The sequence below is a fragment of the Asterias rubens genome, chromosome 2, assembly GCF_902459465.1.
Source record: "Asterias rubens chromosome 2, eAstRub1.3, whole genome shotgun sequence".
Lineage (NCBI taxonomy): Eukaryota > Metazoa > Echinodermata > Asteroidea > Forcipulatida > Asteriidae > Asterias > Asterias rubens.
The window spans coordinates 10015728-10260773 of record NC_047063.1 but is presented as its reverse complement, the minus strand read 5'-3'; the positions used below and the strand labels follow the sequence as shown (position 1 = coordinate 10260773).

At 38.6% G+C, this 245046-nt stretch overlaps 9 protein-coding genes and 3 long non-coding RNA genes across 20 annotated transcripts in view; 5 read left to right on the top strand and 7 right to left on the bottom strand.

The window, feature by feature from the left end:
- Nucleotides 1-7697, bottom strand: part of LOC117303041 (zonadhesin-like) — a 19282-nt gene extending 11585 nt beyond the window's left edge. The window contains exons 1-2 of the mRNA XM_033787090.1: nucleotides 7661-7697; nucleotides 6517-7163 (exon numbers count right to left, since the gene is read on the bottom strand). Of these exons, the coding sequence (XP_033642981.1) occupies nucleotides 6517-7163; nucleotides 7661-7697 (684 nt within the window). The remainder of the gene's footprint in view (nucleotides 1-6516; nucleotides 7164-7660) is intronic.
- Nucleotides 7698-26001: 18304 nt separating this feature from the next.
- On the bottom strand, nucleotides 26002-35684 carry LOC117306962 (agrin-like). Of its 2 annotated transcripts, XM_033791563.1 has the most exons (10): nucleotides 34030-35684; nucleotides 33233-33353; nucleotides 32659-32877; nucleotides 31740-32102; nucleotides 31201-31296; nucleotides 30653-30855; nucleotides 29592-29922; nucleotides 28811-28966; nucleotides 27590-27745; nucleotides 26002-26953 (listed from the first exon to the last, which is right to left on the bottom strand). In XM_033791563.1, exons 2-10 carry the CDS (start codon nucleotides 33324-33326, stop codon nucleotides 26799-26801), a joined length of 1773 nt encoding a protein of 590 aa, XP_033647454.1. In that variant the 5' UTR covers nucleotides 33327-33353; nucleotides 34030-35684; the 3' UTR covers nucleotides 26002-26798. The 2 variants fall into 2 exon arrangements, with proteins under 2 accessions (XP_033647454.1, XP_033647455.1); XM_033791564.1 differs by having other exon boundaries at nucleotides 33233-35684.
- A 310-nt stretch (nucleotides 35685-35994) lies between these two features.
- LOC117307125 lies at nucleotides 35995-43364 on the bottom strand. 3 transcript variants are annotated; one of them, XM_033791791.1, is made up of 4 exons: nucleotides 42493-43364; nucleotides 40418-40547; nucleotides 37334-37540; nucleotides 35995-36984 (listed from the first exon to the last, which is right to left on the bottom strand). In XM_033791791.1, exons 2-4 carry the CDS (start codon nucleotides 40536-40538, stop codon nucleotides 36350-36352), a joined length of 963 nt encoding a protein of 320 aa, XP_033647682.1. In that variant the 5' UTR covers nucleotides 40539-40547; nucleotides 42493-43364; the 3' UTR covers nucleotides 35995-36349. The 3 variants fall into 3 exon arrangements, with proteins under 3 accessions (XP_033647682.1, XP_033647681.1, XP_033647683.1); XM_033791790.1 differs by lacking the exon at nucleotides 42493-43364 and adding an exon at nucleotides 41158-42249; XM_033791792.1 differs by lacking the exon at nucleotides 42493-43364 and adding an exon at nucleotides 41158-42249 and having other exon boundaries at nucleotides 35995-36981.
- Nucleotides 43365-43769: 405 nt separating this feature from the next.
- Nucleotides 43770-53487, bottom strand: LOC117306953. Of its 3 annotated transcripts, none has more exons than XM_033791551.1 (7): nucleotides 51738-52261; nucleotides 50719-50851; nucleotides 50222-50278; nucleotides 46179-46322; nucleotides 45930-45980; nucleotides 44567-44686; nucleotides 43770-44329 (listed from the first exon to the last, which is right to left on the bottom strand). In XM_033791551.1, exons 2-7 carry the CDS (start codon nucleotides 50825-50827, stop codon nucleotides 44043-44045), a joined length of 768 nt encoding a protein of 255 aa, XP_033647442.1. In that variant the 5' UTR covers nucleotides 50828-50851; nucleotides 51738-52261; the 3' UTR covers nucleotides 43770-44042. The 3 variants fall into 3 exon arrangements, with proteins under 3 accessions (XP_033647442.1, XP_033647443.1, XP_033647444.1); XM_033791552.1 differs by lacking the exon at nucleotides 51738-52261 and adding an exon at nucleotides 51398-51719; XM_033791553.1 differs by lacking the exons at nucleotides 50222-50278; nucleotides 50719-50851; nucleotides 51738-52261 and adding an exon at nucleotides 53225-53487.
- Nucleotides 53488-58674: 5187 nt separating this feature from the next.
- On the top strand, nucleotides 58675-60399 carry LOC117306955. The gene is made up of 3 exons (XR_004521007.1): nucleotides 58675-58888; nucleotides 59724-59764; nucleotides 60316-60399. It is a non-coding gene; the product is annotated as an uncharacterized LOC117306955 (long non-coding RNA).
- Nucleotides 60400-65455: 5056 nt separating this feature from the next.
- On the top strand, nucleotides 65456-128028 carry LOC117304333 (histone deacetylase 6-like). 3 transcript variants are annotated; one of them, XM_033788733.1, is made up of 36 exons: nucleotides 65456-65652; nucleotides 67312-67473; nucleotides 68750-68908; nucleotides 69154-69188; nucleotides 70578-70725; nucleotides 71851-71891; nucleotides 72063-72159; nucleotides 72869-72940; nucleotides 74022-74047; nucleotides 75009-75113; nucleotides 84021-84089; nucleotides 84516-84642; nucleotides 85014-85079; nucleotides 85931-85990; nucleotides 86881-86970; nucleotides 88039-88145; nucleotides 88293-88360; nucleotides 89471-89636; nucleotides 90061-90108; nucleotides 91047-91134; nucleotides 92223-92263; nucleotides 93449-93545; nucleotides 95097-95168; nucleotides 96004-96029; nucleotides 98694-98798; nucleotides 102070-102265; nucleotides 102670-102735; nucleotides 103044-103103; nucleotides 103649-103738; nucleotides 104933-105104; nucleotides 105743-105809; nucleotides 117718-117884; nucleotides 120856-120965; nucleotides 121452-121604; nucleotides 125730-125858; nucleotides 126373-128028. In XM_033788733.1, exons 2-36 carry the CDS (start codon nucleotides 67339-67341, stop codon nucleotides 126436-126438), a joined length of 3324 nt encoding a protein of 1107 aa, XP_033644624.1. In that variant the 5' UTR covers nucleotides 65456-65652; nucleotides 67312-67338; the 3' UTR covers nucleotides 126439-128028. The 3 variants fall into 3 exon arrangements, with proteins under 3 accessions (XP_033644624.1, XP_033644616.1, XP_033644633.1); XM_033788725.1 differs by lacking the exon at nucleotides 65456-65652 and adding an exon at nucleotides 66577-66684; XM_033788742.1 differs by lacking the exons at nucleotides 65456-65652; nucleotides 85931-85990 and adding exons at nucleotides 66577-66684; nucleotides 85808-85867.
- A 1003-nt stretch (nucleotides 128029-129031) lies between these two features.
- Nucleotides 129032-142598, top strand: LOC117307432. Of its 2 annotated transcripts, none has more exons than XM_033792178.1 (7): nucleotides 129032-129540; nucleotides 133693-133752; nucleotides 135692-135743; nucleotides 137578-137704; nucleotides 139560-139718; nucleotides 140229-140282; nucleotides 140663-142598. In XM_033792178.1, exons 1-7 carry the CDS (start codon nucleotides 129526-129528, stop codon nucleotides 142176-142178), a joined length of 1983 nt encoding a protein of 660 aa, XP_033648069.1. In that variant the 5' UTR covers nucleotides 129032-129525; the 3' UTR covers nucleotides 142179-142598. The 2 variants fall into 2 exon arrangements, with proteins under 2 accessions (XP_033648069.1, XP_033648068.1); XM_033792177.1 differs by lacking the exon at nucleotides 129032-129540 and adding an exon at nucleotides 132724-132835.
- A 2889-nt stretch (nucleotides 142599-145487) lies between these two features.
- LOC117307214 (methyl-CpG-binding domain protein 4-like) lies at nucleotides 145488-149624 on the bottom strand. The gene is made up of 5 exons (XM_033791901.1): nucleotides 149344-149624; nucleotides 148434-148715; nucleotides 147477-147626; nucleotides 146712-146815; nucleotides 145488-145791 (listed from the first exon to the last, which is right to left on the bottom strand). Exons 1-5 carry the CDS (start codon nucleotides 149447-149449, stop codon nucleotides 145729-145731), a joined length of 705 nt encoding a protein of 234 aa, XP_033647792.1. The 5' UTR covers nucleotides 149450-149624; the 3' UTR covers nucleotides 145488-145728.
- A 4736-nt stretch (nucleotides 149625-154360) lies between these two features.
- LOC117303005 (NACHT domain- and WD repeat-containing protein 1-like) lies at nucleotides 154361-163230 on the top strand. The gene is made up of 6 exons (XM_033787036.1): nucleotides 154361-154460; nucleotides 155537-155742; nucleotides 155887-156235; nucleotides 156427-159120; nucleotides 159325-159760; nucleotides 159957-163230. The coding sequence occupies exons 1-6, from the start codon at nucleotides 154361-154363 to the stop codon at nucleotides 161383-161385; spliced, it is 5214 nt and encodes a 1737-aa protein (XP_033642927.1). The 3' UTR covers nucleotides 161386-163230.
- Nucleotides 163231-163649: 419 nt separating this feature from the next.
- On the top strand, nucleotides 163650-185151 carry LOC117307455 (putative helicase MOV-10). The gene is made up of 21 exons (XM_033792214.1): nucleotides 163650-163793; nucleotides 167304-167533; nucleotides 169884-170241; nucleotides 170772-170900; nucleotides 171270-171385; nucleotides 173416-173513; nucleotides 174096-174241; nucleotides 174879-174980; nucleotides 175870-176023; nucleotides 176906-177054; nucleotides 177207-177392; nucleotides 177891-178053; nucleotides 178917-179087; nucleotides 179503-179615; nucleotides 180366-180571; nucleotides 181482-181708; nucleotides 182022-182204; nucleotides 182719-182898; nucleotides 183538-183626; nucleotides 184282-184397; nucleotides 184945-185151. Exons 2-21 carry the CDS (start codon nucleotides 167365-167367, stop codon nucleotides 185025-185027), a joined length of 3138 nt encoding a protein of 1045 aa, XP_033648105.1. The 5' UTR covers nucleotides 163650-163793; nucleotides 167304-167364; the 3' UTR covers nucleotides 185028-185151.
- Nucleotides 185152-220578: 35427 nt separating this feature from the next.
- On the bottom strand, nucleotides 220579-225714 carry LOC117303667. The gene is made up of 6 exons (XR_004520526.1): nucleotides 225410-225714; nucleotides 224620-224688; nucleotides 223927-223952; nucleotides 222451-222552; nucleotides 221781-221907; nucleotides 220579-221385 (listed from the first exon to the last, which is right to left on the bottom strand). It is a non-coding gene; the product is annotated as an uncharacterized LOC117303667 (long non-coding RNA).
- A 946-nt stretch (nucleotides 225715-226660) lies between these two features.
- Nucleotides 226661-228944, bottom strand: LOC117307410. Its single transcript, XR_004521089.1, has 3 exons — nucleotides 228515-228944; nucleotides 227941-228120; nucleotides 226661-227437 (listed from the first exon to the last, which is right to left on the bottom strand). It is a non-coding gene; the product is annotated as an uncharacterized LOC117307410 (long non-coding RNA).
- Between the last annotated feature and the right edge of the window lie 16102 nt (nucleotides 228945-245046).

Below are 245046 nucleotides of genomic sequence, written 5' to 3'. Positions count from 1 at the left end.
GAAAATTTGAGCTCAATCGGTCGTCGAAGTTGCGAGATATTAATGACAGAAAAAAAACCTTGTCACACCATGGTCACACCGAAGTTTGTGCTTTCAGATGCTTGATTTCGAGACCAAAAATTCTAAATCTGAGGTCTCGAAATCAAATTCATGGAAAATTACTTCTTTCTCGAATAACGTCACTTCAAAGGGAGCCGTTCTGACAATGTTTTATACCATCACCCTCTCCCCATCACCCGTAATCAAGAAAGGTGTTGGGTAATAATTATGTTGAGTAATTACCATAGTGTCCACTTGCCTTTAAGCTTCTCTCATAAGGTTTGGAAACTATTTTGTGTAAGTGTGTGTGATGCAAACTATCTTGAGAGAAGTGCAATTGTCATCAGTGGCAAGAACCATCCATATCTGCTCAGGGTGAACAATAAATGAAGGTTCATTTACAATGTGCACAGTGGCATGACCCTTAGTGCAATCTTCGATACCTACAAAACAAAATCAGCATATATATTGAGGAGAAAATCGTATCCAAATCGAATAACACGGAAATAAAAATCATAATTGATTAAATTAAAGATGTGAAAGGTGAGGATTTTACACGTGGATGGGTTCGAGGTTTTCTTGGGCTCAGTAGTGAGACCGTTCACTGTGGGAATCATAAGACTGTGTAATATATCACCACAGGCTGCGAATAAGCTCAATATTGGCTCAATGCTAATATAAATTGTAGATTGTGTGGTCGTTTGCAGAGGTTATGGGGAGTTTAAGTAATGATGCCTGGGTGTGGGAACCTAGGGGGTTTTGAGTGACCCGTGTTTTGGATTTGGGGAATTTTTAAAGGGAGGTTCATACTTTGGTAATGAATCCGAAAATAAACTGTATAACTTTTATCCGATGGGAGACTTTTGGGACGCTTGGTGGCAGCAGGTAAAATACATTGTTTCTCGGTCATGTGCGCACGCTCAGAACTACGTAACGATGGGAATTTACCTGGTAAGTCTGCTGCCACCTAGCGTCCCAAAGTCTCCCATTTGTAGGGAATGTGGTTTAAAAGAAAGTGATTCAAACATGTGCAATATGAGAAGGGGTTCAATGCAGATTTGTTTCTTAGATCGTGTATTCCAAATACGGATTATTCTTCATGCGTGACATAACCCGTACTATATTTTGTTTTCGATTGGGCTTTATATCAAAAGCGCTTCGACATTTTAAAATGAAATTGTCAGAGATAGTTTTATTGTTTATTTTGTATCTACAATTCTACAATCGAATGGTTCATAAAGCTATACTTTGCCTTTAACCTCCAGAAAGTGTCAAATAATCAAATAATGGAAATTTTATTTAATTCCCCATTACACAGTGGAGGATATTACAAATTAAGCTTTCAGAACTGAATTTTTTTTGATTTTTGTTTATCCTCATTCTTCGTTGCTTAAATGAAATGCAAAGCTAGAATATTCCCAGTCTCCCGGATTTCTTACTATTCTGCCCCATTGGCATTCACCAATCCAGGTAAATCCAACTTGTATTTGGCCAAGGGGCTTAGTGGATTATAGAATCCTTGCAGCAAGCTATCTTAAGCTCACCCAACCATCCAGACGTTTTTTCTTTTTCCTTGCTTAAAGGGGCACGTTGCCTTGGATTGGGCGATTGGTCTATAGCAAAGCGTTGGAAACCGTTGTTATGAACTGCATTATGGTTAGAAAGATGGTATAAAGTAGAATCCAAGGTTCCACATACACATGGCTCGAAATTGCGTAGTTTTCCTTTTACTTTTCGAACTAACACAGTCTGCCATTTTTACGGAGTCAAAAACTTGACTCCACAAAATGGCGTGCTGTGTTAGTTCACGACGGATCAGGAAAACCATGCAATTTCGAGGCACATTTGTGTGGATCGTTTTATTTTACTTTTATGACATCTTTCTAACTGTATGCATTTTATAACAAACGGTTTCAAACGCTTTTTATAGACCACCTCACCCGATCCAAGGCCACGTGTTCCTTTAATACAACATGTATTCCGCCCACACCATTTCAAACTGTTTGACAAAATGTCCTTCCAGCTTTCGAAAGGTTATCTAATAATATTTCTTATCTGATATCGAATTGGATTCTATATCTTAATAATCCTTCTTTTATTTGCACGAAGCAATTCTACTTGCTCATGTGCCTGCATTTGTTACAATTTGTTTTGTTATCAAATAATAAACCACAAGAGAACTGACTGGGTGAATTTGAAATGATTTGGGGGTGTTGGGGTGATTGAAACAATAAACATTTACTGTAGCGGGATTTGAACCAACGAACTTCAGATTAACGTGCTGGCGCTCTACGTTTTTTCTTCTTCACAGAACTTGGGAATATACTGAGAATCCAAATCTTAACACACATCGGTGTGAGGGTAAAAACAATTGTTACTCAGTGAACCGAACTTAATTTTGTTCCAAAACTGTCATGTTTTGAGCAAATTCAGAACTATGGTTCAATTTATCTTCCCAAGCTCTAGGCCAGAAATCATTGGTGTTGTCAAAAATGGTGCCACGGTAGTATCTGCCACTTTAAACCTTAAAGTCACCCTGGAAGTGGTATTTTTTCAAAATAAAGCTTTCGTCACTAATATATGTGTTTTGATGAGTGAATGTGAATAAATAGTTAACTAAGGTTTGAAAAAACTAGTCTTATGTTATTTACAAATTTAAGAGTAGGCCCCGACCTGAGAGGGCGCTGTTCGTGACGTCAATCGAGGCAGACTTTGCCTGTATTGCGTAGAGTAACCACAAGTACATGTACGGACCAAGTCGTGAGTTTGTACTTTAAAAAAAAACCTGGTTGTTTTCCGACATGCCGACAAGGTGTATTGCTGCTGAATGCCAAAAAACACTTTTTGAAACGTACCAACTCACGACTTGGACGTACATGTACTTTGCACGTGTGCTTACTATACGCAATTGCAGGCAAAGTCTGCCTCGATTGACGTCACAAAGGGGGTAGGCGGAGTCAGCCCCAAACAACTTTATATATTATTTAAACATATAAATCGTGACAACCAATTACTAAAAAAAATTGTTTTATTGTTCATAAACATATACTCTTATGTTTGAAAAAAAAATCTATTTCCAGGTGATTTTGATTTTATTTTCTTTAAGGCTACTTTGTTTGTGACTCTCTACCCAATTTCTCAATGAGATTGTTATTTGCACAGGCTGTCTGGCCGTGGCTTGAAGCAGCCTAATCTCTATGCGCCGCTTTTTTTCGATTTTTTTTTATCCATGGCAGTGGATGTTGCTTTTGTCTTCATACACTTCCAAAATGGCTCGAGGACTCGAGGTAAAACAAATACTTAATAATGTCTTGAAGAAGAAGTGAATGGATATTGATGGTTTTGATTATCATCTGACGCAGTGCTGTGAAGGGCTCTGGCTGTTAGTGTTAGTGTAGGACAAAATTGGGAGCAAAGCTTACAAAACTTGATGCTCAGCTATAACCTTTTTAAAGGGTAATAGGTTGATATTAATGTGTTCGTGGAAGATGCATCCATCAACTGATTGCGGTTTACTGCTATGCAGAACCAAAACATAAAGGATTTAAAACTTTACGATTAAGCTAACATGTGAAACGTTCATTTCAGGCCTTTCTCTGATTCACATTTTCTGGTGAAAAAATGTTCTTTTAAGTTCAATTTTATCATAACAAAAAAGAACACAATTTATTTTACATTTAAAGACACCGGACACTATTGGTAAATGTCAAGACCAGTCTTCACACTTGCTGTATCCCAACATATGCATAAAATTACAAACCTGTGAAAGTTTGAGCTCAATTGGTCGTGAAGTTGCGAGATATAATGGAACAAAAAAATAATCTGTCACACAAAGTTCTGTGCTTTCAGATGCTTGATTTTAGACCTCTAACAATAATTCTGAGGTCCTGAAATCAAATTGGTGGAAAATTACTTCTTTCTTGAAAACTACATTACTTCACAATGTTTTTATACTATCAACAGCTCCCCATTACTTCTTACCAAGTAAGGTTTTATGCTAAACATTTTTAGTAATTACAGGTACCAATAGTGTCCACTTCCTTTAAATGTTGATAACCAAATTATCTTACGAACAATTTACTTTTAAGGAGGTAACTGATTCCACGCAGACAGAAACACATAAGGAGTAAATGTTGTTTCCAAATTCAAACTGTCCAAATAACTATAAAATACAGGGAGTATTAATTAATGAATTAAGATGTCAAATTTCATTGAAAAACTATTATCAGTACTTAGATTTAAGTGTTGAAAAATTACAAACAATTTGTAAATGTATAATTAAAATGTATAAATAACACATTTTGAGTGGAAAATCAGACCAAACAATTAGGGTGTTGATTTTATTTTTTTTTAACTGGGTCTAGACATAAATAAGCAGTGGTACCAGCTACATATGTTACATGTGATATGGTGTTTTAGCTGGTAACCCTTTTATGGTAAGCATAAATGTTTTGTGCTTATTTTAGCTACTTTTGAGCTTAAGCAGCTCTCATAAAGCTATTAAGCAGAAAATACTACTTTGCAAACTTCATTGCTAAGCACAAAATGAGTGAGGCATCAGTTGAAGCAATGTTAACTTTATGGAATTTCGGCTGGTAACCAGTTTCTTTAGAGCAAGATTTTTATGTGCTTAGCAATTTTGTGTGTGCTTAAAGCCTTTATGAAAATTGACCTATTCGGCACAAGTACCACATTCAAATTTCCCACCCTTTAAAGAAAGTGCTACAAACTCAAACATGGTATGGTACTACATTATGGCTCGTCTATTATTTTGGCACTCGCTTAAACTAGAAATATCTGTGATAAATATCCGTAGATGAATATAAAAACAGTCCCAATGACTTCTCTAGGCTATAATCAACTGTCATCTATGCAGCACAGTAGTGTCAATATTTAAAAATGTGATAATATCAATGGAATTTCAGATTTTGTCAGAATCAATCTTTAATAAAATTATTCTAAATTTTGTATATTCTTGTGTCTAATTCAAAAGATTAAAGGTGACAATTTCAAAAGAAGCAAAGTGGGTGAAAAATTAAAAGGGCACCTCCCCATAAAGCCATAAAACATTCCTGTAATTAAACCAAACTTATCTGTAAATCCATCAATAGTTAATTTTCTAGTGAGGCTTCATGAGACTGGTCCCGGTAATATTATGAATACATTAATCTAACATTTGAGGGGAGACGGGGAACCAAACAACTCAAAGCAACCAATGGCATGTGAAAGAGTAAAATGCAGGTTTGGAATCCCGTGGGGGCCACTGCCTTTGTTGGCCAGGCTTGGCCTTGGTGCCCCTTCAATAGTATACTTTGCAAAGTGAAATGGCCTTGCCCTCTCAAAGATGTAATTCCAGGCTGAAAGTGGATCACCATCGGTTGTTACAACTGGAGCATTAGTAGCAACAGATGGCTTCTCTGTTGTTACAATTGGAGCATCAGTAGCAATGGCTGGCTTCATGGTTGTTACAACTGGAGCATCGGTAGCAACAGCTAGCTTCTCGGTTGTTACAACAGGAGCATCAGTGGCAATAGCTGGCTTCATGGTTGTTACAACTGGAGCATCAGTAGCAACAGCTGGCTTCTCTGTTGTTACAACTGGAGCATCAGTAGCAACAGCTGGCTTAATGGTTGTTACAACTAGAGCATCAGTAGCAATGGCTGGCTTCATGGTTGTTACAACTGAAGCATCAGTAGTAACAGCTGGCTTCATGGTTGTTACAACTGGAGCATCAGTAGCAACAGCTGGCTTCATGGTTGTTACAACTGGAGCATCAGTAGCAACAGCTGGCTTCTCTGTTGTTACAACTGGAGCATCAGTAGCAATGGCTGGCTTCATGGTTGTTACAACTGGAGCATCAGTAGCAACAGCTGGCTTCATGGTTGTTACAACTGGAGCATCAGTAGCAACAGCTGGCTTCATGGTTGTTACAACTGGAGCATCAGTAGCAACAGCTGGCTTCTCTGTTGTTACAACTGGAGCATCAGTAGCAACAGCTGGCTTAATGGTTGTTACAACTAGAGCATCAGTAGCAATGGCTGGCTTCATGGTTGTTACAACTGGAGCATCAGTAGCAACAGCTGGCTTCTCTGTTGTTACAACTGGAGCATCAGTAGCAACAGCTGGCTTCATGGTTGTTACAACTGGAGCATCAGTAGCAACAGCTGGCTTCATGGTTGTTACAACTGGAGCATCAGTAGCAATGGCTGGCTTCATGGTTGTTACAACTGGAGCATCAGTAGCAACAGCTGGCTTCATGGTTGTTACAACTGGAGCATCAGTAGCAACAGCTGGCTTCATGGTTGTTACAACTGGAGCATCAGTAGCAACAGCTGGCTTCATGGTTGTTACAACTGGAGCATCAGTAGCAACAGCTCGCATCTCTGTTGTTACAATAGGAGCATCAGTGGCAACAGCTAGTTTTATGGTTGTGATAACTTGAGCTTCAGTAGCAACAGCTGGTATTTTGGTTGTTACAACTGGAGCATCAGTAGCAGCAACTGGCTTCCCGGTTGTTATAACTGGAGTATCAGTAGCATTAGCTGGTGTCTCGGTTGTTATAACTGAAGCATCAGTGGCAACGGCTGGTGTCTGGGTTTTTGCGACTGGAGCATCAGTGGCAATAGCTGGTGTCTCAGTTGTGACAACTGGGGCATCAGTGGCAACAGCTGGTGTGTTGGTTGTTATAACTGGAGCATCAGTGGCAACAGCTGGTGTCTTGGTTTTTAAGACTTGAGCATCAGTAGCAATAGCTGGTGTCTTGGTTGTCACAACTGGGGCATCAGTAGCAACAGCTGGTTTCTCAGTAGTTATAATAGGAGCATTAGTAGTAACAGCTGGCTTATCGGAAGTTACAACTGGAGCATCAGTAGCAACAGCTGGTGTTTGGGTTGTTATGACTGGAGCATCTGTAGCAACAACTGGCTTCTCGGTTGTTGTAACTGGAGCATCGGTAGCAACAGCTGGCTTCTGGGTTGTTACAACTAGAGCATCGGTAGCAACAGCTGGTGTCTGATCAATAGCAACAGTTGGTTTCTGGGTTGTTACAACCGGAGCATCAGTCATTAGGTTTAATTCTGCTGGAAGTTCCGTAATGGACATCTGAGTTGTCACAAAATCATCATCTGAAAAAAAGAAAAGAAAAACATAACGTTTAATGAGATTACTATTTTGAAGTATATTATATTTGATATAAAGAGCAATGATCTGAACTGCAAATCACTCGTAGTTGCTTAATGAAGTGTTGTGTCACCATGGTGATACTGCAACTTGCCTCATGATGGATAGTTATTGCATTGTGAAATCGAGCCCAGGCCCTATACTTCATGGAGGCGACAAAGGTGGTGCCCTTGAAACGTCCAATAGAAAAAATTTCACAGGGTGCCCTTTACCAAGGAGAAAATGCGATGGTGCACTTACGCTTTTAAAAACATCGCATACAAGCGTGGGTTTGATTTGAAGAAGACATAAATCCACTGTAAGTAGGCCTTATTGTGAGTTTCCACCATTTGTTTTTGGACATCATACATTACTAATCGCAACCACAATGATATGCGGTGAGATTCAACATGACTCTTTGTGAATCGGCCACTGATAAGCAGTTATAGTATTGTTTTATAACCTCTCAGAGGATCTGCATGACTGACCTGTTTCCTCATGACTTTTTGACCTGTTTCCAACTTTTAAACCCGGTAAAATGCAGCGCAATTAAGACATTGTATTTTCTTACATGTCTTTCTCAATGCATGACTTTTAAAGATAAAAATAACCATCATTAATCGTTTGATAAAGTTTTGCAATGATCACAATATTTTTACTTTTATTTGAGGTCTTGAAATCAAGCATCTGGAAGCACACAACTTTGTGTGACAATGGTGTTTTTTCTTTCATTATTATCTCGCAACTTCGACGACCGATTGAGCTCAAATTTTCACATGTTTGTTATTTTATGCCTATAAGACAAACCAACTGTGAAGACTAATCTTTGACAATTACTAACTACTGTCTTTGAAGGATTCGTGTACTTTTCAAAATGTCCATAGTATTTACATTAAACTTGCAGGGTTTAAAAATCATGATAGTGGAAAGCTTCCCTTCAAATATTACTTACTGAGGTGCTGTAGTTTTTGAGAGATGAGTAAAACAATGTAATGAAAATACGTTTGTAAATGCTTAAAGATGCTATGTCAGATTTTTGGCCCCAAACATTAAAAAATAGATTCTTTTGAGTGAATGGTATTTCAAAGAGTATCACCCGCTCAAACAAAAACATTTTAACTTTTACTTTTAATGGTCAGGAACCATGACAAAAATTAAAAACGTTTTTTATAAAACACATAAGAATTGGTCACATGACATTAATATTGTCGGGATCCCGAAAACCCCCCAATTTTGAGCACTTTATTTCACTGCTACTATTAATTGCACCTTTTACGAGCAATGGCTCAAACGAAAGCTTGTAACTTTTTTGACCCCCGTCAAAATACATTGAATTTTAAATAAAAATTTTGGGGTCAAATCGGCCAAAAATCTGACATAGCATCTTTAAAATAATTTTGGTCTCATGAGACGAAAATTATTTTCATGACATTGTTTAACTCATTACCAAAAAACTACAGCACCTCAGCACGTAATATTTTCAGGGAAGCTTTCTACTATCATTATCTTCAAACTGTGTAAGTTTAGTGTAAATCTGTGGACATTGTGTTTTTTGTCCTACAAAAAGTACATACAACCTTTAAAGACAGTGGACACTATTGCTTTCATAAGGATTCAGACAAAAAATGTCTATCAGTTGAACCCCGATCGCGGATAATAGGAATATCCGGTTACTTGGTTGAAATTACAGGACTATCCGGTTTATAAATAGGTATTCGCGCTCCTTGCGGATATCTGGTTAAGAAAAAAAAGGTATTCGCGATTACGGATATTCAAATTATTACCCCAGGCCTATCAAGTGAGAAGACTGGTCTGTGAAATTTACTAATAGTGTCCAGTGTCTTTAAAGCTTGAAGGTTTGAAAAGAAGTGGCTGAAAAAAATCTTACCTGTACAGTTACTTGACCGTTGACCTGGGCTGCGACAAAAGCCCTCATATGCATAAGTGAGCTTGATCCGGCGTGCTGGCATACAAGCAGAGCTGACTTTCTTGAGATGACAAAGGTTTCTGAATGTTCGTTCTCTGCATCCGACTATACCACACACATATTGAAAACCCTCTCCTCTGCAGTGCGAAGGGCAGTCTGCATCTGTAATTAATAAGAATTAAATCATTGAAATGCTTAGTAACATGTACGTAGATCATCTTCAGAAATACTTAACAAAAACAGTTGGGAGTGGTTGTAATTATCAAAATATTAAATAAAGAAAGTCGGGAGTGGATAGTGATCATCAAATGTGGGTACGACTCCCAGGCATGACAACTGTATCCTTTAAAAGCAAGTCACTTAACCACGATGCTCCGTCCTTCGGATGGGACGTAAAGCAGTTGGTCCTGTGTATTGTGTACCACTCGTAAAAGAACCCAGTGCACTTAGCGAAAAGAGAAAGGCATTGCCCTGGTGTTCCTGGTTTGATTGGCAGCATAAGTTCAGCAACAGCACCTTGTTAAACATGCATGATGCTTTGTAAGGAGTAGATCTTCCTTGAAGAAAATAACTATATTAAAAGCGTCTTGAGCGTCACTGAGTGAATAATATGCGTTTAAGGAGCCACTTTTGTTGTTAACAAACCTAACACAATGCTATAAAACGTCACCCCCACCAAAATGGTTCATTGTAGGCCTGGCCTAGTGATTTGAATTTAAAGATCCTGCCACCACTTTATCAATCAGTTTTCACAAAAAGAACTATTAAAATCATTAGTTAAAGGCAGTGGACACTATTAGTAATTATTCATAATAATTATTATCATAAAACCTTTCTTGGTTAACGAGTAATGGGGAGAGGTTGATAGTATAAAACATTGTGGGAAACAGGCCCCTCTGAAGTGACGTAGTTTTTGAGAAAGAAGTAATTTTACACAAATTTGATTTCGAGACCTCAGATTTAGAATTTGAGGTCTCGAAATTACCCATCTGAAAGCACACAACTAAGTGAGACCATGGTGCGACAAGGGACTTTTTTTTCTGTCATTAAAACCTCGCAACTTCAACGACCGATTGAACTCGAATTTCCACAGGTTTTTTATTTTGGATACACCAAATGTTAAGACAGTCTTTGACAAGTTACGAATAGTGTCCAGTGTCTTTAAAGCCATTGGACACTTTTGGTAAACAGTATTGTCCAAACCTATGAAAATTTTGGCTCAATCGGTCATCAGAGTCGGGAGAAAATTACGAGAAACCCATCCCTGTTTCCACACGTTTTGCCGTGTCATGACATGTGTTTTAAAGAAATCCGTCATTCTCAATATCGAGAATTGACAATTGTTTTAAGGCAGTGGACACTATTGGTAATTACTCAAAATATTTATTAGCATAAAACCTTTCTTAGTGACGAGTAATGGGGAGAGGTTGATGGTATAAAACATTGTGAGAAACGGCTCCCTCTGAAGTGCCATAGTTTTCGAGAGAGAAGTAATTTTCCACGAATTTGATTTCGAGACCTCAAGTTTAGAACTTGAGGTCTTGAAATCAACCATCTGAAAACACACACAACTTTGTGTGACAAGGGTGTTTTTTTCTTTCATTATTGTCTCGCAAGTTCGATGACCGATTAAGCTCAAATTTTCACAGGTTTGTTATTTTATGCATATGTTGAGATACACCAACTGTGAAGGCTAGTCTTTGACAATTACCAATAGTGTCCACTGCCTGTAATCATTGTTTTCTCAAAAAGTAAAGCATTTCATGAACTAACATTTCAAGAGAAATCTTTCACAGCATTTCATGGAATAATAATTTCAAGAAAAGTCTTTCACCAAATTCTGTAAACCCTGTAAGTTATTTGTAAATCTTTGAACTTTTATTTTTTGTTTCTGTCCCGAAAGTGTAAAATGGCTTTAAATTATGATATCCCATTTTATCAAAACATATGAAAAGGGGTGGAAGGATACGGAAACTTAGCAGTTAGCCTTCACTCCTCTAATTAGACAACCTCTGAGAGGACTTTGGAGAGTTAAGTTTTGAAAGCTTTGTGGATTTTTTCAAATCAAGACAGTGAGAGAGAGATGAAATAAATGTTTTGCCGCACCTGGGGCCGATTTCACAAAGATCTAAAATTGATCGCAACTGCAAATCAATCGCAGTTGCTTAGTAAAGTGTGATGTCACAATACTATGGTGATACTGAAAATTTGTCTTGCGATGAATTGTATTGCTTTGTGGAATCGGCCCCTGAACGAACCTACACAAGCTTCTCAGGCGTCTCAAGGACTGTATGCTTCATTTTGAAAGGGAAAGAGTCTTTTTCTCACCTTTAAGGAAAGTGTTAATTTCTACTTGAGTTTTTTAAGGGCACCACAGCTGTTTTACCACTGCAACAAGAAAGCCTGTGTCTTTGATATGAAGCTCGTTAGAACTCCTTCGCTTCCTTCCTCACTCAATGATTCAGTTGAGCCCAAATGTTGATAAATTGTATAGTTTGTGTGACAGGTCATTTACATATAGCCCTTGCGCAGCGCCCTCGCTTGATCTCAAGACTCTCTCACTTATCATTGTCTATTGTTTAGCTTATCTGTTCCAAGAAGTACTGAGTCATTCATACCACAGCACATGTACAGCCAACATTGATACCTGTTCTGTGGCAAAAGTTCCATCTATTTCATACATTTTTCATGGTACAAGTTAGAAAGGAGAAGTTTGGAAGATCACCTCATGATGATCTATAGTGACTAGGCTGGGGGTTTATGCTAACGCCATAATAAAAGAACAAGACAGAGTTAATGTACATCGTCCGCATCTGGTCACATTTTCTCGGTGTCACATTTGGCGTCGTAGACAGGATGGTGTATTAATACTGCATCTACCCCCAGTCGAGGATGAGGTGAGACTCCGGGGATGACAATGGGTCAACCAGAGCAAGAGAGTGCACCTGCTGCTTTTCACAAAGCAGGGGAGCACCACCCTGAGGAGGCAGAAGAGGAGGCAGATGAGGCGATCATCATACTGGAGACAGAAGGTGAGACTCCGGCGATGACAACGGGTCAACCAGAGCCAGAGAGTGCACCTGCTGCTTTCCACAAAGCAGGGGAGCACCACCCTGAGGACCAAGCCCCTCAATCTTCAGATGTGCAAGATCCAGAGAGAGCACCCGCTGCTGTACACAAAGCAGGGGAGCATTACCCTGACGATCTAGCCCCTCAACCCACATCAGAAGTGCAAGATACCCCACCGGAGCCCACTACAGAGGAGGAGGTCCCACTTGCCAAAGCGGAGCAGTTGCGCCACACCAGCCGTGTTGGAGCGGGACAACATTCCAATCCCCATCACCTCCCGAGGTCTGTTGTCCAGTCCGAGTTACCGGCCGTAACTGTTAGAGCTCCTTCGATCGATCTCCAAGTTCTCGCAGACTTCAGTCGGTCCCAGTTGCTGTTAGCGCAGATGTTGGCAGGAGTCCAGCGTTGACGACTTCATTGTGTTTAGTAACAGATTATATTTTGTACTCTCTTTCTTTTGTATTAATCATTAAGTTAATGTCATATATTTAGTTAAGTTGTCGGGACGCCAACCTTTAAGCAGGGGAGTATGTGACAGGTCATTTACATATAGCCCTTGCGCAGCGCCCTCGCTTGATCTCAAGACTCTCTCACTTATCATTGTCTATTGTTTAGCTTATCTGTTCCAAGAAGTACTGAGTCATTCATACCACAGCACATGTACAGCCAACATTGATACCTGTTCTGTGGCAAAAGTTCCATCTATTTCATACATTTTTCATGGTACAAGTTAGAAAGGAGAAGTTTGGAAGATCACCTCATGATGATCTATAGTGACTAGGCTGGGGGTTTATGCTAACGCCATAATAAAAGAACAAGACAGAGTTAATGTACATCGTCCGCATCTGGTCACATTTTCTCGGTGTCACATTTGGAAATTGGATACACCAAGTGAGAATTCTGTTGGACCGTCACCTTGACATCTACCCCCCAAAAAGTGCACCCTACCTTCATTAGGTTTGTTTAAATCCTATTTTTAATAATAGGAATAAAGAAAATAGGTTATATAATCATATAACCCTCATCCTGACAGCCGGAAGGCCGGAGGGTTACGAGACCGATTCGAGCGGCAAGTTACAATCTGGTGAAATACTAGTTGCGATAACGTAACCTCCTGCCGACGGCGTAGCCGAAGGGTTACGAAGCTAACGCAATTATGTGTGCAGGGCGAAATGGTTAAAAACGTAAAATTTCGACAGCTAGTCAGCAGATTCGCTCCATTTTTACCACTTTTGAAAATCATGACACAAATTCTAGGAAAACGAACTTGATCCTCAATGTCTAATGAATCCTACAATATCACTTGAAACACCATTGAGGAAATAATTTGAAGAAAAAAGACAAAAACTTACCAGATCCCCGAGCGAAAGAGTAAAAAATGGCCCAGGTTGAAAGTTCGAATTTGAGGGGGGCGGAGCTTTGGCTATTTGTGCACCAGGGCCCAATTTCATGGCTCTGCTTACCGCCGAATTCTGCACTTACAATCGCGATTCCTTGCTTACGCGCAAGCGCCAAATTTCTGCACTAGCCTTGTAAGAGTAGAATACCTAGTAAAGTGGAGTACGCACGCGCAGAAGCCAAAATTCACCGCTAACCCGTGAAATACGCTTGCAGTAAGCACAGAATTCCCTGCTTCCGTAAGCGCCGATTCTGTGCTTACGGTAAGCAGAGCCATGAAATTGGGCCCAGGTTGGACCAGATTGTCAGTTGCCGCTTGAACTGATCTCATAACCCTCCGACCTGGCTGCCGTCGGGAGGAGGGTTACGTTATCGCAACTAATAATCGTATTAGATAAATAAAAGTTTACATACCAGTGCATGGCCCGATGTGAGAGTAGTCAAACGTCTGATGGGTGTCACGCTGACAGACTTCACGAACAAGATCACATTTTGAGGGGAAAGTGATACTGTTGGTTCCACACACCTTCCCAGTAAAGATGAGGTCAAATGGGCAAACAGCCCTGACCTGCTTGCAAACATATTTATTTCCATCCACAACTCTCGTTCCTGTTGAAGAAAATGAGAAACAAAGGTTGAAGATATTCCTGTTATTAATTTAGCTTGAAGATACTAACTAACACAGCCATTATGAAGTCAATGAAAAACGCCCACAACTTCACGACATTGGCAAAAATTCCTCAGTTGGATTCGGAACTTGAAGCCATGGCCGTAATATTCGACGAAAATGAAAACGAACCGAGATACTTACAACAAAGGCTGTTGAAAGGTAGTGGCATTATTATATATGGAACAGAAACATCTGGAAACGCTGGCAAAGCTTAACAACACACTGAGAACATCGAAACAACTTGCGAAAAATAAATATGTAGCATGGCATGCACAATACAAGATCGTATAGTGCGCCACTGACTGTGTGACATGATTTTCAGCATCTACTTCTCTCAGGGGGGGGGGGGCTGAGCCTGGGATGCGAGCCTCCTTCTCAAGAAAAAAACTTTTAAAATGTACAAAAGAAGAAAAAATTACTTTTGAACTTTCCCCCTTCTTAAATCTTTAAATAGAAAGCAAAATCCGTTTTTCGTTTTTAAAATTGTCAAAAAACGAAAAAGCAAAAAGCAAACCCTTTAATAAACTTCACCAGCGTTTTAGCAAAAAATGATGACCGCAAAATCAATAGGGCGCCCTCTTGCTTCTTGGACGACGTGGTCACAACGCCTACACTTTGCTTGGTCCCAATGCATGCAAAGATCGCTGGGATGGGCTTATGAGCTTGACGCAACGCCCACACTTCCGCTTCATCCCAATGACTGCTTAGACCAGGGGCCAATTTCATGGAGCTGCTAAGCACAAACATTTGCTAAGCATGAATTTTTTTCCCTTGATAAAAACAGGATTACTAACCAAATTTCCACGTGATTTTCAGGACAAGCAAACAACAGCTGAATACCAGTAACAAGCAATTTGCTGCAAAAGGAAATTTGGTTGATAATCCTGTTTTTATCAAGGAAGAAATTTCATGCTGAACATTTTTCTGTGCTTAGCTTGGCAGCTCTATGAAATTTGGCGCAGATGTAGAGATGCGCTTTGTGAACACATGATTCGGTGCATGCAATGAGCACAATATTAACCACGAAAAATACTCAGACACTTCTCACAGCTTTTTTTCAGTAAAAAGATAATTATTCATTGAGTCCCAGTGGCCCGTCTAGTTCTTCGTCCTCTACAAAAAATCTCCCTACAAATCGGTGGATTATCCAAATTAATGTCAATGCATCAATGTTAAAATAATAGTGTCCCTATACACTTCACGGCTGGAAAATAAGATCATTTTTGTTTCAGGGCCAATGTCATCCTATCAACCTGCAGTTGGAAATCCCAGGCCATAACTTGGGCAACATATTCAGACTCATCCATTTCTTTGAGGTCTCAAAGAGGTCTCAAATATGTGAAGGAAATTATACCCTTCTGAGGGCCTACACAAAATTAATGGGGCCGATGGTCTAAAAAGTGGAGTGCACCGGGATTCAAAACTTTCAATTGCTGTATATTATCCTTTTGTAAAATTGTTATTATTTTGTTATGCGCCTGTGTACATTTTTATGGAATGGGCGCAATATCAATGAAAATTTACCAATTTATTTTTATTTGTCAATAAAAACTATCTTTTTAAAGGCAGTGGACACTTTTGGTAATTACTCAAAATAATTATTAGCACAAAACCTTACTTGGTGATGAGTAATGGGGAGAGGTTGATGGTATAAAACATTGCGAGAAACGGCTCCCTCTGGAGTGACATAGTTTTTCGCGAAAGAAGTATTTTTCCGAGAATTTGATTTCGAGACCTCAGATTTAGAATTTGAGGTCTCGAAATCAACCAACTAAACGCACACAACTTCGTGTGATAAGTGTTTTTTCTTCTTCATTATTATCTCGCAACTTTGACGACCAATTGAGTTCAAATTTTCACAGGTTTGTTATTTTATGCATATGTCGAGTTAAGTGAGATGACTGGTCTTTGACAATTACCAATAGTGTCCACTGTCTTTAAACCATCTTACAACCAAGATTAGGCCACATAAACAAGTTGTTGATCGTCCCCGCCCGTCAGTTCAAACCCCCCCGACCCCATTTTTTTTTTTATTTCATAAAAAAACAACCTTTTCAAAATGTTATCTTTTTCAAAATGTACAGGTTTTAAAAGATGTTTAAAGAAGGTTTTTATTTATGTTGGCAAAGCAAGAACAGTTCTTCAAATATTTACTTGGGCTACACTGTTGTTTGAAAAAGCTTACAGAAAATGTCAACTAGGAGTTTAATTTGTTTGACAAAACTATTGGAAACATCAAAAACACAAAAACCCTTTATTTTATAGTAATTATGATGATTTCTTTATTCTTGATCCCATATTAATTTGGCCTGTCGAAAAAAAAAAAAAAAAAAAAAAACTCCATCCCTCCCCCATCCGCAAGAAAAAGGATGATCAACAATATTTTTTTATTTGGCCTTCGGTCGCGGCTGGGATCAAACGAACATCCACATGCGATGAAATAATGCACATGCGCACCCCCCCCCCCCCCCGCCCCAATCCTCCTGGTAACCTCGTACTGCAGTCGTAGCAGTATGTAATTACTCAAATAAAATTATAATCATAATACTTTTGCAATTTTGGTCTAAAAGACTACAACAATTGTTTGCAATGATACTTACAGTTAAAAAGGTTGTTTTTAATGAAGGAGTCAGTTACATTAGATAAGCAACAGAAAGATAAGATAAGAAAAACAAAAATCAACTTACTTCCAGCTAAAGCCACCTTCTCTGCAATAAGCAGCAGGAGAAATGTTGCCACGGCAATCCTCATCCTATGGTGAAAAGTAAAGACACAAGTGTTTAGGAAGGCAACAGACTCTTTAAATAATAAGAAACGTTTTATTTTTACAAAATGTTTTTTTCCTGGTAAATCGACCGGGGCTGATATTAGCAAGGACCTGATATTATTTTTGTAAAGAAAACGCAAGAATCGAGTTTTAGACTACAAGGCAAACTGAACATTGATAAAAACTAAAACACAAATACTTGACAAATTCTTAAATAAAAATAGACGAAGAAAAAACAAACACTTTTGAGCGAAATTATGAAGGGGGAAAAGACGAAACCATAAACAAGGGCATCGAGAGCAGCTTGTTTGTATGTAAAGGGTCTGCATATTATGTTTGGTATATAGACTTAACAGTTAACGGCATTCCAAACTAACTTGGTACCAAGTTAGTTTTGATTTTGAAGTATATCAGTTTTGGACAGTTAATGCATTTTAAGAAACACTTAAATTCGAAGTACGTGTTCTGCGTTTGTGGACAAAAATATCACTTGTTAACCCCACCCCCACCAAAAAACTCAGCAGGTTCCATCCTCTGTAGCAAAACGTACATTATTCAATCCCTGTAACAAACGAAGGAGTTGACTTTGTATTCCCCTGTTTAGACAATTAGGCCTAAAAAAAAGTGCATGGAATGCTGCAAACTTACAGACAAGGGCAAACTCAAGCAATGTGTTTGTGTTTCAGCTTTACATTACAAGCATTTTGGTAACAGGTAGGTCTGCCTGACCATAGAGTAAGCCTGACCTTGCCCATGGCACTTGCCACATAACAGATTCATTCCTTTGTTCCAACCATGGAGGCCATGTTCCAACTTATGTAAAAATTGAGGTTACGTAAGAATTGAGGTTACGTAATAATTTGCGGTTAGCTGGAAACGGCTCAGGGAGGTAAGTGTGGGTGGGTGGAGTAGGGGGTCGCCTTGGGATTTCCTTCAGCTAGTGATCAATCGCAGCACACGTGCATGCTGCTGCCCAATTAACCATTTTTTGTTCATGATAAAACACGCAAAAACCGTAAACTACAACTGAACAGCTTTGTCATTATTATAGACCAAGGAACATGCCTTAAGTGTAATTGCTATATATCAAGACGTTCCTTGCTCTGCGATCAAGAGAACAGAACTTCGGACCAAAAGCGGCACGAAAGTCCTTCTCTCTAACAAATTTTGAGTTGAAAAAATAATTTCTTTCGATTTGTTTTTATCCGGAACTTAAATAATTATATTCATGTGAAAAGGTTATGTTATTAGATCTGCGAAAGTTATTGAAGGGCTTGCCTTGTATGTTAAAACTAATGGCTACCCAAAATGTCTCAGTTGGCTCTCTCTCGGTTGACTCAAAAAGACCATCAGTTGCTTCTCCATATTTGGCATTCAGTGTGCACAAAACATCAGATCAATTATTCTCGTAATAATGTGCTCAGTTGGTACACTACCTGGACCCCAAGGACTGTGGTTGGAGCATTGAGGTAGCGGGGCGACTTTTTAACACTCACGAATTAATTTGGATGCACTGATCATCATGGCATTTGGTTTTAGTTTTAAAGCAAGGTTAAAATCAGAAAATGATAACCCAATCTTCAACCGGTTCAAGGACTTATCTTTTAAGGTGTTTCGTTTTATTTGACAACTAGTTTTAAAGCTGACAAGGGTCCAACTATGCTCCGTGGTCAAACCAAATTTATTTATGACAGGCTGGCAAGTCTGATTTCAAGACGATTACTTGACGAAACTTAGCTTGGCGCATCTGTTTGCCTCCAAGGGACCAATGAAGATTCTTCAAGGTCAAACCATGTTTCAACCATGGAGCCATATGGTTTTGGTTCTCGAGGGGTGGGGGCAGTTGGGGGGGGGGGTGTTGAGGCTGCAACTTCCGTCAGCGTTGTTTATGTAACACTTTACACCTGTTCTTTCGTAGTCTTGGTGCAAGACGTTTCTCGTTTCCTTTTCACGCACACCGCGGCCAATTCGCCGACTCACCTGACTTATAGTCCACTCACCGGTCCCCGGGGTGAGTGGACTATAAGTCAGGTGCGTCGGTGCGCGCGCTGTCGGTGAATTGGCCGCGGTGTGCGTGAAAAGGAAACGAGAAACGTCTTGCACCAAGACTAGTTCTTTCGGTGTACATGTAATTCATCCATGCAACTTCTGTACCACAAACCACAACAACCAGTATGGTGAGATAAACCATTGATAAACCATGGAGGAAGAAAATCTAATTTTCTTCCTCCATGGATAAACTATGGATTCGCGCGAGGCATTACATTCCTCTATAGAATATTGTACTTTTGTTCAGTGTATTTCATCATACACCGTTTCATAACCAATGCAAATTTCTTCACTTGTGATTCTAAAGCACCAAACTATTGATCAATACATAGACTGGTAAAAAAACTGTCTAGTTGGCCCTTTTATCCACCAAAAATAAGACAGTTTCAATGAGGGGGTAGACTGACTGGTAAAAGAGAACTGGCTGGTGTTTAAAAAAAAAAAAACTAAAACAAGTTAAACCATGGAGCAAATGTTTACACATTTTTATTAGCTATTCATTGTTGCAATGATTTTGTTTTCTTGGTTTTTTTTCATGTTGCAGTTTTTTTTTTACTTAGGCCCTACGGTGGGGAAAATTAATCAGAGAAAAAAAGATAATAAGAACTTACGCAAAGTGTCTTGGTTGGAAAAAGTGTAACAGTATATTTGTTAAAATGTACTTGTTATCGGAAAACGACAATCAGAACATAACGCAAATGAATGAATTGAATGAACTCTTACCATGAAATTTTCTTTTGGGAACACTTTAACAGGAAAAACACCAAGGTAACCATGAAGGGTTACGTTTTATACATAGTATATTTTTTCATTGAAAATAATTGGTCTCATGAACATGGAGGTCGAAATATACGAAAAACTAGTATGCATCTTATCTGCTCAACGCCTTTCACGGCGACCCTTCAACACGGGAATTTAAAAGAAACCACCACAATGGATCTTAATGAATATCCTAGCGGAAAAAAGGCAGAAATGAGATGAACAAACATTATTAAAAACGAAATTCGTGAGATTATTATTAATAAAAGTGAGCTCCATAATATGATGGTAGAACATCATTTGTATTTCCTATCGCTTACAAAATCACGCCGCACGGAAATTCTCCGTTTCGGCATACAACGTACGTTGTACGGTACGAGTTGACTTGGGTACAAGTTGACCTGGGTACGAGTTGACCTAGGTACGAGTTGACTTGGGTACGAGTTGACTTGGGTACGAGTTGACTTGGGTACGAGTTGACTTGGGTACGAGTTGACCTGTTTCGTTTGGGAAGGGTGGAGCATGGAGGTAGGGGTGGAGCGACTTGATTTTTCTGCACAAACGAGGGTTATGCAATCGAAGATAAACCAAAGGCATGCGGATGAAAGTGTCCTTGGGCTGCGCAAAAGTTTTTATTACACTCTTTGATCATGCTTTGATATTGATCCACTAGGTCACATGTCACATCACACTAAACTGTGCATATTCAGCACTTTTGAAATTAGTAAAATGAAAAATAAAGCATTACCTAACGACGATGCAAATAGTTTTCATATGAAACAACGTAACATTTTGGGAGCCAACAAAATATTTAGAAAAAAATAGCGGTACCGAATACTTTTGAACTTTTTTTTGCAAATGCAAGCCGTTTAAAGTACATCTCTATGTTAACACCATCCCTAAGGAAAGAAAGGGTTCAAATAGAACGATAATCTTACCTGGATGCCTGGAGTAACCGGGGAGCTGATGAGCTATCCCTCCCGTTGTCAGATTGATGGGTGGATGGTATATTCAACTCTCTTCGGAACCCTCCGTGGGTTACAAGCAAGTGGGGTGAGCAGAACGTGTGATCCTCACCGGAGGGTGTAGGAATGAGGAATGACCTTACTCAAAGATGCATGTGCAAAGTATTGGAAGAGATAAGCTCATGAAAGTTTTGAATTACGTAACTGGTCCAATAAACAACCCCGGTAAAAAAAAAACGCCAACGCATGGGCGGGTCGCTGGGTCTGAAGATCCAGGGTTCAGAATGCGTGGGTTATATTGCTTGGCGGGGTTCCTTGTTGGATAACGATTCCCCAAACGTCTTTTTTGTCGTTGAGTTTCAATTAGCACCTTTGGGTTAATCCCAGATATTAGGTTTTGATTGTGGGATAGCTTAAGCTTTTACTAAAACAACCGGTCAATCTCAGATCTTGTAAAGTTTACATAATAAACAGGCCGTCTTAGAATGTACTGTACGCTGTTTGTGTATCATCAATGCCACATTGCTCATAAACTGTTCGCTCAAAAAACAATTACAATGACTTTCAAACAAGTACATATCGTTTTATTTTTAAGGGGCTGATGTCTTCTATTTTAAATCTTCAATGTTAAGATAAGCATGGCGGAAGAAAAGTATCTTATAAATCTGTTTGATACCACAATGAATAGCTTCCCACAGGACCGTCTCACCACCCCCCCCCCCCCAAAAAAAAGAGGCAAGTTCATGGTGTGACCATGGTGTGATTACGGTGTATGGTGACACTCCTAATTTCAAAATTTAAATTCAAACCTCTTCCAGTCCCTGTCCGACGTAAACTCTCGAATCAACTTGTGCAAGTCACATTCAGCCTAGTAAAATCCCATATAAAAAGCTACCCCTGGCTGAATGTTCACGGTCATCAGAGCACTAGTCAACGCATAGGGAACGACCAGACGCAAGCTGTTCTAGGCCAACTTAAGATTCCCAGAATTCCCGGGGGTAACATTTTGGCACAAAAATGCGATAAATGTTCCAGCCGATTCCTTCGTGGCGGGGGGGGGGGGGGTCAGTGGCCGGCCCGATCGAAAGATGACAAGTGAAAGTTCTACTTCAGACTTAATTTGATGATCATTTGATATTTTTACCTCCATTGTTTAACTTCTGATCCTGGACACATACGCACAAAGCTACGGCACAAAAAGTTCCATCATGAACGACACCAAACATGGCATGTACCATGGGGTGCACCCCCACTATAAATAGGCAGAAAACAGCGACGGCCCATTATTCAACATACAGTAGGCCTCTATTCTGATGGGACAAGATAATTTTAAGAGCCAAATGAAAGGAGTGTGAAAAATACTTAGCACAGTTTGGAGAGTAACCGTTCTTGCGATAATTAATAAATAAACACAGGAACTGGAAACAAGGAAGGAATGGGATAGCTTATCAGTTTACCCTGTGTCGCAATGCAGACACAGCGTTACAGGTCTAGTAACTTGTGTGTACAAAATAGTGATGTAATAGCACCAATATACTTTACGGAATACATCCTGCCGCCATCTTTTACAAGATCCATGTATGTTTTTTTCGAATTATGAAACAAAATTTTATTCCACTTCTAACTTAAGTGTAATTACCTATCATGCATTCGGAGACTTAGTATGACTGCCAAGGTTAACTTTGAAGGCCAAATACTTTTTTTAATTAGGGAAAACTTTGGGTTCGAATCTTGCTTTTTAGACCATAAAGCTCCATTCTTGAAATTGCGGCGGCTAAAAAGCAAAACGAAATGATTTCAACTTTTGAACGTGTAGTGTTCAGAGAAATGCAGGATAAGATTATGACTCGAACAATGTAGAAAAGTCATGTTAAGTTCACCTCTGATGGCCCATAGTGCAAGGCCTTGTTCGTAATTTCCTTATTTCACGCAACTTCAATAAATTCCATCTAATTATCTCCATGTGAACTATTTTTATTACTTCCCCTGCCTGTCTCAATGCATTACGTAAGGACGGATCAGTGCTTGTTTGTAGATAAGTGGACAGAAAGTTCACTTTCTCTTGTTGCCATTTCCCTCTCCGGGCATTATAGGTTACTTGAGCCATGCTTGAGCATGACCACATAAAAATAGAAATAGAACCCGACGTTGACTGACTCCGGAGTTTTGAAAGTAGTTTTAACATTGATTGCTCCATGCATGATTGCTCCATGCATGAGCATAGAGAAAGGACCAAGGAATGATGAAGTGTCGGATTTGGTTGTGGGGTAGGGGGGGGGGGAGGGGGGTCGGCCTTCCTCCATGGTCGGACCATTTGGCCGAATGCGAAGCTTTGGGCTCAGAGATCTCATCAAATTCCATGTAGGCGTTGACACAAGTAGCAAGGTGCACTCAGCGGAGGAACCTTGTTTTCGCCGAAACTAAAAAAAGCACAACATTACGCCACGTACATTATACACCCATTGTCCTTCTGAAGATTGGCCAAGTGGCTAAAATGGCCTAAACTAGTCTTGTGTAATATATCAACACAAAATAACCTGACTTTTTTCATGACTGTATACAATCATTTATAACCACGCTGATAATTAAAGGAACACATTGCCTTGGATCGGACGAGTTGGTCTATAAAAAGCATTTGTAACCGTTTGTTATAAAATGCATATGGTTAGAAAGATGTTTTAAAAGTAGAATACATTGATCCACATAACATTGCCTCATAGTTGCGTGGTTTCCCTTTTACTTTCCGAATTAACACGGTCGGCCATTTATGGGAGTCAAAAATTTGACTCCCATAAATGGCCGACCGTGTTAGTCGATGATATAAAAGGAAAACCGCGCAATTTCGAGGCATGGTTGTGTGGTTGCAAACGCTTTTCAAAGACCAACTCGACCGATCCAAGGCAACGTATTCCTTTAATTGTGACCTCAAAGGATCATAAATCAGTCATCATTCATTGAACTTAATAAACAAGGAAAAGTAGAAGCATATTTGAGGGATATTTGTGTGAATTGTTCTCTCTTTTAAAACATCCGTCCAACTTACTAATTTCTAAACAAACGCTTTTATATAAAAGCCATAACGGACAATCCGAAGTTAGTACGAACTGAAATTGCGTTTGGTGGGTATAAACAATGTGAGGTTTGCGGAGACACCCCAAGAAACTCTAAAGAGTTGTGTTGTTTTTTAAAAGAGCCAGTGGTTTTTTAACAAACTCCAAGTCTTTTCAGAACCAAAATATTTGCGCATAGAAAGATCATTATGCATAATGATCCGCCTTTAAAAGCATTAATTTGTTTGGAAATTGCCGATCAAATGAAAAGGACCATTATTTTATGCTATTTCGATCAATTCGATTTCAAGAAATCTGGTGGTTAGCCTGTAAAAATTTAACAACACATAAGACAGATTTATTTCCTCCATGGTAAAACCATGATAAAACCAATGTCGAGCCCAAACAATGGAAAAGACATAGGAGTTTACTACAGCAGGATTTATTGCTTGTAATCTCCAGACCATCAACACGATGTAAATTAAAGTTAAACAACAAACAGAAAGCTGAATGCAGCAAAATAGCTCCACAACAATGCAATGTCAAAACCGCTCTGGTCGTAATAAACAGTGTTTAATGAACTGCTTCAGTGAATTTGTATGGAGAAAAGACCACTCCAAAAGCTGCTTCTGAATGGGAAAGATTCACCCTTTGTCCGGCGGCAAGTGTCACTGGTCGAGATGATAGGGGTGCCGGTCACAGCTTGAAACAAGCCGGGTGTTTTGTAGTCACAAAGGCAAAGGGGTGTTTCAGCTGGGATTACCTGCATAGTGATAGATGTTCTATTCAGTTTCTCGGAGAAACAATTTGAAACAAAAAATAACAGATAGTTTCTGTTTTAACTCGCATTTTTTGCAAGAGCAAAGAAATCACCCATTATAAGTAACTTAAACGCTGAGAATAAAAAATATAAAAAAAATAACTGAGTCTTGGAAGTGACTTAAAAGTGTGGACAATTTACGAAGAGGTTAATCAGATCATGGAGGAAGGAAGAGAAGGAGCTCCAACAACCCGCAAAACCGCAGAGTAACAAAAGAATACCCTGACCAGTGGAAAAAGATGAAAACCTCCAGCTGGACGGCCGATTAACGAGCAGGATTAGATCTCTTTGTACAGAAGGTGTGGTACCGCCAGACTGCGCCGTTGCCTTCGTGTAAAGTTGAATCATTGGAGACAAGAATTGTAAATAAACACGTTTTCATTTACCGTTTGTGGTGTTTCACGGAAACATTATGGCATATTTTTACATTTTTTGTGACTTTCCGGTCACTAGCGGTGGTTCAAAATTGTGGGTATCAGCACACGAGGGTGGTTGTTATTCAATTGTGTTTTTCGATTTGGTGGGCACAGGTGTACACAATTTTTACCAGGTCTCAAAAAAGTTGTTTTTTGATGTACTATATCCATACGACATACGACACCATAGTTGAGTGAGTAAACCAAGTGCGCGTGCGCAAACTCACACACACCAGGTCGCCCATTGTCTGCATAATGTATGTGGGTGATTACGAGGTTTCGTTAACGACCGCGGTACCACAGGTTCGACTTTTGAAGTCCCTTCGTTCGAGCTCCTTCTCTTCCTTCCTCCATGATCAGATAGAATATATGAAGTGCAAATGAACGATCCCTATAGGTGTGGGTTTTAGTACAGTCAGGTGGATACAGAGAGATGATATTGAATGACCGGATTGGGTAAAAAAACTTCAATACAATTCTCGTCGGCATAGGGAACCAATGGACAGATCGCAACACTACTGTGATGTAATTTCTATCTACGATTAGATAAAGTAACTTTCTGGGCAGTCCGCACATACGCCGGAAATATTTGCAGGAATTGTGCCTTTGAAGTATGGTATTTGGCTCATGGTCAGAGTAGGCCCAGTCCAGTCTGGCAAGCTGTGCTTGATAGTTGATATAATTAACAGGATGAAATAAATGCACGCAATACGGATGGACATCACTCAACTGTCAAATCCGAGCGTATTGTGCTAGTGAAAATGTTGCCCAATTCCTCTCAAAAACAACCCCACAAACACTTTGCAGCAAATGTGAAAGGCAAATGATTAATACTCAGCCAGAACAACATTTTCGGGGAAAATAAGAAGTGCAGCCAGCCATAACATTAATAACTAACCGTTTGACAAAAAGAACTATTTACTATTTTCCAATAAAAGTATTTATTGTTGGATTTTGGTTTATTATGTCAACATTTACACGTTTCATTTAAATTGCAAAGAAGAACTTAAAATATGTACTAAGCAGATTCATACTCTATGTACAACCATGGCTAGGTACAATGACACATTGGTAGTCCAGCCAATGCAAGTTCAAAATTAAAGTTTCCATTGATGCCAAGGATCTGCACATCAACGTATAAGCGGAATGATAAGCTTAGTTCATAGTTTAAAAACTGCAACAACTGCATTGGAATAAATTGCATAAAAAGCTCTACAAAATATTGTTCTTTAATTATTTACAAATCTTACGGGCTAATTCTCTGGGTAAAACGGCCAAACCAAATCAAGCGTTAGTGTACGTGCGAGGTTTCAGTAGACGCAGTTCTGAATCAATTTGAGCAAAAAATAAATTGCACCATCATGAGTTTCTGGTCCATTGCAAGCACTCTTGTTTAAGGGGTTTATAATAATAGTTATAGTAAAACACGAAAATTTATTTGTATGCGTATAGATGGTCTTTCGTTCTATCATTATTGAATCACACCCAACAAAATGAATCAAAGAATGATGACGACATGCTTCCCTGTGTTTGGACTTATAGGTTCAGTAACGATTCGGCGTTTTTTTATATAATAATATTAAAATGTTCATTGTTCATCCACCAAGCGTGAAACAAACATGGGTTAAAATACCCCCAGAACTTCCCCGGGTGGTTAATTTCCTGTGAGTTTGTTGGGCGGTGTGAACAGGGTTCATGATGGGTAGTTTATTTATGGGATAGCAAGATTGCAGTTTTCGTCAAATCGTACTAGCTGCGGATGTCTGCACATATCAAGCCAGAGGAAACACTCGTTCTGATAAGTCTGCCCATTGGAGCCACAGAGTGGGGTGTATGACCTGGTTGGACAGCTCTTCTGGCATGGTTCTAGAGCATGGAAACACAGACAGAACAAACTTATGAGTGCAAAATATGAGCAAGCGTCTATTTTATTTTAACATATCTCGATATTTGCATGAATGGTATTAATTTCCACTGTGGATGGTGTATACCACTGTTATTTCATTTCGAAACATATTGTCAACTTAGCATTGTTTGCTTTTGTAGTAAGCACGTGATGTCATGACCATACGGTCATTTAATAGTTATATGCCGTGGTAGTTAATTACTTTTAAATAGGTTTGTTTATGTCGATGTTTTGTGAAAATATTAACTGCTCCATTTTATGTTTCCAAACTAAAAAACACATCATTTTTGGATGGTTTAATTTGAAAACCCCCACCAAAAAAACGAACGGAGTGCTCAAGACCCCCCCCCCCCAATAATATTAATTTATTTGTTAGAGATATTATAATAATATATACTTGTGATCAAGATCGTAACAAGTGTGTAGGTACGGTGCTCATCCATGCATGGTACCTACCGGTATGTACACAAGTAAGAGTTATTTCTATGACGTGAAACAACACATGAATACGGTAAGCATATTTCCCGGTTCACCATAAAAAAAAAACCTGATGTTATAAATCACTTACTTCTCCCGAAAAATAAGGATCCACCTACCATTAACGCAAAGCCCTCTATACGCTGTTTGAAGTTCTTGTCCGTCAATAATATTGGACTGACATGATGCCATTGTGATGAGACAAAGGGATGGGTACGAGTTCCCATCCGTTCCACACACGGGGTCATTGATCCCTGGACAGCTCTCTGGACAATCTACAAACCAGGAAATAAAGACACAAAACAACTTATTAAACTTGTCTTTAAAATCGTGATACTATTTCTTTTGTCCTAATACGTTAGTTTTTCTTGTAGAATCCAAACATGATCCAAACAATCCACTGGCTTCGGGTCTTGGCCCAATTTCATATCTGATAAGCAGATAATTATTATGATAGGCAAAAATTAAGCGGGACACCAGTCGCAGCGATGTAAACTTAACGGAATTTTGGGCTGGTAACCCATTGTTATTAAGCAATACTTGTATGTGCTTAGCACGTTTTGTGCTTACGGGCCCTGGCTCTATCCAACGGTGCTCTATCTTTACCTTGGAAACTGTGGAGTACTAGGTAAGCTGCCACAAAAACGTTGTTGTTTAACGATTTCTTTGAATCGATTCATAGAAACAAACAAACAAACAATTCCCCAATGAAAAGCATCACGACAGTGGTAATGTTGATGTACCAAAAACACAATTGCCAGTCAAAGTTACTCATCGTCAGCCGGTGTAGGCGTTGAGGCTATACGCACCACACCATCTTTATTTGCAAAAGAGCAACCAGTTGCAACCCCATTAATTGCCAAAATGGCCACATGCAAAACAAGGATCAGCTGGCGGCGAGGATCTAGACAAATCCAGCGCCCTCTTTTGGTCGGGCATGGAGGTTGTTGAGGTGTTCCGGGGAAAACTGTGAACAAATTTTACGTGGGCTGGAGGAGGAGGATTCAAAAGAGGGGGCTATCGGAAGAAGGTTGTACAAAGCTCGCCGTATTGGGGACAGAATATCCGGGTCGCACGAGATAATATGTCGTGCGCACGAGATAATATTTTTTTGGCATGGACAAAATAATAAACTTTCATCCAGTTACTAGATGTTGTTGACCGACACATAAAAAAACGCGCGTGTAAACTAGGTGAGAGCTCAGAATGGAATGTCTGCTCACCATGCGTGCTGCCCAAAGACTATACTGTGAGTGTGATCAAGAAGACAGCGCCCCTTTTAAACATGGACTAGTTGCTGCTTAACCATGGATGAGGTACATGTAGATGGTTTAACTTACCCAATGGTTGATGGTCACATGATCCCTGATGACGAACTTCGGGTTTGCTCTCGTCCCGAAGGCAAGCTATGCGTCCCATGTTGCACTCGCTGTAATAAGTCATGCCGTCACTGCCGCAAACTGGATCAAACTGGTCTGAACAGGATTCGTCACATCCTGAACAGAACATTTAATAATGAAATTACTAGTTGGTTTAACCGTGGTTTAACCTGACATTTGAATCCTAAATGAGACGCACATTTTAAACGAGGTCACACTGTTCGGTTCATTTTTTGTTCTTGTTTTTATCCTTTTTTTGGGGGGGGGGGTCATTTTTTTATATTTTTTTTATTTTTTTATATTTGTGTTGTTTGACAGTATGTACAGCGTTCATGGATATTTACTGCCATCAGACACTATAAAAACTTAAAAAAATATTTTCCCCCAACTATTTCATAATTGTTGCTGGTAATTTGACTTGTTTTCCCCTGAGCTATGAACCTCACCATATGTTGTGAAACTACCAGCACAAAGACTGTTGTTCATATAGTCTCAGTTATACGTACGTTGCAAAGCAAGATGCCCACATCATCAAAAATCACAATGTCACACACTGCTAAGTTTTAGTTTAGTAGACTCCAGCATTGGGATATTTCATTTCCCTCTATGCTATATCGTTTGTTTAAAGAAAAGTCAGCGTCAACATTAGTGTATATAGGCCTATTGAGAATCATAAACACTGTGGTGTGGGTATCCAATGGCCTCAGTGCAAATGAAAAGTCAACGAATGAACTTTCCTTACCGTTGTCCCCTTGCTCAAGACACTCTCCCATGTGCACCACGGAGAGTGAATCAACCACCACCTTGTTCCCGCAGGCGACCACCCTAAGGTGGCACCATGAGAGGTAGGTCACGCCGTCTGAACCGCAGACTGGCAGGTACAGCAAAGAACACTCGTCTTCAGAGGGGCAATAGCTTTGACGCTGTGGTCTGTCGGGCATGGCTGCCGTTACGGGCCTTGGTGCCTCAGTTGGCTCTGCTACAATAGTGGGCTCTGGCCTTGGCAGGGCTGGATTTTGATCTTCAAAAAAGGGAAAGTGCGGTGGTTCGATGCATGGTCCGATGTACGCAACCTGACGAAAATTACAAATTACAACAGCAATGAGAAGTGAAGACAGACAATAGAGCAAGTATTAAACATGAACAGACGCAGAGATATCCTACAAGGGTCACCGATTCAAAAACACAATAGTGTATAGACAGAGAAAAAACCATGGCAATAATTGCAAAGAGCAAAAAAACAACACACTGTATTTCCTACAACAGTGGGAGTGGGTTCGACCTCCATTGTCCTCGTGCATAATTGATTCTTATCAATGCAATTTGTAACAATTCGCGGTTTTTATACCTCAGTAACAAACTGTGAAGTTTGATTGGTCGAGAACCAATCATGTGACGCGCAACAAAAACGCATGTTACATGGCTCGATGGGGGCCGGGTAACATGAAAAGTGATGTACACCGGTGTACATCACCTTGATCGTTCCCAGCATTGGTCGATTTCGCGCTGTGTACGAAATAACCGCGGGTTCGAGGAATTGTTTCTTGTTCGTCTGCTTATTAAACAATGAATAGTCCGTCGTAATAATATTTGAAGATGACATCAGAACTTCGAGAAGAGGAATAACAATTATACAAAGGTATAACAAAACAGTTGTTGCACGTTGTGAGTGGGGTCCATGGGTTTTGTACACCCTCGAGGGAAAATGGCACCCTCGGCTTCGCCTCGGGTTCCATTTCCCCCCTCGAGTGTACAAAACGCCATGGACCCCGTCACAGTGTGCAACAATTGTATATTGTGTACCTGTATACCAGGGTCGCCAGCCTGGCACGCAGCTGATCGCAGGAGACATTCAGAGTTGTACGTCTGTCCATTCGTGCCGCACACATAGCTCGTTTCAAGCGGACAGCTCGTCGGACACGGTACCGTCGTTCGCGGCGTTGACTCCGGCGTGTTCGGGATGGGAGGCACGGTGGCCTCGGGGACCCCTGGAAAAGGCGGAAAGGCTGAAACGAATTCGATAGAAATGGAACAGAAATAAGGTTTTATTGAATGATGTCCAACATGCCTGATGCCCAAAATGGCTTGTGGTTAGACCTAAAAACAGTATGTAATGAGCGAAAGAGTTTTCAGTTTAACAACCAATCCCAAGATCACATTTAATTTGAAAAAATTCATAATAAACAACCAACCAAAACTATTTTTTATAAATTAAAAGAAAACCCACTGAAATAAAACTGGACCTGAAAACGAATGGATTTTGTTATTTTTTTTTATAAGATAACATAATGAGGGAAGAAAAAACACACAAACAAACACTCGACTACTAACGAACAAAAACATATTCTCACCCATTGTTGTCAGAGGGGGTCTGGCTGTAAACCTTGATGTCAAGCCAGATGACGTCATAGTTGGTGGATTTGGTGCTGGATAAGTTGGATTGACATCTAATAATAGGATATAACGTGAATTATTAATGCCGAGTTCACTTGTAAAGTTTTAGTCTAACGGTCATTATTTTATAACGCTATTGTGCTACAGCCATTTCTCTGGGTGAAACGGCCACACGATTATCATTTTTTCTCTTCCTTCGTGTTTGTAGGGCCATGGTTTGAGGCAGAGCCCCATTGGGACTACATGAAGCTGTAGCAAGCTGTATAGAAACGACACATTTTGATCACAAAAAGGTTTGCCCTCCCCGGCTCATGAAACCGTAACTAGTTCCACACATTAATGTGTTGGTTTATACTATAATCAAAATATTACTGAGCTTTGCAAAAGGCGAAGTGAGTGAAGGGTGCACCATCCTCCACAATGCCCACGGGCGCCATAGACCCACCCAAGGCTGAAAAGTCTTAAATAGGAAATTGATAATAACATGATTCCTTACCGTTATTATCTTCTTCAGAGTCGTCATCCCCATCATCGTCATCGTAATCGTCGTCGTCTTCATCATCTCCATCTCCATCTTCCCTTTCTGTCGAGTCATCCTCTTCACTCTCATCCTCAATCTCTAATGGCTTACCTCTACCTCTTCCAGTACCGCCATAGTTACCCCCTAGAGTGCCTGCCACTGTACCTCCGGGCGGGTTTATACCCAACTCGCCCCTACGGCAAGGACCCTTGGAGGCTACTCTAATCAGCCGTTTCTCCCGACAACCTGCCTGGCGTAGATGACATTTGGACCGGTATGTACGGCCGTCGTCGCCGCAAACATATACCTTGGTTGGTGGGCAAGGCAACCCACATAACGCTGTCGAAAGAAGGGGGGGGGGAGGTTAATTTTATGTAAAATATAAATTTTTGATTTTTTCATTCTGCTCAATAATCTGTTTTCCTCCCAGGATTTATACATGGTAAGCTTGTTTTCTTGCATTTATGAGTGTGAAGTATGCCGACGCCCGAAACAAGACAGTTCATGAGTGGCTAGGTTTCTAGTCAAAAGGGCGGCAAGGGAAAAACCCGATGGCATAGGCCTGACTATTGTTTCTTCTTACATATACAAGGCCGATAAGAGCCAAATTTCATAACGAAAAAATAAATAATGCTTGACAAATTTCTTTAAAGCAAACATGAGTGGGCCACCAGTCACAACTACGTTAACTTATGTAAGATTGGCTGGTATTGTAACCCGTTTCTGTTAAGCATGCGTTGCCTGGCAAGTTTTCGTGCTTACATGCTTTATGAAATTCGGCCCATTGTAGTTATAAAATACAAGGTGACCCAAGTTCCAGAAACACAATGAATGTGTCTGTTGTTAGAGTAGTAAAAACAAAATTGCCCAACCATTGCAACGAAAATCAACATGCCTGATCTATCCCGGAAATCTTGGTATGAGTCAGGTGGGCAGGCCCCAGTGTGTGCCACACGTAGTCCCGTCTGGCCTCTCTGATTCAATTGCTGACACGAGGTATGACGAAGCCGGCAGTGACTCTGATACGTCAGACCGTCTGATCCACACACCGCCCCCTGGTTCAGATGGGCTGGGCACGGTCCGCAAGGCGGCAGAAGACCCGGACGACCTCTTCCTAATGTAGAAAGTCGAAACATGTGAATTTTCAGACGTCCATAACAGTTTAAAAACAAAACAAAATAACCCGACCATATTTCTTGTTGAAATACGAAAGCCGTACTTATATTAAAGTTGTTGAATGAAAATAAACCCTCTCTAAAAAAAAACCTGCGTTACTTCAAAGGGGGTTGATTCATAACAATAATACTAACAGCTCTCCAGTGCTCTATACAAGAACGTACGTACGTTTTGAAGTCATTAATTGTGGAATAATTTAAGTTATTAATACATAGGAACTGATATTTACCACAACAAAACGTAAGAACGACAAGCGCGTATCTGAGCAATAAAGTACTAAATAAATGCTTTACCCGAATCATCTGCTTGCGCCAACCAGCGACCATCCAAAGAGAATGACAATATGACCATAGTCACGGCGTATCGGTACGTCCCGAGGGGAACCATCTGAGGGGTGATTATGTTGGTTTCTTCCTGCAGGGCAAGAGATTCATTCAAACACAGAGCAATAAAATCATAGTAATCGTGTCTTGTTCAAGTAATAATGCTTTTATAGCCCAACTTCTTCTTGCTTTTATAAACATCAATACTACTACACCGTGCCTGATATGTGGCAGAGGGTGCGCCCCACCCTCCCCGCCATTCATATTACATAATGGGTTAAATTTCAAATAACTATAGCGAAATCTGAAAAAATATTATATTGTAATTGGACGGCCTTTTCATCCACCGCTATTTTGGTGCTCTCTCACTCGTCCTCCTTTTTATAGCTCCATGCTTGCTCTATGCTCGCTCAAACTTGAGCAACGATAAGCAACAGCGGGAATAACCAGCGGAACCATAAATTCCTCCACGACAGTGATCACAATAAAGATTCGCATGACAAAGAAAGGTAGATTGTTTGTTGCGTCTCCATTCCTCAGCCTGGGATGGCCTAGGCCAGTAACAGTTTAATGCTGCCAAGAAGCAAGTATTTGTGTAATGGTTAGCTTGAATACTATCACAACACTGAACGTACTTGTCGGTGTTTTGCGATATTATTTTGTACATAAAAGATGAAACTATTATAGTCTGCATTTGAGTTCTGCTGAACTTAGTATGACTTTTTGTTTAACTTTATAAATCTAATGAAACCATAAATTCCACTTACCAGTAGTAATGAGTATTCCGATTCAGTTTCTCAAAAAGAAGTCAAATTGCGCCTAACCTCACAGCATAGTTTATACCGCAATCACTTCCAAGCCATGTGTTCTCTCACACAGACACATTTCGCGTCGCAGCCGTTAACGTGAATCTCGTGCATCACCATGGATGGGATTGTGTATACGTGCGCAAGGAAATGCACAATTAACCTCTTGAATTCGAGGTTAGCCAAGGCTTGTAAACCAATTTTTGGTAATGAAATTTGAAAAGCAGACGTGCTTTATGATTGTACCGGATTACAGATGTGTGTATTTGCAAGGCGCATATCCGGTAGCGTTAATTAAATCGGTTTCAATGCCTTTGTTTTAGGCCAGTGTTATACACACTATCGGGCACGTGTACTCTAATAAAGGATTGCAAAATGAGGACAGGTACTTGGTCAAGTATTACAAATTAGATATTAAATACATTAAGCTTCCTTTGATGAGTAAAATAACCGTACAAAAAATAATTTCGAAATCAAAAAGGGAATAACTGGCCGAGAGAACTAAATATGCAACTGGTGATTGTTTCAAAAATCAGTACTTCCATTTTGTTATTGTTCTTAATAGTCCAGGGGTATGTTAAAAGAAAGAATTTATGAAAAAAAACTCTTTAAAATTAGGGTTATGACTATTTTGACAAAAAATCGTAACAAAGTGCGGCAAAACCGTTGAACTTAATGGGTATTTTAACTTGCGACCCTGAACGGCTCATAAAAGATAATGCCATGAAAACCGTGTCGATGGTTGTTTATAGTCCATATTTCATGAAAATTAAATTAATAATCAGTTTAATTTCTGTTTACTGTTTGAAAAGGTCTGATAAATCCCATAAAATGCCTCCTAGTTTTCATTTATTTCAATTAGAGACATAGGAAATATAAAATGCCGCCGATTGCCGCTTTAATTCTAACTTTTTTCAGTAGCCTGAACCTTCAGGAACAGTCTAAAACCAAATTTGGTTGCGACATTTTGCGACTTTGGAAATTATTCAATTTTGAAGTTGTATACCCCTATGAGAAACGCCTGTTTTGACTCAACCACCTGTAACGACAGCATCAAAGAAAGTTCACCCTTTATGAGTACCGCTTTTAGAAACCCTTATGAAAACACACTTTGCATCGCAAAACATTTGTTCACAAACTGTTTCTTTGATATGCCAAGGGGAAAAAATGAACAAAACGATATTAGTAGTTATTAAACTCTTGCCGACCAATCACGATTCAGGACTATGATGAGGTCATAGACCTTTAAAACAATGAACATCAAATTCTACGTATCAGAAAACCCCTTACAACTAACTTTCCATCATAAATATATTTAAATATAATTTTCACCAAAAATATGTTGGCACACTTTGATTCAATTCTGGCCCACTGTGGGGCGTGACGTCAGCAGTCGCAGGATTCCGGACGTTTATTCTTCTCGAATGTTAATCAACACACACACAACCCAGCCCAAACTTAAATAATATTATAATTAAAACCAAAATAAATGTAACCTTATTGAGCTATGATGAACCATCGTGTCGGCAATGGCCCTGCAAACATTATACAATTGTAGCACGCTGTGACGGGGTCCATGATGTTTTGTACACTCGAGGGGGAAAATGGAACCCGAGGCGAAGCCGAGGGTGCCATTTTCCCTCGAGGGTGTACAAAACCCATGGACCCCGTCACAACGTGCAACAATTGTTTTGTTATACCTTTGTATAATTGTTATTCATCTTCTCGAAGTTCTGTTGTCATCTTCAAACATAATTACGACGGACTATTCATTGTTTAATAAGCAGACGAACAAGAAACAATTTCCTCGAACCCGCGGTTGTTTCGTACACAGCGCGAAATCGACCAACGCTGGGAACGATCAAAGTGATGTACACCGGTATACATCACTTTTCATGTTACCCGGCCCCCGTCGAGCCATGTAAAATGCGTTTTTGTTGCGCGTCACAAGATTGGTTCTCGACCAATCAAACTTCACAGTTTGTTACCGAGGTATAACAAACGTTATTTGACACTTTACCCGGTGATGTTATCATGTTATGTTTTCTTTATCATTATAAAAAATAATAACAATAATAATAATAGTAATAATAATAATAATAATACTTTTACATTTTAATGCTAGGGGTCTTTTGTGTTTTGATAGGGCAATACGTTAACAAAATGAACATTAACAATTAAGACTACTGCTAGGAGGGCTATCTGTCCTTAAAACAAATCTACATTAAGCTACTGTGCAATTTGCATAATAAAGCTTTAAAGTTTCACAACATTCTAGTTTTCAAGCTAACACTGATGTATATGTTTGTACAGATCCAGACCGTCCAGAGATCTTTGGAGTCATTTCAATTTGATCACGGCTCTCATCTGAAGCCTGTCGATTCCTTGTTATATTCCCAGATGAGTATAATCGGAAAGCGACTACCGCCAACATAGATGCGAGTGCTATAGATGAGAACGCCACAGCTACCCTGGCTCCCATCGGGAGACGGGATTCAACTGGAGGTCCATCGGTACCAGGAATCCTTGGAGGGATGGCATCAGTTTCCCAATTGGTTCTTAAGGAACATTTCGTGTTTTGGGGGCATTTGGGAAACTCCGGAAGTTCCCTAACCAACCTTTGTAGGCCACATTTACAGCTTTGAGGGCCTGACTTGTCAACGCAATACATCGGCGCGGGCATCGAAGGGAGGGATGTTGGAGGTGTTGGCTTGGGTGTGGTCATGTCTTCATCGCTCTCATCTTCAGTGGTTTCTTCATCTTCTTCATCGTCTTCTCCCGGCTGCCCGGTAGGCCTATTCCCAGCTTGGCCACCGTCGGTTGTTTCTTCAGATGAGCTTGTTGCCGATGATGTTGTGTCCAACTCTGATTGGTCGTCGTCATCAGAGTCTGTCTTGGTCTTACGAACAGCTCCTGCTGTATTGAATGATTTCGTAAAATATTTTATTGGTTAAACCCAATGTGGGCCCTTCTTCTTCATCAAGGGCATGTTGAGTGGTGAAGAAATTATCTATTTCATGTTTCATGCAAATTGGTTAGCCTGATCATTTCAAACTTGCTCTGGTTTGGTTGCTGGTTGGCGATATGCGAGTTTCCCTGTAATGAACGAAATGTTGCAACTATAAGGTAGTTATTTACCCCTGAATTGCTATAATTATGATTTTATTATCTAAAAAATTGGGTTGTAATTGTTTTAATGAGAAAATCCAGCCCAGCTCCCATAAACCACACCTTCTTAACAGATACTCTCATCTTGAAGTCTCACCTTCTTTGTCGGCGTATTGGTATTGGCAGTCCCCGATGTATCCGACTTGATTATTTTTGCCGCTAATACACGTTTGATAAAACAGATGGCAGGCACTATGGTAGTTTTGGCCGTCCGTGCCGCATACCACCCCTGCTGATCTACCCTCACTCCGACACTCGTCGAATTCTGCTCGACAATCTCTCGTTGGATTAACCATTTGTATTTCTGAGAGAGGGAAAGATATTACATTAAAACAATTTTATTAGCTGTTTCGCAGCGTAGCGCAGCGAAACAGCTATTGTTTTTGTTCGGTTTTTTATTTGGTTGTTTCAGGATTATTCAGTACTCGCATTTTTTTGCATGGTTCCTAAAGAGCAATTGCGATGAAACTTTCAGTGATGAAGGGCATTGGTGCAAGGAGGGTCCTAAACGAAATTCGTCATGATGACATCATCACCGGTCACGTGACGTCATCTTAAAGGTGTTTTATTTAAATCTTTGAAAATCTATATCAAATCAACCACAATAGACCGTAGATTTCTGTTAACGGGATTAGGTAGGAATAAATTAGGTCTTTATTTTATTTTGTGTGCGTGACCTCACATGACCTCTACTTCCGGTCGAAACGGGCCAAAAACGAAAGTACCCTGTAACTCAAAAGTGGTAAAAGTTATGAATTTTTTTCTCCGGGATAAAAGTGTCTAGCAAGGGTGGGCAATTCAAAAAAAGTATTGATGACGTCATAAATTGCAACAGCGCCCTCTAGTGGCAAGTTGAAAATTCTTCAAAATGGACTTTTTGAAGATGTCTGTGGCGAAGTTTTTGGTAATCACTTTAAATTTTACACACACGTTTACTGTCTGGCAGGCATCATATGTGTGAAGTTTCAGATCAATGACGTCATCGGGGGTCACGTGACGCAGCATTAAAGGTGCACTTTTTGAAGTCGTATAACTCTCGAAGAAATGACGCCATTATGTTGAAATTATGTAGATCATTAGATATTAGAAAGTTCTCGTGAATTATGAAATGACGTCATGATGACGTCATCACATGATTTTTAATGATTTTTTCAATTTTTACACCTTTAACACACCAATTGCTATCTGAACATGGTGTAATCCAAATTATTTCTTTATCTATGCCACATTTGGGCAAATTGTTTTGAATACACAACAAATAACTTAAAACTCAAATGAGAAATTTGAAATGTTATTGACGAAACAGCTATGTATTTGTGCAATGCCATAAGGTTGCGTGCCAAAGCCTCACGCACACATTGTTGTACACGAAGTACATGTACAATACCATGCCAATGTGCGTAATCATTTGTACACGAAGTACAATGCCATGCCAATGTGCGTAATCATTTGTACACGAAGTACAATGCCATGCCAATGTGCGTAATCATTTGTACACGAAGTACAATACCATGCCAATGTGCGTAATCATTTGTACACGAAGTACAATGCGATGCCAATGTGCGTAATCATTTGTACACGAAGTACAATGCTATGCCAATGTGCGTTATCATTTGAGAGCAATTGCAATGAAACTTTCAGGGATTGAAGTATATGGTGCAATAATGATCCTAAAGCAAGGATGTCATGATGACCTCATCACCGGTCACGTGACGTCATCTTAAAGATGTTTTATGTTAAATGTTTGAAAATCTATATCAAATCAGCCAAACGAGACCGTAGGTTTCTGTTTGCGGGATGTGGTAGGGATAAATTAGGTCTTCGTTTTGTTTTATGTGCGTGACCTCAAATGATCTCTACTTCCGGTTGAAACGGGCAAAAACGGAAGTGCCCTGTAACTCAAAAGTGGTAAAAGTTATGAAGTTGCTTTCCAAGGACGTAAGTGTCTAGCAAGGGTGGGCAGTTCAAAAAACATATTGATGACGTCACAAATTGCAACAGCGCCCTCTAGCGGCAGGTTGAAAACTCGTCAAAATGGACTTTTTGAAGATGTTCGTGGTGAAGTTTTTTTGTAATCACTTCAAATTTTACACACACGTTACCTGTCAGGCAGCCATTATATGTGTGAAGTTTCAGATCAATGACGTCATCGGGGGTCACGTTACGCGGCCTTAAAGGTGCACTTATTTCACTATTATAACTCCCTAAGTGATTATGCGATCATGTTGAAACTTGGTAAGTTGTTGGATATTGACAAGTTCTTTTGAAATGTGAAATGACGTCATGATGACGTCATCACATGATATTTTATGATTTTTTTTATTTTTGCACCTTTAACACATAAATTGCTATCTGAATATGGTATAACCCAAATTATTGTTTTATTTATGCCACATTGGGCAAATTGTTTTGAATACCCAACAAACTAAAAACTCAGTTGAGAAATTTGAAAATTTTAATGGCGAAACAGCTCTGCATTTGTGCACAAATGCAATTTAGCTCTAGTTTATTTTTATATTTATTGATTTTTGGGGTGAACAAAGAATTGACTGCAGTGGGATTTGAATCAACGACCACCGGAATAACGTGCCGGAATATTAATTGCTGTATTTATTGTGCATAAATATTTATTCACAAATACCTCAGACAGTTTCGCTATTCCTATCGGTGGAGAGCGCGTCACGTGGGTGTGTATTAACCTTTGTTTATGACCAATAAAAGTGTTGAAACATGGGCGTGACACGCGAGTTTGCACCTTCGTCTCGGTAAAATTATCAAGAACCAGCAGCCGATTTCACGAAACGCTAGGATTAATCCTATCTCGAGTTAGGACGAGTAACTCGTTCTAACGTAGGATTAATCTTAAGGTCTGCACGCTACAGCGCAGGTTTGGGACTCGTCCAAGTCCTAAGGTCAATCTTAAGTTAGGAAGAGTTTAGTGAAATCGACGGCAGGCCTCGTTGGGATTAAACCACTAGTTGAAAACCTCTTCACCACACATTGATTCCCTTATTGCTGACACCTAGATTTGGGTATGTCGTCACACAATGGCCACTAATGGCGGGTGCTTTCTATTGGAACTTATAAGGATACAAGCATGTTTCTCTATAAGCCACATTACAGCAAAGTATTTGCTATATTTATGTTTTTCCCCAACCCTTCAATGTATATTGTGACTCACCGTTACTGTTACATTTTACTGATGAACCAAAGAACAGAAACGCTTGAAGCACATACGATGACGTCACAAGATGCGTAAGGAGGACCATGGCGACGTTCTCAAAAGAGTGGTAATACGTCATATTATCATACTGGATTGGATATAAGACAATAACAGACAGAACGTCTGGTCATCATGCACGTAAATCGTCGTTTTGATTTGAGTTTTTGCAACTGCAACCTTGAAAGGTATGCCAAGTAGATTGAAAGGTCAAAGGTCACTTTGCACACAATGCACTTGCACAATGCACTTGTCCTTATTTCCTCCATGGTCAGACTAGATCACTTAATATCATTGTGATTTGCTGATTATCCAAATAAATTTATAAATCAAGTTGTTACGCATTGGGAACATTCCTATACTATAGGCCTACCCAAATGTAAATCTAACTCATCAACTCATACAAAAATGTGCGTTCGTGGTTTAGGGCCGGTTCAACAATAATATGCGAGTAAATTTTGTTTTATCAAATTGACTTCTTTATCATGTTTAGTGGTAAATCACTGCCAGATTACCGGTGTCAAAATGAGTAACACAACTCGATTTGACGCTATATTTTTAATATCTGGTACAAGAAGATGTTAATTGGGCATTACGCATGCAGTTACGAAGAGTAACATTATAAGTCTTTTACGTATTTACTATATTATCGTATCTGAGGCTACAGCTACTTGACGTATCTACTCAAAATGAAATCCTACCTTTATAAAGACGTGATTCCCATCATGGACTTAAGACGACGACTTTGAATCACCACATTTTACCGTGGGGTTTTAAAAGAAACGAACAGACTAAAAGTTTATGCTATACATGAACAACCATACGATTGTAGTTCTCAGAATAAGATGAACAACCTCGTTCTTACAATGATCGAACCCCTATCACGTAAGGTACAGTGTTGATGTTTTGGCACTACTGGTGTTTGATGGAACGATTTTGGGGGTACTGAACACACCCTCCTAATGTATTGTATGACAAACAATAGCTGTCAAAATATAACCATCTTGTTTTCGTGCACAAATCAATGGAAGTAGAAAGTATGGGATCTTTTCTCCTTCATGTTTTTGTACGCTGTCGCATTTAGGATCATGGGCGATATTTTTTGCTGATTTGACCGTAGGGCTTGCCATGGTCCTTTCTCTATGCTCTATGGTAAGCAGTTCTCTGGTGTGCAGTTATATTTGCGTAATAATACTGGACCAAGAGTCACTACAGTACAGTAGCTAATGTTGCTTTTATAGGCCGTATATAGTACTCCATTTAACAGAGCACGTTTCCTCCTGGCAGGGTATAGTGTTTTGGAAAACCTATACAATGGATGTGAGGTTGAGTAAAAATTAAGTATTCATTGATGATTCCTGTTGACTCACATCCGTGTTTGATACCTTCCTGCCCACAGTCTCTTACTGGTACACCAAATACATTGTCAGTATCAACACGCAAGGAGTTGAAACTTTGCAGGGGTTTGAAATACGATAGTCTTTCTCCAGAAGGTGATTAGAGCATACGGGTCGGAACGTCGAGTTGAAACCAATGGTTCTTTTCAGAACCACCCCAACTCGTTTAGGGATTATCATTATGGTGTTACCGCAAACCTTTGCTATATAATATTTGAATTGTTTGAACGCTCAAAGCTACCTGGATTTGGATTAATTTCTCCCAATCATGAAATTATATGCCTCTTTTTGTTTTCCTTGTTTAATGTTTAATATCTATTAAGATTTGTACTCTTTTAAAGGCAGTGGACACTATTGGTAATTACTCATTGTGAGAAACGGCTCCCTCTGAAGTGACGTTGTTTTCGAGAAAGAAGTAATTCTCCACGACTTTGATTTCGAGACCTCAAGTTTAGAATTTGAGGTCTCGAAATCAAGCATCCGAAAGCACACAACTTCGTGTGACCAGGGTGTTTTTTATTTAACTAATCTCGCAACTTCGATGACCAATTGAGCTCAAATTTTGTTATTTTATGCTTATGTTGTTGCCTCTGATGCCGAAAAAGCACCGAGTATTTATATTACGTTCTTGCAGCTTACCGAGTTGGCGAAACCCTCTCGATCGGTGTATGCAGTTTAACACAGGCCCACGCCCATGATTTGTTAACTTCTGAAACAAAATTAAATTTTCCAAGCTTTTTTTTTGAGTGTCCTACAATATTGAAACTGGTTTTCATGCGTATACTACGAGCGCAGCGAAGAAGCATATTAATTTGTTCATGCTTTTCACATGCACAGCGCTGCCATCCCATAGTGATCACTCTCTGATGTCCCATAGTTATCCATCACCGATCCCATGGATGTTCTTTTCTATTGCCATCACCGTTACTAGCGTGCTGTACTTTCAATCTAGGAGAATGAACTGCCGTGGGCGCGAGGCTGTGTGTAGGGGAAATTCCCTTCGCCAGCAATAACCACGTTGTGGGGAAGTTGGGAATATACTGCAAAGTACATGTGTGTAATTGTGTTTATGAACGAATCGGAATAAAAATCACGGCACCAGCTTTTGAGAGATCGCAACTTCCAATCGATTGAAGTACAAACTGAGTATTTGTTAAATCGGAAACGGTGGTATAAAACACAAAAATGAAACGTGTTCTGTTTCATGGAATATTTTGGTGAGTTTTCTCTGCGGTTTGTATCAATATTTTGTATGTTTTTTTGTTTTTTTTTTAGTCGTGTTCATGTTTGTTTTAAGTGCCCATGTCCTCCCAGCGGTTAAACAGTTCGATTGAGCAATTTTTATCCAATAATATGTTCCTGATGATCATCCAGGGCATAGGGCACTCAGTATCTCGGCATGCTCGGTGCGTGAATCTGATGAATAAAACCGGATGTTAGAGCAACGGGTCGCGTCTACTTTGACCTCTTAAAACCGAAGATAAACCGGATCGGGTTTAACTCTGTGATGTCTGAACGCAAGGGGGTTTTATTTTTACGACCACCCCCGCTGCTCGTAAAAGTTAAACCGGTTCGGGTCCAAGTTAGTACGCTGTCTGAACATACCCTAAGACCGATTATAGCCAGCTCAGGGCAGGTTTAAGATTTAAGACCGGCTATAATTATAGACCGCGCTATTGCAATCGGTCTATAATTAAAGTTAGCCGGCTATAGCGCATAGACCAGTTTAAGACCGCTTGGTGCAATCCGCCCCTGACTCTCACTTTGTGTCCCAACATGTGTATCAAATAACAAACATGTGAAAATTTTCTAATTGGGCTCAATTGGTAATCAAATTTGAACAAAACTGTTTAGTATTGAACAAAACTGTTTAGTAAAGATAAGGCTCTATAAACATAACCTCACTCAACTCTAGATGACAATTCATTCGCTAATTCGTCGAAAGGTTTATTTTAAAGCAAATTTTATTATTAAAAATAAACGTGATTTAAAATAGTACTTCAATCTAATTAAGCAGATTTTTAAACAGTTTAAATTATTATGCATATAGGGAGAAGCAAAATTGACCAATTTTTAAAGGTGCTCCCCGGGCCCCTGTTCCGCCGCCCGTGGGGGAACTAGACCGAGGCCAGGGAGGGGTGTGGGCTAGACCACTGGTGTACAAACTTTTATTCTAGTTTTCAAGTTTACTATAATTCCGTCTTATATTTTTCCAGAAACTCCGGCATTTTGACTCCGAATGATGGTGCTTTCTGTCCGCAGTCATTAAATGTAACATCTTCTTCACTTGCTACGCAGTACTGCTTTACGTACCGGTACTTCTTGTCTTTGCTGCCCTTGTCGGGGGTGCTGTCGGGGGTGCTGTCGGGGGTGTTGTCGGGGGTGTTGTCAGGGCTCTTGTCGGGGGTAATGTCGGGTGTGTTGTCTGGGGCCTGCGTGGCGGTGCCATCAGGGCCTTGTGTTTCATCTTCACAACCTTTCAAGAAAGAAGAAAGAAATAAACAATGAAAGAGTAGAAAGACTTTTCCAAAGACTATTTTCGTGAAGAACACCGTTCCGTAGTGGAAAGAAATCCGTACGGAAACAACGCTTTTTCGGACAAGGATGATGTTATTAATTGATTTGAACAACCCAACGATTCCACAAGTTATGCTCCAGCTTTGGTAAGGATACAGAACTAGCTATCTAATTGAATAATAATAATAATACTCACTTGGCTTATTACTCGACAACGGGCATGTCAATTTAAAGACTGCTCTTTCCTTTTGCAAAGAACAAAAACCACAGTACCACTTCTTTTTCTTGTTTCCCCTCCCGCACACAGGTTTGAGCGCTGGAAAAAAACATCGGTAATGGAGAAAATCAACACCCTTTTGAAAGTTTCACAAACTAAACAATTACAAAATTTCAAACAAATAAACTTGACAAAATGTCGTTTTTTCCCGCGAAATATTGAGTTTATAGAACAGGTATAGGTTGTAGGCTAGTGCGCTTATAAGAATCAGAGGATCGGAATGAACGATACCCTCGCCAAAGATAATGGTGCATACATTTTCAAGGTTATGCTTAAAGGCACTGGACACTATTGGTAATTACTCAAAAATAATTGTTAGCATCAAAACCTACTTGGTAACGAAAAATGGAGAGCAGTTCATAGTATAAAACATTAAAGGAACACGTTGCCTTGGATCGGTCGAGTTGGTCTTTGAAAAGCGTTCTGTAACGGTTTCTTATAAAATCGGTATGGTTAGAAAGATGTTGTAAAAGTAGAATACAATGATCTACACAAATATGCCTTGAAATTGCGTGGTTTTCGTTTTACCTCGTCGACAAACATGGTCGGCCATTAATATAAATGGCCGACCATGTTAGTTCGCGACGTAAATTGAAAACCGTGCAATTTTGAGTGATACTTGTGTGGATCATTGTATTCTACTTTTAAAACATCTTTCTAACCATATACATTTATAATAATAATAATAGTAACAAAACAAATTGATTTTTTTTAGTACATTTCATAACAAACGGTTTCAAACGCTTTTCATAGACCAACTCGTCCGATCCAAGGCAATGTGTTCCTTTAAGAGAAACGGCTCCCTCTGAAGTAACGTAGTTTTCAAGAAAGAAGTAACTTTCCACTGAAATATTTGAATTTGATTTCGAGACATCAGAATTAGATTTTCACGTCGCGAAATCAAGCATCTGAAAGATGTGACAAGGCTTTTCTCACCATTATTATCTCGCAACTCGGCAACCAATTGAGCTCAAATTTTCACAGGTTTGTTATTTTGTACAACTGTTGAGATACACCAAGTGGAAGACTGGTCTTTTACAAATACCAATAGTGTCCAGTGTCATTAATGGTTTTCTTCATTGGTGATGTTCGTTTTGGTAACACAGTCCAGAGCTGGGTATTGGAAGACAAGGAGTGACCAGTTTTCATTGACCGCGTGGTTACTGAAAGCCAAAAATAGCAAAATGTGCAGTCTAGTCTTTCACCCTGTGTGGGCATGTTTCTATTGTAAATTTTCAGAAACGTGTTTTCCGGAAGCCAATAATGGTCGTAACATACTTACTCCTTGTTGGCGTTGTGATCAATGCATCCGCGGTACACCTTTCAATGGTAGCTGTGGACGATTTAAACCTTGAATTACAAATTTCGAAATGGCGACCTCTTCGGCTTTCACAAAAATTGAAATTGTCTTTGATCAAATATCATTTACGTATGCAAACGAACACGAACGGACGACATTAGGCTCCGAAGGACATTATTATACAAGTCTCATTGGGCTTTCAAAACGGGATTGAAGGGTTCGCAACAATACCTGAACAATCTGACGTTTCGACAATTTTAATAGGTCCGGGGAGGTCTTCTTTTTCATGGTCAATGGAACAGTAATCGCAGTATAGCCGGTAAGCATATTGCCCCTGCTGGCCATACCTAACGCACTTGGAGCTGCCACTCAAGTCTGTGAAAAAAACACAATGAGAACCTGTGAGATATAGGCCTACTCAAAGATACAACATCCATGTTCCGGTGTCCCAGGAAATTCTGTCCACCGGAGATTCTGTCCTTCATATATGGGAAATTAACATGAGCTGGAGGAGGAGGATTTTAAAGAGGGTGCTATCAGAAGAAGTTAGTACATGTATACACAGTTTGCCATACGGGGGACCGAATCTCCCGGGGGGACAGAATCTCCCGCCACACCAACATTTTCTTTTTTTTACGGAAGCTTACTTCTGGCACAGGAAGTTACAAGGCTAGCCCTGCATTCTGAAGCCATGCTTGTTTAAGTAGATCTAAAACAAAATGACTATTTTATTTGGTTGGGATGGGGTGCCTTTGTAGCCACCGGGCTAGCTCGGTTCTCTAGTGGTAAGACATCTAAACTAGCCGTGCAATGGTTTGAATCTTACCAGAGTGATTTGCATGTATGAAGGTACACTAACTGCAAATGGGTTATATATGAAATATCTGCATTCGTCTGTTAGATAGAAGAGCACTTAGCAGGGCTGGGTATTTACGAAGTCATGCTTGAGTCTGTCGTTTTTGATACCGTCTACTTCAGCACAATAACACCGATAATCACGAGTTCTTCATCGGCAACCAATTGTAAATCGTGTTAATAATATAATAAATTATGTGAACATTGAGCTTGTATATGTCGCTCAATTATCCAGTGGATGATGCAAAAAAAAATCCCAAACATCAAATCCTAGTTAGGCCTATATTTTTTGTTGAAGGCAAAGTGTAAAGATTAAAGAACTAAGGTTTCAAACAGGCAGATTACATGTTCTTTCAAAAAACTATTATTTTAAGATCTAGGGTCATAGGGTGCACATTATTTTAAACCAATCATCAAAATATACTGCATTGCGGGACATTATCAGAAAGATTCGACAGTGAGAAAAATTGTGAATTGGTAATTATTTATATAAACCAACCCGGGTCCTGAATCAGAACGCTGGTGAGGATCCTTCTACTTAAAGCATTGATTTATACATATTATTTATAACTATTATAACGCCGTTAAGCACATCTCCCTCATTGGTGGATTATTTCAAACAGCGTTACAACGTATAGTCTCCTACTCAAGCCAGGAATTGGCAGTTAACATTCCGCCATTGATCAATGCTCCAGAAACGAAACTCCTAAAGAGTATGCCTATTATAGTCTTTAAAGAAATGTGAAGATTTATACATTTATAGACAAAACAAAATAAATGAGAGGTTTCAATTTCAAACATTCACGAAATGTGTACGACGACTCAATGGCACAAAGGCATTGACCAGGGGGCATGGAAGCAATCGCCTTCGTTGCCTCCGTGAAGTATCGGACCCGCCATTGCCAATATATTATTTCATGGTATTTCAAAGTTTACTTGAATCGCCTTTGCGCATCGCCAATGTTACACCGACTACTTTATCTGTTGACAAAAAAGAGAGAGAGATAAAGAAAAAGGAAAATATAGAAAAATATTATCAAGTCATAAACGTTGAGTGAGAAAAATATTATCAAATCATAAGCGTTGAGTAAGCAAAATACCAATCAGTCAATCAGTTCGATCGATCAATCAATCAGTCAATAGATCAGTTGATCGATCATCCAATCTATCAATCCTTAGATACTGTTATTCAACAGTTGTTGCTTATCTGAGTACGTTATAACAGGACTCACACGAAAAAAAGGTATTACATGGTTTAAGTCGTTTAAAGACACTGAACGCTATTGGAATTGTCAAAGATCTCAACACATGCATAACATAACAAACCTGTGAAAATTTCAGCTGACTTGGTCGTCGAAGTTGCGAGATATTAATGAAATAAAAAACACCCTTGTCACACGAAGTTGTGCGCAGATCAGAAGATCTTTGCGCTTTCCAAAGTTATTAACAAATCAGAAGGGCAAAACTTAGGATTGGGTGAAGCCTTGGCTTTTGTACCCTAACCTATTGACAGACTAACAAAACAATAAGACTCACAAGACAAGGGACTACAAGGACATACGAACAAATGTAGGTGTATCAACAATATACCAAAAGTAAGCCATGAAATAATTATAATGAATATGCATTGAGTAGTAATTGTTTAAATTTTTTTGAGAATATAGGTAGAGTGATTGCAGATTTAACAGAACCATCCAAATTATTCAAGTATGTAACACCGCGTTGAACAAGGCTGTTTTTATACATTGAGGTTCGGTTGCGAGAAACAAAAAGATTTTTCTTTGAAGTGCTTCGGGTTTTGTATGAATGAATGCCAGTAGTGCCAGGAGTAAAAAATGAGCTAAAACAAGGTGGTAGTGCATTACTCCTGTACTTGTACATAAATTTACCTAATTTCAAATGATAAAGATCATTAAATTTTAACAATTTAAGGTTACAAAATAATGCAGTAGTATGATCAAGAAAACCAGCATTAGAAATGATCCTAACAGCTCGCTTTTGTAAAGTAAGAAGCCTATTACATTGTGTAGGCAAACCACCCCAAGTAAGAACTGAGTACCTTAAATAGGGAAGAACAAAACAATTATATAGAGTTAATAAGACATGGCTTGGTAAAAATTTCTTTAGACGATTAATTATACCAATATTCTTTGATATTTTACTCGCAACATCATTAATATGACTTTTCCAGGACAATTTTTCATCAATTCTTATACCAAGGAATTTAGTACTTGTTACTCTTTGTAGGTCAATTCCATTTAAGATTAAAGGCACAGATTGAATATATTTACGTTGTCTTGGACAAAATATCATATAATTTGTTTTAAGTAGATTAATACACAGTTTATTAGCAACAAGCCACGTACTTATTTTTACCAATTCAACGTTAAGGGTAAGAATAGCTGTACACTAAACTTGTATCATCGGCAAAAAGACAACATGATATAATTTCGGATGTGTTACAGATATCATTAATATAAATAATAAAAAGAAGAGGACCCAAAACAGAACCCTGAGGTACTCAACAAGAAATAGGTTTTTCAGATTAATGGACAGAATTATATGAAACAAACTGTTTTCTATTAGATAAATAGCTTTTGAACCACTCCAAGGTTACTCCACGGATTCCATAATGCGCTAGTTTACATATCAAAATATCATGGTTAATCGTGTCAAAAGCTTTAGAAAGGTCTAAAAATACACCAATAGAAATGTTGTTTTCATCTTGAGTGGATCCTGAATATCCTTTAACCATGATTCAGATACACCAATTTAGAAGGTTGACATAGTTGATAATATGCGACACATTCTTATATAAGCTACGTGCATTTATATGTAGTAGTTTAACATTAGTGTTTTTATTAAAGTAATTCATGAATTCAGTTTGATCATAGTAGTCACAACTTACATCAGGTGCCTCAAAGTTTAAATCTGGATCTATACTAGAATTAACGTCATTATGTGTTACATTATTGTCATTATTCAAGATAGTGATTTAATCATTACAGGCGAGTTCATATCGAACACATTCGATAAGTCAAGTATGGGCTGATAACTTGTCTTACATCTACACAAATAACCAAACACAAAATAACACAGAACAATGACATAATTATAAATGGGTTAACAATTAGGCAAATTACGGTACTCATGTTAAGGTGATCAATAACACAAGTAGGCCTAACGAGTTAAAAGGAAAATTGAGTAGAGAACAGACAGCAGAGGACAAAACAAGAAAACACCAGTAAGCACATGTGTGAGCTTACACCAGATCCAACCAGATCCCCCAGCTATAACAAATAATATATGCATTCATATATGCATTGTATATCACAATTTCAGAAAGAGAATTGTATTTATATGGACATACTATGTTAATGATACAAATTGTAAAGATTTATTATCTGATTCAGTTTTACCTATTTGGCGGATTTCTTCTTGTGACTCATCTGAATTATCTACGCCAACTGATTCTTCTACGAAAACAATGAAATGAAATACCAATAATAGTTATACTTTCATGCGTCTATTTCTGAAGAACTCATGCTCAAGTTACCATTATAGCGACATGACTGCAAGTATGTTAGTACACAACTGTCAATAAGTTGGCAAACTTTCAATTAGTTGACGTGGTGATATAAACTATCACTCTTGGTCGAGTTGTTTGATTATCTGGTGCAGATAATCTTCTCAGTGAGATATAACAATTATTATTACCGGGAAAATTTTCAGTATCGGCATACTTCGACATGACAAAATGATCGTCTCAATATCTGGATAAGTGATATGGCATTTCTGGGGCTCCGTATAATTCATATTCAGGAAATGTTCTGTTTTTGTACTTTGGTATTGGGAAGTACAAAACTTCCGTTGCCAAGTTGGTATCAATGTCATATAAGTAGAGTGTTAAACTTACCGGCGCTTAAACCGTCATCACAATTTGCAATCCGTGAAACAAGACACAGACTTATACAAAGCTGAAGACACCATAACCCGATGGTAATGGTGGACCTACGGATTCTCATTGTCTTCGTACCTTGTGTAAATTTCTGTGGAAGAAGAGACAGTTAAAGGCAGTGGACACTATTGGTTATTGTCAAAGACCAGTCTTCTCACTTGGTGTATCTCAACATGTGCATAAAATAGCAAACCTGCGGAGATTTGAGCTCAATTGGTCGTCGAAGTTGCAAGATAATAATGAAAGAAAAAACACCCTTGTCACACGAAGTTATGTGCGTTTAGATGGTTGATTTGGAGACCTCAAATTCTAAATCTGAGGTCTCGAAATCAAATTCGTGGAAAATTACTTCTTTCCCGAAAACTACTCCGCTTCAGAGGGAGCCGTTTCTCACAATGTTTTATACCATCAACCTCTCCCCATTACTCGTCACCAAGAAAGGTTTTATGCCAATAATTATTTAGAAACTGCCCTTTAAAGGAGATCCGTAGTTAGCTCAAAGTACAACTCGCCCCTCCACGCCCCCTCCTCCCCAAACGAAGACACCCACACACACACAAGCGCTGGTCAGAATTGACTCACTGGGATTCCGAGTCATTCTGGCACATAATAATATTAATTCTTTGTGTTCACTTACATGGGTGACTAAAATATAACTGTTCACGAAGATTGTCAACGTTTAATGTAAATTCACAGTATGAGATGACAAAACTGCCAAGAAAATAAAACGTATACATTACAAATATCCAAACAAAGACTCACACACAAATTATTTTTCAAATGTGTACAAAAATAAACATCCGTTCACTTGTATTCTTTATAATGCAGATCTATTCTAGTAAATAGAAAACTACATTTTATCATATGCTCTCTTTCGATGTTTGTGTTTGTTTTACGGTACGTAACCACGACCACAAAGAAAACAAGGTGTTGTAAACAGAAAAAGAAAAACCCTTACAAAACAAAACAAAACTTACCGTAATTAAATCAGTGACTTCTCACAGCAGAGGTTCACACGTCAGACAAAAGCTCGAGTTGTAGTATTTTCGGTATGTTATTATCAATTGGTGTAAATTGTGTCCTCCATTCTATAAAGCCGGATCTTTCACTTCCTTAACACTCATTTCCCCGACGCTATGCATGAAATATCTTTGGTTCTTACAAGCATCCAGTATTAGATATCTCTAATGATGCGGACCAATCACATGGTGTGCTCATTATTACAATTTTTCGTTTGAAACCTGAAAAGGATTTACGCACATTTAATCGGCCAGGATAAGGCCTACCACTTCCTTTAATACACATTATTATTAGCTTGTAAATTTTCTCGCAGCACCAAAGATTATAAATCAAATTCACTTCGGAAACAATGAAGCAAAACTGAACGGGCTTATGGAGTTGAGATATTAAATTACATAGGAATTGGAGCTAACGGATGGGACGTAAAGCCTTTGGCCCGTGTGCTGTGTTATTCACGTAAAATAACTGTACTTGTCGAAAAGAGAATGAGTTCGCTCCGCTGTTCCTGGTTTGATTGACAGCAAATTGCGCCACAGTACCTTGTAAATCATTAAAAAAGGAGTAGGTCTCATGTATACTATCATAATTCAAACGTAATCCCACAGAAAAATATGCACCTAATACTTCTGTCGAGTAAGTCTGTGTGTAAACGCGTAGGCTAGGCCTATATATATGCCACATCGTTCTAACGTTTTCGCGAATTTTGTACCAGGCCTATAATCGACCATGTAACCTTTGTTTACAACAAGAGTGACCTTGCACGTTCCATGTCATTTCCTGACATGCGAGGGAAACACTGTTTACATGGAGAAATTCAACACAAATTCAACGGAGTTAAAAAAAAAAAATTAAAAAAAAAGTATGCACAAGATTTGAAAAAATGTTAAAAAACTTAAGTTACAATCTCATAAGAAACGTTAGATTTTGATTTTTCCCCGTTAAGCCAGGTTCAAACCTTCCCCAAATGCGAATCGGGTTTTGACGTCACAGTGCTGTTTGGGCTGCGAGTTGAGAACAAGTCAACTGTCTGGGACTTATTATTTGTTGCAAAAATATCTACATCAACATTCGTATCGCATTAGCATGGAGATGAATTGGGCTTCAGGCCTGTAAGAAGTATGTGCAAAATCTGCCGTCAGGAAGTCCATGGCTAGAGTGTGACTTTTTGCAAGTGGTGTCACAGTTTACAGTAGACTGATGTAATACTAAAGGCCTGTTTATCTTCATCTGATGAAGGACAGAGTTACACATTTGAATTTAGTATTCGAATGTTCGAATTGATAATTTATAAAAAGTACAAGATATTTTAGACGCGGATTTGATTCGCTCCAATCTAAGTGAGCATTTACAATAATTTATTGTCTGTGTGCTCATGAAGCTGGAAGATAACAAAGATGGCTACCAAATAATGAATAGCATAAATATAACAACAATGTGGTCTTACTGTAATTGTTCTTTCCTGCGGAAATTTCTTGAAACATCAAGAAAAACACAAAGCTCGTCGCACAGAGAAGCGTCATATTATTAGGTAGGCCTGCCATCCCACGACGTGCCATCATGAACTTCAGTTCCCACGTTTTTGGCTTCTCAAAATGGCGCGAAACAATTTCCAAAATTATAAACACTTGAACATATATAGTGGTCAGAACTGACTGTCGTATTTATTCAGATCGTATGTTTTCCTGCTGACACAGGAAATAAAAGAGGTTTTAAAACAAAGGATGTGTGGGTTCTGTGTAGCGGTATCCTTAAGTAAGTTGGATTAAAGGAAAAGTATGGACATAACATGTGACAGATAAGACAAGCGAAAAGAAACGTCTGTACACAAAATCTCTGCTATATTGTTCAGTTGTTGAAGTCATTATTGTTAACTACTTAATAAGAACCTTATTGATGGCATACCACTCCACAACGTTTTTGAAAATGCTTTGCTTATCAGTTTGTGCATCACTTGAACCATGGAGGATCCGTGTTTGACTATGATGTGAATTACATCTCAAATTGTCAGAAAAACAAACCTTTCTGCGAGTCACTACAATTATGATTGCATAGTTAACTTGATTGTACACATTCTCACAGGTTGGTTTGATGGTATGCCAACAAGTTTCCCCTTTCCAAAACATGCAAGCACCTTTAAAGATGAGATCGCGTGAAACGGAAGAAAATTGTTTGTATTGTTATCCATACCATAGAATCTGGGTATCCGGCCTGTCAGACCTCAAAACTGTACAAAGGGTAACTAGACCGCGGAAATAGATTCCTTTGAAGCAACTATGTCATGCTTTCGATCGAATCAAAACAACTGATTAATAATCACAAGAAAGTGGCATTGCAACGAGATTGTGCATGGTCAATCAAACATCTGAAGTGAATTCCTTTAAGAATATTAGTAAAGCTTTCTTGGTGCACAGAAGACGCAGGCTTTTGTTTTCTGCTTCTTTTGAAAACCACTGTGGCGTAGCGACAACGAGGGGCGCATACCTCTGTGGGTATAGGGGAGGCTCTAATTCCTGGGGAAGGGTTGGTAGGGCTGAGCTGCACTGTGGGAATAGGGGAGGCTCTAATTCCTGGGGATAGAGCTATATACATGTAGCTCTATGGTGGTAGGGCTGAGCTGCACTGTGGGTATAGGGGCAGCTCTAATTCCTGGGGATGGGTGGTAGGGCTGAGCTGCACTGTGGGTATAGGGGAGGCTCTAATTCCTGGGGATGGGTGATAGGGCTGCGCTGCTCTGTGTGGGTATAGGGGAGGCTCTAATTTCTGGGGATGGGTGATAGAACTGAGCTGCACTGTGGGTATAGGGGAGGCTCTAATTCCTGGGGATGGTTGGTAGGGCTGAGCTGCTCTGTGTGTGTATAGGGGAGGCTCTAATTCCTGGGGATGTGTGGTAGGGCTGAGCTGCACTGTGGGTATAGGGGAGACTCTAATTCCTGGGGATGGGCGGTTTCGCTGAGCTGCTCTGTGGGTATAGGGGAGGCTCTAATTCCTGGGGATGGGTGGTAGGGCTGAGCTGCAATGTGGGTATAGGGGAGGCTCTAACTCCTGGGGATGGGTGGTAGGGCTAAGCTACACTGTGGGTATAGGGGAGACTCTAATTCCTGGGATGGGTGGTAGGGCTGAGCTGCTCTGTGGGTATCGGGGAGGCTCTTATTCCTGGGGATGGGTGGTAGGGCTGAGCTGCACTTTGGGTATAGGGGAGGCTCTAATTCCTGGGGATGGGTGGTAGGACTAAGCTGCACTTTGGGTATAGGGGAGGCTCTAATTCCTGTGGATGGGTGGTAGGGCTGAGCTGCTCTGTGGGTATAGGGGAGGATCTAACTGGGGATGGCTAGTAGGGCTGAGCTGCTCTGTGGGTATAGGGGAGGCTCTAACTTCTGGGGATGGGTGGATAGGGCTAAGCTACACTGTGGGTATAGGGGAGGCTCTAATTCCTGGGGATGGGTGGTAGGGCTGAGCTGCTGTCTGGGTACAGGGGAGGCTCTAATTCCTTGGGATGTATTGGATGTAAACAAACACAACGTACTTGCATATAAACGTGCGTTAAAAAGACATGATTACTGTTGAAATTTTTGGTTAAAAAAGGACCAAATTCTCGAAATCATTGAAGAACATTCCGGAGTTTGTAACATGAGACCTTACCGGTGGTTGAACAATGCCAGTATGGGTAAACACAGTTCCACCAAATAGGAAATTCCAAGAGAATTTTCACATGTCATGAGTGTTTATGGTTTTACAGTGCCTTGGTACTTCGTACTTGGTACTTCGTACTTTAATCCCTTTACAGCCCCATTTTGGCTAAACTGGATGTTTTGCGGAAAGTGACGTCAACATTGTAATGATTTTGCTGCCATAATATTCAATATTTTCAATAAAAATCTCATTAAGAATCTGCAAATCCTTTTATTTTCAACCTCAAAATATTTGATTAGAAGGGGTAGCTGTCAGCTATGAGTCGGACAACTTCACGATCTCCCTTATCACAGCCCAACTTCACGCCGTGGTGCACAACGCAAAATCCACGGCGCAGGAATTACCCTAAGAACCTCAGTAATTTACGTAGACTCTCAAAAGAAAGCTCTTTTGTAGTAGAATACTGGGAACATCAAACAGCAACTGTGATTTAAATCATTGGAACAATATTCAACTTTATTAAAAGGGCTTCTTTTTTTTGTTTCAGTGACATTCATTTAAATAATGGGTCGTGTAATAGACATCTGAGGATTCGGCTCTGTTTTAATATCAATCTGAAATAATGAAGACAATCAAAGTGCAGTTAGACGGTGTTTGTCTTCATTGGAATTAATGAGTAACTTAAACACCTAACTATAAATCTTATCAAAGTTACTTAAAATAAATGACTGTACGAGTGCAAATACATAATAAAAACACTTCCTATAAGAAAACGACTTAAATACGTTAGCGGTTCCCGCCACGGCTTTCTGGGACGCGCCATCCTGAAATGCTATTTAAATCGGCAATAATATTTCCAAAACGAAAACCAAACTAGAGCATAAAGTAATGGCAGATTCTAAAGACATCAATTTCTCAGACTCATGTCTTATGAAAAACAAGCTTAGATACATTTTTAAGTTTAAAAACAACTGTAGAAATAAGTATTACAAAAAGGTGAAATTTACCTGAAATAATGAAGACAATCAAAGAACGAATACATGGCTGTCTGTCTTCATTGGAATTATGGGAGCACCCGAAAACCTGGCGTTGAGGGCGCTCGATTAACAAAATAATAAGTTAAAAGAGGAAACTATAAAGTTGATTGAACCAAAAAATAAGGGGACATGTTTTATACCTGTTATACTGTGTATCTGTGCTTTTCAATTTCCACTTTAAATCACGTGATCACAATATGTAAACATTGGTAGCGGATTCGGTCTATTCCCAGGGATGGATGGTACGTAGGGCTGAGCTGCACTGTGGGTATAGGGGAGGCTCTAATTCCTGGGGATGGGTGGTAGGGCTGAGCTGCTCTGTGGGTATAGGGGAGGCTCTAATTCCTAGGGATGGGTGGTAGAGCTGAGCTGCACTCACTGTGGGTATAAGGGAGGCTCTTATTCCTGGGGATGGGTGGTAGGGCTGAGCTGCACTGTGGGTATAGGGGAGGCTCTAGTTCCTGGGGATGGGTGGTAGGACTAAGCTGCACTGTGGGTTAAGGGGAGGCTCTAATTCCTGGGGATGGGTGGTAGGGCTGAGCTGCACTGTGGGTATAGGGGAGGCTCTAATTCCTGGGGATGGGTGGTAGGGCTGAGCTGCACTGTGGGCATAGGGGAGGCTCTAATTCCTGGGGATGGTTGGTAGGGCTAGGCTGCACTGTGGGTATAGGGGAGGCTCTAATTCCTGGGGATGGGTGGTAGGGCTGAGCTGCTCTGTGTGTATAGGGGAGGCTCTAATTCCTGGGTATGGGTGGTATAGGGCTGAGCTGCACTGTGGGTATAGGGGAGACTCTAATTCCTGGGGATGGGTGGTAGGGCTGATCTGCACTGTGGGTATAGGGGAGGCTCTAATTCCTGGGGATGGGTGGTAGAGCTGAGCTGCACTCACTGTGGGTATAAGGGAGGCTCTAATTCCTGGGGATGGGTGATAGGGCTGAGCTGCTCTGTGGGTTAAGGGGAGGCTCTAATTCCTGGGGATAGGTGGTACAGGGCTGAGCTGCACTGTGGGTTTAGGGGAGGCTCTAATTCCTGGGGATGGGTGGTAGGGCTGAGCTGCACTGTGGGTATAAAGGAGGCTCTAATTCCTGGGGATGGGTGGTAGGGCTGAGCTGCACTGTGGGTATAGGGGAGGCTCTAATTCCTGGGGATATGTGGTATAGGGCCGAGCTGCACTGTGGGTACAGGGGAGGCTCTAATTCCTGGGGATGGTTGGTAGGGCTGAGCTGCTCTGTGGGTACAGGAGAGGCTCTAATTCCTGGGGATGGGTGGTAGGGCTGAGCTGCACTGTGGGTACAGGGGAGGCTCTAATTCCTGGGGATGGGTGGTAGGGCTGAGCTGCACTCTCGGAATAAGGGAGGCTCTAATTCCTGGGGATGGGTGGTAGGGCTGAGCTGCACTGTGGGTATAAGGGAGGCTCTAATTCCTGGGGATGGGTGGTAGGGCTGAGCTAGCTGCACTGTGGGTAAAGGGGAGGCTTTAATTCCTGGGGATGGTTGGTAGGGCTGAGCTGCACTGTGGGTAAAGGGGAGGCTCTAATTCCTGGGGATGGGTGGTAGGGCTGAGCTGCACTGTGGGTATAGGGGAGGCTCTAATTCCTGGGTCTGGGTGGTAGGTATTGAGCTGCTCTGTGTGTATAGGGGAGGCTTTAGTTCCTGGGGATGGGTGGTAGGGCTGAGCTGCACTGTGGGTATAGGGGAGGCTCTAATTCCTGGGGATGGGTGGTAGGGCTGAGATGCTCTGTGTGTATAGGGGAGGCTCTAATTCCTGGGGATGGGTGGTATCGCTGAGCTGCACTGTGGGCATAGGGGAGGCTCTAATTCCTGGGTCTGGGTGGTAGGGCTGTGCTGCTCTGTGGGTATAGGGGAGGCTCTAATTCCCGGGGATGGGTGGTAGGGCTGAGCTGCACTGTGGGTATAGGGGATCGGGTGGTTTCGCTGAGCTGCACTGTGTGTATAAGGAGAGCTCTAGATCCTGGGGATAGGTGGTAGGGCTGAGCTTCTCTATCGGTATAGGGGAGGCTCTAATTCCTGGGGATGGGTGGTATCGCTGAGCTGCACTGCGGGTATAGGGGAGGCTCTAATTCCTGGGGATGGGTGGTAGGGCTTAGCTGCTCTGTGGGTATAGGGAGGCTCTAATTCCTGGGGATGGGTGGTAGGGCTGAATCTGAAGTGGAGTCCTTTTAAGAAAAAATTAAGCTTTCTTGGTGCACAGAAGACGCAGGCTTTTGTTTCCTTCTTCTTTTGAAAATCACTGTGGCGTAACGACAACGAGTGGCGCAAAGCAAATTCTTGTCCACTCCACCGTCAGCTCTTGTCAGAGAAGGTTCCCTAATATTTAAAGAAGACAGTTTTTGTCACTGCTGTTTTCTTTAGCCAACGTAACAGGTTTGGACTTGGCTTGGTGGCGTTTGCCCCTTACAGGAAATAACCTGTTCAATGGTTGTAAGTATTATATATTAATTTATTCGCCAAGGCGATTGCAGGCATTTTTCATAAGTTTAGGCCTCGGCATTTGCATGCCAATTTAATTCAACTTGTTGGTAACGTTTATTTAACTCTTACCACAAATCCACTGGTAACAAACGGAAACAAACATCGTTTCACTTATATACACGCCCATGAACATTGGATTGAGCTAAAGTTTGAACCGGGAGGCAGCAGTTCCGTCAAGATTACAATTTGCCAAAGTCGACAAAAGAACCTTACCATAATACACATCCTTTATTGCTTATCTAAATAACTAAATTATTGCCTAATGATCTCATGACGACTTTAGGAATCGAAAGTATTACTGTCAATCTCTCTACATGTAAATCACCCCACTCGTCTTGAAACCAGTATCCACATTATACGATATAATTGACTCTATATTTTGTATAAAACTACTCCCATGACAACATTATGTAGGCTTTAAAATCTATAACATTTGAATGTCGTCATAGTAAAATAAAACGATTGTATTTTTAATGTAAAAAATGTCTGATGTAACGTATTTGTTTTAAATATCAACCATACGTCTTTCAATTTAACGGCCGGAGGTTTGGTCATGAAGTGACAGTAGTGTGTTTTGCTGACGTGTCCTTAAAACATAAAAACAAAAAACAAAATTGCAGCAAACTAGTTTAATGGAAACAAAGTTCAAAACTCATTTGTCAACTTTCTTGTAAGATTTGACAATTTCGGAATACCTCACAATACAGAATGTAATAAACAGTTGTACAATACGGGTCATACAAAATTAATGACCAGAAAATATATCATCCGAAATTGCTTACAGAGGTTTCGCCGACTTGGAAACCAACATCAAGAGTTGTACAGGTTAGTGAGATACTTAAAATGACCCATATTAATGGTCCATTCGAAGAACCATATTGCATTGTTTATTCCTAATATGCAAATAAGGCATAAACATTGATGATTCCATTATAACTCTGCCTGGAATAATTACATGAAAAGGTTAAACAGAGCTTACAAAACCCGTAAACATTAGCTCCTGTGCACAAAATGGTTTGTGACGATTGAACGTGGATTGCTGTTTTAAACAAATCCGGGTCAGAATTGAACCGGATTCCGGGCCCCATTTGGACTGACCCATTTCCAGATCTGGAAGGCATGGAAATGTTTTTACATAGGGGACTTTAACTCAGATAAAAAGGGCAGGTAAACATAGTTATTTCGTCTCTATGAACAAAATTTCGTTTGCTTAAAAAACAATTTCGTTCCTCGCAATGTATTTTCGGGGAAAGAAAATCATGTTTCGTGGAAATAAAAATAATGTTACTTTCTGTTTTGTTTTACTATTTTGGTTTCGTTAACTGTCCAAACTTGGTCCCTTACGTATGGGGATCTACACTGGTCGGTTTGAACAGGCCCGCACAACACTGAAAATTCTTCAACCGAGAGGTGCAGTGATGCTAGGTGGATACCTGAGTGATACAGGAAGATGTTTAAAGGCGGTGGACACTATTGGTAATTACTCAAAACATCTTTAGCATAAAAACTTACTTGGTAACGAGTAATGGAGAGCTGTTGATACATAGTATAAAACATTGTGAGAAACGGCTCCTCTGAATTAAGTTATGTGGATTTCGAGCTAGAGGTAATTTTCCTAGAATCTGATTTCGAGACCTCAGAACTATGCTCAGAACTAGATTTTGAGGTCTCAAAATTAAGCATCTGAAAGCACACAACTTCGTGTGACAAGGGTGTTTTTTCTTCCATTATTTTCTCGCAACTTCGACGAACAAATGAGCACAAATTTTCACAGGTTTATTATTTTACTGCATAAAACTCAACAAAATTAAACGGTATTAACACTGTGCGTTACCCTTTATTCATTTAAAATGTTCCACAATCTGAAACTTGTCGGTTTCGAACCCCCCCCCCCCCCCCCCCCCCCCCCCACCCCGCATCAACCATCATAAACAATTGCTATACGTACCTGGTTCCAAGCAAAACATATGGAATTTCATACCGCCAATGGTTGTAAAATTTGGATACGTTTGACGTCATCATTACATAAAAATTAATGCAGAAAAACAACAATAACTGTAAACAACCAATAAACATGGTTTGTTGCTTTACAACTTCTACGAGATGACGTGGCGGGTAGAGAGCAACTTCAGCCGGTGATAAAACCAGAGACCACACCCTATATCAGTCCATGTCATCCCCCCAGAAGTAGACACAACCAGCTTGAGACAGATCAGTGAAGACTTAAAACCATCTATATCATCCAAGACTAATTACAACTAGACTACATGTAAAGCGAACCGTTCTATTGCAATGTAAGTTGGTACAACAATAACTTTGATTAGGTTGTTATTTAGTTACTCTTTCACGTTTTATTCTCAGACAATACAATCATATTCATATTCACATTTATAATGGCCGGGTTTAAAACAAATACAATTTTTGAAATTTTCCCCAATAATGTTTTGTATGGAACCATGAAATAACATTAACTTCTTCTTGCAGTTGTGCTATAGGGTATTCTTTTCGACTTCATCGCTTTTTTACAGTTTTTTTTTGGCAATAGTATATAAGCTTTACATTTTATATATTTTTTATGATTCGTAAATCAATGTATTTACAACTACGCCTAGATTTTAATGCCCTAGGGCCCTTAACCAGTTACTTGAAGACAACATTACTGAATCATTGGACTTGTTAATCTTACAGTATGCTGAAGTTTGTTGGACTGGCGTTGGTGATGTGGCTTGTGATGGCACCATTGGTGTTTAAAGGAGGAGAAGTGGACGCTGCTGGTAAGTAATGGATGCACCATCCATAACTTTTAGCTATTGGGTAACACGCCTGTGTATGCTTCGTTTTTGAAAAGGCAAGGGGGCCAGGGTACAAAGGCAATTGTGAATGTATGGAGTATGTTCAAGGGCGCAAAGGCAATGACAAGGGGGCATGGAGCCAATCGCCTTTGCTGCCTTCGTGAAGTATCAGGCCTGGAGTAACAAAGAAAATAAACAAATATTGCAATTAAGACAAAACACATGAGATGTAAACAACACGGAAACGCTTCCTTTATCAAAGAAGAGCTATAATCAGTTTACTTGGGGAGCCATAACCCATGTTTAATTTGAGCAAACAGAAGTTGAAATTCATTGCCCCCCCCCATAAAAACAATAAAAAATAGAAAAAAAAACAAAAAAACAGCATGACAAAGTCAACGAATGACATTGACCATGCATGAACGACAACGAAATTGAATGCTTAACAGTTTACAAGGGAAAGTTTGAATTAAACGCATGTGAATAAAATTGAAAAAAGATGTTGCAGAAATTAATTTAATACTATTTCATTTCACAGTCAAGAGCGGAAACTGTCTCTCTCCAAATTCGCTGGTATCCATTGACAGCAGGGAGTGTGAAGTGGATGACGAGTGTAAAGGAGCTAATAGGTGTTGCGACAATGGCAAGGGAACATCTTGTGTTCCTCCCATTTAAGGTATACAAGCTTGTCACAATTTCATTCGCAAAATGCATTTTACAACAAAGACTTTGACAACTCGGTGTACAACAAATCCGCACTCGTACTATCAACACTTACTGGTCATTTCTTGAGATGTCCGAAGATGGCGCAAAGTGAACCTGAAATCTGATTTTCGGATGCAGGAATAATTATGTAAGCCAAGGCAGAGTCAGTTACAAATTCCGTCTCACTATCAAGCTTAGTTCATGAATTATTGTCAACATTACGGAAGCACTAATTTTAATGTTACAAAATACACAATGTTTTTTTCGTTGGGGGGGGGGGGGGACACACCAACTAATCACGGGATATAAAACTCAGGACTCGGTGTTAACACACATCGGTGAATGGGTACAAACCAAAATTAATAATCACGGGATGTTTTCTACATTTTATGTTGTTCAACTAAAAGGTGGTCACAACAATTATTTATTTTTAACACGATTGAATGTTTTGCAAACATTCGGCCGTCCATGCCAAGCAGTGCAGTTTGTTTAGCAGCAAAAAATAGAATGGTCCAAAATTCGAGTATAACCTGCTGTCCGTCCACAAACAAGGAGTTGTTATACATTACATGAGACATAAAATAATGTTTTATTCTGCACTCTAAATGCTCCTGGGCAAGAATCAAATCGAACTCTGGGGTCTATAGATGACCTGACCCACTTAAATGATTCAGGCTTCCCCTACAAGGATTCTTTGTGAATTTGACCCAGTTCTGGGTCGTTCTGACACAGATTCCGGGTCATCCTGACCTAAAATGGCTTAGGATGTCACACGGGTTGCGGCCCGGATCAGGGTCAATTCTAACCCCGGGGCTTTTAGAGTGTGTACTCTCACGCACTCCTACGTCTTTGTTTCAGGAAATACTTCGGGAAGCAGATCATAGAGCCACGGTCTACCTCGGCTGGAGAAACATATTGTATAGACTCGGCATAATGTGCACATTTTAATGCACGTAAAACTCAATTTCAACTCTAATACAACACTCTACAAGAAAAACAGCTAGGCTGCTGCACCAGGTTGTTGTCAAAGGTGTGTTCACTTCGTAATGTACGCTATTCCGTGGAAAGGACAAATAAACCTTAATATCGCATTCATGCAAAGACTGTATTGAAAAGTAAACCGTGTGCTGATCTACGACATCGATGTATAAACTATATAAAAAAAACGTATTGACCATGGAGGAACTGTTGTACCTACAAACTGTGAACTGAGACTGGATAACAATAAGTTATTACTTGGTCTGATTGCATTTAATTCCACCCCTACGAAGAATAACTTTCAACGACTACAGAAGAGACGCTCTCTTAAAATTCATCCGACAGTTTAAACACTTGTTTCAATGTACGAAGACATTAAGTCATTCATGTTGTGCCTTTGTTACATACACTTTACTGTGACAACCGAGCGGCAAAACAAGAAAGTTTACCCCACATGTAAACCACAAAATTAATGCTAAACAACTTTCGATGAAATCATAATCGCAGTTTAGTTTACATCTCATATAGTCAATGTGTACACCCGTGTAAACGGAGTAGAAAGATGTTTTAAAAGTAGAATACTGTACAATGATCCACACAAGTTTGCCTCGAAATTGCGAGGTTTGCCTTTTACTGTGCGAACCAACACGGTCGGCCATTTATGGGAGTCAAAATTTTGACTCCCATAAATGGCCGACCGTGTTAGTCGTCGACGTAAAAAGAAAACCGTGCAATTTCGAGGCATGTTTGTGTGGATCATTGTATTCTACTTTTACAACATCTTTTTACCCATGTGCATTTCATAACAAACGGTTACACACGCTTTTCAAAGACCAACTAGACCGATCCAAGGCAACGTGTTCCTTTAAACTGCTTAATGAAAATGAAAATAAACCAGTCGGCCTCAGGTTAATGAAACTTCTTTGCCCATTCGTTCTATGGCTTATTTAATTTCGTTATTTTCACACGCATTTATAATACATCGTTGTTTTTGCCAGACATTTTTAAATAAAATAGACAACGTGCTTTCAATAGTGTACAACACTCATTCTGTGGGGATCGAAAAGCACACCAAAAAGCACATTAGGCCTACTTGCGGAATGGTGTCACAACGGCATGGCTTCTTTTTGTGCACAACAATGGTCAACAATCGTACACCATACTAACTCCCCGTATGTTTTTCCACAAATCTGGGCTGTTAACTTCGCATTATTTTGTTCAAGCGGCAGAACCCTCACGTACACAAATGACGTACAAAATAATACGTCCAAAAGTCCAAAACACCGCCCTCACTATGGTCAATGAATACAATGGGTGCGTTCGTTTAGCTTCCCTGGGTCGACCCAGGTGTTTGACGGTTTTTTTTCCCAGGACGAACGTGTGCAGATAATTATCCACGTTCGTCCTGGAAAAAAACCCACCTCACACCGGGGTCGACCCAGGGAAGCTAAACGAAACGAACGCACCCATTATTGAACAGCCGTCAGCCGTGACTGGCTGAGAGTTGTATGCAGTGCGCGCGTCATCAAAATACCTCAGCGATGGCGGCCATAATTAGATCCGGAAAATGGTCTAATGACGTCGGGGCACTATCATCACTAGTTTGGGGAAAATTTTAAAGCAAAAAGTGTTTCCACTTGATTATTTTTTATATTCCCGCAAAATTTTCTGGACCAGGGTGCATGCGAAGAAGCAAACTGAAGTTGAACAGTGTCGCATGCTGGTTGTCACCAAAAAAAACCAGTATTTTGGTTTAAGTATAAATTATTTCTTATTAATTTGCATGTTACCCCATTCCCCATGTATTGTAAATTGTCCAGAACCCAGTGGCCGTAATTATGTCCATTGTGTAGTACCGCGCCCAGATGTGTATGGTCTCAGTCCTAACCCAATAAACTGCATATTCAAAGGGTAGATTTGAATAAGAAAGAGATTTTTGCTGTGTGAGGGAATACAGTGTATGCTAATGGGACGGCAATAGGGGTAGAGCAATTGAGTTTGGTAGGATGTGAACACTCCTTCTGAGAGAGCTTGTGCTGGATGCACACACCCTGTTTTTGATGTGCGGTTGTATGGCTTTTTGGAAACCACATGTTTTTCAAAGAAGTTCATTGAAAAAAACAACCTGAAATTTTGCTGTGCTAGCTTTGCAAGCTTAATCATTATCAGCTGTTGTAGGCTTTGAGCCTCATTCTGCCACTTGGAAAGGAAGACAGGTTGGATGATACATGTACAATCGTGAGTAATTTCTTTTAAAATAAATTCATTTATTCATAAGAAGTCTTTCATTTTGTAAAAACCCATGTAGTTTAAAATTACAAATCTATGAAAACTGGTACAAATTCAGAAGTCATTTTGCAATGTATTACTTGGAAAAGTATTGGTGGACAACCAGCTTTATTCGGAGGGTGATTCGACTGCCATTATTTTGCATTTTGCCTCTTTGATTGACAACTCTGTGCTGTGTACAATAAGGAGATGGAAACCTACAGCTACACATAATACAAAAAATAATATGAGAAAAACAAGCTGATGTCAACTATCTAAAATAGAAGTGGAATACACTATCCTGACCCTGTGTGTTGCTTTTTTGTGTAGGCCCCTACCTTTCTTCGGCGCGGTGCGACCTCGGTTTGGTACAGCTTGAGATGCCACGACTAACCCGTATCTCATTGCTCTATCCGTGGGTCCTTTCTCATGATTTATCTCATCCGCGGCTCCCCTGCTGGTCGGTTCACTCCTACCTCCATGCCCATGGTTCACTCCTATCCTCAACTCCCCCTATAAAACACATCACATTGGCCCGCCAACGATAGTTCATTTTCTGTTCACGAAATTCTTCATGTCAGTTATCCGTCGATGGTGGGAAATCTCGCAACTTCAAAAAATTCCCCTTTTAATATTATATTGTGATTTCATCGTTTCTTAATGGCCATCTTCTTCGAGATAACAATTACTGACGATTCTGTCTGCTCTCCTTGGCTGTGATTGGGATCTTCTGCATGCGTTGAAGGGCGCCGCCAAGAGAAAAAAATAATTGCGCAAATTTAAGATTGCCGCCCTCTTTTCCAAACATTAATGAGAGACACTGACTATCGAGGTTCATTGTTTGGAAGGACGATAAACGTCTGGGGACCACCCATCCATACACACGGGCGGATTGTTGAATTGAATGGAAACTGGGACTGCAATCATTGATATTATGAGTAGCTCCTGCCCCTTTTATCACATATATTGAAACGCCAGGAATGTACGTCACCTTTCAATTTGGTTAGTAGCATTTGCGGAATACTCCGGTACAATTACCAAGTCAGCTGTTTGTAGGATAATGCGTATTGTTGTCTGTCATGTCTGTTGTGTTCGTAGCTGATGATAATCATATTGCATTTTACAAATAGTTCAGTCTCATTCACGCATAGCGCGTTGCACGTCGATCACAACCGGCCCGAACTTTTTTTATCAACATGTTTTGCTCTTTAGCCAGCAATAACTGATGTTTCTTTACATACAATTTCCAACACACTGTACATTCAGAATGCTTGTGATGCCTTTTGCAAAGTTACATGAAAAAATTTCTTTAAAAAAAAAGAAATATCCTTCCTCAATACTCATGGTTGTTTTGTTGCCAAGAATACATTCAATACATGAATAACTCGAATGGTTGGCCCGACGAGTCTATGAAAGGGGTGCAAAATACAGCCACCGTCCACATGTATAGTGTATACATGTATCCCACAAATAAAGACAGCGCAGTGTGCGACCAGGACCCTTGTATTTTATAACCCCCCTTTTCACAGAATGGTTGTTCAAACCATTTGTGTTTCATTCAATGAATTCAAGAATTGTGGTTACCTGCTTACTGAATCTTCCAGAGGTTTTTTTGTTTTTGTTTTTTAGATTGAAGACACTAGCACGTTTCCAACCATGGAGACACCGGCTGTTGAACCAGCTGGACAGGATGCACAATCCAAAGGAGAAGCATCACCTCAGCAGACCTCAAGTCAGTCTCAACAAGATGAACATCCACCACAAGGTGCATCTGGCCACCAACCAACAGCTGTGAGTATCTAACATGTCTACTATTTGTTCTGTTCTTGAAAACCCACAAGTAAAGCCAGGTTAATACTTCCTGCGAATGCTAATGCAAAGTACATTTTTACGACACATGGCAGGAGTTGAACACAGTCCATTTGTTTGGAAAATTTGACATTTCATTTGTTGCGAATTTGTGACATCAACATTTGTATCGCATTTGCATTCGCAGGCAGTATGAACCAGGCTTTAAAGGCACTGGACACTATTGGTAGTTACTCAAAATAATTATTAGCATAAAAACTTGTTTTGTAACAAGCAATGGAGAGCTGTTAAAAGTACATGTATAAACCATTGTTAGAAACAGCTCCCTCTGGATTAACATAGTTTTCGAGAAAGAAGTAATTTTCCATTAAAATAATTTTATTTGAGTTTGATTTCGAGACCTCAGAAATAGATTTGAGGTCCCGAAATCAAGCATCTGAAAGCACACAGTTTCGTGTGACGAGGGTGTTTTTTCTTCCATTATTATCTCGCAACTTCGACGACCAATTGAGCTCAAATTTTGAAAGGTTTGTTTCTTTGTGCACTTGTTGAGATACACCAAGTGAGAAGACTGGTCTTTGACAATTACCAAAAGTGTCCAGTGCCTTTAATAATAATAATAAAAACAGACAAGTTTTGAGAAAGGTTTTTACTTTTAACAAACACGATAGTGGTACTAAGGCAATGTGTCCATTTAACAAAAGTTTGTGATCTTTTGAAAAACTGCTCATGTGACAGATGTGAGAGGACACCTCTATTGTTTTTTGTCAACCCCAGCCGAATTTTACTTTAAACGAACATGATAGTGGTACTAAGGCAATGTGTTCATTTAACAAAAGTTTATGATCTTTTGAAAAACTGCTGACTTGACAGATGTGAGAGAACACCTCAATTGTTTTTTTGTCAACCCCAGCCGAATTTTACTTTAAACGAGAATGATAGTGGTACTAAGGCAATGTGTTCATTTAAAAAAAGTTTGTGATCTTTTGAAAAACTACTGGGGTGACAGATGTGAATGGACACCTCTATGGTTTTTTTGTCCACCCCAGCCGAATTTTACTTTAAACGAACTTGATAGTGGTACTAAGGCAATGTGTTCATTTAACAAAAGTTTATGATCTTTTGAAAAACTGCTCAAGTGACAGATGTGAGTAGTCACCCTCTATTGTTTTCTTGTCTTTTGCAGCCGCAATTGTAACATTGAAGAATATTGCAATGCCTTTTAATCAACTCCATATTGTCAATTTGTTCTTGACAGGAGGATAAGAACTGTGGGAAGAGAGTTACTTCTGGGAAGAAGGGAAGCAAAATGGGTACTCGCTCCAAGTCAGGGATTCAGGCCATGAAGCAGAAAGGCAGAGAGGCTGTTAAACGAAGCGGAAATGAAGACGATCTCGCTGCACAGATTGCTGGAATGGTAAGTGTCAAAGAGAGTGTTGAAAATCAAATTGATATGATGGCAAATTACCTCAGAGCAAGACCAATACATGTACCTTCCAATTGAGACCTCAGCCCAATTTCATAAAGCTGTTAAGTAGAAAATACTGCTTGACAGATTACTTTGCAAGGCAAAAATTTATTGGGTCACCAGCCACAACAATTCAAACTCAATTTAATTTTGGCTGGTAAAGAGATACACCTGATTTTCTCATTTATTTGCAGACAATTTCAGATGCACCAAAGGCTATTCCACAAGGGTAAGTCCAGGTTAACGTTCTGTGATAGCTCATTTTGTTGTTTTTATTGTGTTTGCATTCGACATCAATTTTGAAGTAATTGTTAAAGTCACCTGGAAGTGGTATTTTGTCAAAATAAAGCTTTTGTCACTAATATATGTGTTTTGATGAGTGGAATGTGATTAAACAGTTAACTAAGTTTCTAAAAAATTAGTTTTTTATCTTATTTACAAATTTAAGAGTAGGCCCCTACCCGAGAGGGCGCTGTTCGTGACGTCAATCAAAGCGCGATATTTGAAGAGAAAATGCTGCACAGCGCTGAAACAGACGTCGGACCGGACCACTAGGTACTATTGCTCTTGTGAGTCTGACCAGCCGTGCAGACTGACCCAATCTTTAGTTGTTTTGCTGCATCCAGCAGCAATACATTTGGTCGGCATTGCCGGAAAAATGCAAGAAAAAACTTTGTTTGAAACGTACAAACTCACGACTTGGACTTCCATACTTTGCATGTGTGTTTACTTTAGGCATCAAGACAAAGTCTGCCTCGATTGACGTCACAAAAGGGGTAGGCGGAGTCAACCCCCAAACAAATTTATCTATTTTTTAAACATATGCATCACTACAAACAATTACTAAAAAAATTGTTTTATTGTTACTAAAGATATACTCTTATATTTGAAAAATAAAAATTATATTTCCAGGTGACTTTAAATTAAGACAGTATCACCACCTGCTTTTAATGAGTCTGCTCAATTAAAATGTGTACCGGTAACCCCAATAGTGACAAATGTAAAACTCCCCTCGCCCCGATCATTTTATTCAAACAAGCGGCCAATTTGCACATTGTGTTATTGAATTTGATGCAAAATTTAAAAATCCTCAAAACAGAAATTCAGTTACACTTAATGTGCCAGCAAATGTTCTTTACTCTCAAGTCATACGATCACAAAAGATAATCATTCAACTTTTCAGTCGACTCGATCAGCTTTCAAATTGCATCAGAAGAAATATCTTAAATAGCATCTACCCTGCGAATTGATTGGTAACTTTGCACAGTGTAGGTCACTTCATACCCAGGTCACTTTGTACCCAAAATATCATAGTACCCAGTTTACTTTTTGGGTGACGAAGCGACCGACAATCTTTTGTAGTTCTACAAAGAACTCCTTATAATTTAATTGAATATGCGTTGTTAAATATTCCTCAAAGTGAAGTTGAATGTTGCATGCAAGTGCATTAAAGTGAAATAGTCCGCTTAAATAAACAAGAACATTTATAAGAAATATTTTAATAACTGCTTAGTTTGTCCAAAGATCAACTAGGGCTATATAGTCACTTCAGGTTACCTTTAATACATTTTTTCCTACACTACATTCAATGTACCTATTTTATGATTTCCACATACAGGACTGGCCTGGTGTATGATGAGCGTTTAACCCAACATGCATGCCCCTTTAATAGTAATCATTTTCAAAGTGAAAATGGCGAGCGAATTTTACAATGTCACAAACGACTTCAACACTACAACCTTCTTGAAAGGTGCACTAGAGTGCCAGTAAGTAGCAGGCATGATATTCTTCCTACTTTAATCTGTTTTCCAATTTGTTTGCCCTCAGAAAAAATCTTAGAAATTGTTTTAATAAGGCCTAAAAAGTCTATTAGAGCCTTTTTTTTATATCCTTTTTTTTTTAAACAAGTCGCCAGACACACAAGGCCTGAATGCCACTTCAAGGTGTGGGCTACAATTATTTTATTCCAGAGGCCATTGCCACCTACTCCTAGGGCTGAAACAGGGTTACCCCATTTACAGTCCAAATGTAGGCTTGGTTATCATCAGTCTGAAGCCTGGCCGGTAGAGCAGAAAGCACTACCTCCCCAATTTTACGTAGCAAGTGTCATGACTGGGTTCGAACCCACACTCTGCTGATCAAACACCAGAGCTTGAATCCGGTGCTCTTAACCGCTCGGCCATGACGCGCCGTGTTTATGTACATGTAGCCCAGCCCTTGTACTTTAAACTTGTTCCTACCTTTTTCCCAAGGACCAAATATCATTCCTTAATCAGTTATTTATTCATATGATTATGGCGCCTTCCATTACTTTTTGTTCAAAAGTATTTGGGTTTTCAGGCAATGCATGGTGAGGTTTCAATGTGTATCTGGTTTGCAGTAACATCATTAGCCTTTTTGATATCATGGTGGACACATAGATGTATACTGTTTGATTTGGGTGTATACATGTACATACAGATTTACCCAAACCTTACAGTGGCATAGTATTGTGTCAACCATCTCAAAATGGTTTATGTGTGTAGCTCCTTTACTGTATAGATTGTAATTCGTTGAGAACTTGTCTTGCTTTTGATTCTACTGCCCCAGTAGCCTGGACAGCTGAATTTACAATTTGAGGCTTGTGAATTGCGCCAGAGATCTGCCACTGCGCCTGCGTCAATCCCCTTCCATAATCATCTTTGACTTACATCCATTTCATCCTGTACACGCATTCTAATTCTGTGTCCTGTCACCTCTTTTGTGTTTCATCTACACAATTATTGATTATAAATCCTTAAACCCATCACATGCGATGTATTGAATTGCTCATTTACTGTTTTTATTTTATTTTTTATACTACATACATGTATGAATTTTTATTTTATTCAGTCAACCCATTTTATTTCCAGGTCCGTTTAGCTTCTGATGAGGAAGTTCTTTCAAAGCACAGGTAAATAATCTTTTAGCTAGGTTTTATATGGTGCTTTATCCACGCTTGTCTCAAGCACTTTAACTATGTTTTTAAAGATTTTTTTTTACAAGGTGATGCAATGCGTTCAGCAGTCACTGCCAGAAATAGCGGGACATTATTACAACTTTGGGTTTTCTCTTCTGATTGCAGTTTGGAATACTTGGAGAGTGTGAAATCTACTCGGACCATGTCAGAGATTGAGCTGAAAGATTGGGCCAACCAGGTTTCCGACATCTTTGTCAACAATGTAAGTATGATGCTTAAAGGCAGTGGACAGTTTTTTGGGACACTGTTGGTAATTGTCAAAGTCTAGCCTTCACAGTTGGTGTATTTCATCATATGCATAAAATAACTAACCTGTGAAGATTTGAGCTCAATCGGTCATCAAAGTTGCCAGATAATAATGAAAGAAGAAAACACCCTTGTCACACGAAGTTGTGTGCGTTTAGATGGTTGATTTCGAGACCTCAAGTTCTAAATCTGAGGTCTCAAAATCAAATTCGTGGAAAATTATTACTCTTTATACCATCAACCTCTCCCCATTACTCGTCACAAAGAAAGGTTTTATGCTAATAATTAGTTACCAATAGTGTCCACTGCCTTTAAAGGCACTGGACACATTTGGTCATTGTCAATGACCATTATTCTCACTCTATGTACCCCACATACACGTATCCATAAAATAACAAATCTGTGAAAATGTTTGCTCAATTATTGGTCATCGAAGTTGCAAGAAAAATATGAAGAAAATACCCCCACAATGGTTGAAAAATGTCTTTGCTTTCAGATGCCTCAGAAAGGCTTCAAGCTATTAGTGAGAATTTACCTCTTTATCAATAACTGTGTTACTTCAGAGGGAGTCGTTTCTCCTGATTCTATTGTCATGCCATGTCTGAACTGTGTCCTAAAAGATTTGTTAGCTTTATTTAATTCCTGATAATTTTTTTTTTTGACAGCATTCGTATGAATGTGCGGCGCTAGCAGTTGGTGGAATGCTGGATCTGACAGAAAAAGTGGTCAAAGGAGAGGTGAGATATTTTTGTCTAGACAGTACTCATGTTTTAATTTATTGAATAATTGATTTATTTTGTTTTAAAACTCATAACAAGGTTAGTTTGATCATAGGGCCAGAAAGAATTACCCAGAGAAAATAGAATGTGCTCTTACCTTGCTGAAAGCTAAACCGAAAAGAGAAACTTCCAAATGTCATCGCCCCAAACTTGATTCATTATTATAGATAATAGGCATTTTGGAAAGTTGCATTTAAAAAGATTTTTGTACAAAATATCGCCAACTTCACAAGGCTGACTGCTCACTTCAAGTTGAAGGCTACACTTAATTGATTTGGGCTGTTGACCCAGGAGTACGTTTCCACCTACTCCTAGGGTTGAAATGGGGTTGTCACTGAACTATGAGAGCTTGTTTTAGCTTGCAATTCACCTTGCAGGGTAATCCGAGTAGACCGTAGTGCGTGCAGTCTGCTCCGTGACCGTAGTTCTGTACATAGGCATCATACCGATCAGGTACCCAGACGTAGTGTACATTGTACGGGGCCAGACTACACATTTTCTCTTCAAATATCGCGCCTCGATTGACGTCACAAACAAATCCTCTCGGGTCGGGGCCTACTCTTAAATTTGTAAATAAAATGAGAACTAATTTTTAGAACCTTAGTTAACTGTTATTCTCATTCCACTCATCAAAACACATATCTTAGTGACAAAAGCTTTATTTAAAAAAAAATACCACTTCCAGGTGACTTAATTCTTATCAAACAACTATTTATTTTTTAATTTCCAACTTACATTGCCTTTGATTTGATATTGATTGTGATTTTGATACTGTGGAAATAAACTGATTGATTGATTGACTGGTCTTGTGCCTTGCTCAAGGGCACAAGTTTCATGATCGGGATTCAAACCCACACTCTACTGCTGACAACACTGGAGCTTGGGTCCCTTGAACTAGACTGCTCGGCCATATATGACACTTTTAAGATATCTGAGGTTACAATTGTTCTCCCTGCATAATTTAACCATTGATGGAATACGAAGTTGATATTTTGGTAAATGCTGTAATCTGAGTTTGTTGTTTTGTTATTTCTAACAGCTTCGCAATGGTTTTGCTATTGTTCGGTAAGTCCTTTCTTATGTACAGTGTTGTACCACGTACTATAGCTCCGTGACTGAGGTAAATTCTCACAGCTTCCATGAGCCATTTTCAATCTCTCTTTGTTAATCTTCACAAGAGTTCTCAAAGTTTTCAGTTGCGACTTTATTGCTTAATTCACTTTATTGTTTCGATAATTCTAATAAAATATAAATAAAAATCAAATATTAAATTATTCAAATTATGGAAAAAAGTAAATTTTCTTTGTTCAACACCAAATCAATTCACTTAAATGTAATATTATTTGCATGATGGATTAAGAATACCATTTCCTCCCCCCCCCCACCTTGCGCTGTGTGATAAGGACTGTATACTTTTCCTGAGTCTCGCGGGTAAGAAATCGAACTGATTGAGTTGGACTCAAACCCCCAATCCCAGAGTGGATGCTTTAATTATAGACTAAGAAGTGTGTCAGTTGGAAGAGGCTGTTCGAATCCATGAACAGTTACAGGGGGGACTGTAACCATACAACTTTACATGATGTAAACATAAGAAAAATATTGGAACAGAAATTGCAGTAAAATCTGATGAGAAAGCAGATACAAAGCATGGTTTTTTCCTACTTTAATCCAATTTTCAATTATTGTTTTGCACTTAGAAAATTTGGCAAAATGGCTTGAAAAGTCTCATGTATATTAAACAAATTGGTCAGCATTTGTACTCAATGGTTTTTCCCCAACAGCTGAAATTAACATGCCATAAAGTAGGTATTTTTTTTTATGAATAGTTTATTTTTAAATTAAACTCGGTTCTTGGGTTATTATTATTAGTATTGTTTGTTTTCATCTAAGACTGTGTCTGCCTTGACGGCTATGGCTGCGGCTGTTGCTAATGACCGACACATGATGAGGCGTAAATCTGGCCGTAGCTGTTACCGCTAATTCAGACACAGCCTAAGTCGTTATTTATTTACACTCGTGTCCTTAGGCCGCCTGGTCATCACGCTACAAGGAGTAAAGCCGATGGGTATAGTCTTTTTAACACTGTGGCTATTACAGCTCAGACTGCAAAGCATCAATGGAACTGTGAAAGGTAGGCCCTAGCATCTTATGTTGAAGTTTAGTCAGCACCAGACCTTATCTTTACATGCAGTGTGCCCCCCTCAAATTTGCACGACATTGGCAGCTGTAGTCGTGTTTGACGTCAGTGCAAGGGTTCTATTGACCTTTGTCATGCTACTTCCATTTTGGTCATGTTCCTCGTATGAATAACAACTATGAGTGCTATTAATTATTTTGCAAATGGGAACCAGACTACTTTGTTCTTCCAGCCTCGGTTTGGTAACATTGATATCAATGGGAGAAATTCAAGATGGCTGCACCTTTATAAAGGTCTATAGTCGGTACTTAAGAGAAAAATATACAGCGAACCATACTTCAGCTCTGATAAGCAGACTATGGGTTCAAGTTCCGGTCATTACATTGTGTCTCTAAGCAAGGCATATTGCTTTGTCCTGGGTGTTGTGTAAAAGAACCCATAACACTTATTTTGTTAAGAGATTGAGTTTGCTCCAGGTTTTTTCTGGTATGGTTGACTGCAGATTGCACCAAACCATATTACCTCGAAGGGAACTCTTTATTAAAATAGTTTATAATTATCAACAGCTGCAGTGCTTTTCACAAAGTGAGTTAATATTGTGACAGAATTTGGTTTTGTAATGTTACTTTGCTCAATTTGTGCTCTATCATTATTACAACACTAGTCAAGTGGCACTATATTTGCCACAGTTGGCTGTCCATATAAGATTTGTTGGTCAAACTCTGAACTCTAACAAAGATCCCCACCTGTTAGCTGTAAGTAGCTAGTTAGTATGGTAAACCCTCTTTTGTAGCAGTCCCCATTCAACCCAACTGGGGCTCCGCATTGTGTGGTAAACCCTCTTTTGTAGCAGTTCCCATTCAACCCAACTGGGGCTCCACATTGTATTGTAAACCCTCTGTTGTAGCAATCATCATTCAGCCCAGATGGGAGTTTAGTATTGTAAGTTGAAAGAGCCTTCTTTTCTACCCATTGATCCTAACCCAGAAGTTTAATGAATTACTATTCAATTTATTGTGGCATGACTACTTGCTTTATACACCAATGGTGAATTTGGTATAAAAATATTGTTCACCATTGCTCATGAGGGACTTGTGACTGGGAGACCAGAGGGAGAACATGTCTTGATGTGTTGTGTCCTCAACCCTGGTTTTTAAAGACAGCGCTACCTGGTTCTATATGTAAGTCTGTGCTTGCTTTTATTTATTGTACCTTGGGCCCATTTCAGCCATTCCAAATCTATTAGTTCTATTTTTCTGATCATAAATTAGGTTCATTTCATTGTATTTTTTACTTGAGGTTTTGACAGGGTGTTTCCGGTACATGTGGCCAAGGGCATTATTGTGAGGGTAATTTTAGGGGAAAGTTGTCGCTTTGCTAGGGGCATAGCCCCGAATTCCGACGGGCTGTCATCCCGGAGAGAGCCCCCAGAAAGTAGTGTAAAGTGGTTTGCTAACATGTGCCGGGAACAGCCAACTCAAAGCCTCATTTTATATTAAAGTTAGCTGAAGTGCATTAATTGATTGTTCGTAAATTTAAGGGTTCAATTGTGCTTATTCCTTTTTGCATTATATCTTGTCCATTTTTGAATCCATACTGCCGTTTCTTGTAAATAATTTAATTAGTTAGTGGAATAAAAACCCGCTTAGAAATATAGCGGTAGCATTGGAATTTTTTGGGTCCTTATCAATTCTTTCATTGAAAATGGTTTGTTTGGACTAATCCAACTGGCGTAACTCTTGAGGGGGTTTCGTTACAGTTTTTGGTGGCAGCGGTGGGATTTAAAACATACAAATTTTCTTTGCGAACAGGTCTATTTAAAAAGATAAGTTCGGTAAAGTAGTCAGTATGGCTTCAAGAAGGGACGATGTAGGAGATCATTTGAGTCAAACTTTAAGAATGCTAGAAAGAGAACTAGACCAAAAATTAGCTGTACTTGGTTTGGCTGAAGTGGGTTCGACGCCTGAGCCCATGGGTGCTAGCATAGAAGAACCCGGTCACATGTCCCTCCCCACGGGTAGGTTAAGGCGTACCCGGGGTATGAATGCAAGCGACAGAACAGAACCAGTTAATGTTGGAACCCCAAAGTTTGGAGTTCCGTTAAGCACTTCTAGTGCTAGAGTAGATTTTTCTTTGCCTCAACAGACCCAAAGTATGGGTCGTGAACCGATAACTGTAAATACACCTGCTAATACTAACATAAGTGACACAAATTTTAATGGTGATTTACGTTTCGATCCAAGATTTGCATATAGCTTATCTGAACAGAAAGTAACCAAACCTGTTGTACAGCCAGACAATTATGACGGTAAAACACCTTTTGAGGATTGGCTAAGTCACATGGAATTGTGTGCTAACATAAATAACTGGACTATTGAACAAAAAACGAAATTTCTTGCTGTTAAGTTGAGAGGTCCCGCTTTACAAGTTTACACAGATTTAGCACACTCTAAGAAACAAAGCTACACAGAACTGGTACAGGCTCTTAAAGAACGTTTTTGTCCCCAAGGACAAGTAGAACTTTTTCGAGCACAACTTAGAGCTAGATCTCGACGAAAAGGGGAATCCTTGCAGCAACTTGCAAGTGAGATTCGTAGGCTGGTCTTGAAGGCATTTCCAAATGTGTCAAGTAAATTCAGGGAGGAGATGGGTAGGGATCAGTTCATTGAAGCTCTTGACTTACCTGATGTAAGAATTCAAGTTCGACGATCAAAGCCTAGTAGTTTAGGAAAGGCTTTGACTTTGGCTCTGGAGGAGGAGGCATATCTGCAACTAGAGTGCAATAAAAACCCTTTGCCTAAACATGTTGTGGCCAGCGCCAATGAGGGCACTTTAAATTTGTTAGCCGAACAGAGTACCCAGGTCAACTCTGACCTAGAAAACAAACTTAGGGAGATTGAACAAACATTAAAAGAACTGAAAAGAACGGTGGGAAGTAAGCCTAGATACAGTGCCACGAAATTTCCATTTTCATGTTGGGAGTGCAAAGAGGTTGGACATAGACGAGCACAGTGTCCTAAGCTAGTGTCTCAAGCCATGCCCAAATTACAGACTCCTATAAATGAGGGAAACGACAGTGGGTTGTGCAAGGGGCCACTGCCCAGCCCCCAGTAGTTAGCAAGGCCCAGTCCCCAGTTTGCTTTGTCCATGGTGGTGTTCACGGTGTTAATGTGAAGTTTTTGCTTGATACGGGTTCATCAGTATCCATTATCCATCCACACATCTGGGAACAGTTACCCCAAGATGTCCGCCAGAGTTTACGTCCCTGTGTAGAGTCAATAGTAGCTGCAGAGGGCAGTGTTTTACAGGTTTTGGGTTGTACGGAAATGGTGGTTCGTTTTGGTAAACTTCACAGACGACATCTGGTTTTAGTTGCACCTATTATGCAAGCAGGTATATTAGGGATGGATTTTCTCATGTCACACGGTGGAGTACTTGATCTGCCAAGACGTAAACTAACATTCAGTACCCAGGAAATTCCCCTATTTTCTGAGAGCGTACCTTCGACATGTTGTAGAGTTTCGGTTGGCGAAACTGTAACACTTCCGGCAAGACGAGAGACAGTTATACCAGGAGATTTGCAATTTCGCAATGGTTGTACGTACCAAGGGGTTCTTGAGCCTGCTGGTAGCTTTTCTTCTAAAGATAACGGTCTTTTGTTAGGTTGTACTTTCATAAGTTCCGAGCAAAACAGAGTTCCTCTAAGGATTTTCAATTTACAACCTGAGCCAGCTGTTTTGTACAAGGGTACACAAATAGCATTATTGCAACCTGCAGAGGAAGTGAAAGATGAGCCCATCGAAAGTGATGATGAAGATGACTTAGCACCTAGTTTGAAAGAACTGTATGAACGTAGTTCAAAATTATTGGATAGTGACCAAAAAGACATATTGACAGACTTAATGCGTCAACACAGTAATGTTTTTTCCAAGTCGGGCGAATTAGGTCGAACTAACTTAGTTCTCCACAAAATTGACACAGGTAATGCTCGTCCACGTCGACAACCAGCACAACGTCTGCCACATCATCAGCGAGCTGAGGCACAGCAACAAGTAGACGAGATGTTGAAAGCCAGTGTCATATCTCCTTCAAGTAGTCCATGGGCAAGTCCAGTTGTCCTGGTTAAAAAGAAAGATGGTTCTTCAAGGTTTTGTGTGGACTATAGGAAGTTGAATGAGGTGACATATAAAGATGCCTACCCCCTACCGAGGATAGATGATAGTCTTGACGCATTAGCTGGTTCGCAGTGGTTTTCTTCATTAGATTTGACCAGTGGGTATTGGCAGGTCGAAGTAAGCCCTGATGACAAAGAGAAGACAGCTTTTACCACCGGAAGTGGATTGTATGAGTTTAATGCAATGCCATTTGGTCTCTGCAATGCTCCAAGTACATTTGAAAGACTGATGGAGTTAATCCTGGCTGGTTTACAGTGGAAAACATGTTTGGTCTATTTAGATGACGTTTTAATTTATGCACCAACTTTTGAAGAACATGCAGCACGTCTCAGCGAAGTCTTTAATAAGTTAGAGGGAGCTGGACTTAAGCTTAAACCAAAGAAGTGTTCACTTTTTCAACAAGAAGTTAGTTACTTAGGTCATGTCGTGTCCCGGAGTGGTATAGCCACTGACCCAGAAAAGACAAGAAGAGTTAAAGAATGGCCTACCCCATGTAATCTCAAGCAAGTCAGAAGTTTTATTGGCTTGTGCTCATATTACAGGCGTTTCATTAAAGATTTCTCACGCATAGGTGCACCATTGTATAAGCTAACACACAAAAATGTCAGGTTCAACTGGACCCCCGAATGTGAATATTCCTTTCAACTGTTGAAACAAAAACTTACCTCTACGCCAATTTTGGCTTTTCCAGACTTTTCTATTCCCTTTATAATAGATACAGATGCCAGCGGTGAAGGAATTGGTGCCGTGCTGTCTCAAATACAAAATGGTCAAGAAAAAGTGATTGCTTATGCAAGTCGTAAGTTGAGCAAGAGTGAACAGAATTACAGTGTGACAAGACGAGAACTGCTGGCAGCAGTTCACTTCATGAAGTATTTCAAGCATTATCTGTATGGCAGGCGCTTCACACTTAGAACAGACCATGGCTCCTTGAGGTGGTTGTACAACTTTAAGGATGTTCAAGGACAGTTAGCTAGATGGATTGAAATCTTGGGCACATTTGACTTTGAAATATGTCACCGACCAGGTACACAACACAAAAACGCAGATGCACTTTCAAGAATTGCTGACAATATTGTGTCAAGTTCCACTGTTATACAACAATCACAACGGTCTCTCTCTGTACCGTGTTGTTCCGTAAATCATGTCTTTTCAGGTTTGAATCAGGATGAGCTCAGTGAAATGCAACGGGCAGACAAGACTTTACTTCCGATCATCAACTGGAAGGAGGAAGGAGACAAAAAGCCGTCTCCCACCCTGGTGATGTCTTATGGCCGAGAAACAAAAGGCTATTGGTACATCTGGGAGCAACTTGAGTTAAAGGATGGCATACTGTACAGGCGTTTTGAGGTAAATTCCACATCAGTTTATCAAGTCGTTGTACCATCTGCCATGAAGAAAGATGTTATGGTTCAGGCCCATAATGTTAGGACTGCCGGTCATCTTGGTCAGTCAAAAACGGTCAAGAAAATCCAACGGTCTTTCTATTGGATAGGATGGCGTACAGATGTTAAAAGATGGGTCAGGCAGTGTGAAGATTGTGCACGCCGAAAGTCCCCTGCTCCAAAGGCGCGTGCTGCTCTGAAGACCTCATTGGTTGGTGCACCATTAGAAAGAGTAGCTATTGATATATTTGGACCTTTACCTAGATCAAAGCGAGGGAATCGCTACATTTTGGTTGTAATGGACTATTTTACCAAATGGGCCGAGGCCTATCCTCTCCGGAACCAAGAAGCAGAGACTGTTGCTACAATAATAGTTGAGCAATTTGTATGTCGTTATGGGGTTCCATTGAGTCTACATTCAGACCAAGGCACAAACTTTGAAAGTAAGGTTTTTCAAACAATGTGTAGACTATTAGGCATAAACAAAACTAGAACAACAGCATATCATCCCCAGTCTGATGGTCTGGTAGAAAGATTTAATCGTACTATCCAGACAATGTTGAGTATGTATGTAAGAGAAGATCAAGCAGATTGGGATGTTCATTTGCCGTACGCCATGATGGCGTACAGGGCTAGTGAACAAGAGACAACAGGTGTGAGTCCAAATCGAATGATGTTCGGAAGGGAAGTTTCTTTGCCTTTAGATTTGTTGATTCCACCTCAACAAAGTACTAGCAAAAAGCCAGAAAATTACGCTACTGAGCTGTACGAACGCCTAGAAAAGGCGTTCGAATTAGCTAGAGATAAAATAAAAGGGGAACAGAAAAGACAGAAACGTCTGTATGATGCCAAACTACAAGGCAAACCCTATACAGCTGGAGATAAAGTATGGCTGTATCGGTATGTGCGGAGAATTGGCCTTAGCCCAAAATTGCAGTCAAAATGGACAGGCCCATATTCAGTAGTTAAACGCATTTCGGATGCTGTTTACCGAATCAAACACACTGCAAACGGGAATCGAATAGTTGTACATTTCGATAGACTTAAACCATGCTTTACCAGTCCCAATCTACAGGTCAGTGAGGCAGCAACGCCAGCAGCAAATGAAGTAACGAACAGCACCAAAGGACTGAGTGAGCTGGATGAACTGAGCCAGACACCGAATGTTGCTGATGGGCAAGATTCCTTCAGCAAAGAGACACCACACATCATCGATGGGCCAGACGCTGCCGAGATAGTAGTAAATACAGCTCATGGTAGGGACCCTGATGATGAGGATGGAGACGTGCTTGATTTGGAGTCAAACCATTTGCAACATAACGGTGAACGTGATACCCCTGATGAGAAGGAGTTAGTTGAAGATAGCTTCACAGATAGACAAGATGAAAATAAAGTAATAGACTTGCCACCAATCTGCTCCCCTGAGGAAAGTGATGTGCCTTCGGCCGGGGTACGTCATCAACGTCGGAGGAAAAAGCCGGCATGGATGAGAACCAATGAATTTGATGTGAATTAATTCATCACCTTAAGCAACATCGAAACAGTATGCCAACTGGGCTGCAGACCAGACATTAACAAGAACTTTTTGGGAAACTTATGTGATGTGGAAATTGCTTAAATAAAGGTCGCACTTGAATTAGCATTAAATAAAAAGAGGCATTAATAAGTTTGGTTGTATTTCAAGAATAGATTGTTCTTTGGTGCAACATGCGCTAAGTTCTGTTCTGTAGATTCAAAATCACAGTCAGGAAAAGTTAGTTTGCTAAATAACAGTTGCTTGAAGATAAGTCATGTAATGCTTCCGCACATCTTGGAATTTGATTTTGTTTTGAGACAGAGAAAAACAAGATAAATAACCTTTGTGATGTCAGTAAAGTAACCTTAATGCAAATTTACATAAAATCCAACAGCAGTATGGAAATATTGTTTTGCTTATGAAATGAATTAGATGTGCTATATTTTAATGTAACGGCACAGGGACGTGCCTTGCCCAAAGAGGAGGGTATTGTGACAGAATTTGGTTTTGTAATGTTACTTTGCTCAATTTGTGCTCTATCATTATTACAACACTAGTCAAGTGGCACTATATTTGCCACAGTTGGCTGTCCATATAAGATTTGTTGGTCAAACTCTGAACTCTAACAAAGATCCCCACCTGTTAGCTGTAAGTAGCTAGTTAGTATGGTAAACCCTCTTTTGTAGCAGTCCCCATTCAACCCAACTGGGGCTCCGCATTGTGTGGTAAACCCTCTTTTGTAGCAGTTCCCATTCAACCCAACTGGGGCTCCACATTGTATTGTAAACCCTCTGTTGTAGCAATCATCATTCAGCCCAGATGGGAGTTTAGTATTGTAAGTTGAAAGAGCCTTCTTTTCTACCCATTGATCCTAACCCAGAAGTTTAATGAATTACTATTCAATTTATTGTGGCATGACTACTTGCTTTATACACCAATGGTGAATTTGGTATAAAAATATTGTTCACCATTGCTCATGAGGGACTTGTGACTGGGAGACCAGAGGGAGAACATGTCTTGATGTGTTGTGTCCTCAACCCTGGTTTTTAAAGACAGCGCTACCTGGTTCTATATGTAAGTCTGTGCTTGCTTTTATTTATTGTACCTTGGGCCCATTTCAGCCATTCCAAATCTATTAGTTCTATTTTTCTGATCATAAATTAGGTTCATTTCATTGTATTTTTTACTTGAGGTTTTGACAGGGTGTTTCCGGTACATGTGGCCAAGGGCATTATTGTGAGGGTAATTTTAGGGGAAAGTTGTCGCTTTGCTAGGGGCATAGCCCCGAATTCCGACGGGCTGTCATCCCGGAGAGAGCCCCCAGAAAGTAGTGTAAAGTGGTTTGCTAACATGTGCCGGGAACAGCCAACTCAAAGCCTCATTTTATATTAAAGTTAGCTGAAGTGCATTAATTGATTGTTCGTAAATTTAAGGGTTCAATTGTGCTTATTCCTTTTTGCATTATATCTTGTCCATTTTTGAATCCATACTGCCGTTTCTTGTAAATAATTTAATTAGTTAGTGGAATAAAAACCCGCTTAGAAATATAGCGGTAGCATTGGAATTTTTTGGGTCCTTATCAATTCTTTCATTGAAAATGGTTTGTTTGGACTAATCCAACTGGCGTAACTCTTGAGGGGGTTTCGTTACAATATGATCATTAATTATTAGGTATTTACTAATCAGTGATCCAATTTTTAAGTGGTCAAACAATTCAGTTACATATACCAATAGTTGTTTATGTCAAAACATTTTTTTACAAGAAGGTTAACAAGAATTAAGCACAGTAACAACTTCATGCTACGTGTTTCTTGTATTACTTCAGGGTACTGATTGTTGACTGGGATGTTCACCATGGACAGGGAGTGCAGTACCACTTTGAAGATGACCCAAGGTTAGCTGTTGTTTATTGTTATTTTATTATTATGAGATTTTGCCTATTATCACAAGGCCGGATGGCTTTAACACGTTGTACATGTAGATCATTGTCCTTCGTAAACCAGTTTTTCAGCTACCAGTAAGGTTGATAAGCCTCCCAAACTATCTTTATTATAATATTTTGACAATGTCTTGTATCATCAGAATGTTATGAATGCTCCCTTGTTATACTCTCCTTTAATTCAGCTCTTTAAAGACCGAAATCATTATGAGAAAGTTTTACGTTTTATTAATTTTTTCACAAATTTTATTTACCATTCAAATTGTATTTAGCATCTGCCAATAACAGGATAGATACAAATATTTAACATTATAAAACAGTAAAATGTGATTAAAGTCGTTTTTGACCACCACCAAAGACAAACCTTTATTGTTCTTCCAGTGTATTATACTTTTCCATTCATCGGTACGAACATCAGGAGTTCTGGCCTTGTCTAAAAGATTCCGACTGTGATGCCGTTGGAAAGGGGAAAGGTGTTGGCTTCAACATCAATGTTCCCTGGAATGAGGTATGTGTATTTCAATTTAGTCTTAGTTCAAGATGTCATTGTTCGTTATCATTCAACCATCGTGATTCCCCACTCTGCACCATGCGCTACTATCGAACATTAGCTGGCGCTGTTAGAGAAACTTGAATTCTTCCATCACCCACCACACAACTTACTGATAGTCTTCCTGAGAACGCCCTCTACTGGTGAAATAGTTGTGACGTATATGCAATGTTGAGTGCGTCTTGCACTAAGACTAGTAAAAGAACAAGAAAGTTTGACCCATTTTCTACCATGTCAAGATTTGTATACATAAAAATCTTGGCATGTTGGTGATGTAAAGATGTGTGAAATGTGCTATAATAAATTATCAATGTGTTATTCTTTGACAGATTGGATTAGGAGACAGTGAGTACCTGGCTGCCTTTCAGCAGATACTCCTGCCAGTGGCATATGAGGTATGTACTTAAATAAATATTTTGTATTTCTTTATGTTTTTCTGTAATTTAAAAATAGTGTACAAATTTACTTATTCTCTGTAATTTTAAACCAATGATAATAATCTAACCATACTCCACTTATCATAGGTCCCAGTACAAGAAATATTTCCTTCTGTTACATCAACGCAAACAGAAACACCAACTTGAAGCAAATAGTTAATCCTTTAAAAAAAAAAGGCACACTTTATGACAATAAAACATGAACAGTCTGAAGTTACTTTACACCTTTAAGCTACATGTATGTATGGCAGGGGTGACTCGTGCGTAAAGCATTCACCTTTCATATGTGGCCCTGGTTTTGATTCCTGGCGGTGGTCAAATGTGAGAAGAGCTGTGCAATGGTTCTTCCTGGTGCCAAAAGGGTTTTTGTCCGAGCCCTCCGTTTTTTCGCCCTCCAGAACATCATACCTTTTGGACCTGTGGCTGTACTCCATGGACTCCATGGTCTTATAGGCCAATGAGGCTGGTTGCTAATGCACCCTTGCATGCCTGCGGCTTGATCACATTATAACCACGTCCTTTGTTACTCATCTTTTTCACTGCGAGTAAGAATGATCAGCCTCACAAATTATTTTCATTATTGTTCTTGTTAATATTAAAACATCAAAGTCTGAAGTGTGTTGTTTAATTAAAGGCAATAAAAATAAGAATTCAAAAAGTGATTATCTGTGTTTTCCATTTTACAGTTTAATCCAGATTTGGTTCTTGTCTGCTGTGGGTTTGATGCAGAAATTGGGGACCCAGAGGTAAAAATGATAATGTAATTTATGACATCTGTTAAATAGCAATTTGTATTTTCCATTTCACAGTTCAATCCACATTTGGTTCTTGTCTGCTGTGGGTTTGATGCAGCAACTGGGGACCCAAAGGTAAAGATGACCAATACAGTTTGCATACAAAAAAGGTTGCACTATAAAAAGGTTGCACTATAAAAGGTTGCACTATAAAAAGGTTGCACTAAAAAAAAAAAAACTACAGAAAGGTTGCACTTAACTTTTAAACATCAACAAACTTTACTATTACAAACTATTAACATACCCCAGTCGTGAAACTTGTGTCCTTAAGCAAGACACTTAACCCTTCGTCTTTCAGATGGGACGTAAAGCTGTTGGTCCCATGTGTTGTGTAACGTAAGTAAAATAACCCAGTGCACAGAAAGGTTGCACTTAACTTTTAAATATCAACAAACTTTACTATTACAAACTATTAACATACCCCAGTCGTGACACTTGTGTCCTTAAGCAAGACACTTAACCCTTCGTCTTTCAGATGGGACGTAAAGCTATTGGTCCCATGTGTTGTGTTAAGTAAGTAAAAGAACCCAGTGCACTTATCAAAAAGAGAAGGGGTCCGCCCGGTGTTTCCTGGCTGTGGCTGCTCTATGCGCCATAGCACCCTGTAAACCCTTATATGGTGCTACATATTTGGGTTTCAGAATTCATCACTGCAATAACCTATCTTTCTGAAAGTTTGTACATGTGTATATACTCAGCGCCTTGAGTACCTTATTGGTAGATACATGTACATGCGCTAGATAAGAATTCAGTATTGTTATTATTATTATTTTTATTATTACTGTCAACATTTTCACCAAGTTTTATCACCTAAAGTGTAATGATTTTGTATTATAGTTATAAGTATGAGCGACATTACTAGAATTACCATTTTACATTTTCAGAAAGTGAAATATAGCCATCGCTAATCGTTGCTCCCCCTACTTTATATTGGGCTTTTAACTTTCCTTGTTTTTCCTTGGTAGGGTGAAATGCAAGTGACCCCAGCAGGATTTGCTCATCTCACACATGCTCTGATGGGGCTAGCTGATGGGAAAGTGGTTTTAGCCCTTGAGGTAAAAAATGGACCCAGTATGTTGTCAGGATTTTTCCTTAAATTCAATTCAATTCAATTAAATATTTTATTTTTTCTCCAAGATCTTCCTCTCTTTCCAAGAAGACATAATATGCTATATAATTAGGTGTTCAAATTTAAATTTTGCAGGTCATACTTGTTGTACTTACTCATTTTGCTTCTTTGTTTCTTTATGTATCGATTTGTACATTTATATTATTATGCCAGTGAAATGTTTAATAAAACTAAAACTAATCATTGATGCTAGTTTGGCGGCACAGGCTGTTACTCCCCAGGGAGCTGAGATGGTTTAGGGAGTGATTTAAGGCCCAGTGACCGGGGGTAATAATGTGGAAGTGCTTTGAGACATGGTGTATAAAGCGCTATATAAAAACGGAGGAAAGAAGGAAAAGATTACCTAATTTCCAAACAATACCCCGAAATGAAATAATCAGATCAGGCTAAAATGCAGCCAGGCATTTTCCTTGAGAAAGTTTGGAGTCCTCTGGTGACAAAGCTGCCAACTCAGAGTCTGCAGAAAGTTCCCCTGAAATAAAGCCAATCTGATGAGCAAATAGACCCTTCCCATGAAACATGTAAGATGCGCAAAATGAGGGAATATCGTGCTGTTTTGTACATAGCTAATGGGTGCGTGATTGCGCGTCTGCTAAGGTACAGCGCTATAGTGTTTGCCAACCAATACGCCTCTCTTAATATTTATGCATGACATCATAATTCGTACCCAAAATGAGGCTGTGGGCGCACGTCCTCCATCACTTGCAGTGGCTCCGCCCATCGCCTCGTTTTGAGTTAGCATTGTGACGTACCTTATGCATAAGTATTAAGAGAGGCGTATATGGTATGTATGCATGCATGAATGTAATTAGCATATTCATGGGAAGGGTCAATCAGATAATCTCCCTGATAGTGGAAACTTTGTCCCTTATACATTTATGTTAAATGTTATTAAAGTAACTCCCTAAAATATCTCCCTGTTTTTTATGTAAGACGCAAATGTTGGCAACTCTGTGGTGATTTGAGGGCTAAAGAAATCTCTCATATTTCTCAGGGTGGATACAATTTGAAGGTGATTGGTGAGTGTGCTGCTATGTGTACACAGACATTGCTGGGGGATCCCTGCCCAGTGCTTCCAAAAACCACTGAACCAAGCAAGAGGTAAGAGTATTCATTTTATTCATTTTATATATTTTTCTTTAGTGGGTGTTACGGTAACTTTTTTAGGATTTTCATATTTTACACGTTTTTTACTATTGTGAGAATTGAAAGTTTCTAATTGATTTGAAATGATGATTCTCTTTCCAGTGCTGTCGAATCCATTTTTAATGTGATTAAAAATATCAGACCTTATTGGAGTAGCTTGAAGTACCAAGGTAAGGCTTAAACATTTCCAAACAATGCATCACATTGCATTGTAGTTGTAGTTTTCATTGTTTATTTTAAAACCAAATTCTGTCCTTTCCTTTAAAAACACTTGACAATATTGGTAATTTCAAAGACCAGTCTTCTCACTTGGTGTATCTCAACATATGCATAAAATAACAAACCTGTGAAAATTTGAATTCACTTGGTCGTCGAAGTTGCAAGAGAATAATGGAAGAAAAAACGCACTTGTTGCACAAGTTGTGTGCTTTCAGATGCTTGATTTTGAGACCTTAAATTCAAACACTGAGGTCTTGAAGTCAAATTCAAATATTTTAGTGAGAAGTTACTTCTTTGTCAAAAACTATGCTATTTCAGAGGGAACTGGTTCTCGCAATGTTTTATACTATCAACAGCACTCCATTACTAATTACCAAGTAAGGTTTTATGCTAATATTTATTTTGAGTAATTACCAATAGTGTCCAGTGTCTTTAAACTTAAATTTTATGTTTATTTTTATAAATGAATTGACAACCAATAATGAAAGACCTATTTGCATGGCAAGAGTGGGCTTGGCTCATGATAGACTGTTGAGTTGTCTAGATAGTGGTTGAAGTTGTTTATTGAAAGCGTACTTTCTTTAAAGACACTGGTAATTGTCAGAGACTAGGTGTATCTCAACACATGCATAAAATAACAAACCTGTGGAAATTTGAGCTCAAATGGTTGTCGAAGTTGTGAGATAATAATGTAAGAAAAACACCCTTGTCACACGAAGTTGTGTGCTTTCAGATGCTTGAAATCTCATTCTGAGGTCTCGAAATCAAATTCTTGGAAAATTACTTCTTTCTTGAAAACTACTTTACTTCAGAGGGAGCCGTTTCTTACAATGTCTTGTACTACCAACCTCTCCCCATTACTCGTTACCAAGAAAGGTTTTATGCTAATAATTATTTTGAGTAGTTACCAATAGTGTCCGCTGCCTTTAAAGCCAGAAGGTTGAGTAACTACAAAATTTCTAAAAGCAAAACTAATCCATGATAAGCAGAGCCATGAAACTGGGCCTGGTTTGTTAAAACGAAATTGTCCAGTATTAAATATTTTATAAATTTTTTTGCAGTTGACCCAGAGTGTTTACAAAGTGAGGTTGTGTCAAGTTCCAGTTTAAACCAGCCCCTCCTCCGAGATGACCAAAGTAAAACTACCAAGGGTCCAGAGCCTGAAGAGATTGACAAGTTGATTGACAAGTTGATAGCGGAAATAGACTTGACCGTCCCCAAAAACAGGTTTGTTTGTTTGGATAGTCATATCAAACTGAGCCAATGCAAAAAATAGTTAGTGGCCTGACGTTTCAACCCTATAGCAGAGTATTTCTTGAAGGCTAAACAAATCAATCAATCAATCAGTCAATCAAATTAAGTTTAAACAGAAATTTTACGAACCTGAAGTCTTTTCTCTTTTCTGCATATGGCATTGCAAATAGTTTTTATTTAGAAGCTGTTGAATTTTTTGACATGTCAATTTTTCTTTAGGGTGGATAGAAATAAACTGTAAAATAGCTTAATTGAGAGCGCCAGTACGTTTATCCGGAGGTTGTTGGTTCAGGTCCCACTCCAGTCAATTTGTCTTTATTCAAACCAAAATTTTTTAAAATTAAATTAAATAAGTTGATCTGAAGTTTGTTATCTGTTTTTTTATTTTTTCTTAAAGGACCTGTCTCGTATATGATGAGGAAATGATGAGGCATAAGACAGCTTTGTAAGTTTTCTACTAGTACTTTGGTAAAGATTACACTACTGTTCTACACAAGACGAACCATTATGCATTTGATTTATAGTGTGTAACATATGTTTCTGTAAGTACAGCATTTCGCAGGACCACTGTGACCAATGACTCAAGTTATCCTGCTATACCTACAGAAATTTCACTGCATACCCCTCGCTTTTCCAAGTGCACACTATCCTCTTTATAGCTTAATGATAATAGTAGTAAGCCAGATTTGTGATACACGAAACTGAAGGAAATATGATATGCTGTAAAAAAGTTGAAAATGACCATACCCCTTCAAGAGCAAGTTCAAGGTCTTGGTGCCAACTGAAATCAAGCTTTCTACAAATTGTGCAAGTTTGGTGCGTATTCAGACAGTTTTGGGGATCTGGGTTTCATGAGCAGCGTCTTATTGTGTCTTTTGGTTGGCTATTCCTTGGGGGTATGCCCATTTGTCAGGGCAGACTGGAGGTAAATTGGTCATAAGTGTGAAAAGGCTGGTCATTATTCCTAGGGGCAATAGAGTAGTTTGAAAAGAGTTATGATTTATCTGTCATTCAAAACATCAGTGAACAGACCGTATTGAATAACTCCTTGGCTGCTATGAAAGTCGCCATCTTGTAGGTCAAACCATATGCGCGTACATCAAAGAAACACGCAGCACGCAGCATTCCCGGTTTGATTTCTACGGCACAAGCACGCACACACACACGCACACGCTCGCAGACGCCATCTTGTAGGGAAAATATTTGAACGGTGATGTCATATTCAATACGGTCTATTGTATTAATTGGTTAGACTGATGGAGGGTAGGGTTCAAGTGCCTCATCCTGTAGTAAACAAGTTATGCTTACTACACACTGATGTATTTACTGTAGACCATGTCAACTAACAACAATTCTTGTGACTGGTTCTGTCAACTTTTTCAGCCAACACCCGGAGAGACCAGACAGAATAGCCAGGATTTTCTCAAAACACAAAGAATTGGGCCTTGTCCAAAGGTGTCTAAGAGTTGAGGTTTGTGCATACAGATTTATTTTCTATGATGCAAGAAAAGTGTGTGAAATTTTCTGTACAGGTAGTTTTAACTGTTTCTTCTTGTTAGTGTTAGCAATATTTCAAAAGGTAGGGTCATACTTTGCTTATGATCCCGAAATGTTTATCTGTAAGCCTACTTGTTATGAAAGATAAAAATTTTTTGACTAAATTGCCCCTGCTTTTTAAAGATATCAATACAAGTATGTTGAAAAAAATTTGCATCTCTGAAGACCGCCAGCAGGCATCTTTTGGAAATTTCCATGGTGTGTGTTTGAATGCTAACCTCCATCTTGGTACCTGCTGTCACCTCGCTATACTTAGATGAAGTTAAAGTTCTTGATGAAAATTACTATGAAGTTTTTGGTTGTTTCTCAATAAGAAGGCAATTTTTTTTAACCAAAACTTTCAAATTAATGTGGTTTTTGTTGTATCTTTCTTGATAATTTTGCCCATAAATAAGCACTTCATTGGCAAAACCAAACAATGATCCTACCTTTACAACTTTCAAAATTATTGATTTTCTTTGCTGTGTGTCTTGAGCCCTTTTTGAAACAACGACTTTGGCTTTGGTTCCATCTTAGGGCCCTGTCCAATACACCTTTATCATGGTGCAGCCATCTTGAATTTCTCCCATTGATATCAATGTTACTAAACCGACGCTGAAAGAACAAAATAGTCTGGCTCCTCTTCGCAAAATTATTATAGCATTCATTATTATTATTCGGTACTTTTTCTTTTTAATCAAATTGAAGTTTTTAACTTTTCATTTTAAATTGATGATGCAGTCATAAGTAGATGTGACTGATCCCAGAAAGATTGTCTGTAGTGTACAAGGGGAAGAACAAATGGGGCTATAGAGTGCACAGAGCTAGAAGTCACATTTTCTTACATAGTTGGTATTTGCTCTTCTTGTCTGCCGTTAAAGAGACCAATAGATCTCAGATCTCAGATCTCACAATATAGCATTGCTGTGTTTTTGCACTTTTTTTTTCTTCTTCTTCTTGCATATTACCCGGAAAGGTTGTAAAAAAAGAAGTTCATTGTTAGTTTTCCTAATTTTCTTACAGTCAAGACGAGCAACTAAAAATGAACTTCACCAATGCCATAGGTAAGCCTCTATCAGGGTTAATAATCCCCTGGTGAATGACCATTTTGTTGAACTACCAATGTGGGGTTTGGGAGGTTGAAATAAGCCTACTCCATTTATGAAGGAATTTGTAATCAGTGCACTCACTTTCAATTCTATTCAATAAATATCTATTTCATGATGGCAGTTACACAAACCAGTACGGGTTATTCACAATTTGTAATCGGTGCAATCACTTTCAATTCTATTCAATAATTATTTATTTCATGATGGCAGTTGCACAAACCAGTACGGGTATTCACAATTATATTATTATGTAGATGTGAATAATAAATTTTACATAATAAAACACAATCTTCAGAAATATCCAGAACCCTTAAAGCCATTGGACCCTTTCGGTACAGAAAAACAAAAAAAAGTTCACAGATTGACAAATTACTTACAGGGTTTACAGAAGGTAGTGGTGAAATACTTCTCTTGAAATATTATTTCATGAAATGCTTTACTTTTTGAGAAAACAGTAAAACAATATCAATTCTCGTTAACAAGAATTACAGATTTATTTTAAACACATGTCATGACACGGCGAAACGCGCAGATACAAGGGTGGGTTTTCTCCCGACTCCGATGACCGATTAAGCCAAAATTTTCACAGGTTTGTTATTTGATATAGAAGTTGTGATACACGAAGTGTGGGCCTTGGAAAATACTGTTTACCGAAAGGGTCAAATGGCTTTAAATCATTCAGCATACTTTGAACCATGTCTTGTAACCTTCTGTATGAAGATTCCAGTCTCGGACTTGGATCTATGGATTTTAGTCTAGGATCTCAGTGTCTTGATCTCATTTTAAGTCATGGTTTTCCACATTTTGTTCTTGGTCTTGGTCTTGGTGTTCTAGCTTTCAGAAGACTTACATCCGTTTGAGACAGGCGCTCCAGAGTCGCGCCAAACCAAATTCTAAATTAAGTACTTGAAAAGTTTGATGTCTGAAACAGTTGGAGCGACTGGGCACGCTAGAAGTCGATAGATCGACTGTTGCAGTCGCTCGGAACAACTCTGGAGTGCCTTGTTTTCAGATGGCGATCTTGTCATGAGCCGAGGCAATGTAAATGCTATGTTAAGTCTGCCTGTCTGAAACAAAATTTACATTACCTCCATAGTTGATGATGATGTGATAATTATTTGTAATTCTCTGTTTTGTTAGTGCTAAGCACATAGAGAGACTAGAAGCGATGCAGTCAAACACACCTCGAGAACTCAACAAGATGCAAGATGACTTCAAATCTATCTACCTACACCAGGTATAATGATAGCTCTTAATAATCACGGTTTCCTTTTTAACTGCTTTGTTAAAAAAAAAAAACAGAATACATGTAGATCAATAAGATCTTTTAAATATTTTAATCAAATCAACATGTAAACGTTTTTGCTAGTTTACTTTCTTTGTATTTGTTACAATATTATACACATAATGAAAGTTTATGAGTGCAATGGTGCGAATATGTTCATGAGTTGAAAGATGGAATGTTCTATTCAACGAGGCGGAGCCGAGTTGAATGGAACATTCCAGCTTTCAACGAATGAACATATTCGCACCATTGCACGAATGAAAAACATTCATTATTTGTTTTATATAACATCCAAGTAGAACCTTGTAATTTTGATTGAAAGATACAACTTTCAAAACAAACAATTTCAACTGTAGAAGCCGAATGCTAGTAATTTTACTATGCCTTCTTGCAGAACACCTGCTGCATTACCAAAGACACGCGCACGCAGTGATGTTTTTACTCAGCTTTTTCGTTCCATCCGAAAAGTACCATTGCACGCTGCCAGCGTGCAATGGTACTTTTCGGATGGAACGAAAAAGCACGGTGAGTGACTCAGCGTGCAATGGTACTTTTATTTGCTATCACGTGACGGACAATCCTCCAATCAAATGGCAAGGATCTGCTTGGGTGTTATATAATGATTAATAACTAACACAAGTTTTTATGAAGCGCTTTATCATGGGCATCTCAAGGTGCTCATTATAACTGCGACGTGTTTATGCTGTGTTTTAATTACGAGACCAGGACCTGAACCCACACTCTGCTTATCAGAATTAAATATCAGTGTGCTAGACTTCTTGGTTTTCAAAACTTGTTTTAACAAGTTTAGTTGATTAAAATCAGCTCTTGTCACATTTCAGGATTGTTAAAATAAAGCTTGCTGCACCAGCCTTCTCTATTTTACAATGCCTGTCTCTGTGCATGAAATTATGAAGTAAACTCGTTTACGCATGTTTTATCAAAAAATACAGGTTGTTAATGAAAAATACAGGTTTATGTGTTTCAGAATACAGTTTTGTGATCCCAGAGGTTGGCATGTCTGCCTCATAAAGATTAAATAAATAAATGAGAAAAACAAAAAGAAAGGAGAGTTGGGGGCAATTAGATTCAGAGACCAGAGTGTGGGTTTGAATCCCGGTCGTGACACTTGTGTCCTTGAGCAAGATACTTTACTATAATTGCTTCTCTTCACCCAGGGGTAAATGGGTACCTGCGAGGGAAGAGGTTGATATTGTGTATGAAAAAGCCACAAGGGCCTTATAGGCAGCTCAGGGCTGTATACTCCGCAGGGGGCTGAGAAACATTAAAAACAGATGTTATTGGTCCTATGACCAGGGCACTAATACGGTTATTGTGAAATGCACTATACATGTATAAGAATTTGTTATTATTATTTGTTATTATTCTTCCTGGATACCTGTCGTAAAGCTTTCACTGTTTTTTGTAGCATTTTATATATTTACCAATTAATTCAATTGCTTTAAAATTCATATTTGATTTGGTTTTGTGTTTTGATTGAAGAGTTCTTTTGACTGTGCACGTCTTGCCGCTGGTTCCACGCTGAATGTTGTCGACACTGTTCTCTCTGGCCAGGTAACTTCAAGATCTTTGGTAGTCTATTTATAGAAGCAACATGTAGATGTCTTGTATTAGTTATGTTTACTCTTGGAAATAGAAGCTGTGCAATAGCCTCCGTGCAAGATAGGGTTGTGTGTCTACATTTATTTTCCTAAAAAGTTAAATGGAACATGTGTAGCTGTATAACCCTTTCTATTGATTCCAATCAAATTTTAGATGTGGAACTATGAGCTAATCTGTACAAGGAGCAGATGTCACTAAAACTTTCCAGGATTAAAAATATAACATGATACCCAGTCCTGACTTTCACAAAACCACAAACCACAATGTGCTGGCATATCCCTTGTAAACTTGTCCAAACTACCCTCCTGAACTCACAGCAGGATGAAACAAATTTACAGAAAGTTAAAGCAAAAAAAAAACTTTAAGATTTATTATAAATTGGTGCTTGTGTTTTTATCTGTTTACCTCCTTTTCTGTGTTCTTTTTGGAATCTTTTTGTACTTCACTGCTTGTTTTACACTTTGGTTACATATACCTGCTCATGTTTGTTGAGTTGTCAGCATAACCTTCAAGAAAGATTCTGCTAGGGTTGACGTCAGGCCATTAACTTTTTATTTTTATCTGTGTATTGGGCATTCAACCCTTCTGCCTGTAACCAAAATGAATAGATCTTAAGTTGTTGAAAATTCTTTACAAAAGACTTTAATCCGGAGGTCACAGGCTCAAATTCTGCATGCTCTCGTAAATTGTTCTTTGTTCAACTCAAAATAAGCTAAATATTCATCCAGTCAGTTTCCCTTTTAATTTACTGGGTGATTCTTAATACTGTCTTTTATTTTGATGACAGGCAAGAAATGGAGTGGCCATTGTTCGGTAAGTGGGCTGTTTATTTAATTAAAGGGATGCTGCAGTGAATTAAAATAAAACAGTTAATTTGCTGTCATTTATTTCTGATATATGAATTGAACATCAATAAAATGTGTTTTGTTTATTCCCGACATATCTGACTTGCGTAATTAGCGAATAAGTCATGCCCCCCCCCTGTTGTGGATTGTTACCGCCCCCTACCATCGACGTCACGTCGGGAATTCAAACATATCGTCGGCAAAAAGAGTGGTCCCTAACTACACGCGCCTAGGTACCATGCCACACAGTGCACACGTCTCTATGTGCACAGCCAGGGGGCCCGACGGCTCGGGTTACCGACATGACATCACGTTTATGCAAATGAAGTCTCCCTTTTAGGGGCGGGGTGGGTTCCATTTTTAAAATACTTGCGCATTTAAAAAAAAAAAATTCAGGTTTAAAAAGTCAGGTTTAATCGTTTAAATGAAAAAAAAAAAAAAATGCAGCCACCCTTGAAGTCTTAGTTTAGTCTAACAAATTACATGTAACAAGTTTATACCAATGTAGATCCTTCTGTCACTTGTTTAGATCATTTGGACTGAAGTCATTCACAGCTACCGTGTGCCATTTTTTGAGTCAAATTGCATATCAAGATATGTTGCATGTATAATCGCACACATGTTACATAAAAGATACTTTGGGAATCTCACTCCCAACCATTACCAAGATTTACATGGGTGATGACATCTGGGCCCGCAATTTTACAGAGCTGCTTAACAGAAAATTTTACTTAACAGATTGTTGCTAAGCAGAAATGAGTAGAAAACCAGTTAGATACTGTTCATTAGAAATCATATATTGGCTGGTACCATTTTCTGGTAAGCATAATTTTGTTTTGCTCAGCCATTTTTTGGCGCTAAAGCATCTCTTTAAAACTGGATCTCGATGAATTGGGTTATTGGCTAAATATGGAAACCCTCATAAGAATTGGCCCTTTTCATGACGTGCGTGTCACAGACGCGACCGTGCGTCTGCATAGTGTACAACTCTATGGCGTTTGCAAACCAACAGGGTCTGTACGCATGTGTGATAAGGGTCCATTTACAGCAGTGATGGTCTCTGCACTGTACTTGTATAAGGCCACACTAAAAACACATGCACTTCCTCAAGGCATGCTCCTAAACAGATGCTATGAGTTCATTGACAAGGTAGCTCTGTCACAAATGAAATATATGCTTTCCTAGTGCACATGTTCTGGTGAGAATACACCTAAAATAAGCTAACTGGTATGATAATGTAGCTAGGTGTGTACCCATCATGGATTTGTGCAATTTTGTACCTCCATAAAAAGTTTAAAATTAATTACATGTAGGTTGTCTTCCAGGTCTTTAATATAATTGATTTTTCGTTATTGGTAGTTTAAAATAACAACACCAGTAGGTTCTTCCTTCATGGCTTAAATGACTTTTTCCAAAAGCTAATTTGGTAAAGGCTTTAGGGTAATTAATTGGTTCATATAATACACCAGAGCTACCTTGTAATTAATTGGTCCATATAATCACATTTGTGTTTTTTCAGGCACAACAGCTAATATGCAACCCTTATATTTATCAGAGCTAACTTGTAATTAATTGGTCCATTTAATTACATTTGTTTATCAGTCACAGCAGCTAAAATGCAACCCTTATATTTATCAGAGCTACCTTGTAATTACTTGGTCCATATAATTACATTTGCTTTTCAGTCACAGCAGCTAAAATACAACCCTGATGTTTTATCTGACACATACAGTTGTGAAATTGTCAGTGTTAAAAGTAATGACTTGATTAAAAAAATTTCTGAAACTTTTGATTTATGTTTGCCTCATGAAGAGTTTTCAGTCTGCTGGATCAATTTGATCTAGCCATGACTTATATAATAAGTGGTCTATTTTTACCATTCTTTAGCATAATGTTATACGAATGAACCATGTAAGCTGTGACTTGTTAAAAGAACCACAGAACCTGCAGGTATTATTTGTACACAGCTCAACAGAAGAAAACAAAAATCTTGCATTTAGTGGAAATTGCACGTGACTATTTGTGGCAGCTTTTGGTAATTAGTGTGACCATAATTTCCCATCTTGGTTGCCAGGAAAAGCCCTGCCTCCAATTTCAAGGAACTTGAAACTTTATGATTATGCAACTTAGTCCACTTGCAGAATACACAGGCTGTGCTGCACTAACGCAAGAAATCTAGCACAGGTGGACTTTTGCATTTTTTTCTGTATATTTTCATGCGATTGGCTGCTGGAATGCACAAGGTCGCGCTGATTGTTTTAGAAGGTGACATTGGCTCAATTTCATGAAGCTGTTAAGCTGAAAAATCTTTGCTAAGCAAAAATCAAGTCGGGCACCAGCCACATGAATAAAAACTAAATTCAATTTGAGCTGGTATCCTGCTTGTACTAAGCAGTATAAAAACTAAATTCAATTTGAGCTGGTATCCTGCATGTACTAAGCAGTACTATTCTGTGCTAAGCAAGTTTGATTAAGCTAGACCCTGGTTTATTTCACTCTGACTGTTGTTGCTTTATGATGTAGATGGACGAAAATGCTGTGGGGAAGCAAAGAACATTCTTTTTATTGACTAAGAAAATGGAGTAAAATAAATTTGATTTTTAACTCGCTAGTTTTATTTATTGAATTGCAGGCCGCCTGGTCATCATGCAGAATCTCACACTGCGATGGGATTTTGTTTCTTCAACACAGTAGCTTTAGCAGCACGCTACGCCCAGCAAAAGCATGGACTTAATAGGTAACTACAACACTCTCAGTATTGATAATAATTTTGGTTTTTTCGATTCCCAGAACAATACAGAATGAGCCAACAAGTTACATGTATGTACAACAGCAGTAACAAAGAAATAATGCAAAGTAAAGCAAATACAGAAATACATGAATGTGGTTGGTGTTGGGAACCAATTGTTAGGGTAGGGGGGGTCATCCTCTTGATCAGCTGTATAGTATTTTCATAAAAGCTCTTTTTGAAATTTTGCTTTTGACAGATCCCTTCCTTGAACTTAATCAAACTTTGAATGAATTAGGCAATTTAAACACGTAGAAATATAATGAACCTTGCTGCGGACTCTACAATTAATCATACTTGGTGATCAAACTATCGAGACAGAGTCAACTTTGCCATCCTTTGAACTAAATACAATTTTTGAATGGATTAGGCAATTTAGACACAGTGGACCTCTTATTGTCTCCCTTGTGTTTATACTCTTTCATTTATACTTTTTTGCATTTGTTTTGTACACGTTATCCAACTGTGGACCTTTCCCGAACCGTGGACTCTATTGTCCTTCTTTGTTATACATGTAGGTGCCCGGTTTGAATGTATATACATGTACACACTCACCTTAATCACATCTCCGTAACACCTGTTCCCATTATCAATGGTGACAATACAATCCATCACACATTCATCCTGCGGAGAACTCTGTGTTTATGTAAATGTGGCCCAAAGCAAGTCACATTGAACTTGTACAAGACTATTATATTGTGGTCGTTCAAAGAAGGCCGCTTGGATTAAATTGTCACCACCTGCTAACCTTGGGGCTATTGTTGGATAGAAAAAGCAAGTAACTGAATTTGTTAGTTACACTTGCACATGTACAAAAGCTTCTGTACTTGTAAGCTGATTCATTGTCGGTCTGATATTTTTTATCTCTGATATTTTTATTCAGATCTGCACATTTTGCCTTTTGACCAAAATAAAACGGAAATTGTAAGGGATCTTTACGTCGGGTTTGACAATTTTGTGCAAAATAGAATCAAGCAAATATATTGCTTCTTTTTTTAAGTTAACATGTAGTTGTAACATCCTAAAAAATTAACCAGTTAAATTTTTTAAAGAGTGAAATCTGTCCGGTGTAGAACTTACATTCCCAGGCCTGTATGATTGGTTTCTGAAAGGCCAAAGGCACTGAGGCATTTTCTCCTAGGTAAAGGGCACCCTATGAGGAAATTGTAAATTGCAAACTTCTACTGGAGCATTTCAAGGGCACAAAGGCAATGACAAGGGGCATGGTGGCAATAGACCTTGCGATTGACGTCATCCAGCGGCCATCTTAGTGGAAAAACGGTGACGAAACAATCGAAACGCACAGATTTGTACGCGCGGCGCACAGGATTGGCCAATGAACAACCTCCTTTTGACCTCTAGGTGAGGGCGCCCTACTGAAATGACGTCATGTGCATAAGGTCTATTGCCTTCGTTGCCTGCCTGAAGTATCAGGCCTGCATTTTAACTATGAGAAGATTTTTGTGACATAAGTTATGTATTTGCTGTTGGCTTCATTTGCACACAGGATGCACCAGATAGGTTATTTTGATGTACGGCCGGAAATCAATGGCCCATATTGAACAGGATTGCAGTACATCATTTGCATGAGCCTAATGCCAGTTCAAATTTATTTTGACATTTTCATCACTGATCATGTATTCAATTCAATTAGACTCGACTCCATATTGCAAAATGTACATGGTCATAAATTTCTCATAATAGGCCAGTTCTTATTCTTGTTGTTCTTTATACATCTTTTTCAATCGACATCATTATGGAGAAAGAAGGTCAGAACTACAGGAGGATTAGTTTTATGAGACACAAATGAAGCAGAAGCATTAATATAAATAATAATAATAATAAATCAGACTTTTATATAACTCAATTCCAAAGAATGATCATTGCACTTTGAACATTATTACCCCCGTGGCATGTGGTTGTGAACAAAATCTCGATTGAGACCGCTAAATGATGATGATTATTATCTTTGGTCATTTCATTCCTTAAACTATCTCAGCTCCCTAGCGAGTATACAGCCTGTGCTGCCAAGTATATAGCACAGTCAGCTTAATCAATTTTTAAGCACCATCTCTGTCCTCACAGCTTATACGAACAAAGTTTGTGGTTTTGTCGGGCATAATATTCTTCCTACTTGAATCTGATTTTTTATTATTTTTATTTTATATATTTACATGTAGCTCAGCACTTGTACTCAATAATCCGGGTCGTTTGAATTGACCCGGAATCCGGGTCGTTTGAATTGACCCGGAATCCGGGACGTTTGAATTGACCCGGAATCCGGGTCGTTTGAATTGACCCGGATTCGGTCGTTTGAATTGACCCGGAATCCGGGTCGTTTGAATTGACCCGGAATCCGGGTCGTTTGAATTGACCCGGAATCCGGGTCGTTTGAATTGACCCGGAATCCGGGTCGTTTGAATTGACCCGGAATCCGGGTCGTTTGAATTGACCCGGAATCCGGGTCGTTTGAATTGACCAGGAATCCGGGTCGTTTGAATTGACCCGGAATCCGGGTCGTTTGAATTGACCCGGAATCCGGGTCGTTTGAATTGACCCGGAATCCGGGTCGTTTGAATTGACCCGGAATCCGGGTCGTTTGAATTGACCCGGAATCCGGGTCGTTTGAATTGACCCGGAATCCGGGTCGTTTGAATTGACCCGGAATCCGGGTCGTTTGAATTGACCCGGAATCCGGGTCGTTTGAATTGACCCGGAATCCGGGTCGTTTGAATTGACCCGGAATCCGGGTCGTTTGAATTGACCCGGAATCCGGGTCGTTTGAATTGACCCGGAATCTGGGTCGTTTGAATTGACCCGGAATCCGGGTCGTTTGAATTGACCCGGAATCCGGGTCGTTTGAATTGACCCGGAATCCGGGTCGTTTGAATTGACCCGGAATCCGGGTCGTTTGAATTGACCCGGAATCCGGGTCGTTTGAATTGACCCGGAATCCGGGTCGTTGAATTGACCCGGAATCCGGGTCGTTTGAATTGACCCGGAATCCGGGTCGTTTGAATTGACCTGGAATCCGGAATGTACAGCGAAATAAGTATAGCAAAGACGCGAGTACCCCTTACAAACAAATTCTGTGGTAACTCCTGTGGAATAAAATTGGATTAAAATTAACTTCACTGAAACCCACATGTATGGTACTCCTCCTTTTAAGCCCCTCCTGCATCTAGCGTTATTATTGTTGCTGTTCTGTTTGATCTTAAAGGGTGTTGATCCTCGACTGGGACGTCCACCATGGTAATGGTACCCAGCACATGTTTGAAAACGACCCCAGCGTTCTGTATGTGTCTTTGCATCGCTATGAGAATGGTTTGTTCTTCCCTAGTTCTCCGGATGCCGAACCAAATAAGGCTGGTGAGGGAGCTGGTGAGGGGTTTAACGTCAATATTGGATGGAATGTGGTGAGTCTCTGTGTCATGCTAATTATGTGTAGTAAGTTTGGTATAGACCGAATGTATTGATGTCAACCCACCGCCATCTTAAGCCCAGTTCATACTTCATGTGAAGTAAATCTTGACCCATTCTGGGTTCGAGTCAGGTTAACCTTAGGGTGGGTTTGATTAGCTTCCCCAGGTCGACCCTGGTCTGCCCCCGGTATGTTCGAATAGCTTTGACTTTATTCCAGGGGCTCACCCGGGTCAGCCCTCAGTGCCCTGCTTGTGGAACGGGTCACTTGGGGCTGGCCCGAGGTGCATGACGTCACCATGAAAGGGCGAGTGTGATCATTTGATTAGCTCATGTCAGGGGCACACCCGAATGAGCACGGTGGGGTCAATATTTGAATGTTATGTGTTGTTGTTTGTAGGATGTAATGGGAGATGCAGAATACCTAGCAGCCTTTATGCAAGTTGTCATGCCGATAGCATATGAGGTGAGTCAGCTTTCTATAAAATATTTTGATTTTTACAGTAATATTTTAAGATAAAGCTGCCACTTCCCAGGTTGTTACCCTGAACAAAGATATTGACATAATAGGGAGACAACCAACATAGGGGTAGATAAATCAGCTGGTAGAGCTCTGGCTTGGACTGGAGGTTGCTGTTTTAAATCTCTTACAACATGTTTAAATTTTGTTATGTTCAACCCTAAATCAAACAATATTTAGTTATACTGGAAAATCTTAGTGCATTTTGGAATTTATTTATTTAGTAACTAAATTTCCTTTTGTTTCCCCATTAGTTCTGTCCTGATTTGGTGTTGGTGTCTGCTGGTTTCGATGCGGCATATGGTGATCCACTGGTGAGTTTTGTTTACTTGTTTTATTTTGTTATTAGTATCGGAGGCAAGGTTCAGTAGCGGTGTGATTGGAAACCTTCTTTAGCTAGACCTTCTGATGGAAGTTTGGGTCTTTTGGAAATAACAAGGATGCCACCATGGCTAGATAAAATGTTTGACCTTTCTTCATTTGGACCAACTCTTCACTGCTTGGGTAGACTTGATTAGGGCACAAATTCACAATTTCATAAAGCCTGTTTGCACAAAAATGTGCTAAGTACAGGGAAGTATTGCTTAGCTAAAAAAACGTTTAACAGTAAAATTACATTACGTTTGAATTGTTGTGACTGGTGCCCCAGCTTATTTGTCGCTTAGCAGAGAAATTTTCTCAAGCAGATTTCTGCTAAACAACTTTATGCTTTTAGGCCCAGGTCTCTTGCTTGGTCCATGATAAATGTATTCATCCATGTATAGACATTTTCCCACTATCCAGATGATTTTGATGATTAAATATAGAATAGTGTTTATTCTTGTTCTTTCTTTTCATTGTAATATGTTTTGTATTGCAGGGAGGATACAAGGTAACACCAGAGGGCTATGCCCATATGACACACATGCTGTGTAGTCTCGCAAAAGGAAAGGTGATCGTTGTTCTAGAGGTAAGAAATATTTGATATTGTGAACAGCCTGGTTCATACTTCGTATGAAAGCAAATGCAACACGATATTTGACGCCACAAATTTGCAACATTTGAATTGGGTTCAACTCTTGCGAAACATTCGCTGCAAAAACAGCCATATGCCGTCAAGATTCACTTTGCAATCACTTTCACAGGTCCATGAACCAGGCTTAAGTATTATCCCCTCCCCTCCTTATAGTCTTTGTTTCCATCGTTTCCTTTTGCTTATCTTCCTTCCCTTTCATCATCCCTTCTACCGTTGCCTTCTCTGCCTGACAAGTGCCTTACAAGTGTTTGAATGCTTTTAACAATGATGTGTTCAAAGCAACCTTTCGAGAGCCAGTCAGCGTTAATCTTCAGTGCTTTCCTTGAAGGGGATAGTGCTGAGAGTGATCGATGTGTATCGAGCTGCCCATGGTAGCGAGCCTGACTGTGCTCGTTCAAACATGAGGCATCCTTTTAAGCTACTTTCAATAAGCCATTTTGAGATATGGCAGACACAATACTACAACACTTTAAGGTACCTGCAAGTTCGCTATTATTTATAGTTTATTCATAAATACCTCAAAAAGTTTCGCTATTCCTATTGGTGGAGAGCGCGTCACGTGGGGGTGTTTAAACCGTTGATAATGACCAGTGTTTATAACCGATTGTGAGAGGAGACTCCGCGCTAGTCTTGATGTAAGACGTTTCTGGTAACGGGTAATGCAGGCGCTGTTGGCGAGTTGGCCGCGCTGTGTGTGAAAGGAAAACCAGGGAATATGCTCCAAGACTATACGCGGATGCGCACGAACGGAACCGGAAAACACACGCGTACGGACGTCGTACATATGCATGTAACATGTACTACTGAACGGAACATACCATGGAGGTGGAAACAAACGGAGCTCAGCACTCGGAAACGGATAAGTTTTACAGAGTTTTTTACTTTTAACCAAAAAGGTTTTTATGAATGGGAATCAACTAGTGGTTTAAACCCGCCGAGGCCTGGTTCTTGATTATTTACCTCGACTTCGTCTCGGTTATCAAGAACCAGGCCTCGTTTGGATTAAACCACTAATTGAAATCTCTTCACCACACATTGATTCCCTTATTCAAATATACGTTATTAAACATTGCTAAGGTTTTGATGACTTGTTGTATTGATATTTTTGTCTTTCTGTTGTATGGTCAGGGTGGATACAATCTGAACTCTATATCCCTATCCATGGCTATGTGTACAAGGATCCTTCTTGGTGATCCCTGCCCGGCCATCGACTCAGGGCTCCCTAGTCACAATGCTGTCAAATCTATCTTGGAAACCCTTCATGTTCATCGGAAATACTGGAAAAGCCTAAAATATCAAGGTGACTTTTTTAATTTTCTGGATTTCATCTTGTCTTTTTATGGAGCGTCAGTCATGATATTCTTCCAGTTTTTTTCCCACCTCGGTAAAGATCTGAAAAACTTTGATTGAATAGACCCATTGCATATGATGTCACACTCTCAAGAAGGAGGCAGACCATTGAACAATAGCTGTTCTCTGTGCATAAAAATGGGGAGCAAGGAGAGCTATTGATTTCTAACACAAAACAGCATGCGCCTTTGAACAAGTAGGCCTACGCGTAATTTTGGGTGTCAACTCTCTTTTGTGCATGTTTGTATCTGATTTGGACACCCAAAATGACACCCAGGATAGGCTCATGTGAGTTCGCTGCTTGTTTTGCAGGGGGTCTGTATCCTAAATTTACAAAGACATGTAGGAACCTCAGCTGGAATCGAGGAAAATTGTGGGGTTACAATAATAGTAATAATACACAGCTTTTATATAGCGCTTCACACTAAATAGTCTCGAAACGCTTAGCAAGAAAGAAAGAAACAAAAATATATGTAATCCTAAGGTTTATTTTATTTAAAAGAATACTTTTCATTCAGTGTGTATTTATAAACTAAAGAACCTATGGCTGAGATTGAATGCACATCGTTTTGTTTTATTTCTATTCAGTTAACCTACCAAGTCTACCTCCCTGGGAACCAGTTGAAGTGACGAGCACAGAATCTGAGACCAAGTGGTGAGCCAAAACGATTTTCATTTTCATCTTTTATTTCCATTGCTGTCTTCTGTCTCCATATTTCAGGTCTATTGCTGGGTCAGAATTTGTGCCCAAATACTTGGCTGCTTTTCATAATTACTTCTTAATTTACCTTGGTCTCTAAATTTGCCTCGAAGATAAGTCATTTTCCTGTATTTGCTTTCATTCCTTTTATTCAGAGTTTGTTCCCAAATACTGGACTGGTTTTCGTAATTACTGATTTACCTTGTCTCTTAATTTGGCTGAGGATAAAGCTTTTTTCCTGTTTTCGTTTTTCTTCTTTTAATGGTAACATGAAGTAAAAAAATGTTATCTAGGATGATAAACAAGAATTTTTTCTCAAGGGTAGACATCTGATCATTCACATAATTATTCTATTGAAATTCACGAAGACTGCCGCTCATTTTTTTAATTTCCCAGTTGTTGTTCATTGCCTTGAAAAGACGAGTAGTTGAGATTAAAAATCCAGTGAAATCCAAGGATGACAGCATTTTGAATCAAACACTAATGATCAGTACCGTCTGATCCTGTACAAAATCTTAATACCAAGTAAGCTTTCTCATTAGAGCATTGTTAATCTTTCCTGATGAACAATTATTCTATAGCTTAAGGGGGGTTGGGGCTGCATAGCAGTGGCCTACATTTTTATTTATGGACAAGGACATGGTATACATGGCTATGATACTAACCAGAACATTCATTTGTGCTTTTTTTATATCTCATTTGGGGTTGATTTGCAGCAATGGCATTATAACCCCTGGTTACGCCATTGCTGCAATGCAATCTGGATGATTCCCCATTTGGCTCAGATTTATTTTGTAGATGACTAAGTCTACACATTCTTTAGCTGATTGTGGTTTCACATGTACATGGCCAGATGGTGAGCTTTCATTTTGTTTTAACTGGATGTTTTCAAAAAGGGCTATTTTTTATCAATAATGCTAAATTTATGAGAAACTACAAAATGTTGCAGAAAAAAACCCAAGACAAATCAACTTGCTACTGGGCTGAAGTTCTTGCTTTGTGAGTAATGAAGCACATTTTAATATTATTAAAGTAGAGTATTCTTTCACATAACAAAACAGTTAGTGGAATGATCTCTGTAAAATAAAAATATCAAAACAAAAGTGTTAGGTGAAAACAAGTTTTTAGTGAAATCTGACGATTTCAACCTTTTTCTTCAAATTTTCCAATAACAATTTAAACATTGTATAAATTGATTATTAAAAAAACAGACAAATTATTTAAAATAGTACATGTTTAAATTCTTATGAAAAAGGGGCATTCAATTCAACCAGATAACCTTTGCTTCCAAAAACAGTAATCATTTAGACAGCATGGCATCGAAATGCATGTACACAGGTATTTAAACAAATACTTAAGATACAGACATTTAACTATTATTAACTTTATCAAGCATTGACAGTCAGAATGGTTGTACATGAGAAATACAGGCAGAGCCTTGAGAAGTCAATAGAAATAATCTAAAAATATGGCTAAAAGCTTTCAGCTACTTGAGTTGCTTATACACCGAATGTTATTCAAAAAGTAAATAAAACACGCAGCCTCTTTGTGTTTTGATTATGTATACATGTAGTTGGGTGCGTCTTTTTTTCTCTTAATTTGTGGTGTGCTGTGGCTGAGCGATTAAAAGCACCTGACTCAAGCTTTGGGGTTTCTTGTCAGCTGAGTGGGAGTCATGGTGGAAGTGTCGTGGCCGAGCGGTTAAGAGCACCGAATTCAAACTATGGTGTTTCTGATCAGTGTGGGTTCGAATCCCCAGCCGTGACACTGTGTCCTTGAGCAAGACACTTAACCATTGCTTCGTCCTTCGGATGGGACGTAAAGCCGTTGGTCCCATGTGTTGTGTAACGCATGTAAAAGAACACAGTGCACTTATCGAAAAGAGAAGGGGTTCGCCCCGGTGTTCCTGGTCGAGGCTGCTTAATGCGCCGTAGTACCTTGTAAACCCTTATAAGGTGCTAAATAATTGGGTCTCAGAATTCATCACTGCAATAACCTATCTTTCTGAAAGTTTGTATATACTCAGCGCCTTGAGTACCTTGTTTGGTAGATACGTGCGCTATATAAGACTTCGATATTATTATATTATATTATGGTCAAGACACTGGTGTCCTTGAGCTTGACACAAGTGTCATGACCATGACTCCAACTCAACTTTATCACACAATTGATTTATCCTCCGGATGGGGAATTTAGCAGTTGGTTCACCAAACTCATCCTTACTTGGGATTAATCTTAGGACTTAGGATGAGTTAAGTTCCCTATCCAAAGAGGTAGGACGCATTAAACCCATCCTAAGTTAGGATGGGTTACTCGTCATAACTCGAGATGGGATTAATCCTAGTGTTTTGTGAAATTGGCTGCTCTTATCGTGGAAGAGTAGGCCTAGGGGTTAACCATGTTGCTTCTGGTTCACATACCAAACACCCTTGTTTACAGGTTTCATCAGGCTTGCAAGCTTTTCAATTAGACATCCTTGGTTTCATTCCCAGTAAAAAAAGGTTTGTTTCATCTAAAAGTTTAATTTGTATACTGCTCAGTGGAATGACTCCTGAGCAGTATATTAGATTACAAGTATGGGCCATGCACATGACACCTCTCATAATTCCTATTTATAAGGCGCTTTTTCCCCTTTGGTGTCAAAACAATTTTTTTTGTACAACTGATATAGACCCATTACCATCCTTGTTGTAAGGTGATGCTGTGCAATCTACAGCCAATCATGTCAACAAAAATAGGAAAACAGCTTTCTTAATGATAATCATGGGACTTATTATCCCAGCAAATTGATTGGGACACTATGACACTAAGTACACCCCTGAGTATACCCCCATACGATATTGTTACAAATTTGTCTTTCTTCAATCCCAGAATCATAATCTGTGATAGCCTGTATTATACAAATGGTTCTGTTTAATTTTTTTTGCATTTTGGCCAGATGATCACTTTAAAATATAAGCTCAAAACCAGTTATATATACCCAAGAAATGAAAAACAAAACATTCCAAAACACAAAACGGGATGTTACTATGGTAACAGTCATTTTAAAAGTCTATTCATTTTTCTCTTTAATTTATTTTAAGACTAAAAGTAACCTTGACAAAATAATAATAATGAACATGAATGCACCGTGACTATCACACATGATAGGAAACTGATTGAAGGCCATGTATTTCACACATTGATTCTTAATGGGCATCAACATTCAATGTAGACAACACCATTGATGTAAAACGGTATAGGGCGGACCTCAATTTAATTAAATATCAGAACAAATTATTGAAATTTGATGGGTTAAAGTTTCTGCAATAAAGTGCGGTAGTCGTAGACATTCCCGTTTTTAGTTTGAATTCCCCACTATAAAATATACCTTAAAAAATAAACACCAGAATTGGAATTATTATTTATCAGAACAGAAGACATTTTTCAAGTTGTCCCTGTTCGGTTGCAAACTGTATAAGGGAGGACAGCAATCTTAATCATTTTCATATAAAACACCCAATATCGAAGGGAGGGTATACTTTTGGTAAATTGTCAAAGACCAGTATTGTCACTTGGTGTATCAATTGATGTAGAATTCCAAACATATTCATTAATTACCAAACCTTTGAACATTTGGGCTCAATTGATCATCGAAATTGCAAGAAAACAAAATAAAAGAAAGCAAATAAACACCCTCCATGCCGGAAGTCTTTTGGGTGAAACAATACCTCTTTCTCTTACACTACATTATTAAAGGGGCCGTTTCTAACCATGTTTTATATATCAACAGTTTTCCAGTGGCCATACCAAGTACGTTTTTTATCGTGTTTAACTTGTGGAGTAATTACCAAATTAAGTGTCCACTGCCTTTAAACCCAGTTTGATCTCTGTCTGTTCATCGTAAAGTCAGTTGTGTGTCAACCACCAATCGGGGAGCCCTGTCCATACCCTTTTATCATGCTGTCGGTCACTTATTTCTTGGTTCTGTCTCCTTGTCTGCGGTCAGTTTATAGTGTCAGAGTACTTTGTTGGTTTGAATTCAAGTTCAGGGTTTTTGTGTGCATTAAAAAAATGTCATGTTCGATACTTCGTTTCTTGTAGGCGCGCGGCAGTTTTTACTTGTTATACTGCTATAAGAGGGAAGGGGGCACCAAGGCAATGACCAAGGCATGGTGTCGTTGCCTTCTTGAATGTGTGTATACCCATCAAGTGTATACAGCAACACATTTCCATGTGTGTGTTTAAAGAGTAATTGTACTATGTTTGCAATAAGATACAAACCATACAACTCAACAAGCCTTTTTTACAGTGATTAATTGTTGAATATTTGAATTGTTGAATATTTACAAATCTATCACCCATCTTTAAACGTATAGGGCTTATTATATACATGGATATGTAAAAAAAATAATTGATGAGATCCCTTTTTAAGCATGTAACAAAACGAAATCAATTTAAAATCAATTTAAAATCCAATTCGTCTCAATGCAATCCATAACCGCATAAGAAGTGTCAGGTTTGCCGTGACAAGGCAAGAGTGATCTTCCCGAACACATAAAAGGGTTACACACATGCCCGAAGCAATTTTCGAAACGTACTCACGACTTGGTCCGTACATGTACTTTGCAATTGTGTTTACTCTACGGATTACAGGCAAAGTCTGCCTCGATTGACGTCACGAACAGCGCCATCTCGGGTCGGGGTCTACTCCTAAATTTGTAAATAACATAAGAACTGATTTTTAAAAACCCTAGTTAACTGTTTATTCACATTCCACTCATCAAAACACATATATTAGTGGCAAAAGCTTTATTTTGAAAAAATACCACTTCCAGGTGACTTTAAATTACGAGAAAACCTACAGGATACGTGTGCCCCCCCCCCCCCCCAGAAAAGGGTCCCCGCACACTCTTATTGTTGCTTGTTTTAAATAAATGTTATTTTTGTATTTATGTAGAGGGAACATCTTTTTTTGATGACAGTTTGTTGACTTGTGCCTCTCCCTGGATGGCCTGTGCTCGTTTGAAATGTGTTGTCCGAAGAATTAAAAAAAAAAAAAAATGTATATAGGGTCATTTTTGTTTCAACGTAATGCTGATTTATACGTCAACTCAAACACACGCTTACTTGTATAAGTGAAGGTTTCATATGAATGTAGTGTTTAATTGAGATAGCAAAGAACTGTCACCGTATTTCTTTTATCAAGAATGTCGAATCCATCAACGTTTAGCTATAGGCGAAGCGGGCACCAACCGCACCACAAAAGGACACAAACGGAAAATTTAATCCCCCAAACTCGCATCGAGGCAGGTTTTGAGATTCAAATTTGTCGACACACTTTTATCAATTTCGAATCAATGGGACATTATCAGACGACATTACTTACGACAGTAATTACCACCACTAGCACCTTTATAACAAGCTTTCTGTTCCTCGGTGTATATGAATGGATGAAGCATGTGTGCGGATCGTTAATCCCGTATTGGTTAAGATTTGAGGAATGCTCGTAAAATGAATGATTCCACAAACCCTTGACATTAGTGTTATGGCCTCGTGGTCCAAATTTGATGCCCATTGGGAAAGCAGGTGTGCATATGCAGGTGTGCATATACACGTGTGCGTGGAGCGTATTATTTATTTGATTTCCAACAAACGAAGCAAAAGGAACTCGCAAGGATATAGAAAAAAACACTTTAAAATACAATTTGTAGTGCTTTTGAAAATTAAAGCACTCCTATACGAGGTAGGGCTGTTCTTGGCTGGGGTAATACAGCCTATGCCCCTGATCAGCATCCTCATCAACTGAACCGGGAGTGTACGGTTCTTATGGCCAACTAACATCACAATACTTCTTCATTATTATTATCATATCTTATTTTTAAAGTCATTTTATACCATTTATGCTTCATCAATCTTATAAATGATCTTAATGTATATTATAGGCATATGCGGATTTTATATAATTGTGCATATCAATTTTATTTTTGTTTTATTTATTTATTTGTTTATTTATTTCTTGTTTTTAATATCCTGGGAAATCCATTCAGTAAGAAAAACTCCCTGATCTCCCATGGATCCCAGCTAATAACAATCTACAGTTTTCGATTGATTTTTTGATCTTTTCTTAATCAGCTGGAGAGGAGAGCCTCTTTATAGGCAGGAATTAGTTTCTTTTATGTATTGTTTCGGGCTCCAGATGCTGACATACCTTTCATTTCTCTGTAATTTTGATGCTCGTGTTGTATCGTTTAATGTTTGACAACCAATGTGCATTATTTATTTTTGTCTGCCCGAGAAGTAAAATAACTATAAATCTAACATAGTATAATGATAGACAATATGTTATTTTTGAAACAGTCGAGTAAATTGATATGATATACAATATGATACTCGTTTTTAAGTTACCAAACAGTGACAGTGCAGGTTTCGAGACTTTTTGAGCATTTTCGAAAGCAGTTTTTTTTTAACCGACAATTTCGGTGACTTCATTGCCGTGAAATTTGGCGGGCAGAAACCTAGCACAGGCTTGCCTAAAGTGTCTGTTCATTGCTACATACACAATGGGGTTAAGACAGCTACTGAACCACACGCACATGCCACTGTAAAAATGAAAAGTCATGTTCTTTACTTGTGGGTCAAGCAGAGTCGCCAACATGTACGGCACGTAGCAGGAGATAAAGACGAGAAAGATGCATAACATCATCTTGGTGTATTGGATATCTTCCCGGTAGATCTTACGCTGCTGCCGTTTGCTCTTTGAGTTCGCCGTGGTCCCCGTTGATGGTCCATTGAGGGATAGGTCATCCCCCGGTACAACCCTCATCCGATGGACTCGCTTGTGATTCTTGCATACGGTCTGTAGAATACGGACGTAGCAGAATGTTATAAAGGTCGTGGGGACAATAAGGGCACTTACCATGAAAAACATGCTGTACCCAGAGTTGCTACCACCGCGGAGAAACGTACACGTTAACGTCTTGGGTTCGTATCCTAGGCTTCCCCATACACCGGTGATCGGTGGGAGGAGGACTATCATAGGTAACATCCAGCATACGGCGACCATCATCGCTGCTCTTCCCTTGACGGTGAAAAGTTTACTGTACAATGATGACTGGGTGATCTTCAAGTAGCGTCCGAATGCCGTACCGGCGAGAGACATGATAGTTGCCCCGACGAATGTGAACATAAACAGGGGGTGTATTTGGCAGAAAGTCGCTCCGAACACCCATGCATTGTTGTAGAAAGTCGTCAACAAAACGGGTAAGACGATGGAACAGTACAAGAGATCGGATACACTTAAACTTATGATGAAGAGGTTTGTCGGTGTGCGGAGAACAGGTGTTCTGGCCACCACGAAAATGGTTATAAGGTTACCGAAGAAACCAATGGTAGTGACTGGTATCCCAACCACGAGTGTCGAGTACTGCACCACAGGGGTGTACTGCCTTGGCACGTCGAAGTCTTCGGAATTGTTACTAATAAGCATTGTTGTCAAACTGGGTGCTGTGAACATCTCCGGCACTACTCCGTCTGTAGTAGCCATCTTGAAAAGCAACCGCTTTGGAGGATTGCCTCTTGATACAACTGTCACAGCACTGTAAGATTCGTTCTGGCTGTTGAGGCAAACTATGTTTTAGTGAATTTAAACAGTAACAGTTGCATATCACCCTCTACTTAATTACGCCGATCCTCGATCGTCGGTTATATGTGACTATTTCCAATTTTGTCATGAAGAAATATGATGAAACTCTTATTTTGGAAAGATGTTTGGAAGAGGTGTTCCAAGACGCCTCACCGTACGAACGTTTTCCCCAGATCAGTGGAAAAATCCAAAAGACGCAAGCAGCATCACAGCCTTTGAAGACCACTCTGGTGGTAAGACCCTTGTATAATCTTCAAAGTAAAGACTCCTTCCTACAAGTCATGGTCTACGTGTGTGCAATTAACTTCAATAATTATCTTTTATGCTGAAGGTCTATACTGACCGATAGCCGAATGTGCACTCCAGGTAGATCAATCACACTGATGGCCAAGTTCTAGAGATGGACCACGTATCAGCCTCCTGGCTGAATTACGTAAATGGAGAGTCAACATTTTTTTAACTTGACAAGTTACTAGTTTACAATCATTGTTCAGTTCCTGCAGGTTTTTGTAGCTAAGCATCAATCCGGAGAATCAACGTTTATTTGACAAACTAATTGTCAAAGAAATTAATGTTTAGGTCACTGCAAAATAACAAGCATGTTTGGAGATTGTATGGTCTCGTTGGATGACAAAAGAAAACTGCGCGTAATCACATTGTACAGCGCTGCCAGTTTCCTTAATTCTGTTACTCGCGAAGACCAAACTCTTGACATGCGAATCAGTATTACAAACACGTAGAAATTAAAGTTGAAAATATAGCAACTGAATTTACCGACTGAATTCAAATAAAGTCGAAATTAAATCCACGGTGCAAAGTCGATTATGAGATTCACCTGTAATTGTCGTCAAAACATCTTACATCACAAGTTAGTGTTTCCATACAGCAGCCTGGGTTTCCAAACTGTTCATGAATCCAATGGGTTAGAAGAGCTCGTGTTCAGCTTGTGCCCAAGCTCCTAATGGTTGATTGGAAATCTTACGTCTGTAATTATTCGAATCATGGTATCGCCACTTTGGTGCTGTTGTGTTTGGGTGCGTGTCGACAACGCCAGCTACAACAGTGCAAAAAGGCTCCGCCGCGTCACAAATCAATACGGGCATGTGTGCTTGGTGTCAACGAAGCTGTTACTAGTTGGTGACAAATTACACCTTGTCGGACGTGCTTTGCATTTAAAATGACGCTTCACACAAGTATCTTCACAAAATATACAAGAGGTGTAGTTTTATGCCGGTAACGATTATATGCATAAAGTCAACGGCGATATTGTGACGGAAGAAAGTAACCGCCCATTTATACAAATTACCAACTATGCACGTGTGTAAATGTACACCAAGTTAATCAAATACATCATCTACAATAACTCTTTGATGCGCAACTTTGGGCTTTAGGCAGTCTCCTCATTTGTTTTCGTGCTTTCAGCAGCGCACATTTAGACCGTGGCGCAGCATTTCATTACATAAAATTAAAAATTATAGACCATGGACAGAAAGTCACGTGTCGCGTTAATGACAGGGGTTGTACACCACAAGTATGATGCTTACACAACAAAGTTAAGGCATGTGACGTCAAGGTGACGTTTATTCTTGCGCTCGCGTTGATATAATTACATAGTGACAACGTAAGTTTAGGGGGGTTTGTGATTAAACTTCTTGAGTCCTTATTCACCCGGTCCGGTAATGTCAATATGTGTTAATTAAACTAACCCGTAATTGAATCAGTCCAATTTCTTTACTCTCGCTCGATGGCTACAGTGTTTTTTTGTTGCACTCAACGCCACGACACCGAAGGGTCATTTTGTGACTTTCCGAATGAATTCCTAAAAGGCATACTTCAACAAAATTAACAAATGGCATTTTGGTCTTGTCTCAACAAAGCAGTGTCCATTACGGGACTCTGTGAGATTCATAGAACGAAAAATCTATAATTTCCATGATATAAAATAACACTAATAGGCCTAGCTCCTTTTGTCCTTGCTAATATTACCTTAAATATAGTATCGTTGTTATGTATTTATTGTCCACTGTTAAGATATTTTTTGTTGCTGTAGTTTTTGCTATAAATTGTTTAGGTTTGTATTTGTAAGCGAGTGTTCACTTACAAGCCTCATTTCGGCTTCTGAAAATTGACCCATATAAAGTCGTTTTCCTTACACATTTCATTTTATTAGGGCACGGACATCATTTGGGTGGGGAGGGGGGCATTCCCCTTAGTTGTGCCTCATCAAATGCAGTCCAGCATCCTGTTTTAATGCCGCATTTTCGTCACGCAGACGTTGCTGACACAGACGATACTTATAGATGAATGTGCCATTCGAAACGTCCTTTTAACGTTCCCACAAATAACCGAATTATTAAAACCGAGCATTAATGCCAGTCGCATTTACCTCAAATAAATAAGTAATTGGGCTTATTTTTTAATTATTTTTTTAAACTATCGTCTCTACAAGCAGGAGGATTACTTGGAAGTAGGTCTACCGTCATCATTGTACCGAAGCGAATATATTAATATTAAGTAATCATCATACGCTCCGTTATGTTCACCGTCTGCTATAGTACTACTAAAATTGCCTGTTACTGACAGTATTGTTTTGCTGTACTTTTGTGAAGTAGGTGCTGTAGTTTTTGAGAAATTTCACCGAAATTATTTTAGCCTGTACATTGGATTTACTCGACTCTCCTGAAGACATTGCTCTGTGATTTGCATTTTGTTGGTTATTGAACCTATTTTCCCTTTCAATATGTGCGTGTTAAAGAAAGAGAGAGGAAGCTATTGAGATCGATCCGTTCTGATTAGCCACACGAGTTGACAGTTATTGTCCCTATGATAACACTGGGGTGCGCTAACTATATCTATAGGCATCTTTCCCAAAAATAGGCTTTATGTAGGCCTATACGTATACGCGGAACTTGTGTGTTCTGATATGATTTACATGCCATTTCCTTGTTTTTAACCTAGAGAAAGTGAAATCCCCGAGAACCGTCTTAGAAACGTGCACTGGAATCAATGAGCTCAACACTCATTAGGCCGAATATATCATGTCATCATATGAAAAATACTTGCATATTGTCATCCAGGTATTGTAATTAAAGGGAAACTACACGTTTGGTTATTACTCAAAACAAATATTAACTTAAAAACTGACTTGGTAACGAGCATTGGAGAGCTGTCGATAGTATAAAACATTGTGGGAAACGACTCCCTCTGAAGTAACATAGTTTTTGAGAAAGAAGTAATTTTTCACTAAAATATTTAAAGACTTCTATCTAGAAGTCTTTTATTTTTATTTGGAAGCACGCAAATTCGTCCAACAAGGGTGTTTTTTATTTCATCATTTTCTCGTAACTTCGATGACGAATGAGACCAAATTTGCACAGGTTTGTTATTTTTATGTTTATGATGGGAAACACTAATTGAGAAGACTGGTCTTTGACAATTACCAAACGTGTACCTTCCCTTTAAGAAGGAAAAGGTTTTGACTCCAATCATTATGTTACAGGCCTACAGCAACTTACTTGACAACCGAAAGTTGCCCGGTTTTGAGGTTATTCCATTATGTTTGTATGAAAAAGGCATGAACGAAAGGCGATCTTATTTAGTGTCCGCTGTCCGGCGTTATTTAGTTTGTGAAACTCACCAACAGTTTTTTCAATTTGATAAGAAGTAATTCCATATGGTGTTGGTTAGAAAATTGTTTTATTTGAACAAGGGCGATCTAATTCAATTTCTGTTGTATAACAAACAATCACAGGAGGGTCAATTTGTTTGATTTTCACTGGCTGCCATTTTGGCCGAGTTACGGTAAATATTTGGAGATAACCTTTCTAGGAAAATGCGCTTTCGATAAGATTAAATTCTGGAATAAGTCAGGGAACATCAATTCAAAGTGGATTGTTATTTGGTCATGGGAAATGGCATTCAATCTATTTAAATATTTTTGTTTTAGCAACATCTTTTTTGCATGAAACCATGGCTCACAATTTGTTTGATTTATCAAATATTTGTTTTCAACTATTATACTAGCCCAGTTATAAATCTTCCCAGCCTACTCCCCGCCTCCCTACCTCAATTAAAACCTCTACACAGTAATTCATGGAGCAATTATCTAGTTTATTGCTCCATGAGTAACTCAATGATCTAGTTATAATGCGAGTATGATTGCTCCATGATTGCCACGGGAAAATTGCCTAAACACTTTCAGCGATAAATGATTATGTTGTATGTTGGTCCCATATACAGTCTATCATCCAAACTATCAGAAGACGTAGGAGCTGGTGATTATGAGGTATCCACCACTTTAGGAACGTCTCCGAGTGATGCTACTCCCAAGCAGAGTGCTACCGAAGAATCTCCCGTCACGGACCCTTCCCCAGTGTCCACCGTGGGTGAACCTGTCACAGGAAGTGGTGGGTTATATGTTCGATCCTAAGAACAACGTTAAAGCCAGTGGACACTATTGGTAATTGTCAAAGACCAGTCTTCTCACTTGGTGTATCTCAACGTATACATTAAATAACAAACCTGTGGAAATGTCAGCTCGATTGGTCATAGGAGTTGCGAAATAACTGAAAAGACTTAAGAAAAGAAAAAAACACCCTTGTCACACGAAGTTGTGTGCTTTCAGATGCTTGATTTCAAGACCTCAAATTCTAAACTTGAGGTCTCGAAATCAAATTTGTGGAAAATTACTTCTGTCTCAAAAACTAATTAACTTCAGAGGAAGCCGTGTCTCACAATGTTTTATACCTTCAAGTTCTCCCCATTACTCGTTGCCAAGAAAGGTTTTATGCCGATTATTATTTTGAGTAATTACCGATAGTGTCCACTGCCTTTAATAAACAAATGCTATGTTTTTGTCAAGGAATGTTTTCATTCAACCTATTCTGTCCTGAGACATGTTGAACAACTTTAAAAGGAATTCTATGTTTCCGATAAAGGGATGTTTCATTCGAAGCTTAGCTTTATACAAAAAAATATCTTCAAACTGACCTGTGTACAATTATCTTGAAAAAAGTGGTCCCGTTTGCAATAAAGGATACGTTGATGTAGCTGTGTGTACATTTTTCTGATGAAACAATTTATTTTTATACTATAGTTAATGACAAAAATGTTTTGCTTTAAAAAAGACGAATGCACAGCCCTAACGGAGCGGTGCTGTGCGGTGATGATAAAAATGGCAAAACCCATTAAAACGGATCGCATAGCTTTGTCCAGACAATTCTGGTTTACCCAACTGACTTTTTGCCACTTGCGAAAAACAATAACCACCGAAAGTTCGTATCAGTTTAATTCAAACATAACAGCACGACATTTCATTAATTCTGGAACGTCCTGTTCTTCAAACTCGGTGAAACAAATTGGTAGTTTCAGGTTTATTTTTTCAGGTTTATTTTCCATACCATTTGTACATGTAGTGCATGTAGTAAATGGAAGTGGTATCTAACGTAGTAAGTAGATTTATGTGTGAACAAACAGGTGATGTATTCGTCAATGTTCGTTCGAATAATGAGAAAACCAATCATAATCGATACCTACCTGGAGACGACGGCGCCGAGCCATCACCCGAAGGCGATACCTCGAGGGATGTAATTAGATTAACACTCAGTTCTTAACTTTGCAGCACAGAAAAGTAACTAAGCACAACATAAATTGTTCTCACCAGAATAAGGACACCAGCCAAAATACCATGTCACATGTACAGTTTGTGACTGGTATCCTGCCCCTTTCTGCTAAGCAGAAAATGGTTAAGCAGTATTTGCTGCTTTGAAGCTCCATTAAATTTTGGCTTGCTTTTTAATAAGCACAACAAGTTGCTCAACACGACAATAGGAGACTTTCCAACGCTAGGCGGCAGCAGACATACCGGGTAAATTTCCATTGTTTACGTAGTTCTGAACATGCGCATAATTCTGAGAACAATGGATTTACCCGGTAAGTCTGCTGCCCTCTATCGTCCCAGAAAGTCTCCCATTGTACTTACCAGATTTAGGTTGGCAGCCAAAAGACAACTTTTTGTGAACCATTTGTGACTGGTATTTTGCTCATTTTACTCGGCAGATATTTGGTAAGCAATATTTTCCGATTAGCAGCTCTAAATATTGGGACAAGTTTGTTAACAATGTCCCTGTGGTACGTTGTCAAAGCATGCTGACAAGGTTTTCCCATAGGTTAAGAGACTTTGGTCTGCATGTATCAATATTTTGTTATCAAAGTGTGTTTATTTACGTATACAGGTATTGAGTGGATCAATATATTAAGCTAATTTGTTTGCGTAATTAATTAAGTTTTATAATTAGGTTTCATCTACAAGGACAATTGACTTGACAATTGACGTACGCTGGCAGAGTTTGGTCCTTCCCCTTCTAACCAACTTCACCGACCCTTGTTGAATGACTGAATGACACCCCTCTAGTACATTTGGCATGGTCCAGCATTGGGTATCATGCCATATAAATTGATCTGTTTGTAATATGTGTTTAAGAAAACTGAAATTTTTAAATAAACCAGCATTTACTGAGAACGGCACTCACTGCAGAAAAGTACACCCTGCACTGTCCATCATGTGCTATAATAATATTGTGAACGGAACTTTTTCGACCCGTTTTACAAACCCAGATTTTATTTCAACATAGAATTATTATTAAATAAGGAAAATGAGAAATTTAAGACTTCCAACTGGATTCAGACCTCCTTTGGCGTCTTTAAAGGCAGTGGACACTATTGGTAATTGTCAAAGACTAGCCTTCACAGTTGGTGTATCTCAACATATGCATAAAATAACAAACCTGTGAAAATTTGAGCTCAATCGGTCATCGAACTTGCGAGATAATGCTTAAAGAAAAAAACACCCATGTCACACGAAGTTGTTGGTGTTTAGATGGTTGATTTCGAGACCTCAAGTTCTAAATCTGAGGTCTCGAAATCAATTTCGTGGAAAATTACTTCTTTCTCGAAAACTATGGCACTTCAGAGGGAGCGGTTTCTCACAATGTTTTATACCATCAACCTCTCCCATTACTCGTCCCCAAGAAAGGTTTTATGCTTATAATTTCTTTGAGTCATTACCAATAGTGTCCACTGCCGTTTGGTAATTGTCAAAGACCAGTGTTCTCACTTGGTGTATCCCATCATGTGTACACAATAACAAACCTGTGAAAATTTGGGCTTAATTGGTCAATTGGTCTTAACTTTGAATGATTTTGTGTCAGAATTTTCTGGGAAAAACCTGCAATAATAAATAAAATACTCAATAAAACATTTCAAAAATAACAAATTAGTTTATACGTGAAATTGCAAGTTTGTTTTGCATGTAATGTATACAGTTTTTCTTTTGATGATGCCTAATGTTGTCACTAACTCTGAATTTTTCCGTTGCAGATGAAAGCCAGAATCTTGAGACATTAGGCGCAGCCGCCAGTGGAGCGGAGGCGGGGGCAATGGCCGCGGGTGGGAAGCCGGCCACAATCGTAGAACTTTTCGGACCGGAGGTTTGTTCGTTTTTGTGGGCTTTTTTTGCGCACCACTTTACAGTTCTTAGTTTTAAATGCATACCGTAATATGGATGTAAATATAACAACTTATTTATTTATTTAAAATCTTTAGACATACGCACTAGTTACAAGCTGTACAGGGGCTGTCAAGGTTAAAACAAAAGTATAGAAACTGTCATCAAAAGATGTGTAAAACCAGACCCCTGCCAACGATAAAAATTGAGGTTATACAATATAAAAAGGTGATTGCACTGAAACATGTAAAAATCAAACAAAAGAAAACATTAAAACACATTAAAACACGAGCAAAACCATTTGAAATACCATTCACAAAAAAAAATGTAATTTTAATGTTTGGGCCAAAAATCTGACATAGCATCTTTAAAAAATGAATGATTTTATTATCAGTATCATTTTGTGAAAGTGTCGAAATTTGTTGTTTACATTTTTTTAATCATGAATTATTGAAACTTGTCTTTTTAGGCACAGTTACATGCTGTAGTGCCCTTAACCTGGTGCCCGCACCTAGATAGTCATGTCTTACCAAACCCACCTTCAATGCCTATAAGTTCCAGCGACCCGTGTATAGAATGCCAGGATACCAGCGAAAATTGGGTATGTCTGCACTGCTACAAGGTATGTACTAAATTTGCTTTTGTCCCCCCCCCCCCAGGGAAAAAAAGGTCTCTGTTACGAGTTTACTTTTGTTTTGCCTGTATATTGCGTGTCTGTACCTTTTAGAAATATTTGTATGGGCAAACTGAGCCTTTAGGTTATATATATTTTTTTTCCTCGGTCTAACCTTCTCCATATCTATCTGTATTTCTTTTGTGTGTTTTTGTATTGAACTTGTGGAGAGAAATAAAATAATAAAAATGGTTCAAAAGATGAATAAGGTAAGAAGGACATACCTACCGTCCGTGACCCATTTTTTTTGCCGAAGATGAAAATTGTTAGGGATAAGGTTCCACTTAAATGAGTTTTTAGATAGAAAAGTATTGTAGTCAAAACCCGTCTTAGATCTACCTGCAGAGATTGACTAAGCCGTAAATGGAGTCGACGGAAGTAACGTCAGTTTCAAATAGACCGTCTCTGATTCTCTCTGATGGTTATTTTCGTCTGAAATAATGTTACTTTGTATTTTTACGCAAGTTTCATTTTGTGAAGCCGTGTAAAAGAGTCCGCGAAAAGTGAGGGATGTGGTGTGGCCTTAACATTTAGCAACTTCATATCTTGTCTGATGGGAAAACTTTGAAGTTGGCATGCTTCGAGAAAGAATATACGGAGCTTTGGAAGTACCATCCGACATGTTGAGATCGGAGACAATTTACTGCAGGATGATGACATCATAAGTATAAGATGACCTCATCCCGAGATGATTTTTTTTTCTCGGGATAATGACACCAAAGTAAGATGACGTCTTTTTTCATTTTTTTGTCTGTTGATGTCCCTGCTGAACGGAAGCTCATTAAACCGCAGAACGCCATTTTATTGTGTACTGTTTCAGAGTGAAATTTGAATGTCATCGGACACCAACAAACAAATTTGAATTACATCGGACACCAATAGAGTCAATGCTGGTTTGATTGAATTTCATCAAAAATATCAGCACAAAAATGTGAGGGCCATGTCATCGAGCGTGTTTTGGTTTTTTTTTTTTGTGTCTCAAAAACTTGCATTTGAGGGAAAGCTTAGCCATACATATTGCCGAGAGTCGCTTTGATGATGATTGCCACTTTAGGGGGCACTGGTTGTCGATTCTGCAACCAAAAGAAAAACAAAATGTTGAAGTGTAGGACCTAAAGAAATTCCGTACTAAATTGGCTGTTAAATAGTGTTTGTGTTGTGTTTAATGATTGTTAATTGGAAACCTGCAAATCTAATGACAAACCAAATGCTGTGTTTGTAATGTCATTTCTGTGCGTTTCTCTTCTTAGTTGGCAATTAACATTCCATATGGCAATCGAATTAACAGTATAGTACAACCTGATTGATACATTTTTTTTAAATGCCATGCCACGTTCACCCACCATTTCTTTTCCTCGGGATATTTAGATGATGATGACTCTCACTTTGTTTCTAAGAAAAATAATTATAACGGTTAGATTTGTTTTCGATTACTTCCCTGACATTTTGATAAGGCTTCGTTAACTGTTTTCAATTTCCATTTTCCATAAAGTGTAATTCTATGGGGCCGATTGGTTTCACAACACAAACACATTTCTAATGCCATACAATTGCTCTGGTTTTGAGTCTTTGCAATTATAAATAATTATGTTGGTCATATGATTACTTTAGTTTCATCCATAATGAGGCGAGGATCCATCGTTAGTGAATTCAATTTGTGAAAGTGACCAATTGATTTGTGTTTTTGAACGTCAACATGTTCGGTTGAAATTTTGCTCTCAAAGCACTGTCTCTAACTTCATTAACATCAACCTATTTCCTTGGGAAAGCTCAAGATTTTTTATTTCAAAAGAATTTATAATAGCAGGCCTACATAATTTACCCGTGCCGTTTACAATAATTTGTTTGTTTTGTTTCATATTGTATCGATTTAATTTCACGGAGACAGTTAATTGACTTTTTTTTAAGGGGCTATGTTATGTACGCTCGATTATTTCCCCCGGGATGAAGTTTATACCATGTCAGTTTTTTAATTGAAAACAATAATTAGCTTTGTGATAAATACAAATTACCGTTGGACCATAATGGACACGCTGCATTCAATCTGAATGGTCAATTGGTGTGTCCAAAGGGCAGAGGCTAACTATCAAACCTGATGGAGTACTGCTGTCACATTTGGACCGAAGTTGCTGCAATCAATACACAAATCATTTGTTTTTCTTGGTAACCGAGCAATGGTTAAATAGTTCAATGAATTCAAAAAAGTTGATGCTGAGTTCGTATTTGTCGTAATTAGATGATTAAATTAAAATGTAACGTGGAACGATGCCTGTCAAAAAAACCGAAATGGAATGCTTGTCACTGTTTAATGAACGACCACAAATTTGACACATTTAAGTCGTTTTCATCGTCGAGAGCATTTTAAGAGGGTTCGAGGGAATCAACGCCTGACAGCGAGTACTTGAATCTGTCTATTTCACTTGCTTCGTTAATGTAGTTGATATGTTCGGCATGTAGCAGCTCCAAATCTTTGACTGAAAGTCTTTGGAGAAGGCTGTGCTAATCAGACCGGAATAAATTGACATTTGGAGATGGAAAGCACGGTCTGAAATCAGCGTTTCGCTTATTAGCGTGAATTGGCCTACTTGTAGAACATGCACAATATAAATCAATCTTTCATCGACATTCCATGGAGACGGTTTTGTCAATCAAACCGGAATAACGACGGTTTGTTTGGATGAGGATGGAATGATGCCGTATAAATAAACCTTTTTATCAAGGGAGAGAATGTTTTGTAGACAACTAAGCGAAATATTGACTAAAATCGTAAAACATATCATTTTGCAATTGCAATGTGACACATCGTCCATGCATCAAATGGTTTGGTCGAAAGACGTTTATATTGAGATTTTGTACACGTTCGTATGGTTTGTTACTTGGTTTATGTTGTTGAAGAAACGTTCTCGTATGCCTTATTAGGCTATATCACTGTCGATGTTTTTCAACGCCAAAGTTTCAGAAAACAATCGTTATTTCTTTTCCTGTTTTCCTTCCCTTTCAAAATGACCCGGGCCTAATTCCATAGAGTTGCTAAGCACAACAATTTGCTTAGCATTACATTTTTTTCATCGATAAAAACAGGATTACCAACCAAATTTCCATTTGTCGCATATTGCTTGTTACTGATATTCAGCTGTTGTTTGCTCACCCTGAAAATCATGTGGAAATATGGTTGATAATTCTGTTTTAATCGAGGCAGAAAATGCATGCTAAGCACCAGCTGTATGAAATTGGGCCCTGGTTGGCTTTTGGTATATTGACCTCCCATTCAACCCCGTGGTCCATGGTTCAAATCCCACTTCGGATTAGCCTTTAGTCAAGGCGCACGGGGCACCCCAGATGTCAAGCACGACCCCAGATGTCACGCACGGAAAAAGACCAGCGCGATCGGCGGAGCCGTGAAGCGCCTTTAGCAACTCGTTTTGGGGCCTTTTGTTTTTCTTTACTTTTTGCAACAGATTTGGGTGGGAGAACTGTAATGCATAATTAAGAGCGTGATGAGTTGTTGGCCAATAAGAAGACGCAATACCATAGATAACTCGCCGCGGGCACGCCCCGTGACCAACTCACTCACATTAGTGCACAAAAAAGTCGCGTGCTGAGGGCAACACACGGGAGGTGCATATATAAATAACTAATTAGATAATTAAACGAGTTGCTAAAGGCGCTTTGCGGCTTCGCCGCTCGCGCTGGTCTATTTTCGTGCGTGATATATGGGGGTGCCACCGCCGCGTGCGCCTTGATTTCGGACCCTTGCATGGAATTGGGTGTTCACAGCCTTTAGGGACAACCTGATTACGTCGGTCTTATATGAAAGGGTTTCCCTCCTACATATAAAACTGGATGGTTTGGTTCGTCGTCATAATGATTCTTCTTGGTGTCTTTAAGCCTTCGGGTTACAGCATTGGTAACTTTGAAAAACAAATACTGCTCTGGTTAAAATGTTAACCACACAGCAATTGCGAATGACTTTCTTCACAATTGGTCATCCCTTGGGTGTATTTTCAGAAAAGAAAGTTTAAAACAGAAATATTGTTTCCATTTGCAATGTTTCTTTCTGTTTGCCCTCATCAGGTCCTGTGTGGTCGTTATGTCAACGAGCATATGCTCTTCCACAGCATAGCTACATCGCACCTTATGGTACTGAGCTATGCAGATTTATCAGTGTGGTGCTACGGATGCGATTCCTATGTGCACAACGAGGTAAGACAATAAGCATTGTGGCGCCCTCTTTTGAATAACAATCTTCAGGTTCGATTTACCAACACTTTCTCTCACGTATGGGAGGGGGTGGGCAAGGAAAGTGCCCCTTCACTAACCTTGTCTTCGAAAGTCTTAAAGTAGGCCCTACTATCTGGAGATATTGATATATTATTTGAGTCACACTATGCCGGGTAAATACATTTTAAGTTGGGTATCAATTCAGAAGAGAAAAAATTGGGGGAAAATGTTACTTAAAAACACTTCATTGGTCGGTTTGTGCCAAAAAGTGCTGGGAGATTATTGAGATGATTGTTGCGGTTGAGTAGGACGCCCGCTATCGTCTGAAAGGTCTCCCATTGTGCCCTATAGTTGTTTGAGGATTGTACAAATTGTGCTTTCTTCAAATTAACCAGCGTCCATAAGGAAAAACAATGTTTCATACCGCTTTTTCTTTAAGTAAAATTGTTTTGCTTTAATGTAAAATTGTTTTGTATGACGTTTAATTCATTCCCAGATTGTTTTTCCAGCGAAGAGGGCAGCACACATCAGTAAATTTGGCTGCGATGTCCCTGGCATGTGATTGTTACCCTACCAGTCTTCGCAAGTCCGTAAACTCTGCTGCATGCCAGTTCAAGGTACATGTATTTGAAAAAAGACCTCGTGGTGTTGTGACCACAACTAAGGTTAAGGAAAAGTTATATAAGTCACTGCTTTGCCCACATAAATCAGAGTACGAATGAACAATTTTCTGACGACGGAGTATACTGTCTGAAATTTCGACGGCAAGAGCGTGGCCTACTGTCCAAAACGATGGGTCCAATCGACGGTTCTTTTCGGAACAACAATTACCCGAAAGAGATATTAACCAACATAGTGTTACCCACTTTCTTACGTTAATGAAAAGGGTCACTTCAAAGAATCGTAACAAGTTCTTGAAACTGCCTTTTATTCCAACCTTATTAACTTATCTGCCGTTCATTTGGCAATTCTAAGGGACTACACTATTATATGATTGACCCAATAGTCACTTAATATCATCACCGACGACAAATCTTTGTAGTCATTTGTGGAGTTCGATTTGTGGATTAATTTGTTGAGTTCGTTTGGCGGTTTGGGGGGCGATGTACGTGCACACAATGTTTACATACAACAAGCTGACCAACTATACCGTGACGTCGGTGCATGATTTTAATCGGGCTCAGTACATGTCGTAACTAGATCGCAAACTGCGTATCCACAGAGGCGCCTGCACGATTTAAAGTTAGAATTGTTGGTTTTATATTATTTAAATTTTCGGAGTTAAACAATATTAATAATGGGTTGGGTTTTGTCTGTTCTGTTTTATATCAGGCCTATGCGAGAATTTACTTGTCAAAGTAAATCGTATTATATTAATTATTTTATTTTACTTTTGATATGATAGAATAGCGTTTGTCATAATTTACATTTATTAGTCTGTAAGATTTAATATTTGACTCGTCTTGTACAAAGTGTCGGTGTAGATTTTGGCCACACTACTGCTGCAAACAAACTGTTGGCACAGTTCATTTAGGTAAATGTTGAATTGACATTGCTTGAAGTTCTTCGTCAGGGTGGGAACGTGTAAAGAGGCGCACAACTTATCCTGCGGAACTGAATTTAGGTGGCATGTGATATTCAAACTGACTGACTCTGTAGTGGTGTTTGTATATGCCTACAAGAAAATATAGATATCTATAATGATAATTATCAGTTAATCAACTAAATTATTATATATGTATATTTATTTGTATGTAGATTAGTTATAACATTATGATTTAATACTAACATGAATATTGATTTTCCTCTCAGGTTCAAATGTTTAACGCACTGATTCCCTTAAAGTTGCAGCGTGTATGAATTTATACTGCGTTTCCGTTGTATGTGTTTTTAGTTGTTTGTTTGTTTGTTTGTAGGAGTGTTTGTTTTTTGTATTGCTGTATTTAGTTGTTACATGTTATATTACTTTGTTTTCCTTTTTGTTTTGGTTTTTGAAGAGTATATGATTATCAAATCCTTTGTTTATAGACACAATGGAGCATGCTGCGTGTCGTGCGAATTATTTTAAGAAAACGGTTTCTTTACTATGTTCTTTATATGTATAAACATTGATAACATTGCGGGCTTACTAATAAAGGTGCAAGATTGTCAAGCTTTTGTTTTCTCTTTTTTTTCTCCTAGGCAGATGGCATATAGTCCCCATTTGTTGTTTATAAATGTTTATCGATTAGTAAGACGTACTTTAGTCACAATAACGAAAAAATTGTGACTCTCGAAATCGTTACTGACAGATGGCGAACAGGAAATACCAGAAGTCTTCGCCGAAATTTCGTTGTACATATATACAAATAAATACGTAAAATAATGTTTTAAGTTTTGTTCATGTTTTATAATCTTCTATTACATGGTTGGTGACAGTATTAATGGCCATTCTGGTGTGAAGGAATTCTTTATGTCTTTACAATTCTTAGTTTCGCTTTTTATCGCTGAATTCAATAAGATCAAATCCAGAGTTTATCAGGATTCTGGGCTTCAGGAAAGCATAACCATTTCTAGGGTCAGCTGACCCCGGTGTTGTAAAAATAAAAAAATGCGGTTTTTAATTAGGTGTCTGCGTCAGTCTGACGCATTTCTGTGTAATTTTGACACTGGTTGGGTCAGGCCCAACGGGACCCGGGATCCGGGTCTTTTCTGCTCCAGTAATTGTTAGAGTGCACTGGATAGGCCTGCTGTATGAGGTAAACAAAAACATGACAAATCTCTTTGTTTAAATCTGTTCGTTTGGTGTGTTTTTTTTGTGTTTGGGGGGGGGGGGGGATATCCCCTCGACCCCATTTCAGCGTGCAGTACTTGTCCCACGTAAAGTCTGTCTCATGCCTGTCATATGAGAAATCTACGCCAAGAGGGCAGTAGCCTGGTTACGGCACTTAGCTTTTATAGTCCGTTCTGGAAACACCCATTCAGAGTCCCCAATGTTGACTCAAAGTTTTGTTGACAATACAAAGCGCGTGTCATGCCCCACTGGCCATAAAAGCCATACCTCCTCAAGCCCAGAAAGGCACCCAAATAGGTCCAGCCATGGGGTCTTTCGTTGTCACAATACGGAAACAGCGGCCTCAGTGATGACTTTTAGCGATATTTCAGGATCCGTTGCAGGTTCAAGGTTGACGAAGGCCTTTGCTGAAGTGTTGGATGCCTGCAGTTTTGGTGACGAGGTGGTTTACCAATGTCACAATATTATTGTTTTTCTGTAAAAGCTGAGTTCGTTTTGGTGAATTTTTGAACGGTCCCTCCTCAGCGCACGGATGTATTATGCATAGTCGGCCTTATAGTTTTCAGGAACTATAATATGCACGGTGTGAAAACAACACGACATTTCAGTTTGTTGTGAATGATATTGGAGATCCAGATGATTACATCTCGTCGCTCCACTGCCTCCCTGCTAGATAAATACCTAAATTTAAAACATCGGCAGATCTGTTTTAAGTGCGACGTTGTCCAACGTTGCCTCAGCCCAAAGATTGAATAAATTTGTGTGGTACATCGGAGCAACCACAGAGCACGGGAGCAACTCGGACTGATAAGCCCGGCTGGATTTACTGATGTTTGCTGGTCCACGATCGAGGAAAGGGCTGATGTTGTAGACACCATGGAAATTGAAAAGGTTAGTTGAAACTTGGAGGAAACTCCATTATAATTCCCATCCAAAAGTAGAGTAGAAAGTGTAGGCCTATATACCTGGAAACGTGTTCGTATCACGCCTCCACTTGTTCATTCGATCATGATTCGATATAGGCCTAGTATCTATAGTTTACCTCAATGAGATATCCCTTTTTGTAAAAATTAGTGGCAAAAGTGGTGGCGTAATGCAGAAAGTTATCCCTATACATATATTCACGGTGTTTATTTGTGAAATGGGTGATCGTTACCTATAGGGAAGGGAAAACCTGTTTCAGTGTTCCGAAATGTGTTCTTGTGATTTAAAATTATGCTGATTGCTAGATCCATGTCTATTTTCTTTAGGGAATGGGGATTGCTGCTTGCGCCTAGTATCGGGTAGGCATTTTAAAATGAACAAAATATTTTGAAACTGCCCCATAAAGATTGAGACGCAAATATTGTTTCTGTCAAGTACTGTTCAATTTATTGGATTTAAAATCTAAACAAAAATAACATTTGCATGGGACTGTCCATATAGGCGTATTATATGTCATGTTTTATATCCCATGTTTTATTGATTTCCAAATGTTGTAACTCGAATGTCTCCCAGTTTGGATTATAGTACATTTGCGACTGCTCTCACCAGCGGCGGCAAAGTCATACACTGCATTTAATTATTTAGCTAAAATCAATTGGCAAACACAAACTTCTTTGCGTACCTCATTTAATATGTAAACATCGGAGGTTAGACGTACACGGAACCCTCGTTCTAAACGGTTCTGCTTCTGATGAGTAAAATATCTGAAGTATGGAATCTCATTTCTGCGTTGTGTTTCTTCATTTATTTGTTTCCTCTTGTAAATGTTCATGGTTCTAATGGTTGATTTGACTAGTGCGCTCTTGTTAAGACGACTATTAATTCATGTTAAACCAGGAGATCATGCCTCCTTCAGCAGTCTGACCTATAAATAATTGTTTAAATTATCATTTAGAGTAATTTTGAACAAGGTGAAATAATTTGTCTCGGTCTCTGAATTTTGTTCTCTCAATCTTGCACCTCTGTGTATTGACATTGCGTCCATAAAGTAATTATCTAGTGATTAATTTGTAATCCATAACACGAACTGTTAACAGGAGTAGGGCATGTTTTTTAACGTTGTTGATGAAGTCATGGGAACAAATTCAAAGCTCACCAGCTATCGTCTCATAATGTATTGACACTGGAGGTTGTTCATTTTTATCTCGGAGAATCGTGACAATTATTGACTATCATAAGGGATGGTTTGTATCGTTATCTATACGCAAGCATACCTATCACGGTTTTGGCCTTTTGCTTTTCTGCCTGTCATGGCCACACTAATGTAACCAAACTGAGGCTGGAATTGACAATAGAATAACTGTCATTATCACTGTGGGAGTAGGGAACCCAACAAAGATGGCTATACAATGACAAAGTATACCATTGTTTTGAAAGAGTAATTAATAATAATAAACACACCACAAACAGCCAACCGGTTTATTATGTTTTGTTCGATCACGTTTAAAACGTTTATTGGTAATCACTCTTAAAATTAATGTCAATAAAAACTAACACTAGGTAGAAGTACAACAGCTATCGACAGGTTAAAGCATTTGAAGAACATTTTATTTCGAAGTAATGAGGTTTTGCACAAAAATATGTAATTTGTTATCCCCCAAAATTTGAATCTGAGAAGCGTTTCTGTCAAAACGCTTCTAAGATTGAGTATTTCAATTACGGATGATTTTTGCCGGAAAATTCTATTAGCGCGGATTTTCGGCAATATCTCAAAAACACGACCGCCTTTGGAAATGAAAGTTTCACATGTTAATGTCGCTGCATACATCCAACACACTCGACATTACAAAAACAAAAACAAATGTATGCTTTGCTAACATATAAATGGTCAACAAATAGACGGTTCATTTGAATGACTTTCACACAATGTTGTCGGACACTTGCTATACTCCTACTCGACTAGCCGATCCGATTTGCTCATGTAGCTCACGCATCATTGATCCAAAGCTGTGTTAAAAAATGCAAACACTTGTAAATAGAGGATTTGTTCAAGTGAAGGGACACACACAAAAACTTTGCTGTCTGCATTACTGCATACATGTAGCATCAACACAAGCAACGTTAACTCAAATTGGGGTTATTGCGCTTGAGTGGAGCGCTGTTGTGTTCCACGGGACCCCAAGGTCTGATCGTTTTGAGTACTTTGTGCTTGGTGTTTTGGTTCCTAGTTGCCAGGGTCGGAGGTCAGTGCAACTATGGTAACGAACAAACTTTTGGTGTGGAAATGCCTATTTTTGTTAGGGATCGTGTGTAAATGGACAGCAAAGGAGAAGCAGTTAAAGACTCGCTTAGCCAGGGTCGTGTTTAGCTCAAAGTTGGTATGAACTCGTTTCGTTAGCCATATGGTGGGCTTGAACAACTTTGATGCCGTCTGCCCTTTTGAAACTGAAAAAAAAAGAAACCTCTCCACGTAATTGTGTCAAACGATGTATGAGTACAGGTACAACATTTCTTCTGATTATCAATGATGTATTGCTACTTGCTAGGCCTATTAATATCGCGTAGAAGATTTTATAAAAGGCTCAACGTTATTTTAAAATAAAATGGGTGGTGTATCATCAATGTCCGCAACTTCTGTATATGTTTTGTATTTTATAATTAGATTGTCAGCACTGAACTTCGGTATTCCAAAAATGCAAAATCCATTTGTGTATACTTCCTTTGTGTTTTATAAAGGTTCCTTCCTAGAACTTAACAGTCAATGACCCTCACAAATAAAACACCACATACAAAAAGCTGCTCCCTCCAAACATCATATGCCTTGTTCAACATGCCTAGATTGATTGATTGATCGCAGTGGTCAAAGGAGACAAAAATCAATTCGTGTTAAAACTTTATGGAGTGTGGTGTGGGTCGATATGCAATTTTTAACCCCCAAGAGGGGACATGTCGACAGACTGTGGTCTAGGCCTACGTGACAATACAGTAAACATGTAAGTGTACTAGTAGTATACACGGTGTACACACCGCACGGTTGTTAAGAAGATATTTATGTCAATTCACACGTTCCAACAGCTTTTCTGGGCCGGATTTTCACTTTTCAGTTTAAACATGGAGGTAGAGTTGGTATAAAAGAACCAAGATGTAAATTCTCTTTGTCATGGGAGCCTGTATGGAAATGTATTGAGTTAACTGCTGGAAAGATGTAGAGTGATTTGTAAATCGCTTCGTTATGACTGAACTGGTTCATGAACAGCTGGTGGTAAGACTGTGACATATTTTAGTAGCATTTGATGATGAGTTTGTGTGTATGTTCGTCCTCCGTTTTGCGTGTTTTAACCACTTAAAAGTGGTCGAGTCATGTGGGAAGAAATGTGAAGATGATGGTAGAAATGACCGCCATGATTTTTTATACTTCAGGTACGACCTGGAAAGTTTTGATATTATGAAAATGGATGTCAAAGATATTTAATATAAAAACGTTTACCATTCATTGATGTACTAAAGTTCGCTTGGAAATTTCAGCTCTCGATCATTTGGGTATAAAACCCAACCTGTAAACCTTTATAAGAATGGTGCGGCCATCTTTATTTCTCCTATTCACCATGTAAGTCACGTCTTATATTCTTTTTAAAATGGGCAAATACTTTGTACTTAGTTTGAATGGATGACAAGGAATTGGAAGGAGCGTTTGTGAGATTATGGGAATATTCAGGGAATCGTGAAAGGAATTGTGTCTTTGATGATACAAGATCGAATTTGATCAAGACTTTTGGCTAAAGGCCGTCGCAGATCTTTCCTTAACCCCCCCCCCCCCTTCCCCGCCCAGGAGTAACACGCACACATTTTGGAAAAAGTCACCATTGCCAGTTTCTCTCCCAATGTATTTTTTTCTTAATAAGGAGAAAACCTGGGATTGACCTGTAGCCAAATATATTTGTCAGGATATATTCTGATATCAATTTCCATGCTCTTGTGAATAATCACCGGCCTGCCGTACACCATGGGATGGCCAGGGAATATATTTAAGCTTCCATGTGGACGCCTTTTGGAGGTTCTCTGGTGTGTTTTTCTTCGACCCCAATGCTTAATTTCAGGTATTTTTTCTGCTGTTCCTAGGTAGCAGCCCACAATGCAGATGCCTACAATCCGGGAAGAGGTTCAGCCCAAAAACGAAAGGTGCGCTTAATTAATATTTATGTACTCTCAATTAATGCTTTCCTCTCGTACAAAAATTAGTGATATGGGGATTTTCAAAGCGAGGCTAGACGCCAGGGAGTGGACCTAGCACTATAATCAACCTTCGAACATACATGTACGCCGGAGGTCGGACATTTCCTTTTATGGTTACTCTCTTAATGTAACTTGTGAGGGACAACTCTTTTTCGAGTGGTCTTCCACTCGTTTAGATTGAAGTTTGCATCTTTTTGAGGGATTTTTCACTCTGTCCTGGAGTGGAAACCCCTCTAAAAGAGTGAAATAACCACCACTCTTTTTGAGGAGGACAGCTCGAAATGTAAAGAGTGGTGTTTTTCACTATTTTACATTAAGAGAGTAGGCCTATACGCACGTTTCTTGTAAACAATATTATGATCCTCAACATTCTCGGTGGCGTTTGGGACTAGTTTGTATTGATTTGAACAGCACAACCTACTAAAACCAAAACTAATGAAACAAGTGATTTTAATGGCAATTATACATCATTGATAGTTGCAGCTGTACTTTTCGGGAAAGAAAGTGGAAGTGTGGTTAATATGAAATATCGCCCCAACGACCTATTAACACTTGCCATTCTGTTGGGGAAAAACGACGATTTCAAACTGTGTGTCTTCATGTAAACAAACCTACTCGTTCAGACCATCCCAGATGATGGACGGCCGAAAATTGATGCAACTTTTTTTCTCTTGAATATGAAAAAACACCCAGCGGAACGATTTCGCTGGATTACTCACAGTTATGTTTTGTAGTAACCCAAAGTACATTTTCATCTTTGCAAATGATGTAATCTATCTATTAACTGAGTGATGCTCAGATACACAGTGCGTATAATCACCCTCTATGGTATAATAAGAAAATCATTCTTCAACATTTTTCATCTGGCAATCTTGCAAATCAAAAAGGTTTTGCGCTTTCGCATGAGCACAAGGCCGGACGTAATCCACTCATTTAGAGAATAAAAACTGGATCAAGATCTTGGAGCCACCCAGTGAAAATCACTGTTGTTCCACTACTTTTGTATTCGAATGCATTAGCATATTTTCCAACAATGACGTAGATAACCTACTGAGGACTCTATACCTTCCAGTTTGCTTGCGGCATGCTTGAGGCATTGTTTAACACAAAATCTCAAGGCTCTCCACATTACATGTACGTTATCAGTAGTCTTATTTTTACACACAACCTGAGGCTCATGGGCCATTAGCATCTTTTCATAGCTCTCTGATTGGTCGATAAACCCCCTGGCCGTGATGGTTGGCCTCACAAGGCTCGAAACTAGACCTCCTCGAAGACGAATGGGGGTGAAAAAAACACGTGAAAAATAAAAACCAAATTATTCACAGCAGAATTGACCACGTAGCCATGTGAACGAACCGACAGTGTTCTCACAGGCAGGCCACCCTGATGGATGGATGTCTGCACGAGCTCCATGTCAGAGAGGTCGACCAGAGTCGATGTTAGTTTTGTCATCCTGGTTCCGTTACTTTTGAACTTTGCATTTTGCACCTTGATTTATTAATTTAAGTCGTCACTTGAGTGGATTATATTGGTGCAATATTTGACCAATCTGCATTTCGATCTTGGGCCTGATGTTGTGTAGAGTGAGCAGTGTTGAGCTATGCCTAAAATTTGAGCTGAGTGCGGATGGAGACTTTTTATGCGAGGGAATTCAGATAAGGGTTTTCTGCGATAACTTTTTTTTCTGTCGTGAGAAGAAATTTTGTATTATGATAGGACGATGTTTCTTTACAAAAGCTCAGGTAAATGGGTTTGAGTTACTGTTTAGTCTACCTAAAGAGTCTGGGTGATATTGGTTACACATCTCGGCTTTTTGAGGTGTTGTATAAAAACGTCTGGGTGTGATTTCTAAACACGATTTTGTTCTCTCTTCCATCCACAGAGGGACAAAGCACAAGAGCAACTGCGACACCGGATGAGAAGACGGAACAATGGTAAGTTGATATTTGTTTTCAAAGTATCCATATATATTAATTTTAAAGCTATTTCGTGAGCTTAAATCATTACAATTGGGAATTAATATCAATTTGTCAACACTGATTTGACACGTACACATATTTTCTTACAAACTTTTATTCCAATATGGTGGCTGGTCGATAAAGTGAAGACAGAGTCAGTTGATAAGAAATAAACCTCCCGGGTCAGCATTGAACTGGAGTCCCGTTTCTACTTTCCGAATCAATTGACCTAGGAACTGTCTTTCACCTTTTTTGTCAGTTTGAACCATTGCCAGGGCATTTCGAAATAGATTCCGGGTCCAACTGACCCCAGAAATGAATCAGGTCCAAAGGGACTTGGAGTCCATATTTTGATCAGGTAGTCTTTATAGTGTAGGTATGAGCGTAAAAAGTTGAAGATTTTGTGGTGGTGAACAAGTCTGTTTTATACTAAACTTGTATCTGCATGGTAAGAATCCCCAGCACTTGAACAAAACACGACGAGGTGGTTTACAAATTGTCGAAATATTTTGAAGCTTGTGCCGAGTAAACAAAGTGAGACCTACTTTAGCGATAAGCCTAGATTCGTGTATGATTTTTGCAACAAATCGTAAGTTTGGGATAACATGCCACCTTTGTCTCCAGGTCAAAATTGTATGTCCAAACATCGAAACATAGATTGCTTTGGCTCGTCAATATTTATACTTCTAGAACACGTCTCTTAGATAAATAGTTCCAACTTATCTAAATAATGACTGGATGTGTTCATTTTTCAATTAGGTTGTCTCGTTCGTGTTTTAAAGTTTGCGTCCACCGTTTTTGGAACTTCGGGCGAGCCGGTGGGCAGGGGTAGGGCCAACGTTTAGACCGTGCATGGAGGCAACGTCAAGGCTTCGTTGCCTCCGTGTGAGTGCCTGTGGCTCGTCAATATTTATACTTCTAGAACACGTCTCTCAGATAAATAGTTCGACTTATCTAAAAGAATGGGAGGGATGGGGGGTGTTCATTTTTCAATTAGGTTGTCTCGTTCGTGTTTTAATGTTTGCGTCCACCATTTTTTAACTTCTGGCGAGCCGGTGGGCAGGTGTATGGCGGCTCAAGTTAAGAGCGTGCATGGAGGCAACGGCTACCGCCTTTTGAAATGCTATCGAGAACGTTATTTAGTTGAAGACTCCTCAAAATCACCAGTCCGTATTTCAATTGCCACAGTTGCAGGGGAAAAAATAAAATGAGATTGTCATTGTTTTCTTTAAAGGCAGTGGACACTATTGGTAATTGTCAAAGACTAGCCTTAACAGTTAGTGTATCTCAACATATGCATTAAATAACAAACCTGTGAAAATTTAAGCTCAATCGGTCATCGAAGTTGCGAGACAATAATGAAAGAAAAATAACCCTTGCAACACGAAGTTGTGTGCGTTTAGATGGTTGATTTCGAGACCTCAAGTTCTAAACTTGAGGTCTCGAAATCAAATTCGTGGAAAATTACTTCTTTCTCGAAAACTATGGCACTTCCGTATAGAGCTATATTACATTGTCAATATATATAGCTCTATGGAAACTTCACATGATGGTTTTATGGTTTAAGTTTGGAAACTATAGAGAGTTTTATGCGAATAAAATTACTATTAGTATTAGAAACATATATGTTATGTCCCCTAATCCTTTGTAACCTTGGACAAGATTGAACCTGATATATAACAAAATTAAATGCAACTTAAACGTTTTATTAACGATTTTTACATCATGACATACTGAAAATAAATATCACAAGAGTGAGATGAGAGGGCATGGATCATGTAAATATTGTTCATGTTTTGCGTCACTCCAGGTACCTCTTCCTCAATGGTTTCATCCAGACTGAAGAACTCCTCCCACAGCGGCATGGGTGAAACCACTCAAGTACAAGGGGTGAAAACCGTGTGGCACACCATAAAGAACAACTCAAAAGACGAATGGTAAATAAGTTCTGATACTCCCTGTGGGGTAATTTCAGCCTAGATTGTTGACAAACTCTTCAAATTCGTGTTTACATTGCAACATTTAGGAGGGCCTGCTATTCTAGTATATCGTTAATTTTTTATGTGTGACCGAATGCGTTACAATAAAATATTTAGAACCCATTTGTGATGCAGTTACAAATGTACAGCCGTCTTGCATCCGAATAGTTGAGAGTGCTGAATAAATCCTTCATTGCAGTAAACAATTTAAAATGCATTGCCTGCGTGTTATTAGTGCTCAAATTGCCTACTTGGATGCTGGCTTGCGAGTCCGGTAACCATTTTATATATTAAAGGCACTGGACACTTTTGGTCTCTACTCAAAATAATTATTAGGTATTTACTCAAAATAATTATTAGCATAAAATCTTACTTGGTCACTAGTAATTGGGAGTTGTTGATATAGTATAAAACATTGTGAGAAACGGCTCCATCTGAGGTAACATAGTTTTCGAGAAAGAATTAGATTTCAAAACCTCAGAATTATAATTTGAGGTCTCGAAATCAAGCATCTGAAAGCACACAACTTCGTGTGAACTGGGTTGTTTTCTTTTCATTATTATCTCGCAACTTCGACGACCAATTAAGCTCAAATTTTCACAGGTTTGTTATTTTATGCATATGTTGAGATACACTGAGTGAGAAGACTGGTCATAGTTAATTACCAATAGTGTCCAGTGTTTTTAAAGGCAGAGTCTGACTTCAATTATCCAAACTGAAAACCATTAGTGGTTTTTGTATTGTGTGCATATTCTTTTGTACTGTCACTTTCAACATGTTAAGGACAAAATTATCATGTCATGATTGTTTTTAGCAGTTTGTCATAATTTCTTACTCCCAAGAATTCAGTGAATTTATTCTAGAATTCAGTGAATTTATTCTATAATTCAATTGAAATCCTACACATTGGTTTTTGAATTGTGCTAATTTTTCACTGTCACTTTCAACAAAGACAAGTTATCATGAAGAGAGAGTTTGTTTACCATATAACTGACCTTGGGTCTTAGATAACTATCACTGGTCCAGTGGTGCCTTTGAGCGTTGAGTTACCGTGGTTTTGTTGTGAATTTAGTAATCTACAATTTGTAACTGTTCAGTCACAAGTGAAATCTGAGATCGATGTTACCTCCTGCAATACCTACAAACTTCGTTTTCATTGAATCGGACATTTGAACATTAAAGCAAGCAGACAGACCATACACAGGCTAGACCTACTAGGCTTTTTTCCACATCACAAACCAAAGTTGATAGGCACATCAATTGTGTAGGCCTTATGTTCACAAAATCAAAACCAGTCTAAGTCTAGGATAAAGCATGAAATAAATATATAAATATGCAAATTTATCTTTATAATCATCTTATATTAAACTTGACCATTTAGCCACTGGACCACCCAGCTGCCTATAAGGGTAAAGCAATACACTTTTAACATGCGGCAGGGAAAAACCTCAAACCTCGCTTGCTTGTGTTTGTAGAAAAAATTAACTTCAAACTTGATAGTCATTAGTACGCATTGGTCAATCCATGTTGACTGGAGATCATTATTAATTCCCCTCCCCCAATATCACTAATGTTGATGAAATAATTTAGCTCTTACCCAACAAAATGATCTACTGTTGACAAAAACTAAATAATGAAAGGCTTCCGACAATACTGTTACTATAATATTATTAAATAATGCCTTCCTTGAATAAATACACAACTATCAACTATAAAGCATTACTCAGACATTATCGCGATATGCGCTGAATGAGAACTAGTTGCTATACTGTCTCAAAACTGATCTTTCTAAATGCTATTTGTTCTCATCCAGGCAAACCCAGGAAGCTCGTTATAGTGCCCTCGCCCACCCAGATAGGGTGACTGGTGGTGAAAAGAAGGCCAGGCATGAGGTTGTACCATTAGGGGAGCTGGTGGACAGGGTGATGCAAAGAAGAGGTCACATGAAAGACACGTCCCCTATGACCATCAGGTAAATGTTACTTAAAATCTTGCTTGAGTTGGTTCGTTCGAAGAGTAATACCCATCATTTTGGCATATATCAGCTCCGTTGACTGCTCTTTATTCCGACACCCCTTTGCTCCACAACCCTATGTTATGAAAAACCCTGTGATTTATTTGATGGGGTTAGAGTTATTGACTAGGAATAACTTTAGGATGAGGAAAATACAATCAGGTTGTAGGAACACAGGGGTGTCGAAACATAACCATCAGCACACATTGCCCTCACTCAAGTTGGCTTATGATTCTTCAGTATTAGCCTTTGATTTGGGTGTATACAGACAAATTTACCCAAACCTAACGGCCTTATAGTGTCAAGTCAACCATATCTCAAAATGGCTTATTCGAGGAAGTCTTCAGTCACTTTCAGCTAGAGTGTGCAACTCCAATCAGAAATAAGTCTTATGAAGCATTTCCTGATGAGACCTATTATCTTTAAGAATGTTTCGCTTACTTTTGGATTTATATCTTTCTCCTGCAGAGCCATCAAACCCCCTGCACCACCGTATGCGATTCAACAGCCTTCTCTTATCAGGTAGTTATGTTTTCCTTCTGTGTTTTAATTTTTACCAACTTGACATATGAAAATTTACCATTTCCCAACGTGCTTATTTCTACATAGCAAACATCTAGAAATCATCAGGGCCCAGTTTCACAAAAGCCTGTAAGCACTCAAAACTTACTCAGCACTGGAAAATCTTGCTTAGCAGAGAAACAGTCTCCAGCCAACATTCCATTAGGTTTATATTGCTGTGACTGGGGCCAACTCATTTGTTATGTTTGGTTAGCAAATAAATTTGCAAAGCAGTATTTTCTGCTAAACAGCTTTATGAAATTAGGCCTTGATGGATTAAACATTGAAAAGGCTTCTGCCTCTATTTAATATGTTTTGATGACTTTTTCCATTGAATACAGAAAAATGGTACATGTACAGCAGCCCATCACCAAAAGAAAGCCCAAAAGTAGTGGACCATATGTTGTCGTCCTGAAACGAGACATCTCAACTAAGAGCTCAGATCCAGCCATGAATACCGGGTCAAAAGCTCTACCTCCAATCAAACAGCAGAACAACTCAGAGGATGTGGAGATGGGGACATGGAGACCAGAGCTTGAGACGAACCACAAACCCTACATTCACCCAAATGCAGAGGACAGGTCTGTGACAAACTATCGGCTACAGATGCAGCAAGCTATTAAGATAGCGGAGCTCAGAGGTGATTTCACCACCAGTACTAAACCAATGCACAAACATGCACCTCTCCCTGCCATCCAGGTCTCGTATGAAGTAGATGAGGATCAGCCTCTAGAGACAAGTGTTAAGGTGGAACTTGACGTCGATGCTACAACGGCAACAGAGGAACCGATAATTGTTGAACAGAAAGAAAAACAGGTGGATAACCAGGAAAGTGTGAAGATTGTAACCAAGGACTCAAACGTATTAAATCCCAACAGATTTACATCAAGCAAAGAGGTACTGACACAAATGCAGGCACGGAAGCAAGCAAAGAGGAGGAAAATCAAAGGGGATGATTTCAAGAATCCGTTGAGAACTCGCAACAGGTACACTGCAAAGTCTAAACAGTTCAAAGCAGACATAAACAAGGAACGGGAGCTGTCAATGATCCAGGAGGACCAGTCTTCGATAAGTGACAGGCTGAGCAGATTGTCTGCTGGGAGAACTAGTGTAGCCTCCTTCCGGAGTGTTGCTTCTCTCAAACGAATTGAAGAAACTGAGGTACCAGGTGATCGTACAACACGACCCCAAGCTGGTAGAAGTAGAGGTTTAAACATCACTGAGACACCAACTAGAGGAGATGAATATGATACACAACCATCAGCCGAAGAAGATGAAAATGAAAACAGTGACCATGAGAGAGGTCTTAGTCCTACTGAGTACTCATCTGAACATTGCTCCAGCAACAATAACATTCATGATGCTAAACATAATAGTGAAACCAAGTCTGAATCTGAACCTAGCAAGACCGACACAATCATAACAGACACTGATAAACCCTCAACAATGTCAAAAGATGAAAGTATTTGTCAGACTAGCTCTGTTGTTGTCCAAACGTCCTCTGAAAAAGATCAAAATATGGTTTGGATTCCTGGTAAAGGCAGCCCCTCACCAGACAGTTTCACGGACTCTGAAACGGAAGCCAGCAATGATGACCCATCAACATTTTCACAAAATAATAACGGTGAGTTTCATAACTCAGACAGAACAGATGATTCTCTAGAGGGAGACTCAAATAAGTCAAATCGTACCAGTGAGAATCCTGACAAATCAGAGGATGACTCGCTCGTTGTTATGGACACTATAAAGCAGCAATCTGTAGATCGGTTTAGAGAGGCAGACAGTCACCAGGGTATCCCAGCTCTGGAGACCTTCGATAGGAGAGACGTGATCTTGCCGGCAGAGACTGTTCAATAGGGGGAGGTCTTTTATTTATCTTAATAGTGGCTGATTCTTATACATGTACATGTTTAGCGCAAATTCATTTGCACTCAGTGACGCTCAAGGCGCTTCAACATTCACTATTATCCTGGTTTTGTTTGAGGAAGTTCACATCAACTGCAACTTTCCCCACCCCATCTAAATCCAACAGCATGATTTGTTTGATTCTGTTTGAATGAGGATTGCGATCTAAACTGATGACCCTTTCCATGAGACCAGACTATAATTCGGGGCAGTCATGGAAGTGCGCATTTAAGTTGGTTGGAAAAATAGCATATGCACTACCTTTTAGAGCAAATTCACAGATTATATCAGGGTAGAGATTGTTCAGACTTCTCAAGTGCTTTGGATACTGTTTCCTAAAGCTCCTTGGAATCTATAACCCCAGGGGTTACCAAACGGAAGAAATGGCATCATTTCAACATACTTTTGAATTTGTATCCAAGTTTCAGACTTTTTCGTATGTTTGTTCCAAGAATTTGCTTTATAGCTAAAACATGCGACATTTGGTAAAGATCTTTCATCAGCATTCAAAACCATGCATTATTTTCACCTTTGCATATTGTGCGTTAGTTTTTGAATTCTATTGTTGGAAGCTTTTGTGCAATAGCTCATGCCCACAAAGGCTAGATAAAGTAGCGACATAAAATGTTGCCCTGTTCGCAAATACTTATTGTCAAGAAAACAAAAATATTGTTTTCATAATGATCATGAAATTTACAAAACACAGACAATGTACTGCACATGTCTTCTAGTGAGGTTTGCAGGTACACCATTTAAATTAACTTAATCTTAAAGCTGTGATGGTTCTAGGAAGAACCATTGTGCCATCATCATCATCATGTCGAGCGCCATCTAGAAGCTCGAGCCTGCCCAGTGATTTTTCTCCAGATGTTCCGGTCCAGCATGCAGGAGCGAAGTTCCTCAGCGCTTGTCAAGCCGGTGTCTCGTTTTAGTGTGTCTACAAAGGAGAGACATCTTCTCCCACGCGAGGCCATGAGCATCTACAGTACAGGAGATCGCTAGACTCTTCTGCTGCATGCTGCTCGTACTGCCAAAGAAGTTTTGCTAACAGGTAAAAACAACATTGGGCAGCCGTCCAGCAATCTTCTGAAGATGAGCTGAGCACACCGATTGAAGTGGTTCTTCATTGAAAGAGTTCATTTACATGGTGTGTTTGCAAATTTCATTAGATTGTAATCCCACTATGCAAATAATGTTTAAATCCTGCATATGTCTTGCTCAATCTGCAGGGCACATTGAATTAAAGTTGAGTAAAAAAAAACCATTATTTCAAACAAGAACTGGATAGACATACATCATCATCATGCTAGACTGACACATCATACATGTTCCTTTAATTATTTTTACACAGTTGAACACAGATAACATTGTGATAGAAACATTACACATTCATTCCCCATATAAAAAACCTGCAAGTGTCTTGTACCTGACAATAGATCCATCCACTAAGCTCCGCCCCATTGCGTATTGACCAATCACAACGCAACAAGGTCCGGCAAATAAGGTCCGACATTATGTGCGCGTATCTTGGCGCACGCGTCAGAGTTGTGCAGAAAGGCATTGGAGAGCCCCATGTGTTCTTGCTCACACGTGCGTCGTGGGCGGAGCCTACTGGATCGGTCTATTTCTTTGTTATCACAAAATATTCACACTTCAAACTAAAATATGTTATTTAACAACTCTTGTATATAATAAAATATTTATAAGTGTACTCAATTTTGGATATTTACCTGTTTACTAGTTCATGTGTGTACCATATCAAAATGTATTTAAAAACCTATATTGCAATATACATGATTTATTGACTGTTATTAGATATACATGTACTCAGTCAGTGAATCCTTGTAAGTTTTTTACTCCCATGGTTTACTCCTTAGCTTGACTTCACAAAGCACTAAGATTCAGTTGTTGGTATCACCATAGTTGTTTGAATTGTGACATCACACTTTGCTTAGCAATTAAGATTGATAATAATCGATACACATTTAAGAATAATCTTAACTCATTGTGAAATCATTTGGATTCCTGGTAAGGACAGCCCCTCACCAGATAGTTTCACGGACTCTGAAACGGAAGCCAGCAATGATAACCCATCAACATTTTCTCATTGTGAAATGTAGCCCAGATGAAATTGCAGCAGACTCGGTTACGAGTCAGAGAAAGTCCTCTCAAGTACTGGGCATGGCTTTCATGGACATCATAGCCTCTGTTAGCCCAGGTGATGCCCTTTCAAGCAATTTAACAGGAAAAAAAATTTTTTTTTTTCATATGAGAGCAGTATTTTTCTAACTGGCAAGGCTTTTTAATTATTTGTGCAGGTTTGTGCATTTCCCCAGGCTCACTTGGAGTGATTTTTATTAACATGCATGATCTAAACACTGAACACTGTTTCACTTTTTGTTCCTGTTTTGAATTGCTCAACTTTGTTATTAAAAATATGTTATCGTTCCATTTAAAAAAAATGTACATGACTGATTTATTTACCAGAAAACAGCATGAGCACATTTCCCCATAAAATATTAATGCTATGATGTGTACACGTAGGATATGTACATGGGCATAAAATCGATTAAAAGGGTGATCATCAAGTAACAAAACTAGATGCATCTTTTAAATACAAACTTAGGTTAAACAAGTCCACTACTAAACCTACCCTGTAAAAATTTGAAGGGGTTGTATTAAGTGATGAAACCACAACTAATGTCTGGATTAAAAAAAAAAAAAAAAAGTAGACAAAATTGAGTTGACTAAATTCACCTTGAAGCTTTCACAGGTACTAAAGATGCGAGTTTCCATTTGAAATTCCACACCTGAAAATGTGTTGTGAAATGGCCGAGTGGTCCTACAAATCAAAATCAAGTTCTAGATGGACTAATCATTTTTTTGGAGAAAGTTTGTGGATTGCTTCAGAGTATGTCTGACGGCAGTGATTACAATGTTGCAAAGTGCATTGATGTTAGCCACTAGGAATGTGCGCTGTGCAAGACCAATTTGTGAAAGATCAAACTTAGGTAAAAGCTACCCATTACAAATACATTGTACATTACTCTTTAGATTATTGTGTATGTGTATCACTCTTCGGACTTGTTATTATCTCCATCGTTGGCTTCGTTCAAAACTTTTTCAAGTCTCATATGAATGCTACATACACACAGTGACATAACCCTTGCCACACCCCCCCCCCCAAAAAAAAACCCCCAAAAACACACAAATGAATGGGTCTATACATTAAACAGCTTCACAAATTATGTTCTTGCCCCCACCTGACCCTCCCCCCCCCCCATACAAATGTTGGGTTATGCCACAGCATAAACACTACCCTCTGTTTCAACGTTTGTCCTACATCATTTCCCTTCATGACTACATGATATTTCCCTGTGACACGATCACGGCACATAATAAATGTTTTGGAATAGTATAATTATCATTATATGACTAAGGTAAAGTCAAGCTGTATAGAGTAATATTTCAGAACATACCCAGTATTGATATTGCAACAACCTCACGCGTAATTCTCCCACAGCCAGTCATGATACTTGTTCAGCATGTGATCAGTCGGTTCAACCTGGAGATCAATAAAACAAAAAAACAAAAACTATTTACTAAATGCACTTGACGTCAATATCACAGTGAAGTGCAAATGTTAGGTGACGTAGCGTTACTTATTTTAAAACCTGTTGAAAAACTGTTTTGTGCAAATGGGCCTTTTCCACTAGGGTTAAAGTTTTAAAAACAAAGGCCTCTGAGTTTGCACTAGGGTTAAAGTTTTAAAAACAAAGGCCTCTGAGTTTGCAACACTGAGCAAGTTCAGGTGAGCGACTTGACTTGACTAGACCGACTAGACTAACCAGAAACCATAGAGTACAGGGGGATTGACATTGGGTGCGTTCGATTAGCTTCCCTGGTGTGCTCATTTAAGTGGCAGAATTTATTTTGTCCAGGACGAACGCGGGCACTGATAATTACCCCACGTACGTCCTGGAAAAGTGGCCTATTTTTTTCAGGATGAACGTGTGCAGATATTTACCCACGTTCCACCTGGAAAAAAATACGCATCATCACGTGACCCTTCTCGTGGTGACGTCAATGCATCTCGGGTCAGCCCCAAGTGCCCATTTGTGGATAGGGTCACTTGAGGCTGGCCCGAGGTGCACTGACGTCACCACGAGAAGGGTCACGTGGTGCTGCATTTTTTTTTCCAGGTAGAACGTGGGTAAATATCTGCACACGTTCATCCTGAAAAAAATAGGCCACTTTTCCAGGACGAACGTGAGGTATTTATCAGTGCCCACGTTCGTCCTGGAAAACATAAAATACGCCACGTGGATGAGCATACCTGGGTCGACCAAGGGAAGCTAATCGAACGAACCCTATATCGAACACTGGAGCCTGGTCAACTATGGTCATTTCGAGAGCTACGTTACGTCTAGTCGCTCGCTCGAACTTGCTCATAGTATCCTCTAATATCTTGAATCAAGAGCTTACCTCTTTCCATTCTCCAACACAAAAGATGCGGTAAGAGTCATTTCCATATTTGCCAATGCCATGGAGTTCAATGGGATAAGTCCAGTCCTTGGATAGATACTCATCTAGAAAAACAAAACGTAATGAGAAACAGGTAGATAATGGGTATAGTGGTGATTAATTGATAGACAATGAGTTTTTGATGTTCACCACCTTTACATGCAACTTTCAGAAGCTGTGTCAAGCATTCTACATGTAATTGCTACCCAGCCAAGTGGTTCAACATCCAATAATGCGTAGAATTTAATCAAACTTCAGCATGCCCTGCACACCATATGCAGTATTTACACAAAGAAAACTTGTGCGTCCAACAAAAATAAATATCATTTTCTATCAAGTTTATCAACTCCGCAATGTGTAGTAAGGGCAAGCAATTTTTTTGTAATAGCGGACTTTCTAAACTGAGCATTAAATTTGGTAACAATCTCAACTTAAATGTGTTGTGATTCAAACTGTAAGCTATCCAAATAAATAAGAGTTCCACTTACTGCCATTAACATTAAGATCCCATCCCTGGCAACATAAAGTATTTTTTCAGGCACCCTTCTTGGTGCACCTTGACCTCGACCTCACTTGACCCAGTGAATAGGGGGTGGAGGGGGAAACATCCATCGGGGGGGGGGACCTTGCGCCCCCTTAGTTTTAGCCACTATTCTTTTTCTAACATCTGCTGAGGAAACTGAAGTCATTTTCCTTCCTGTATTGATGAGCAGATCATTATCTTACCTGAGAATCTGACGATCATTTGGGCTCTCTTCAGATGAAGTCCTAGAGGGTGGAGTAACTCAACCATGTCCGTCCAGTCGGCCTTACGAGTTACCTCAGCATTGGGCCAAGACTCAAAAAACTTCCACAGCACTGGTATTGCTTTAACCCCTGTTAAAATAACGAGTGAAATGTTTCGTTATGTATTTCTTGTTTTTCTACTTACAAAAGCCTTAAAGCCATTGGACATTCTCGGTACAGAAAAAGTTCAAAGTTCACAGATTTACAAATAACTGACAAGGTTTACAGAAGGTAATGGTGAAAGACTTCCCAGGAAATATTATTCCATGAAATGCTTTACTTTTTGAGAAAACATTAAAACAATATCAGCTCTCGATATCGAGAATATTACAGATTTATTTTAAACACATGTCATGACCAGCGAAACTTGCGGAAACAAGAGTGGGTTTTCCCGTTATTTTCTCCCGGCTCCGAAGACCGATTGAGCCTAAATTTTCACAGGTTTGTTATTTTATATAGAAGTTGTGATACACAAGTCTGGGCTTTGGTCAATACTGTTTGCCGAAAGTGTACAATGGCTTTAAAAGCTCACATTATGACAAGTGGGAAAACACATCTGAAGAAGAACAGAACAGAGCACAAGTACTGTTCAAAATATCAGCTACACCTCCAAGCTGGGTCTTTTGAGAACCAGCTTGGCTGTTTCCAATTACATGTACTTATTTAATTTGCAAAAATTTAATTATACAAGCTACTATTAGAAAAATCACATGTCCTTTATAAATTTCCTCACATTTTGGTATCGATCCCTTTCACAATGCGAAGCGCACATATATTCTGTTGGTCACTTACTTAGTCATAAAGTACAGATAGGAATGGACTCCCCCCCAAAAAAAGTCAGACATATGCACATAATGTGGAGGTGCGTTCTGCGATGTGCATGGGGTCAATATTCACCTGTAGTTCTGTTCAAGAACATGGTGGCAACAAGCAACTTCCACGAATCATGAAATAAACTCTCCTGTACCAGATTAAATGGTGACTTGGGCGGAGTCCACTTCTTCTTTGGGGGTTTCTTGGGAGCCTTCACTGCCCCCTTGCCAAAATATGGACTTCTTTTTGCAGGTTTTCTCAGTCTCGTTGATGTTCGTCTTTTTGGAGCCACTGTCAGACTACTTCTCTTTCTTCTCTCCTTGCTCTGTGGAACTTCACTGGAATCTTCCGTTGTACTTGATGAGTCTAAATAAATACAGTAAAAAAAAGTATGCTCTAACTTTCGTATTAACAGAGACAAGATGCATAGATATGGGAATAAAGTACTCCTAGAATAGAACTATGAGGTTCGTTCCGCTATTGATAGCAGAACCACAACACAAACTGGTCATGCTGGTCTGGTAGTTGCGATAACGTTACTCTCCTCCAAACGGCGGGAGGAGGGCAACTTTAGCGCAACTACTGGTCTGGTACATGTAGCTTGCTGTGTGGTCAAGTGGTCAGGCACACTTGTGTTTCTGATCAGGGGATTGTGGATTTAAGTATGATAGTCTTGATACTTGGCCTTGGCCCCCTAAAACCATTACGTTTTGTTACACAGCCATGGGTAAGATGCCATCATTCAGTGGCCATCCCATGGGGCTACTACTACGGAGTTCATATGATTAAAATTCAATTTAAATACAATTGTTGCTCAGCTTTTGTAAATCGTACAAATATCTTCATAATAAACCATTGAAATTGAATTGATAAAGAATCATAATAAATAATCATATGTCTCACTAAAAAATAAGATCTGATGCATCATCAATATCTCTGAGTCTAAGCGTGATTGAATACAATCCTTCATGATCTTATTCATAATCATACGTACCATTTCTACCAGTGTTGGTTGTTGCTTGTTGAGTCGCCTTGATGTGTGCGGGGACGGTGGAGCTACCGACTTGGACAAGTTTACGTTTCTGCACTCTCGTTTTCATCTTGACAAATAATTGTGAAGTTTAGTGATCGCGTTAACTACGTACGATCCCGAGATCGTTTAGAACACATTGCACAACCCGTTGAAATCCAAGTCTTGTGTTTACGTAGTGATTGAACATCAGAAATGAGTCATTCAGTGAGCGTGAATATGATGAACCTGGCCTTCTTCCATGTCTTTCCAGAGAGCCCGACTCTTGTATTTGTTGATGTTAACAGCGCCCTCAAGAGGCCGCAAGGACCCACTTCTTTTTAGCGGCGGTATTAAAAAAGTTTTTTGTTTTACGCCTCCCCAAAAAAACGAAAGCAGACGAAAGTGCTACACAATGCAACTTTGACGGCACATAATCTCGCACACACAGGTACGTAGGCCTACCAACAAACTGTTTGATATTTAATTTAAATCTTATCGTGTGGTCCTTTCTCTATTCAAGTTTCACTATTTCTAACTATAGCCAGCAAGCTATAACTAGCCCCGGGTAGTGGTTACTGTAGCCATACGAGCTTTATAAAAAAAATTATACATTATAGTTATAATAATATAGACCTTATGCACATGACGTCATTTGAGTACGGCGCCCTCGCTTTGAGGTCAAAAGGAGGTTGTTCATTGGCCAATCTATGTGCGTTCCGATTGTTTCTTCACCGTTTGACCTCAAAGATGGCGGCTGGATGACGTAAATGCATCAGGTCTATAGCTCTATGAATGAGCCCACAGTAGGTCCAGTCTTCTTGTGCAATGGCAAAATTCTGGTTAGCAAGTAGGCCTACACAAGTTTATGAATTTGGCAATAATGGTGGCTCCCTTGTTGACTGCCTGCTGGGCATCCATGGACGGTAGTTCAATGATTGGGGGGGGGGGGGGGGGCACGTAAATTCCTCTGAAGAAGCATCGAGTAATATAACAGTTTCCCCAAAATGTTCACCTGAAAAGCGTCTCATAGTTGTTATAATTTTGTAACCAAGTAGCAGGCAACACCACAATACAAAAATACAGGTTTCGGAAAACTCCAGATATAATTGAAACTGGTTTATTTTAATTTACCAGTTTGAAAAAAAAACACTCTCAAACTATCAAGCGATCTCAAAATTTGCCTAATAATAATTGCAACGGCGACCACATGAGGTAAATAGCAAGGAAAGAAACAATGTTACAATAGTATACACATAATGAATGTTTATGAGTGCAATGGTGCGAATATGTTCATGAGTTGAAAGATGGAATGTTCTATTTCAAAACAGATGGAATGTTCTATTTCAAAACAAACAATTTCAACTGTAGAAGCCGAATGCTAGTAACTTTACTATGCCTTCTTGCAGAACACCTGCTGCGTTACCAAAGACACGCGCACGCAGTGATGTTTTTACTCAGCTTTTTCGTTCCATCCGAAAAGTACCATTGCACGCTGCCAGCGTGCCAGCGTGCAATGGTACTTTTCGGATGGAACGAAAAAGCACGGTGAGTGACTCAGCGTGCAATGGTACTTTTATTTGCTATCACGTGACGGACAATCCTCCAATCAAATGGCAAGGATCTGCTTGGGTGTTATATAATAATGTCTAAGCTATGTTAAAGGCTTTCAGGCATAACAGTTGTGAGAGTAGAGTCTTATATAACGTTTCATAAGCCATTGAAAAGGTTACCGCTAAAATAAGGGGCATGGTGTTGTTTCATTGGCACTGAATGGATAAACGATCAATACAGAAAATTATTGATACGCTCTCTTAGTTCTTGTTCCAAAGAATCCATTTTGATTAAATGAATTTATCACTTCTAGAACCTTGCAGTAAAAGACGAACACCGTTTTAAACTACCAAAAATCAACATATCAGTGACGGGACGGTGCATATCTAAGATATTTTTTACACTAAAAGCAATTTACTGAAAAACACAATGAATATTTGTAATATTCGTACCTGCACAAGTTGTAAGGCCGGGTTAATCTTTTGCCAGAGGATTAGACTTCGGGAGACATCGAAATTGATAGGCCCTATACCAGCAGTGCGTTATCATTATTAAATGATACTGCATGTCCGTGGTGGTCAAAATGGTCGTTCTTTACATTAGTAACTTGGCACATAAAATTTAGTTAATTTTAACACATTACTAGTTTTACCGCCAAATCCGAAATGGCTGTCTGCAGAAAACGGATGATTTTGTATAATAAGAGGAACGAATGAAAGTCCGCATACTCAACAAGATGTACAACTAAAAGATTCGCAATGTAAGTCTGCACGCTCAACAGGTTGTACAATATTAAATTACAAGCAATGAAAGTCTACGCTCTCAACAAGTTGAACGTTGGTAAAAAGAAAAGCAATTCCCATAATATCAATTTGCAACTTACAGGAACTTCAATGGCATGATACTAGCGGGTTTTGTCGGGCTGCGGTGGGGAGCTATGTGTCGTTAGTTAAGTCCACTCCAAATTACCAAAATAACGGAAAGAACGAAAGACTTAAAACACGTCTTGCCGCTGTGCTTCTTGTGCAGGAATGATTTGAGTCAGGCGCTGCCAAAGCAGGATAGCTCTGCGCCACACCCTTGACGCCTCAGCGAACTGCAAGTATTCTTAATAAATCGAAATTACTTATAAGGAAAGGAATTCGATGAATTAAAATAACTGCGTTATCAATTGACTGGGTACTTCCAGCTCAGTATACATTATAAGGGGTTATCTTCCTCTGTGTACATTAATTTTAGCTCCGGCCCGGATTTTCGGAGATATCTCAAAAAACACGGTCGATGTTATTTATAGTTTGGTAAATCCAGCAGGATGCAAATCTTCAAAACAATGGAATTGTTCCAAAAACCAAAGGCATACCTTGCAAAGGGCAAACAGGCATGCAAATTCTTATTTATAAAAATAATGTCAAACTAATATTGAAACGTACGTCTCTGAATTGTCCTTGTTGCACTGGAGAGCATATAAAGGGTTTTTGCCAAGGCCCTATTATAAAAGCGCGCGGGCCCAACTCCACGTCTGCATAATGGATTTCCGCTTTGAACTTGCTGGTTGACAGGTTGTCTTGGATCAAGCTAGTTGAGCCATGGTGAGCGTTTGGAAACAGTTTGTTATAAAAAACATGGTTGCAAAGATGTTTTAAAAGTAGTATATCATGATCCACACGAAATGCCTTGAAATTGCACGATGACTTTCCTTATACGTCGTGAACTACGGCACGCCATTTTGTGGAGTCAAATTTTTGACTCCTCAAAATGGCCGATCATGTTATTATATATCATGTTATTATATAGCAAAATAATAGGAAATCCACGCAATTTCGGGGCATATTAATTTGTGTGGATTATAATACTCTACTTTTAAAACAACTCTTTAACCATATGCATTCAATAACGAACGGTTTCAAACACTTTTCATAGACTATGAGTTGAGTGTTTTTGAGCGGTTGAAAAATTTCATTGACAAATTCAAGACAATCCCCCGAATTCACGAAAATTCAACATGACATTTTGGGCGAAAACTGAGCCCCCCCCCCGAAAAGAAGGATCTCGAAATGTCGTTTTGACATAAAAAGTGTCATGTCTTCGACTTTCATCTGCATGAAAAACAAATTGGTAAAACCTTCTCCCGCTGAAGGGAAGGATGCATGATATGACATTTTTACGTCAATATTTAAACTGTGTGTGTCCCTCAAGGGCCACCATGCTACGGCGAGAAGGCTAGAAGCACATAGATATGTACCGGAACATCATTTTCTATATGATGACGCACTGACATAGCGACACTGTCTTTCGAACTAATTTTGGAAATTGGGGTGCTTGCTTCAACGTTTATGAGACATAATCTGTTATTCAAAATAGTTTCCTTGTTTTTTAAATTGTCCGGACCATTCTGTTTGGTTCCATGTTATATCTTGTTATTAATGTTCTCTTATCTTGCAATGTGTATTTTAGAATAATATGTTTATTTTTTCTTAGTCCCTAATGTAATTCTTTATAGTTTCTTGATTTCCTTGTATAAGCCCTATTCAACGCAATTCAGCCTATGGGCTGCACTGTGTGACTTAATATACGTTAAAAATTGAATTGAAATGAATTTTAAGTATTTTTCCCACTAAGACCTCTCCGAATTTCCACAAAAATATCTATCAATTATAAAACAAAAATACTGAAAAGAAAACCCTAAAATATGAAGACGTTATGCATAAATATTTCATTTTGTGTGAAGGTTATCGCGTAAAAACTGTGCCGTAACTACCCACGGTCTGTACGTGTTGATATTTGCTTCCCATAGCAACAGTAAACAATGATGTGCTACCGTGGCAACCAAAATACCGTATCACATAGACTTCCACAAGTCCACGGACCTTAAGTCATGCCTGAATTTGGCTTATGTCTATATCAAAGTTGGCAAGATGACAATAACACAATCAAATGTCAAGTAAGACTTCGACTAAATAATAGTCCTGTTTTTTTTTTCCCGTGCTTTGTTTGCAATATTATTCTTTATGTGAAACAAAAGAGTATGTAAACGCACGAATGACTAGTTCAAGTCTTGTATGTGGCGTGCCACCTTTATGGCCTAGTAAAAAACCAAATCGAATCCTAACCAAGGTCGGTCAATGTCGATAGCAATAATCAAACCCTTATAATTCCTTTATGAAAGAAAAACCAACACAGTTCTGCCTATGGGTACATGAACCAGTGCAGCTTTCGTTTTCCATTGAGTGGTGTGGATAGGGTAATGTCAAGTGTAGTTTAACTGATAAAGCACATGCTAACGTGATTTCCGTAATAAAAAACACACCAGATGTAAATCGTAAGCAAAGTGAGCAATGAATACACACACCGACTACAGATAAGATAAGTGCTGTGGAACTGTGCAGTATTGCATTCTCTTAGTTTCATCGGTGTTTAGAGTTCGGTCGATGACGGTAGGGCTATAACCATGGATGTACAGCGTGTGATATTGCAAGGTGACTTGAGCCGCCAGTTGCCCAATCAACGTTCTAAAGTTGTGCGTATATTCACTAGTTCTACATTCACAGGTATAGTGTATAAACCTTATTTCACCTTAAAACATTATGAACTGAGATCTTTAACTTTGGAAAATAATGTATAACTGTGAGCTCTGATCTGCACACATTTGAGATAAGATTATGTAAACACTGTCAAAACAAAGTGATTGCACACAAAATAAAGTATTATTCCTGAAAGGGACTGGCAACGCGTTGGAGGTGTGCAGGTTTGGGGTGGGGGAGGGGGGGGGGGCAATTTAATGTGTACAAACCATGATTCATGTCTTAAATGTAATGGGGGCAAGAGTTTGTGTAATTGTAAAATGTTTTATTGGGTTGCACGAACGACTTTGTAACTCAAAACATTGGGTGCCGTTTGCCTAATTACTGTTTCCGCATGTTTGTCACGTTGCCGTGGTTTGTAAATGTACATAAAATAAAAGTGTTGCCAACAATTGCTTTTATATGATTAATACGAGGCTAATGGTTTTAGATATAAGCCATGAAAATCGAATTATCGTACATTATGTTTTTTAAATCATGGTGAACCATGAAATAACCGAAATTGAGGCAACTTTAAAAGTGGCTTATGAACCATGATATTTATTATGTATTTATAATGATTTACGTTTTGATGGATAAATATTTATTGTATGTCACGTGTAATCATTGTTGTGAGCCGTGATGGTTCTTGGATCATTAGTTTACAAACCATGATTATCAATTTGAGATTTGTATTTAGTGTTAGTTATGGCTTACAAACAAATAGCACACAAATTTACTCTTTAGACTACTTGCCATGTAAACCTCTTAAACGAATTAAGCAACACTTTCTATCTTACATTATGGTTAAAAACCGTGGTGAAAACTACGTCAAAGCTAGTAAAACAAACACAAAAATAAACGATTATTGGCAAACGACGCTCCTCATTGTTTGTATTACGGAAATTTGTTTTAAATTGTCCTGCCGCCTACTTCCATTTTTAGGTGTGCTCTTTATATTTATGATGTGTTTTTAGGCCTATTTTGGTGTTATAAACTTACTGAAAAAAAGGACACTTTCCCCTACAGCTAAAGTCTCTTTGATTTTCGACTTCCTTTGACAGATACTTCAACGGAACGCAATGCATTAATGCGCGACGTGTATCCCCGTCTTAAGGACTACTGCAAGTCTAATCATGGTCTGGAGTTCCAAGTTATCGACATGAGATGGGGAGTTCGGGACGAGGCGACAGACGATCACATGACGTCACAATTATGCATGGCCGAAATAGCTCAATGCCAACGCCTCTCCGTGGGACCAAACTTTGTAGTGAGTGTCTTCAAAATAGTTCAAATGTAGTTTGATGTTGTATATCGGTGAATGATAATTGATAAACTTTATTCGAATGCTATTTGTTTACACATGCCATTATAGAACTTTTAAAACGAAATACACTTTCATTTTACTTTACAGACTTTTCTGTGTCAAAAATACGGGTATCGACCTTTCCCGCCAAAAATTGAAAACGACGAATTCACCCTTCTTCGAGATGAGTTGATCCGGAACGAGAAACCAACAGAAAAACTGGACATGTGGTTTCTGCGTGACGACAACTGCGTTCCTCCTGTTTACGTGTTGCAGCCAATTAGCTCTAAGCTACCTTACTTTAATCGCCGTGACGAGCCAATCAAATCGAAGGAGCAACAGGGTGAGTGGTGGTCGACGTTTGAGCTACTTCAGAGCCAGTTACGCTTTGCTGCAGAAGAGGCTGAAACAAAGAAAGTTCTTACACCGGAGAAGGCAAAGAAGTATACTGTATCAGGTTAGTATGAGGTTAGGCTTAAGGTTGGAATAAGTTGTATAAAGACATTGCCAAAAGACTAATTTGACCATCAGCATCGCCACTGAATAACTGCGTATTGCTTTCTGTGAATCAATTAAGACGTTCATTTAGACACGAAATACCAAAGGCATTTTACTAAACAGAGGTATTGTTTTTTTTCTGTTGAATAGTTACACAAGACGAGGTACAGCACGGAATTTTGAATGCACCATCCGATCAAAAGGAGCACTGCCTGTGTTTTGTCCGGAAGTTCAGCGATTTGGAGAGCAAAGGTGAAGTAAGAGAAGCTTCATCATTTATCGATATCCAATCTGGGAAAGTTGATACCGATGCCCAGACACTTTTGTCTAACCTACGAGACAACGAAGTTCCCCGGGTACTCCCCTCTACCAATATCATCGTTACTGACCTCGGCGAATGGTCAAAAGATGGGGTTCATGTTGAGAATAAGCGGCACAAAGAATATCTGGAACGGTTCCTTGATGCGTTCTATACTAAGATGGTCGGTATGGTCGATGCTGGAGTGATGAAAGAGAAAGCGGCGAGCCTGGACGACCCTTTGCATCAAGAGATTCTCCAACACTTGTCATTCTGTGTGACCAAGTGTATTGGGTTCCTGGGTAGGGAGGACGTCATCGGTGAGGTTCAGAGATATGTATTGAAGTGGACAACGAGGAAGGAAAGTAGTCAGGAGGAGAAAGGTTTGCCTCTGGTACTGCATGGTGAATCTGGATGTGGAAAAACGTCAGTCATGGCAAAATGTGTTTCACTCGTGAAACAAACCTGGTTATCTGGAAGTGATGCCGCTGTCGTCATTCGATTCCTCGGTACGAGCCCAAACACCGCATCAATTCAGCGGGTACTGGAGACGTTGTGCAAACAAATCCAGCAAGTTTACAACCAGTCAGAGTTCCAAGTTCCTACTGAATACAACAAACTTGTTGCAGCTTTTGTAAAGGTTCTGCAGTTCGCCACAAAAGAAAAACCTCTCGTCATTTTCCTGGATTCTCTCGATCAACTATCGGCCGACCATGGAGCACATCGGCTGGCGTGGCTCCCCAAGACGCTGCCCCCACATGTCGCCCTCATTGCCTCAACCTTACCCAAAGAGCACGGCATCCTGGATAAACTTAAGGAACGACTCCCCAACTCGGCGCAATACATCCAAGTGACGCAGTTTTCACCAGAAGAGAGCACAACGATTATTAAGTCGTGGCTGGTGACTGCAAGCAAAGAAATGGCAAGCTCCCAGTTTAACATCATTGCAAAAGCTGTCAACGAGTGCAGTCTGCCACTATTCCTGAAACTTACTTTTGATCAATGCATAAAATGGCATTCATACCAGTCTGCAGAGAAATGCATTCTCGCGTCCAGTATCCACGATATGATCAATCTTATCTTTCAGCAGCTTGAGGAGTACCATGGACGTATCCTCGTATCCAGGGCCTTAGCTTACATCACTCTATCTCCAGACGGTCTCACTGAGATGGAACTTGATGACATTCTATCATTAGATGATGATGTATTGAATGACGTGTACCAGTTCTGGATGCCACCGGTGCGTCGCATCCCTCCTTCATTGTGGACAAGAATCAAGAACGACATCAGCTCGTATCTGGTAGACCGAGATGCAGATGGAGTGACAGTCACCTATTGGTATCACCGTCAGTTCATCGAGACGGCCAGGCAGCGATATCTCAGTGATCCCGACCTCAGGAAGAAGCTTCATCAGACATGTGGAGAGTATTTTAATGGCACCTGGGCAGGAGATCGTCAGAAGCCATGCCGATATTCAGCTCTTCAAGTAGAGCGTTTTAAAGTCCCTGCAGAATCTGAAGAGAACCGTCAAGTTCCAAGCCAACCACTACAGTTCACTGGACTGGAAGACCAAGTTGATGCCAAGTATAACATCCGGAAGCTAACACAGCTGCCGTTTCATCTGTTGGGAGCAGAAGACTTGGATTCGTTGAAGAAATTTGCTCTCTGTAACTTTGACTTCCTTCTCACCAAAATCAAGGCTCTCTCGATGCAAGAAGCTTTGGATGATTTCGATAGAGTAGGAGAGAAGAAGCAAGATGATGAGCTAAGCATTCTCCTCAGTGCACTCCGACTGTCTTCATCCATTATCTCAAACAATCCTGATCAATTAGCACCGGAGATTATGGGACGGTTGATAAATGCTACGGATAAATATCCCAATCTGAAAGAACTTCTACAACAAGCCTCAGAAAGAGGTCTCGTGTTACACCCAATGCTACCAATCAGCACATGTTTAAAGCCACCAGGTGGGATGATGGTGACGTCACTGGAGGGTCATACCGAGGAAGTTGTTGCTCTGTCAATATCACACGACTCTCGACTGGCAATAACTGGCTCGAAAGACACCACTGCTCGCATCTGGCTGGTTGAAAATGGCAGTTTGATTCACACGTTGACGGGCCACCGTGAGGCTGTGTATGGAATCGAAATGACGATGGACGACCAGTATTGTTTAACGTACAGCCACAGCGGAGAGTACATGAAATCAGGCAAAATTTGTTATTGGAACGTGGAGACCGGAGATCTGATTCATCGCCTCAAGGGTCACACTGGTAAAGGTACATCCAATGTTACGATCAGCCAGGACGGCAAGTACGCTGTGGCTGGCCTGCAGACATTAATCGACTACGATGGCGAAAATGAAGATACCGACTGTGAAGATGATGAAATCATAACTGAGGGGAAACGGCAACACAAGAGCCACAAGAAGAAGGAGCTTGGAGATGACTGGGATGATGAGGATTATGAAGATGAGGCCAGAGATGTGGTTGTCGTCTGGAATCTGGAGACTGGGCGAGTTATGCATTGGTTGTACAAGCATACAGGTGAGTTCCAGTTTTCTACGGTCTCGTTGTAAAAATGCTGTCGATTTCGAATTCTGACAATTTATATGATTAGAAATAATAAAAGCTGTCATTTTCCCATAAATTATTGTATAACGTTCCAAAGTGGTACAGAATTTACAGGTTCTTAGCTACCATAGTTGTTACCCTCACTTACTTGTAACCCCACCTTTATTTACCTCCAAGATCATATAAATGGAGTTCTATCGATGGTGATAGACGACCGGCAGATAGCAGCTTCGTTCTCCAATGATCACACAATCGTGCTGTGGGACATAATTAAAGGAGAACCACTTCGTGAGATGACTGACGATCGTGACCTGCCCATCATTAAGATAGCCCTGTCCGATGACCAGCGGCTTCTTGCAGTACACGGAGGTGACGTCTCGATCCACAGTTTCCCCGACTTCAAGTTCCTTGGAGAGTCGACGGACCCAGATTCCAGCTCAACGATAAGGGCCATGTTCATCACGAAGGACAACTCACGAGTCGTTTCCGGACATTGCTGTGGACTGGTCAGAGTTTTCGGAACCGGTGAAGGCACAGAGAGAACTCGACTCCTGCAACAGGAATACTTCGACAGAGAATCAATTGATAGCATGACTGTTACACCTGATGAAAAGTAAGCTCATTGTGTGTTATTGTTACATAAAATACACTTACATTTAAAAAAAGACGAACATTCTCAAAATATGTCCGTTTGTTCTGTCTGTGTCAACTTCTTAAAATTGTTTTTTAACTCCCGTACGTTAAAAAATTAAAATCTCTTTATGTCTTTAACCACATGTTATCTGTAAGTTTGTTGCTTTTCTTTTTAGGTATGTTGTTGCATCTTGCAACACCAAATCTGAAGCTGCAGTTTTCCACCTCCATAACTTAGAAGTAGCTACCATACTGCCTCACGACCTGGCGGTTTTGGCAGTGGATGTAACACCAGACAGCTCCAAGATCCTCACCGCATCTAAAGACAAAAACGTCCGTGTTTGGGACCTTGGTAATATCAACGCGTCTGAATCCACCAAAGAGCTAGAACTTACTCTAGCTAAACACAACGATTACGTTCTCCTGGTACTTAGAATGAAGTGTGACGACACTGTCATCACGACGAGCTCCGATGGCACAATTAAGGTATGGGACGTAAGAACCGGCAAGGTTGTAAAGAGTCTGGAAGCACCGGAAGATGGCGACTGTCACGATGCTGCCATCAGTAGTGATGACAGTTTCATGGTAGGGTGTGGCTCCCATCACTGGTACGTCTTGGGTCTGCCAGACTTTGACGTTAGGGGTGCGTTCACAGAGATGATGCTGCACGTGTCTTGTTTAGTGATAACCCCAGATGACAAGAGAGTCGCTATGGGACTCCAGCGTCCGAAGTTCGAAATCAGAATCTGTAACCTGAAAACAGGAGAGACTCTTCAAGTCATCGGGTTGAGGTCAACTTCTCTCCACATGCTTTCGTCAGGTCTGTTCGTCAATCAATTTGAAACACAAATGTATGACGGGTCGGGAAAAAGTAAAATTCTACAGCTGATTGAAGGTGATACTGGAAGAGTGGCGGCAGCGCTTGAGCATACAGATAAAGTACATACTTATGCGGTATCTGCAGATGAGACTATGCTCATCTCAGGTAGCAACAGCAGTGTTTACCTTTGGGCCCTTGGTAATGCATCACTCATAGCTACATTGGAAGGTCACGGTGAATGGGTCAAGGCACTTGCATTCTCGTCTGAGGGAACTATCGCCGCATCAGGGGCAAATGGCGGTGAAATCATCTTTTGGAATGTCCAATCAAAATCACTGAAGCATACGATTACGCATGCCCACGAATCGGACATCAGACAGTTGGTGTTTAGCCCTGATAGTCGATTACTGCTTTCTTTAGCACAAGAGGATAGCTATGTTCAATTGTGGGACGTGGAGACAGCGCAGTGCGTCATGAGGTACCACACGTACTCTAAAGTACGAACGGCTGTCATCTCAAGGAAATGCAATACATTTATTATTGCACTGGAAGACGGAAGGATGCCTTTCTTGAAAATATCACCTACTGGAGCAAAACCTTCACAGCCTAAATTATCAGGCAACAGGGCAAGCCGTCCTGCCGATTTGGGACCTACCACAGTTGACCACCAAACGACGCCACAACCACCAGGCCAGCCGCAGTCCTCAACACAGTCACAAGACAAACCGACGGACGGTAGTTCCCAAAATCGGGCGCGAAAAAGCTCAATGTGTCAGATTATTTGATTTGTTTTTCCTTCAAATAATTTGGGGCTCTTCGTTTCCCAAAGGAAGAACTGTTTAACAATGTTTGCATCTGATTTCGGGAGAAAAACGAGGACAAAAGAAACTGGTATGACTTCAACAGCTGCCATTGTTCTCTTAAGGTTTAAATAAATGCCTTTTTCCCGCAATTACCTACACATTCAAGTTTAAAGAAATTATTATGACTGGAATTATTTTTAGTACTTTCAAAGACCTTTGATGAACCAAGCATTAGTTTCCTTATCTAGTTGAGATTTGTGTTGCATTATTTAAAATGTTCTGTTTCTGAGCACAATAATTTTGATAGTTTTCTCAAAAGCTGATTAGTACAAATAGAGATCTATAAGGGACATTATGCATGTGTCCATTTTGGGTGAATATGTTTTATCTTCGAGTGCAAGAAATGATTTTGAGCGTACGAAGTATAAAAACTCTTGGTATAGGACAATAGGCATATAATAATAAGAAATTTTCATCATGTCCCTTTTGAGGCTCCGTATATTACATTTTGCTTTTACTATGATTGAGGTCTAATTCTACCTCCATGGATTGAGTTAGTAGTTGAAGTGAGAACATTTAGACACAGAATCCGTCAAGGTATAACCCTTTATTACTATCCAGGCATCTTGAATTTTCACCCATTGATATCAATGTTACCAAACCGAGGCTGGAAGAACAAAATAGTCTGGTTCCCACATGCAAAATAATTATCACATTTCATTATTGTTATTGGATACGAGAAACATGACCAAAATGGAGGCAGCATTATAAAGGTAAATTCTGATTGAGGAAGTGTCTCATTGGTCATAACTTCTCTTGCCGTTTGTTGGTATCTTGCAGTTGTGGATAGCCGTGTTCAGTCAGGTAATATTGTAAAAAGAAAAAGAAAAGGACGCAATTTATCGAAGCAACAGCCACTTATTCAGATGCAATGAACAATGCCGAAAATGTTTTTTTAGTTGCATATGGTTTTAATCCTTACATGCGTTTTTCAGATTTATTCAAAGATTATTCAGAGAATATCTCGAATCTTAAAAAAAAAAGTAGTAAAAATGTTAATATAAATGTGTGGGACAAATCGACCTTAAATAGGTTTTACTACTTTAGAGGTCACTTCTATGTCTCCAAGCATGTGTGTATTACAATTAAGAATCGTTATTTAATGTAATTTAGTTATTGTTCGAGATGAATAGGTTAGATTGAGATGATTTACAATAATTATTGTATATAACGTTATTGTTTGATTACACTACCCCCCCACCCCTTTATGTTGTTTTAAATCCAGTTCGTCCTAAACAAATTGGGATGGGGAGGCTTTACTTCGGACGTTCTGTTTTTCTTTTGTCTTTTTCTGTTCCTGTTTGATTCATAGTTTAGTAAGAAGTAAATTATTGTTTAATTTATGTAAAATCATTATTATTTTGACATTGAGAAATATTTCACTTCGAAGTAATGCACTTATTTAAAAATTTGTAACAGTTTATATACGCATCGAGATTTGAATCTGAGCAGAATTGTACTAGGGATTATTCTTACTTTCGCTCTCCGGATTTCCGGCGATATCTCAAAAATGCAACCTTAGATTTTGAGACGTTTAGTTTTATGGTGAACATCTAGACAAAATAATCGACGATAGTTCAAAAAACCAAAGTCATTCTTTGCCTTTAAAGGTCCTCGAAACCATGGAGGTAGAAATAGAAAACCTATAATGTAGTTTGTTCGGTCAATCATGAAATGTTCGTCGAAACTTTGTAATGCTTATTCAGTCAATACAAAATGGCCCACGTAAAATAAACACCATTAATTAGGTCTATCCGACAAATAAAATCGGTGTAGTTTGTTTTCCTGTTTTACTTGATTAATATTGTAGCACACCCCCATCTCATACGGCCCCGCCCACATGACAGACAAGGGCGCACACATTGCCGTATCCGAATTGGCAGCTACGGCTACGACTGTTGCAAAGAACGTGCTATGTCCTATCTACACTTCGACGCACGATGAAGCGGAAATACAGCCGTAGCCGTTGCCGCGAGTTCGTACACGGCCCATTCGCGCTCAGGGTTCATACGAGAGGACGGAGCCTGAAGCCGAATCCCAATTTGAAGCCGTAGTTTCGAAAAGGGCCTTTACTAAGTTAGTAGTCAGTGTCCGTTATGTGCGGATCTTTGTTACGCTGTGTTTATCATTAAGAAGTCTAGGGACTTTTTGTACGCGTTTTCTCCGAGTCCCCCCCATAGAAAAAAACCAACAAAAACCACTGCCCGGCGGCCGAGTCGAGGTTTCTGCTATTATTTCACACGTGTGTCAGATGTGGGGTTTTCTTTATACGACCGACGTAGAGCGAGCAAGCCAAGTGGACTAAATAAACGTTTTTACCAGGCCTGCAGGTAAGGGTTTTAAGCGTCAGAATTCGCGTAAAAGATTACATGGACAAGTTTCCGTATGGCGCCACCACTTTTTCATTCTAAATAAAATAATATATCGTAGGAGGTCCTGTTTTCGAGGTGTCCCTAAAATCGTGGCAAATCTTTTACCTCTCTGTGCGCGATGTAAACAGTCCCTAGATACAAATTGTGTTGTTTTGTTTGCCAAGCAAAGAGTCTCCTCTCCCTTGACCAAAACTTAGAAACACGTAAGGCTCCACTGGATATTTGCACTTGTAAATGCAAAAAGTTTGGTATTTTAGGCATTTCTATAATATAAGGTACAAAAATATGTCATAATGTTGAGGCCATATAAAAATATTTGCCCACCGAAAAAAATTCATCAAACACTATTTCAATTCACAAATCATGATGATCAAACAATGTGACTGAATATTTTGCTGAGCATTCTGGAAAAAAAATACAGAGGCTTAAAGAAGCCATGTGCCTCATAATTATATCATTTTCTAATATTTGTGGAGATTTTTTTTTTAACCCTCCGATCAATATTAAAATTTAAATGATCAGCTTGTTGATTCAATTATCACTGTTTATTCTAAATTTTAAGAGAAAAAAAAAGGGTGAAAAAATAAATAAAAATCAGGGATAACTTTCCGTATGGCGCCACCACTTTTTCACTCATTTTTACAAAAAGGGATATATCAATCAGGTAAATTAGATACTATATTATTTTATTTCGAATGAAAAAGTGGTGGCGCCATACGGAAACTTTTCCAAAATCAGATTTGAAAGCCAATGATTGTTCACACAATTTTTTAAAATTATTTATTTTTGTTATTTTTTGCAAATTACCATGGTAATTTTAAAATTTCATTAAAAAATATTTTGAATAAAACGAAGACAACTGCTGGACAAGAGTAATACACAGAGTCTCACAGAACACTTGTAGTCACTGTAGATGTTTCTTCCATGTATGGCATCACCGGGAAACTATGCTTTCTTGTTTGCCGTGAAAACAGGAAAAACTCGAAACAAATGGGGCCAGTTGAAGTCATCAAAGATCTGTGTGTAGTGTGAACATTTCAATGTCCATCCAGTTTTAATATATGTTTGCATACTTCATACTAACAAAAGAAGGTAATTAGGGCATCGGTTGATATAAGGCATCATTATTTTTTTCCCAATTCTAAGAAAAAGGCATAATAGCGTGAAAACTGGTAAGGGGAGGATAGTATCTAATTTACCTGATTGATACATCCCTTTTTGTAAAAATGAGTGAAAAAGTGGTGGCGCCATACGGAAAGTTATCCGATTACATTTTCAAGTTCTTTGCTCGACTGCACTTGACTTAGTTAGTTTGAGGGGTCCACTACTTGCCGTCAACTCGCCGTCAACGCACTTGCGCCGTCAACTCGCCGTCAAAAATCCACAAAAGATGCATAGAACTGTAAAGTATCAGCTGAAAGAGAATTCGCGAAAGTTTTAGGTCATATTTCGTGAAAAAATTATAACGAAACAGCAAAACCGTCGGCCGCCATCTTGCTTTTTCACATTGATTAGTCTTGGCCCAAGATGTCAATGATTGGTACTTTTTTCTATCAACACAAAGTCGTTTTTGTGAATGAATTTTTACCGAAAACCATGAGAAATATGTAGTTTAGCCCAGACTTAACACTTCCGTGTCCCATTTATAAATTTTTCATGTAAATTTAATGAGTTGACGGAATGAAAATGAGTTGACGGCAAGTCGGTGAGTTGACGGCAAGTAGTAGGACCAAGTTTGAGTCTCTGGAGGAAGGAAATGGTTTAGTTAGTTCTACCTCCATGGTTGGTTAGTTTTCAATCATGATATTGATAGAGCAAGGACTCGATGGTTCAATTGGTACACAAACCCTTGACTGATGAGGAGTGCTTTCTCTCCGTGGACCGTGCTGTTAAGATTAAGAGTTTAGATTAAATAAAGCCCCTTTCACACGAGAGCAATAATTATTTTGCAAGGGCCCCTTGCTAAATTGTATTTGTAGCATGGTTGTTGTAAGATTTTACAAAATGCACCTTGTGTGTAACTTGAAAGGACAACAATTTTTGGAGTGTCAAAACTCCAAAAGCCCTTTTCACACGGCCAAAATGTAGCCAGGGTCCCTTGCTACAAAATTTACGAGCGTGGATTGTTTATTTGTTATCACATGCGTGACTGATTTTGTGAGCTTTCCCACTGCAAAGTTGAAAAACTAACAACCCTCGTGCAACATGAGAGTGATATGACGAATTGGTAATCCTGATCACCTTAGTTGGACAAGATAGCACAACATTAAACAATAGCATGCGCTGCGCTGTATGGGCATTTTCACCTAGGACGTCGTTCAATAAACAGGGGTTCCTTTCACACGATGATGTTGCTCACGTCCTTGGTCAAAACTTCCACTAGTGTAAGATTTTGTCGTAGGTCCGGACCTCCGAACGTAGCAATGTTGAACAAGAGATGACAAGGGATCCCTGGACACTCCAAAATTGTTACAACTCCTTTCACACTAGGTGCATTTTGTAAAATCTTACAACCCTTCTACAATTTAGCAACCGACCCTTGCTAAATTGCTCTCGTGTGAAAGGGGCTTTTGAAGCTCACAGCTCTTAGTTTCTAGCCCCAGAGTAGCACAATCCATAATCCTATATTATGTTTTTATAGTGCCAACTTAGCCCACCTTGTTCTTGTTTGTTGAGCTGTAGTAGTGTAATAAATGGCTCTCTTTTAAAAATAATAACACAATCGGTCTTGTGTCACAGTCGCCATCGACTGTTATGAGACCGATATGTTATTCTATCGTATCGGTCTCATCAGACCAGTTGTTAAAAAGAGATGTTAAAAGAGAGCCATTTACAGCTCAACCAGGTGGGCTAGTACATAGTACAGTACTATGCCAACAAGTCCAGCATCCTGGGCCTGTGGCACTCGTGTCAATGGTCATGACAAGTGTGACGTTACTTGTCACTTAAAAGTGTGGGTTGTTCGGCTGTATGCTGGAGTACTTACTTGCCCTCCAACTACTGCTGCTAGCCGCCTATTAGTATTCTTGAATGCTTGTTCTATCATATCTATACTACATTTATTTTAGTAATAATATGGACACCAGTGAGAACCTTTACCAATGCGACATGAATAAATGTGGGGCAACCTCTCTCTTCTTACTTCAGCCCAGATCCCATTTAATAAATAAAAACAAATTGTCATTACGCTAGAGACTCTCTCAGCTTTTTGCTGCCCTAGTATGCCCACAACCACATAGATAGCATCAGGAGTGAGATAATTTCTCAACTAGAAACCTACATCTTTTGCCAGGTCCCCTCCCCCCCCCCTGCCCCTCAGTTGTCACTGAGGCCGATAACCATGCCCCAGCCTGAATTGTGGACAGTTTATTAAAATTAAAATGAAAGTCTTAGTGGGCCAGTGTATTTCTGACAACTAACATAAAAAAACATCATAACATAACCGATGTACATTTTCTTTCTTTGCAGAAACTGACCAGCTGAGGGAGAGCAATTATTGCTGCGAAGTTATGATAAAAGTGTTGACGTCATGACCAATCAGAGAACAGGCAGGCCCTCGGTGGCTCAGAATCGACGTGTCGGACTCGGGTTTCTCAAGTTTCTTCAAGAGAGTGATCGAGGAGATGTGGACAGCAAGGAGCAAATGAAGACAGCTTTCCTGAAAGAATACAAGCCAAGATTAGAGAAAGGAGGAATAGGTAACAAGCACAATTTCATACAAGAATTCTGCATTTTAGCAGAAGACAAGTTGGTAAGCGTGGCCCCATGCTAAACATGAGTGGTTTGGTGGTGAAGTAATAATCTGTGCACACATGCTTCATTTTTGAAAGGGTTTGGGCACCACTACATTTTTCCTCAGTAAAGGGCACTGTCACAAGCCGTCCTAAACGTGCAGCAACAATAAATTTAAAGGGTTGTATGCCTACCCAAAGTGACGACAGAAAAACTGACACGGTAGAATTGCAAGTACCATTTAATAAATTTAATAAAAAACAATGCAGAATAATAAACAAATACATGATCAACTCTGTCATCCTTCAAAACCCCCATAAATTAAGGCTACCTTACTGAAGTTGGAACCCGTAGTATTTGTTACGGCCAAGTGTATTAATAACACAAGGCTTTAACAAAACAATTTGGTCTCATTCACAATAAAAAGGAAATCACTTGTCTTCTTGTTGTGGTAACCCAAACACAATAATGTAAGTATTGGTTCAGTAGACCTGTTATTGTTGGTTACACCAAGTGAATTAAGGATACGAGGCTTAACCCACCAAACATCGATCCAACAACAAACATTTAAGCACAATAATATATAAATATAGGAAAAGTTCATTTCGGTATTTAGTCCATCTTCATCCAAAAGATACTTGCGAGGTTCGCTCTCTGTTATCAGCCAACACTTGCCGACTCCGTTCTCAAATCACAAAACACATGCAGCACACAGCCACAATTCACAGGGTGGTGGTAGCCCTACTACTCGGTCGCATCTAGCGCACTCAACGGTAGTGGCTCCAAGGGGTGTCCTCTGTCTCAGGCAACCCGTTTACCAATCCCCACTTAAAAGCCGTGAGTTCTCATCCAAAACTTGGGCAAAATCAAACCCACAAAACACGCAGCTACAGGGATTCACTTTCATAAAACAGACGGAGTTGAAAAAAAGATTGCTATCCTATAATAGATCTTTTCAATTACGATCAATAGTGTAAACTTAAATACATTTCAACTTTAATTACGACGCAACTCGCACATTGTGGCAACTATACAAGACTGACTGATGTGCCGCCCGTCCGTCACTGCACATCGCCACAAAGAGGACCGCAAACAAGCACGGCCCCTTTGTGCGCATGCTGTGATTGGCCGTTTGATGATTGGCCGGTGGTAGTTCCATTCATAAAATCTTGGCTAGACTTCGGACGGATCGGCTCCCTATTGTACAACACATAGCCTGAACGTCTGACCCACACTTCGCGGATTGTGGCCAAGTCTAATCAAACGTGAACAACTTTTGTCAACAGAGGGCGATGCGATGCAGGGCAAAGTTCAACTATTTCTAGGTGTGCGTTGTCGACCGATCTTTGATTCACGGAGATTTGTTGCCAAAGAAGTTCACAAAACATGGTCAACACAACCGATCATCAAAATATAAATTCAAATTCTGGAAAAGGGTTGTTGATGGAAACATTATAGGATAATTCAGGACTGATAGTGTGAAATAAAAAAATCACCCGTAACGCGGCAGGTTTGCGTACTTCACTTCCGTGTTTTGAGGTTAGTTTGTTTTCATGTTGTTGTTTTTTTTGGTCGCGGTTTATACTCCGCGCGGCATATACGCCGACATTAAATATTTTTTTGTATATTTTGAGGAAGTGCGGTTTATACTCCGCGCGGTTTATAATCCGAAAATTACGGTATACAAAATGCTGCCCAGTGTCTTAGTCATTGGTCACAAGGCTTCTGTCCCCTTGCAAAACACACATATTTTTACACTCCACTCATGCACCCTACTTGTACCCCCATATTACATAATACAAGAAAAGAGGGGTTAATGACCTGTGAAACCGCGGCTTAAGTACCAAATAAAAGCAACAGATTACTAGGAGTATTGAACAATCTAGCCACTTGTGCAGACATTCTGATCTAAGAGAGGGGTAAAAGAAACCCTTTCGATAATTTGTATATGAATAGGAGATCATTGTGACAGGCACCTCCAAAAACCGGAATTGTAAATTTCTATTGGAATACTAATGTCAAGGGGCACCAAGCAATGTCCAATATAACAGGCCAATTGCATCTGTGGAGTGTCAGTCTGAGCTTAGACAACACTGGATGGGAATGGGGTCGGGTATCTGATTTGGAATCGTATAATTATCAAAGCATCCATAAGAAAATGTCAGACCAGCCCGAAAACCCCCAAGGGCCCAGGCAATACCACTTCTCCGAACAATAAGTGTATTTGGTTCTTTTTAAAGAATGTACATCAGTACATAATAATACTAATTTTGAAGAAAAAAAAACCTGACTCAGGTTATGTCAACCCTGTCTTAGGTTTCAACTTTTCAAGCATACTCTATGCTTTGAAGACCAATGGCAAGATCAACATCAAAGATGGCCGAGTCCAAGTTCAGAACAGTTTTGTTTCTGTGGATCAGTTCACCACCCTAAAGAAGCATGCCCTTGACCAGAAAGACACAACAAGGGCCAGTACAACGAGGGCCGGTGCAACGAGGGCCGGTGCAATGAAGCAGAGCCCAGGTAAAGGAGGCAAGTCCAATGGGCCGGAGCCGTACCCGTTTTACTGCGAGGAGTGTGGCGTCCAGGGGAATTCTCATCAGTCTTTTAATGCACATCTCCAAGGGAGTAGACATCGACAGCAAATGATCTTCAAATGTGTCAAGAAGAGCAGGTAAACAGAATGTACATGTTTCTGAACCACCGAGAAGAGTAAATGACCCAATTTCATGGAGCTAAGCATCATAACATTTTGCTTACCAGAATAAAATTGCCAGCCAAAATACCATGTCACATGTACCGTACATGACTGGTATCCTGCTTATTTTCGCTTAGCAGAGTGATTGTAAAAAAGTGTAAGCAATATTTTTTGCTTAAGCAGCTCTATGAAATTGGGCCCAGATCGAAAAGGTTGTTCTGTCAACTCCATGGGTAAATCCTCAGTACACAAGGTTCCTTACTGTTGTTATCGGTCGTACAAACTCAGTCTGATCAAAGTTTATTTATTTGTTTCAAAGTTAACAATTTAATTTTTTACAATGTAGGTGTTGGAGTGAATTTGACAATACATTTTCAACTTGTACATGTATTTTTGATGTAATTTAATTGTTAACCAAATGCCATTAGTCTATGACTTTTTATTTGGTCTTGTATTTTTATATGAAAATAAACCAATTTTGAATTTTCAATTTGTTTCACACTCAGGTCAAAGTTCATTGAAAATAAGAATGGCGTAGAGGTTGCCAGTGAGCATGATGGTCAGGATGGGACCATTGCAATGAAACTGGCGCGGAGTGCCAGTCAAACCTTCAGGATTACCATCAAGAATGTAAGGTAAGTGATTCACCCACAAAGCAGCAGGACACACTTGTCACACAGTTTTGTATGCTATTCACAAGCATAGTGCACAAGTACTACAAAGTTCCACTGAAATAAAACACATGTGTAAAAGTCCAATGCATGTATGTGTTACATAGAATACTGCAGGACTATGGAGGAACTGACCTGTCATGCTCTTACAGTACATTCATTTCCCCTATACAAAGAGTGACAGAAGGTACTAAAATTCATGCTCGTAATGTCCCTTTTTTGTATTGTACTGTTTAATAACTGGTGTTTTGCATCTGAGGTGTCAATGTTGGCAGGTAGTCATTTCACTTCATCTGTATAATCGCTTGAGTTTTTCTTCTTGCTTTTTTACAGTGATGACTTAACTACCGCATTCCTATCTTGTGTGCTGTTGAAAGTCCAGCCTGCCTTTGTGCTGACGGATGAGTATGATGTGACCCAGTCTAAGAAAGTGGTCCACCTCAAACCAGGTGATTAGGAAATTTAATAATCGGAACTAAATTCAACTTCATCGTGATTCAAGTGTAAAAATGAAGCTCCTAAAATTTTAAGCCACGCAACTGTTCAGCTGAATAGCTGATTAAATTTTTACAAGAATACAGGGCTTGATTTTGGGTGAACATCCACAAGAATACAGAGCTTGATTTTGGGTGAACATTCACAAGAATACAGGGCTTGATTTTGGGTGAACATCCACAAGAATACAGAGCTTGATTTTGGGTGAACATCCACAAGAATAAAGGGCTTGATTTTGGGTGAACATCCACAAGAATACAGGGCTTGATTTTGGGTGAACATCCACAAGAATACAGGGCTTGATTTTGGGTGAACATTCACAAGAATACAGGGCTTGATTTTGGGTGAACATCCACAAGAATAAAGGGCTTGATTTTGGGTGAACATCCACAAGAATACAGGGCTTGATTTTGGGTGAACATCCACAAGAATACAGGGCTTGATTTTGGGTGAACATTCACAAGAATACAGGGCTTGATTTTGGGTGAACATCCACAAGAATACAGGGCTTGATTTTGGGTGAACATTCACAAGAATACAGGGCTTGATTTTGGGTGAACATCCACAAGAATACAGGGCTTGATTTTGGGTGAACATCCACAAGAATACAGGGCTTGATTTTGGGTGAACATTCACAAGAATACAGGGCTTGATTTTGGGTGAACATCCACAAGAATACAGGGCTTGATTTTGGGTGAACATCCACAAGAATACAGGGCTTGATTTTGGGTGAACATCCACAAGAATACAGAGCTTGATTTTGGGTGAACATCCACAAGAATAAAGGGCTTGATTTTGGGTGAACATCCACAAGAATACAGGGCTTGATTTTGGGTGAACATCCACAAGAATACAGGGCTTGATTTTGGGTGAACATTCACAAGAATACAGGGCTTGATTTTGGGTGAACATCCACAAGAATACAGGGCTTGATTTTGGGTGAACATCCACAAGAATACAGGGCTTGATTTTGGGTGAACATCCACAAGAATACAGGGCTTGATTTTGGGTGAACATCCACAAGAATACAGGGCTTGATTTTGGGTGAACATCCACAAGAATACAGGGCTTGATTTTGGGTGAACATCCACAAGAATACAGGGCTGGATTTTGGGTGAACATCCACAAGAATACAGGGCTTGATTTTGGGTGAACATCCACAAGAATACAGAGCTTGATTTTGGGTGAACATCCACAAGAATACAGGGCTTGATTTTGGGGGAACATCCACAAGAATACAGGGCTGGATTTTGGGTGAACATCCACAAGAATACAGGGCTTGATTTTGGGTGAACATCCACAAGAATACAGGGCTTGATTTTGGGTGAACATCCACAAGAATACAGGGCTTGATTTTGGGTGAACATCCACAAGAATACAGGGCTTGATTTTGGGTGAACATCCACAAGAATACAGGGCTTGTATCTCAATTGTTTTTTACTAGTTCAGAATTCTTTTTACAAGACCAGAATCAAAACAATAACAAACTGTACTAATATATGCTTTTATTTGAACAACACTAAGAGAAGATTTGTCTAATTTTTGTATTATTTTGTTTGTTTATGCAAGTCGCCAGACACACAAGGCCTGAAGGCCACTTCAAGGTGTGGGCTACAACTATTTTTGTCCAGAGGCCGTTGCCACCTACTCCTAGGGCTGAAACAGGGTTACCCCTTTTACAGTCCATACGGATGTAGGCTTGGGTATCATCAGTCCGAAGCCTGGCCGGTAGAGCAGAAAGCACTACCTCCCCAGTTTTATGTAGCAAGTGTCACAACCGGGATTCAAACCCACACTCTGCTGATCAAACACCAGAGCTTGAATCCGGTGCTCTTAACCGCTCGGCCATGACACGCCACATGTTTAGTTATACTTTGATACTTGAAAGATGTTTGTGAGACTCAAACTCTAAATTGAAAACTTAAAAGTTTTATTGAATCTTTTTCATGAAACAGTGTTTGTGGTTTGTTATGTATGTTTGTAGGGAGTGAGTACTGTATTCAGGTGGCTGTAGTGGGAGACTCCGTGGGTGTTCTCAGCAGCCCACTCATACTTGCCTTCAAGAAAGTACCATCCAACGAGGTACGTTCTACCTTAAGCCCAGTTCAGACTTCCTGTGAATGTGGAGCGAGTTTTTACATTACAGGGCTGTCTTCGTTGCAAATATTTTACAGGAAATGAGCACAGCTGAACTGTTGTGATTTGTTAGTTGCGAACTTTACTCAATAATGCATTACCTGGCAGCCGTGTCTCATGCATTTAAAGGTCAGGTGATAGTTTGGTAAATGCTCAAAAATGAGTGACCCCAAAAACTTACATGCTGCAGCTATTGATAGTATAAAATGTTTTGAGAAAATTCCCTTTGAGGCAATATTTGGATAACTTCACCCCAAAACAGAGATGCAGTTGCTTTCACCTCAATCAAAGTGGATGAATTTGATGTTCTTGTGAACATAAAATGTGTTCTTTTTGCTGTTTTCTCAGCAAGTAGAAACTCTATTCAGAAGAAGTTTTAATATGTGAGTTACATCTTTCTTTATAATTTAAGTATAAATAAGCAATCCATTGACAAAAACTAATATAGGACCTTACTTTGATAGTTTTAATACTAGAATGGTCAAAGAATCATTTTAATGAATAGAGTGATGCTTTCTTTTTCAAAAGGTATTTCATATTCTGCGCTTTGTGACTGTGGAGGTGGAGAGCGAGGTAGCGAAGGATCTACCCCCGTCTGTTCCTTACCAACGCCCACCAAGGGTGGCAAGAAGGCAACGGAAAGGAGAGACTGTTGAAGGAGTGCCCCTACCACAGTAAGCTTCAATCAAAAAACCTCCATCTTATTGTCTTGGTGATTGTTGGATATATTTCATGACCAATTTCACAAAGTGACGAATCTGTCATAAAAATGCTTATGGTAATGGCTCGTAGCACTTTCACAAGGTGACAAAACCTTTGACCGGTCTATTTACTTCATCTACCCACACATTCATAACGCATACTGCTATCGTGTGTTTCACTGTATAAAGTGACAAATGAGTGAATGAGCATTGGTCACTTTGTACTAGAAATCTTTGTTAATAGACTCATTGGCAACATTGGTTCTCATTGCAAAACGCAGGGGAAACCACTAGAAAGTTGCCCACATCTCCCCCGTCACGATGTGAAGACACACTGGTCATGCTAATTAGGGTTACTACAAACTCTTTATTTTTGAATGTTGTGAAATTTTGTGACAAATTTAACAGCAAGGAGGACCTAAACAAGATTATGCAAACTTTTGTATTCTATTTTTTTCTGTGATTCAGAAAGTAACTGAATCTTTGTGTGTGGAAGTATTACTCAAAACTGTTTGATGATGTTGAATGTATTTATGGTAGGATCGAGAGGTGTAGCGTTCAAGAATTTCACTGATTGCATGGTATTTTTGCTTTTATCTGTGGTCTTAAGGTCCTCCAAGAGCAAACTGAAGATGAGACAAGCCAAGTATTACCCAATTCCAGACCATCTCCGCTGGATGCTGAACAATAAACACAAAATAGAGGAAGTCAGGTTAGTTATGGAAGAGTGGCTTGTTTGTTTTTTTATCATTGAGACAGCGATGTGTATGTTTTGAGTTGTTGACAAATCCAGTTCTTTTCAGAACCCCTGCAACCCATGAAGAGTTTTGTTGTTGTACATAAAAATATAAATATAATAATTTTCTATAGCGCTTTATACACCATGTTTCAAAAGGCTTCCAACATTATTACCCTGATCACTGGGCCTTTTCATACCTTAAACCATCTCAGCTCCCTGGGGAGTATACAGCCTGTGCTGGCAAATATGTAGCGCACACAGCTAAATCAATCACAAGAACCATCTCTGCCCTCGCAGGTACCCACTTACCCCTGGATGGGGAGAAGCAATTATAGTTAAATGTCTTGCTCAGGGACACAAGTGTCACGACCGGGATTCAAACCCACACTCTGACAGGAGAGCTTGAGTCTGGTGCCCTTATCCAACCGGTCACGACACCCCACATGTAAATGTTGTTTCCGCAATTCTTACTAGTATGTATCTCCACCATACAAAGTTTAAATTCTAACTTGGAGATTAGCAAGGTGCTGGACTGTATATAAAGCTTGGTTTAAGTTGTATTTCTTCATTGCACCTGACGAAGTAGCCATTGCTACAAAAGCTCATGCAGATATTGTTTAGCACTAGTTAAGCCATTAAAGTGCTACATTTTATTTTCTTTATGGAGATTAACATTCTTTTTGAAACTGAAATTTCCTTCTTCGTTCTCTCTCCATTGGGTTATTGGGTTTTTAGTGGTTAAGTTCACTGTTCTTGGAGTCCTTGGCTTCATAACCAGAAGTAATAAATGAAATTAGAAACTGTGAAAGACCAAATGATTTTGTGTTGTCAATTCTCATCTCTTAATCTTTCTTAATTTTAGAAAAACCATTAAGCCTGATCTGGCTTGGGTGAACTACGTCAGTAAGTTATCCAACCTTCTCTACGTAGAGGAGTGCCAGATGGAAGTTGACATCAAGAGGTACGATATGAAGGGAGTGCCCATGCAGCAGGACGGCAAATTCCTACGACTTAGAGTAAGTCATTTACCCTGACTCTAAAAAAATTAAATAAATTTAACTGTCTAAAAATATAATTTGTTGGTTGAATGGTGTCTGAGTGCCACCCCGAACAGAGATATTGACTAAGTAGCGAGACCAACACCAGTAGGGATACAATGTAGATAGCTCAGTTGGTAGATGGAGCATGCAGGGGTTTAGTTAAAGTGAAACACCTTGTATGAGTGAACATTAATTAACCACTTGGCTGATTGACAGTTAAATTGTTGGCACAGCTCAAAGCCAAAATCTAAGTTGCCCATTTGTCGTCTATCAGCAATAATAGACTAAAGTCTTGCCTGTGTTTGAATGTTTGGGGGCCTGAATGTTTGAATGTTGGGGGCCTGATACTTCACGGAGGCAAGAAAGGCAATGGACACTTCCCATGAAAAATGCTAATTACATTCACGCATGCGTACATACCCTGTTGGTTGGCAAACACCATTGAGTTGTGCACTAAGCAGACGCGCAATCGCGTCTGCGTCACGCACCCATTAGCCGTGTACAAAACAGCGCAATGTGCCCTCATTTTGCCAACCAAAACTTTAGTGCGCATGCGCTATGTGCAATTTACATGGGACGGGTCTATTGCCTTTATGTCCCCTTGTCATCGCTAATAGTTAGTGCCCTTGAAATGCTTCAGTAGAAATGTAAAATTTTCTGAAAGGGTACCCATGACCAAGGCGAAAATGCCTTGATGCCCTTGCTCTTTCAAAAACGGAGCGTACTGGCCTGGAAGCTGGGGCTTGCATGTACATTGCTTTAAGTAACAAACAAAATCCTATACACACAAGATTTGGCACAGTCCATTGGGCCTGAAACATTACCTTAATTAATTGTCATGATTTCTTTTAAAAAAAGATTCCAGGTCTTGCTGAGAACCGTCCCTCGGTCCTCAAAGGTGATCATCTGTTTGCCCGCTTCAGTACTGACTCTGAAGATGGCAAGACCTACAAGGGTTATGTCCACCGGGTGGAAATGGAAGAAGTGGTCTTGGGATTCTCCAAAGAGTAAGTTTTCTTTCCTTCTATTTTTAGAAGTGTTTTTTTTTATCTTTTTGTGAGCCTAGTCTGGGTTTTGGAACAAACTATTTAGTTTTCCACTTGTGAAGCTTATACCCACCTTTGGAATTTTTCAGTTCAATCTCTATTATATTTTTCAGTTTGGTGAATAGGTTTACCCAAGGACTCAAGTTTGACATTGAGTTTACGTTCAACCGTTTGCCGTTGCGACTACAGCACAATGCTATAGAGGACGCCCTCAAGAATGATCTGGGTAAACTCCTCTTTCCCGACCGATCCAACATCGGAACGACAAAGAAACTCTGCACCGTGCCAGGTGATGACAGGTATGGCAGTCTGTACTTCTGTATGATTTTCTGTACATTTTGTGTCAAGTAATAGGATTGCTGGTTATAGATAGGCATCTAGCTTTTCAGCTGATTGGCTCATTTTTTTCTTCTTCTTTGTTTCAGCTGTACTGTGCCGCTGAAAAGCACAATCCAAAAATAAATTAATAAAAAATGCAGCTGCGAGATCAATCACCCCTGGAAGCTAGGTTGACCCATTATGTTTGTTGTTAGTAACCCTAACTTATTTTTCATTAACCCTAACCCCTGGTTTTTACTTACCCTAACCCGTCAAGATTCTAGTGCTAAAATTTATTTGGTTGAGAAGTTTGGATCGGAGAATCGGAGCTCAACAGTTTAGGTTTTGAGGTAAAACATTTTGTTGAATGTTGTAAGACATGATGATGTGACAGGATCCTGTTAACTCACTCGAACGAGTTGAAGGTTAATAAAAAAAGTTTGGTGTTTAAACATGGTTAAAATCTGTTTTGATTTCAGTGATTTTGCCAGACTGTTCTTTGACAAGAAACTCGCCACCAACGTGGAACAGATCAAAGCCGTTAAGCACATTGTTTGTGGGTCATCTCGCCCTAGTCCTTACCTAGTCTTTGGCCCACCAGGCACAGGCAAGACAGTCACCATTGTAGAGGCCATCAAGCAGGTATAAGTTGTCAAACACATTGATTGTTGTATGAAACAAAGACTAGCATGGATGTTTTCAGGTCAAATTTGAGAAACAGCTCCCTCTGAAGTAACGTAGTTTTCGAGAAAGAAGTAATTTTCCACGAATTTGATTTTGAGACCTCAGAATTAGATTTTGAGGTCCCGAAATCAAGCATCTGAAAGCACACAACTTCGGTCACAAGGGTGTTTTTTCTTCCATTATTATTTCACAACCTCGACGGCCAATTGAGTTCATATTTTCACAGGTATAAGGTTATTTTATGCACATGTTGGGATACGCAAAGCGAGAAGACTAGTCTGTGACAATAACCAATAGTGTTCAGTGTCTTTATGGTCTGTATTTATTGGGTTATAGCTCTGAAAATTAATGGCAATGGTAATTTACATGTTGAGAAGTACAGCAGCTTTGGATAGTACAATGCTTTTTGAGAAACTTTTCACTTCAAAGTACTGCGATAATCACATTTTATCCCCCAAAAATTTGAATGTAAGGAGAGTTACCATGATAACGCTTCTCAGACTGTGTATTCCTATTATATTCGCTCCAGATTTTCAGCGGTATCTCAAAAATCCAAACACCTTTTGAAACAATTTTTATATTTTATACACTATGTCTACATTTGTATAGGTTTGAAACTTTTGACCAGTTCCAGAAACCAAGGGTTTACTTCGCCTTTAATTACGTTTTAATACAAGATACAGGTAGTGAGTTCCAGCAGTATGCGGGGAAAATGTATTTGAATATTTCAACATTGAACATAGATACAGTAAGCAGGTAAAGTAAAGGAGATAATAAGACGGTTACTTTTGATGTTTCTTCCATTTGTTCTTCCATCCCAGACATACCATCAACTTCGTGGAAGTTATATCCTTGCGTGCGCGCCATCTAATAGTGCAGCTGACCTCATCGCGACACGCCTTCTGACCGGGGGCACGCCCATTGCCAAGACTAGCCTCATGAGAATCAACGCACAGAGTCGAGATTGGAAGACTGTTGATGAAATCCTGAAGGTAAAAAGAAAATTGCTCAAAATTTGTTGATAATATTGAATGTTTAATTCACTGCATTCTTTAGAGTTGAACACAAGACCTTAGGGAGCATGGCAAAATATGTCACCGGCACGCCTGCTATCCGACGCAATCCTTCGATACCATGGCTAATGTCATATGTGAATATTGTTGTGAGTTTGGTCTCTCTGTCTGTGGGTTGTCCGGTTTTCCTCCCTCCACAAAAACACTTTGATCTCTGGCTGTGCTTCATGGTCATACATGTATATGGGGCAATGTAGATGGCTGTTCAAGGCGCCATTGCATGCCTGCATCTAAAACACACTGTAGCCATGTCTGTTCCAACTCAGCTTCTTGGCTGCGAGTAAAGATGATTAGCCTCCCAAATCATTTTAAGTTTATTATGATTATTATCTAGGAGAAGGATGTGTGTAACTTTGATAAGCGGGGAACCAGGGAAACCTTCTACCCTTCTAAAGAAGAGCTGATGGAAAAAAGAATCCTGGTGACCACACTGTGTACTGCAGGCAGGTCAGTACATCAATTTAATATACCTCTTGTTGGTTTTGTATTCCATATGGCATGTGATAATATTAATAATAATTATAAGCGTCTATTAAAATTCGCGCAGTACCCACTGCTAAGACTATAGAATCTAAGCCTTCAGCTATCTGGCAAGCTATGTGTGGAAGATGCCTGCTATAGAATGGCCAAGGTCGTGTTTTCAATTCTCACCCAAGTAGTATTCCTGTTGTCTTTTTCATGCGACTTTGGAAAATACAAATGTTAATAGTTTTTATTTAATATCCTTTTTTTGAAAAGGGCCTTTTCTCAGAGCACCTTACAATATTGCTACCTTTGTACATCTGGCCCTAAGCTGGAAGTGTCGTGGCTGAGCGGTTAAGAGCACCGCATTCAAACTCTGATGTTTCTGATCAGCAGAGTGTGGGTTCGAGTCCCCAGCCGTGACACTTGTGTTCTTAAGCAAGACACTTAACCATTGCTCGCCTTCGAATGGGACGTTAAGCTGTTGGTCCAATGTGTTGTGTATCGCATGTAAAAGAACCCAGTGCACCTGTCAAATAGAAAAGAGTTCGCCCCGGTGTTCTTGGCTGTGGCTGCTGTATGCACAATCACTGCAGTAACCTATCTTTCTGAAAGTTTGCATATTCTCAGCGCTTTGACTACCTTTTTTGGTAGCTACGTGCGCTATATAAGACTTTGATACTATTAAGCTCTCCTGAAACCAAGAGTTAAAAGTTTTTTGTCCTCAATCCCCAGACTGTCTACAGCTGACTTTCCCTCGAATCATTTCACTCATGTATTCATTGATGAGGCTGGTCATGCAGTAGAACCGGAAGCCATTATAGCCCTGTCTAATCTCCTGAATCCAAAGAACACCAAAGGAGGTCAAGTGGTTCTGGCCGGTGACCCCAAGCAACTTGGTCCCATTCTGAGGTCACCTCTTGCTATTGAACATGGACTAGGTGAGTAATGTTCACCAAATTTCATCTTGGGTGCTCAACTGCAGAAGACATTGTCCGTCTCTCGGATGACACCCCCATTCAAACATATTTATTCAGTCTTAAATCATGTGTATAGCTTGGTTAAGTCTATTTTGTTTTGTTTATCCCCTTAAATATTATTAATTGAAATTATTTGTTGTATGAATGTAAATAAAACAAACAAAGACCTGATTTCATAAAGCTGTGATTCATAAAAAAAACATGTCTTAAGCATAGTTAGTTACAAAGCAAAAAACTGCCATTGTGCCATTTGCAACAATGTAAATTGCATTTCCTTTTGGCTGGTAACCATTTTCTGCTCAGCAAAGCTTCTGTGTGCTAAGCAAATTGTTAAAACTGATCAGCGCCATAAAATTGTGCCCATGTTGTGTTGGGACAAAAGCGCACAATAAACATTCACAGTTTTTATACAGCCCTTTTCATACTGGAGGGGCAACCCAAAGTGTTGGTACTTTTTATCGTTGATATTTTCACTACATTCACCATGCTGTGTAGATACAATCAACACTTTGTACATGTATCACATTTCAGGTTGGCATAGTTTATCAGCAGTTGATCTAAAAGTACAGTGAATTATATTGAATGGTCATGCAGTAGGAGGGTTGACTGTTTAGTGTTTAGATGCATATGATTTCATCGTGCAGAGTGCCGCAGCTTATCTATCATTCAAAACCACAAAGATTATGGTCAGACAGTAGGAGGGTTAACTGTGTATTCTTAGATGCATCATGATACCAAAACACCTGATATCAAAAAGCTGGCATAGTTTATCTTTTGTTCAAACTACAGTGGATGGTATTGAATGGTCAGACAGTAGGAGGGTTAACCGTTTAGGTGGCAATTTGATATCTCTAAGAAAATGTTATCTTAGGTTTATCTTTACTTGAGCGACTGATGACTGAATGCGATATCTATCAACGTCAGGAGGCTGAGCCGCATTACGACAGCAGAGTCCTGACCAAGCTACTGCGTAACTATCGCTCTCACCCTGCTATCCTCAAACTGCCCAATCAGATGTTCTATGCAAATGAGCTGGAGGTTCATGCAGATGAAGCTGTGAGGACGTCGCTGTGCAGTTGGGACAGGCTACCTCAGAAGGTGATAGTTAACAACTGAAATGTTGACCTCAGAGAAGTCTGCTTCTTTTTTCTTTTTTTAGAAGCACTCCTACAGACTCACTTTTCTTGTTCGAGCCCTTGAGAGAACTGTGCCTTCTCCTGCATATTTTTACACTCATCATTTGCATGCTAAATCGTACTAAATCAAATTCCATCAAGTTTTTGTGTTCAGCAGACAAACTTTCTTGGCAATATTTTTTTAGCCATTTTTTCCTGAGACTTGTCTTTTGTTTAGACAAACTTGTCATTAAATTAGTACTTTTTGATAATAACAATAATATTTTTTTTTGCAGAACTTTCCCATTTTGTTTCATGGGGTAGAAGGGAAGGATGAGCGTGAGGGACATAGTCCGTCCTTCTTCAACCTAGCCGAGGTGACGATCGTTGTGGAATATGTGGAGGATTTGCTGAATAAGCGAGGGGGGAGACAAATTAAGGAGTCTGACATTGGGATCATTTCACCATATCGTCGACAGGTAAGCTGCTGTACTTCATTGCTTCTTTGACATGTCAACTCATAAACAAGGTTTCTGGAAGATTCCTGCGTGTTAGAATACATGGGAAACTTGCAGTGTATTATTGAAAAACCAAATCTTCACTTATTTGTATTCCATGATAATGGTAATCATAATGAACCACTTGGCCATGACGTGCCTCAGAATGCCAAGAGAAGCACCGATCAAGTTACAGATTCAATGTGTACAGTTATTGGATGTAGTAGCTACTAACAAGCTGGAAGTAACCATCATTGGTACCCTGCATAAGTGGTACAATTTGTATTTTGTGGAGAACTACTATGTATAATTTAAAAAAAAAATGAAAATTTTATGCAATAGTCAGAAGCCACCCTTGTGCAACGAATAATCCACACGGCTCAAAATCTGGCAGCTTCTACTATACGATGATCACCGTTTTGTGTGAACCTTTGCTTTGCATTCAATCAAGTATATACTGAAACTTTAATCTTTTGAATATTGTGTCTACACATAGGTTCAAAAGCTACAGAAAGTCCTACAGAAGCGTCACCATAAGAACATCAAGGTGGGGTCCGTTGAAGAGTTTCAAGGTCAGGAGAGGTTGGTCATCATCGTGTCCACAGTCCGCAGCACTAAAGCAGAACACATCCAGATGGACATTGACTACCAACTCGGCTTTCTCAAGAACCCCAAAGTTTGTCAAAATTCAATTTTCGTTTTACCCATATACATACTCAGTACTTTCCCGAGGTCTGTGAAAAAAAGTCACAGGCATATTACTCAGGTCGGATTAGTTTCTTAAAGCAGTGTTGATTATAATTTTTTGAGCTACCTTCAGGTTGACCCATGCAATGACACAGAACAGTTGGGAAACAAGTAGGATTTGAAACTTTGCATGGTGGAAATACGATATGGAAAGGTTTGCGGTGTTACCACGATCAGAGCATATTGATCGAAACGTTGAGTTGAAACTGACGGTTCTTTTCAGAACCACCCCAACTCATTAGAGATAGTCATTAGGTGGTGTTACCGCAAACCTTTCCATGTAGTTGGTAAACAATTTTGCAAACGTAGTATTTGCTGTACATGTAAGTATTCCTTCATAGACCCAGCCTGCACTACTGTTTGGTGGGATTTTGAGGGATACTTTTTGAGAAATTTGTTCAACATTTTTAATGTTAACCCTTTATTCTACAGATCTCTACAAATGCCAGTGTTGGATTTTGGGATTGTGAGCTCTTTTGCTTCACTTGAACTTTGTTAAAGAAGAAAGGTTCAATAAAAAGTTGACAGCCTTTAAAGTCCTTTAATGCTTTGTTTTACTCTCTGACAGAGATTGAATGTTGCAGTCACACGAGCGAAGGCGTTGTTGGTTTTAGTGGGTAACCCATACATGCTATGCAAGGACAATAACTGGAACAAGTAAGAATGACATTTAAAATATTTATTAGCATTCTTGGGCCTTTTTTAACAAAAATGGTTTCAGCTTTGAAAATTAGGCTCTTATCTGGGCTCAGTTAGGTATTGAAAAGTGGGCTTGGTTTTAAACAGCCAGACATAGCCCAAGCCGTAGCTGTAGCTGTTGTATAAAAAAGCCCCTTATGTGGGGTGTCATGGCTAATTGCACTGGACTCAAGCTCTGCTGTTTCTGAGTATAGTTGTTTGAGTCCTTGTTGTGGCACTTGTAACTTTAAACAAGATACTTTACCATAATTGCTTTGTCCTTCGGATGGGACATAATGTCCTGTGTGCTAGAAATAAGTATAAAAATTGTGTTTTTTTAGAGTATTTTTTTATTAACTACTTGTACTTGTACTCTTACCATGTTACTCGGAGATCCAAATACTTAGTACTTATCCTTTGAATTCAGCACTTGGATATCAGAATACTCAGGAGTCAGACACTTGATGGCTTGTAATAATGCTCGATAGCCCAAGCACTATTACTCAAGTACTACTTGGCCACCCTAATACTTGTTGTACATAATAATCAACCAAAAAGTACTTCAAGACTGCTAAGAAAATGCCCCTGCTTCATCCCTATGTTAACTTAATTATAACTGTTGTTGAATTGTCAGTTTCCTACGTTACTGTATGGAGAATAATGCCTACACGGGATGCCACTTTGAGGAAGATGAAGACGAACTTGAAGCCATCATCCAGAGACTGGACAATGTCAAACTCAGCGATCTTGGTGAGTAGTAGACACTCAAGACTTATCTCCCGTTATGCCGAATAAAATGATAAACAATGATGGCAGCCAAATCCAAAGGCCGATGGTCTGGAATTTGGGTTAATATAATAACCTTCTGGAAAAGGGGGAGATTTTAAGAGTGATATCCAGAACCCATTGCCCCTCATTTTAAAGGAGTACTGAAACATTGCATGGTGTATGCATGCTACACAGTGGAATGTCCTGGCGTGTTAATGTTTCAGTATTCAGCATGCTTACAAAAGCAAGTTCTGCATGCTTATAAAAGTGAGTGTATGTCACTTCATGGGAGTTGTGTCCCAAAAGCTTGTGCATGCATAGGCCTACACATCACCCAGTCCCAACTTGTTAAAACATTTCTGTGTGGGCAGTTACCAATCCAGATAATTCTATATTTGATGACATATTTTAATCAATGATAGCTATGTTAAACTAAAACTTAGTTTGTTAACATTTCTAGCAAGTTTGAAACATCTTTTTTGCCTGATTTTAATGTTTTTTTTTTAAATGTCTATTTGTTTTTCTTTAGTGGATACACCTGAATCCAATAACTTACAGGGATTTAGTGCAGTGACTGAGCAGAATGACCCAGAGTGGAAGGGAGAGAACTAGAGAGATGAACTTGCGGACACAGTGAGCCCATTCAGACCTCTTCTCCAATAAACCCATTTGTTTACTGCACCCATTTTATTCATTTTTTCTCTGTTTGTGTGTTTGTTTTTTCATTTTTTTCTCTGCATTTTTTTTTATTTGTAATGCGCAGTAGAGTATATTTATATATAGGTTACTGCGCAATATAAATGTTCGGACTATTATTATTATTACTAATAATAACTAATTCATACTAATAATAGTAATAATGTAACTCGGGTGGGATTCAAACCCACAACCTACTGAGTTTACAGTGCTAACCCACACTGGTGTATATGGGTAAAAAAAACATAATTAATATTCTTTATCCCAAATGCAAATTTCCATCTATTAAAAGTAATAACATTCTTATCACACTTGACGGGTATCTCAAAGTTCAACTTTTGTTTTTAAAATGGATTTATCGTTTAGTGTCATACTCAAGGACTAAAGTGACAACACCGGGACGTAAGCCCAGACCATGGCAATATAAGATACACAGATTAGCCCAAACTCCCAGTTTCAACTCAATTACACCCTTTGAGTCCTTTGGATTAACTAAATTTTTCTGCTGGAAATAGATTTGGTGCTAACCAAGTACGGATCGAGTCCTGCCAGCAATATATTTTAAATTCTGCTTTTGTAAAATTTTAAATGAACAATTTAGTTTGTGAATTTTGATTTTAATTTAATGTTTATCAGTGTCGCTATTAACCACTTTCACAGTTATGTGCACCATCTTGTTCAGGAAATATATTTGGTGCTAACCAACTACGGATGTGGGTCCTGCCAAATATTTTAAAATCTGCCATTGTAAAGTTTTAAATGAACAATTTAGTTTGTGAATTTTAATTTTAATTTAACGTTTATCAGTGTCGCTATTAACCACCTTCACAGTTATGTGCACCATCTTGTTCAGGAGGCAGATTTGTTTATATCTACCATTTTTTGCCGCCTGCACCTGGGGGCTATAATATAACTTCATACAACTTCTGTAAGTTGTTTGGCAGTTCCGTCGCGGAGTCGCAGGTGGCTACTCATGTTCTAAGTAACTTATCTTGTCCCTTAAATAAGACGACAGTGCAATGTCAAGGTGCTTTTTAGTTTCTTTTAATCTTGATAGTGTTTGTATTGAATAAGTTCATCGAATCTTTGATCTGAATTTTGAACACAAAACAAAATTCATTGACCATCTTGCCAATTTCTCAAACTTAGAATAAAGAGATAATGCTCTTTAACTCTTTAAATTTGTTCTCCCTGAATTAATTTTACATCAATGAATTCTTTATTTGTTTTCCTGAAGAAGATGAAACACACTGAATGAACTTTTATTCCAGCATTAATGAAATTCACATTGATATAGGACTGGACAGGCAATTAATTCAATAGCATTATCTAATTTTCCTAATTCTGTTGTGTATACCGTTTTAGCCAACAAATTTAAAAAAATATTTTTGTATAATCTCCTTGGGCTCAAATTCATGGCAATGCTGCCTACCATCTTTGCTTGCGTAAAATGTTTTTAAAATTTTCTACAGGCTCAAGCTGTCAACCACAATTGAACTTGACTGGTGCAGGACTTGAACCCGCAACCTTTGGATTAGTGTGCCGGGGCTCTATTAAAGGCCGTGGACACTATTGGTAATTACTCAAAATAATTATTAGCATAAAACCTCATTCGGTAACGAGTAATGGGGAGCTAGTATAAAACATTGTGTGAAACGGCTCCCTCTGAAGTAACTTAGTTTTCTAGACAGAAGTAATGTTCCACAAATTTGGTTTCTAAACCTCATAATTTGATTTTTAGGTCTCGAAATCAAGCATCTGAAACCACACAACTTTGGGTGACAAGGGTGTTTTTTCTTTCATTGTTATCTCGCAACTTTGACGACCAATTGAGTTCAAATTTTCACAAGTTTGTTATTACGTGCATAATGTTGAGATACACCAAGTGAGAAGACTGGTCTTTGACAATTACCAATAGTGTCCAGTGTCTTTTACTGAGCTATCTAGCCCTGTTTTCGCGGTCTCCCTATTTCAACAAAATCACTGGCAGACTCAATTTTATTGACTAAATAAGGAGACCCCCAGCATTGAGATGGATAGCTCAGTTGGTAGAGAGACTGACGTTATTGGGGGTCGCAGGTTCAGATCCTGCTCTGGTAAATATTTCCTTTTTAACCAAAAATTGTTTTGAGGATATGAGCGCAGAATTCCCCGGTAGGTAGTGCCATGAATTTCGGCCCTAATTGATGTAAATGTATCCAGTGCACCTTTCATTCCCAAGTATGAACATTTTTAATGACAAAGTTTATAAAAATTTTTAAGTCATCAAAACTTAGCCATTTTTAAAATTCAATATAATGTTTTAAAATAAAAATGAACTTTGTTGTATTAAATGAAATAGAAGTTATGTAATCAATAATTGTTTAAGGGGCTTAATTTCTATTGAACATATGCGCTGCTCCACATTGAAACCAGACAGTTTTCAGAAAAATTGAAATGGCAACTGAAACATCAGCAAGGATCAAGTTGGATCCATCATCAAGTCGAGCGCCATTTAGGAGCTCGAGCCTGCCCAGTGATTTTAGTCAAGATGTTCCACTCCAGCTTGCAGGAGCGGAGTTCCTAAGCGCTGGCCAAGCCGATGTCACGTTTCAGGGTGACTACGAAGGAGAGACATCTTCTCCCACAAGAAGCCTTGCCTTGTGTGGGCTCCCAGAGGATGGTTGGGCAAGCGGCGAGCTCCGAGTGGCGGACACAGTGCCCAGCAAGCTTGAGGCGGCGTTCACAGATCTTTTCTGTAGCCTTTGGCTAGCCAGCATCGGGTTGGAGTTTTTCATATGGTCCTGCCAGGGACGTTTAGGCCCAAACACAGCATCCTGGTGTGTAGCTCTAGTTGGATCCTGATTGTTGCTGGCAACTGTGTCTGCCATGCAATACTGTTAGCTCCTGACACTTTTGCATATGCAATCGTGTGCGGGGCTATGCAAACAAATCATCCAGCGGACATGTGTAGGGGGCCTACGTAATATTCAAGTATTTTATGATTGCAGCAAATACCCAACGGCCGAACATTTCCCATGTCATTCATGACATGCACTTAGCTTGTAAAAAAATGTCGAACGTGTTCCGTCGAGCAAGGGCGTTTAAAATACTGCAAGGACGGTTTTGCACGGGGGCGGACACAATTGCATATGCAAATGTGTCTGGGCGGACACAATTGCATTATGCAACAGCGTCCGGGTGGACATGATTGCATATGCAAAACCGTCTGGCAGACATTATTGCGTATGCAATAATGTGCTATGGGTAGTTTTGCATAGAGGACATAATTGCATGCGACACCTGCATAATCTGATACCCCACCGAATTCCGCTAGCGAACCCCCAACATAACAAAAAGGGTGCATGATCGATAGAACCTGTACAGTGTATGTACATGTATATTTGTACGGTTTACATGGTATGAGCGGTGTACATGGTATGTACTGTGTGAGTACAGTCATGGACGTGGCACGATTGCAAGCAGTAATACGTCATTTTCAGTCGCGCCTGTGATTGGCTAATGTTTAGAATGAAACGCCCACATCCTGCATAAGCGCTTTTTTGGGGTTTCCCAAAAAATATATAGAAACATATAGGCTTTCAGTTACATACTTGTCAAGGCTGTTGTTTGAGCCACGCGGACGAGGTTGAAAGACACGACTGTACTCACGACTTCGCTTTAATATTCTCATTGTACGTTGTTCGTGTATGCGCTGCAGGCAGTTGTTGCCAAAAATCGTGCCGGGCCAGGGCACACTAGGCCAACAGCCTTGAATCAAGGCTAGAGTCAGGTAAGCAAGACTTTTATTTGTCTTTTTAGTAAATCTTAGCCGGACCTATTGGGTAGGCAAGTGTATTGGAACATTATGATCATTCTATAAAAACCTCACTATTTTTCCTATTTACATGGTATTAAGCCCGGTTCATACTTCCTGCGAATGCGAATGCGATACAAATGTTGACGTCACAAATTGGCAACGAAAAATTCGCAGCAGTTCAACTTTGCTCAACTCACTTGCAAATATCGCTGTGAAAGGAGGGTTGTGACGTCAAATTCACGTCAAATTAGCATTCGCATGAAGAATGAACCGGGCTTCAAGCACCTTGTTATTAACATATAAGTCATGCGACAGTCTCAATTTTAGTCCAATACCAGACTGCAAATCTTGTGATATTTGACAATTTTTTTTTAATATTTTAAATTTAGTATTGTTCTTTTGAGGGACAAACACAATTCCAAATGAAATCTTCACAGCCAGTGTGGTTTCTTTTTCCACTCCTTTATTCTAGAGTCTTTCCACTTGGCCCTGCTTTGTAAACAGCGAGGGCTCGTGTAGATTTTGGAAAAGCATTCTTGCTTATAGTCTCAAAAGGGGAAACAAATTATTTCAAACAGCTTTTGTATTTTCATGATTGATTAGCGTTATTTTGGAGAAAAAAATCTCTTATTTTGTATATTGTTTGTGTTTATACACAGTGAGGGTTGCCATCTCCAAATGGATCCACTCATCAACAAGTAGATATCTGACCTTTACAGCTTCCTGAAAACACAATGAGTATGGTATCTGCAAGAACTCGTCTGTTTATCAAGGTACCTGAATATCATAATAAAAAAATAAAAAAATCAACTTCACTTATAGACTGTATTGAATATGACGTCACCGTTCACATATCTGCCCTACAACATGGCGTTTGTACGCGTGCGCGTGTGGGTGTGCTAGCATGTGCCGTACAAATCAAACCGGGAAAGCTGCGTGCTGCGTGTTTCATCTATGTACGCGTTTGGACGCGCATACGGTTTGCCCTACAAGATTTGCGACTTTCATAGAAAAAGGGTGTTATTCAATACGGTCTATTGGACATTATTTAGACCCCAAATCTTGCACTGGCAACTTAAGGTTATCCAACACAATTGCAGTATCCACTTTCTGTTGGTCTTTAACATATAATTTGGTCAGGAAAGTGTTTTAGTCATTGAGGAAGACACTTTTAAATACAAAGTTAAAAATACGACTATTTTGTCGTGCCCTTGATTACAAACTATTGCGCTAAGCTTGATAAGTACACAAGGCTATATTTTAAGGGCAAAATTTGTTGCTTTTTAGGGCAACTTTTTTTTTTGAAATGTACACAAGGCAGTCTTGATGCTTTTTTAGGGCAACAATTGATGTGTTTTTTTCTGTGAAATTTGATGTGTGCGCAAAAGGTCTCGTCCTTTTTTTTTACGGCAAAACTTGATACGCACGTACACAAGGCTATATATATAGTCGTGTTCCTTTTTCGTGGGCAATTTTTTTTTCTTTACAGGCAAAACTATGTAAGTACACAAGGCTGTAGCCTTAATGCTTTTTAGGACAAAATTAGTTGCTTTTTAGGGCAAAATTTGTTTTATTTTCAAGCAGAATTTGTACACAAGGCATAGCCTTGTTGCTTTTTAGGGAGAAATTTGATGCATTGTGGGACACAATTTAATAATTTCGTCGAGTGAACAACATGTTAGAATTGCTGTATTTTTCTATTAAAATCGTCGAGCATATTCGTATGTGGAATGAAAACGTCGAAATGCCAGACTGTGTACCGCCGCCTGAGTGAAGCATGATGGTTCACCCGTTCACACCACACGGCAGCATGCCTACGGTGCAGCAGTCCAATGACACACATGAATACATGTACATGTACATGATGTACGCATGCTGCCGTAGAGCAAGGCCTCCCCGTAGGTTGCTGAATGGCTATCGTTAAAATTATAAAGGATTGGAGGCCAAAATTCCACCGCCTTTTACTGCATGGGTTCTATTTCCTTAATTTTCGGGCCAGAAATCGGGTCAAAACTCAGGCCAGAAACGCGGCTAGCTTCAGCTCGATGGGGGAGCGAGCGACGGATCGCGATAGTTGAATGCACCGTGTGGGAAGACTACGTTTTCAGAACGTCTAGTGAGAACGAGTCCGTTGTGATTGGGGTATTGCCAGTATTTCTTTGTAGCAGCGCCAAGCATGCATCGTGTCTCTTACTGTAAATCGTCATCCCGGCATCTAGTTTATGCAGCCATAGCAGACATAAGGCAGCGAATTCTTGAGGCAATGTTGGTTTTCTAGTGTTATAAGAGTTACTAGTGTTATCTTCGTCCTTATCTTCAGTGCCAGTGTTGCTTGAGGTCTTGAGTAAGGTGATCCATTTGCAGTACAAATTTGACTAAACTGGATTGCAGCAACCGTAAGGTACGTTAGTATGATCATTAATCCACAAATCGTGAAGAGCATTGTTGAACAGCATAGTCATTGTTTGATTGAAATTGTTTGATTGAAATTATATGTTGGATAACGTTCCGTATTGGGGGCCACACTATTTCACTAATTTTTCCAAAAAAAGTGATCATTGAGGTAAATTAGAGGATAAATTCCGTATGGGGCCACCACTTTTTCACTAATTGAGGAAAATTAGATACTATATTATTTCATATCGAATGAAAAAGTGGTGGCGCCATACGGAAACTTTTCCAAATTGGATACTATATTATTTCATTTCGAATGAAAAAGTGGTGTAGCCATACGTTAACTTTTGCTAAATGTTTCGGAGATGTATTTGGAGACGCAATGGCCATTATCCTAAAACCTAATTGAGGCTCTGCGAGCCAACGTCATAGCTGATGTTGCAAAAACCACTCTCATCACATACACCAAGGCCAACCTGTACAGAACCACCATCCAATACCCGGTGAACTTAAAGATTGCTGTAGTGTTGTACAGAGTTGATTTTTGTGCTGATACCTTATCCTGTCCACAAACCTGCAAATCTAAAACTTCTTAATGCTCAAAGTAGTACCAATGTTGCGGTCGCACTCAATACCGACCCCTCACGACAACTCACGACAAAAATTGTTAAATGCACTTTAACAAAACATTTGAACATAAGTCAACCATTAAATATATGTACAAGAGTCATATGCATCTAAATCACTTTTAAACTGTTGAGAATTTTGTTCTTTTAACTGTAAAAAATGTGTTTTTTACCCCAAATTTAGTAGCAAATGGAAAAATTCGCCATGTTGTCTTTCGACGTACTTAGACGATTCTATTACACTGCAGGGGGCATGGGTAATTTCTGTGGGCTGAGTTGTATTTTTTTGTTTTTGTTTTAGCTGCTGTTTTTTTTTCCTTTCTTGTTAGTAACTAAGCTGACACTGTGGAATTCAATAAAAGGGAAGATTTAAATATAATATTTGTTAAAACTCTATGAGGACTATGAGAGGCACATAAAATGGTAAATAATCATATTGCATATTGTACCACCCCTGCGGTGTAATGGAATCGTCCAAGTACGTCGAAAGACAACATGGCGGATATTTCCGTGCGTTACTAAATTCGGGGTAAAAACCACTTTTTGTACACTTAAAAATACAATTTTTTCAACAGTTTGAAAGTGATTTGGATGCATACGACTCTTGTGCATATATTTATCGGTTGACTTGTGTTCAAATGTTCTGTTAAAGTGCATTTAAAAATTGTTGTCGTGAGTTGTCGGTATTTAGTGTTACCCCAATGTTGTGCTGTATTTGGTTGATGTTTCTCAAGGCTCATGATGCTATTTCTCTAAAATATGCAAGTGTACCGGTATTTCAGCTCTCAAATTGTCCACAAGTGGATGGTGTAATATTTGTTTTCCCCAAGCATGTTGTGCCATCCCTTGAAGACTTGCCAACCTAAAGATTTTTTTTCCAACTATCAAACTGTATTAAACAAAGATCCAGTCCAACTCTCAAAATTAAATATCTTACATTCCATCAAAACATGTTGCCCAATCTATCAAAACTTGCTGAGTTTTTTTTTTCAATTCTGAAATATTATCTTGAAATGAATGTTGTTCTCTCTCTGTTAAAGGAGCGCTACAGAATTGGTAAGAAACAAAAATCGTGAAGATCACAGATTTACATAAAACTTACACGGTCCAATGATGATGATGATATAGAAACATCCCTTGAAATACTTCTGTCTCAAATGTCATACTTGATAGAAAATAAATTTATTAATTTCGCTTTGGAGTTTTTCGCACAGTGAGCGTTTTATTCATTTTTGTTTTGGCATCGATGCAATGCAAAATGTGTGATCGGTTTTTCACTATTTTCTTGCGACCCAGATGGGCCAATCGACCTCAAACTTCTACACGTTTGTCAGTTGGTGGATTACATAAAGTGTATACATTGCCAACAACTGTTTTGTTAGCAAAACCAATTATGTAATGTTCCTTTAAAGGCAGTGGACACTATTGGTAATTACTCAAAATAATTATCAGCATAAAACCTCACCTGGTAATGAGTAATGGGGAGAGGTTGATAGTATAAAACATTGTGAGAAACGGCTCCCTCTGAAGTGACGTAGTTTTCGAGAAAGAAGTAATTTTCCACAAATTTTGTTTTGAGACCTCAAGTTTAGTATTTGAGGTCTCAAAATCAAGCATCTAAAAGCACACAACTTCGTGTGACGGATGTTTTTTCTTTCATATTTATCTCGCAACTCCGACAACCACTCGGGCTCAAACTTTCACAGGTTTGTTATTTTATGCATATGTTGATATACACCAAGTGAGAAGACTGGTCTTTGACAGTTACCAATAGTGTCAACTGTTTTTAATTGTCTCTGGGCTAATGCGGCGCAAATCGTTCAGTACCTGCATAATTTCAAAACCTGAAGAATTTTAATTAATGATTTTTGGGTTGAACAAAGAATTGACTTGAGTGGGATTAGAACCAACAACATCCAGATTATTGGCCAGCGCTCTACCAACTGAGCTATCTAGCCCTATATTGGCTATATTTGTGCGGGGGAATTTTAATTTAGTGATGAATTGTTCCGTGAAGACAGTTTTGTTTGTCTGGGATTGACTGTATCACATTTCAAAAACAAACAGATCAGAACGTTTTATTTTATTTTGTTAACTTTTCCTTGGTTCATTGTTTTGCTCATTTTTTTTATCCAGTCACTCACAAACCTGCCAATCTAAAACTTCTCAATGCTCAAATAGTACCGATGTTGTGCTGTACTTGTCTTTCGAGGCTCGTGTTTATTTCTCAACATTTTGCCAACGTACCGATATTTCAACTCTCAAGTGGTTCACAAGTAATGTTGTAATATTTATTTTCCCCAAGCATGTTGTGCCATCTCTCAAAGACTTGCTAGCCTGTTGATTTTCTTAACTATCCTGATTGACTGATAGATTGATTTTCCATGCAACAACATCAACAAGAAATTGAAGTAACAAAAACAGGCAAATCTAGACAAGGGCAGCAGGAAGAATCATGGCAAGAACACAATAAATAAATAAATAAATAAGTAATTAATTAGTTAAGTATTTTTTAAATAATTAATTAACTAAATTGAATCAACAGCAAATATATCCTGTAACTCACAAACCCTGACAATTTAAAACTTCTCAATGCTAAAACTATTACCGATGTTGTGCTGCATTTGGTTGATATTTCTGGAGACTCTTGATGTTTATTTCTCTGAATGTTGCCAATGTGTCGATATTTCAGCTCTCAAATTATTTCCAAGTCGATGTTGTAGTATTTATTTTTCCCACGCCCGTTTGTGTCATCCCTCAAAGACTATGACGTCATGCGAAGCAAGGCACCTTATACCGCATACATTCTACAGTTGTTTGCTAGTAATTGGTTCCGCATTGGTGTCACGTGGGTGGGACTCTGCGGCAAACATCCACTGTGATGAAATTTCTGCCCGCAATGCAACTAAGTGCACATTGTTCGTTCGAGAGACTTTGTTCGAAACATCGCGATCGCTGCGTGCTACATTTTTCTGAATTCAGTTCATCTCTGGGGTATTTTAATGTATTCGTACGATAGGTTTAATAACTGTTTTATGTTCTTTTCATGTTCTTTCTTTCTATACCTCAAGTCTATTTTAAAAAAAAATTCTTCTCCTTATTTATAAATTTTCCCAGATTTGTTTTTTCAATAAACAGGTTTTTTTTGCCTCTGGAATTATACATTTCGTTAAAGTTTTTTCTTTTTACATACAATACATTACAAATAAAAAGGTCAATTACCATGATTAGTCAGTTTAAAGTAAGCAAACAATTATTATGGTAAATAACTTGCGCTATTTTGATTGGTTGCAAACACTTGTGTGAAATATGATTTTTGTTTAAAATGTTCAAAAAATATTCAAAAATTGCCTCTTCTTTAAACAAAAATCTCTATCAGGAGTATCACAGCAAAGGGCCCCACAATATTATGTGGACAAACTTGTACTCCATTATTTGTAATACTTTTAAATAATTTCACATGAATTGGAAGGGTCCAAGAAATGTCTCTGAAATGGCATTAGATTGCACTAGAGAGCATTTTCGACACAAAATTTTCTGATGCTGCCCAGTCCCTGAAAACTTCCTAACCTATATGTTTTTCGATCCTCAAATATCGTTCTCAAGCAAATGTTGTTCCTGTTCAGAAACTCCACAATGAAAAAGTTGTTCAGTACGCCTACCGAACTTCCAAACCTAAAGAGTTGTCAAATTATAGAGTGTTTCTTGAAGCCAGTGTTGTGACGTCTCTGAAATGACCCAATTCAAAACAAGCTCGAAGTTAAATTTTTTTGTAACCTAATATTTTCCCAAACTGATTTTGTGCTATTCACTCACGAACCTGGATATCTAATTTAAAAAAACTGAATTGTTTTTATAGTTGTTTAAATTATAGCCAATGTTGTGCTGTATTTGGTTGATGTTGCTTGAGGCTCATGATGTTTATTCCTCTAAACTTGCCAATTTACTCATGTTTTAGCTTTAACAAGTTTTACAATCTTATGTTGTGATCTTTAATTTTCTCCAGACATGTTTGCATGTTCCTCAAAGACAACCTATAATGATTTTCTTTTAACTCACAAACTGTTTCCCAGTGCTGGGCCAACTCTCAAAAGCCAATGTTTATACCATCTAATTACATTTTCCCAAACCTTGCTGACACCTGGTTCAGAAAAGCAGACTTAACATGACATAACATTTATTTCACATTAGGTTCGGCTCATGACAAGATCAACGTCTGAAACCAAGGCAATCCAGAGCCGTTCCGAATGACTGCAACAGACGATCTTTCGACTTCTAACGCGTCCAGTCGCTCCTTACTGTTTCAGACTTCGAACTGTTCATGCACTGAATTCAATAATTTGGTTCGGACTCTGGAGCGCCTGTCTGAAAAGAGTGTAAGTTTATGTTTTTTTAATCCCCAAAACAATTGTACTGTTTTGTTGACGGTCTTTAATTTGTTTTACCAATCCTGTGATTTTAATATGTGGTTGATAGTGTCATGTATGTCTTGATTCTGTTTCTGTTGCCATGCTGGTTGTTTCATTACAGAGTTGGCTGCTGCCTGCACAAATGATAGTCTAAAACTTGGAACATCCATAAACTCACTGAAGGCTATCCATGTGACTGTAAAGGTTGTGGAATCTAGAAACTCAAAGCTTCACGCCAACCACTGTATGGTTCATCCATGTGACGGCAACTATTATCTTCAATGGGTAAGTCTTGAAGTTTTATCCCATATACACTAAGTTTAAACTGTACTTTGTCTCATCAAACAAAACTTGTCTCGTGCACCGGGGTCATATCACTCTGTGGTTTTTTACCTTATCAAGTCCTCAGACACTTGTATTTAAACAACAAAAATTTCACTTTTAAATCTGTTCCCAAACCGATTTGTGTCATTCATGAAATATTACCACAGTTGGTCTTTGAAAAGTGTTTGAAACAGTTTGTTATAAAGTGCATAAGGTTAGAAAGTTATTTTAAAAGTAGAATACAATGATCCACACAAATTTACCTGGAAATTGCGTGGTTTTCCTTATACTTTGCGAACAAGCACGGTCGGCCATTTTATGAGAGTAAAAATGGCGATTGATACTTGTGTGGATCATTATATTCTACTTTTAAAATATCTTCTATTCAATATGCGTTTTTTTTAACAAACTCGACCGATCCGAAGGCAAAGTGTTCCTTTAAACAAAAAAATGGCAAATCCAATGATCTCGTTGGATTCTTCTTTGAAATTTATTTCCTTTTTTGCTCTCAAACTGACAAATATAGGGAGGGAACCTAGATGGGTACCCCCCCCCCCTCCCCCAACTCTAAAAAATAAATTGTTTCGATTAGGTTACAAGTGTAAAAAAAATTGTTTGAAATAGACGCTTTATTGACAGGTTAAAGAACTTGCTAATCAGACAACCCTGGATTTAATCCAAAAGTTTTCCTTTGCCTGTTTAGGACATACCAGCTTTTTTTAAATTGTGTTCCCTTTGATGCCATAAAGATATCGTACTTAAAAAATAGTCAATCCAAAAACTATATTGATTGGCACGTTTCATGTTTCATAGTTTGCTGATAAGTTAACTCAATGATTCATTCTTACCACTGCAGGTTATCCATGTGAGAGCACAGTTACTGCTCCACTCCAACCACGGCAGGTCATCCATTTGTTACTCACTGCGTCACTCCAACCACTGTAGGTCATCTATGTGACAGCAACTATTATCTTCAATGGGCAAGTCTTGAAGTTGTATCCCATATTTACTTAGTTGAACTTTACTTTGTCTCATCAAACAAAACTTGTTCTGTGTACTGGGTTCATATCTCTCTGTTGTTTGTTTACCTTATCAAGTCCCCGGACACTTGTATTTTAACAAAATTGCTTCCACTTTTAAATTGTTTTCAAGATTAGTCACCATTTTGGTTGCGACATAAAAAACTGTTTCCCAGTGCTGGGCCAATTCTCACAAGCCAATGTTATACTATCTTATTACATTTTCCCACAACTTGCTGACACCAGGTTCAGACAAGCGAACTTAACATAACATAACATTTACATTAGATTCGGCTCATGACAAAATCTCAGCTTAAAACCAAGGTGCTCCAGAGCCGTTCCGGACGACTGCAACAGTCGATCTTTCGACTTCTAGCGCGTCCAGTCGCTCCTAACTGTTTCAGATGTCAAACTGTTCATGCTCTTCATTCAATAATTTGGTTCGGACTCTGGGACGCCGGTCTGAAAAGGGTGTAAGTTTATGTTTTTTAATCCCCAAAACAATTGTACTGTTTTGTTGACTGTCTTTAACTTGTTTTTACCAATCTTGTGATTTTAATATGTGGTTGATAATGTCATGTATGTCTTGATTCTGTCTCTGTTGCTATGCTGGTTGTTTCTTGGACAGAGTTGGCTGCTGTCTGCACAGATGATGAAAGCCCAACAACTTGGAACATGTCTATAAACTCATTGCAGGCTATTCATGTGACTGTAAAGGTCATGCTATCTAGAAACTCATTGCTTCACCCAAACCACTGTATAGTTCATTCATGTGACGGTAACTATTATCTTCAATGGGTAAGTCTTGAAGTTTTATCCCATATACACTAAGTTTAAACTGTACTTTGTCTCATCAAACAAAACTTGTCTCGTGCACCGTTGTCATATCACTCTGTGGTTTTTTACCTTATCAAGTCCTCAGACACTTGTATTTGAACAACAAAAATTTCACTTTTAAATCTGTTCCCAAACCGATTTGTGTCATTCATGAAATATTACCACAGTTGGTCTTTGAAAAGTGTTTGAAACAGTTTGTTATAAAGTGCATAAGGTTCGAAAGTTATTTTAAAAGTAGAATACAATGATCCACACAAATTTACCTTGAAATTGCGTGGTTTTCCTTATACTTTGCGAACAAGCACGGTCGGCCATTTATGAGAGTAAAAATGGCGATTGATACTTGTGTGGATCATTATATTCTACTTTTAAAATATCTTCTATTCAATATGCGTTTTTTTTAACAAACTCGACCGATCCGAAGGCAAAGTGTTCCTTTAAACAAAAAAATGGCAAATCCAATGATCTCGTTGGATTCTTCTTTGAAATTTATTTCCTTTTTTGCTCTCAAATTGACAAATATAGGGAGGGAACCTAGATGGGTACCCCCCCCCCCCCTCCCCCAACTCTAAAAAATAAATTGTTTCGATTAGGTTACAAGTGTAAACAAATTGTTTGAAATAGACGCTTTATTGACAGGTTAAAGAACTTACTAATCAGACAACCCTGGATTTAATCCAAAAGTTTTCCTTTGCCTGTTTAGGACATACCAGCTTTTTAAAAATTGTGTTCCCTTTGATGCCATAAAGATACGTACTTAAAAAATAGTGAATCCAAAAACTATATTGATTGGCACGTTTCATGTTTCATAGTTTGCTGATAAGTTAACTCAATGCTTCGCTCTTACCACTGCAGGTTATCCATGTGACAGCACAGTTACTGCTACACTCCAACCACGCCAGGTCATCCATTTGTGTACTCACTGCGTCACTCCAACCACTGTAGGTCATCTATGTGACAGCAACTATTACCTTAAATGGGTAAGTCTTGAAGTTGTATCCCATATTTACTTAGTTGAACTTTACTTTGTCTCATCAAACAAAACTTGTCCTGTGTACTGAGTTCATATCTCTCTGTTTTTTTTGTTAACCTTATCAAGTCCTCAGACACTTGTATATTAACAAAATTGCTTCCACTTTAATTGTGTACAAGATTAGTCACCCATTTGGTTGTGACATAAAAAAGCTCCAAGCTCATGTTGTGTTGTTCCTCAAAAACTAAGATGTTGGGCTGTCTTTAAATTTACTGAAAATCATTTGTCAAGTGTTTTTCAAAATGTGGCATTCTTGTGATTTTTGTTATGGGATTTATAATTGTCATGTATGATTTGATTTCATCTAGATTGCCATGCTGGCTGTCCTTAAACAGGGTTGGCTGGTGCTAGCACAGATGATGAAAGCATGTCAACCTGGAACAAAAGAACATTGCCGAAGGTTCTACAGCATATGTTGCCGTTACATCGTTGAAGGTATATGCAAACCTTTTGAACCTTGTGATTTTATTACACTTTTTTACACTTCTACTGTCTAAAGCAATACACCAGTCCCCCTCTCCTCCCCCCTCAGACCTAGGGTCATTGATACCTGAAGTCAATTTAAATAGGAACCTAGTCTCTTTATTACCAGTCCCCCCCTCCAAGGTTATGTTCTACTTCTCAAATCATTTCCAAAATTATTTTGTGCATGTCTCAAAACCACCACCAAGTTTGTGTTGTGTCGAAAAAGTTATTTAAATCACAAATTATGTCAAAGACACTTTACCATTATTGCTCCCTCCTTTAAAGGCAGTGGACACTATTGGTAATTACTCAAAATAATTATTAGCGTAAAACCTTTCTTGGTGACGAGTAATAGGGAGAGGTTGATGGTATAAAACATTGTGAGAAATGGCTCCCTCTGAAGTGCCATAGTTTTCTAGAAAGAAGTAATTTTCAACGAATTTGATTTCGAGACCTCAAATTCTAAACTTGAGGTCTCGAAATCAACTATCTAAACGCACACAACTTCGTGTGACAAGGGTATTTTTTCTTTCATTATCAACTCGCAAGTTCGATGACCGATTGAGCTCAAATTTTCACAGGTTTGTTATTTTATGCATTTGTTAAGATACACCAACTGTGAAGGCTAGTCTTTGACAATTACCATTAGTGTCCACTGCCTTTAAGTGGTGCGTAATGTTGGTGAGAGAACCCAATTTTACTATCTTGGAAAGAAGGGTTTGCCCTGGTGTTTCTGGCATGCTTGGCAAATGATGTTGTATATATGGGTCTTGTATTTCAACAAGTAAGCATAAATATCTTAAACATTATGGCTCTCGGTAACTAAATGGATGACGCTTTATAAAAGCTTTATTTTATTACTTTTCAACTACTTCAGATCAAGGAGGCTCTTGAAGAGGGTCAGAAGACTCTAGCGGACCACCTTGCTTCCAAGACGGTAGAGATTGAACAGAAACAGTCTTATGAGAGCAGCAGTGATGAACACGACGTCTAGATTCCCCATTAAGACAACTGCCTCAAATCTTTTTGAGAACACAGGTTGGATGCTTTGTACTGCCGGGAAGGAATTTATTAAGTATACATTTTGTATCAACCTCTAAATTTTCCAAAAGCACATTCTGTCCATCCTCAAAACTTTTCATCCTACTGATTTTCAAACACCAAACTGTTCATCTGCTTAAATTTTCCCAAAACAAATGTGTACAGACCCTTAAACCTTTGGCTTGACTTTGGGACGAAATGCTGGTGAGAGAACCCAATTGTATACATCTTGGAAAGTAGGGTTTGCCCTGGTGTTTCTAGCTTTTTGGCAAATGATGTTGTATATATGGGTCTTGTATCTCAACAAGTTAGCATGAATGTTTTTACCATTATGGTCTCAGTAACTAAATGGGTGACGCGTTATAAATGCTTGATTTTATATTTTATTATTTTTTCAACAACTTTAGATCCAGGAGGCTCTTAAAGAGGGTCAGTCGGAACAATCAAGTGGACCACCTTGCTTCCATGACCGTAGAGATTGAACGAAACAGTCTAATGAGAACAGTAGTGACGAACACAACGTCTAGAGTCCCCATCAAGACATCTGCCTCAAACATTCATGAGAACACAGGTTGGATGCTTTGTTCTGCTCGGAAGGAATTTATGTAGTATGATTTTTGTATCAAGCCTAAATTTTCAAAAAGCACATTCTGTCCATCCTCATAACTTTTCATCCTACTGATTTGCAAACATCAAGCTGTTCATTAGCTGCTTTATTTTTCCAAAGCCAAATGTGAACAGACCCTTAACTTTTGGGTTGACTTTGTTGGATTGGTCACCAGTTGGTTGTGACACAAAAAAGCTTGTTGTGTTGTTCTAAAACAAAGATGTTGGGCTGTCCTTAAATTAACCAAAAATTATATGTCAAGTGTTTTTTTAAATGTGGCATTCTTGTGATTTTTTTATGGGAATTATATTGTCAATGTGTGCTTTGATTTCATTTAGGCTGCTATGCTGGCTGTCCTTAGACAGGGTTGGCTGCTGCTAGCACAGATGATGAAAGCTTGTCAACCTGGAACAAAAGAACATCCCTGAAGGCTCTACAGCCGTTACATCATTGAAAGTATGTATACTTTGTTTAACCTTGTGATTTGATTACACTTTCTTTTACACTTCTATTGTTCTCAAGCCACAACTGTGCCATCTCTGATAAGCAGAATGTCGAGTCCCTCAAAACTTGCTAAGCTGAATAAATTTTGATTCGCTACAAGTTCACAACCCAATGGTGTGCGGTCTCTTGAAATAATTAATGTTATACCAGCCCTTCAAAAAAACTTGTCAATCAACCGACTGGTGTTACTCTGAAATTTGTATGCTCCCTCGATGTTGTGGTGCTTTTGATATTTCATAAAATCTCCTGTTGTCCAGTTTTGTGGCATCCCTTTGAAACCATACCTACAATCCCGGCCATATCTCGTTGGGCCCCCCTGCCCCCTTTCAATATTGGTTCAAATTGCCGATCTTCTTATGAGTTACAGTCAACATTGAGCGGGGGGGCAGGAAACAATTTTATTATTGTGAATGGGAAGTGCACAGTGAATTGTTTTATATAGCGTTAGGAATGGGTGGCCCAAGCATTTTGGCAGGGATTGTAGTTCATGTTGAACTGCTCCGGTCATTTTTAAATCAACCTTGTACATTCTCTCATGGTGACATTGTATGGCTGTAATTATTGTTTAAAGGAACACATTGCCTTGGATCGGTCGAGTTGGTCTTTGAAAAGCGTTTGTAATCGATTGTTATAAAATGCATATGATTATAAAGATATTTTAAAAGTAGAATATAATGATCCACACAAGTATCACTCGACATTGCGTGGTTTTTTCTTAATATACCTTGTCGACTAACACGCTCGGCCATTTATGGCAGTCAAATTTTTGACTCCCATAAATGGCCGACAGAGTTAGTTCGCAAAGTAAAAAGAAAACCACGCAAGTTCGAGGTAAATTTGTGTTGATAATTGTATTCTACTTTTAAATCATCTTTCTAACCATATGCATTTTATAACGAACGGTTACAAACGCTTTTCAAAGACCAAGTCAACCGATCCGAGGCAACGTGTTCCTTTAATTACAGCGATTCAATGTCTTGCTAGATGACTTTTGATGAAATTATTAACGGATTTGTTTTTTCTTCTTCAGATTATTCACTAATTGGAGAGTCAACTCATTGTCCCAAGCAATACACCAGCCCCCCCCCCCCTCGGACCTAGGGTTATTTATAACTGAATTCGATTTCATTAGGAACCTAGTCTCTTCATCACCAGTCTCCCCCGACTTAGGGTCTTCTATACCCAAAGTCAATTCATTTAGGACCTTGGACACACACCCTTCCTGCTCCAACACGCATCTTCATTTTACCACTCTCCATTGCGAGCAAGATTTGGAGTCCAGCAGTCACCTGACAGACAGAGAATACTGTATTTTACACTGAGCCGGACGGTTCTTCTCAGAACCGAAAATCACTCAAGTGAGATCTACCTACTGAGTTTGGCAATCATCATGTTGCCACGCTTCGGAGGATTGGCATTTTGTTGACCTACCCCAAATTTCTGATGCTCAGTAATACAATTTTTGTACCTTAAAAGCAATGTGCACTTTTTGGAAACTTTGGAGTGTTTTAATCCTTTATAAATTTAGTTGTATACCATAAAATAACCTTTGAAAATTTCATTTCAAAATGTGGTCGTGGTCACAGTTTTGAGATATCGCTGAAACTTCGTAGCAAATTTACCTCCGTAGACATCTGCCTCAAACCTTCATTTGAACACAGGTTGGATGCTTTGTTCTTCTGGGAAGGAATTTATTTAGTATAATTTTTGTATCAACCACTAAATTTTCCAAAAACACTCTGTCCATCCTCAAAACATTTCATCCTACTGATTATCAATTATCAAACTGTTCATTAGCTGCTCAAATTTTCCCAAACCAATTGTGTATAGACCCTTTAACTTTTGGCTTGACTTTGTGTAGATTGGTCACCCAGTTGGATGGGATATAAAAAATCTCCAAGCTCATGTTGTGTTGTTCCTCAAAAACTAAGATGTTGGGCTTTCTTTAAATGTACCGAAAATATTTTTTTCAAATGTTTTTCAAAATGTGCCATTCTTGTGATTTTTATTATATGGGATTTAGACTGTCATGTATGCTTTGATTTCATGTAGATTGCCATGCTGGCTGTCCTTAGACAGGGTTGGCTGCTGCCACCACAGATGATGAAAGCACGTCAATGTGGAACAAAAGTACATCGCTGAAGAACAGCATAGATTGTCGTTACATCATTGAAGGTAGATGCCTAATTTTTGAACCTTGTGATTTTATTACACTTCTTTACACTAATATTCCAAAGCCAAAACTTTACCATCTCTGCTAAGCAGAATGTTGAGTCCCACAACACTTGCTAAGCTGAATATATTTTCAATTCGCTACAAGTTCACAACCCAATAGTGTGCGATCTCTTGAAATAATTAATGTTATGCCAGCCCTTCAAAAACTGATCAATCAACCGACTGGTGTTACTCTGAAATTTGTATTCTCCCTCGATGTTGTGGTGCTTTTGATATTTCATGAAATCCCGTTGTCCAGTTTTGTGGCATCCCTTGAAATGAAACCATACCTAGTTCATGTTGAATTGCTCAAGTAATTTTCTAATCAATCTTGTACATTCTCTCAATACCATTTCATAGTGATATTGTATCGTTGTAACTATTGTTTAGTTCCAGCGATTCAAGGTCTTGCTAGATGACTTTTGATGAAAGCTAGATAATGATAACCAGAGTTTTTTTTTCTTGTTCAGATTACACACTGATTGGAGAGCCAACTCATTGTCCCAAGCAATACACCACCCCCCCTCGGAACTAGGGTCATTTATAACTGAAGTAAATTTGATAAGGAACCTAGTCTCCATCACCAGCCCCCCCCCCCCCAGACTTAGGGTCTTCTATACCCAAAGTCGATTCATTTAGGACCTTGGACTTACGCCTTCCCGACTCAAACATGCATCTTCAGCTACCACTCTCCAGTGCGAGCAAGAGTTGGATTCGAGCAGTCACCTGACAGAGTACACTGTCTGAAACATTGAACCCACCGGTTCTTCTCGGAACCAACAATTACTCAATAGAGATCTATACCTACTGAGTTTGGAAATCATAATGTTGCCAAGCTTCGGAGGATTGGCATTTTGTAGGTCCACCCCAAATTTCTCAAGCTATTGTTACTACTCATTATTGTGTCAAATCAACCTTATAGCACTGTGCCAATAATTTCTGATGCCCCATCCTGACAAAAAGAGTCAGAAAAGTTTTGTAGCTTAAAAGCAATGTGCAATTTGTGATAACTTTTTATTGTTTTAATTCTTTATAAATTAAGTTGTATACTCTAAAATTAACCTGTGAAAATTTCATTTCAAAAGGTGGTCAGTGGTCACAGTTTGAGATATCACTGAAACTCCGGAGCAAATCTTTACAGGAATACACAATCTAAGAAGCGTTGCTGCAGTAATGCTTCTCATTTTCAAATATCTTGAGATGGAAAATTTAATCTTTTTCAATAATCATAATTCTTCAAATTGCAATGTTTCAAAAAAATGGATTATACTCTCAAAAGCTGCTGTACATATTAGTTTTATTTCCCTTAGAGAGGAGAGTTTGCACTGGTGTTTCTGACATGTTAGGCAAATGATGTTGTACATATGGGTTTTGTATTTCAAAATCTTAGCATAACTGTCTTAAACATTTCTACTCTCAGTAAATGAATGGACAACGCTTTTTAAATGCTTGATTTTATTATTTTTCAGCTGCGTCAGATCTAGGAGTTTCTTGAAGAAGGTCAGAACACTCAAGCGAACGACTTTGCTTCCAAGACGGTAGAGATTGAACAGAAACGGCCCAATGAGAACAGCAGTGATGAACATGACGTCTAGAATCCTCATCAAGACACGGCCTCAAACCATCATGAGAACACAGGTTTGATGCTTCGCACTGCCCTCAAGGAACTTATTAAATGCTTTTTGAACCAACTCTTAAATTTTCCAAAAGCACATTCTGTCCATCCTCAAAACTTTTCATCCGACTGATTTCCAAACATCAAACTGTTCATTAGCTGCTTAAATTTTCCCAAACCAAATGTGTATAGACCCTTTAACTTTTGCATTGACTTTGTTTAGATTGGTCAACCAGTTGGTTGTGACATGAAAAGCTCTAAGCTCATGCTGTGTTTTTCATCAAAAACTAACATGTTGAGCTGTCTTTAAATTTACCGAAAATCAATCGTCAAATGTTTTTAAAAATGGCATTCTTGTTATTTTTATGATGGGATGCTTGTATGCTTTGATTCATCTAGATTGCCATGCTGGCTGTCCTAAGACAGGTTTGGCTGCTGCTAACACATGATGAAAGCATGTCAACCTGGAACAAAAGAACATTGAAAGAATTATACACATTTTTCAACCTTGTGAATTCTGTACACTTCTATTGTTCCCAAGCCACAACTGTACCATCTCTGATAGTGTCCAATCTCTTGAAATAATTAATGTTATGCCAGCCCATTCAAAAACTTACCAATCAAACAACTTTTGTTACTCTGAAATTTGTATTCTCCCTCGATGTTGTGGTGCTTTTGATATTTCATGAAATCCCGTTGTCCAGTTTTGTGGCATCCCTTGAAATGAAACCATACCTAGTTCATGTTGAATTGCTCAAGTAATTTTCTAATCAATCTTGTACATTCTCTCAATACCATTTCATAGTGATATTGTATCGTTGTAATTATTGTTTAGTTCCAGCGATTCAAGGTCTTGCTAGATGACTTTTGATGAAAGCTAGATAATGATAACGATAACCAGAGTTTTTTTTTTCTTGTTCAGATTACACACTGATTGGAGAGCCAACTCATTGTCCCAAGCAATACACCACCCCCCCTCGGAACTAGGGTAACTTATAACTGAAGTCAATTTAATAAGGAACCTAGTCTTCATCACCAGCCCCCCCCCCCCCCCCCCTCACTTAGGGTCTTCTATACCCAAAGTCGATTCATTTAGGACCTTGGACTTACGCCCTCCCGACTCAAACATGCATCTTCAGCTACCACTCTCCAGTGCGAGCAAGAGTTGGATTCGAGCAGTCACCTGACAGAGTACACTGTCTGAAACATTGAACCCATCGGTTCTTCTCGGAACCAACAATTACTCAATAGAGATCTATACCTACTGAGTTTGGAAATCATAATGTTGCCAAGCTTCGGAGGATTGGCATTTTGTAGGTCCACCCCAAATTTCTCAAGCTATTGTTACTACTCATTATTGTGTCAAATCAACCTTATAGCACTGTGCCAATAATTTCTGATGCCCCATCCTGACAAAAAGAGTCAGAAAAGTTTTGTAGCTTAAAAGCAATGTGCAATTTGTGATAACTTTTGATTGTTTTAATTCTTTATAAATTAAGTTGTATACTCTAAAATTAACCTGTGAAAATTTCATTTCAAAAGGTGGTCAGTGGTCACAGTTTGAGATATCACTGAAACTCCGGAGCAAATCTTTACAGGAATCCACAATCTAAGAAGCATTGCTGCAGTAATGCTTCTCATTTTCAAATATCTTGAGATGGAAAATTTAATCTTTTTCAATAATCATAATTCTTCAAATTGCAATGTTTCTCAAAAATGGATTATACTCTCAAAAGCTGCTGTACATATTAGTTTTATTTCCCTAAGAGAGGAGAGTTTGCCCTGGTGTTTCTGACATGTTAGGCAAATGATGTTGTACATATGGGTTTTGTATTTCAAAATCTTAGCATAACTGTCTTAAACATTTCTACTCTCAGTAAATGAATGGACAACGCTTTTTAAATGCTTGATTTTATTATTTTTCAGCTGCGTCAGATCTAGGAGTTTCTTGAAGAAGGTCAGAACACTCAAGCGAACGACTTTGCTTCCAAGACGGTAGAGATTGAACAGAAACGGCCCAATGAGAACAGCAGTGATGAACATGACGTCTAGAATCCTCATCAAGACACGGCCTCAAACCATCATGAGAACACAGGTTTGATGCTTCGCACTGCCCTCAAGGAACTTATTAAATGCTTTTTGAACCAACTCTTAAATTTTCCAAAAGCACATTCTGTCCATCCTCAAAACTTTTCATCCGACTGATTTCCAAACATCAAACTGTTCATTAGCTGCTTAAATTTTCCCAAACCAAATGTGTATAGACCCTTTAACTTTTGCGTTGACTTTGTTTAGATTGGTCAACCAGTTGGTTGTGACATGAAAAGCTCCAAGCTCATGCTGTGTTTTTCATCAAAAACTAACATGTTGAGCTGTCTTTAAATTTACCGAAAATCAATCGTCAAGTGTTTTTAAAAATGGCATTCTTGTTATTTTTATGATGGGATGCTTGTATGCTTTTATTCATCTAGATTGCCATGCTGGCTGTCCTTAGACATGTTTGGCTGCTGCTAACACATGATGAAAGCATGTCAACCTGGAACAAAAGAACATTGAAAGAATTATACACATTTTTCAACCTTGTGAATTTATTACACATTCTGTACATTTCTATGGTTCCCAAGCCACGACTGTACCACCTCTGATAGTGTCCGATCTCTTGAAATAATTAATGTTATGCCAGCCGTCAAAAAACCTACCAATCAAACGACTTTTGTTACTCTGAAATTTGTAATCTCGCTTGATGTTGTGGTGCTTTTGATATTTCATAAATAACTCCTGTCTTCCAGTTTTATGGAATCTCTTGAAAACGAACCTAGTTCATGTTGAACTGCTCAATTTATTTTGAAATCAACCTTGTACTAGAGTCCCACTCAAGACAACCGTCTCAAACCATCATGAGAACACAGGTTGGATTCAAAATTATCATTCAACTCTTTAGTGTTTCGTTCAACTAATTTTTTTCTTTAACTTTTTTTGTCACCCATTTTATCAAGTTTGTGTTCTTTCAATTGTTGTGTTTTAACTCTTTCAAACTTTTCACTTGTTAACATTGGTTCTGGTACCAGTCATCTTGAAATTTTTTTTTTAACAAGCTCAGAATTTACAAAAATAAAATCGGTATAATTTTGTTGATATCCCTGACCCATTCCCCCCCAAAAAATGATTAGTTAAGCTGGTGTTGGGTTTACTAATTTGAACTTGAATAAGCCGAAGATACTTCAGATGGAACTTCTTTTGCCAGTGGACACTTCAGATGGAACTTCATTTGAACCTGTGAGTATGAACAAATATCTTTACTAACCACGCCACATCATGGAACAACGACACTCCAGATTGAACTACATCTTCAGCTTCATTTGGACATGTGAGTATGGAAAACTTTCTTGAAAAATCACGCCACACGCACAACATGGAACGGAGCATATGCGGCCACAGGCCAACGGTCCTGAGTGCAAACCTTTATCAGAGCTATCCTTAAACTATTCTATTTCTCACTCCAAAAAATCGTCCCCAAAGTATCTACCAAGTCTTCCCGAAAGTATATACTAAGTATTCTCTGAGTCTAAGTTTTTATTTCAACTCTTTTTGAAGTTTCTTTTGAGTTTCTCTTCAAATCTATCAACTCTTAACCAAAGTGCCCTCTGAGTCTAAGTTTTAATTTAACTCTGAAATTTAAGTTTCTTTTGAGTTTCTCTTCAACTCTTAACCAAATCTTCCAAGTTCTTTATAAACTCTTCCAAGTTTTCCCTCGACTCTTCAAAGTTCTAAATCAACTCTTCAAAATTTTCTTAATTTTCCATTTTCCCCCTAAATCTTCCCAAGTTGTTCTTGACCAAGTTTTAGCTTCTCAACTCTTTCAAGTTGTATTCTAAACTCTTCCAAGATCTTAATAAGCTCTTCCAACTGTTTTATCACCTCTTCAAAGTTCCTGTTCAACTCTTCCAAAATGTATTAATTTTCCAGTTTTTATTCCCAAATCTTCCTAGTTGTTCTTGACAAATTCTTTTAAGTTGTTTTTTATAAACTCTTCCAATTGTTGTATCACCTCTTTCAAGTTTTCTTAATTTTTCAAAGTTGTTTTTAACCAACTAATTGGTTTTCTCAACTCCAAGTTCTTAATCAACTCTTTCAAATGTTTGATCACCTCTCGAAATCTTTTTAATTTGCCAGGTTTTTACCCAAATATTCTAAGCTCTTAATAAACACTTCCAAGTTGTTTTCGCATCTCTTTTTATTATTGTACCACTTCTTCTCAAAGTTGTTTTCTAAATTCTTCCAAGTTCTTATTCAACTCTTCTAATTGTTGTATCACCTCTTCCAAGTTCATAACCAGCTATTCCAAGTAGAACAGTTGTTCTTAATCAACTCGTTCAAATCTTTTTAATTTGCCAGGTTTTTACCCAAATATTCTAAGCTCTTAATAAACAATTCCAAGTTGTTTTCTCATCTCTTTTTATTATTGTACCACTTCTTCTCAAAGTTGTTTTCTAAATTCTTCCAAGTTCTTATTCAACTCTTCCAACTGTTTTATCACCTCTTCCAAGTTCTTATTGAACTCTTCGAAGTTTTATTATTTGTTCAATTTTTATTCCCAAATCTTCCAAGTTCTTAACCAATTATTCCAAGTAGAATAGTTATTCTTAATCAACTCTTCCAGTTGTTATATCACCTGTTCTAAGTTCTTCTTAATCAGCTCTTAAAGTTTGTTCTCAACTCTTCATTTTTATTCTCAACTCTTCAAAGTTCTTATTCAACTCTACCAAGTAGAACAGTTGTTCTTAATCAACTCGTTCAAATGTTTTATCGCCTCGCAAAGTCTTTTCCACAAATATTCCAAGTTCGTAATCAACAATTCCATGTATCCTCCTCCAAGTTCTTAATAAACTGTTTTCAGTTCTTCTTAATCAACAATTAAAGGTTGTTCTCAGCTCTTCATTTTTTTAATCCTCTTCCAAGTTCTTAATCATCTGTTCTAAATTCTTATTATTGAACTAATCTAATTTCTAAATCAACTCTACCAATTTTTGTGTCACCCTGAAACTTATTCAACTCTTTCAGTCTTCATCTTTGAAATGGGCGTGGCCTACTTTCTTTATCTTTTTAAATATGCATATTAGGTTCTATTGTCTTTTAAATGGGCGTGGCCTACTTTCTTTATCTTTTCAAATAATCTTATTAATTTCAATTGTCTTTTAAATGGGCGTAAACTACTTTCTTTATCTTTACAAATATGCAGATTAATTTCTATTGTCTTTTAAATGGGCGTGGCCTACTTTCTTTATCTTTTCAAATATGAATAACAATTTCTATTGTCTTTTAAATGTGCGTGGTCTACCTTTTTTTATCTTTTCAAATATGAATATTAATTTCGTATGCAAATAAGCTTCTATTGTCTTTTTTCGTATGCAAATTAGCTTCTTTTGTCATTTTCGTATGCAAATTAGCCTTTTCTGCCTATTCAAATTGGCAATTCCTTTGTCTGTTTTAGTATGCAAATAAGCTTCTATTGTCTTTTTTCGTATGCAAATTAGTTTCTTTTGTCATGTTTCGTATGCAAATTAGCATTTTCTGCCTATTCAAATTGGCAATTCCTTTGTCTGTTTTCGTATGCAAATAAGCTTCTATTGTCTTTTTTCGTATGCAAATAAGCTTCTATTGTCTTTTTTTCGTATGCAAATTAGCGTTTTCTGCCTATTCAAATTGGCAATTCCTTTGTCTGTTTTCGTATGCAAATAAGCTTCTATTGTCTTTTTTCGTATGCAAATAAGCTTCTATTGTCTTTTTTCGTATGCAAATTAGCTTCTATTGTCTGTTTAGTATGCAAATAAGCTTCTATTGTCTTTTTTGGTATGTAAATTAGCTTCTTTGTCATTTTTCGTATGCAAATAAGCTTCTATTGTCTTTTTTCGTATGCAAATAAGTTTCTTTTGTCATTTTTCGTATGCAAATTAGCGTTTTCTGCCTATTCAAATTAGCAATTCCTTTGTCTTTTTTCGTATGCAAATAAGCTTCTATTGTCTTTTTTTCGTATGCAAATTAGCTTCTTTTGTCATGTTTCGTATGCAAATTAGCGTTTTCTGCCTATTCAAATTGGCAATTCCTTTGTCTGTTTTCGTATGCAAATAAGCTTCTATTGTCTTTTTCGTATGCAAATTAGCTTCTATTGTCTTTTTAGTATGCAAATAAGCTTCTATTGTCTTTTTTCGTATGTAAATTAGCTTCTTTTGTCATTTTTCGTATGCAAATTAGCGTTTTCTGCCTATTCAAATTAGGGTATGCAAATAAGCTTCTTTTGTCATTTTTCGTATGCAAATTAGCGTTTTCTGCCTATTCAAATTAGCAATTCCTTTGTCTTTTTTCGTATGCAAATAAGCTTCTATTGTCTTTTTTCGTATGCAAATTAGCTTCTTTTGTCATGTTTCGTATGCAAATTAGCCTTTTCTGCCTATTCAAATTGGCAATTCCTTTGTCTGTTTGAGTATGCAAATAAGCTTCTATTGTCTTTTTTAGTATGCAAATTAGCTTCTTTTGTCATTTTTCTGCCTATTCAAATTGGCAATTCCTTTGTCTTTTTTCGTATGCAAATAAGCTTCTATTGTCTTTTTTCGTATGCAAATTAGCTTCTATTGTCTTTTTACGTATGCAAATTAGCGTTTTCTGCCTATTCAAATTGGCAATTCCTTTGTCCTTTTTCGAATGCAAATAAGCTTCTATTGTCTTTTTTAGTATGCAAATAAGCTTTTCTGCCTATTCAAATTGGCAATTCCTTTGTCTTTTTTAGTATGAAAATTAGCTTCTATTGTCTTTTTTAGTATGCAAATAAGCTTCTATTGTCTTTTTTCGTATGCAAATTAGCTTCTTTTGTCATCTTTCGTATGCAAATTAGCGTTTTCTGCCTATTCAAATTGGCAATTCCTGTCATTTTTCGTATGCAAATAAGCTTCTTTTGTCATTTTTCGTATGCAAATAAGCTTCTATTGTCTTTTTTCGTATGCAAATAAGTTTCTATTGTCTTTTTTCGTATGCAAATAAGCTTCTTTTGTCATTTTTCGTATGCAAATTAGCGTTTTCTGCCTATTCAAATTAGCAATTCCTTTATTTTTTTCGTATGCAAATAAGCTTCTATTGTCTTTTTTCGTATGCAAATAAGCTTTTATAGTATGCAAATAAGCTTCTATTGTCTTTTTTCGTATGCAAATTAGCTTCTTTTGTCATCTTTCGTATGCAAATTAGCGTTTTCTACCTATTCAAATTGGCAATTCCTTTGTCTTTTTTCGTATGCAAATTGGCTTCTATTGTCTTTTTACGTATGCAAATTAGCTTATCTTGTCTTTTTTCGTATGCAAATAAGTTTCTATTGTCTTTTTTCGTATGCAAATAAGCTTCTTTTGTCATTTTTCGTATGCAAATTAGCGTTTTCTGCCTATTCAAATTAGCAATTCCTTTGTCTTTTTTCGTATGCAAATAAGCTTCTATTGTCTTTTTTTCGTATGCAAATTAGCTTCTTTTGTCATTTTTCGTATGCAAATTAGCGTTTTCTGCCTATTCAAATTGGCAATTCCTTTGTCTGTTTTCGTATGCAAATAAGCTTCTATTGTCTTTTTTCGTATGTAAATTAGCTTCTTTTGTCATTTTTCGTATGCAAATTAGCGTTTTCTGCCTATTCAAATTAGGGTATGCAAATAAGCTTCTTTTGTCATTTTTCGTATGCAAATTAGCGTTTTCTGCCTATTCAAATTAGCAATTCCTTTGTCTTTTTTCGTATGCAAATAAGCTTCTATTGTCTTTTTTCGTATGCAAATTAGCTTCTTTTGTCATGTTTCGTATGCAAATTAGCCTTTTCTGCCTATTCAAATTGGCAATTCCTTTGTCTGTTTGAGTATGCAAATAAGCTTCTATTGTCTTTTTTAGTATGCAAATTAGCTTCTTTTGTCATTTTTCTGCCTATTCAAATTGGCAATTCCTTTGTCTTTTTTCGTATGCAAATAAGCTTCTATTGTCTTTTTTCGTATGCAAATTAGCTTCTATTGTCTTTTTACGTATGCAAATTAGCGTTTTCTGCCTATTCAAATTGGCAATTCCTTTGTCCTTTTTCGAATGCAAATAAGCTTCTATTGTCTTTTTTAGTATGCAAATAAGCTTTTCTGCCTATTCAAATTGGCAATTCCTTTGTCTTTTTTAGTATGAAAATTAGCTTCTATTGTCTTTTTTAGTATGCAAATAAGCTTCTATTGTCTTTTTTCGTATGCAAATTAGCTTCTTTTGTCATCTTTCGTATGCAAATTAGCGTTTTCTGCCTATTCAAATTGGCAATTCCTGTCATTTTTCGTATGCAAATAAGCTTCTTTTGTCATTTTTCGTATGCAAATAAGCTTCTATTGTCTTTTTTCCGTATGCAAATAAGTTTCTATTGTCTTTTTTCGTATGCAAATAAGCTTCTTTTGTCATTTTTCGTATGCAAATTAGCGTTTTCTGCCTATTCAAATTAGCAATTCCTTTATTTTTTTCGTATGCAAATAAGCTTCTATTGTCTTTTTTCGTATGCAAATAAGCTTTTATAGTATGCAAATAAGCTTCTATTGTCTTTTTTCGTATGCAAATTAGCTTCTTTTGTCATCTTTCGTATGCAAATTAGCGTTTTCTACCTATTCAAATTGGCAATTCCTTTGTCTTTTTTCGTATGCAAATTGGCTTCTATTGTCTTTTTACGTATGCAAATTAGCTTATCTTGTCTTTTTTCGTATGCAAATAAGTTTCTATTGTCTTTTTTCGTATGCAAATAAGCTTCTTTTGTCATTTTTCGTATGCAAATTAGCGTTTTCTGCCTATTCAAATTAGCAATTCCTTTGTCTTTTTTCGTATGCAAATAAGCTTCTATTGTCTTTTTTTCGTATGCAAATTAGCTTCTTTTGTCATTTTTCGTATGCAAATTAGCGTTTTCTGCCTATTCAAATTAGGGTATGCAAATAAGCTTCTTTTGTCATTTTTCGTATGCAAATTAGCGTTTTCTGCCTATTCAAATTAGCAATTCCTTTGTCTTTTTTCGTATGCAAATAAGCTTCTATTGTCTTTTTTCGTATGCAAATTAGCTTCTTTTGTCATGTTTCGTATGCAAATTAGCCTTTTCTGCCTATTCAAATTGGCAATTCCTTTGTCTGTTTGAGTATGCAAATAAGCTTCTATTGTCTTTTTTAGTATGCAAATTAGCTTCTTTTGTCATTTTTCTGCCTATTCAAATTGGCAATTCCTTTGTCTTTTTTCGTATGCAAATAAGCTTCTATTGTCTTTTTTCGTATGCAAATTAGCTTCTATTGTCTTTTTACGTATGCAAATTAGCGTTTTCTGCCTATTCAAATTGGCAATTCCTTTGTCCTTTTTCCAATGCAAATAAGCTTCTATTGTCTTTTTTAGTATGCAAATAAGCTTTTCTGCCTATTCAAATTGGCAATTCCTTTGTCTTTTTTAGTATGAAAATTAGCTTCTATTGTCTTTTTTAGTATGCAAATAAGCTTCTATTGTCTTTTTTCTTATGCAAATTAGCTTCTTTTGTCATCTTTCGTATGCAAATTAGCGTTTTCTGCCTATTCAAATTGGCAATTCCTGTCATTTTTCGTATGCAAATAAGCTTCTTTTGTCATTTTTCGTATGCAAATAAGCTTCTATTGTCTTTTTTCGTATGCAAATTAGCTTCTTTTATTATTCTACAAATTTGCTTCTTTTGTCTTTTTAATATGCAAATTAGCTTCTTTTATTATTCTACAAATTTGCTTCTTTGTCTTTTTAATATGCAAATTAGCTTCTTTTATTATTCTACAAATTTGCTTCTTTTGTCTTTTTAATATGCAAATTAGCTTATTTTATTATTATGCAAATTAGATTTTTTTGTCATTTTAATATGCAAATTAGCTTCTTTTATTATTCTACAAATTTGCTTCTTTTGTCTTTTTAATATGCAAATTAGCTTATTTTATTATTATGCAAATTAGATTTTTTTGTCTTTTTAATATGCAAATTAGCTTATTTTATTATTATGTAAATTGGATTCTATTGTCTTTTTCGATATGCAAATTAGCTTCTTTTATTATTATGTAAATTGGATTCTATTGTCTTTTTCGATATGCAAATAAGCATATTTTATTATTATGCAAATTCGCTTCTATTGTCTTTTTCGATATGCAAATTAGCTTCTTTTATTATTCTACAAATTTGCTTCTTTTGTCTTTTTAATATGCAAATTAGCTTCTTTTATTATTCTACAAATTTGCTTCTTTTGTCTTTTTAATATGCAAATTAGCTTATTTTATTATTATGCAAATTAGATTTTTTTGTCATTTTAATATGCAAATTAGCTTATTTTATTATTATGTAAATTGGATTCTATTGTCTTTTTCGATGTGCAAATTAGCTTCTTTTATTATTATGTAAATTGGATTCTTTTGTCTTTTTAGATATGCAAATAGCTTATTTTATTTTTATGCAAATTCGCTTCTATTGTCTTTTTAATATGCAAATTAGCTTCTTTTATTATTCTACAAATTTGCTTCTTTTGTCTTTTTAATATGCAAATTAGCTTCTTTTATTATTATGTAAATTGGATTCTATTGTCTTTTTCGATATGCAAATTAGCTTCTTTTATTATTATGTAAATTGGATTCTATTGTCTTTTTCGATATGCAAATTAGCTTCTTTTATTATTATGTAAATTGGATTATATTGTCTTTTTCGATATGCAAATTCGCTTCTATTGTCTTTTTAATATGCAAATTAGCTTCTTTTATTATTCTACAAATTTGCAAAAAAAACTAATTTGCATACGAAAAAAGACAATAGAATTGCAAATTTGAATAGACAAAATAAGTTAATGTGCATACGAAAAAGGTCAATGGAAGCTAATTTGCATACGAAAAGAGACAATGGAAGCTTATTTGCATACGAAAAAAGACAATAGAATCGGAAATTTGAATAGGCATAAAACGCTTATTAACATACGAAAAATGACAAAAGAAGCTTATTTGCATACCAAATATGACAATAGAAATTAGTATGCAAATTTTAAAAGACAATAGAAAATAGGCAACGTCCATTTTCAAGACAATATTAATTAGTATGCAAATTTGAAAAGACAATAGAAACTAGTTTGCAAATTTGAAAAGACAATAGAAACTAGTATGCAAATTTGAAAAGACAATAGAAAATTGATGAAGAACTTTGAAAAGTAGTGTTTAAGAAAACTTTGAAGAGTTGAGAAAAAGACTTGGAAGATTTGATATTGCTAAAAAACATTGAAAAGGAGTTGATTAAGAACTTTGAAGAGTAGTGTTTAAGAAAACTTTGAAGAGTTAGGAAAACAACTTAAAAGACTTGGAAAACAACTTGGAAGAGTTGATATTTCTAAAAAAGTTGAAAAGGAGTTGATTAAGAACTTTGAAGAGTAGTGTTTAAGAAAACGTGAAAGAGTTGAGAAAACAACTTAAAAGACTTGGAAAACAACTTGGAAGCTTGGGAAAGACAATTTGGAAGAGTTGATATTGCTAAAAAAGTTGAAAAGGAGTTGATTAAGAACTTTTAAGAGTAGTGTTTAAGAAAACTTTGAAGAGTTGAGAAAAAGACTTGGAAGATTTGATATTGCTAAAAAAAACTGAAAAGGAGTTGATTAAGAACTTTGAAGAGTAGTGTTTAAGAAAACTTTGAAGAGTTAGGAAAACAACTTAAAAGACTTGGGAGAGTTGAGAAAACAGTTTGAAATAGATGATTAAGAACTTGGAAGAGTTGAGAAAACAACTTGCAAGATTTGGTACAGAAATTTGAAAAATAAGAGTTGATATTGCTTTGAAGAGTAGTGTTTAAGAAAACGTGAAAGAGTTGAGAAAACAACTTAAAAGACTTGGGAAACACCTTGTTAAGATTTGGTTAAGACAATTTGGAAGAGTTGATATTGCTTTAAAAAAAATTGAAAAGGAGTCGATTAAGAACTTGGGAGAGTTGAGAAGAAAACTTGAAAGAGTTGATTAAGAACTTTTAAGAGTAGGGAAAACAACTTAAAAGACTTGGAAAACAACTTTGAAGAGTTGATATTTCTAAAAAAGTTGAAAAGGAGTTGATTAAGAACTTTGAAGAGTAGTGTTTAAGAAAACTTTGAAGAGTTGAGAAAAAGACTTGGAAGATTTGATATTGCTAAAAAAAAATGAAAAGGAGTTGATTTAGAACTTTGAAGAGTAGTGTTTAAGAAAACTTTGAAGAGTTGGGCAAACAACTTAAAAGACTTGGGAGAGTTGAGAAAACAGTTTGAAATAGATGATTAAGAACTTGGAAGAGTTCAGAAAACAACTTGCAAGATTTGGTACAGAAATTTGAAAAAGAAGAGTTGATATTGCTTTGAAGAGTAGTGTTTAAGAAAACGTGAAAGAGTTGAGAAAACAACTTAAAAGACTTGGAAAACAACTTGGAAGCTTGGGAAAGACAATTTGGAAGAGTTGATATTGCTAAAAAAGTTGAAAAGGAGTTGATTAAGAACTTTGAAGAGTAGTGTTTAAGAAAACTTTGAAGAGTTGAGAAAAAGACTTAAAAGACTTGGAAAACAACTTGGAAGCTTGGGAAAGACAATTTGGAAGAGTTGATATTGCTAAAAAAGTTGAAAAGGAGTTGATTAAGAACTTTGAAGAGTAGTGTTTAAGAAAACTTTGAAGAGTTGAGAAAAAGACTTGGAAGATTTGATATTGCTAAAAAAAACTGAAAAGGAGTTGATTAAGAACTTTGAAGAGTAGTGTTTAAGAAAACTTTGAAGAGTTAGGAAAACAACTTAAAAGACTTGGGAGAGTTGAGAAAACAGTTTGAAATAGATGATTAAGAACTTGGAAGAGTTGAGAAAACAACTTGCAAGATTTGGTACAGAAATTTGAAAAAGAAGAGTTGATATTGCTTTGAAGAGTAGTGTTTAAGAAAACGTGAAAGAGTTGAGAAAACAACTTAAAAGACTTGGGAAACACCTTGTTAAGATTTGGTTAAGACAATTTGGAAGAGTTGATATTGCTTTAAAAAAAATTGAAAAGGAGTCGATTAAGAACTTGGGAGAGTTGAGAAGAAAACTTGAAAGAGTTGATTAAGAACTTTTAAGAGTAGGGAAAACAACTTAAAAGACTTGGGAAACACCTTGTTAAGATTTGGTAAAGACAATTTGGAAGAGTTGATATTGCTTTTAAAAAATTGAAAAGGAGTCGATTAAGAACTTTGAAGAGTTGCGAAAACAACTTGAAATAGTTGACTAAGAACTTTAAAGTGTAGTGTTTAAGACATGTTGGTAATAACTTAAAATAATTATTAGCATAAAACCTTTCTTGGTGACGAGTAATGGGGAGAGGTTGATGGTATAAAACATCGTGAGAAACGGCTCCCTCTGAAGTGCCGTAGTTTTCGAGATATAAGTAACTTTCCACGAATTTGATTTCGAGACCTCAGTTTAAGAACTTGATGTCTCGAAATCAACAATCTAAACGCACACAACTTCGTGTGACAAGGGTGTTTTTTTCTTTCATTATTCTCTCGCAAGTTCGATGACCGATTGATTTCAAATTTTCACAGGTTTGTTTTTTTATGCATATGTTGAGATACACCAACTGTGAAGGCTAGTCTTTGATAATTACCAATAGTGTCCACTGTCTTTAAGACAACTAGGAAGAGTTGGGAAAACAACTTAAAAGACTTGGAAAACAATTTGGAACACTTGATGAAGAGCTTGAAAGAGTTGTTGAAGAACTTGGATGAGTTGATTAAAAACTTGGAAGAGATGTGAAAACAACTTAAAAGACTTGGGAAACAACTTCGAAGCTTTGGTAAAGACAATTCGGAAGATTTGATATTGCTAAAAACAAAATTGGAAAAGAGTTGATTAAGAACTTGGGAGAGTTGAATAACTTGGACAAATTTATAAAGAACTTTGAAGAGTTGAGAAAACAAATTGGAAGAGTTGATTAAGAGCTTGGAAGAGGTGACAGAGCTTGGCAGAGCTGAAAAAAAGTTAAAAAAGAGTTGAAATAAAAACTTAGACTAGGAGATTACTTGGTAGATACTTTCGGGGGACGATTTCTTGGGAAGGTTTTGTCAGGAGTTTTTGGGGCGAGAAATAGGATAGTTAAAGGATAGCTCTGATAAAGATTTGCACTCAGGACCGTCGGCCTGGGGCCGCATATGCTCCGTTCCATGTTGTGCGTGTGGCGTGATTTTTCAAGAAAGTTTTTTCATACTCACATGTCCAAATGTAGATGCAGTTCAATCTGAAGTGTCGTTGTTCCATGATGTGGCGAAGTTAGTAAAGAATGTGTTCATACTCACAGGTTCAAATGAAGTTACAAATTAAGTTCCTTCTGAAGTGTTCTCAGCCAAAAGAAGTTCCATCTCAAGTGTCCTTGGCCGATTTAAGTTCAAATTAGTAAACCCAACACCAGCTTAACAAATCATTTGGAATGGGTCAGAGAGATTAACAAAATAATACCGATTTTGTTTTTGTGAATTCAGCATGTTTATTATTAAATATTTCTCAAGATGATTGGTAATATAAAAAAACAATTGAAAACAAAATGAGTCAAAGAAAATCCTGAAGTATAAAAAAAGTCGAAAAAATGAGTTGCAAAAAACAACACTTCAAAGGGTTAAATGGAACAGTTGAAAAAACTATCCAGAAATATTAGTTAAGAACAAAATGTTTAATATTGACTATTTCTCAAGATGACTGGTACCTGGAACAACTTGTGTAAACTCACAGCAAGACAAAATTGATATAGATTGCAAGTTTGTAAGTACAATACCAGTATGGCACTCAGGGTGAAAAAAATAATTATAGCAGGGATGCCCTAATGATACATTGCATGGCAACCTTGATGAAATCAAAGCAAACATGACAAAAAAATCCCAAAATGAAAATCACAGGATTGCCACAATTTACAAAATAATTGACAAACTATTTTCGGTAATTTTAAAGACAGTCCAGCATCTTAGTTTTTGAGGAACAACACACATGAGCTTGGAACTTTCTATGTCACAACCAACTTGGTGACCAATCTTAACAAAGTTTTGAAGCCAAAAGTGTAAGGGTCTGCATACATATGGTTTGAGAAAATTTAAGCAGCTGATGAACAGTTTGATGTTTGAAAATCCGTAACATGAAAAGTTTTGAGGGAGTGGACAGAAAGTGCTTTTGGTACTTTAAAAGGTCGATGCAGTACGAAGCATCCAACCTGTGTTCTGTTGATGATTTGAGGTCGAGTCTTGATTGGGACTCCAGACATCAGGTTCATCACTGCTGTTGTCAATACTCTGTTCAATCTCTACCGTCTGGGAAGCAAGGTGGTCTGTTGAGTGTTCTGACCCTCTTCCAAGAGCCTCCTTGATCTGAAGTAGTTGGAAAGTAATAAAATCAAGCGTTACAGGTAAGCATAATCCATTTGGTTAATGAGAGCCATTATGTTTAAGACAGTTAAGCTAACTTATCCTTTATCCCCGATGAAAATTTAACATCCTATTATTTCAAGCTAGCTTGTTGAAATACAAGACCCATATACAAAATCATTTGAAAAAAACATGCCAGAAACACCAGGGCAAACCCTTCTCTCCAAAATAAACACATACTATTGGATAGTGAACTTGCAGCAAAAGTTTTATTCAGCTTAACAAATTTTGAGGGACTCGACATTCTGCTTGTCAGAGATGGCACAGTTATGGCTAAGGATTGTACAAGTCTAATTAAAGTGTAATAAAAACACAAGGTTCATTAAATGTGCATATACCTTTAATAGTGTCATAGCAATCTATGTTGTAGAACCTTCAGCGATGTTCTTTTGTTCCAGGTTGACATGCTTTCATCATCTGTGCTAACAGCAGCCCACCCTAACTAGGGACAGCCAGCATGGCAACCTAAACGAAATCAAAGGATATATGACACATTTTGAAAAATAATTGACAAATGATTTTCGGTAAACATAACATGAGTTTGGAGCTTTCCACATCACAACCAACTGGATGACCAATCCAAACAAAGTCAAGCCTTAGATAAATGGTCTGTATACAATTGGTTAGGACAGTTTAAGAGAATTTAAGCACAAAAGCAGCTCACAAACATTTGGCTGTTTGAAAATCAGTAAGATGAAAAGTTTTAAGGGACTGGAGAGAGTGTGCTTTTGGGTTGATCAAAAACTTGCAAGAGTTTACTTAAGATAACATGGAAGAAAAGACTTGGGTAAAAAACTAAAAATTGAAAGAGAGTTAAAAAAAGTGGCCAACCTGATGTTAGAACAGTTAGTCCTAAAAAGAAACGGTAAAGGGGTGGCTTAAAGGCCTCGATAACGAATATTAAAGCATTACAATGCACGCCAATGATTGGTTGAATAAATGCGTTTTCTATGCGTTATCTTTATTGCTGCAGTGTGACTGGCCCTTTAGAATGAAAGAAAGGCTTACATTATACACTCCAGTTCCTTGTGACTTAATACTTGGACAAGCTGTGCCTGTGCGGATGACCTGCAGCAACTGTAGCAGTGACTGTGCCGTCACATGGATAACCTGCAGTGGTAAAAATGTAGTATTGAGTTTACTTTTCAGCAAAATATGAAACATGCAAATCGATATAGACTGCATGATATTAAGTACCTTACCAATATGGCAATCAGTCACTCAGGAGAAAAAGTTTAATAAAGCTGGGTTGCCCTAATGAGACAAACATAAACTTTTGGATTACATGCAGGGTAGTCTGAGTATAAAGTTAGTTAACTTGTCAATAAAGCGTCCATTTCAAACAAAAAATGCTTGGTCATAACATGATAATAACAGAAAGAGTTGGGGGAGCAGGTATTGCCCCCGTTGGTCCCCCTCCCTTGATTATACTTTCAATTTTGAAAACAAAATCAATTTTAAAGAAGAATGTAAAGAGATCATTGGATTTTCAATTTTATTAATGGTACAAATTCAAGTTCACATTGTGTAGATGTATGGGATCAAACTTCAAGACTTGCCCATTGAAGATAATAGTTGCTGTCACATGAATGGCCTAAAGTGGTTTGAGTGAAATGAGTTTCTAAATAGCACAACCTTTACAGTCACATGGACAGCTTGCAAATATTCTTGCATTAGTCTTGTTTTAATAATCTGATTGAACAGAGTAAGATTGTAGGGCAATCTTATAGTTAAGTAGACCTATACAAGCAATATATTTCAGTTTCAAATTTGGCCTATTCATCCTGGTAAGGTTCGTCTAAAACAGGGCTACCACGTGAAGGTCCCAGGATACCTGCCCCACACGGTTTCCAGATCATCAGGGCCTTTGCACCGCCCGAAGGCGGGTCCGGTCCGCCATCCCAAAAGGAGGGACAGTCCCCTACTGTACTAGCGCGGTCCCTAGTTGGAAAGAACTTAGGGACTACTTCCGTTGGTCAACCATTTGTGATTACACCGGCACCATCCTAGCAGATGAGGAGCCCGAATGCACCTTTAAGATCAACCACTCAGTGGAGCGAGCCGGAAGTAGGACCCCACATGCCACGTGCACGTGTCCAGGTCCCTTTAGTTTTATTCCGCAGGCACCACCATTTCGATCCGCACGCACCACTCGTTCCGCAGGCACCACCAAGTTAGCGCACAAAAAAAACGCGTATATGCTTGTTTGCTTGCAAGGGTGTACTTAGGTACAAGATAGTGAGCTACCAAAACAACCCACTACATGTAAAGCATCAAATATCAACACATGTAAAGCCCGGTTGATACTTCCTGCAAATACCAAATTTTATGTCAGAATCCTCTTTTCCCTACAACATTCACAAGTGAGTTGAGCAGATTTGAACTGCTATGAATTATTTTTTGACTGCAACAATTGCTTCGCATTTGCTCCGTTCCATGTTGTGCGTGTGGCGTGATTTTTCAAGAAAGTTTTTTCATACTCACATGTCCAAATGTAGATGCAGTTCAATCTGAAACATAAAAAAGGCACCACAACATCCGGCGCAAATACAAATTTCAGAGTAAACAAATTTGTATGGTTGGTAAGCTTTTTGAAGGCTGGACAACACATTGATAAATTCAAGAGGTCGCACACTTTTGGGTCATGAACTTGTCGTGAATTGAAAATGTATTCAACTTAAGGGACGCGTTGCCTGGATCGGTTGAGTTGGTCTTTCAAAACCATTTGTAACCGTTTGTTATAAAACACATATGATTAGAGAGATATTTTAAAAGTAGAAAATAATTATCTACACAAGTATCACCCGAATTGCGCGGTTTTCCTTTTACCTTGTCGACAAACACGGTTGGCCATAATTGACTCCCATAAATGGCCGACCGTGTTAGTTCACAAAGTATAAGGAAAACCACACAATTTCGAGGCAAATGTGTGTGGATAATTGTATTCTACTTTTAAAACATCTTTCTAACCATATGTATTTTATAACAAACGGTTACAACCGCTTTTCAACGACCAACTCAACCGATCCAAGGCAAAGTGTTCCTTTACTAAGCAAGTTTTAAAGGACTCAACATTCTGCTTTTCAGAGATGGCACAGTTGTGGCTTGGGAACTATAGAAGTGTGAAAAAGGTTAATAAAATGATAAAACCACAAGGTTAAAAAAATGTGTATATACCTTCAATGATGTAAAGGCAATCTATGCTGTAGAACCTTCGGTGATGTTCTTTTGTTCCAGGTTGACATGCTTAAATGAAGAAAAAAAAATGGCAGCCTAAATGAAATCAAAATCAAAGCATACATGACAATATAAATCCCATCATAAAAATCACAAGAGTGCAAAATTTTGAAAAACCATTGACAAATGATTTTCGGTAAATTTAAAGACGGCCCAAACATCAAGTTTTGAGGAACATCACAACATGAGCTGAGTGCTTTTTGTGTCACAACCAAATGGGTGACCAATCCAAACAAAGTCAAGCCAAAAGTTAAAGGGTCTGTATATGTTTGGTTTGAGAAAATTTGAGAGAATTTAAGCGTAAAATCAGCAAATAAACAGTTTCATGTTTGAAAATCAGTGGAATTATTAATTTTAAGGGACTGGACAGAATGTGCTTTTGAAAAAAGGATGCAAGGAGAGATAAATTTTTTTTTTTTTAAATGGCGCAAACTTTGGTAAATTTCCTGACTGATCCAAAATCAGCTTGCGGGCACAAATTAAAACTGAAAAATATAATGATTTTAAGTGTCCAACAATTGGATCAATTAAGTGTGTATTTCAGGCGAAAATTTTTACATTCATAACTTGATAAAATGTTGTTATTTTTTGAGTTGGGAGAGGGGGGATGGCCCACATTGGTCCCCCTTACTTGATTTTATTATCAATTTTGAAAAACAAAAATCAATTATAAATAAGAACCTCAAGAAAATGTCGAACTTAGTACATGGGATAAAACTTCAAGACTTACCCACTGAAGATAATAGTAGCTGTCACACGGTTGACCTACAGTGGATAGAGTGTAGCATTGAGTTTCTAGACAACCTTTAGTCACATGGCAACCTTTAGTAACATGGATAGCTTTCATCATATGTGCAGGCATGCAGCAGCCAACTCTCGTCAAAGAAACAACCAGCATGGCAACAGAAACAAAATCAAGACATACATGACGTTATCAATCACAGCATTAAAAATCATAAGTTCGGTTAGTTTTTAAAAGACAGTCAACAAAACAGTACAAATGTGTACACTTTTTTTTTTTGAGTTGTGTGGGGAGGGGCGCGATATTTTTTTTTCCAGCTCAGTTGCGGCAGAATCAATAGGGGGCGCTGTTGCGGGATTTCGTCATAAAAAGATATATGAATTATGCATTAGCTCAGTTGTGTGTTGCTTCCTACACAGTACTATGATCGCACACACACGGGCAAGGCGCTGATGGTGATAATGTGATACACCAACAACATGTTTGTCTGTACTGTTGTTTTTTTTGGCATATCATCTGTGTATTGATTCATTGTGCCACAATACAAAAAATATTTTCTTCCTTGACCTTACACATTCATTGATTTTCTGCAATGGGAATTACCAATCACAAGTTACAACTGCCACTTATTTCTGCAATGGGAATTACCGTACCAATCACAACTGCCATTAATTTCTGCAATGGGAATAACCAATAACAACTGCCACTTTATTTCTGCAATGGTAATTACCAATGACAACTGCCACTTATTTCATTTTTAACTGTTCAGCTCACCGTAAATATAAACTGTTTGGACGTAGGTGTTCTCATGGCTTTAGTCTATAACTAAGTGTACCAATTGGTACTTGTAAATGCTCAAACTTTTTTGATCGAAAATGCTGACTATAGTGCGACCACCCATGTTATAAATAGCTCACTGAGTGCTGTGAATCCACGACCCTAGCTAGCTATGGAGGAAGGACAAACCCAACGGAGTGTATTTCCACCATGGAGAAGAAACTCCTCCATAGTCGATGTGTGTGTGCGAGTGAAATGTGCATGTACAATACACTTACAAACCCGCGACACACAACAGCTCTGTCCGTATCAGCCAGTACTATGCTATCACTATCAGCCACACACACGCAGCTATGCACGGTGGACTGAAAACGTGCGACAAGAAGCTAAACGTGCATAATTCATATATTTGTCTATGACAAAATCCTGCAACAGCGCCCCCTATTGATTCTGCCGCAACTGAGCTGGAAAAAAATATCACAGGAGGGGCATGGCTCCAGCGACCAGCCCTTGATTATATTGCCAATTTCAACACAAACATTCAGTTTTAAAAAAGTTCACAGAGAGAACAATTTATTCTATTGAAACAATTGAGTTGAACTACCAATAGATTTGCAATTTGTTCAAAGAATGGCACAAACTTTGACATTTCATGAATGACAACAAATCAGCCTGGGAACAACTTAAAACTGAAAAATATAACGACTTCAGTTGCAAGTGTGCAAGGATTGGATCAGGTAAAAATGATGGAGAGAGATATGGCCTTATTAGTGAATGGGACAAGTTTTGTATGATGAGACAAAGTAAAGTTGAATTTGAGTATAGATATGGGATAAAACTTCAAACTTGCCAAAATTTGTTGATTATTTTGCCGAAAATGTTTTACCATCTCGGTCTCGCTGCAGCAATATTGGTCAGTTTCCCGATTACCAGAGAAGTTTTGCTGTGGCGATCAGTGTGCACACAGGGCCATTGAAGGTTGCAAAAGTTGGTGTTGCAGTTCTTACATACGTCCCAGCCTTTCTCTATGGTCAAACTTAGTAGATATGGGATAAAACTTCAAGACTTACCCATTGAAGACAATAGTGGCTCTCACACGGTTGACCTACAGTGGTTGGAGTGAATGCATTGAGTTTCTAGATAGCACAACCTTGACAGTCACATGGATAGCCTGCAGTGAATTTCTAGACATGTTCCAAGTTGTTAGGCTTTCATTATCTGTTCATGCAGCAGCCAACTCTGTCAATGAAACAAACAGCATGGCAACAGAGACAGCATCAAGACATACATGACATTATCAATCACAGCATTAAAAATCACAAGATCGGTAAGTTTTTAAAAGACAGTCAACAAAACAGTACAAATGTGTACACTTTTTTTTTTTGAGTTGTGTGGGAAGGGGCATGGCTTCAGCAATCGGCCCTTGATTATATTGGCAAAACATTCAATTAAAAAAAAGTTCAAAGAGAGAACAATTTATTCTATTGAAACAATTGAGTTGAACTATCATTGGATTTGCATTTTTTTTCAAAGAATGGCACAGACTTTGATAAAATTTTATGAATGACGAAAAATCAGCATGGGAATATTTTAAAACTATAAGGTATAACGATTTTAGTAGCAGGTGTCCAAGGATTGGATCGAGTAAAAATAATGGAGAGAGATATGGCCAAAGTTTTGTTTGATGAGACAAAGTATAGTTGGAATTGAGTATAGATATGGGATAAAACTTCAAGACTTACCCAATGAAGATAATAGTTGCTGTCACATAGATGACCTACAGTGGTTGGAGTGAAGCAGTGAGAACACAAATAGATATATCATCATATCATCATAGCCGTCTTCCCGAGGTAGATCCCGGAGATGGATTACAAATAGATAACCTGCCGTATATGGAGTAACTGTGCAGTCACATTGATAACCTGTAGTGGTAAAAGTGTAGCATTAAGTTTACTAATCAGCAAAATATGAAACATGCCAATCGATATAGTTTTTTGCATTGTAGTTTTAAGTACGATATAATAATGGCATCAAAGGGAACACGTAAAGCTGGTATAATGAAAACTTTTAGATTACATCCAGGCTTGTCCAATTAGTAAGTTCTTAAATGTCAATAAAGCGTCTTTTTCAGACAAAAAATGTTACATTCATAACAAAATCAAAACAATTTATTTTTTAGAGTTGGGGGAGGGGGATTGCCCCCGTTGGTCCCCCTCCCTTGATATTAAAAATTTTGAAGACAAAAAATAAATTTTAAAGGAGAACCCTAAGAAAAATTCAAACTTAGTAAATATGAGAGAACACTTCAAGACTTACAGATTGAAGATAATAGTTGCTATCACATGGCTGACCTACAGTGGTCGGAGTGAAGAATTGAGTTTCTTGATAGCATGGATAGCCTGCAGTGAGTTCGAGAAACATGTTCCAAGTTGTTAGGCTTTCATCATCTGTGCAGGCAGCAGCCAACTCTGTAAAAGAAACAACCAGCATGGCAACAGACACAGAATCAAGACATACATGACATTATCAACCACAGTATTAAAAGTCACAAGATTGGTAAGTTTTGTTTAAATACAGTCAACAAAACAGTACAAATGTGTACATTGTGTACACATGCTTTGAAAAAATATTTAAGGATGGAAAAACACTAGGTTCAGAAGTTACGATGGATTTAGCTTTTTACACCTAGGGTTGTCCGATGATTAACTTTTTTAACCTCCCAATCTAGTATCTATGAACACACACAAAAATGTCACATTCCTAACTTAATAAAAAACACCCTTTTTTGTTTTTAGAGTCGGGGGGGAGAGCAATGGCCCCAATGATCGTCCCTTGATTATAATGGCAATTTAAACAAAATATCAATTTAAAAAACAGGCCTCCAGACAGAGAGAACAGTTTATTAAATTTAAAATAATTATATGAGTTGAACTATCATTAGATTTGCACTTTTTTTAAAAGAACGGCACAAACTTTGGTAGAACTTCATAATTTACAAAAATTGAGCTGGGATTAATAATTTTATCTGTAAAATAAGTGTCCCATGATTGGATCAGGTAAAAAACAATGGAGAGAGATATGGCCTCACTGTATAAGAAAAGTTTTGTTTGATGAGACAAATCAAAATTCAGTTCAAGTAGATATGGGATAAAACTTCAAAACTTGCCCAATGAAGATAATAGTCGCTGTCCCACAGATGACCTACGCTGGTTGGAGTGAAGCAGTGAGTATACAAACGGATGACCTGCCGCAGTAGGAGTGGAGCAGTAACTGTGCTGTCACGTGAATAACCTGCAGTGGTAAGAATGTAGCATTGAGTTTACATGAAATATGCAAATCGATATAGTTCCTGGATTGCATGTTTTTAAGTACAATTCCAAATGGCATTCAGGGAAAAACAGTTAATAGAAGCTGGTATGTCCTAAGGAGGCAAAGGAAATCTTTTGATTACATCCAGGGTTGTCTGATTAGTCAGTTCTTTGAACTGTCAATATATCCTCTATTTCGGGCACAAAATGTTACATTCCTCACAGTTGAGGAGGGGGGGGGGGGGGAGGGCATGGCCCGGGTTGGCCCCCTAGGATCGGCCCTTGATTATATTGGCAAATTTGATAAAATTCAATTAAAAGGAAGGATCCCAAGAGATAACAACTAATTAAATTTGAAACAAATGAGAGTTTTATTTTTAAAGAATGGCACAAACTTTGGTAAAATTTCAGAAATAACACAAAATCAGCCTGGGAACAATAATTTAAAGTGAAAAACTAATTTTTTGGTAGTTGCAAGTGTCTGAGGACTGGATCAGGTAAAACAAAATTGAGAGATATGACTTCTGTGCACGGGACAAGTTTGTTTGATGAGACAAAGTAAAGTTGGAATTGAGTGTAGATATGGGATAAAACTTCAAGACTTACCCATTAAAGATAATAGTCGCCGTCACATGGATGAACTATACAGTGGTTGGAGTGAAGCTGTGAGTTTCTTGATAGCACAACCTTTACAGTCACATGGATAGCCTGCAGTGAGTTTCTAGACATGTTTCAAGTTGTTAGACTTTCATCATCTGTCAAAGAAACAACCAGCATGGCAACAGAAACCGAATCAAGACATACATCAATCACAGTGTTAGATGGTAAATATTGGCTTTTGAGAGTTGGGCCAGCACTGGGAAACAGTTTGCGAGTTAGGTTGTCTTTCAGGATATGCCAGGATGCATGGAGAAAATTAAAGATCACAACATCTGCTTGTAAAACTTCTTTAAGGTAAAACATCAGTAAATTGGCAAGTGAGCCTCAAGCAACATCAACCACAACGTTGGCTAAAATTTGAACAACTAAACACAAATCAGTTTTATTTTCAGATAATCAGGTTTGCGAATGAATAGCACAAAATCATCTCAGGAAAAGTTTAGGTAAGAAAAAAAGCTTTTTTGAATTGTGCTTGGGTCATTTCAGAGATGATTGTCACACTGGCTTCAAGAAACACTTTATAATTTGACAACTCTTTGGGTCTGGAAGTTCTATGGTAAGCCTACTGAACAACTTGCTCATTGTGGAACATTTGCTTGAGAATAGTATTTGAGGATTTAAAAACACTATAGGTGAGGAAGTCTTTAGGGACCGGGCAGCATTAGAAATTTTATGTCGTGATGCTCTCTGGTGCAATCTAAGGCCATTTCAGAGACATTTCTTGGACCCTTAAAATCATCTGAAATTATTTTAAGTACAAATAATGGAGTACAAGTTTTTCCACAAAATGTTGCGCAGCCCTTTAATTGCTGTGATACTTCTGATACAGAATGTGGTTTAAAGACTAACAAAAAATTTAATGAAGAGGCAATTTTTGAATCATATTTTAAGAACAAGCTAAAACTTTTTACTTAATGTTCAGCTGATATTTTGTATTTTGTATTTATTTTAACAAAATTAATTAATTCATTAATTAATCAAAATCATAATTCACACTAGTGTTTGTTTGCTTAATTTAAACTGACTAATCATGTTAGGAATAATTGACTTTTTCAAAGTATTTGTATTGTATGTTTGTATATAGCTTTTAGTATAGGTTGTTTAATTTGTGTAAACAATAAAGAATAATACACTTAAAAACTAGGACACAGGTCAAAGGAAGTTGCAAACGATCTTTGGCAGAAAAAAATAAGGGCTAACGAAAGACAGTACCATTAAGTTTTTCCAGATGGCAAAAACAAAACGTGTGTATGGAAAACAAAATTCTGGGAGAATTTATAATATAAGGTGAAAACAAACAACAAAATTTAAAAATCGACTTGAGATTTAAAAAGAACATGAAAAGAACATAAACCAGTTAATGAACTTAGCGTACGAATACCTGAATACACCAGAGATAAACACTGAATTCCGAAAAAAAAATGTAGCACACAGCGATCGCGATATACTTGCATTGCGTGCAGAAAAAATCATCACAGTGGATGTTTGCTGCTGCATCCCAAATAAAACACGTGAAACCAACGCGGAACCAATTTCTGGAAGGCAACTGTAGAGTGTATGCGGTATAAGGTGCCTTGCTACGTGTGACGTCATAGTCTTTGAGTGAGACGGCACAACATGCGTGGGGAAAATAAATATAACATCCACTTGTTGACAATTTGAGAGCTGAAATATCGGTATACTGGCCACATTTAGAGAAATAGACATGAGTTTCCAGAAATATCAACCCGAGTACAGCACATCAGTAATAATTTTAACATTGAGAATTTTTAGATCGGTAGGTTTGTGAGTTACACGATATGTTTGTTATTGATTAAATTTAATTAACTAATTATTTACTTATTTCTTTATTTATTTATTTGGTGTTTTCTTGCTTTGTTTCACATGATTCTTCCTGTTGCACTTGCTAGATTTGTCTGTTTTTGTTACTTCAATTTCTTGTTGATGTTGTTGCCAATTTTTGAGCCTAAGATATTGGCTTTTTGTGGTTATCCTCGGATATTTTTTTTATCGTATTTTTATCTTATGCTCCATTTATGTTTATCTTATTTCATTGTCTTTTTCCCATTTTTGTTGTGTATTATGCATTTTTTACATGTTTTTACGCGAATAAATTCAATCAATCTGTCAATCGAGATAATGAAGAAAATCATTAGGTTGGCAAGTCTTTGAGAGATGGCACAATATGCTTGGGGAAAATAAATATTACAACATCCACTTCGGGAACAATCCGAGAGCTGAAATATCGTACATTGGCAAAATGTAGAGAAATAAACATCATGAACCTCGGAAAACAATCACAGCACAACATCAGTAATATTTGAGCATTGAAAAGTTTTAGATTGGCAGGACTGTGACAGGTAAACAAAAAATTAGCAAAACAACCAACCATGGAAAAGTAAAAAAGAAAAAAAAAAAAGTTCTGATCTGTTTGTTTTTGAAATGTGCTACAGTCATTTCCCAGACACAGCACAACTGGCTCCAGGGACTCATCGGTTAATTAAAACTCTTCAGGTTTCGAAATTCTGCAGGTACTGAACGATTTGTGCAGCATTAGCCCGGAGACAATTAGCAGAGAAAGAACAACATTAATTTTAAGACAATATTTCAGAGTAAGTATTGTTTGAAGCATGGTGTGGAGAAATAAGAATTAATTATAAATAAATATTCATAAATACCTCAGACAGTTTCGCTATTCCTATTGGTGGGAGAGTGCGTCAAGTGGTGGTGTTTAAACGGTTGATAATGACCAGCTGGAGCTCTGTTTAAAACCAGTTGTAGTGGGATACTACACGCTAGTCTTGGAGCAGGACAATTCTTGTTACGGGCTATGTGGGTGCTGTCGGTGAGCTGGCCGTGCTGTGTGTGAAAGGAAAACGAGAACGTCATACATGTACACACAGAGCTCAAGCACGTCGGAAACGGATAAGTTGTCTTACAGATGAGTGTCTTACTTAATTAAGCCTTTTAACCAAAAAGGCATTTATGAATGGGAATAAAGGAGTAATGACTTGTTCTTTAGTTTCAAATTAAAACCTTGCCGGGTCGTTGCCGTGTGACAAGGCAACGACCCCAACTGTTTTAACCCTTAGCACGCTACGAGGCTGTACACACAGTATTCCCCTGGAATTTCCTGTGTGGGGCTACTAAAATGCACATACATTTTTCCTCAAGACCTTTACTCTGTGAAGAAAGTGTTTTGGGCTAAATTGCAAAATAAGTTTATACTCGGTATTTTATTTCCCATCTAATGCAGTAAACATTATGTTTTTTGGATAAAGAATAACCGAGATACGCTGGTTTCATTACCACTATTCTATCACCGGCCGCCAAGCCTAGTTGCTGTCGATTTTTATCGGGGCCATCGTCCGATCCAGACCCATCGCTGCTGCCATCCGACTCATTGTCGTGTTCATGTACATCGTTATCGTTGACATATACACAGTACACGTACACAGTACACGTACAGCATTCTCAACACATCAGAATCTCTCAAAAAAGCTCTTTAAAGTCTGATTCTCCGGAGTCTGAGTCCTTAAAATTTTCCAGAAATGCTGCATGGACGTCTATTGTGTCCCCATTTTGTCTTAGCGTACAGCTTTTTGATCGGAAATTGTGAGAAAATTTGGGACAAAAGATCGTTTTTTCCAGATGAAACATCGTTGCATACATGTACAGCTAGATACATGCAGCTGGATGAGGGTCAGGGGTCAATAGTTTCCCAGAAATCCTCATCTATTTACTTGCAGTACTGCTGGGCGACTGGAGTCGCTGACAGCGCGCAGGGAATAAATACGCTCAGCGACTGTGGTCGCCGATAGCGTGCAAAGAATTAAACAGCCGTTGTGAACAATTTGAGAACTGAAATATCGGTACACTGGCATTATTTAGAGAAATAGCATCAAGAGTCTCGAGAAACATCAACCAAATACAGCACACGATGGTTACACTATGAGCATTGAGAAATTTTAGATTCGCAGGTTTGTAAGTGACAGACAGGATAAGGTATTTGCAAAAAAATAAACTCTTTACAACACTGGATTTAACCCTGGTATTTGTGTATGAGGGTGGTTTTTGCAAACATCGGCTATCCGCTATGTCTGACGTTGCCCCACAGAGCCTCACATCACAGTCAATTAGGTTTTTGGATAAAGGCCTTAACGTCTCTAAATAAATCTTGGAAACATATTTCATTCAAACAATCATACGCTCAGTTCAAAAATAATCTTCATGATTTTTGGATATGATCAACTAACATAACTTACGATTGTTACAGGCTGGTGCGTCTCTTTACTGTGTAGGCTATGCATCCCAGTTTAGTCAAATGTGTGCTGCAAATGGATCACCTTACTCAAGACCTCAAGCAACACTGGCACTGAAGATAAGGACGAAGATAACACTAGTAACTCTTGTAACACTAGAAAACCAACATTGCCTCAAGAAATCGCTACCTTAATGTTGTCTGTGGCTGCACACACTAGCTGCCGGGATGACGATGTTACAGAGACACGATGCTTGGCGCTGCGACAAAGAAATACTTGGTATACCCAGATCAATGGAAATACCAATCACACCGGACTCGTTCTCACGTACGTTCTGTAAATGTAGTCATAGTGTACATGGTGCATTCAACTATTCAACCCCGCTCGCTCCCCCACCGAGCTGAAGCTAGCCGAGTTTCTGGCCTGACTTCTGGCCCGATTCCTGGCCCGAAAATTAGGGAAATAGAACATATGCAGTAAAAGGCGGTGGAAATCCTCCAATCCTCTAAAGTTTTAACGAACTTTTTATTTGTATGTGATTGAGAGTAATCTTTTTCACAATTCTGAACAACACAACAGTGAGCAAACTTAGAGGTAGAATTATATTGATTGGTTGCATATTAACCAGCAATTAGCCGCGGCAATTAACGAAAACCATGGTAAATCATTTATATTGCATAAAAGATGACAAATTATTACAGAATCGGATAAACCATACCTCTGGGCAGACTTCATTTTTGGAGGAAGCTCAATCGGTCCACTAACTAATACCTAATTAGCCGCTAGAATACACGCCGTGCTGACACACGACACACATGGGAAGTACAGTACAGCCGGTAGAAAAATGACTGAATATAGTTGTGCCGGTCGAGTGGCCATTCAGCACCATAAAGCAAGGCCTTGCTCTACCTACCTATACTACGGACGGCAACATGCGGCATAGTATATGTACGTGTACATGTACGTGCTCATGGGACTGCACTGTGGCATGCTGCAGTGTGGTGTGAATGGGTGCGAATGGGTGAACCACCAGGCGGTGGTACACACTGTGACTGTCTGGCATTTCGAAAATTTTATTTAACATCATACGGCAGCGTGCAGCACTGTGGGGGGGGGGGGGGGGGGGGGGGGGGGGGAGGGGGGGGGGGGGGGGGGGGGGAGGGGGGGGGGGGGGGGGGGGGGGGGGGAGGGGGGAGGGGGGAGGGGCATGTTGCCGCGCGTGCAGCACTGTGGGCATGCTACCGTGCAGCGCTGTGGGCATGATGTAGTGTGGGTGGGTGGGTGAACCGAAGGCGGTACACACTGTCTGACATCAATTTTGACATTTTCATTCAACATACGATATGCCCGACGATTTAAATAAAGATATACAGCAATTCTAACATGAATGTTCACTCGACAAAACTTTCAAATTTTGTCCTACAATACAATGCAACAAGGCTATGAGTGTGTACTTCTCAAATTCTGAAAATGCAAAAAAACAAAATGCTCTGAAATTGCAACAAACTTTTCCCTAAAAAGCAACAAGGCTGGTGTGCTTATCAAATTTTTCCCTAAAAAGCAACAAGGGGTATATCAAATTTCGAAAAAAGCAACAAAATTTGGCCAACTCGGTCGTGGCTCAGCAGTTCGGCGAGTAGGCTGGTGTACAGCGCTTGGTTGTCGAGTGACCAAAAGATAAAGCGTTGAGCATACTGAGAAGTCAAAAAACGTGCGATGCGGCAGAATTTTTTTTATTTCACTCAACAAAAAGGAAATACAAGCATTATGAATGTATATTGAGTATGTGGGGAAAGTTTTGGTAGTGTAGTACAAAAGAAACTTCAGTTATGGCTGGCTAACAGTCGTAAAACTTTCACCTATCAACGCCGATTTGAAAAACGTATAGCGTTACGGAGGCCCCAAATACTAGACCCCTAAGGCTCACAGGGGAGCCTTACAGTTTCTAGAAGTATCCCCAAGTGACCCACTCCACAAGCAGGGCACTGACCGGGGTGAGCCCCGTCAAAGCTATTCGAACGTACCGCAGAGATGCAAAGTCCAGGGCCAGCTATGCGTGAGATTTTTCAAAGCTCACCAATGGGAATGAATCATCACACATCACAACATCAGCTTGCATGAAACTATTTCTCTTGTCATGCTTGTATAATGTATTGTATTGTAACACTTTGCATTCATTGCAGAGCAAAATGCTACACAAGATGTATCAGTTGCTACTCAAAACCAGGTTTTTCTATTCAATATTGCAATTCATATGTTCTGACACACTGTGTGTCATGTGTGTGTGCACACAACGAACAACCATATGATATCGGTCGGTTGACCGAATGTTTTTGTGACTACTATACTCTTATAGGAGGCTGGTCATCTCGCCACCTAGCAAGCTCGCCACCAACAAAGTCGCCCCCTGCAAAGTCGCCCCCTAACCGGCTCGTCCCGAGTTGTTACAAAGTCGCCCTTGACAATGTCGCCCCCAAACAATGTCGCCCCCTAGCAAAGTCGCTCCCTGACAATGTCGCCCCCAGCCAATGTGGCCCCTAGCAAAGTCGCCCCCAGAAAATAGTTAAGGATTCTTTCAGTAATATAATGGCTTAATTTTTGTATCGGAAAGAATATAAAGTAAAGCCTACTTTATAGTTAGGGTTAGGGTTAGGGTTCGGGTTCGGGTTAGGGTTAGGGTTAATGACCAGGAAACCTGTATTAAATTTAACATAATTTACAGAGTAGATTTTCAATAGATAGGCCCTATTAATTAGACCTTCCACAAGCACATTACTTCATACGGAAATTTTTCTGAAAATGTTTTAACTATATTTATTTACCATAATTATTGTAGCCCTAATTATTTTCCGAACAACATCTGGGGGCGACTTTGCTAGGGGGCGACATTGTTTGGGGGCGACATTGCCAGGGGGGCGACTTTGTTTTAACCCGGGGCGAGCCGGGTAGGGGGCGACTTTGCAGGGGGCGACTTTGTTGGTGGCGAGCTTGTCAGGTGGCGAGATGACCAGCATTCCTATTTATAGTATTATTTATTAATTAACTAGCCCTCGTCCTGGCTGGATGAAATCGGTCCCTATTTTAGCTGGCTTTAGTAGTTTAGCTACAGAAGTGGGGTTACTAGCTTCGGTCAGAAATTTGTGCGTGTAATGAGAATCAGAAGGCTTTCAGTCACAGTACAAACGAGGTTCAATTAATAATCTATGGTTGCATAATTACCATTCGTGTTTTCGTTGTTCCATCATATCCACGGAAGTCGCCATCTTTAAATAATGTTTTTCATAATGGCGCCAACTAATTATTTACCGACAATTGGTGGCGCACGTCAAAGTAAATAAATACATACAAGTGCTAAACAAAACTTTTAAAAATACTTTCAAAATAATTAGAACTCTCTCAGCCTCCTTAAACAAACAAACAAGATTTGTATGACAACTAAACTTCGTTTGGAGGTCAGCCGATGATGGTGTTTTTGATAGGCTCCAAAATAAGTAAATTGGCCACCAGACTCATTGGAAAAATTGTATTACTCTCAACAATGCAGCCAAAGGCTCTTGAATTAAAGGGTCTTTAATAATGGGCTATCGCCAGTGAACTCAAAAATGTTCTTGGATTAAAAACAAGTTGCTTTGCACATGTTTTTCTCTCAAAGTGTCGCCTGATTTGAATTAAAGTTCTCATAAGTAACTCATGGGTCCTAAGGCCTATACTGGTCATTTATTGACAAACACATTTTACTAAATCCACCTTCAATTTTATGCAAAACATCATTAATAATGCGACTCAGTGCACAATTTTTTTGTTCGTCATAAACAATCCAGTTAATTCCACAAACACAGTTATCCACAACTCGCACAAAATAGCAAGACTGTAAGAATTTTGGAAAAGTTTCCGCATGGCGCCACCACTTTTTCATTCGATATGAAATAATATAGTATCTAATTTACCTCATTGATATATCCCTTTTTGTGAAAATGAGTGAAAAAGTGGTGGCGCCATACGGAAAGTTACCCGAATTGTTTTTATGATAATCAAAATAAAATATCTACAGGGTGACTTGAATGGAACTTTTCCCATCCCAACTTTTTGGGGTTAAAGTTTACTTTAAAAAAACAAATACACCACATGCCTAAAAACATTCAGAAAACCGAGGATAATAGTAATAATAGTGGCTTCTTATATCGTGCTCAGGTCCGTCATGCAGTGACACTGATGATGCTTCAACAGTATAACCCGGGTTACTGAGCCTTAAATCATTCCCTAAACCATCTCAGCTCCCTCGGGAGCGAGCATACAGCCAAGTATGAAGCACACTAAGCTAATCAATGACAAGAACCAACTCTGCCGTGTGGGAGATGGGGGGGGGGGGGGTAATAGGTTTACACCAGCAGAGGGTGCTCACTTAATTCCTTGCATTGCCTCTCGATGGACTGGAAATTTCTTGATCAATCTGTACCACTCTTCAGCAAGGAAAATAGTGTTGTTTTGAAGGGTAAGCGAACCTGTAATGTCGCGCTTGGTCGTCTTGGGTGGAATTAGTCAGTCAAAGGGGGGCAGCTAGTGTACAATATTGGACCATCGTCCAACAATCCTTAATTAAGCCATGACTTTAATTTCTGAGTGATTACCATGGTGTATGTCCAATTACTTTTAACATCATTAATTTAATACTGACTCGGTGCACAATTTTTTCATAAACAATCAAATTTATTCCACATCCATTTTTACCAAAATCCACAACTCGCATAAAATAATCTGACTAGGAAAACAAATGATGATAATCAGTTAATGGCAAAAGTTTCTGCCACTCCTGAGTGCTGTCGGCTAATAAGTGCAGCATATTTTGTTGATTATAATTGGTGACGCTAATTATTTTCCACCAATGACAAGAGAAAACCTTGATAGACACAAGAGGTAAAGATTATGGGTATTTGCTCACAGATAGTATTATGATTTAATGAGAAAATCCAAAGTCAGAAAAATTCCCTTAAACATCACATTCAAATAACTTTTAAATCATAGCCCCATGATCAGGGCCCAATTTCATAAAGCATGTAAACACAGAAAAGTATTGCTTATTAAAGCAACCATTGTTTCCGCACATTTCGCCGTGTCATGACATGTGTTTAAAATAAATCCGCTTTTCTCCATATCGAGAATTGATAATTGTTTCGATGTTTTCTCAAAAAGTAAAGCAATTCATGGAATAACATTTCAAGGGAAGTCTTTAACCATTACCTTCTGTAAACCCTGTAAGTTATTTGTAAATCTGTGAACTTCAAATTTTTGTTCTGTTCAGAAAGTGTCCAATGGCTTTAACAGAAAGAGGATACCAGCGAACATTACATAGAGTACAGTCTTGTCTCTGATGCCCAACTTTTTATATTATTCTCACACAGCTTTATGAAGTTGGACTCTGATTAGTTCAGGAGTTTTCTTTACCGTAATTGGCACAAAATGATAACAAACACACAATCAGGGCCCAATTTCATAGAGCTGCTAAGCCAAAACTGTTTGCTTAGCATGAAATTTCTTCCTTGATAAAAATAAGATTACCAACAAAATTTCCATTTGTAGCATACTGCTTTTTACAGGTATTCAACTGTTGTTTGCTTGTCCTGAAAATCACGTGGACATTTGGTTGGTACTCCTGTTTTTATCAAGGCAAAAATTTCACGCTAGACATTTTTTTGTGCTTAGCAGCTCCATGAAATTGGGCCCAGGTTAGTAACAAGATCACGAACAAAACGAAATTTACACTTTATATTAATTAATGATATAAAAATAACTTTTATGACATTGTATAATAAAAAACTATGTGGCCAACAATAATAATACACAGCGCGGTGAATCCATTCGCCATAGCCCCTAGAAAGATTTAAAACTACCCCACAACAAGAAATATAAATCAAGTTCTTCTCCCTTACAGGTTAAACTGTAACTTTAGAGAAGAGCCATCATGTGCTTGTGGTGAAACAGTTTTAACTCTTTCATTAACTAGAGATTATGGCCCCTAACATTGTGGTAAATACACAATCGGCTCTCTTTAAAAAGAGTACTGTGAAGAAGAGGTTTTGCTTATGAATATATTCAGAATTCCCAAATCTCATTGCTGCACTGTGTTTCTTTGTTTTCCTGTCCCTTAGTATAAGTAACAACTTTCCTGTTATAATTCAATCTCAGCGTTCTAATCAATTTATAATCCATGACGGAATTCCACACCCAACATTTTTTTTGGCAGTATGTTTCCTTTCGCCTTTCGGATAGAAATCATACAATTTATTTTGAGGTGGATGGTCATTACCAATGTATTACCCTACCTTTTGACATAATTAAATAATGAATGGCCATTCTTATTATTAGTGCAGCTGATTACTCAACCAGAAGACTCGTGTGAACACTGTATGCAAATGTAAGACGACTGTCTGTCCTCATTGGTACCTCAAGTTTTGTTCACCACAACGTTACGGCCTCTTGCTGTGTGATTATTTCCTTTTTACAGATATGGTGGCGGACTCAGTGCTGCTTCACCAGATGAATCTTGGCTTTGTTCTTCGTATTGTGTCTCATGATGAATGGCCCCTGTTTAAGAAAAATGTAACAGGATTGTTTATTCCAACAAACCCAACAAAGGACATTATTGGTAATTACTCAAAATAATTCTTAGCATAAAACCTAACTTGGTGACGTGTATAAATGGGGAGAGGTTGATGGTATAAAACATTGTGAGAAATATGGCTCCCTCTGAAGTGACATTGTTTTCGAAGAAAGACGTAATTTTCCACGAATTTGATTTCGAGACCTCAGATTTAGAATTTGAGATCTCTAAATCAACCATCTAAATGCACACAACCTTGTGTGACAAGGGCGTTTTTTCTTTCATTATTAGCTCGCAACTTCATTATTAGCTCGCAACTGAGCTGAATTTTTCACAGGTTCGTTATTTTATGCATATGTTGATACACCAAACCATGTGAGAAGACTGGCCGTTGAAAATTACCATTAGTGTCCAATCTTTAAAACTCTATAATACATTTCAAACTCAATAGTCCAATACCATGTCTAATTACGCACAACTCCAGGCACTTGGACACTTTTGGTAGTGGTCAAATACCAGTATTCTCACTTGGTGTATCCCAACACGCATAAAGTAACAAATCTGTGAACATTTTGACACAAATCTTTATGAATCATCTTTACTCTCGAGTTGTCTTAAGGCTTTCAAAGTTGCAAGAGAATAATGAAAGAAAGACACCCTTCCTGCACAACTTTGTGTGTTTCAGATGCATAATAAAAGGCTTCAGCTGAAGTCTTTTATTATTTGAGTGAGAAATTACCTCTTTCTCAAAAACTACGCTACTTCAGAGGGAGCCGTCTCTCACAATTTTGTATACTATCAACAGCTCTCCATTGCTTGTTACCAACTATTCCAAATAATTACCATGGCATTAGTGTCCATTGCCTTTGATAAACATTTGTGTAAGGAACAACGAAAATAAACACACACAACCAATTGTTTTTCTTTATCCTGTGCATAAAACCCAAATGAGGAAAACTGCTAAACATTTACCATTCTGTGTTGGCTTCTTTCCTTTGAGCATACAAGTATGCGATTGACTGTCGTCATGTTCAAGGACCTCATCTTTATTCTTGAGTTTCCTCGAGCTGATTGCCTGTGAGATCTTGTTGCCAACATAGGCACAGGCTGCAAAGATGAACATGGGAGAAAATGTATTACACTGTAGGGATAACTTTCCATACAGCGCCACCACTTTTTCACTCATTTTTACAAAAAGGGATATCTCATTGAGGTAAATAAGATACTATATTATTTCATGCAGTGCGTGTGCGCGCTGTCTGTTTGCATTGCACGCCGTTCACTCATAATGGCGCGCACGCACTGCAACATTGTGACACCTCTTTTACAGAATGGTTTTGCCCAACAACAAAATAATGCGTTTCAAAATAATGCGTTTGCAAAGGGATGCGACAGGTTCAAACTATAACCTGGGAACTCGCTCCGGGATCTGGCAAGTTTTTGTCAATTTTTCTTCAAAATATTTCCTAAATGGTGTTTTGAGTATTATGGCAGGCTGCATTAGACATTGCGGATTAAGTTCGTACCCTCAGAATTTGTGTCATGATTTTTGAAAGTGGTAAAAATGGGGCAAATCTGGTGACTAGCTGTCAAAATTGTACGAAATTGTACGTGTTGGACCAAGTTGTCATTTGCCGCTCGAACCGATCTCGTAACCCTCCGGCCTGGCGGCCGTCGGGTTACGTTATCGCAACTACCATATCGGTAGTTGCAATAACGTAACCGTCGGCAGGTGGGTTACGTTATCGCAACTATACCAACCACTGTCGACCGTGTTCAATAATGTAGCCTTGGCCACACAAGTGGGGCTATTGATTGAGTACCCCAACCCCACACAGCCAGCGCCCCATTATTATGGCTTAGTTTAATGCATTACCTATTTACTGGGTCTATAGTTCGGGCATGGTAAGGATTTTGAGGATTTGGTTTAGATTGGAAACTAGACCCAGTGACTGGGGCGCTAGATTCCTTTTTTCGAAATTTTGACATTATCAGGCCTATTGCATTGGTATTATATTGGAAACCTGGATGCTTGATTAGTTAGACTTTAGAGAACATGATTCATGAACAAACAAAGTCAAAAAGAAATTTGCAACGACTGCTTCTGACATGGTTTATTACAATATTAACTATAAACTGAAAGTAACTCGTATCATGCTCGTATTAAATGTCTTGTGTACCAACAATATTATTTGAACAGTGGTGTATTGAAATGGGGGAGTGTAGTGCACCATGTACTGCATGTACTGTGGGGGTAAAGTGTATAATCAGATCCGATCCGAGTCTGTGCAGTATGAGCTGCGAGTGATTTATACTATACAGTCAAAATGTCCAATACATTTCTCGAAAAGTTGTGTCTTCCTTACCATCCAATATCAATCAGACCATGGTTGTTGACTAGTGAAGTTTCCTCTTCTGAGAAACAGGCAGAATTTAAGGCTGAGTGCTGCGAATTTACTGGACTGAACGTGACGACGACCGGACGATGTATTTTATGCGATTAGCTAGTACTAGCATGTAGTACTAGGGGTACCTAGTAGTAGTGTGTACACAATGCATTGACGTACGAAGCTATTTAGCTACAAAGTGGTTGTGATTAAAGTGAGCATGCGCACAGCTTTGTTAGTCTCTTGCAGTCGTATAGTTGGCAATACTAAAATAACTGTATTCATTAAAAGCTAATTAACTTTCACCCATGTCGTATTCAGTCTGGTAGATTCTTTCGTCGTGCGGGTAACAACACGGTTTTTATAAACTGTCCACCGACACTTTTATTTATGGTACATTCGCCTTATAGTTCCAAAAATAAGCGGTGATTTGAATATTCATTACGATGTTAATGGCCATCTTGCATATTCATAAAAATAATAATAATAGTGTTTTTTGTTTGTTTTACAAACGAGGAAATCTAAAAACAGCTCTGGGAAGGGCTTCGTTAATTATTCTATAACAAACACTAGATCTCCTTTTTATTATAGTTCAACAATTCAAGAACTTGCTTGAGTATAATTATGTAGAGATATTGTGGTTCAAACATATTTGCAATTACTTTTTGAACTGAACATTTATCGCAGAACTTGCTGAGGAGATGAATCATACTTCCTACAGTTAGTTGCAATAACGTAACCCTCATAACATTACCACGGGAGGCTGATGGCGGCCGTCGGGAGGAGGGTTACGTTATCGCAACTATAACTTACAGTAGGCCTATAGCATCTCAAGACAAGGGGTCCATTCACAAAAAGTTAGGACTAGGCTAAACTAGGACTAGTCATCACATAAGGACTATAGTCCTTACTTTATAGGACTACATGTATGTAGTCCTAACTCAGGACTATTCCTAACTCAGGACTAGTCCTAACTTAGTACTAGTCCTAGGAGATGTTCAAAACCAAAGATCGTAACGCAAACTCAACTTCTTCAAGACTAGTCCTAAGTTAGGAATAACACTAGTCTTAACTCTCTCCAGGACTAAGTTGAAAGAGATCACTGTGGCTTCCAAATGTCCTGCAGGGTTGAAAAGGACTAGTATAAGAAAGTAAACCATACCAATATGTACAAAATACATTAAATACTGATTTTAATAGCTAAAACTCTTGCGGTATAAAAGCATGCATAAGCCTACTAGTTGTCCATAACGTAGTAAAAAATATATATTTCGAAAACACATATAACCACTTCATCTCAATAGCATGTTTGTCTGCATTTATTTTTTTGAAACTTATGGCAGACATTTGTTGATTGTTCTGAACTCTTTTTTTTGGCAGACAACCGTAAAGTCTGTATTTGTCTTAACCTGGACTTTATGCCGTGTCGGGTGCACAGCCAGGCATGTACATCAGTAATACTTCACCTGAACAAAGAGCAACAATTACAGGTTATGGAAAACATGCATTGTAAAAACCTTTCCCAGAGGTATAGGATTCAAGACCTAAGTCCTGTTGTTGTTTCAATGTAGCAAAAAAGAAAGAAGAAAAAAAAGGCTGCCTCTATTGTTTTTCTGTGAACCACAGTGAGTGC

Coding starts and splice junctions, on each gene's coding strand:
- LOC117303005 (XM_033787036.1), top strand. CDS start 154,361: ATGGATGTACAGCGTGTGATATTGCAAGGTGACTTGAGCCGCCAGTTG. Junction 155,743..155,886: donor CCGTGGGACCAAACTTTGTA/GTGAGTGTCTTC, acceptor TTTACTTTACAG/ACTTTTCTGTGTCAAAAATA. Junction 159,761..159,956: donor ACTGTTACACCTGATGAAAA/GTAAGCTCATTG, acceptor TTTTCTTTTTAG/GTATGTTGTTGCATCTTGCA.
- LOC117306962 (XM_033791564.1), bottom strand. CDS start 33,326: ATGGTTCCCCTCGGGACGTACCGATACGCCGTGACTATGGTCATATTG. Junction 28,967..29,591: donor TCTTGAGCAAGGGGACAACG/GTAAGGAAAGTT, acceptor TGTTCTGTTCAG/GATGTGACGAATCCTGTTCA. Junction 26,954..27,589: donor TAGAGGGCTTTGCGTTAATG/GTAGGTGGATCC, acceptor TCCATGCTCTAG/AACCATGCCAGAAGAGCTGT.
- LOC117304333 (XM_033788733.1), top strand. CDS start 67,339: ATGGAGACACCGGCTGTTGAACCAGCTGGACAGGATGCACAATCCAAA. Junction 71,892..72,062: donor GAAGTTCTTTCAAAGCACAG/GTAAATAATCTT, acceptor TTCTGATTGCAG/TTTGGAATACTTGGAGAGTG. Junction 120,966..121,451: donor TAGAACTTTTCGGACCGGAG/GTTTGTTCGTTT, acceptor TTGTCTTTTTAG/GCACAGTTACATGCTGTAGT.
- LOC117307125 (XM_033791791.1), bottom strand. CDS start 40,538: ATGACGTATTACCACTCTTTTGAGAACGTCGCCATGGTCCTCCTTACG. Junction 37,541..40,417: donor AGTAAAATGTAACAGTAACG/GTGAGTCACAAT, acceptor TCCCTCTCTCAG/AAATACAAATGGTTAATCCA. Junction 36,985..37,333: donor CCAATACGCCGACAAAGAAG/GTGAGACTTCAA, acceptor CATTCAATACAG/CAGGAGCTGTTCGTAAGACC.
- LOC117306953 (XM_033791551.1), bottom strand. CDS start 50,827: ATGAGAATCCGTAGGTCCACCATTACCATCGGGTTATGGTGTCTTCAG. Junction 44,687..45,929: donor GATCACAACGCCAACAAGGA/GTAAGTATGTTA, acceptor GTTTTTTTCCAG/CGCTCAAACCTGTGTGCGGG. Junction 44,330..44,566: donor GTTGTCGAGTAATAAGCCAA/GTGAGTATTATT, acceptor CTTTCTTGAAAG/GTTGTGAAGATGAAACACAA.
- LOC117307214 (XM_033791901.1), bottom strand. CDS start 149,449: ATGAAAACGAGAGTGCAGAAACGTAAACTTGTCCAAGTCGGTAGCTCC. Junction 147,627..148,433: donor GTTCTTGAACAGAACTACAG/GTGAATATTGAC, acceptor TTATTTTAACAG/GGGTTAAAGCAATACCAGTG. Junction 145,792..146,711: donor GTGTTGGAGAATGGAAAGAG/GTAAGCTCTTGA, acceptor ATTGATCTCCAG/GTTGAACCGACTGATCACAT.
- LOC117307432 (XM_033792177.1), top strand. CDS start 132,806: ATGACTGAACTGGTTCATGAACAGCTGGTG. Junction 139,719..140,228: donor ACGTCCCCTATGACCATCAG/GTAAATGTTACT, acceptor TTTCTCCTGCAG/AGCCATCAAACCCCCTGCAC. Junction 140,283..140,662: donor CAACAGCCTTCTCTTATCAG/GTAGTTATGTTT, acceptor CATTGAATACAG/AAAAATGGTACATGTACAGC.
- LOC117307455 (XM_033792214.1), top strand. CDS start 167,365: ATGACCAATCAGAGAACAGGCAGGCCCTCGGTGGCTCAGAATCGACGT. Junction 167,534..169,883: donor ATTAGAGAAAGGAGGAATAG/GTAACAAGCACA, acceptor ACCCTGTCTTAG/GTTTCAACTTTTCAAGCATA. Junction 180,572..181,481: donor TGCTATTGAACATGGACTAG/GTGAGTAATGTT, acceptor ATGTTATCTTAG/GTTTATCTTTACTTGAGCGA.